We start from the raw sequence: 259,612 nt of genomic DNA on the forward strand, positions 1-259,612 counted from the left end.
AGAGTTCATGCTACCTTTAAACATTTCAGTATGGCTGTCATTAACTAGAGTTCAGTATTTGTTTTGAGGCTTTTTTTTTTTAGGTTCATTTTACATGCAATGATAAACATAGATCTCAAGTGTATTATTTACTATGTTTTGACAAATGCATACAGACGTGTAATCTACACCTCTAACAAAATATTGAAAACACATTTTCAACATCTGAGAAAATTTTCTCTCTCTAGAAACAACCGATATTGTGATTTCCTTCACCATTGATTAGGTTTTATATGTTCTAGAACAGCATACAGATAGAATTATACAGTTTGTACTTTCTTTTACCATAATGTCTGATGCTTATCTATTTTGTGTCACAGTAGTTTTTGATGTCTATGATTTTATTTGTACAACAGTTCAGCTGCATAATATTAAAAGGTTTGATGGGCATGCCAAGGTCATAACCAACCATTATAATATTCTTTAATTAATGGGGAAATACATCTGTGCTCCAAATAACCAACTTATGAAAATATCCTTTGGGATCTAATAATGCCTGTTTAGAATAAAGAGCATCAAATTGTGGCAGAAGTTTATAAACACTACAATATTGTGCTTTTTGTAATTAGCAGTGAATGTATTAAAACATGCTTTCCATATGAACGAAAATGCATAATTTTACCCATTATGCATTCTGAATATTGGTTCTAGAAATGCATTTTTTCTTTTTAAAAACATTTTTTAGGGCTTCCCTGGTGGCTCAGTGGTAAAGAATCCACCTTTTCCAATGCAGGAGACACAGGTTCAATCTCTGATCCAGGAAGATCCCACATGCCTCAGCACAGCTACTGAGACTGTGCTCTGGAGCCTGAGCTCCACGACAGGGAAGCCACTACAATGAGAAGCTGGGGCACCACAACCTCACTTGCTGAAACTAGAGAAAAGCCCAAGCAGCAATGGAGATCCACCACAGCCAAACATAAAAAACTAAAGTTTTAAAATATTTTTAAAATTAATAATGTATTTGGTTGCACTGGGTCTTAGCTGTGGTACACGGGATCTTCATTCTTCATTGCAGCTTGAGAACTCATAGTTGCAGCATATGAGATCTAGTTTCCCTATCAGGGATGGAACCCAGGCACCCTGCATCAATGTCTTAGCCACTGGACCACCAGGGAAGTCTCGAGAAATGTGTTTCTGAATTGTTTACATCTCTTGGCTTTATAATAATGGTAGTTATGAATGAGTTAAACATCAGCTGTGTACTTTGTAACGTATGTGTACTGCTTTGTAGTATTCCATTCTGTAAATTGACCACAGTTGATCAATTTTCCTGTTTTATTTCCTGTTTATTTAAAACACAGGAGTTTTAAATAATTTTAATTTTTGCCATAGTCATCGATCTGAGTTCCAACCTTGGCTCTGCCACTTGCTAGGTAAAACCACGGGCTGGTTACTCTGTTTCTCTATGAGCATAATGGGACAAATTATAGCTAGTGCTTACTGTGTGCTTGCCTGGCACCATTCTAAGTATTTTATAGGCATTAGCTCATTTAATTCTCATAGCATCCCAGAAGATGGAGCATATTACTATCCCCACCTCATGGATGAGGAAATGGAGCGCCCCACCTGGCTTGCTGGGATAATTCAGTGAGACAGTGCATACAAAACACTTAGGATCCTATTTGATAATTAAAAATGTAAATGTAGATGTTAGCTGTGATCTTTTATTTTCCCTTACTGGCCATTGGAGGCATTTAAGTTCACCATCCCAGTGAAGAAAGTATATAAAGCCCTGAAAGTAAGTTTGCCAAATAAAACATGTGGTGCCCAGTTCAATTTGAATTTTAGATAAACAATGGAAAAAATTAGTATAAGAATGTTACATGCAGTATTTGTCACAAATTTGTATTAAAAATTATTCATTTTTTACTTGCAATTCAAATTTAACTGAGCATCCTACATTTTTATTTTCTAAATCTGGCAACCCTACCTGGAGGGGATGACTGAGGTGACCAGGGATGGAACTTGTGTTCCTCATTTTGCAGATGACAAACAGTCTTAAACAGGGAAAATGATGAGCCATGACCTAGGTTTTCAGTGGTTTCTTTGGATCCATGTCTGAGGCTCCCAGAAGCTCCATGCAGTGTCTTCTCTCCATCAACACACAGTTCTGCCACTTTTCAAGTCTTTCCCTACCTCTGGCAGCTGAATGCAGAATGGCTTCAGGGAAGTGGGGGACAGCAGCGTGACTAGCAGCGTGACTAAGTGTTCTACAGGGAAAGTCAATAAGAGACAGGTGGCATGTGGGTTGCTGGGTTTTCTCTTCCCACTCCTTCCAGCTCTACATCTCTGCTTCCTTCTTTCTCCAGAGACCTGGGAAACCCCTTCCCTTGCTGATGGAGGCTTCTCCCAGGCTTCCTGCCCCTGCTCTAGCAGGGCTGGGTCCTGTCCCAGGCTGACCTGGCTGTCCAAGGCAGAAGGAGGGTGTAGGTGGCTCAAGGCCTTATTAGCCACCAGTCCTGCATTCTGACCAGGCCAAGAATAGACTGGCTTTTGAATCAGGGAACTTGGGAGCCAGAGCCACACAGAATGGGAGATGAGTAAATGTCCAGGCTGGGATTCCCTGCCCTTACTAACTTGGGCCCTCCTTGGAGAACCTATCAACTAAATACCTGCCCTGGATTTCCTAGAATTTTCACAACATCTCAGGAGGTAGTATCTATTATTCCCATTTAGAAATTTGGCCACTGAGGGTCAGGGGATTTCCCTAAACCCCCTGAAGTAAGATATTGGTAGTACTAGATCCTTGGTCCATGTGGCTCTGAAGAAGCCTGACATTAATTCCACTAGGTCTGCCTCCCAGATCAGACCTAATCCATCCTGTTGGCATGAGCAAGAACGTTAGGATAGCATAGACCACCCAGCATAGTGGTTCTCAAAATGTGATCCCTAGGCATCAGCATCACCTAGGCACTTGTTTATCGTTGTTCAGTCGCTAAGCTGTGTCCGACTTTGAAATGCAAATTCTTGGGCCTGATTCCAGAACTTAAGAGATTCTGGGGGTGTTACTTGGCAATCTGGGTTTCAATATGTCCCCCAGCTGATTCTGATGCACTCTAAAGTTTGAGAAGCTGGTATGTAGTAGAAAGAGATGCGTTTTTGGAATAAAATGAATATACATTTAAAACATATTTGCTTTACATAAACTTTTCTTGACATATAATACACAGAAAAATACACAAATCATAAATATGCAGCTTGATGAATGTTCACAAAGTGAGCCTACCAGTGTACCAGCACGCAGATCAAGATACAGAACATTTTTGCCACCCCCTTTTGGGTCTCCTTCCTGTTTTTACCTCCTCTTAAAGGTAATCACTGGGCTTCCCTGGTGGCTTAGACAGTAAAGAATCCGCCTTCAATGTGGGAGACCTGGGTTTGATCCCTGGGTTGGGAAGATCTCCTGGAGGAGGGCATGACAACTCATTCCAGTATTCTTGTCTGGAGAGTCCCATGGACAGAGGAGCCTGGTGGGCTACAGTCCGTGGGGTCACAAAGAGTCAGACACGACTGAGTGACTAAGGACAAGGGTAATCACTATTCTGACTTCAAACACTATACATTAGTTTTGCATAACATTATATAGTTTAAAAATTGTGTATGAAGACAGAATGTGGTGCTGGAGGACTTCTGTTGAATCCCTGGTTCCTGGCTGAGTGATCTTGGACCACTCATCTAATTTACTTGAGACTCATTTCCCTCTTTGTATAAGGGACATAAAAATGTTTGTTTTAGTTGCTAAGTTGTGTCCGACCCCATGGAGTGTAACCTGCCAGGCTTCTTTGGCCATTGGATTTCCCAGGCAAAAATACTGGGTGGGTGGCCATTTCATTTTCCAGGGGATCTTCCTGACCCAGGGATCGAATCTACAACTCCTGCATTGGCGGATTCTTTACCACTGAGCCACCTGGGAAGCCCAGGCATAAAAATACCTCATACTTTAAAGATACACTGCGTTCTGTCTAGTGTTAAGAATCACCTGGGGCACTAGTTAAAAACCCACATCCTGCAGAACATGTGTTCACAATAGGACAAAAATTGATTGTGGGGGTGCAGAGGACATTAAAATACATGTATGTTTAAAAAATTGTTTTGTTTGCATGCCCTTCTCCACTTGCAGGGATCTTAGTTCCCAGAACATGAATTGAACCTGTACCCTTGGCCGTGAGTGTGCAGAGTCCTAACCACTGCATAGCCAGGGAATTCCTCCCCATTCAAAATTTTTTTGGTAAAAGCTCAGATACATGGTACATACATGATAAAAAGTACATTTGTGACATTAAAATTTCATGAGGGAATTTAGGGGAAAAATGTCTAGTAGGACTTCGCTGGTGATCCAGTTGTTAAGACTCCATGACCACTGAAGGGGGCATGGGTTTGATCCCCAGTGGGGGAACTAAGATTCCAAGTGCAGAGTGGCATGCCCACCCCCCGCCCCCAAAAAGTGTAAAATTGTTCCTTACCGAGATGATAATTTTAAAAAAGGTGAGAAACATTGCCCTACCACAGTGATTGTCCAAGTGTGATCTGTGGTCAAAAATGCAAACACTGCGGTCAGAGCTCAGAGTTACTGAACTGGAAATTCTGAAGGTGGAGCCCAGCAGTCTATGGTTTAAGTCCTCTAGGTGATTCTGATGGGCACTGAAGTTTGAGAACCACAGCACTAGATAATGTGAATGGGGTAGGGTTATAGGAATCTGTATCTTTAACATGCTTTCCTAAGGTACATTGCAGGAAACACTGACATGGAGGACTTGAAAGTACTTTGAAAAGTGTAAGTGACTTTCTAAATGGTAAAATACTGTTTTTATTAGGAGGAAACATGCTAAACAATAATAGCATAGATCACTAATTACTAAGCACTTAGTTGTGCCTCTGAGTTTACTTCCACAGCCTATTGATTCTCACAAACAATCTATGAAGGAAGAGGTTGGAATCTGAGGCCAGACTTCCTGGGTTCTTATCCAGCATGTGACTTGGTTTGTGCATCTGTAAAGTGAGGAAAATGAAGGTAGTTCCCTCACAGATTCGTTGTGAGGATTAAAGGAGCTTATTGATCAGCTCTAAGAACACCTGCCACGTTGGCACCACTTACGTGTAAGCTATTTTCATCATCCCTAAGTGTACACTGTTAAAAGGTGGAGTTGAATCCAATCAGTGTAACTCCTGAATGTAGTTTTTTAAGGACTAAGATACGGTTCAGTGATTCTCAAAGTGTGATCTCCTACTAGAAGTACATCAGAGAGCTTGTTAGAAATGCAAATTATTAAAATGATTAGATCCTATCCCAGATCTGCTGAATTAGAAACTCTGGGGGTGGGGCCCAGTAGTCTATGTTTTAACAAGCCCTTCAGGTGATTCTGAGGCACACTAGAGTTTTGGATCCGTAGCCATACTGTTGAGAGGTTCTGGTGTGAGACGAGGAGGGTTTTTTAAAAAGCCTAGAGATACCGGGCTGTGCTGCACTCAGTATGCTAGCAAATTTGGAAAACTCAGCAGTGGCCACAGGACTGGAAAAGGTCAGTTTTCATTCCAATCTCAAAAAAAGGCAATGCCAAAGAATGCTCAAACTACCACACAGTTGCATTTATCTCACACGCTAGTAAAGTAATGCTTAAAATTCTCCAAGCCAGGCTTCAGCAATACGTGAACCGTGAACTTCCAGATGTTCAAGTTGGTTTTAGAAAAGGCAGAGGAACCAGAGATCAATTGGCAACATCCGATGGATCATGGAAAAAGCAAGAGAGTTCCAGAAAAACATCTATTTCTGCTTTATTGACTATGCCAAAGCCTTTGACTGTGTGGATCACAATAAACTGTGGAAAATTCTTCAAGAGATGGGAATACCAGACCACCTGACCTGACTCTTGAGAAACCTATATGCAGGTCAGGAAGCAACAGTTAGAACTGGACATGGAACAACAGACTGGTTCCAAATTGGAAAAGGAGTACATCAAGGCTGTATACTGTCACCCTGCTTATTTAATTTCTATGCAGAGTATATCATGATAAATGCTGGGCTGGAAGAAGCACAAGCTGGAATCAAGATTGCCAGAAGAAATATCAATAACCTCAGATATGCAGATGACACCACACTTATGGCAGAAAGTGAAGAGGAACTAAAAAGCCTCTTGGTGAAAGTGAAAGAAGAGAGTGAAAAAGTTGGCCTAAAGCTCAACATTCAGAAAACGAAGATCATGGCATCCAGTCCCATCACTTCATGGGAAATAGATGGGGAAACAGTGGAAACAGTGTCAGACTTTATTTTTTTGGGCTCCAGAATCACTGCAGATGGTGATTGCAGCCATGAAATTAAAAGACGCTTTCTCCTTGGAAGGAAAGTTGTGACCAATCTAGATAGCATATTCAAAAGCAGAGACATTACTTCGCCAACAAAGGTCGGTCTAGTCAAGGCTATGGTTTTTCCAGTGGTCATGTATGGATGTGAGAGTTGGACTGTGAAGAAAGCTGAGCACCGAAGAAGTGATGCTTTTGAACTGTGGTGTTGGAGAAGACTCTTGAGAGTCCCTTGGACTGCAAGAGGATCCAACCAGTTCATTCTAAAGGAGATCAGTCCTGGGTGTTCATTGGAAGGACTGATGCTGAAGCTGAAACTCCAATACTTTGGCCACCTCATGCGAAGGGGAGGGAGGGGGGAGGGGGGAGGGGGGTTCAGGATGGGGAACACGTGTACGCCCGTGGCGGATTCATGTTGATGTGTGGCAGAACCAATACAATATTGTAAAGTAATTAGCCTCCAATTAAAGTAAATAAATTTAATTTAAAAAAATTAAGAAAAAAAGACTGATGCTGGGAGGGATTGAGGACAGGAGGAGAAGGGGACGACAGAGGAGGAGATGACTGGATGACATCACCGACTTGATGGACATGAGTTTGAGTGAACTCCGGGGGTTGGTGATGGACAGCGAGGCCTGGCGTGCTGCAATTCCTGAGGTCGCAAGGAGTCGGACACGACTGAGCAACTGTACTGACCGGGAGTAATCCAAGAGTCCCTCCCACCTAGCTAAATACAAGCTCGGATTTAGCTGCGCTCACCAGCCTCCGCTAGCTCTTCCTGCCCGCAGCTGGTTAGTGCGCAAGGACTTCTAGGGCTTGTAGTCCTGATAGCTCCGGAGCTGGAGGCGCCTGCGCGTTGGCCGCCAACTCGTTCTAGTAGCTGTGGTCCGGAATCGGGACCGGCTGCCATCTTAGTCGAGGGACTGAAGAGTAGCCGCCGCCCCGTGTCCCGGTAAAAACCCGCGGGCGGACTGGAGGCAATTTTGGGGAGAGGGAGGGTCCTGGATGAATACGTCGGAGGAGGGCGAGAGGTAGAGGAGTGCGGCGCGTCAGCCGGGACCCGAGCCGCGGCTGCTTCCTCTTCCCTCAGAGCCGGTGCCCGTGGTGGGCGCGGGGAGCTCGGGCTAGTGGCAGGGGCCGGGCGGAGGGGTGGCGGGGATGGGTCATCTGGAAGCCCCGAGCGGCCCCTGTTGGGCTCAGACGGTCGGAGCCCCTCTCCTCGCGGGCGCCAAGTTCTGAGAGAACTGGGCCCCAGCGGGCGCCCCCGGGGTCCAGCCCAGAGCCCGTCAGCCCCGCCCGGGGGCTCTGCTCCTGCGGCCCGGCCTACGCGAGGGGCCCCGCGGCAGCGGCCGGGGCGGGCGACGTGGCCCTGCGAGGGGCGGCGGCCGGGCCCACCTGCCACCCGCTGCCCTTCCCGAGACTTTTTGGAGCTCGCACCAGCGAGAGGGGCCAAGTACAGCGGCTGCCTCTCTTCTCTCTTCCATTCCCCTCCGTCTATTGTCCCCCAGCGTGGTGGTCCCGGCCCCGGCGTCGTCGTCGGCGCCCGCCGCCGCCGCAGCGGCCCCGCCGGCGCCGAGTTTTGCAGACGTGGAGCTGTCACTGCCCTTCCTCCTGAAAGTGCCCTTTTCTTTAGCGGAGAGAAGGAAAAAGTAGTCGTGATGAGGACAGGACTTGGTGGGGACTAAGTGGGGAACTCAAGTTCTTAGACTTTGCTCCGGGCCGCGACGTAGAGCGAAACACAGGATCTCTGCGCCCCAGGTAGACGCTGGGCCTCAAGTTAGCGATGTAACCTGGTGGATTTGCAAACTACCCGAAATCCACGATTCCCCAGTAACAACTCACCTTGTTTTCTTGCTAATGTTTGTATCTTGTTAGATTTTCCGCTGTTATTCAGCTTCAGTGTAGTTTTTGGGAGTGAGGGGTGGGGAAGGAAGAGACATTTCAGGGAATTTTTCTCTGAAAATTAACGAGGCACTTGAGCCATCCATCTATCACTGTACTTAGTTTGAGTCTTGCATGTATTCCTAATATAATTAGATCTTAGGGAAGTACTAGAGGCAGTGTATTTCCACCCTCAAAATGGGCTAGAGAGTTGTTTCTCTGCCGAAATAAAGTTCTCAGAGCAGGTCTGGTGAGAGTCTTAATCATGTATTCATAGGTTTACTCAGGTTACAGTTACTTCATTTTTAAGATTTAGAAATGAAGGTGGAAATTCACCTGCTGTTTTCAACAGTGGATATAAGTTTTTTGGGTGTGAGTCCGAAAGGAATTCCTTCATCTTCAGCATATGAGTCAAGTCAACAAGGATATGAAATAAACAAGTGCAGGATAATTCCTCAGTGTATTCTAGAGTAAATCATTTTTCCATTCCTTAAAGAAACGTCTTTACACCAACTGGAAGAGACAAACCAGTAGCCCCCAAATTTGGTCATTAAAATAATCAGGGCAGCTTTTTTAAAAGTAGAAATTTCAGAGCCTTATTTCCCGAGATTGATTTAATAGGTTTGGGTCGGCCTTGAGGATTAAAACTTGCCTCAGGCAATTTTGATGGTTTTGGAAACCTTTGAGACAATACTTTGAATAAACCAAAAGCTTTGAGATGGAAGAGGAGGTAATCAGTTGTGTCTGATTTGAGGAGGAAGAATCTGCTTCAAGCTGAAGTTGGGTCTTAGCTGAAGTGTTATTGTAATGGAGAAAGGGAAGGACAGGGCAGAGGAAACACCTCAGTACTGTTAGTAAACACAGGATTGTGGAAGATAAAAGGGAGCAGGGAGTGGGATGGGGAAGGAGAGCATTATGGATGTGAGGCAAGAAAAAAACTTGTTTTATGTTGTTAGCAATAGATACAGATTTTTTATTTTTTATTTATTTATTTATTTTTAGATACAGATTTTTTAACAGGAAAATGATATTGAGTACATGTTTGCTTTGGGAAGATTGCTTTGTGGCATGAGTGAAAGGACGGAAGAGTGGCTGTTGCAGTGGTTTAGGTGAGAAGTGAAAGGCTTGTCCTCATTGAGAGGCCGTGGGCATGATCAAGGGATTAAATTTAGTTCTTTACTAGTGCAATATTGTCCTATTTTTGTATGAGGATTTCTTTAGGGCCATTCTGGGTAAAAGGTTCCTTTTCTGTCAAAAGAACCCATTAGCAAATCAGAATAGTATTGCACAGTTATATATGTTAATGGTATCAGAATTTGTTGTTAGCATCCTTGATCAGGTACAATTTGTAGAATTTAGAGATTAGACTGAAATTTATGGCTATCAATGCTATTGGTTTATGAGCTTTTTGGGAAGTGTTTTTTCTCCCACCCTCAGAAACTTGGTTTTAGAATTTTAGAGTTGGGGGACTCCCCTGGTGGTCCAGTGGCCAAGACTCTATGCTCCTAATGCAAGGGTTGTGTGTTCGAATCCAGTTCTGAGAACTGGATTCCACATACTGCAACTAAAGATTCTACATACCACATCTGAGACCCAGCATAGCCAAATAAATAAATAATACATATTAAAGAGTTGGAAGAGATTGTAGAGATTATCTAGTCCACAGTAGCAGATACATTTTGATTTATGGGCCAACTTTCACTTGAAGTAGCTGCCAGAAGCCCTGTGTTGAGAAGGATTTTAATCATAAGGGTTCTCTGGGAAAGTGAGTTATGATTGATTAGTGATGACTCCTGTGGACACTAGTTATCTAGTGGTTGGTATCAATATATGTGCCAGGTATATGCTATTCTTGGACTAGTCCAACCTTTTCTGTTTTGTTTTTTTTTTAAATAAAGAATCAGAGCTAAAAGTAGAACCAAGTTTTGTAACTCTTAGTCTGTTCTCCAGTGTACCAAGATGAATGTGTACTACTAAAGAACTTTTGGTATTAGACCAAAAGAAAAAGTATTTCTAGCCTGTGCCTCTTGACTGTTCAGAGTTTAACAAGGAACTTTGGCCTAGAAGTGAGTTGTATTCATTCTGGCTTAGGAAATTTGTGTTTATACTCACAGAAAAATAGCCACCCTCTGCCGCCTTTTCTTGTTCCTCACCCTTCTCTGTTTTGGGTTTAGGGGATTGGTTTCTTCCAAGTTGCGGGGATAGTCCTTACTGTGACCTCAAAAGGTAGAGTATGTATTTATATGGCCCTCCTCATTTTGCCATGTAGCTATACGCAGGTGAGGAGTTACTCTATAGTATGGGTTAAGGCAAAAGTGTATTAAAGGCCCCCCTCCCCCCCAACCCCATATTTATATCACCTAGCCAAATTTTGGGCTTATAATATGCACTCAGTAAAGGCATGTTGACTTTTGTGGCTGTAAATGATACTGGCTTTGAGTCAATATAAATTAGCAAGTGGGGTTGAAGAACTGAATTGCAGCATTCTCTCACTAAGAGGTCAGCCCTCTGCTAAAAATGTTGGGCTGGAAACTAGCCTCACAACTAGAAGTAGTTAACCAGAATCTGTTCCTTTTTTTGTCCTCTTTCAGTCTAACAGTGTACTGTCCTTGGAGGACTGATGCCAACTCAGCTCTTTGCTTCTTTACAGAATTGACTATACTCAGATCCTTGGAGTACTTTTTTCTTTTCTTATCCCTAGGAGCTTCCAAGTTGCAGGGATAGTCCTTACTGTGATCTCAAAAGGTAGAGTAGGTATTTGTATGGCCATCCTCATTTTGCCATGTAGCTATACGCAGGTGGGGAGTTACCGTATTGTATGCGTGAATCATTTTCTTCCCAATTTAACCTTATTATCCTGCCTGCTCCATCAAAAATTATCTATTCTGTGAAACTTTTTAAAGGACATTGTGCTGTCCTATTCCAAAGGTCATTGCTGATCTGATGTGTTTAAACACAGGAGTAATGTGTTAATGGACCCTCCTTCCTTTCTCAGGTAACATGCATTTAACCGTGGCCTTCTGGAGACAGCGCCTTAATCCAAAGAAGTGACTTCAGACAGTGAAAACTTCAGGTATGGTGGCATGCTTGTGAAAGAGTGGGGGTCAGAAATGATGCTGAGGGTGAGCACTGGTCCTGTTAACAGCTGTGGGAGTATGGGGAGAGACCAGTGTTGATGCTGCCTACATCACTTGGTTGAAGACATAGTTTCCATTTGGATCTGAAACCCATAGCTGCCTCTACAAGGATTAGCCTGTGAGCTACATTGTATTCTTAATTTGGGTCCTTTGACTTTTGTTTTTCTAAATAGCTTCCCTATACAGTCATATACTTTTCTCATTTGTGCTATTTTAGAAACATTTATCTCTATACTTGTCCATACATGTGCACATATATTGGTTAAAATATGTAGGAATTAAAAAGAAAACAATATAGTTCAATGGAAACAGAATAGAGGACTTGGAAAGAAAAGGTCTGGGTTCTGATTTGATTTTGCTGCTGACAAACTTGATTTTTGGCAAAGTATTTAATCTTGGCAAGACTTAGTTTATATGTAAAGTAGTTATGTTGATTTCTGCCTGCCTCCCTGGCATTGTTGTGAGGATCAAATAAAATAATACATATTAAATCTTTAGAAAAAAGTGAATTCCCATCTGAAGCCATTATCCAGATTTATAAGGTGGGAGGGGTTGGCAATAATATTGAAAAGGAAAACAGGACAGGACAGATTCATCTGAAAAGATCAGGAGAGGGAAAAAAAAAAAGACCAGGAGGAAGAAAAGGAAGTCTGCTGGTTAAGAGAAAAAGTAGAGCACAGGAAAAGTCAAGCAGTGAGAGAATAAGGAGTAAAGGAAGTAGAGCACATGAATTGGTGAGAAAGCTGTATAGGAAAGAGGATCCCTTTCATTTGCTTAACCCTAACCTTGCAACTGTTGTTATTACCACATCTCTTCATATGAGTGTCCCGTCCGTACTTAAGCTTCTTGTCCCCATTGTAAAATCATAGTAAAATTAAAATTGTGTGACTCTTTGTGTTTAGTTTATATTTTTGTTAACAAATTGCCTCATAAATGCCAAGAGACCAAGGCTGTGGCTTGCTTATTATGGTATCCCATGTTAGTCTATAATCAAATGTGTGATTAATCTGTGGGTTTAAAAAAAAAATAATTACAAAGAGAAAAGGAGATGGTAGGGTGGTTTGTGAGATACTAAAGAAAGGAAGTGGATAAGAGGAAAAGTAGATAAATCAGAGGCAGTGAGAGGAAGAATTCTCAGAGGATAATGAAAGGAAAGTATGAAATGAAAATGAAAAAAGTATATAGAACAACAGGGGAAAAGATGGCGTTATCTGCAATGATTGGAACAAGGCAAATTTCATATCTTTACTGGTGGTATAATACCTCACAAAAAGTTATGTACTGGGGAAGATCATCCTCCATACCAAATATCTTTAAGATATTTCTAAAAGTATCCATTTCATCCCGAGCTCACAGAGTAGTTCTTTGTGGAAAGAAAACTGGGCCAGCATTCAGGAAATATGTGTTCTGGCCTTGATATTGCTTGTTGCTTAATTTCTGTGATCTTGAGCAATTTGCTTAAATCTCTGGACTGCATTACTTTCTACTGAAGGTATGAATATGATGCTTTCTCCTTCCAGCTCTTTGATTATTCTTTGTGCTGCTTATGCCATCTCACCAATTTTTCAGGGCTTTGTTGATACAATGTGGGACTGGTCTCAAAAATATCTTATAATAGGATTTCAGAGCATCCATTGCTTTGTAAATGAGAAGCCATTTTAAATTCTACTTTATTTTTTATTTTTAGCTGGGCCATGCAGGTTGTAGGATCTTCATTCCCCCCTGCATTGGACGCTCGGAGTCGTAACCGCTAGACCACCAAGGAATTCTCTTTTTTGCTTTAAACATTGGTTGAGAGACCTGCAGGAAGAAATGTTGAGCTTGTAATATTAAGCAAGCATTTATTGAGCCCTGTTATGCTAGTTTCCAAGGGATACTCTACCTCAAGGATTTTGTGTTTTTGTGAGGAAAATAAAACTATTCACTAGTAATTATTGTAAAAAAGCAAGATGATAAATGCTATAATAAGGATTTCATTGCATTTCAATTTAAGATGTTTGGATTTCTTGGTTCCTTTAGTATAACTGAATATGTGCTAATTGCAGGAACTCATGGAAAAAAGCAGTTCCTGCCCTCAAGAAACTTAATTCTTTTCATGTCTGCACACTGTTTACTCTTGTAGATATATCCTTCTACCCCAAGAAAGAGAAGAGTTTTGTGCTGTATCATCACTTTGTAGTTTTGAACTAAGGATTCATCTCATTATTGAGCTTACCTTACTCCAGGAGTAGTCTGATAACAAATATATAGTTTGATTGGATTCCCTAATATTTCAGTTACAGATACAGTTTTCTTTTAAGGTGAGGAAAAAAATTCAAAAATGCCATCTGCATTTAGGTGAACTTTGGTTTGCTTCTTAGTCATTTGTGCAAAGAAAGAATAGGCTCTAAAATTTAGTCTCTTGAGTCTTCGTTCCAGGCAGTTAATTCAGTTGGTCACAGAAGAAAGGATGGTAGTCTTAAGGAATCATATTGTAGGGATTAACAGTGTTCCCTGGAGTTAGACTATCTGATTTTGAATTCTTACTGTACCTTGAGTACTGGCAATGTGACCTTGGCTGAGTTGTTTCACTTCTCTGTGCCTTAGTTTTTTCATTTATAAATCGAGAATAATAATAGTGTATATCCATAGGGTTTTTGTGTGGATTAAATGAGATAATATATTTTTGCTTGAACAATAGTTGGTTCACAATATAGCAGGAAATGTTAATTGCCAGTGTTGTTACCATTATCACATTATCATCATCACCAACCTTGTCTGTTCTAAAACTATCATTAACCAACCTTGTCTGTCTTAAAATTGTCATCTTATTCATTCAGTAAATTTGTATAAGGGGAGCACTGTAAAGTCAGATGCCTACAAGGGCTGGATTTAAATAGTAATGGTAGAGCAGATTGGGACTTAAGTGATTTACGGAATTCATGTTACTCCAGGGGGGCAGCTGTTCGGCAGCTTTGGTTTACTTTTTTAAAAAAATTGAGGTGAGATTTATCCATCTGGCAGGAGTTAGGGCAGGAGGCATATAGATGAAGTGTGACCTGAACATCTTTTTTGTGAAGAGAAGCTGGAATTTCAGATTTTGTGAGAAATTTTTATTTTTAAATGTTGGCAACATAATGAATTCATAAAAACGCTGTGAGCCAGACAAATTCACCACTGTGGGCAGACTTTGTCTTGTGGGTTGCTGTTCTGTAACCTCTGATCTGGGACTTGACTTTTTGCTGCATAACCCATGTTCACTGCTCTCTGGGAAGAAAGTCCTTACTCACATAGAGATTTTTAAAGTTCAAGCGATACCTTACTGCTGTCTAGGGCTGAATGAGGCGTAAACAGAAAAATTAAGGCAAAGAGGAGGAGGGAAGTTATTTAAAACTGGGATTCAGAATGGGAAAATTGCAGGAATGAACTTAAGATGGTGAAAGAAAGTGCAGTGAATTTAAATTAATCTGAAGAGGGTTTGTGTGGTCCCAGTAAGAACAGGAAGTTTAGAAAAATTAAGAGATCAGTGTAGGGGCAAAATAATTTCTCTTCTTCCCTTTCAGATTCTTTGACTGGTCTAATAATTGCTGTAAGATAGATTAACAAGAGAAAAACAAATTTCCTAAATACAGTATGGGAGCCTCATAAAACTGAGACCCAAAAGGCAGCCATAATAGGGGCTTATATAAATATCCTGAGCCTTATAAGGAAAAGGGGTAGGGGCTGGTGATACAAAGGGAAGAGGAGAGATGTTTGGAAAATAAAGGTTGCCCTGTTACTTACTTAGTTAAGTTTCTTTTCTTTCTTTCTTTCTAAAGTCATTTATTTGGCTGTGCTGAGTCTTAGTTGCTGCATTGAGAATCTTTTAGTTGTAGCATGGGAACTCTTAGTTGCAGCTTATGGGATCTAGTTTCCTGACCAGAGATCAAACCCAGGCCCCCTGCATTGGGAGTGTGGAGTGTTAACCACTGGACCACCAGTGAAGTCCCTGCAGTTAAGTTTCTTAGGTAAAAAGATACTTTCTGGTAATAATTCTCTTCTTAGTACAGGCCTCCTTTCCAGTGTAAATGTAGGCAGTTGTGGGAGGGAGAGAGGTAAAGAGCTTTTGCAGCTGAGTTTTGATTTTCCTTAGTTCAGAATAATTCTTATGCCAAAGTGGCATATTTTGGGGTAGTGTACTCTGCTGCCCTTCAGCAGTCTTCTTATTTTTAGGATAAACTTAAGTCCTATTGACTGGTAGGATGAAGTGGTATTTTATGAAATTTATTTTGTATTTATTGGCACCCCACTCCAGTACTCTTGCCTTGAAAATCCCATGGATGGAGGAGCCTGGTAGGCTGCAGTCCATGGGGTCGTTCAGTTGGACACGACTAAGCGACTTCACTTTCACTTCTCCCTTTCATGCATTGGAGAAGGAAATGGCAACCCACTCCAGTGTTCTTTCCTGGAGAATCCTGGGGACGGGGAGCCTGGTGGGCTGCCATCTATGGGGTCGCACAGAGTCGGACACGACTGAAGCGACTTAGCAGCACAGTATTTATTAGAGTTGATGGGGTCCAGAGGCAGGGAGACCAGGCTAGGGAGGTTGTAGTGAGAATGGAAAGTGAGGGACAAAAGCTTGTATTTGGGTCACCCTGTGACAGTGGGACACTGCAGTCAAGAGGCAGATTTTGAAAGCTCTTCCCATATTTGTTCTTTTGTAATAATTAGGATATGTGAGGATAATACCGAAGAGGCTACCCCTCCGTTTTCATAAGGATCTTCATTACTGTCAGCCGTGGCACCCCCTTTAATGGTGGATCATGTATATAGTCTCATAATTACCCAGCTTTAAAAGAATAGAAAAGGTAAAATCAAAGTAGTTTAACTGCTTATTACATTTCTAGTTTAGCATTTTTGGTCATCTTGATTAACCTCTTCTGTAGACTTTGAACATGGAATTTTTTTTATTTACCAAGGTTTGGATACAGTGACAAAAGGTTTTCTCATGGAAAAGATGTAGAATTTTGTTGCAGAAACTGGACACAGTAATTAATTTATGATTCAGAATGTTTAAAACGGATAAATGTAGAAACGTGAAATGTGTTTATTTTGTATAGCCTGAGAAAATGATTTTCAGAATTTGATTTTCAGTAGGCCTTTGGTTCTGTTTATACTTTTCTCATGAAACTTTTCTTGACATATACAGGAAAGTTAACTTCTTATTCTTGACTAAAATGCAAAATGTAGTCATTGTAAGTAGTCTTCTTAATAAGTAAATCTAATAGTGTGTTCAGTTCAGTTCAATCGCTCAGTCGTGTCCGACTTTGCGACCCATGAATCGAAGCACACTAGGCCTTCCTGTCCATCACCAACTCCTGGAGTTAACTCAGACTCATGTCCATTGAGTCGGTGATGCCATCCAGCCATCTCCTCCTCTGTCATCCCCTTCTCCTCCTGCCCCCAATCCCTCCCAGCATCAGAGTCTTGCCAGTGAGTCAACTCTTCACAAGAGGTGGCCAAACTATTGGCGTTTTAGCTTTAGCATCAGTCCTTCCAATGAACACCAGGACTGATCTCCTTTAGAATGGACTGGTTGGATCCCCTTGCAGTCCAAGGGACTCTTAAGAGTCTTCTCCAACACCATAGTTCAAAAGCATCAATTCTTCGGCGTTCAACTTTCTTCACGGTCCAACTCTAACTCTCAAATCCATACATGACCACTGGAAAAACCATGGCCTTGACTAGACGGACCTTTGTTGGCAAAATAATGTCTCTGCTTTTGAATATGCTATCTAGGTTGGTCATAACTTTCCTTCCAAGGAGTAAGCGTTTTTTAATTTCATGGCTGCAGTCACCATCTGCAGTGATTTTGGAGCCCAAAAAAATAAAGTCTGGTACTGTTTCCACTGTTTCCCCATCTATTTCCCATGAAGTGATGGGACCAGATGCCATGATCTTAAGTTTTCTGAATGTTGATCTTTAAGGTGTGTTAGAGCCTGAATATTCAGAATATTTGAGAGACAGCAACTTTTCCCTCATCAATGAATAAGAACACTGAACTGAGCCTGTGAAAAGTAGACAGAGTTGCAGCCATCATAGAAATGCAGTAAAAGGATCAAATTGAGCTAAATCCAAGTCTCATTTAATGCAAAGAGAATTTGTTTTTTGAATTTTTGAAGCATGGTCTAACCTAGATTCTGAAGTTCATTTGTTTTGAAAATTTAAAGAGATTTTTAGGTGGTTCATTTAATTATGGGTCTGCTGTGGAAGGAAAGGAATATCAAAGAGGGATTAGCTGCATTTGCTTCTGTGGAAAGCTAGTAAAAGGGAAATCCTAGATTATCTTTTACCCTTGAATTTCTGGAAGGAAAGATAATTACTGTAGGTCTTAATTAAAAACTGTTAATGTATGTATTGAAATGTATAGAACCTGGCTACTATTGCTTTTTATTGTCCAGAATGTTGCTGACATTGATGTGCAGTCATCTGCTCTCCCTTTCTCTTTGCCCTTCAGGATTTAAACTTTTTTCCTTTTTCTTGTTGGAGTTTTGGGAGAGTTGGAGGTATAGCATAGATGTTCAGTCTGTTCTGTTGATTTTACTGTTTAAATTGATACTTTCATTAATAAGGGGCAAAGAAAATGATAGACTTATATGTCCTGATTATTTTTTGTCATTGTAAAATATGCATAGCATGTTGGTAAAATATGCATAAAATTTACAACTTCAACCATTTTTAAGTGTTTAATTCAGTGATATTAAATATATTCCCATGCTGCATACCTATTACCACTATGCATCTCCAGAATTTATCATTCCAAACTGAAACTCTGTATGTGTTATTAAACAATAATGCCATTCCCCTCCCTGGTAATCACTGCATTAATTTTTGTCTCTATAGAATTTGACTATTCTTGCCACTTCATATCAGTGGAATCATACAATATTTGTCCTTTGTGTCTGGCTTTTTAACTTAGCAGTGTCTTCAAAGTTCATGTAGCATGTTTCAGAATTTCATTCCTTTCTAAAAAGCTGAGTAACATCCCATTTTACGTGTATAATCACGTTTTGTTTATCTGTTCATCTGTCAGTGGCCTTTTGGATTACCTTTTGGCTATTGTGAATAATGATGCTATGAATGTGGCTGTATAGGTATCTGTTCAAGTCCCTTCTTTCAGTTCTTTGGGTGTATTCTCAGAAGTGGAACTGGTGGATCAAGTAGTAATTCCATGGTGGGTTTTTATTTATTTTTTTATTGAAATATAATTGACTTACAAATGTTAATTTCTGCTGTACAGCAAATGACTCAGTTATGCACGTGCACATTCTTTTTTATGTTCTTTTCCATTATGGTTTATCCCAGTGCTTCCCAGGAGGCTCAGTGGTAAAGAATCTGGCTGCCATGCAAGAGACTCAGGTTTGATCCCTGGTTCAGGATGATACCCTGGAGAAGGAAGTGGCATTCCTCTCCAGTTTTCTTGCCTGGGAAATCCCACAGACAGAGGAGCCTGTCAGGCTACAGTCCACAGGGTCACAGAGAGTCAGACATGACTTAACAACTCAACAACAACAACATGGTTTATCCCAGGATATTGAGTATAGTTCCCTGTGCTATATAGTAGGACCTTATTGTTAGTAACGCCATGTTAATTTTTTTTAGTATCCACCATAGTGTTTCCCCAGCCGCTATGCCTTTGTACATTCTCACCAGCAGTTCTCAAGGGTTCCAATTTTCTACACCCATGACAACATTTCATTTCACTTCTTTTTTTTTTTTTAAAGAATAGTCATTCTAATGATGAGAGAAGTGGTATCTTGTTGAGGTTTTGATTTGCATTTCTCTAGTAATTAGTGGTACTTTTCTTTTCCTATGCTATTTGTATATCTTCTTTGGAGAAGTGTCTATTCAGTTTCGTTGCCCTTTTTTAAACTGGGTTGTTTGATTTTTTTAGTGTCTTAATTATCTTGTAGGCTATTTCTTGTGCTAGGGTCTTGTGCTATTCCACCTCCTTTCCTGTTATTGACAAAGCAGTTAGAACCATTCTCTAATACATAGTCTCTCAGTAAATGAATGTTTGATAAAATGTTAAAAGTAGTGCTTTCTGGAAAGGTAAAGGTTGGTTGGGGCAGGATTTTCATTACATTTTCTTTGGTTTTATAATTCTATATTCTCTTTTAACTATTTACTTGGGTGGGGTAAACATTTATAAAGGATTAAGCTTTAGGCAAAGAAGTCCCTGTGTCATCCAGATTTTATTTTGGAGAAGGAAAATGTTTTAATATCTTATTAAAAGAAACTTCACTCTTACAGGACTTGCTGTTGCTACTGCTTGCCTAAGAAAATATGAATCATTCTGAGGTATCCAGACAAATATTTTACCTTTTGTAATTCTGAAAAGGAAGAAGTCTGTTTTAATCATTTCAGTGATTACTTGATTTTTGTGTGATGATTTTGAATTTCTTTTTTGTGCTATTTATTAGGGGTTTTTCTGTTGTTGTTCAAGAGGGATTTGAGAGTGGTCCTAGACTCCATATATAAATACTTTTGAAATGGACCAAATTGAGTAAGTTCAGGTATGCAGTGACATAGACTTTTTTTTTCATTTGTTTCCCTGTTGTTCTTTTCTTTTTGGGGGGGAGGCTCAGTTATGGAACCGGAGAAGGCAATGGCACCCCACTCCAGTACTCTTGCCTGGAAAATCCCATGGATGGAGGAGCCTGGTAGGCTGCAGTCCATGGGGTCCCAAAGAGTTGGACACAACTGAGCGACTTCACTTTCACTTTTCACTTTCATGCATTGGAGAAGGAAATGGCAACCCACTCCAGTGTTCTTGCCTGGAGAATCCCAGGGACGGAGGAGCCTGGTGGGCTGCCGTCTCTGGGGTCACATAGAGTCGGACACGACTGAAGCGACTTAGCAGCAGCAGCAGCAGCAGTTATGGAACTGTGGTTTTAAATCATGAAATTAACATTGAGCAAGACTAGAGATCTCAGTTTTTGGCTGCATCTTCTGTTCTGACCTTGGACCATTCATTTTGATTGGGTTGTTTGTTTATTATTGAGTTCTAAAAGTTCTCTGTGAATTCTGGGTATAAGCCCTTTATCAGATAAGTGTTACATCTTAGTTAGATATATTCTCCCAGCCTTTTGCTTCTTTTTTCATTTTCTTAATGGTGTCTTTTGAAGAGTTCAGTTCAGTTCAGTCGCTCAGTCATGTCTGACTCTTTGCGACCCCATGAATCGCAGCACGCCAGGCCTCCCTGTCCATCACCAACTCCCGGAGTTCACTCAGACTCACGTCCATCGAGTCAGTGATGCCATCCAGCCATCTCATCCTTTATTGTCCTCTTCTCCTCCTGCCCCCAATCCCTCCCAGCATCAAGGTCTTTTCCAATGAAGAGTAGAAGCTGAAGAGTAGAAGTTCCTAATTTTAATAAGGCTAAATTTCTCAATTTTATATTTTGTGGACGGTACTTTTGGTGTCACAGCTAAGAAATCTTTGCCTGATTGGACACTCCATTTAACTTTGCTGGATTCCCATGCATTTATCTGTAAGAACAAATAAGATGTGTGCGGTATTTTGCTTTCTTTGAAATGATGTTTTATTCAGTTCCTTTGGGACTCAAAGTAGAGGAGGTAGTCTTTGTAAATTTTTTTTAATTGGAGTATAATTGCTTTGCAATATTGTGTTAGTTTCTGCTATACAACAAAGTGAATTAGCTATATATACACATACATCCCCTCCCTCCTGAGCCTCCTTCGCATCCCCCCGTCTCACCCCTGTGGTCATCGCAGAGCGTGAAATGGTGCTCCCTGTGCTGTACAGCTCCCCACTGGCTGTCTGCATGCTCGTGTGTACTGTCTGTGCCGCTCGCTCCGTTCGTCCCACCCTCCCCTTCCCCCATGGCCGCACGTCTGGTCTCTATTCCTGCCCTGCATATAAGTTCATGGGTACCATTTTCCTAGATTCCACATATATACGTTAATGTACAATATTTATTTTTCTCTTTCTGACTTCACTCCGTATGACAGACTCTAGGTTGATCCACATTACTGCAAATGACACAGTTTTGTTCTTCTTTAATGGCTACTATCCCCTACATTTGTGTACCACATCTTCTTTATCCATCTGTCTGTCGATGGAGATTTAGATTGCTTCCATGTTCTGGCTGTTGTAAATAGTGCTGCAATGAACATTGGGGCACTTGTGTCTTTTTGAATTATGGTATTCTCAGGGTATATACCCAGTAGTGGGATTGCTGAGTCATATGGTAGCTCTATTTTTAGTTTAAGGAACCTCCATACTGTTCTTCATAGCAGCTGTATCAGTTTACATTCCCACCAACAGTGCAAAGAGTTCCGTTTTTTCCACACAGTCTCCAGAACTTATTGTTTATAGATTTTTTTGAGAGGAGGTAGTCTTGGAATAGAATACTAAGGTGAAAATTTGCAGGCCCAAACTGGAGTGTAAAATTGACTCTGCTTTCATAATCCTATTTGTTTCCTAATGGATAAATGGTTATTTGTCCCAAATGGCAACCCACTCCAATATTCTTGCCTGGAGAATCCCATGGTCAGAGGAGCCTGATAGGCTATAGTTCGTGGGGTCGCAAAGAGTTGGGCACAACTGAGCAACTTCACTCACTCACTCACTCTGCCCCCAGTGTTTAGAACTCTTGGAAATAAATGATTCTGATTTTTTTCACTGGATTTTTAATACAATATTTAAAACTATGCTTTTTAGTTCTTTTAATATAAATGCATCAATTTGTTTATGTAGTATACATAGACATTACTTGTTAGCTCATTATTGACATCTGGTTTCCTCAATAATTCTCTTTCTAAAGAAATGTTTATTTTGGCTTCCCTGTGTCTTTGTTTCTGCTCTCAGGCTTCCTCCGGTTGCCGTGAGCAGGAGCTACTCCCCGGCTGCAGTGTGCAGACTCCCCATTGCTGTGGCTTGTCTTGCTGTGAAGCACCGGTTCTGGGCACATGGGCTTCAGTAGTTGCTCAGTGGCATGTGGAATCTTTCTGGAACAGGGATCAAATCTGTGTCCCTTGTATTGGCAGGTGGATTCTTAATCACTGGACTACCAGGGAAGACTGATAATTCTTAAACAATGTGTAAAAATGATCTGAGAAAGGCTTGTTGGAAGGATGGGATGGTGGCTGTCCAGAGTCTTTATTTTGAGGAGAATTTATGGGTTTTAAGAGATAGTCAGAAACAAGAGTTCTTGGACACCAGGAAATTGAGCTTTATATTTAATCGAGTTGTATAGTTTCGCACAAGACTTTTGGCAGAAGAGAGCAATATTTAGAGTAGTACAACAGTAGTTATATTTATTGTGGCATGTTAAATCCTTTAAACTCTAGCAGTAAATAATCAAAGCCAGGACACAGCTTATAATAATAGTTAATACTAAGATGTTTATCCGAAAGCTGTTTGGGAGAACTGGGAGAAAAATTGCCTTCTGTAATACTAGGTGCAAAGTTCAAACCAGCAAATGAATATCAAAACTTACAGTTCTGGTGCCAGTTTCCTTCAGCTCTTTTATACTGTTGAACCTCGAAAATTGCACCTTCTTATGTTTCTCTTTGGGATTCCCTGGTGGCTCAGACGGTAAAGTGTCTGATCGCAATGTGGGACACCTGGGTTTGATCCCTGGGTCGGGAAGATACCCTGGAGAAGGAAATGGCAACCCACTCCAGTACTCTTGCCTAGAAAATTCCATGGATGGAGGAGCCTGGTGGGCCACATACAGTCCATGGGGTCGCAAAGAGTCAGATACAACTGAGCGACTTCACTTCATGTTTCTCTGAGTAAGATAATTGTCTTTTTTACGCCTATGCTTTAGAATTCACACTGGATTCCTGTTTGGCTGGAAGATGGGGAAGAACTCTGGATTATCTGAGATCATTACATGATGTTCAGAGCCAAAGTGTCACTGTTGTGGGGGATAGGGGATGGTCTACATCCTGCTTCCCTATTAAGGTAATTTTTTCCAGTAAACAGGAAAGCAGTTTTTCCCCATTGTGAATGGATCTGAGTTAGTTTCTCTCCTTTTGTTGAGAAATTAAGTTATGGGAATTAGCATTTACTTTCTACCCCAACCCAAAGAACTCTTAATCCCTCTGTCAGTATCTTTGTCAACCCATGAGCCAAAGTTAGCTCCTTTGCTGTCATTAGTGGAGAATGAGATCTAAACATTGCTCTTACAGTCTTTGCTGCTGTGACCCCAGTGAATAGGAATTAGTTTTCAGCTCAGCTGGGTAATGTGGCTACTGGTTGCATACACCAGAACTACTTCAAACCCCCATGTTTCCACTTCCAACTGGGTTGAGGCTGGAGTCCATTCTGCATTGTAGTGGCTAGTGAATGAGGACAGATTTTTCAAAACAGGTCTTTTGATATGTAGCTCTTTCACTTGAGTAGGGGTTTGGGAGCATGGCTGAGTGGCCCTATCCATGGGAGACTACTCAATATTTAATTACCACGTATGCTTTTGTATTTTAGTAAGGCTGAGAGTTTAGCTTCATTTGGTTTTAGTTCTCTGAATACCACTGTGTATTTTAGCTCTTTGAACTCTGTCTGTACTTAATGCTTCAGCAAGCAGTTTTTCTCCTTACTGGTTTTGTGTGTTTTCTGAAATGTCTTTTTGGTGGCTTCTTTTAAGAAATTACAGGCCTATAATTATCAAGTTTTGTAGGATAAATTAGACATGGCCTATAAAAATAACTGATTATGTTGGATGTGTTATTTCTGAAAAGGAACCCAAGCAAATTTCATAATGCCCTGGTTATTTAATGATTTATGTATAAATAGGACACATATTTAAAATAAGGCTAGAAATGTAGTTTCTCTGTTTGTTACTTATGGGATAAGATGTTACTGAAATAATCTTGTGAAATGTGTGTCTTTCCACATTTTTTTTCCCCACTGCCTTTCATGAAGATGTTAGGGTTAGTTTTTATTGCTGGCAATGTTTTAGCACCTTTTTACATTAGACATTCAGTCACATTTTTCTAATGTGATAGTAAACATTACTCAAAATAAATGATAAAGTATTAAGAATTGGCCCTGTTTTAAGTTTCTTTGTACCTGACAAGACTAATAAATAATGGATTATTTTAATATTGTACTAGATTTTAGATTCAAATTGCTATCTTCATTGACTCAAATCACAGTGGTTTACTAGGTGAAGATATAGGCTCTACAGTGTATTCGATTGTGAAAGTGTTTTAAAAAATCATGTGAAACGTCACAGTTTTCCATAGGAAATTCATAGTCACCTATTTCCATTTCTGTGAATTTTAAAGCTGTAAATGGAGGCAAAGTTGAAATTGGCTTTAGAAATAATCTTTGGAGGAGGTGAAAGAAGAAGATTATAAAACGAAAGAGACATTAAAACAGATAGATTAATCTAGCAATGAGAGACAGAGGTAGAAGAGAGATCCTTGAAAGGGACATTAGTCCTGGAGAGATCTCCCCAAGATACATAAATCTAATGTCAGATGTTTTCTTTTGTTGTTGTTGTTGTAAAAACTAAGAGCATTTTTTGGTCCCGCAGCCCCATTCCTTAGGAAGCACTCATTTTTCTCTCCCAATGTTTTTGCCTTTTCCAGAATGTCACATAAATAGAAATCATAGGCTATGTTAGTTTCTTAGGATTGCTGTAATAAATTGCCACAAACTGGGCAGTTTTAAAACAGCACAGCTTCATTTTCCCCCCCATGTTCCAGGAGTCTAAAAGGCCAAAATAAGGTATAACTAAAGTTGGAACTTCTCAGGAATAATCTGTTCTATGCCTCTGATTTCTCGCATTCCTTGTCTTGTGTATATATATATCTCCAGTTTGTGTCTTCATCTTTAGCTTGATCCATTATATTTGTGATTTATATTTGATTATATTTGTGAAGATCCTTTAAGATCAAGTAAAGTCAAATTCTCGTTTCCACGTGGACATAAATTTAAGGGGAGACACTGTTCAACCCAGTGGTAGTCTTTAAAATTTTTAATTAATGTTTTAAGTGTTTAAAAAAATTATCATACAGTGATTGGCTTTTTTTTGGGTGTTCAGTTCGGTCACTCAGTCGTGTCTGACTCTGCAATCCCATGGACTGCAGCACGCCAGGCCTCCCTGTCCATCACCAACTCCTAGAGTTTACTCAAACTCATGTCCATTGAGTCAGTGATGCCATCCAACCATCTCATCCTCTGTCGTCCCCTTCTTCTCCCGCCTTCAATCTTTCCCAGCATCAGGGTCTTTTCCAATGAGTCAGTTCTTCATATCAGGTGGCCAAAGTATTGACTTTCAGCTTCAACATCAGTCCTTCCAGTGAATATTTTTGGGTGTACAGTTGTATGAGTTTTAACACATTTATTGATTCTTGTAACTAATACCACAATCAGGATACAGAACAATTTCATCACACCAGAAACCTCCCTTGTGCTGTATTTTTTAGTCAAGCTCACCCTCAGTTCTTAACCTCTGGCAGCAACAAGTTTGTTCTCCATTTCTTTGTTCTGTCTTTTGGAGACTGTCACATAAATAGAATAGTACATATTAAACTTTTTGAGAAGGGGTTTCACTCAGTATGATGCCTTTGAGGTTCCTCTGAGTTGTATTTTAAAAAAATTATTTACTTTTGGCTGCACTGGTATTTGTTGCTAGAATGGGCGTTCTCTAGTTGTGGTAAATGGAGCTACTCTTCATTGTGTGTGAGCTTCTCATTGTGGTGGCTTCTCTTGTTGGGGAGCATAGGCTCTAGGTGTGCAGGCTTCAATAGTTGCAGCATGCGGGCTCAGTAGTTGCAGTTACCAGAATTAGTTGCTCTGAAGCATGTGGAATCTTCCCGTACCAGGAATTGAACCCATGTCCCCTGCTTGGCAGGTGGACTCTGATTCATTGTGCCCCTAGGGAAATCCTGTTGCGTTTTGTTAAAAACATTATTGCTGAGTAGTATTCCAGTGTGTAAATGTACTACAGTTTATTGATTTACCTGCGGAAGGAGATTGGTTTCCCTGGTGGTTCGGGGGTAAAGCATCTGCCTCCAATGCAAGAGATGTGGATTTGATCCCTGGGTCCAGAAGATCCCTTGGAGCAGGATATGGTAACCCACTATAGTGTTCTTGCCAGGAAAATCCAATGGACAGAGGAGCCTGGCAGGCTACAGTCCATGGGGTCATAAAGTCAGACACTACTGAAGTGACTGAGCATGCACACACACGTGGAGGGAGATCACCTTGTTTCACATATTTTGCAACTGTGAATAGAGCTACTGTAAACATTGTTGCACAGATTTTATATGGACATGACTTAGTGACTAAACAATAGCAGCACTTTACAGGTATTATATCAATCTTTAAAGCAAAACTACAATTAAGTTATTCCTGTTTTGTGGATGAAGAAAGTAATTCAGTGATTTGCTTAAGTTCACACAGTAAGCAATACATGTGGATGTGGAGAGATGTGGGTCTAGATCTATTTGACTCCAAAGCCTGCACACTTAATTGCCGGGGTCCAGCCCCAGCAGGATCCAGGGGTTCCCTCAGGATGGACGGAGGTGGAGAGAGAGACGGGGAGAGAGATGGAGAGACCAAGCTTAGGTGGAGCAGGTCTGTAACTTTATTTTTTAAAAAGAGCTTTTATACCTTGGGTTGTACATAGAGGGGAATGGAAGATGCAGAGTCATGCAGGGTCAGCAGTTCTGACCCGTATTGAAACCAGGCTTTCTTTCTGCATACCTTTTCATATACAAAAGTCTTATGTGATTTACATCATCTTCTGGCCTGGGGACCTGTTAACATTTTATGACCCTTTTTTCTGATAAAGGTTTGTCAACCAGAAAACTTACTTTTCTCTAAAAATGTTTTTTCTAAAGTCTGGTGCCACTCTCAGAAAGTACTAAATAAAGTTACATTCCTATGGGGCAAAGGTGCAGTGGGTTATAACAAATAAAAAATTTATTAACTCAAAGGTCTAATGTTGCTAACACCAAGGCTACTACTTATTTTCCCTACATACCAACTATATTAACTAATATACTTCCAGGCACACATGGGTAAGGGATATAGAAACTTGGCAGCAAGCATTGTTTCAACAGTGAAATCCTTCACCAGCACTATTCTAATAATTTTTACTCCTCGAAGGGCTCTTTACCTCTTAGGACTTTAGAATGTTTAAGTTCCCCTGCCTTTCATGGTTGGGAAGTTGTGAACAATCATGTGCGTTAGTGTAAGAGTATGAATAAACCTGCCACGAAAGTTAGAATGCTAACAGAGGGGTTTGAATTGACATATTCCTTTCATGCCCAGGAGACTTATCGACTAGAGCCCTAAGTTGATTTTCTCCAGAGAAAGGTGGTCGGAGATAGCCCCCTGTTAATGCCAGAAGAGTTGGTGAAAGGCATAATATAGTAAACAGTAGACAGACAGATTCTGGTATGGGGTAGATGCTCAAGCAGGTCCAGGGAGTCCCTCGAGTCCTGATCTGCCTTGCCTGTCAGGTCTCTCCTCATGACCTTGTCATGGGTGGGATCTTGTGTGCTGGCTCCTGGCACTTAATTACCATGTTATAGTATCTTTTAATGTATGCTGTAGAGTAGACTAGAAGAATTGTTTCTGCTTTCTAGTTTAAGGAAGGCTACCAGATGAGATGCTTGAGCAGAATATTGAAGGTTAAGAGAAGACCAGATGACCAGAAATTTAGGGAAATAGTGGGGCAAAGTTTTAACAAAACAAGATAAGTAAATCACAGAAGTATTAAACAGATGGCATTTTGGAGAATGATGAATAATTTTGTGTGACTGGAGCATAGGGTATGTATGGGAGAATGGCATGTGGAATAAGATAATAGGCAAAGCAGGATCATGGCAGATGATCAGAGTTGTGTAGAAAGTTCAGCTTAGAAATCCTTTGATAACACTGTGTGGACAGGTTGAGGTAAGGCACGGAGAAACACTAAAGTGAGTATGATACTACAGGAAGAAGCAAATGAAGGGAGTAGTAATGGGCGTAATGAAGATGTAAAGTTAAGTTTAATTGTAAGATAGTCCACCCATGTCCAACTGTTGTATTCTAATGTCTTAAGAAAGTTTTTTGCCTCTTCCATACTTCCCAGTTTTATGCCATGAGTGTGATGTATGTAGGATGTTACAGATTTTTCACTTTAATGCTCAAGAGCATGTGTTAGCAAACTATGACCCATGGGAGGAATTTGGGCTGCTGCTTTTTTTTTTCTTTATAAATAAAGTTTTATTGGGATAGCCCCATTCATTTTATGTGTTCTCTGTCACACTGTCACAGTACGATGGCAGTTGAACAATTGTTACAGACATCATATGGTCCCCAAGTCTAAAATGTTTGCTTTTTGGCCCTTTACAGAAAAACTTTGAAGAACAGCAGATTGAAAGCTTTCTTCCATCTAATAACCAAAATGCATGGGATAGTGCTTACTTAATATTATATATTGTTCTTTGTTAACTAGGTCACTGACCACATAGTCATTCACAATCTACCCATAGTGTATTTGGAAATTTTTTTGAACCTGGGCCTTGGTTCCCTCTTGTTTAATAATTTTTAAGTTATTCTATTTTTCTGAACACAAGATCAGATCATGTTCAAATAAGGGTAGTTTTACTTCTTTCTCTGCAGTCCATATGCCTTTTGTTTGATTTTCTTGCCAAGTTACACTGGCTAGAACATTTGAATAAAAACGATGAAGGCTGGCATTCTTTCTTGTTCTTGATTTTAGGGGGAGAGCATTCAGTCTTTTACCATTAAGTAGGATAGGAATCCCAGGGACTGGGGAGCCTGGTGGGTTGCCATCTATGGGGTCGCACAGAGTCGGACACGACTGAAGCTACTCAGCAGCAGCAGCAGGATGTAAGCAGAGACATTACTTTGCCAACAAAGGTCCATCTAGTCAAACCTATGGTTTTTCCAGTAGTCACGTATGGATATGAGAGTTGGACTATAAAGAAAGCTGAGTGCTGAAGAATTGATGCTTTTGAACTGTAGTGTTGGAGACGACTCTTGAGAGTCCCTTGGACTGCAAGGAGGTCAAACCAGTCCATCCTAAAGGAAATCAGTCCTGTCCATTGGAAGGACTGATGCTAAAGCTGAAACTCCAATACATTGGCCACCTGATGCGAAGAACCGACTCATTGGAAAAAACTCCTGATGCTGGGAAAGATTGACAGCAGGAGGAGAAGGGGACAACAGAGGATGAGATGGTTGGATGGCATCACCGACTTGATGGACATGAGTAAGCTCTGGGAGATGGTGATGGACAGGGAAGCCTGGTATGCTGCAGTCCATGGGGTCACAAAGAGTTGGACACGACTGAACAACTGAACTGAATTGAAGCTATAGTTTTGATTTTTTTTTTAAATTAGATGCCCTTTTCCAGGTCGAGGAAGTTCTCTTTTACTTCTGGTTTCTTCAGTGTTTTTACCATGAAAGGGTGAGTTGTGTCAAATGCCTTTTGTGTGTTGAGATGATGATGTTGTTTTTGTACTCTGTTCTAATATGTCTATGTAATATATATTACATTAATTGATTTCTGGATATTTATCCAAGCTTGTATTTTTGGTATAAATTCCACTTGGTCATGGAATATTACTTAATTCAATTTGTTTGTATTTTGTTGATGATTTTTGCCTCTCTATTCAATATAAGAGATTCACCAACTGTGTACAAGCGATCCATATCCTTGCCAACACTTTTAATCTCTCTCTCTTTTTTTTGGTTATTATTGGCTGGACCATGCAGCATGTGGGATCTTAGTTCCCCAACCAGGGATTGAACCTGTGCCCTGTGCATTGGAAGCATGGACCACCAGGGAATCTCCTGTTTGGAACTGTTATAGTTTTTTCTTTTTTTTATATAAAATCATGTCATCTGGGGACAGATAATTTTCCTTCTTTCCTTCCAATTTTTTCTGTCTTTTTAAATGCCTTAATTGCTTTGGCTAGGACTTCCAGTACTGTGTTGACTAGAAATGGTGAGAGTGGGCATCCTGTCTTGTCCTAGTATTAGAAGAAAAAATTTCAGATTTTCACTGTTGAGTGTGATGTTAGCTGTGGGCTTTTTCATACGTAAAACATATTTTGTTGAGGTAATTTCCTTCTGTTCCTAACCTGACAGTTTTTTATGAAACAGTATTGAATTTTGTCAAATGCTCTTCTGCATTAATTGTGATGTTCATATGGTTTTTATCCTTCATTGTAATTTGGTATAACATATTGATTTTCTTTATTTTTAAAAAATATTTTAATTTTATTGGAGCATAGATGATTTACAGTGTTATGTTAGTTTCAGGTATACAGCAGATGATTCAGTTCTATATATTTTCATTCTTTTTTAGATTCTTATATGGGTTATCACAAAATACTGAGTAGAGTTTCCTTTGCTATAGAGTAGGTCCTTGTTGGTCACACTGATTTATTTATTTTGTATGTTGACCCCATCTTGCATCCCAGGGATTAATCAATCCTTCTTGGTCATGATGTATTACTGCTTTTAATGTGCTGTTGAATTCAGTTTGCTGGTATGAAAATGAAACATTTTGAATGTTATAATGTGGTAGCTCTGGAAATACCAGATTCTTCTCCCATCTCATGGTTTCTTCTTGCTGCCTACTGTGGTTGTCATTTGATTGATTGTTTCAGACTAATTTTGTATAGTCCTGTTTTCTTTGTCTTGTATGGTCTCTGAAGTCTATTCTGTTAGATTAGTAGTTTGACAGACAACCTTTTCACTGATTGATTGATATAAAATCGGTTTATGATGTTTAAGATTCAAGAGTACAAAATTATATTTTGACTTCTGTATACACTACAACATGCTAACTAGCAAGAATTTAGTTTCCATTCATCACCATGCGCTTGACTTCCTTTATCCATTTTGCCCTTCCCACACTTAGTTTGTGCTAGCCACTATTCTGTTCTCTCTGTGTACTTATTTTTGTTTGGTTTGTCTACTCAACCCCCCACCCCCCATACACATGTGAAAGAAATCATACAGTATTTGCCTTTTTCTGTCTTATTTCACTAGCATAATACCCTCCAGGTCTATCCATATTGTTGCAAATGGCAAAATTTCCTCTCTTTAAAAAAAAAAATTTTTTTCTTTTTTTTAAGCTGAGTAATAGTCCCTTGTTTTAAATATATACTACATCTTTGTTTAATCCAGTCATTCATGGATGGCAGCTTAGTTTGTTTACATATCTTGCGTCTTGTATGTAGTGCTAGATTGAACATCAGTATGCATCTATCTTTTCAAAATAGATGTTTTCAAATTTTTTGGATAAATACCTTGAAGTGGAATAGCTGAATCATATTCTTAATTTTTGAGAACTCTCCATACTGTTTTCAGTAGTGGCTACAGTAATTTGCTCTCCCACAAACTATACAAGGATTCCCTTTTCTCAACATCCTCTCTAACACTTGTTATTTCTTGCCTTTTTGATAATACTTATTCTAATGGTGTGAGGCGGTATCTCATTTGTGATTTTGATTTGCATTTCCCTAATATTTAGTGATGTTGACAGCTAAGAGTTTTATGATTTCAGGTATTACATTCAAGTCCTTAATCTGTTTTGAGTTGACCTTTTGTATGGTGTAAAGCTGGTGGTCTAGTTTCATTCTTTTGCATGACCAGTTTTTCCAACATCATTTATTGAAGAGACTATCTATTCGCCATTGTGTGTTCTTTTCTCTTGTGTATTAATTGTCCATATATGTGTGTGTTTATTTCTGAACTCTCAATTCTGTTCCATTGATTTGTGTGTCACTCTGATAGTACCGTGCTGTTTTGATTACTGTGACTTTGTAATATAATTTAAAATCAGAGTGAATGATACTTCAGCTTTGTTTCCCCCTACCCCCCCTCAGGATTGCTTTGGCTATTTGGGGCCCTTTGTGGTTCCATACAAATTTCAGGATTTTTTTATTCTTCTGTTTCTGTGAAAAATGTCATTGGGATTTTGATAGGGTTTGCATTGACTCTGTAGATTGCTTTAGGTGCTTTAGGTGATACGGACATTTAAAAATGTTAAATTCTTCTAATCTATGAGCCCAAATATCTTTACATTTCTTTGTGTTGTGTTCAGTTTCTTTTAATAATGTCTTTAGTTTTCAGTGAAAGATGATCTTTCACCTAGCTGGTTGAATTTATTCCTAGATATTCTGTTTGTTACGGTTGTACATAGGATTGTTTTTCTTAATTGCTTTCTGATGATTTGTTGTTAGTGTATAGAATAGACTTTTATATATTGATTTTTTTTTTGTACCCTGAAATTTTAGTATATTTTATTTCTAATAGATTTTTTGGTGAAAATTTTTTTAAATATATAAAACTATGTCATATTTGTTTCCTGTCTTTTATTAAACTGTAGGACACCCAGTTGGCATTGGAGAATTGGTTGTTGGTGTGGGGAACCCATCCACTGCACTCAACTTGAGACTTGTAGAATTAGTGACCAGCACCTTTATGCTGTTAAGAAAATGAAAAGAGAAGCCATAGGCTATGAGAAAATGTTTGCAAAACATATAAAGGACTTATATTTAAAATACACAAGTAACTCTTAAAATGCAACAGTAAGAAAACAAATAATGAGTAAAATATCTGAACAGATAGCTCGTGAAACAGTGTACATAGATGGTAAATAGTCAAACAAACAAAAAGATGCTCAACATCATGTCACATGGGAATTACAAACTAAGCCACTAGTGAAACATCATTGTATACCTATTAGATTGGCTAAATTCCAGAAATACTAAATTCTGACAATATCAAATACTTGTGAGGATATGGAGCAGTAGAAATTTTCCTTCAGTTCTAATTGAAATGCAGAGTGGTACAGCCACTTTGGAAGATGATTTGGCAGATGCTTACAGAGCTAAAACATAGGTTTACCCTTATCATCCTGTAATTGTAGTCCTCTTTACCCAGTTGAGTAGAAGACTTACATACACAAAGAACCTGCATGATAGTATTTATAGCAGTTTTTTTCATAACTGCCAGAAGCTGGAAGCATCTAACATCCTTGGAATGAACACATGTGAAATGTTTATTCAGCAAATTAAAAAAAAAAACTGTCAAGTTCTGAAAAGATACAGAGGAAACTTTAATCGTAGTACCAAGAAGCCAGGCTGAGGTTCTTAAATTGTGTGATTCCACTATCTAATATTCTGGGAGAAGCAAAACTGTAGAGACAGTAAAAAGATAAGTGGTTGCCAGAAGTCCTTATTGAGGGAAGAAGAATGAATAAGGGAAGCACGGGATTTTTAGAGTTGGGAGATTATTCTCTGTGACACTATACTATTGAATACATGGCAGTTATGCATTTGTCAACATCCTTAGGACTGTATAAGTTTCATAAAGAGTGACCCTTAATATAAATTGTGGACATTAGTTAATTAAAACTGTAGAATATTTCAGGTACTGATTAGCAAGGCAGACAAGGTTGCCTACCTTTGTAGAAATTAATAAAATTAATTTAAAAAGTCAGAAAAATTTCAGTGATGTGGTAGAAAGTAATAGTATGGCTGCATTATACTGGGTAGTCAGGGAAGACCTGAGTACTACCTTGAGGGCTGAATGCAAGATGTTAGCTATTTAAAGATAAGTGGGAAAAACATTTTCAGCAGAGGGAACAGTTAGTGTAAGCCTATAAGTCCAGAATGACTTTAGTGTGTTTGAGAAATAGAATCCAGATTTACAGTGGCTAAGGAGGAGAATGTTAAGGAGAGGAGAACTCAAGAAAGTAGGTCATGTGTGGAATGAAGCGGAGCTTCTGTAAGCCAGAGAGGAATTTGGATTCTGTTTTAGGTGAGTTAGGCAATTATTGGATATTTAAGCAGAGTAGAGCAAGATATAATTCTGATGTTCAGAAGAATACACTAACTTTGATGGGAAATGGCTGAGAGGGAGAAGGAGCAAATGCAGAGGCTGCTGCTGCTGCGTCGCTTCAGTCGTGTCCGACTGTGCGACTCCATAGATGGCAGCCCACTAGGCTCCTCTGTCCCTGGGATTCTCCAGGCAAGAATACTGGAGTGGGTTGCCATTTCCTTCTCCAGTGCAGAGGCAGGGAGCCTTATTTAGTGACTTGTAATAGTTTGTTGACAGGGAAGGGCTGGTTGTGGCTTGGGCTAATGTAGTTAAAAGAAAGTAAGCATATATTTTAGGGTATATAGTAGGGTATATTTTGCAGATAGAATCTTTACAACTAGATGAGGGAAAGATTTAATGCTCATAGCTTTGGCTTGAGCAACTGGGTGAATGGTGCTGCTGTTGAGCCAGGCAGAGTTTCACCTTAGTCATTTTAGTAATGCAGACAATTGTAAAGGTTAGACCTAGGAGTCTGGCGCTCAGGGGAGAAGATGGGCTTTGAAGTGTAGATTCTCTATCTACTTAGTCTTGAGGTATTTTTCAAATTGTACAAGTATGGTATATATTTTCTTTTTAAACTCAAATAATACATATAAAACCACAAGTTCCCCATGACTTCCTTCTTTAGTACACAGGAGGGCAGCCACTATTAACAGTTTGGAATGGATACTTTTTCTGCCTTTATTTATATTTACCTATAGGGATATGCATTTTGTTTTTATTTGCAAAAATATTACATTATATATATTCTGTAACTTAAATATTCTTGAACTCTTTCCATTTCAGTTACTAGTAAGTTGTTCTAATTGTTGCATAGTTTTCTGTGGTATGAATTTGTGATTATTTAACTGGTTGCCAATTAATACTAAGGTTTCTTTGATTTGTCTTTACTGTTATCCAAGTGGTGTGTTTTTTTATTCTTAGAGATTTAAAATAAATAATTTTGATTATATGAAACTAATGTGAATTAGAACATACATTATTAAAATTATCAGCATGTTTTTGCAAAGCATCTCACAGTTCTATCACAATGATTCTCTGTAATTATCTGGAGAGAATCACTGTTTCTAAAAATGTTTGTAGTCTGTACTTTCATTAGTCTTCTTTACATGAAATTGTGTTTTTAAAATACATTTTATTACGGTTTTGAATTTATTTTCTTTGCAACTTTATAATGTTAATTTAGAATAATCTATACTATTTAAAAGGGTATTTTTCCAGCAATAAACTGTCGCTGTAGATCAGCAACTAGAATAATACTTTATCATGCATAAAGTCAGCATCCAAATGTTGGACTTTTCTCACTGCCTCCTAATTTCCTTATCTTGATGTCATAATTCTGAGGCAAACAGTCTTTTTGGTATTGAGGAGACAATAAAAACTATACATATGTGGTAATGATGTCTTTGAGGACTCTTTCTGTAACAAGCAGTTTGAATCAGAAGAATATCCTGTGCAATGCTGTGTTGACTTTTATGGTACACCTCAGTGCCTTTATATTCTGGGTGACTACTAATGGCTTTATTTATGATGTATGCCTTCTGTATTTAAAATAAAATGGCCCTTTTAGTAAATTGTATAAAACATCCGAAATGGTGCAATTTAAGTAGACATAGAAAGTGAAGGAAAAAAATATACAGACCAAGCCAAGGGAATGAGCTAGTCATTTGAGTTAAGGCTGCCAGAATTTTAGCTTTGAACATATTGTTTTTCATTCTTCCCTACATCTGTCTGTCCCTCCCTCCCTGTCTCCTCAGCATATGGGATTCTGGTTCCCTGACCAGAGATCGAACTCATGCCCCTGCTTTGCAAGTGGTCCTAACCCCTGGACCACCAGGGAATGGAAGCCTAATTTTGTATGAATACTGTAGACATGTTTACAGTTTCAGGTTACTTTGTTTGCCTTATTGTATTTATGTATTTCTTACATAGGACCTGGCAGATAGTGAGTGCTTAAGTAAATTTTACTTTAATCCTTGACCCACTCAAAATATTCCTGATATTTTATCAAGTCCCCAAAAGCCTAAGAACATTTTATTTTAAAAACATATTTAGTTAAATTCTGACAGTATGAATAATAAACATTCATAGCATTTTCCCCCCACATACATAATCATTCAGTCTTTCAACAACCTTGTGAGGTAGAGATGGTGTTATCCCCGTTTCTCTGACAGGAAACTGAGACCTAGAGAGGTTCAGTCAGTTCAGTCGCTCAGTTGTGTCCGACTCTTTGCGACCCCATGAATCGCAGCACGCCAGGCCTCCCTGTCCATCAAAAACTCCTGGAGTTCACTCACACTCACGTCCATCGAGTCCGTGATGCCATCCAGCCATCTCATCCTCTGTCGTCCCCTTCTCCTCCTGCCCCCAATCCCTCCCAGCATCAGAGTCTTTTCCAATGAGTCAACTCTTTTCATGAAGTATCCAAAGTACTGGAGTTTCAGCTTCAGCATCATTCCCTCCAAAGAAATCCCAGGACTGATCTCCTTCAGAATGGACTGGTTGGATCTCCTTGCAGTCCAAGGGACTCTCAAGAGTCTTCTCCAACACCACAGTTCAAAAACATCAATTCTTCGGCGCTCAGCTTTCTTCACAGTCCAACTCTCACATCCATACATGACCACAGGAAAAACCATAGCCGTGACTAGACGGACCTTTGTTGGCAAAGTAATGTCTCTGCTTTTTAATATGCTGTCTAGGTTGGTCATAATTTTCTTCCAAGGAGTAAGCGTCTTTTAATTTCATGGCTGCAGTCACCATCTGCAGTGATTTTGGAGCCCCAAAAAGTAAAGTCTGACACTGTTTTCACTGTTTCCCCATCTATTTCCCATGAAGTGATGGGACCAGATGCCATGATCTTTGTTTTCTGAATGTTGAGCTTTAAGCCAACTCTTTCACTCTCCACTTTCACTTTCATCAAGAGGCTTTTTAGTTCCTCTTTACTTTCTGCCATAAGTGTGGTGTCATCTGCACATCTGAGGTTATTGATATTTCTCCCAGCAATCTTGATTCCATCTTGTGCTTCTTCCAGCCCAGCGTTTCTCATGATGTACTCTGCATATAAGTTAAATAAGCAGGGTGACAATATACAGCCTTGATGTACTCCTTTTCCTATTTGGAACCAGTCTGTTGTTCCATGCCCAGTTCTGACTGTTGCTTCCTGACCTGCATATAGGTTTCTCAAGAGGCAGGTTAGGTGGTCTGGTATTCCCATCTCTCTCAGAATTTTCCACAGTTTATTGTGATCCACACAGTCAAAGGCTTTGCATAGTCAATAAAGCAGAAATAGATGTTTTTCTGGAACTCTCTTGCTTGTTAGAGAGGTTGAGTGAGTGAAGTCGCTCAGTCGTGTCCGACTCTTGGTGACCCCATGGACTGTAGCCTACCAGGCTCCTCCATCCATGGGATTTTCCAGGCAAGAGTACTGGAGTGGGTTAGTATCATACAATAAGTGGTGTAGCCAGGAATCAAGCCCAAGTGTCCTGATTTTGTTATAAAATCCCTGTTATGTAGATCATGCCCTTACCACATGAGGATTAACTCTTCTGAGACTATGGACTGAAGAAGATATGTTAGGGTTGTTTATTTTAGTATAATTCAGGAGCCATCTTTGTTCCTTTCACAGATCAGATGTTTAAGTGTGTGCAATGTGTCAGGCACTGTTTTGGGATTCTGGGTTTTATCAGTGAACCAAAAAAAATGATTCCTGCTCACATGGAGTTTATATTCTATCCCAGAGAATCAAAACCAATAAACATAATGACCAAGTCAATTACTTGGTATGTCAAAAGATCACATTGTCTGTAGAAGAAAAAAAATGATCAGGATAGGTGGAACAGACTGTTAATATTGTGAAGAAAACAAATAGAACAAAGGTCTTAAGGCAAGAATGTGCTGGCATGTTTGAAAAATAATAGGTAGGTGCCTGAGTAGGGGTGGAAAGTCGAGGGGAAATAAGATCATGAGGTGGGAGGAGTGGAAGCTTGTATCATATAGGGTCTTTCACTTGAGTAAAATGGGAAGATTTGAAGAACTTCTTAACATCTTAAAATCATCCAGGTTGTGTTAAGAATAGGTACTGAGGCTGGGCAAGGATGGGAAAAGGGAGACCTTTTAGGTTAATCTGGGCGTCCCTTGTGGCTCAGCTGGTAAAGAATCTGCCTACAGTGCGGGAGACCTGGGTTCGATCCCTGGGTTGGGAAGATCATCTGGAGAGGGGAAAGGCTACCCACTCCAGTATTCTGGCCTGGAGAATTCCATGGACTGTACAATCCATGGGGTCACTTTAGGTTAATCTAGGAGAGGGGCATAATTTAGGAAGAAGATAGCTGTCAGGTGGCTATGAACAGGTTGATGATAGAAGTGATGAGAAATGGCTGGATTCTAGGTGTATTTTGCAAATAGAGACCTTAGAATTTGTCAGCAGATGGGAAGGGACATATGAACAAAGGAGTCAAGAATAATAACTCCATAGTTTTTAGCTTGAGCATCTGAATGGATGAAATTGTCTTCGACTGAGATAGTTTACTGAGGACATCGGGGTTCCGTTTTTGATGTGTTAGTTTCGAATGTCTTTTAGATACCCAAGTGAAGTTGCTGTTTATAATTCAGGAGTGAAATCTGGGATAGAAATGTAAAGTTGGGACTTGTTGCTATATAGATGATATTTAAAGCCATAACACTGGATGATATCCTTGAGGAAATGAATATGAAGATATGAGAGAAGAGGGAACCAATAACTGAGCCCTAGGACCTTCCAGTATTAAGAGGGTAGAGAGACCAGAAGGAATCATCAAAGAAGACTAAGAAGGAATAATCAGTAAGGTAGGACATTAAACCTCGAGAATGTGTCTTGGGAACTAAAAGAAGAAAGTAAACCACAGAAGAAAGAAATTCAGCCATTTCAGATTTTGCTGATAGTTTAGCGCAGGATGGATACTAGAATTTTAGCAGTTGTGAAGGCCACTGGTATTTTGTGGTCTTCCGTGGGACGTGGAAATGGCCTGGTTAGCATTTACCTAGTTTTCAAGTGGGAATTTTTAATGTTTACAGTGTTTCCTTTGCCCTGTTCAGGTTTGCCTTCCTGTTGGTGATATGTCTGGCAGTGGATCACAGCTTGGTTCAATGGGTAGTTTGACCATGAAGTCACAACTTCAGATCACTGGTAAGTCTTAAAAACATCCACTGCGTTATTTCCCTCATTCTCTTTGTGCCCCCCCACCCCGCCACCCTCTCCAGTATCCTGGAGAATTTCCATGGACCGTATAGTCCATACGGTCGCAAAGAGTCGGATACGACTGAGTGACTTTAACTTCACTTTCACCATCAATAAAAAATCTGAGAAGAAAACCTTTAGTGGCTGTTACATATCAGGTGTTAAATTTTTTGCTGAATGAATAAATGAACATAATGTGTAGATACATAAAAATAACATTTTAATTTCAGGTTGTTATTGGGTATGGTATATGATTTGGGTTTGTTAAACATGCTTGGGCAGTTGCTATTGTTTTTTGTTTTGATTTGGATTTTTTTTAGCTTTGTTGAGAGCTAATTCACATACTATACAGTTTACTCATTTAGAGGTCAGTGATTGTTAATACATTCTCAGAGTAACCATCACCAGTCAATTTTAGAACATTTTCACCATTCCAGAAAGAAACCTCTGCCCCATATTCCCCAGCCACCTTCAGCCCTAGCTTAATTATTTTTCTCTCTATAGCTTTGCCTACTTTGGTCTCATACAAATAGAATCATAAAATGTGTGGCCTTTGTCTGTTGACTTTTTCACTCATATTGTTTTTCAAGATTCATCCCTGTTGTAGCATGCATTAGTATTTAATTTCTTTTTATTGCCAAATACTATTCCATATGTGGAAATACTTTATCCATTTATCAATTGATGGGTGTTTGGATTGGTTCCACTTTTTGGCTGTTATGAATAATGCTATGAACATTTGTGTATAACTGTTTGTGAAGTTGTATGTTTTCCATTTTCTTGAGTGTGTTCCTGGGAGTAGAGTGACTGGGTCATGTAATATCCACATTTAGCATTGTGAGGAATTCCAAATTAATTTTCAAAGCATCCAGACCAATTTGTATTCCCAGCAGTCATGTATGAGGGTTACAGTTTTGTAAGCACCTTGTAATGCTTATCTTTGGTTAGAGACATTGTAATGGGTGTGACATAGTATCTCGAGAGTTTGAGTTCATTTCTCTGATGGTTAATGATGATGAGCGTTTTTTTCATGTGCTTATTATTAGCCATTTGTATATCTTTTTTTTGAGAAATGCCTATTTAAATTTTTTGGTTGCTCTTACTACTTTCCTAATACCTGTTTTTTTCCTCTAACCATACTAACCAAGTGGATCACTTTCAGATTAATGTTTCTTAAAATGCCACCTGATTTGTACCTGCTCAAAAACCTTCAGCGCTTCTCCTTGGCTGTGTTAGTGAATTTCCTTAAAACTGGGCTAAGACCTTTCACAGTCAGGCTCCATATGATCTCTTTGTAGGGTCTTTTTATATAAACCATTTGTACTAGCCAGTGAGGCACTGGATTTTTCTCTAGACAAGCATGTGTGTATTACACAATGGAATCTTAGTCTCTCTCCTTTTAATTTAATGGCATTTATTGATTATATTAGTTTCTGTTAATACTGTACCTGGCTTACAGCCGCCTCTAGATTATGAATATAAAGTTATAAACTGTATTATTATTATCTTTCTCGAAACCTAAAAGTATTTGAGTTATATAAAAGTAACACCTTCTTAAGTTGAAAGCAGGCTAGAATTTATTCTTGGGAATTCTTTCACTGACTCCAGTCTTTTTTCTTAGTGATATCTGATTTTCAGTGAAAGATTCTAATATTTCTTTGCCAAAGCCAGATTCTAGTTGTTTCTCCCTTCCCCATCCCTGGTGGCTCAGATGGTAAAGAATCTACCTGCAATGCGGGGGACCCAGGTTCAATCCCTGGGTCAGGAAAATCCTTTGAAGAAGGGAATGGTTACCCACTCCGGTATTCTTGCCTGGAGAAGTTCATGGACAGAAGAGTCTGGAGGGCTGCAGTCCATGGGATCCCAAAGAGTTGGACACAACCGAGCAACTAACACTTTCACTTTCTCCCCATCTTCAGTCTAGTCTGAGTAGCTGTTTTACATTGGGCCAGGCTTCCTAAGACTTTTTTTTAGGGGACAGCTTAAGTTAAAATTTTTGATTTAGAGAATTTAATAGTCAGCTTTTCAAGTTATGTAAGCAATATACATGCTTTTTTATTTTTTAAAAGTCAGCAATTTAAAATAGTAATATGAGGAAAGAAAAAGTGAAAGTGTTAGTCTCTCAGTCGTGTCCTACTCTTTTCGATCCCATGGACTATAGCCCACCAGGCTCCTCTGTTCATGGAATTCTCCAGGCAAGAATACTGGAATGGGTAGTCATTCTCTTCTCCAGGGGATCTTTCTGACCCAGGGATCGAACCTGGCTGGGTCTCCTGCATTGTGGGCAGATTCCTTACCATCTGAGCAACAAGATTTAAGTTATATTCGTTTCAACTTTTCTTTGCATAAGCTATCTATCTTTGCTATTGTGACTGTCATGGGAAGAAAAACACTTAATACCTAAATGTGCCTCAAGAAGACATAATTCTTAGCCATTTATAAGCTTTTAATCTTGAGTCTAAAATTTCTGAGAATGTACAAGTATAGGGCAAAAGCATTTTAACAAAAACAGGCACTGTGAATTATAGATAAAATTTATATATTTAGCAAAGACATCATTAGATATGGCAGATATGGAGAACATCAGATAATAAACAGTAGAGTGCCAAGTTGACTACAATCAAGTGTCCTTTGTAATTCACTATTTACTTTGCTTTTGGTGCTAGAAACCTCAGAACAAAGTTTTTTTCCCTCAAGTCACTTTAATTGACATTGTATTTTTTATTCTGTGTTAATGGATTAGCTGCAGTATTTGAATTTTTTGTTTATTATTTTATTTTGGTAAGCTGCCTCAACACTTCTAAAATTCAAGAAAGGCATAAATATGCAAGTATGAAATATATGCCCTGGTATATGGTAATGGCAAGTGATAATGACTTTGGTCAGGAAAAAGGGGTAGTATTTGACTAGAGTTGCCATGAAAGAAAGTGGTGCTTGAAGCATTGCTACTATTTAAAAAGTAGAAAGGTATAAAAGGATCTTTCAGGAATGAACATGACAGAGCAAATGGCCCGAAGGAGGGAAATGCCAAGGCTGCCCTCGACATCCCTGAAAGCCGCTGCTGCAGAGCAGGGACCTGTGAGAATGCATGGGATGGGTCATCTCCTTGACATGAGTCAAGGCTGCCAAAAAAAGTCATTGCTAAGGGAGCTGGGAAGTAACCAGCGTTTTTAACAAAGAGCAGTGGATTGGTGTTTTAGAAAGCTGCTGTAAAAGACTGGTAGGGAAATTTAGTGTCAAAAGTTAAAATGTTACTCTGGGGTTCTGCTCAGATTTATTTCTTTAACTCTTTCTGTCATGCATACATTACATGCGTACATACATAATTTGTTTACAGTATATACATTTGCTAATGGCTTTTCCTTAACAGATGAGGGCAAGTAGAAAATTTATTAGAGAAATGACACCTTATAATAAGTTTTAATAAAAACTTGTATAAGTTGTAGCAAGAGTTTTAAAAAATTAATTCATAAATTGATACTATGTTGATAAATAGATTGTTTAGAGAACTTGATGTGTTTTAATTTCACATAATTCTTTATAGGAACATCAAGGGAAAGGCAGCCTTGCTTTTCTTTTTCAGAATTTACATAAAGTATACCTCATCACAAGTGATCGAGTTCTCACAAGGAAAAAAATTCCTTTTCTATTTCTTTAATTTTGTATCTATATGAGGTGATGAATGTTCACTAAATTTAATTGTAATTATTTCCTGATGTCTTATATTTACACATTTACACCTTAAACTTTAAAATCATGCCAGTTCATTAGTCATACTTTTTATGATTTGACTCTTAATTTATAGAAATAACATGAATAGCCATTTTGTTATTCTAATTTGAACTGGAGTACAAAGGTGGCTTTTGTGCTACGCTTTCATTGATCAAGGTACTATATGAGGCATCCCCTTGGGAACTTCTGTTGGCATTGAAGTGATTTCTTAACACTTTTGTTGGGTATTGAATATACCTGTATTGATCCTTGTGTTGGGCAGATCCTTTTGTAATTTATCAGATAGTTACAAAAATTACAGCAGGAAATCAGAAATACCTACTTACTCTTAAATGTTTTTGAGAGTTTATCATATTGCTAATCATAACTTGATCTCAGCACCCTTGTTTGTTTTAACCTTGTCTTTATAGCCTTCCAATTCCCAGAATAAGTTGATTTCCTGGATCATTCTTTATTCTTTATCTCTAATTCTGTGGCCTGTTCCTTTACCTTGGACATGTCTGTTTTCTTACATCCTCCCCTATCTTTAGCCATTTCCTGTTTAATTATGTTCTGCACTTAACTTCAGCTATTATACTTACATGGGCAGAATAAGTACTTTGGTATTTCCTAGAAATTTCTTAGTCTCAGTCCTTACTCAGAGCTCATCATTTGAGGAAGAGAAACCATCTTATTTCAGTTCTTAAAAATTGAAATTAAACATTACTGTATTTTTCCAGATTTACTAGAATACCATATATTTAGCTCTCAATGCTTAGAGACCAGGAGGGTCCTTCATACTTTAAAGTCGAGAGTTTATCCAGTTCTGCCCAGACAAACCATAGTTCTGCTACAGAGGCCTCTTGTGGCCTCTCATGACTTCTGACCACAGAGGGCAATCCTTGCATAACTGGTTTTATCTCCTATCAGTTCATCATATTGCTAATCATAACTTGATCTCAGCACCCTTATTTGTTTTACCTTGTTCCTTACAGCCTTCTGATTCCCAAAATAAGTTGAATAACCCAAGGATTCACTTTTACTTTCTTTACATTTATTTATTTATTTATACTTTCTTTATACTTAAATTGTCAAAACTTTTATTTCATATTGGAGAGGAAGTTTAAATATACACACTTGGTATACCTTCCCATGAAGGGGATTGCAGGTTGAGTTAAATAAGTAAAAACTAAGAACTAAGACTGAATGAAAAGCGACAGGAGCCATATATAAATAAGAAAATGCTGTGCAAGCATAGAATGATTTTGACTTGTTAGATTTAAAGAACCCTTCAAAGAGAAGAGATTAAAGACAACTCAGGAAGTAGAATTGTGTTGGATGAAAAGGAAAAAGGATCATTATCAGTGGAGGGAAGTAGCACATATGAGCCGTCAAAGTACATGGTCCTTGTGAGGGACAGCAAACTGGTAAGAGTGGTTAGAACACCAGGGGCCTGTGTGGGATTTTGTATAGCAAGAGGCTGTAAAAGTGCATAGTAAGCAATGTAAGATGCCCCAGAAGAATTTGAACTTCATTTTTCAGGCATTAGGGAGTTGAAAAGTATTGACATGGTCACCTCTGTTCTAGGAACAATTCTAGTAGCTATGAGGAATTGGATTGGAGAAGTGAGAGTAAAAATAGACAGTGGTTAGAGGCCTTTAGGTGTAGGTAACAGATGATACTGACATTTTTCTGATTCATTTTCTTCTAGTTTATAGTTCATAGTCTTTTAATTTACCTTGGGAATTTAAATTTTAGGAAGTAGTACATTGATCTGTTTTATAATGTTAGGACTGTAATGAAAGTTCTGTGCAATCTAAACTTTGAGATTTGAACACTTAACATAATTTCTCCTGTCCAAGCTTTGCTGTGACCGTTGGATAAACTTTTAAATTCTATTGATCTTGTTCTTTTTTTATGTGTAAAAATTAAGATGATAATACCTGTCTTGCAGGATAGTCGTGAGAGTCAGAATGATAATATTTAGGTGCCAGACACAGTAAAACACTAACAGTTGGTGTTAGTCTCCCTTACTCTTTTTATTTTCCCATTTAAACTTTCCTAAAATGGCTCTAGTGGGGTTGAGTGGAATTATGTGGTAAATAGCTTTCAAAAGTTTGAATCCTAAAAAGCCACTCAGGATAGCTGCATTTCTCTTTGTTCTAGGCTTAATCAGTTTTAGAGGATCACAAGAGCCCCTGAAACAAAATGAACTTATGCATGATTGTATGGGCTGTTTCACTTTTTCTCGGACCACAAATGTATTAAAAATAGGGATTTTTCTGGGGTAATCCTGTGATTAAATTAAGTTTTGTATTAAGTAGTAGGGCTTTATACTACATATTAGTCAGAGAAAGGTCTGATCCCCACTTGAGCATTTTCTGGTCTGAAAAAGACATTTTGCTTAGTGTTTCCACTTTGATGTCTCACAAGCATCTCAAATTTATACATTCATTATAATACACTTGATTTCCTGCCCATGCCACCCTCCTCAAACTTGTTCTTTCCTAGATCTTTTCCATCTTATTCAATGATACCACCTTCTATCCAGTTACTCATGCCAGAAACACAGGAAATATCTTTGCTGCTTTTCCGTAGCTCACTGATGTAATCTAATCCTATTGATTCTCATTAGAAAATGTTGATTCCTCCCCATATCCATGTTCACCACCCTAGTCTAACCTACTGTCTCTTAGATGGCTGTGGCAGTCTCTTACGTGTAAAAGGACAGAAGTAAAATATTAGATCAAAGTGAAGTTGGGGAATTCAGGGCCACCACTTGGGACTGTGCCTGCTAGAGTGCCCAGATTGTCTATGTGTTGGACTATATATTGCACTTCTTGCGTAGCTCCTATATAAACTTTCCTAGCAACTTGCAATAGCCTGTTAGTCTTGATAGGCACTGGCATCTCTGAACTTTGCTGTTAGAGTAGATATCCAGGTAGTAAAATAGTTCCTTGGCTGTGGTCATCTCATTTATAGGGGACCAGTCAGTTGTCTCCTGTGGGAGCTGTGGGGTGTTGCAGATGCGAATCTACTCTTGGTGCCTTCCTTCCACACAAGGCTGGGACAAGGCTGTTTTATGTTTTATGGCAGTGGTGACTAACTCAGGCTCAGGATGTGAGAAGCTCTTGCTAAGGTAATACATGAGATGCTGGACATAATCTTAGTTGGTAACTCTTCCTTCAGTGGCTTTCTAGCATGCTTAGAATAAAACCCAAATTCCTTATCTTGGTTTGCAAAGCCAAATGTGATCTCACCTTATTTACCATTTTTCTCTGTTTGCTCTACTTTTCTTAGATCAAAGCTTTTGTACCTCTTTCTTAATGTTCCCTTCTTCCTACCTTTGATCTTGACATGGATAGCTCCTTGTCGTTTAGATGGTTGCTTGAAAGTACCGTATCCTTAGAAAACTTCTTTACTACCAACTCATATTCTGCCACCTTAGGCTGTTTTTCATCACAAGGGCTTATCTCTAATTATAAACTGTTCTGTCCAGGGTTTAGAACAATAATATCTGATAGATGGTAGGCATTCACATATTTGTTAACCAAGTTTGTCAATGTACTTTTTAATTGACTTCGAGATCTCTGGGACTGGTGATACTGCTGATGGGAATTTGTGTGGATGGTGTGAGGAAGTCCTATATTTTTTAATAAGATGGTAAGAAATACACAGGTCATACGTGAATAAAATTTGTGAATATTTTAGAACAAACTGCTTTGCTTCTCTTGAGTAAAAATAATGCTCTGTTTAATCTTTGTGAAATTAAATTGATTTGAAGGATGGACTAACATCTCAAATACTGAAATATTTTCTCTCTTATTTAGTCATTTCAGCAAAGCTTAAAGAGAATAAAAAGAATTGGTTTGGGCCAAGTCCTTATGTGGAAGTCACAGTAGACGGACAGTCAAAGAAGACAGAAAAATGCAACAATACGAACAGTCCCAAATGGAAGCAGCCTCTCACAGTGTAGGTTTGAAAGTATTTTCTGTGGTGTTTTTTGTTTACTAGGTCAGCAGAAATGCAGCTTTTAGAAAGTTTTTCACTTTTTTTTCGTTCCTCCTCCCTCTTAATTTTACCCCCGTTGTTCTTTTAGTCTCGTTTCTCTTTAATTATTTGTTTTCCTAGTTTCTCCTTTTCATTGCATTCTCGTTTAGTTGTTGATGGTATCTCTGTTGCCACTAAATAGTAGCTGAGAGATCCCAGGGTTGCTGCTGCTGCTAAGTCGCTTCAGTCGTGTCCGACTTTGTGTGACTCCATAGATGGCAGCCCACCAGGCTCCCCTGTCCCTGGGATTCTCCTGGCAAGAACACTGGAATAGGTTGCCATTTCCTTCTCCAATGCATGAAAGTGAAAAGTGAAAGTGAAGTCGCTCAGTTGTGTTTGACTCTTCGCAACCCCATGGACTGCAGCCCACCAGGCTCCTCCGCCCATAGGATTTCCAGGCAAGAGTACTGGAGTGGGTTGCCATTGCCTTCTCTGGATCCCAGGGTTATGGGCCCAGAAATATTAGCAGCTCTTTCCTTAATTTAGGTTGGAAATAGAGGGATATCAGGAACTCACTTCATTTTTTCTTATTTAATTTTTATTTTAAATTTTAGTTTTAAAATGTTGTGTTTTTTTTTTTAATTTAAATTTTTGGTTTTTTAAAATTACAGTGCCCACACCAAACCTACCCACTTTTTTTTTTCTTTAAAAAAATTATACATTTTGTTCTATCACCCTATTTTTATATTAAACAAACATTCTTTTTTTGTGAGTACATACAGGTCTAACATCCCTAATATAACTATATAATACTGTTTAATATGGATGGACTGTGATTAATTTTACTAGTTCCCGATACAGCTGATTTCTGATGATGTGCTGTTAGTGCAGTATACATTCCTGTGCATATGTCTGTGTGTTGCTGTTTTTATCTATCACTTAAATTCATAGAAGTGGGATATAGCTCAATTTCAGCACTTATTGACAAAGCCCTAAATGTTGGTAAGAAAAGCATAATAGGTTGAAGGGAATTGTAGGTTAATTTTTTAACTTTTTCTACTAAAATGGAAGAAAATGTATGATTTATCAACAAATAGATTTTAAAATAATACAGCATGTTATATATTAAAGCATAGTTCAAAATATAACCAGTTGTTATTTTATCAAATGTAGACAAATTGCTTTCATTCCCTAACATTTGAAATTGTTCATTTTTTCCTCTTAGAAAAACAAACCTGTTACTAAAAATGTTTTATTTTTAAATGGTGAGATGAGACACCTGAAATGATAAGCTCTTCTCTTTACATGATACATGCCTCTGTGAACAATATTTCTAATAAATGACAAAACAAATTGGATATACCTACATTAATCTTTAACATGGATTTTTGAAGTTCTAGTATATCTTGTTGTACTTAATAATGATTTGGAACAAATAAATGAAACTTAAGAATTTTCCAAGATGATCTTGAGACCTAATTTCAGAAGTATCATTCTAATGTTTCTCATCTCTATTTATTTCAACATTAGTGTTTCTTAGACTTCATTTTTAATTAGTGCCCCATTAGAGATTTGATCTAGATTAAAACAGTGTATGAGTAACATTTTTTTAAAAAAACAAACCTTCAAAAGGCCACAGGCTCCAATAATGACTGGAGATGTTCAGAATAATAGGCTGAATGCTCATCTATTTTCTACCAACTGCTATCTGTGCCTACTATAAATATACTTTCAGGCTCTTGAGCTGATAGCAACATGAACTTAGTGGTTTAAAAGTTAAGAAAAAAAGCTCTCCTTGTAGCCCTATATGGTAGTGCTCTTCAGCCTGGATATTTGGAGGGAACACTTCTGAATTTTTAAGTTACAGGAGATTGGCCCGCAATTTTAACACAGCTTCCATTGTTAGGTAGCATGCTTTCCATACTTGTCTCGAGTTGAATTGAAATATTCTGCCATCTTTGATGGTAGAGTTTATCTTTCAAAGTAAAATTAAATTTATTAACTTTTATTCCATCCCCATTGTGATTACTCAGGTGACTAACAGAGAAATGTTCTCTTAATATTTACTATATGTTCTCCTGAAAGTAACATCTGAAAGTTTTGAAAGAGAATGAATACATTGTACCAAAAATGGGCAATGATTAGGTGAAAGTTTCTTACTTCGGTTACAATATCTGCCCCTGGGAAGTCCTTGGTGGTCTAGTGGTTAGGACTCTGCACTTCCACTGCAGGGGGCGTGAGTTCTGTCCTTGGTTAGGAAAGTCTTACAGCCTTGAACCATAGGGCTGTTATAGGTTTTATATTGTTCTGTTTTTCTAATTGAAATAGTGTTTATACAGCTTATTGCAAATTCAAATTTTTATTCTGTATTGGCATTTAGCAAGGTATGGCCTTATTTGACAGTTGTCCTGGACACTTTGCCTCTAGCAGTGTGAAACATGGGGTAATATAATCCTAAAATCTCTAAGTAGCTGACTGAGAACATTCTTAATACAAATTTTAATGACAGATCTTTGTTCAGATTACAGTCTGTCACCAACTGGCTGTGTGATATTTGGCAATTTGCTTATTCTCAGAATATCAGCTTCTGTATGTGAAGATGAAAGAGGTATTCTCACCTCAGGGTTAGTTTGAAGATTAAATGAAATAATCCTAAGCTCAGCACACTACCTGACATAAAATAAGAATTTAGTTTTTTGTACAAATCACTTTTTTGTACTCAGTTCTTTTCAGTCTCTCAGTCGTGTCTGACTCTTTGTGACCCTGTGAATAGCACGCCAGGCCTCCCTGTCTATCACTAACTCCCAGAGCTTGCTCAGACTCACGTCCATCGCATTGGTGATGCCATCCAACCATCTTATCCTCTGTCGTCCCCTTCTCTTCCTGCCTTTAATCTTTCCCAGCATCCAGGTCTTTTCTAATGAGTCAGTTCTTTGCACCAGGTGGCCAAAGTATTGGAGCTTCAGGTTTTTGTACTACTAAAGTAAAATTATTTTTCAACAGTTTGTAGCATGATGAGCACTTTTACTTTTGTTGATAATGCATACATGTAATCGTCCCTATAGGTCAGCAGTGCGTGAAGATGACCGTGCAAACCTGTAGCATTCAGATACGCTTTTCATAAGATTATAGAATACAGGCAGTATTGGCTGTAAACTGTAAGATAGGCAGTGATATTTTAATTGTAATTTATTTAGAATTCCATTGTGATATTAAAGGAAATACTTTTTTCACCTTTTTTGTTTTCATTTGTAGTATTGTCACCCCTGTGAGTAAATTACATTTTCGTGTGTGGAGTCACCAGACACTGAAATCTGATGTTTTGTTGGGAACTGCTGGATTGGATATCTATGAAACATTAAAGTCAAACAATATGAAACGTATGTATGTGAAAAAAGAATAAGCTCAGCTTTTGTTATTTTGCAAGAAATTCATGTGCCAAATGTGGAGAAAATGACTGTTCACTATTTGTTTTTAAGTTTACATGGTTGTAACATTAATAGAGAGATAAAGCTAGAACTATTTAATGCATTCTTAATATCTGGTTTGGCCATTCATTTTGGATCCAGTATTTTAAGTAAATTTTTAGTAGATATTTATTGAAGGCTATACTCAATTATGGAAAAGAAATAGAGCAGAGACGATTTTATTTTAGATGGTTTTAATTATATGTGTGTACCTCTCTTTTGATATCTATAGATACATAAAAACTTGTAACATGGCTTATTTTAATTAATATATCATGATTTTAAGAGACTTTTAATCCCTTGAGTATCTAAAGCATACTTCTAAGAATTTTATTTCTCATTTAGGATTTATAAGACAAAAATTAAGATTATGTTTTCACTCCATATAATTCAGACATACCTTGCTGAGTAGTCTTAGTTGTCCTGATGGCTCATTTTGAAGAAGAGAATGAACATAATAAGTGAGATGATTGAGCTATTTAGTGTTTTTGTTTGTTGTTTAGTTACTAAGCTATGTCCAACTCTCTTGTGATCCCATGAACTATAGCCTGCCTGGCTCCTCTCTCCATGGGATTTCCCAGGAAAGAATACTGGAGTGAGTTGCCATTTCCTTTTCCAGGGGATCTTCCTGATGCAGGGATCAAACTCATGTCTCCTGCATTGGCAGGCGGATTCTTTACCACTCACTGAGCCACCTGGGAAGCCCCATTTAGTATCTTACATTGTGGATATTAAGCGCTAGGAAATTTTGTTCTATTTTTTAAAATGTTTTTGGTATGAAAAATCCTGAAACCTTGGGTGAAGGGTATTAAAACAATATGTGTACATATAAATATACATTTTCTGACAGTCATGTTTTTAACAGTTATGACTTAAAAAAAACAGTGACCATTTTCTGTAATTTTATTCTCTTCCAGTTGAGGAAGTAGTTGTGACTTTACAGCTTGTAGGTGACAAAGAACCAGCAGAGACAATAGGAGATTTGTCAGTCTGTCTTGACGGGCTGCAACTAGAATCTGAAGTTGTTCCCAATGGTGAAACTGCATGTTCAGAAAGTAAGTAATCATTTAAAAAAAATTCGTTTTTATTTATTTGGCTGTGCAGAGTACCAGCTGCAGCACACGATCTTCGATCTTCATTGTGGCATGCAGGATCTTTAGTTGTGGCATGTGGGATCTAGTTCCCCTAACTAGTGATTGAACCCAGGCCCCCTGCATTGGGAGCACAGAGTCTTAGCCACTGGACCACCAGGGAAATATATAGGGTCTTTTCTTAAACTAGCCACTGTAAAGTATGTTGTAATTACTGCCATTCTTTTTCACATAAAGAAATTATTTTATTTCCATTTTATAAAGAGACATTTTTCATTTAAACTTTTAGTACATTGTTTCTATTAGGAATTAAGAGTTGAAAAGCTAGCCAAATATAAGCCAAATCACTGTTGTCTCTGAGAGTGAATTGATTTATAAAGTAGCTGTTCTGTAGGCCAACAGTGGCAGTCAATATGACACATTTGATGCTACACCTTCTCCAGTGCCAGTGGTAGACATAGTTTACTGTCTGTAGCAGTGTCTGATTTAGTTTAAATTTGGCTCAAAATCCTTAGTACGGTACTAGACAAGCCAGTACAAGCTGGCATTGTTTGCCATTCCTCTTCCATTTTTGTAGGCTACATTTACTGAGCTGTCTTTGAGTTATAATAATGACAAAACCAATTTGTTTTATGTTGATGTATTTTATAGTTTATGATTTACTAGTGTTAAAGGGAATAAATATGAGATGTAGTTAAAAGAAGTTTGGCACCTGAGTTAGTCCCTGAACAGCCAGCATGCTTAATAAAACCACCTCTCAGTGGATTTCCTTTAGATATTTCCATCCCTTATTTGCTAATAAGTGTATTTTCACCTGGAACACAGATTTTCGAGACAAAGCACAGGTTAATGATTTCCTTGATTAGTCTGACAGAGATCTTTCTTTTTACCTAGAAACTGCATTATGAAGCATTTTGCGGTTATCAGGTGCTATTATACTTCTGTTTCTACTTTGGGAGACTTCCTACTTCGTTTCTAATTCATGACCTTTTTTTCATAGCATAACCTTCAAAGTAGTCCTGGTTATATCTTCCAGATTGGTTCTTTGGGGTTAATGAAGGTAGAAAGAAATTTCTGAATTGGTTATACTGGTTCAGAGTTGACACATTCATATAAATGGAATCATAACAATAGGTAGTCTTTGTATCAGGCTTCTTTCACTTAGCGTAGATAATGTCATTTCAGGTTTATCAGTGATGTAGCATGTCTCAATAGTCTGTTGCTTTTTATTTCTGCATAGTTTTAAATTGCATAGATGTACCATATTTTATCTATCCACCTGTACCATTTTTTAAAATAAAACCTTGAGACACTTGCCCACCTTGCTAAGTATGATATAGTAATAATATAGTGGTGGCTCAGCATCTTTTAAATGAAGTAATCCATTACTTCATTGGAGTAGTATAGTGATGATCTCACTCTTTGAAAGCCGGGACTGTATTCAGGGACTGTTGTTCTTTAATTCAGTGGACCTAGGCTGTTACACTTGTTCTTTTTGCATTTTATAGTTTTTTAAACTTCTCTGTGTACTACTCTTGCTGCAGTCTGTGCCTACCTATAGTACTCTGCCTCTCTATCATAGTTCCTTACTGAATCCTAAGGATATTTCATGAAAAAAACTTGAAGAAAGTATGACTGTTGTAGCATTTGTTTTGGTCACTTTGAGACCCATTTGTGCCTTTTCTGTTCTCAAAGCTATTTTCAGGGCCTTTGCATAAGAAAGATATTACTGATTTTTCTATTTTCAAAATCTTCTCATTATCCTGCTGATAATCAGCACTTTTAGGGGGAGGTAGTTGGAATACAAAAGATGACTAAAATACATTTGAATTAGATAGAATCAAGCAAATGGGGACTTCTGTGGTGGTTCATTGGCTAATAGTCCACACTCCCAGTAGAGGAGGGCCTGGGTTCCATCCTTGGTCAGGGAACTAGATGCCACATACCACAGGACAACAAAGCCACAACTAAGAGTTTGTATGCCACAGCTAGAGAACCTGTATGCCACAGCGAAAATCTTCAAAGTTCCCGTGTACTGCAGCTAAGACCTGGTGCAGCTAACTAGCTAGCTAAATAAGTAAGTAAATAAATAAGACATCTGAAACAAGGCAGAAGTAGCATGTGAGTAATATACCTTGACTCATTACCATCTCTTATACAAAATAATCATTTGCACACAGACAAAAAATAGTCATTTGCACAATTTTGATAAAACTTCTCAGTCAAGTGAACATTTATCTTATTTTCCTTTTAAATATCATGTTGGACTTTAACTCCATTCCAGCGTGTTCTTTTTACCTCACGCATGCTCAGTCTCTTCAGCCATCTCCAGTGCTTCACGACATCATGGACCGTAGCCTGCCAGGCGCCTCTGTCCGTGGGGTTTTCCTGGCAAGAATACTGGAATGGGTTGCCATGCTCTTCTCCAGGAATATCTTCCCAACCCAGGGTTGGAACCCAGTCTTTGTTACTAGAAAGATACAATGAATGGTTTTGATTACAAAGCATCTTTACGTACAAGGTGCATACGACTTCTTGAAATTCATTTTCTGTCCAACTTTTAATGTTGTTAAAGGTGCTTCACAGAATGATGATGGCTCCAGACCCAAGGATGAAACAAGGTAAGAGTTCACTTGTTACATATCATAGAATGCAGAAAGAAACAAGGGAGAATGAATAAGTTTCATTTTCATCAAAACTTCAAGTTCCAGTTGATATAAAAATGTGTCAAATTTCAGAGCTCTAGGTAAGAAAGGAAATATTCATGGAAAATTCAAGAGCCTTAGCGTATATGACTGCAGTTCTGTGATGCAGGCCAGAGGTACCCAAACACTAATAGTTCTTCAGCTTATAGAAAGTGAATATCTTGGCGCTTTCCCAAAGGTAGGGAAGTTTAGAATCCTAAGGTCATTGTTGGACTGTTTCCTTTTCTAGGAAAGCTGGGCTCTAATTTTCTCACTGTGATTAAAGATAGAAAAGGTTTTAAAAATTAATAACTCTCTGTAGACTGGAAGACATCCTATGTTTTTGTGTTTCTTTTAGTTTTATTTTTTCTTCAGGTTTTTCTGAAGCCATGAAATGCCCCTCATACGGGTGTCCTAATATTTCAATGCTCCTTTGCCCTCTCTTGCATAATGAACCCACACTTTCACATTAGAGACGATGGCATACAATTTTGTAGTGCGTTGAAAGATTGTTATGCCACTCTATTTCATTTTTGTGAATCTTTCTCAAAATACTTTACTTTATGAAACCACTCTAGACAGCTGTAAATTTCTTGCAAAGGCATTGCTAGAGCCCTGGCTTTATGCTATTTATTTATTTAATGCTTTGTGTTTTCCCAAGTGAATCATTGTCACAAATAACCTGAGGAACAGTGTCTTCCAGGTTCATGAGATTGCCAGACTGATCTTTGAGCATGTCTTTGTGTTAAGCATGAATTCCTTTGCTTTAGCGTTTTCCAGAGAGCATGTCTCTTAGATGACGGGTTTGAAAAACATTTTGTAAACTGTCACATGCTGTTTAAATGTTGCTATACAGGAATCATGGCAGTGAACCCTTTGCTTTTGTTTGCTGACTTCATCACTTGGGCATGTGTCCAGTGAAAAAGGCAAAAACCTCCCCCCACACCAGACATTTAAGAAGTTTACTAAACAGCTTTAGGTTCTTCTACTTTTTTGTTTAAATCAAGCACTACATGTATCATCAACATAGTCTTGTTGGTCTCCTTTCCCCCATAGCATGTCTGGATATTTTGTATTTCTCAGTGTTGTCTTCTGTCACTTTTATGAATTACCAAGGTGACTGATACTTAATGTTCAAGATTTTGTTTTTCAAAGTGCCTTCTTGACTGTTAATCATTGATTTATATATTATGACCTTATTGTATTAGCATCTGGGTTCTCAGGGTTCTTTATCTTGTTCATAAACGTCTAAACTTACATATACTAATAGATCAGGTAAATATGTATGGTGAAATAAACAGGCTTGTAAGAGTGAAGCAGAGAGCAAAGCCATGGTAGCACTTAATTTGTAGCTAATTGTTTTTCAAATATAATGGTGATAAGTTCACACTGACAGCTTTGTATAGTATATTGTTGTTGTTCAGTCACTCAGTTGTGTTCAACTCTTTGTGACCCCATGGACTGCAGCATGCCAAGCTTCTCTGTCCTTCACTATCTCAGAGTTTGCTCAAGCTCATGTCCATTGAGTTGGTGATGCCATTCAACCAACCATCTCTTCATCCCCTTCTCCTGCCCTCAATCTTTCCAGCATCGGAGTCTTTTTCCAGTAAGTCAGCTCTTCACATCAGGTGGCCAGAGTATTGCACTTTCAGCTTTAGCATCAGTCCTTCCAATGAATATCAGGGTTGATTTCCTTTAGGATTGACTGATTGGATCTCCTCTCAGTCCAAGGGACTCTCAAGAGTCTTCTCCAGCACCACAGTTCGAAAGCATCAATTCTTTGGTGCTCAGCCTTCTTTATGGTGAAATTCTCACATCCATACTTGACTATTGGAAAAACCATAGCTTTGACTATACAGAATTTTGTCACCAAAGTAATGTCTCTGCTTTTTAATATGCTGTCTACATTTGTCATAGCTTTTCTTCCAGGGAGCAAATGTCTTTTAATTTCATGGTTGCAGTCACCATCTGTAGTGTTTTTGGAGACCAAGAAAATAAAGTCTGTCACTGTTTCCGCTGTTTCCCCATCTATTTGCCATGAAGTGATGGGACCAGATGCCATGATCTTAGTTTTTTGAATGTTGAGTTTTGAGGCAACTTTTTCACTCTCTTTCACCTTCTTCAAGAGGCCCTTTTGTTCCTCTTCACTTTCTGCCATAAGGGTGGTATCATCTGCATATCTGAGGTTACTGATACTTCTCCCAGCAATCTTGATTCCAGCTTGTGCTTCATCCAGCCCAGCATTTCACTTGATGTACTCTGTATATAAGTTAAATAAGCAGGGTGACAATATACAGCCTTGACGTACTACTTTCCCAATTTTGAACGAGTCTGTTGTTCCATGTCCAGTTCAAATTGATGCTTCTTGACCTTCATACAGATTTCTCAGGAGGCAGATAAGGTGGTCTGATATGCCCATCTCATTAGGAATTTTCCAGTTTGTCGTGATCCACTCAGTCAGAGACTTTAGCATAGTCAGTGAAGCAGAATTAGATGTTTTTCTGGAATTCCCTTGCTTTTCCCATGATCCAGTGGATGTTGGCAATTTGATCTCTGGTTCCTCTGCCTTTTCTAAATCCGGCTTGTATATCTGGAAGTTCTTGGTTCATGTATCATTGAAACCTAGCTTGAAGGATTTTGAACATTACCTTGATAGCGTGTGAAATGAATGCACTTGTGCAATAGTTTGAACATTCTTTGGTGTTGCCCTTCTTTGGGATTGGAAGGAAAACTGACCTTTTTCAGTCCTGTGGCTACTGCTTAGCTTTCCAAATTTGCTGATATAGTGTGTGTAGCACTTTAACAGCATCATCTTTTAGTTTCAAATAGCTTAGCTGAAATTCCATAACGTCCACCAGCTTTGTTCGTAGTGATGCTTCCTAAGGCCCATCTGACTTCGCATTCCAGGATGTCTCTCTCTAGGTGAGCTATCACACCATCTTGGTTTTCCTGGTCATTAAGACTGTTTTGTGTACTTCTGGCTTGTGCTTCTGTTAGGTCCATACCACTTCTGTCCTTTATTGTGCCCATCTTTGCTTGAAATGTTCCCTTGGTATCTCTTATTTTCTTGAAAAGTTCTCTAGTCTTTCCCATTCTATTATTTTCCTCTATTTCTTTGCATTGGTCACTGAGGAAGGCTTTCTTATCTCTCCTTGCTATTCTTTGGAACTCTGAGTTCAGATGGGTGTATCTTTCCTTTTCTCCTTTGCCTTTAGCTTCTCTTCTTTTCTCAGCTATTTGTAAGGCCTCCTCAAACAAGCATTTTGCCTTTTTGCATTTCTTTTTCTTGGCGAGATGGTCTTGATCACTGCTTCCTATTCAGTGTCATGAACCTCTGTCCATAATTCTTCAGGTACTCTATCAAATTTACTCCCATGAGTCTATTTGTCATTTCCAGTGTATAATCATAAGGGAGTTGATTTAGGTCTTACTTGAATGGTCTAGTGGTTTTCCCTATTTTCTTCAGTTTAAATCTGAATTTTGCAATAAGGCGTTCGTGATCTGAGCCACAGTCAGCTACCAGTCTTGTTTTGCTGACTGTATAGAGCTTCTCCATCTTTGGTTGCAAGGAATACGATCAGTCTGATTTTGGTATTGACCATCTGGTGATGTCCACATGTAGAGTCATCTCTTGTGTTGTTGGAAGAGGGTGTTTGCTCTGACTAGTGCATTCTCTTGGCAAAACACTGTTAGCCTTTGCCTTGCTTCATTTTGTACTCTTAAGGCCAAATTTGTGGTTACTCCAGGTATCTCTTAAGTTCCTGCTTTAGCATTCCACTACCCTATGATAAAAAGGATGTCTGTTTTTGGTGTTAGTTCTGTAAAGTCTTGTAGGTCTTCATAGAACCGTTCAACTTCTTTGGCATTAGTGGTTGGGCCATAGACTTGGATTACTGTGTTATTGAATGGTTTGTCTTGAAAATGAACCAAGATTGTTCTGTCATTTCAGAAATTGCACTCAAGTATTGCATTTTGAACTCTTGTTGACTATGAGGGCTACTTTATTTCTTCTACGGGATTCTTGCCCACGTTAGTAAATACAGTGGTCATCCGAATTAAATTCACCCATTCCCATCTTAAAGTAGTGAAGAGAGGCAACACTCAGAGTCTCAAAAAGGTGTACAACTCAAAAGGAGTTTAAGACTCATCACCAGTGTCAGAGCTGACTCTTGCTGCATTCTGTTCATGTTCTGAGGTTGCTCAGTCTTCCTGCAGGCAGTCAGCACCAATCAGGTGCTGACTGCCTGTTACTGAGCTTTTCCGTTTATTCAGAGTAAGCATTTGAGGAACGCCCACAGCAGTATGTGTCATGCCCTACTGTTCACACAGATCATCTGGAGATCTCGTTAAAATGCTCTCTCTGATATAGTGCATCAGGAGTGAAGTCCAAGATTGTGTGTTTCTAACAGGCTCCTGTGAATTGTGCTTGACTCTGGTCCAAATATCATACTTTGATTTCTGGGGACCATAATGTGAAGATGATTTAATACATGGTACTACCTCTGTTTTGGTTTCTTGGATCTATTAAATTTTATTCAGGATTGCCGTGAGGCCCAGGGTATGATTTAGTGCAGTGTAGTGGTTTCCAATTACCAGGTAGTAGGTTATCAGAGCTTTAGCTGAATAATCGTCTCCAAACTAGCTAATTCATGCTCTGCCTTGTAATCAGTGATTCCCCTGGGAAAAGGAATTGGCTATATTTAACTAACAGTAGTGACTTTGTATGGCACCCCACTCTAGTACTTATGCCTGGAAAATCCCATGGATGGAGGAGCCTGGTAGGCTGCAGTCCATGGGGTCGCGAAGAGTCGGACACAACTGAGCGACTTCCCTTTCACTTTTCACTTTCATGCATTGGAGAAGGAAATGGCAACCCACTCCAGTGTTCTTGTCTGGAGAATCCCAGGGACGGGGAAGCCTGTTGGGCTGCCATCTGTGGGGTTGCACAGAGTTGGACACGACTGAAGCAACTTAGCAATAGCTGCAGCAGTAACTTTGTATCTGATATTCCTGTTCCTGTTCTCCCCCTTTTCTTTCTCTCCAACTGAAGACATTGCTCTGAAGAAACGATAGTTCCTTTAAAAAAAAAAAAAGTCTGTGGACACCTCTGTTCTAGATCACTTGGAACATTTTGTATACCATTTTCTGGGGTAGAAGGAGAACACCTAGCTCTTGGAAGTAAATGTACGTCCTTCTCCTGCTGTGGAACAGTAGCCTTGTTTCAGACCTAGATATTAAAGAGCTAATGAAAACCAAGAAAATGATGACAAAGTTATCTGTGGTTGTGATAAAATAGTGCCCTTTCTAAGTCATTTGGAATTTTGAGAATCTGACTGTTTCTGCTTATGCAGGGCCTCTGAAGAGTTATTTGAAATCTGAACCAGCATACCTTATAGTTCTGAATAGTCCCAACTATTTCTGTACCCTTGAGTAACTCCTTACTCTATTTCTAGATGTGCCTTGAGAAGCTGTATGTGCATCTGCCATAAGAGCTGTTTATGTATTTGGTAGGGCTGGCCAGAAATTAGGAAGCTTTTCTCAAGCTCCTAAAAGTTGTGGTCCTCCTGTTGGTTTTCTGTTAAATTTAAAGAGCATTCTTATTCCCTTCCATGCCTTTTTACCCAGAGCGAATGCAAGTGGATCAGATGACCCTGAGGATGCAGGGTCTGGTGAAAATAGGAGGATCAATGGGAATAATTCTCCATCACTCTCAAATGGCGGTTTTAAACCTTCTAGGCCTCCAAGACCTTCACGACCACCTCCACCTACCCCACGTAGACCAGGTGTGTATTCCAGCCATACACTAGAGATATAGATCTCAGTACTGTTTATTATAAAATTCTATTTGGGAGTTGATCCTCAGATAAGTGTTAAGAGACACTGGTAGGTTGATTTTCAAGCTGAATTTTTACATTTAAGTTTTTGGCCAAGAATAATCTTTCTATAGTTAATTAAGATATGGCCTGTTCCCTAAGTTTTTCTGCCAGGGTTGAGGCAGATGCTCTACTAAGAATGAAAATCATGTGTGTGCTATGAGTTCCCTAGTAGTTAGGATTCGGGGCTTTCACTGTTGTGGCCTGGGTTTAGGAAACTGAGATTCTAAGTGTGCCCCAAAGTAGGAGGGGGCAGAAATCACATGTGTGCTATAAAAAGTATAGGCAGTACAGGTAAGCTTGCACCTTTCTCTCCATGTTTGTACCTGCGTTGACATAAGCATTTCATAGAGTCAAGGATCTGTTTGCTTATTCTTATTACATCCTTTTAAAAAAAACAATCAGTGATTGGCAAATAACCTAACAATGGTAAATGATACTTGGATTTTTAAAGCAAAAATCATGCAAGTCAACATTTCATGTAGTAAAAATAGAAACATCTATAGTTAGATGTTAAAAATAGAAACATCTATTGTCTACCTTTTTATTTAAAATTCTATCCTGTTTTTAAATTCCTAAAAATTGTTTTTCTGTTTTCCTCAAATCTTAAAGCATCTGTCAATGGCTCACCATCTACCACTTCTGAAAGTGATGGCTCTAGTACAGGCTCTCTGCCACCAACAAATACAAATTCAAGTACATCTGAAGGAGCAACATCTGGATTAATAATTCCTCTTACTATATCTGGAGGTGCAGGCCCTAGACCATTAAATCCTGTACCTCAAGCTCCCCTCCCACCTGGGTGAGTAATTGTTTTTGGTTAACATTTGTTTTCTTTAGGCTTCTGTATAAACTTACTAATAAGGAAAATAGTACTGAATTCCATTCTCTTAAAAAAATATCACTGTGGTTATGCATGTGTGTTGGGAAGTCTAGAGTCAAACTGAACAAAATAGCTTGCCGTATTTGAAATTACTCCCTCATTTTAAAGCCAACTGGAAGAAAAAAAAATTTTTTTTTTAAGAAGGACTGAGCCTTACCAAGGCCAAGTAATAAAATAGTTGCCTAATTCAGGTTGTCTTTTCTTTGAAGGGAAAATATCACTTAAATTTTATTTCTTTGCCATTGTAAAGTCATGGCAGAGTTGAATTTAGGAAACTGAAAAATTGCAACTCAATCTCATGTACATCTCTACTTACTATTTTTAAAATTAATAATGCTGAATAGTTATACACAGATACATTGTGGCAGTTCAAAATGGTAATCAAAATTAACTAGGTGATAAGAAACTCATGAGGATTTTAATTGCTAAAAGAGACTGTATTATTTATGTGGGTAGTTAGGCCATTTTCATTTTTGAAAGCCAGATTAGGAAATTCTTTGTGTCGGGGATTAGTGAAGAGAATCTGGGTGGATTCTCTTAGAAGTAACTGGTTTTTCTAAACTCTGCTGGTTTATTCCTGTCTTTTTTTACTTTGGATAAACCTACCAAGGAAACTAAAATACTCAGGTTGCCTTTGTCCTTAAGCTTGCAGGAGCACATCTGATAGTCTTATTCTTTGATTTCAACTTTTCTAGAACCCAAACTGTCCTTTGCCCTTCATTTAACAGCTCTCAGTCTTTCTTCAGATTTTGTAACAATAATTACAGTTTTCTTTGCCACTCAAGTTCTGTGTATACTCTGATCAGATTGAAACAGATTTTGTCACCTGAGTGCATTGCCTCAGCCTCTTTAGATGTAGAAGACATCTCCTCAAGCAGATACTTAAGCAAGAGAAATCTCATCCACTGTTACCCTCAGGATAACATTTCTTGACTTTATTCCTAAATTCTTTTGGTATCTGCTTTATATACTGAAATGCTCATTTGTCTTAACTCTGGGATTGAAAAACGAGGCAACTCATACATGTAGCTTATCAGCCTTTTTAATTTTGTGTTTAAGTTGGGAGCAGAGAGTGGACCAGCATGGGCGAGTTTATTATGTAGATCATATTGAAAAAAGAACGACGTGGGATAGACCAGAACCTCTACCTCCTGGGTAAGTGTCTGAATTGGAAAAAAAAGTATTCAGAACTATAGATTACATCTGTGGGGCTTCCCAGGTGGCGCTAGTGGTAAAGAACCCACCTGCCAGTGCAGGAGACAGAAGAGACATGGGTTTGAGCCCCAGGTCAGGGAGATCCCCTAGAGAAGGACATGGCAACCCACTCCAGTAGTCTCGCCTGAAGAATCCCCTGGACAGAGGAACTGGCAGGCTACAGTCTATAGTGTCACAGAAGTTAGACATGACTGAAGCGACTTAGCACTCACACAGCATAGATTACACCTATACAAAATTTCCCTGCCTTCCTCCTTTTCCTCTTCTGTCAGTCTCGTTTCTATCTACTTTGCTTTATGATGGGTGCAGACTGAAAAGAGATTCTGGGAATTGATTGACCATGATGAAATATGTTTATTTTCACTCATTTCTGACCTAAAGAAAGATTCCCTAAGTTTACTTTGTGAACTTACCTGGCTCAAACTGCAGGGTTTTAAAAGGAGGGTTTTTTCCTCCTTATTTATTTTCATTAACGTATGGTTGATTTACAGTGCTGTTAATTCTTATTGTACAGCATGCTGCTAAGTCACTTCAGTCATGTCTGACCCTTTGTGACCCTAAGGACTGTAGCCTGCCAAGCTCTGCTGTCCACGGGATTTTCCAGGCAAGGATACTGGAGTGGGTTGCCATTTCCTCCTCCAGGGGATCTTCCCCACCCAGGGATCGAACCTGGATCTCCTTCATTGCAGGCAGATTCTTTACCACTAAGCCACCTGGGAAGCCCTTGTACAGCACAGTGATTCTGTTATATATATTATTTTTAATATTCTTTTCAATTATGGTTTATCATAGAATATTTTTTCATGGGAGGATAATTCCTTTACAGTGTTATTAGTTTCTGCTGTACAACAGGGTTAGTTTTTTTTTTAACTGAGTAAGAATTATAGACCCTATCATATTTATGGTAAAGTTCTTATAAAAGCTAATACATAATAGCAAAGTCATTATAAGATATTTGGAGAAATATTAATATTAAATGGGATATATTGATATATGGTGTTAATCATTTAACATATAAAATAATTGGAAGGAAGAAAATATTTTTATTTGAGGGAAGCCAGGCATAAATACATGAAAATATTTAATCTTGCTAGTAATCTTAAACAAACACCTAAAAGGTGTTTTGTGTGTTAAATTAACATATAATATCCAGTTTTGGCGAGATTGTAGGGGAACTTTGCCTCTTAATGTGCTGGTGGTAGTCTAAAGTAGTTACAGCTCTCACAGAAAGTATATATAACTGTAGCAATACCCATACCCTTAGTAACATGCATCCTAAAGAAGTAATGCAAAGGAAGAAAAAAATTTTCAATACATAAAAGGTATTAATTATTTTACCACAGTTGGCCTGCATGCATAGATCGAAATATTGGGGGAAAATTTTAAGGTATCCCAGAAGACAAAACCTGAATTTGCCAAGCCCTGGCAACTGTTTACGTAACATCAATGTTATGTTGACAGTTGTTTAGCATTTACATTGTATTAGGTATTGTTAGTAACCTAGAAATGATTTAAAGTATATGGGAGGATGTGCCTGGTTATATGCAAAGCCTTGCTATTTTATATGAGGGACTTGAGTACCCAAGGAGTGTCCTGGAACCAATTCTGGATAATATTAAATTAATAGACATAACCCCAAACTATCAGCCAGGTAGACATCAAGTTACTTTATCAATGTTTCCTTGAATGTTATGCATCCATTTCAAATGATAAATAAAATAGTTCTCTTCTTGAGCAAAAGTGCTATTCCTGACATCCGTGAAAAGCACTTGCACTCTCTGGCTCTCACGTATGTTTCTGTTCCTATTAGGATTGCAACAGTGAAAAGAACATTTCAAACAAAGAAAATGAGAGCTTTTGTCTTACTGATTTGCAATTTAATCAGTTAAGATACATTGTTTTAGAAACCTGACTGATACACCTTAACTTTTAAGAAAGAGATTTTTATATACATTCCTTTTAAGTTCGCTTATAGACCGTTTAAAAATATATAAAAGGTCCCCCCTGGTGATACAGTGGATAAGAGTCTGCAGTGCTGGGTATATGGGTTCGATCCCTGGTCCAGGAAGAGTCCACATGCTTTGGAGCAGTTAAGCTCATGTGCTACAACTACTGAGCCCGTGCTGTAGAACCCTACAAGCCGTAGCTACTGAGCCTGCATGTTACAACTCCTGAGCTCTGGTGAGCTCGCACACCCTAGAGCCCGTGCTCCACAACAGGAGAAGCCCACGCATTGCAACTGGAAAGTAGCCCCCACTCTGCACCTAGAGAAAACCTACACAGCAACAAAGACCTAGTGCAACCAAAAAATAATAAGTAGTTGTGTAAGGTAAAGTCTTGCCAAATCTGTACCAGGGCTAAAATGAAGTCCCACTTAGTTCTTAACAGTTTCACAAATATTTGTTGAATTCAGTTGTTTTTATCTTGATATAGCTGGGAGCGGCGGGTTGACAACATGGGACGTATTTATTATGTTGACCATTTCACAAGAACAACAACGTGGCAGAGGCCAACATTGGAATCCGTCCGAAACTATGAACAATGGCAGCTCCAGCGTAGTCAACTTCAGGGAGCTATGCAGCAATTTAACCAGAGGTTCATTTATGGGGTGAGCATATGTACTTGGCTTTATAACCTTAATGAGGGTTGAGTTTTAACCTTTTCTTACATATAAAATGTAAAGCACTAAAAAGAAAGTACAAATAGGATGGCAACCCAGTTGTTGCTATTGATGATATTATTATTTTTCCATCTTGTTTCCCATAGTCTGTGTAGGTGATTTATTCTTTTCTTTTTAAAATTTCCTTAAGTTCAACTTCCTTTGCTTTGTTACTGGCAGAAAAGAAGTTCCGACAACTTAAAATTTATTTACAAAAGAATGATAAAAATAAATCCAAGCAGTGTAAAAAGAATTCAAACAGTTCTGAATTTAATACTGCCTAGCTTAGCAGAACATTAGACTGTTTGGGTCTAACAGCACCTGACTCAAGTGAAACTCATGATAGAATTGAATCATTTTGTAACATGTAAAGGTAAAATTTACACAATACATTATTTAGTGCTTGAGAAGACTAAAGTTTGATTGCTTATAGAATTATGTTAAATATATTATTATGACTTTGAAGCCATATTATCTTTGGTATCAAAATGTCTCCTTTCTGGAAATCTTTTAAATTTATGTAAACCAACTCACCAAGAGTTCAAGAGAAGTTGACCCTCTCCGTTGCCGTCTCTTCCCTTCTACTGCCATCAGTATCATCTCTGTTAGAATCCATCAAAATAAATTCCTGTTCTCATTAGGCATTACCTTTTTGCCTTTTCTCCGTATTTCTGTTTCTTGGGCTTTGTCATCATAATAGTTACCACTCACCAATGTAGATAAATTTGCACCTTGCTCAGCAGCTTTTGCTTCACCACCTGGTTATGACTAAGATAACTTTCTTTCATGTAACAATTTTTCCTGCCAACTTCTGTAGACAGCTGTCAATGTTTTCCCCTTCCCGGTGGTTTTAGAAGTGAAATTAATTTTTGTCTCATCTACCTTACAGTTTTCTTTTTTTTTCCCAGTGCTGTTTTACATCTTCCTTCCTTTCTAAATTATAATCATCTTGGGTATACCTGGCTAAATTTCTTTTAGGTTTGAATGCCTAGCTGGCTTGCCTTCTTTAAAGCTAGTTTCCACATGGGTGTCCAGTGGAAAGAGCGTGGGCTTTGGAGTCAGACACATCTGGGTTCGAATCCTGGTTCCACAGTTACTTTCTCTGTATGATTTAGAGTAAGTTCCTTAACTTCATCAAGACTCCTTTACTTTATCTATACAATAGATCCATAGATAAAGTTCCAAATTTTGGGGGTACATATTAAATGCATAAAAATGTCAGTTTTCATGTGTGTTTTTTTTAAATCTTTTTTCTCCCTGCATTTCTGTCCACAAATGCAGGTATGCATTTTAGAATACATGATCTTTTACTTTTATTGAAGTATGGTTAGTTTACAATACTTTATTAGTTTCAGGTATACAACATAGTTATTCAAATTTTTATAGATTATGTAACATTTAAAATTACTGTATTGACTCTATTTCCTGTGCTACATAATATATTCTTGAAGCTTATTTTATATGTAGTAGTTTTTTTACCTTTTAATCCACCACTGTCTTGCTTCTCTCTTCCCACTGGTAACCGTTAGTTTGTTCTCCCTATGAATCTGTTTCTATTTTGATTATTCATTTGTTTTAGTTTTTGTAGTTTTAGATTCCATATATAGGTGATAACATACAGTATTGGTGTTTCTCTGACTTACTTCACTAAACATGATACCCTCCAGGTTCATCCACTTTGTTGCAGATGGCAAAATGCCGATTTATGTGGGTGGCTGAATAGTATTTCATTGTATATGTATGATATATATTCTTCAGTTATTCATCTGTTGTTGAAACACTTAATGTTGCTTCTCTATCTTTCTTGGCTATTATAAATAATGTTACTGTGAACATTGGGGTGCATATATTTTTTTGAATTCAGATATATATATATATATATATATATATATATATATATATATATATATATATTTATCCACAAGTTGAGTTGTTCTATCATACGGTAGGTCTCTTTTTAGTCTTTTTGTTGTTTTTAGGTTTTTTGGCCATGCCACGCACTTAGTTCCCCAGTCAGGGATTGAACCCAGGCCCTCTGCAGTGGAAGCATGAAATCTTAACCATTGAACCACCAGAGAACTTCCTATTTTCAATCTTCTGAGGAATCGCCATACTGTATTCCAAGTAGCTGCATCAGTTTACATTTCTGCCAGTAATATACAGGATTCCCTTTTTCTGTACATCCTTGCCACATTTGTTATTTGTGACATTTGTGATGATAAGCATTCTGATGGGTGTGAGGTTGTCTTTCATTGTGGTTTTGATTAGTGGTGTTGAGCATTTTTCATGTGCCTGTTGGCCTTTTGTATCCAGTATATGATCTTTTAAAACCCTCTTTTTAAAGACAGTTAGAAAATTCCTAAAGCACCCACATTGTGTATTGCTTCACTGTAACTTAACCGTTTTGATACTCTAAGAAATTTTTCTTGAATTGCAGCTTTTATTCGTGAACCATTTTTTCTTTTCTCCTGTCTACATTCCTACTTTTCACTCTTGTTATAGAGTGGTTCTAAATTACAAAGAACTTAAACAGCCTATTTTAGTTATGAACTGAATTGAATATTCTTAATGCTAGCTACTTAAAAAGTGGTGAGGTGTTGTTAAGAAAATCTGCTTATTTGGTAGGTGAAGTGGCCTTTGTTCTGACCCTGGTTATAGGGCAGCAGATGCTCATACACTCAGCATTTTCAACCTCAGAATGGATATGGTTGATGATGGATCGTTATGTAATGGCTCTGGCCCATGGCATCATTGTGCCTATTCTTAGCTTATCTGTCTAGGGAAAGTCGGTGGGATAGGCTTGGGTCTTAGAAAAATTATCAGAGCAGTTTGTCTTATGCTAAACTGCTCCAGACTGTTAACAAGGGTCAACCCTTGTATAGTGTTTCTCCTTGGCTTCCCTATTCCCTATTTTTTCATTACTGTTGTCTGTCAAGAGAAGGGCCAGTCCTTGACTGGTCTTATCTTCTATGAGCTTTTATGAGAAATAGAGTATCTCTCATATGCTTTTAAAACTTTTTAGTCAGTTAACTCAGTTTCCATAATAAATCAATGATATGGGGCGAAAAAGACCAACAGTGGAGGAAACTGCCATAAATTTAGACTTAAGAGCCTAAAGCAATGTGCAATATGATGATTTTGGATTCTGATTCAACCCAGTAAGTAGCCAGAGGCATTTAATAGAGATTGTGTATTAGATGATAAAATTAACATGGATTCTTTGGTAGGTGTAATAATAATACTGTGATTGTATAAGAAAATTTTCACAAATTTTAGGTGTACTAAAATAGGAGTGAAATGATGACTGTTTTTTCCCCCTCTTTTTTTGCTCAGTAAAGAATATGAAAGAAAAATAAATGTTGGCAGTTTTGGTTACTGTTGAATCTTGTTGCTGGGTACATGGGGTACACTATCTTATTTTACTTGTGTATATTTTCCCATAATTTTTAAAGCAATTAGTCTATTATTTATTTGCCTATTTTACAGAAGAAAGGGTTTAATTGCATCTTACTGAGAGACCAAAAGTATCCCCCACTTTATTACATATTTAAACTAAAACACACTCATTAACCCTTCATCCTATACACTCACAGTATGACTTTTGCTTCTCTTTTTCCAGTGGTTGACTCCTATTTTCCTTTTATCTAGCCAGACCTCTCTCTCCACCAGTGTGATGGTTTCAAATGAATTTTTGAAATCTTCTCTACAGTTCTAGGCTTATCAATGCCTTCCAAACTGGAATTCTTTCCTTTTGCTCATCTGATAGCCTATTCTTCATATTCCTCCGACTCTCTTCTCACGATTTTGGGGTTAGAAATATAAGATTTTTCTCAGCCAACTGATAACTGAGTACTGTTACTCTTAAGTGACTTTTGTAAGGTTTATATATTTCTGTAATTTACTGATTTAGGGGAACAGTGGTCAATTTGGGTGTAAAAGTACTTGTAATACTTGAATATCAGATCGTTTCAAATATTAACAGATTTTTTTTTTTTTTCATGAGAATGCATTGACTTTCATTCTTGACTTTCATTCACACTTCTCTAAGATGTGGACTGTATAAGAGTATGTTATGTTGCAGATGGCCAGGGAAAGGCTTATCAGAATTCATAAGCTTGCTTTCCAATTATCTGTTAGTTATTTAACCATTTTGGGGATGGTTCTTTTTAGAATCAAGATTTGTTTGCTACATCACAAAATAAAGAATTTGATCCCCTGGGTCCCCTGCCGCCTGGATGGGGTAAGTCACATGGATTTTTTTTTAATTAAATTCAGTCATTTTAACAATTACGTGTTTATGAATGGATGATAAACCTTGCTCTTGCTTGAGTGAATATCTGAGAAGCTTTTTGGGTGTCTTGGTTTAATTTGGAGTGCTAGATAAGCATTAAATTCCCCAAACGTTCTAAGTTACTCTTCTAAAATTTTAAAGTATTTTGCCCACTCAGCATAAGAAGGACTGGATTATGATACGAGGAAAATCAGGATGGACCTCCAGAGCATTATGCTTAGTGAAAAGAAATTCATTTCAAAAGATTATGTGCTAATATAATTCAATTCATATATCATTCTTAAAATGACAAAACTATAGAGATGAGAAATAGATTAGTAGTTGCCAGGAGATAGCCACTGACTGGTAGGTGGTTCCAAATATAGGAGTTAACATGAGTGGTTCTTATGTAGTGGTAGAACGGTTCTGTGCCTTGACTATGGCGGTGATTACACAGATCTGTACATGGAATAAAAGTTTATAGAACTATATATTACAGAAATGATTCTGTATATTACAGAAATGAATTCAAACTTTAAAAATCAGTAAAGATTGAGTTAAGTGTATAGTCAACAGTAATGCATCAGTGTCAGCTTCCTGATTTTGATACTTTGCTATCATTGATGACATAAGATGTCATCATTGGGGTAAACTGATCAAAGGATATGTGAGATTCTTTGAACACTTTTTGCTTCATACTATAATACTTATCTCAAAATAGAAAGCTTTAAAGACGATTTTGATCATATTCGTGCTTTTAAAACACAGTTCAAAGGTTGATAGAGTCGATGTTATCTGAAAGAACAGTGGAAGGGGAAATGTGGTAGGGTACTGACTTTGTGTCCTGCACCAAGGAGTACTTGAGTAAGCTCTATTATCAAGTACCTTAGTTATTAAAACTTTGTTAATAGACTTTAAGATGAGCCTGCCCTACCAGATTATTTCATATGTGTTATATAAGTCATAGAGCTATAGTAAGTTTCTAGAATAAACATGACAATATAGAAACAGTTCTGCATGGAAGAGAAAGACTATATATCAGTAGAAAGTGGAAAACAGCAGAGTAGAACCATTTATGGAACCAGTTGAAGTTTTATCTTCAAGAGCTCCAGATATTTCAGAAAGTAATAATTCTAGGTAGTTTTGTTGGGAAACATCAGTTTGATAGATTGCTCTAGCATTGTTTTGGGAATGGAGGGGAAAAAAATTGATGTCCAGGTCACATGAATCTGGGCAGTAAATAAAATTGGCTGTTTAAGCCTGCCTTTCAATTACAGCTCAGCTGGTAAAGAATCCACCTGCAATGCGGGAGACCTGGGTTCAGTCCCTGGGTTGGGAAGATCCCCTGGAGAAGGGAAAGGCTATCCACTCCAGTATTCTGGCCTAGAGAATTCTATGGAACTGTATAGTCCATGGGTCACAAAGAGTCAGACTGAGCGACTTTCACTTACCACAGAATACACAGAACTGTGCAAAAAAGTTCTTAATGACCCGGATAACCACGATGGTGTGACCACACACCTAAAGCTGGACATCCAAGACTGTGAAGTCAAGTGGGCCTTAGGAGGCATCACTACAAACAAAGCTAGTGGGCGTGATGGGGTTCTAGCTGAGCTATTTCAGATGCTAAAAGATGATGCTGTTAAAGTGCTGCACTCACCATATCAGCAAATTTGGAAAACTCAGCAGTGGCCACTGGACTAGAAAAGGTCAGTGAAGGACAATGCCAAAGATTGTTCAAAGTACCACACCATTGCATTCATTTTGTGTGCAAGAAGGTCATGCTCAAAATCCTTCAGGCTAGCCTTCAACAGCATGTGAACCAAGAACTTCCAGATGTACAAGCTGGATTTAGAAAAGGCAGAGGAACCAGAGATCAAATTGCCAACATCCATTGGATCATAGAAAAGGCAAGAAATTCCAGAAAAGCATTTACTTCTGCTTCACTGACTACACTAAATAAAGCCTTTGACTGTGTGGATCACAACAAACTGTGGAAAATTCTTCAAGAGACAGGAATATCAGACCACCTCACCTGCCTCCTGAGAAACCTGTATGCAGGTCAAGAAGCAACAATTAGAACTGGACATGGAAACAACAAACTGGTTGAAAATTCGGAAAGGAATTTGTAAAGACTGTATATTGTCACCCTGCTTATTTAACTTATATTGAGAGTACATCATGTGAACAGGCTGGATGAAGCTCAAGTTGGAATTAAGATTGCCAGGAGAAATACCAATAACCTCAGATATACAGATGACACTACCCTAATGGCAGAAAGGGAGAGGAACTGAAGAGCCTCTTGAAAGTGAAAGAGTGAGTGAAAAAGCTGGTTTTAAACTCAGCATTCAGAAAACTAAGATCATGGCATCTGGTCCCATCACTTCATGACAAATAGATGGGAAAAAAATGGAAACAGTGACAGACTTTATTTTCTTGGTTTCCAAAATCACTACGGATGGTGACTGCAGCCATGAAATTAAAAGACATTTGCTCCTTGGAAGAAAACCTATGACCAACCTAGATAGCCTATTGAAAAGCAGAGACGTCATTTTGCTGACAAAGGTCCATATAGTCAAAGCTATGGTTTTTCCAGTAGTCATGTATGGATGTGAGCGTTGGACCATAAAGAAGGCTGAATGCCAAAGAATTGATGCTTTCAAACTGGTGCTGGAGAAGACTCTTGAGAGTCCCTTGGACAGCAAGGAGATCAAACCAGTCCTAAAGGATATCAACTCTGAATATTTGTTGGAAGGACTTTGCTGAAGCTGAAGCTCCAGTACTTTGGCCATCTGTTGTGAAGAGCTGACTCATTGGAAAAGACCCTGATGCTAAGAAAGATTGAGGGTAGGAGGAGAATGGGGGCGATAGAGGATGAGATGACTTGATGTCATCATTGACTCAATGAACAAGGTTGAGCAGACTCAGGGAGACAGTAAAGGACAGGGAAGCCTGGCATGCTGCAGTCCATGGGGTCGCAGAGAGTCAGACACGACTGAGCGACTGAACAACAATTGCCCTTGAAGTAATTTGTCCTTAACATTCCTGTGAATCAGATAAAAAATGTAATAGTTCATAGTTATAACTATCATTGTTAATAGCTTATAAAACAAAAGGAAGGCATATGAAAGTGGTGAAGGTCCTTATTCACCAGTGTCTGGTAGTTTGGTAAGGGGTCTTTTGGCTCTGTGGGACCTTATAATGGACAGTGTATGATTGTTATGAAGTACTTTAGAAAAAAATGTTCTTAGAAAAAAATGAACTAGAGCTGTTTGGTTGCATTCCCTGACATGAATGGTCTTAGCTTTATTTCAGGAATTGTTTTACATTCATGTTACAGAAGAGAAGCTGTTGGACTGAAACATCTGTAGGTTGTGTATTAATCCTCTTGGTTTTATTGCAGAAAAACCTTGACCTGATTTGCTTCTGTTAGAAACGCAAACTAGTTTGTATCTTCTCTAGGGTAGCTGTTAAGAAAAATTGTTTCTTGCTCACAGAAGCATGAATTGCAGTCTGTGTTGCCTTTATTTGAAAAGCCTTTCCTGCAGAGCTAGTCCTTGTTTCTTTGTTTATCATTATATCATCAGGATCTTTCTCATTTTAGCCAGCAACACCTCCCTGAAATACTGCCTCTAGAGACCCAATCCCTCCTTGTGTATGTTATCAGAATTTTTCCTTGGTTATTTTATGTTCTGCTTATTTTTAGGTTTCATGCTCCTGAAGTTGAGATGCAGCCCCTCCCCCTTCTTAAATGAGTTCATGATCATCCTGTTATTTAGACTGAGCACTGCTTTATTTGTGAACTGTACTCTTCCTTTGGGGCATATGCTTTATTTGTGGAGCCAGGGATGGCTCTGGTATTAAATGAGAAGCACCTGATAGACCCTCATCATTGATCCAGGAAATAAAATCCCAGTTTGTAGCCTGTGTTGGTGTTCTGAAATTGTCAGCATTATTTTTGTGATGCCATGTATTTTTAAATCCCACTTCCTCACCCTTTCGGACTTTTGTATGCTTGGACTAGACATTACTATATTAGAAGCTGACAGTGAAGAATTTATAACACATGCAAACTGTAGAGGCTGGAGAACAAAGAATGCTTTTGGTTCAACAATATAGTCTAATAGGGCTTTTTATAGCTGGTTTACCCATCAAGTACAAAGCTGTCTTCTCATTTTCAGAGTTGCTATGAAAGAATGCATAGAACATCAAGCAGCTTCTGTTGTTCAGTGCCTTACTCATCAGGTCAGGAAATGGTTTGATGTGTATTCAGGTTTGGTGTTCAGTAATTTCAGAATTGTTTATCATATGATTTTTCAACAAAGTAAGAAATCAGCTCTGTAATCACAGCACATCTCATTAAGCACATGAGCCTTCAGTTTGCAAGTTTGAGGTCCCATCTTTGAAGTTTTGGTCTTCACACCCTCTTGCAAGAAGTGCTGGTATCAGCACTATATACTTAGATCAAACATAGGAATAAGTTTTCTTTTTTTTTTCCCTGGGTAAAATCATTTTGTTAACCTACCAAAGCACTTCATTTTGTTTTCTGATTTGAGGTACAACCATTAAACATGGTTCCCAAGAAAATACAATGACTATTCAACTACAATTACAGGAGTTTGAAACCTCACTTATTGTTCATACAATACTTTTACGACTTCATACAACTGTACAGTCTGTTTAAGCTAAGTTTGAGTTTATTGCTAACCAAAAGACGAACATCAAAGCCCTATAGTTTTCTAACAACAGAAGAATAACTTACGTTAGGAATCCACTACTTTAAAAACCACTTGACTAGTGATGTGTATGGTTTCCTTATTCTCTTAAGCTTTCTTTCCACTTTATCTTACTTTGTGTTAGCCTTTGATGGAGTTGTGTTTTCGTTTTGAAATGTTTTTAAGCTTTTATTTAGAAAGCCTACCTAGTAAAGTCACAGAACTACAAATGTGTGAGCTGTAATCTAAGTGCACAAACTAAATATTTAAAATGTCAAAAAGCATTATTCAGATTTTTCATTGAACAGAGAAACTGTTTGGATAAGACATTATTAAAATGATAAAAACCAAAGCACACCAAAAAAAAAAAAAGTTTTGGAATAAGGCAAAACTACTCCAAAGCCTTAAATCTGTTTATCTGAAAAGAAAAAAATGGGAAATCTCCATGCCATCCCTAGCTTCATGCCACCATTCAATAAACATTGACTGTGGGTAAGATGAGGGTGTCCTTAGCTGAGGTCAGTAACTCACCAGGGCTCTCAGACCTCAGACTCCTTGGAGAACCCAGGCAATGACTCTATTCATGTTAGGTTTTTGAGAGAATCTCTGGCCCTGAAATCTGAACTTATATGGCAGTTAATAGATAAATATATACTCAACTAGGCACTTATGATGTTAGTTTTAGATTACAAAAGTTACTTAAGATTGTTGGTGTACAAGAAATTTATAAATTCTGTAAGTGTATTTAAAAATTTAAATTTAAACTTTCTGGAACATTGACTTTTTTATTTATTATGTAGCTAGCTATAGTACTGTGGATGCTTCTTTTTGCCTCAGAGACAGTTCTTAAAGTTGGTTACATGTTTCCACAGTCTAGGTGGCATGACCAGCAAAGTCACAGTTACTATCTAGGGTGTGTCACAAGATGCAGAGTCCATTTCCTGTATTTTATGTATTCAGAGGTTTTGTTTCCATTTTAGGCTCAGCTGGTAGAGAAAGTAGCAGAGCTGTCGGGAGCAGATTCATGATACTCACCAATATATTCCTTCTTTCCTAGCACCAGCCTTACCCCCACCTTCCACCCCCCTACCCCAGTATCATCACTGCTACTTGAGATCATGGATTCAATGCTGGAGAGAAGTTGAAAGTTACCAAACACTACCTTGACAAGGCCTATATTATATATAATTTAGCCTAACGCTCATTCTGCAATATCGTGCTTAAAGAAAAGTCCAAAAGTTTTACATAAGTGTTGTTTGGAAAATAGACATGAACTTTCAAACCATAGGAATAAAAATTGGTTTTCTCACCATGGAGTTAAGCTTAATTTTTTTTTAATTGGTAATTTTAAGGTAACCATGCTTTTTAAAAAGTGGGAATCCATTTTATAATATTTAATACTTAAGTGTTCATTTTGAGACATCTTGGCCAAATTTAAAAGATTTAGACAGTGGAAGAGACCTGTCTTTTGAATAATTAACTTGTAATGGAGCAGAGAAAACAATAATTCAAAACAGCAGAACTAATGTTAATATTAAAATTTCAAAACTACTTGGTTATTAAAAGAAAATGACATCTACACATCTTCTAAACTTAGTGAGAAAGCTCAGAGAAGCAGAACAATTGTGTAGAATGGGTATAAGAGAACTAGGAGAATCCTAAAACAAGATGCAGGTGGGGAAACACACTGCTTCAGATACAGATCCAGTAAATTAAAGAGGAGCCCTGCTGCCCAACTCTGGTGTAAAACGTTACTATAGATATTTAGGATAGGAAACTGGTTGTATTACGGAACAGGATGTATTTTGAAACAGTGTCTTCTCTAGTTAAGTAATACCTAGCATATAGCAAAGAAACAGGTTTCCCTGGTGACTCAGATGGTAAAGAATTCACCTGCAATGCAGAAGACCCAGGTTTGATCCCTGGGTCAGGAAGATGCCCTGGACAGAGGAGCTTGGCAGGCTATAGTCCACGGGGTCACAAAGAGTCAGACACAACTCAGTGACTCAGCACATAACAAAGAAACAGTTAAATTACATACCCCCATTATATTTTCAGAAATGAGATGGTGCGATATGAAATAAAAATCTCTGAATGGAGATGTCAGTTTCCATCCTGCATCAGCTAGAGTCTAGCTACTACTTAATTCTGAGATTAGGGGCTGATCACTTAGCCTGTCTGAAAATCCTTATCTTTAAAGATAAGTGAAAACTACCTACTCTGTGGGACTGTTAAGGTTAATATAAGGTCATGTATGCAAATTTAATACAGTTAATTATTCTTGCTGTTGGTTAGGTTGAACAGAAAGATTCTGTGGGCAGGATATTGTGAATTATATCTGTTTAGTTTCTAGGATATAACGATATTTGTATAACTTGAGTAAGTATGTAGATTTAGTAGTGAAAGAATAAATTAAAGCTCTTAAAGTTATGATTTTAAAGCTACAAAATCAACAGTGCAGTGAAAAAATGGCAAAATCAGCTCATCTTAGTTTGAGGAAGAAGACTATGCCAACTCGATAACGCTTTGCCTCTTTTTTTTTCTGTTTTAAAGAGAAGAGAACGGACAGCAATGGTAGAGTATATTTTGTCAACCACAACACTCGTATTACACAATGGGAAGACCCCAGAAATCAAGGGTAAGAACTTGTAGTTAAAAAAAAAAAAACCTTGTAGTTATTAGTATACAGATAACCTCTTAAAGATTATACTGTATTTCCAACTCATTTATGAAAAAGATCAGACTTACATATTCTTTCCCCAAAGGGCTTAATCACCCACATATTTTAGAAAGAGAAAAAATATACAATTACATTTTTTCCCCAAAAAATTACCTGTTTGTTATAAGACCAGCTTACTAATTCTAAAGCAGGGTTTTGCAAGCTGAGATCTCTCAGTAGAATTCAGGGTGTATGTGACTTAGAGGGGGGAAAAGACATGTTGGTGTGTGCAGGACCAAGGTCCAAACCTTTACCTGAAACTGAGTGTTCTTTCCATTTTGATTGTAGGTCACAGCTATAGTAGAATTAACAATCCTAGGACTTTGCCACCAGTAGAAATCCCAGATGTTTTAAAATACCATTCTGCAGTTGTTGCAGATATTTCAAAATATTGTTAACATACATCATTACAAGAACTTGCTGGTTAATGTGTCACTAAAGGGATACATTATTACAAGCTTGTCTTTTTAATGTTTACTATGTATATAGAATTGTCTTTGTGACATTGTGATACTGTATTAGTTTGCTAGAGCTGCTTTAACAGTACTACATATGGAGTGACTTGAACAACAGAAATTTGTCTTATACATGGAAACATAAGATTTTATATCATTTTATGCTGCTTTAAAACCTTATGTTTTTAAAAGAAATATTTATATAGGCCACACCAGCTGGTGGGGCTTCCCAGGTGGGACTAGTGGTAAAGAATAGGAGACGTAAGAGACACTGGTTCTATCCCTGGGTCAGGAATACCCTCTGGAGGAGGGCACTGAAACCCACTCTAGTATTCTTGCCTGAAGGACCCTGGCGGGCTGCAGTCTGTGGGGTCACAAGCAGTTGGACATGACTGAAGTGACTTAGCACGCAAGATATTAGCAACAAGCTGGGAGGTCTCCAGGGGTACTTTCACTTGAGACTGACTACAAATTTAGGGCATCTCCCCAATGACTTTCAGGTTTAATACCTCACTAGAGAGACTTGAACTCATCGAAACGTTTTATACTCACAGCCACATTTGTTACTGGTAAAGGATATAAATTAGAACGATAGAAGGAAGAGATGTTTAGGGCAGAGCCTGAGAAGGGTTCCAGATACCCCGAACTGATGTGGAATATAGTATGTTTTGAATATTACCAACCAGGGAATCTCACCTTTCTAGTATCCAGAGTTTTTTATTGGGGCTCCATCATGTACTGCCTGCAAAGCTAACCTTCAGTTTCCAGCTCTTCCCCAAAGATGGGCTAATACCTTTTAGTGTCTAGTTTATTCCAGAGATCAGAGCTGATAATGGCATATATCCCAAAGCCTTCTTTATAAACCACCTGATTAGCGGTCTGATGTTTGAAGACCCTAAGCTTCAAAGGGGTTTCAAAGTATCTTCAGAGATACTCTTGACAGGCAGGATATTCCAGAGGCGTAGAGATCTTTTCCCAGTAGCTGAGGGCAGAGGTCTGATCTCTATTTGGGTGTGATTAAATCTTCGTGTCTCACATAGGTCAGAGTTTTAAGAACCTCTATATGCTTTAAATTTAAAATCTATTTCTGGGTACCAGCAGATCACATTTTATATAGTTATAGTATTTAACTTTAAATATTTTTGGGACTTCCCTGGTGGTCGAGTGGATAGAGTCCATCTGCCAGTGCAGGGGATATGGTTTCAGTCCCTGGTCTGGGAAGACCCCACATGATGCAGAGCAGCTAAGTTCGTGCACCACAACTACTGAAACCCATGTGCCGAGAGCCCATGTTCCACAGTAACAGAAGCCACCGGAACAAGAAGCCTTTAGACCGCAACTAGAGCATAGCTCCTGCTCAACACAATTAGAGAAAGTCCATGTGCAGCAAGAGAGCAGCCTAAATAAATAGAACACTTAGCTTTCAACTTTTAAAATATGTATTTTCAGTTTCTTAAAAAGTAATAATTAAGAATTTCATAGGTAACATTTTTAATTTTAAAATTCTATCACAAAGGATAGACTAGACCACATCACCTTTCTCTAATTTGCTATCATTTTTCGTTCCCCCTTGAACCTTTTAAAGCTTCAGAGTGGAAATAAGAATCATATTTTTTACGAATAATACCAATGAGCCGGTTCTACCCAATTTGTTTTCAGGACAACTTGTTACTGATACTGTCCTGCAAATATGACTACAACAAATGAGAAGTATTATCTTCTTAAAAGTTTTAGATAGTCTGTTTGTCTGACATTTGCATGTAGTTCTGTGAATATAGTTAAATGTTAACTTTTTGACTTTCACAAAATATTGTTCTAGGTGGTGATTCTAAGCCTTTTGTTTTTCTGAAGTAAACTTGAGGAAAGTGACACTCCTGTCAGCAATAGTGGCTCTCTAAAACAGTGAGATTAAATGCCACCAGCCCCTCCTTTTCTTCCTTTCTGATGTGAACTTGAATATTTCCATTGTTTTGTCATCTCACCAAACCCACCAGATGAGAAAATTGAACCTGGAGAATAGACAAAAATGAATTGGAAAATATGGATAAAACTTGAAACATTGAAGTTTAAAGAGCTTAAGCACGATCTTAAGACAGGTATTAAGTAAGTGGTTAGGCATACTCCCTTAGAAAGATTTGAGTTGCCTTAACAGAATAATAGAGATTCTGGACAAGGGGAAGGTCTTCCCTTGGAGGTTTGGCAGAATGTCTTGGGAAATGGTGAGTAGCCGTCTACTACACAGGGTTCATGGAAGGGACTTGGAGATAGAATGCAGAGGTAAAACTGAAATGGAACATAGAGGGTGCAGCATAGGGGCAAAGTGAGGGCCAAATGGAGGCGTTTAGATCTTGTATTTGGTTAGTGATGAATAGTGATACCACTTTAGAAGAGAATAGATTTGTTCAGATCTCTGTTTTGGTATTCTGTCAGCAATATGAAATGAGTCAAGGACCAGAGTAAGACTCAAAGCAGGAAAACCTTTTAAGTGGCTATTTTGAAAGTTTAAAAGATAAATAGAGCCAGAGTAAGGAAATCAGCCCTAAATATTCATTAAAAGGACTGAAGGTGGCAGAGGATGAGATGGTTAGATAGCATCACTGACCCAATGGATGTGAGTTAGTAAACTCTGGGAGATAGTAAGAGACAGGGAAGCCTGGCATGCCACAGTCCATGGGGTTGCAAAGTCAGACACAACTTAGAACTAAACAACAGAACAACAACAAGGATGGTACTAGGGATTGGAAGCTGTGATGAATGAACATGAAGAGTTGTAAGGCAGAAATGGTGGAGCTCGGTTACCATGAGATGTTCAGGCAGGTAGGTAATTCAGGCAGAGTAGACGAGAGAAGACTGGTTGATAGATCTGGTCACATGTGTACCGTGCTTGTAGGATTTTAGTAAACCGCTGGAAAATGCTAGACTAAAAACTGGTTTTCTAGAAGGTATCTACTGCATTTATGGGTATGTTTAGTTTATGTACTTGGCAAACAAGGAACTCTTAACACTGTTTATTTGTTTATATATTTTCCTATGTTTTTTATAGTCAATTAAATGAAAAGCCCTTACCTGAAGGCTGGGAAATGAGATTCACGGTAGATGGAATTCCGTATTTTGTGGACCACAATAGAAGAACAACCACCTATATAGATCCCCGCACCGGAAAATCTGCCTTGTAAGTTTTCTAAATGTTTCGATTAAAAGTAAAACTGATTCCTAAGATTTTGATGTAAAGATATCAATTACTGAAAAGTGCAGTTCTTACTATTTTTATCTGTTAACACAGCACTAAATGAAAGTGTTTAGTAATTATCAATACAGTACTGCTCACCAATTAATCCCTGATTTATGATATCCACATTCTTTCATTTCTATCACCTTTTAACTTGAAGGCTCCTTTCTTTTTCATTTTTGAAAAGTAACTATGTTTGTTTAATGTGTTTTGTTTGGGTTTTTTGTGTGTGTGGTTAAATAGACATAACAAAGTTGAACATTCTAGGTGTACATCTTAGTGGCATTAAGTAAACTTATTATTGTGCAACCATCACCACCATCCATCTCTAATACGTTTTTTTAACATCCTATACTGATACGCTGTACTCAGTAAAGTCTTCACTCTTGTTCTCCCCCAGTCCCTGATAACTACCATTCTACCTTCTGTCCCTGTGATTTGACTAATCATATAATTTGTCCTTTGTGACTGGCTTCTTTCACTTAGCATCATGTTTCCAAGTTTCATCCATGTTTTAGCTTTTATCAGAATTTCATTCCTTTTTGCTGCTGCTAAGTTGCTTCAGTTGTGTCCGACTCTGTGCGACCCCAGAGACGGCAGCCCACCAGGCTCCCCCATCCCTGAGGTTCTCCAGGCAAGAACACTGGAGTGGGTTGCCATTTCCTTCTCCAATGCACGAAAGTGAAAGTGAAGTCACTCAGTCATGTCTGACTCCTAGTGACCCCATGGACTGCAGCCCACCAGGCTCCTCCATCCATGGGATTTGCCAGGCAAGAGTACTGGGGTGGGTTGGGGCATTGCTTTCTCCGCCATTCCTTTTTAAGGCTGAATAATAATCCATTTTATGTGTTACCATATTTCGTGTATACGTGTGGCTCATGGACATTTGAATTATTTCCACCTTTTGGCTATTGTGAATGATGCTGTGAACATGAGTGTACAAATATCTCGTTAAGTCCTTGCTTTCAGTTCTTTTGTGTATATACTCAGAACTGTTGAATCAAATGATAATTCTGTGTTGTTTTGAGGCATTGCCAGAATTTTCCACAGTGGGCATACTGTTCTAATATTCTTACTGGTAGAGCACATGGGGTTCCAGGTTTTCCACATCAGTGCCAACAGTTGTTACTCTGTGTGTGTGTATGTGTGGTGGTGGTGTACAGTTGCTAAGTCGTGTCCAACTCTGTGACCCCGTAGACTGCAGCATGCCAGGCTTCCCTGTCCTTTACCATCTCCTGGAGTTTGCTCACATCCATGTCCATTGAATCCGTGATGCTGTCTAACCATCTTACCCTCTCCCACCTTCTTTGCTTTCAATCTTTCCCAGCATCAGGGTCTTTTCCAGTGAATCGGCTCTTCATATCAGGTGGCCGAAGTATTGGAGCTTCAGCTTCAGCCCTTCCAGTGAATATTTAGGGTTGATTTTCTTTAGGATTGACTGGTTTGACCTCCTTGCTATCCAAGGGACTCTCAAGAGTCTTCTCCAGCACGATTTGAAAGCGTCAGTTCTTTGCTGCTCAGCCTTCTTTATGGTCCAACTCTCACAGCCGTACATGATGTGTATAATGCCATCCTAGTTAGTATGGAGTGGTATCTCATTGTATGATACCAAAATCAGCCAAAAACAGTATACGAAAATTATTGAGTAATATTTTTATCAACACAGATGTAAGCATCTTTACCAAAATAATGGCAAATTAAGTCCAGCAAGATATAGGAGGGATATTACACCATCATCATGTGGAGTCCCTCCTCCCCGTGCAAGATTGATTGAATTTTGTATATTAAACCTATTTAATTCAGCACATTACTAGATTAAAGGAGAAAAAGCAATGTACAGAGTATACAAAATACAGTGCTAGTTTACTATAAACTTTCAGTTGCCTTAGAAACTTTCTTATCTGAAAAATAGTAGCTGTATAAGATTAATGGCAAAATACCTCTTACGATCAGGAATAGGACAAGTATTTCTTCTGTCACTACTTCCAAATTCAACATTGTGTTGGTAGTCCTGTGAGATGGGAAAGAAATAAAATTGAAAGGAAAGAAGTAAAACTTTTTTCACGCAGATCACAGGTAACACAATTGTCTATAAAAATCATATGGAATCTAGGGAAAAAAACTACTAGAACTAGCAAGTGAATTTAAGTGTTGCCAGATACAAAGTCAATATATAAAATCAATTGTATTTCTACTTTGAACATTTAGAAAATGAAGTTAACAGTAGCTCAGGGAAAAAGCAAATAATCTTGTGGTGTGAAGTCCAGGCCTAGTTTGAAAGCCCATGGTGTCATCAGTGATCTGAGCTTCTTTCTTTCTGTCCTACCATGCCAGACCATCATCTCTGTGAGAGTCACCTAATAGTTTGTGATAGCTGCTTGAGGCTTCAGCTGTCATAGTCCCACTCCAAGGTGGGATATGGAGGAAGAACAAGTTGGAAAGGGGGAAGAAAATGCCTTTCCAGCTATCCCAGCTCTCTTTAAAAGAGCCTTCCTTCTTGGAAGTCCTATTCAATAGCACTTCCACTTAAGATCACTAGCCATAGTTAAGTCACACAGCCACACTGGGAAGTGTTTTTATCCTAGGTAGCAGTCTGCCCAAGTAAATCTCAAGATTCTGTTAAGGAGAAAGAAGAGTGAATTTGGGAATAGATGCCCTTCTCAGACAAAACCTCCTTTACCTAGCCCTGTTATATTTGGCTGAATATAAAAGAGAATCTCAGAAACAGCGGCTTTAAAAAGATCAAAGTGTATTTCTGTTTTCTTATTTAAAAGTAGTCATGGGGAATATTTCATTTTTAAGGTGGTTTTAGGAGTATGTTGTACTGGGACATTTTTGTATTTAACTACTAAGTACTTAGGGGGTGTGATATGGTGTTTTCCTTTAGTATTTTATCTTACAAGCAGATTTATGTCCTATTAACATTCTTCCTCAGAGACAATGGACCCCAGATAGCCTATGTACGGGACTTCAAGGCAAAGGTTCAGTATTTCCGTTTCTGGTGTCAGGTTAGTACCAGTACTGTATTTCTGTACTCCTTTTATGATGTTGCTTACACAATCAGTGATTGTAGAATTAATTAACGTAAAGACAAACAGGTAAAAAATATGGAAGGATTGGACTTTTTCTATTTTTAGATTCAAGAAATCAATGTACCACTTAGATAATTTATGACTTCTCTTGTCCAGAAGAATAAATTTGAAATCATTTGAAAAAGGAAGCATTGCTACTCATTTTAGTACTCACTGTTTTCAAGTTGGAGAAATCTTCAAATGAGTTAAAACTTTTTCTGGTGTATAAATTGTAGCCAGCTCCTTTCATATCTAGCATTTGGTATGGCTTTGATAGATCCATGTATATGTGTCACTTTGATAGATACATTAGTGCACATATGTGATTATATTCAGAGTATTTTTAACAGACATTATCAGTTATTTTTAATATAAATGTTTAGTGAATTAGTGGTTTATGGGTTCTCAATAAAATAAATGCCTTAGTCCAAGTGTGACTATGATGAATATTTTTAAACTTCAAACTCTTATAATTAAGTGGGCCCATGTAAGCCAAAACAATTTGAATTAACTTTTTGAAAATTTAGATTTCTCCTGGTAGCTCAGACGGTAAAGCGTCTGGCTACAATGCGGGAGATCTGGGTTTGATCCCTGGGTCAGGAAGATCCCCTGGAGAAGGAAATTTGAAAATTTAAGTAAAAACTTGACTCATTAAGTAATCACTGGTGTGTACAACATCTTCTTTCTTCTGTTTTTTATATATCAGATGATTTATAATTAGCATGAATACTCACAAATGTATGGTTAAACATTATTAAATAAAAATTCATATTCATAGTCTACTTGTTACTGTAAATGAAAAAAAGTAAGTAAAACTTTATTCTTTTGGTTTTTCGATAGGCCATTTTAATGGTGAGAGTTTACTTAAGACATTCTTATATTTCAGCAACTGGCCATGCCACAGCACATAAAGATTACAGTGACAAGAAAAACATTGTTTGAGGATTCCTTTCAGCAGGTACTGTTTTATTCATCAATGGTTTGCCCCCGGCTTCTAACCCAAAACGTTTTGGTGCTGGCAGTTTAATCTAAACACTTCAGTTTTTTGAGATGAAGTCCTTGAATTTTTTAAGTCAATTTCATCATCAGATTCCTTAGTACTTAAAATTTAGGAAACTGAAGATAGCTTTGTGTGTGTATGTCTTGTGTATGTTCTGTGCTTTTGAAATGTCATAGTAATTTAATACTAGTTTCATGTTTCCATTTCTAAACTCAGTATTTGATTTGAAATAGATATTTAAGTAAGAAAATAGGCTGTTGGTAGATAAACGTCTACCAAAGTTCCATATGAACAAAGTTCATATGAAGATTGTTGGCTCCAGCTAGAGAAAGAGAGGGAGAATTTATATTTATACTTCTGTATTACTTGCATCTTTACAATAAGCATATTTATTCTTATAATTTTAGGAGTTTTTTTATGTAGTAAAAAGTGTAATTGGTCATTGATGACAGTATCTAAAAATAATGTTCTCAGGAGTAGTCTCAAATGTTTTGGTTATCTTTAGAACCTGAGTTACTTTACTGCTTGGTCCATTTTACAACTTTGTTTACTAACCAAATGCAGCTAAGTATTAAGTGATTGGGCTTCCCTGGTAGTTCAGCCCGTAAAGAATCCACCTGCAATGCAGGAATCACAGGAGTCTCAGGAGACATGGGTTCAAATCCTGGGTTGGAAAGAACTCCTGGAGAAGAGCATGGCAACCCACTTGAGTATTCTTGCCTGGAGAATGCCATGGACAGAGAAGCTTGGCAGGCTACAGTCCATAGGGTTGCGAAGAGTTGGACATGACTGAAGCAACTGAGTATGCACGCAATCATTAAGTGATTGTTGTATGAAAATAACCAGTGAGAAAAATATCTTAATATGAAATCTTCCGGTTCGTTCTTGTTTTATGGACAGATGTGGATGTGATTCTTTACTATCAAACCTTTATGATAATTTTGGTAGCTACAGCTTCACGAGGTGCCAAACTGCATGCAAACAAAAACAAGATTGAGATAGTTGACAGTGGCTGTCTGCTTACCTTCAGAAACAATTACATTCTTTACTAATGGAACCTCAGTTGTTAACCTTGAAGGGAAATGCTGGTTGGCATCCTGCTAAGCAGGACAGATAGTTTTTTAGGAACAGAGCTTCACTAAGGCCACTTTAGGGAATTATGAGTCCTTCTCTTGGTCTGATGTAAGCAAAGCTCCAAGGCCATTCTCTGTCCCATTGTTGCCTGTTTCTTCTTTTCATGTTCATAACCAGTATGTAGTCACTGAGTGGTCAGTCCCTGGTGAGCCAGTTTCTTGGAGCATGACTTGATGATAGCAGTGCTGAAAAGATGCAGACATGAGTAAATGTCCCTTTAGCATCTGACACTAGAGACTTCTGCAGAATGACAGACCAGGTGGTGCTAAAACAGTTTTAAAAAATTCTTACCCTAGACTGTACATCCATCCAATAAATGTGAAATAACTTAAAAATGTGTTTGCTTTGGAAGAGTGACATATAACAAAATTAACATCAGATTTTCTTCATAATGTTTGGATAAAGTTGTTTAGGGTGGTGTGTGTTTCGACATAGCAAAACTGCTTATGGGGAAAATGGCAGGAGAAACATTTCCTTTTTTCCTTCATCTTGTGTGCTGGGTGTGCTAAGTCACTTCAGTCATGTCTGACTCTTTGCGACCCTGCCAGGCTTCTCTGTCCATGGGATTCTCTAGGCAACAATACTAGAGTGGGTTTCCATGCCTTCCTCAAGGGGATATTCCTTACCCAGGGGTTGAACCTGTGTCTCTTACATCTCCTGCATTGGTAGTTGGGTTCTTTACCACTAGCACCATCTGCAAAGCCCTCCTTCATATTAGACATTTGTTAAAGGGTATTATTTAAAGGGGAACAGCAAATGAGATCAGGGACTATCCTGTGGTTTGGGGAGCAGCCACAGGGACAAAGAATAACCAGAAGGAACAAATGAACAAAAAAGATAATTTTAACTACATATCTCATTTCCACTGGTATATTTCTAGCCTATAGTATTTGTAGAACATTTGTCATAAGCATCAAATTATTTGTTTCATGTGGGATATGAATTCATGAACATATAGGAACTGAGAGATCCTTAGAATAAGCAGGTCACGTCCTGGGCCTCTCTAGATATTTGATTGTTCATTCTTGTCCCTTTATAAAATAGAATCATTGTATGGACTTTCTTCTCTCCATGTCATTTTTTTTCTTCTAAGAGTAATGTTTGTAATCTACATGCTCAGTTTGGGGCAAGTATTTAAATACTTTTAAAAAGGAAGAGCCTGACTGACCTCTCCACTGTTGCTCAGTAATGGCACTATCCTAAAAATATGAAGATGATCATATTAACTACTGTAGTAGAATACAAACTTTGAGCAATTTTTCCAGTTTTCCACTGAGAATGAGTTTCCAAGGTAACTGTTCTCTCACAGCTGCTGTTTTTCATTTTCAAGTTAGCCAATTGGCTATTATGTGTACCTTTTGGGTATAAAACAACTGAAACCTGGCCCAGACCAAATAAGGACCTAACCTCTGATTGTGGTCAGTTACTCTGCTCTAAGCAAGTGAGAGAAGGAATTTTGTTATATATATAGATATAACAAAATTGTTATTTTGTTATAAATATATTTTGTTATAAATATATTTTTATATATATAAAAAATTGTTATATATATATATATCTGTTTTGAGAGTATAGAAGGCTATATAAAATAGGACTTGAAATTTTAAATTCTCTTTTCTTAATGTTGAAGCTTCTAATCAAACCCTGGAAGACAGACTCAAGCAGTGCTAGGATCATTTAAAAGAAAATTATATATAAAGTATAGAGAAATATAAATATGTGTAATTTATAAAATATTATGAAACTTTAATGTATTTTCTAATATGTGTGGAATTGACCAAACTACAAACACCATTCTGTATCCTGAGGAATTTAAGTTACTTATAATGAAGGAGATTTCTAACCTGGAAGTAAGTGATTAAGGTGTTTCTACTTTTACCAATTTTATACCTTTTTTTTTTCTCGGTAGATAATGAGCTTCAGTCCTCAAGATCTGCGAAGACGTTTGTGGGTGATTTTTCCAGGAGAAGAAGGTTTAGATTATGGAGGTGTAGCAAGGTAGTGATAATATGAATACTCAGAACTTAGTTCCTTTCCTCCAAAGGTATCATTACACTTTGCTTGCAAGTATTTTCTCAATTTTCTATTTCAGGAAAATGAAATGTAGCAAATTTTTGTACCTTTATTAAATGTTGCAGTTATAAAACTTCAAAAGCCATTAATTGAACACTTCTCTCTCTAAGGTACCGCTAGTTGATTTCACCCACATCACTCATTTATTCATCAGGATAATTCTGTGAGAGAATTTTCCAGGTAATAATGAGGTACAGAGAGTCACCAGAGACACATAACTAAGTTGTAGAGCCTGGATGCAAGTTTCACATCATCAAACTAGAAGCCAGTGTTCAGTTGACTGTATCATATCTGTTCCGTAAAATGTACAAGGCCCTAGAGTGTTCAGGTCACATTCTGCAACACAGACTGTTGATAGAAATAATAGTCATTCAGTTCCTAACTGAGTTTAATATATATATATAACTGTTTTGAGAGTACAGAAGGCTATATGAAATAGGACTTGAAATTTTAAATTCTCTTTTCTTAATGTTGAAGCTTCTAATCAAACCCTGGAAGACAGACTCAAGCAGCAAGTTGCTTTGCTTATTCCATAATGATATATCATACAGAGTTAAAAATTTGCATATGAGTGGCCTTACAAAAAGCCAAGGATTTTGCATTTGAATCCTTTTTCTGTACTTAGTAGTATGACTTGGGGCAACTGCCTTCATCTGTATAATAAGAGTGATCATAACTGCTTCCCTGGGATTGCTGTAAAGTGTAGAAATATAGTTTATTAATATCCTACTTCAGACCCTGAGTCTTTGTGGAGTCACTAACTGGTCGCTGCATTTTAGTGGTTTTTACTTAGGTTTTGTTTCAAAGTTCATATTTCAAAATGTATGAAGTAATCACAGGTAAATAAAAATATGAGTAGAAACATTAAATTTTGTTTAAAGTAAAGATAATTCAGGAGGAGGGTAATCATTCATTCCTAGCTAGTAGTATTAAGTATAAGCAAGACTACCACCAGAGGCCATAAATCAACAAAAAAAGGAATCTCGGGCATGAACTGATAAATTGCCCCAGATTCACTCTGCCTACTGTTCTGCCAGATCCTCACCCCTGTTACATAGGTAGTAACTATAATCTTACATTAGTATTGGTTGATACTTTCACAGCATTTGAATTAGAGCTTCTCAGTGTATTTTTCTAATGAATGAGTAGCTTGAATTAAGTGTTTTATTGCCTCTGTGATATTGGAAGTTTTTTCATATTTAAGAGAGCAGTAGCACTTAATGAGCATCACTGAGGGGCTTGGACATGGATGGAATAATGTTAGACTTGTTTCAGCTACTCTAACCACATGGGTCGACAGTGAAGTTTAAACTTGCCTATGTTTAGTATTTCACTGATTCTAAGACTAAAGTTTTCATATTTTAACATCTCTGAAACTGAGATGTGTATTACAGTTGGAAATTTTTTTTAGTGGTTCATCAAATAATGTTGTCTTTAAAGTCAATGATGTCTTAGATTCTTTGAAATAAGCAGTGTGTAAATATCTTTGTAAAATAGATGGCGGTTTGTACAGAAGCTGTAAAAATCAATGTGAAACTAGAGAAATATCACCACGTGAGGAGTATAGATTCCTGAGAGCTTTATAGCACTTCTCTTTGATTTATTGGTATGGTTACTTACAAGATTTTTCACCCTAAATTTTCTTTTGGTTTCAGAGAATGGTTCTTTCTTTTGTCGCATGAGGTGTTGAACCCAATGTATTGCCTGTTTGAATATGCAGGGAAGGATAACTACTGCTTGCAGATAAACCCCGCTTCTTACATCAATCCAGATCACCTGAAATATTTTCGTTTTATTGGCAGGTTTATTGCAATGGTAAGTTCAAGTGGAGAACTGTGTTTACTTTGCTAATTCAGCAATACTAAAGCATTGTGCCTTTAACTTTCTCGTTGGAAATTTTCTCATCACTAAGACATGTCTTAAGATTGGGTTCTTATATCTTCCCTTTTCCCAGAAATATTCCATAATAGATTGTATGATGGGGAGTTTGTTTTGTCTTTTAACTGAAGAACTCATCTTAACATTCTGAAATACAGTGACCATTATAAAATTATGGATTGTTTTCTTCTTGCATAGGCTCTGTTCCATGGGAAATTCATAGACACAGGTTTTTCTTTGCCATTCTATAAGCGTATCTTGAATAAACCAGTTGGACTGAAGGATTTAGAATCGATTGATCCAGAATTTTACAATTCTCTCATCTGGGTTAAGTAAGTTTGTTTCCTTTTAATTATCAAAATATAATCTATATGTTTTCTTTTTAAAAAAATATTTATTTCTTTGGCTTTGCTGGGTCTCAGTTCGTGGCACACAGGATCTTTGATCTCCTTTGGGGCATGCAGGATCTTTTAGTTGCAGCATGTGGGATCTAGTTCCCCAGACCAGGGATTGAACCTGGGCCCCCTGCATTGAAGTCTTAGCTACTGGACCACCAGGGAAGTCTCTAGTCTGTATGCTTTCATTATAGTATTGGTAATGTATTCAGACTGTAAGCATGTAATTGGTTTACTGAATTTACATGATTTACGTTAAATCTCATTATTCAGTATGATTATTTTTATAGAAATATACCCAAAAATCTTAGGCAAAATATGACTATTAGAGCATCATATTCCAGCTTTGTTATTCTGATGTTACAGTTTGACAATAATTATTGAAGAACATACTGCTTCCCAGGTGGCTCAGTGGTAAAGAATCCACCTGCCTATGCAGGAAAACAAGGATTTGACCCCTGAGTTCAGAAGATCCCCTGGAGAATGGAGAATCCCATGGATAGAGAAGACTGGCAGGCTGTAGTCCATGATGTCGCAAAAGAGTTGGACAAGACTTAGTGACTAAAACATTAATTACTGAAGAACATAGTCCTTTAGTTTTAAAAAGAACCTTAAATGATTGAATTAGTGTAACAGTGTTACTTTCATTTGGGCAGAGAAAACAATATTGAGGAGTGTGGTTTGGAAATGTATTTCTCCGTTGATAAAGAAATTTTAGGTGAAATCAAGAGTCATGATTTGAAACCCAATGGTGGCAATATTCTTGTAACAGAAGAAAATAAAGAGGAATATATCAGGTAAGAGAATGCTCTTTTTGGCATAGTTTTTAGCCATTCTGTTGGACTATATAGCATGTTGATAAATTGCTTAGTAATATACTAGTATACAGTATTTCAAAAAGTAATATTTGCCTTTATACTAATTATTATGAAACCTGATTGTATGTTATTAAGGACACAATTCATCACTTCCTATCTTGTAAGTACATTGAGAGGAACAAACACTATAGGAGACATTGTTTTATCTAGTTATAATCATGGAACTGGAATCTGATGATATTTAATTTGAGACTTGATGTTTGGGAAGCATTCAGTTATGTAGAAATAGAGCAAAAGTTATTGGAAGCAATATATAGGGTGGAAAGCACAAGTCACAGATTGTGAATAGAGTTGCCATAGTGTGTGGTGCTGTCAGGAAGCTCAGGATTAATAGCCCCTTTGCCATGTCCTGTACTTCAGAAGCCAAGGAAAATGAACCTTTAGACAGTGTGGTGGCAGTAAGTTACAATAATCCTTGTAACAGTTAGAAATATAGCCCAATGGTAGATATAGAAGCCAGGTGACAAGAAGTTAAGAACTAAGTTCAATAGACAGTATAAATTTCTTTGTAGCAACAAGTCTGACAGCAAAGCACGTGAAAAGTAGGATGGATTCTTGTGGAGGCAGCAGGGTAGAGGGACTACCATGAAGGTTAATTCAAACTGTAAGCCTTACAAAGAATTAGTCTAGTGTATGTTAATGAGTTTTATCTCCCCTTTATGGTATATTTCAGTGTAACCAGAAATATGAAGACTTATAAAGTAATAGAAAAGAATTTTGAACGGATTTATAAAGTAATAGAAAAGAATTTTGAACAGATAAGACCTTTCAGTTTTTCTCCAGAAGTGAAAGTTTGAAGGGTAGAGGCAGTGTTGGATCACCCTTTTAAATACCAATTCTGTAACTACTATGCCGTCTAACATCATGGCATTGAAAACAATCTCAATTTTATATGCAGATGTTTTTGTGGGGAATATTGAAAGATCAGGTAAAATTTTTAAGTAAAATGATTTTCTCTGTATATTCTCTTATGCTTTGCTTTCATACTTTTAGTCTCGAGTTATTAGTTCACTCACATATTCTCAGCACTAGTTCTGTCAGATATGGGTGAGATTTCACATAACTGCTGCTGCTTGAATTCCTGCTTCTGGATCTCTTGCCTGTTTTTCTATTTTTCAAATGTTAATATATCCTCTCCAACTTTCTTGTGATTAATATTTGCATGACATATCTTCCTCTATGCTTTATTTTCAATCCTTTGTCTTTCTGTTTAAAGTATGTTTCTTACAAGCAGAATATTTTAGGTCTTATTATTTTTATCCAGTCTGATAATCTTTATTTTTAATTGCAATTAGTACATTTAAGTTGAATGTTGTTACTGACATGATTGGATTTAAATTTGCCACCTTGCTATTTGTTTCTTCTTTTTCCCAATTTCTTTTGTTCCTCGTTTCCTACCCTCCTTTGTATTAATAATTTCTAGTTTTCTTTTTATATATCTTTGGTGTTTTTCTTCGCTATACCTCTTTAATTTTTTAATGATTGCTCTAATGAAAATATACATCCTTAACTTACCACTTTTAATTAATTTTACACTGCTACATTCATATGTGTAACATTGTACTAATATACTAATATATTATAAGAGGCTCATAATAGTATAATTTTATCTCACTTCAGCCATTTGTGCTATTTTTATCATTGTATTTCTGATGTTTATAGCCCCATAATACTATTTTCTTGCTTTAAGAAATCAATATATTTTAAAAGAAATTAAGGAATAGTAGTCTTTTATATTTACTCACATTACCATTTCTAGTTTTCTTCATTTTTTTCTGCAGATACATTTTTTCACCTGGAATCATTTCGCTTTAGCTTTAAAAACTTCCTTCACCATTTCTGTTAATGTGTGCTTGCTGGCAGTGAATTGTCTCAGCTTTTATCCGAAAATACTTGTATGTCACTTTCAATATTTGAAGGATATTTTCACTCGATTTAGAATTCTAGGTTTGTAGTTGTTGTTGTTGTTGTTGTTTTTAGCACTTTCTTTCAATGCTGTTATTCCATTATTGGCTTCTGTTTTTGATGATATGAGCCATTGTTTTTATTTTCTAGATGAAGTATATGCTTTCTTCTCTGGCTTTTAAAACATTTTGTTTTTTTAAGCATTTTTACTCTGCTGTATCTAATTGTGATTGCTTTTATATTTATCCTTTCTGGCATTTTGTAAGCTTCTTGTGATTGATGCCATTTTAGCAGTTATGCAAAATTTTTGTGCTTTCTCTCTATAGATGTTCCTTTTGCTTTGGCTCCTTTCATTCTTCAGAGACTTCAGTTACATGTATATTTAACCTTTGATATTATCCCAGATGGTGTTTATATTTTTTACATTTTCTCTGTGATTCAGTTTGGGCCATTTTGATTGATCTGTCTTTGAATACAGTGCTCTTAAACTCATCCAATTAAATTTTCATTTCAGATATTCTTAAATTTCCATTTGGTTCTTTCAAGAGTTTCTGTGTTGAGAATCTTTATCTCTTCATACAGTTTGTCCATCTTGTCCTCTAAATTATTTAATACATTTTAATAGTTTTTTAAAAGTATTTACTAACTTCAACATTGGGCTATCAGTTTTCCCAGTTATTATTTATGGACTTTTTTCACTTATGAGTCACGTTTTTCAGCTTCTTTACACATGTAGGCATTTTTTCATTATGGATAACACATGGTAGAGACTCTGAATTCTTTCTTTTTTTTCTTTGAAGTATATTGAGTTTTGTTTTGACAAAAAGTTAAGGACAGATCACATTCATTTTGTGGATGCTTGCTAGAGCTACTCTATTTCCATTTTGCTTTTAATCCTAAAACATATTCTTCATTCCTTAGAACAGTGGAACACCCAGGTATTTTCCATGTAACTTGTGAGAATTAAACTTAAATTCTGTCTCTGCAGCACTAGGTGACTACCAAAATTTCTGCTTGGGTCTTTGACTCTCCAGTTGTTCACTGGACAGGGTTCCCTGGCATCTCATCATTTTGCACATGTGTATTTAGGAGTCAGTTAAGGATTTGAAGTGTATTTGAAGTGCAGATTTCAGAACTCCCTCTGTCTTTTTTCTTTCAGGGATTTTTCTGTGGCTGCTTTGGCAGCTTTAAGCTGTCAACCTTATGTCTCCACAGCCCAGTGATACTGTTGCTTTTGAGTTTCATTTCTCTGTGCTCTATGTAAACTGTCAGTGCCCTCCGAGGAAAAATGTAGTAAATGTGGCTTTGCTCCAGTGTGCCAGGCTCCTTCAGGAATCTTGTCCCCACCAGTTTCTGCCTGCCTTTGGTTTCTATCTGATGCCTTCAGACATTTGATATCTATTATTTGCCCAGTGTTTATAATTATAATCACCAGGGAGATTGGTCCAATACAACCAACACTGCTATTTTCCAAAATTTCAGAGTTTAATGAACTTTAGAACTTTTGTTGTCTGAAATTGTCATCAAGTAATCAAATGCCTAAAATATGTGTTTGTTTGCTCATTAAAGTCATTCTGTAACAAAGCAGAAAGTTTTTTATTTGATGTGATTTTAACTGTTCATATTGATACGTGTCTTTGTAGATGAAAATTAGAAGAAAATTGAATCTGATACAGTCAGTATGTCCAAAAATTTGAGTCAGTCAGTAGAAGTTGAGCATTGAATATTTGATATAAAGGAATTATTGTTACCTTTTTTGTGTGATGATAGAAATATAGTTTGTTTCTTGAAAAGAGACTAATAGAAATATATACTAAAATACTTGTTTAAGATGAAATTACATGCTGTCTAGGGTATGGATAGAAGCATAATGAAATAAGATTGGTATTGTCTTGAAGCTAAGATATCTGTACATAGGGTTCATTTATTTTGCTTATATGTATTTGATACTTTTCATAGTAAAGTTTTAAAAAATTATTTTTATACTCAAAATTTAAAGGTAAAATCTAAACTTCCTCATAGTCCTTTTTTTATAATTACTTACCAGAATGGTAGCTGAATGGAGATTGTCTCGTGGTGTTGAAGAACAGACGCAAGCTTTCTTTGAGGGCTTTAATGAAATTCTTCCCCAGCAATATTTACAGTACTTTGATGCAAAGGAATTAGAGGTAATGAGTTCTCCTTTCCTCTGAAGCATGCTGGTAAATAATGCTTCACGTATCTGTTTTCAACTCACTTCACTATCTTTCCAATGGCAGTAATATTTTTTTCTTCTGGCAGTATGTTTCTGAAGAATCCCCAGTGGTTAAAAGTCTATAGTTTATCCAAAAAATATAAAATTTTGCCAAAGGTATTAGGACCTCTGCCCAGTGAGGAACTTATTCACCTGAATATGTGTATATATGATACCAAACATGGAAACTCAACTTTTATATATAAGTTCAGTTCAGTCGCTCAGTCATGTCCGACTCTTTGCGACCCCATGAATTGCAGCACGCCAGGCCTCCCTGTCCATCACCAACTCCCGGAGTTCACTCAGACTCACATCCATCGAGTCAGTGATGCCATCCAGCCATCTCATCCTTTGTTGTCCCCTTCTCCTCCTGCCCCCAATCCCTCCCAGCATGAGTCTTTTCTAGTGAGTCAACTCTTCGCATGAGGTGGCCAAAGTACTGGAGTTTAAGCTTTAGTATCATTCCTTCCAAAGAAATCCCAGGGCTGATCTCCTTCAGAATGGACTGGTTGGATCTCCTTGCAGTCCAAGGGACTCTCAAGAGTCTTCTCCAACACCATAGTTCAAAAGCATAATATAGCTAAAAGTTTGATGAAATTCTTGACACACACATTTTTAGCTAAAGCCTCCTGATTAATTTTTGAAAATCATTTAATATTAGTCTTATCTACGTCTAACATTTTTATATAGGTTGTACATTTACCTAAAGAAACTATCTTGTCTTTTTTATCCCTAAAGGTTCTTTTATGTGGGATGCAAGAGATTGATTTGAATGATTGGCAAAGACATGCCATCTACCGTCATTATACTAGGACAAGTAAACAGATCATGTGGTTTTGGCAGGTTTGTCTCAGTTTCTTTCTTATGGAAGATAAACCATAACTTTGTAGAAAATGCTTACCACATATGGAAATGAGTAATAGAACAAAATGTACCAGTATGTTCAGGGTCCTCATTCCATTTTATGCATTGTAATAAGTGAATACAGCATTCTTTGACTGTTGCTTGGCAACACATGCCTTGTACCTTTGCCTAGAGAATAAGATAACGCCAGATAATAACATTCCCCTGCATTTGATCTAAATGCTTTGAGGATTGTATAGAATTGGCTGAACTATGATTTTCATTATTCTTATCTCATTAAGAATTATTTAATGTTTAGAACTTAGAGGCCCTTGGTTTGGAATCATAATGGTGTCTCCTCAAAAATTTCTGCTACAAGCACCTGAAAAATTGCTCACTAATCATTAGAAAAGTGCAAATCAAAACTAAAGTGAGATGTACACCCATTAAGGTGTTTAATAACACCCATTTAAGGTGTTGTTAAAAAAAATGAAAAATATTCATCCTTGGCAAGGATGTGGAGAAATTGGGATTCCTCCTACATTGCTGGTGACAATATAAAATGGTATACCACTATGGAAAACAGTTTGGTGGGTCCTCAAAATGTTAAACATAGAATTATCTTATGGTTCAACAATATATTCTTTTGGTCATACCCAAAAGAATTTAAGGCAGGAACTCAGATACTTATCGTATAACTATGTTCATAATCAGCATTATCCATACTAGCCAAAAGGTGGAAGCAACTTAAAATGTCTATCAACAGATGACTGGATAAACAAAATGTGATATGTACATACGATGCAATATTGTCCAACCTTAAAAAGAAAGGAAATTCTAACACAGGCTATAGCATGGATGAGCCTTAAGGATATAATGCTAAGTGAAATTAGCCACAAAAGGACAAATATTGTATGATTCTACTTGCATGAAGTATCTAGAATAAGCAAATTTATAGATACAGAAAGTAGAATAGAGTTTACCAAGGACAGGGGAGAAGGAAGGCAGAAGCAAGGAGGAAAGTTTAAAGAAATGAGTTTTTGTTTGGTAAACTAAAGTTCTGGAAATGGTGGCGATGGTTACACAACAGTGTGAATGTATTTAATGTCATTGAATTGAATACTTAAAATGGTAAATTTTTATTTTATATATATTTAACCACAGTAAAAAAAAATTTTTTTTAATGCCTGCTTTTTATGTAAAGAAACTTATAAGAAGGGAAGGGATATTTGTATACTTCTGGATGATCCACGTTGATGTATGGCAGAAACCAATACAATATTGTAATTATCCTTCAATTAAAAATAAATTAGAAAAAAATAAAAATAAAAAAAAATAGGAAAAAACTCATAAGCTGAAATGACCAAGCTTGTATAAGTTAGTACCGTAAGATAAAAATTCTTTACAAAAAATTTTGCTGAGCCAAAATTCTTGTGCTGCAGGCTAGAAAGCATTCTCTAGAAACTTAATGTTTTGAGTCAGGGTTGTAGGAGTTAAAAGCCACATAATTCTGGCAACACATAGCTATACCAAAACATAAAGAACATTGAGAGAAGAACATTCCTGGGATATAACCAGGTCAGAATTTGTCAGCTTAATTTCATTTGTTCATAAAACCAAAAAGTCTGTTCTAACTCAAACTTTGCGTCCTTTGTAACCACATGTATGTCTGTGGGACAGGCAGATCTAGGGGTAAAAGGAGGGGTGCCCTAGAGGAGCGGATCTTGAGGCTGCACGAGTAGGGTGCTCTCGAGCCCAGGGCACTCTTCTTTTTCTATTTACCTATAAGGTTGTGGTACTAGGATTGGTATTGGTGGAGGGGGCTGATTAGTGGGGCTTTTGACAAGCAGGAAGCAGCTCTACCATCCACGGTGATAGGTGCATTTTCTGGTGCATCTGACCCTGGCAGTTCAACTAAGATATGAAATGATCTTTTTTCCTTTTTTGTTTAGTATTCTGAATGCATACTCTTTTAATGTGCTTTTAACAGTTTGTTAAAGAAATCGATAATGAGAAGAGAATGCGGCTTTTGCAGTTTGTTACTGGGACCTGCCGACTACCAGTTGGAGGATTTGCTGACCTCATGGGTATGTCTACAGGATCACACTGCTGTTACCTTAATGTGTAGACAGTATATCAGAAATAACAAAGTATAGCTATTTTCTTAATTAGATACAGTTAACTGGGATTTGTGTCAACTTTTAAATCACTTTGTAATCCGTATCTCAAAAATGTTTAATTCTTAGGCTAGACTCCACATTGTTCAGTCATTTGGCAAACATTTCAGTGTCTCCTGTGAGCCAGCCACTGTTGTTTGTATTATATTTTAATGACTTATTTACTACTCTTCCCTGTTACATCTGGAGCTGCTTGAGATATAGATCCATATCTTCCATCTTTTTATTTCTAATGCCTGTCACATAATAGTCACTGATTAAATTGTATGTTGTTTAGAAATGAATGACTATAAGAATATTTTGTGATTAAATAATAAGTAAATTCAGGTCTTTATTTAACACTAACAATATGCAAGTAGCATGGGAGGATAGAAGTTGGAATCCTTAAGTCTGCTAGAAAAAGAGTCAAAATTAAAGAATCAAGTAGGTGACTTCCCTGGCAGTCCAGTGGTGAAGACTCAGCACTGCCAACACAAGGGACGCAAATACAATCACTGTCCGGGGGAGTAGGATCCCATGTGCCCTGTGGTATAGCCAAAAGGTAAAAAAAGTAGATCAAGTAGATGATTTTGGATAGTGCGTTGAACCAGTTCAAGACTTTAAAAACCAGACCGAAAGAATTTGGACATTACTTAGAGTTTTGGAAGCTCTGGGAGCTTTTTGAAGACAGAATTTGCTGAAGCTGAATTTTAGGAAGACTTGATAGTATAGCATGCAAATAGAAAAGCATGGAAATAGGAAGAAACCATTAGAGCTATGATAAAAAACTGATCTTAAGAGAGAAAATAGGGATGGAAAAAGCAGAAATAAGAGGAGTTCCAAAGGCAGAAGTAAAACTTGATTAGAAGATTAAATAAAAAGGAAGAATGCTCACATTTTATGCAACATGGAGAAGCTGTGGAGTGTAAGGAATCTGCTAAGTGTAAGGTGACTGTCAGAAGACCAAGTAGAAAATTTCAATGAGAGGACAGTTTTACAAGTGTTGAGTTTAGAGGTAAGAGTTAGAGAAAGTAGACTCATAAGAGCAGTGAAGCAGTGACATTTGAAGCTGTGAGAATGGATGGGCTTGTGCAGAAATAGAATACAAAGAATAGAGGGCTGATGCTTAAAAACATGTGTATTCAGGGTTGAGACAGAACTGCCCTAGAGGCAGAGGAGAGGCCAGGGAGTAAAAAAGAAAAATATTTTAGTCTCTCCGAAGCAATATAGAAGGGAAGTTTTTATCTAGTGCTGCAGAGAAAGAAGTCTCAAAAAGGATAATTTCCAAGTACCTTTTGGGAGAGGTCACCTTTGAGAATGCTCTCTAGTTTGAAAAAGAGAGACCATGTTGGGGTTTGGAGAGGTTAAGGAATAGTGACTAAAAGGAAGAAAAAAATGCTACAAGTTTCTCAATAAAAACTGGGAACTTGATTATGAAAAAAATAAGAACTAGGTCTTAGAAATAATATTAGGATTGGGTGGAGTAGTCTGAAGCAATACAGAAGGATACTTTTGGAAGACATACAGTGAAATTGTGATTCATCAAATTTTAGAGGACAATTAGTTTAACCTCCCTTCCACCCAGTATAGGAAAAGAAAGTTGTAAGAGTAAAGTATATAATAATTAAATCTGGTGGATCTTGACCTTATCAGGTCTAATATCCCATTTTTGTAACATATTTATATCTTTAATATTATATAATGAAGTTGGTAGATATGAGTGTATCTATAACCTCCAGAAAATACATAACACTAACTGTAATATCGTGAAGTTTTTAAGTGATTTATGAAGAAATTATATTTATTTCAGTACATGTATATCTGGGAAACTATTAGAAGACACAAAAAGTTGTTCCTGTTTAAATGAGCTGATCTAAGAGAAGGTCAGAAGCTCTTTGTATATAAGAATTACTGAAATATGAAAGAACAGATAGAAAAGGTAAAAAATAATAGACAAAAAAAATTAGTGTAAGAGAAAGAGGGAAATAGCCTAAATGAATTAAGGATAATATACTTGCCAAAATATAGCTGATTAAAATAGAGGAAAAATGAGGTAGAACTTAAAGTATAGTGTCTAACCATGGAATTCCAGGATAAGTCCAGGCTCTGATATTTAGGACTTCCCTGGTGGCTCAGACGGTAAAGCGTCTGTCTACACTGCGAGAGACCTGGGTTCGATCCCTGGGTCGGGAAGATTCCCTGGAGAAGGAAATGGCAATCCACTCCAGTACTATTGCCTGGAAAATTCCATGGACAGAGGAGCCTGGTAGGCTACAGTCCATGGGGTCGCAAAGAGTCGGACACGACTGAGCGACTTCACTTTCACTTTCTGATATTTAAAAGGCCTCAGACCTTTTTAAAGTTGAAATAGGTTGAAAAATAGGAATAAACGTGCAGGAGTCTATGTGAAGGTTGTTTGGTTTAGGGACAGTTGTCAGTAAGATTGAAAACAATAGACAGCCTAAAATTTCAGTTTATGTTTACAACATGATGTCTTACAAGTCCATAAAATTTTAGAAAGCATCCAGGGTAACTGATATTATTTGTCAAATAGCCTTTATCAGTGAAATTCACTGAGAATCCTTCATTTCATATTTCTCTGTTTTGATATTTGATTCAGTCTATTAATAGTAATCCAGACTCTACTGTTATATACTAATTAGCACTATTAAACTTGTCATCTGTGTGGCTAGAAATGCTATAATACATGGAGAGAATGTGCAGTACATAAACTAATGATTGCAAGCTCAATTATTATTTTAGCTATCCTATTTCATAATCACCATATCTTATGTTACTGGGCTTTTCACATAACTACTTAAGAAAACACTTCAGTGTTAGTAGATGCAAAAGTACTACCAGTTTATATTAGTATTGTGTTTAGTCAGGTGGAACATGAGGAAATTCTTTGGCTTGACTTATTTTACCCACGGCAGAACATTAAATATGCCTGGCACTGTCTTATTCAAAAGTCCAGTAGTACTTCCAATCCTTGTGACCACCAATAAATGCTGCTTAGGGGGCAGTAGTGATGTTTTTAGAAAACTAGTACTAAAAGATAACCATTAACAGCCGACTCAAGATAAATGAGAGGCAAGAGCTGGGTAAAAAGGGGGTAAGGGTACACCCTACTGGACCTATTGAATTCACTAGGTAGTTTACATTTTCTAAAGTTGTCACAGTTTTCTATTTAAGTCAAGTTTTATAAGATAGTGAGTTTTAAGTTTCCCTGTTTAAAACTGAAATTAAACTTTTTATGCATTCTATTCTTATGTGAGATATTATTAATTAGAGCATTCTGGTGTTCTAGCTAAGGGGTGTAGATGAAACTGCATTTTCTCCTCCTTAGCATGTATTAACAATATGGTTCTCAAACTTGAGCACTCATCAGAATCATCTGGAAGCTTGTTAAAATATTGTTGCTGAGCCTCACCCCTAGAGTTTTTGATTCAGTTCAGTTGGGCCCTATGTATTTGTGATTCGTAAGTTCCCTGGTGATGCTGATACAGCTGAATTGGGGATAGCAATTTGAGAACCATTACACTATCAAACTGTTGATGATTTCACTACATTTTAGGGAGCAATGGGCCACAGAAGTTCTGCATTGAAAAAGTCGGGAAAGAAAATTGGTTGCCTAGAAGTCATACCTGGTAAGTAAAATCAGAAAGAGTGTTTATGTATAACTGAAACTCTTTACTGTTCACCTGAAACTAACACAACAATTTAATCAACTATACTCCAAAATAAAAATTTTAAAAAGTGTAGAAAATAGCCTTTTCTCATTTATCTTGTATATACTAAAGCATGTTACAAATTAGAAATGAAATATTTTCCCCATGGTATTGAATTATTTTTAACAGCTTTAGTGACATATAATTTATGTAACAAAAAACTTACCCATTTTAATCTAGTAATATTTAGTAGATTTTCAAAGAAGTAACCGTCACTACAGTCCAGTTTTAGAGTATTTCTGTCACCCCAAAACAGTCCCTGTTACCAATTTACAGTTAATCCCTTTTCTCACCACTGCATTTTTTTTTTTTAAATGTGATATTTAGGAAACACTTCAACATTTCTCTGTAGACAGAGGAGGAAATCAAATCTAGGTAGCTATAGAGAGAGATACTCTTAGCATAGTGACAGAAATAATATTTTCTTATTATAAATGTAGTTTAACCGCATTTCCAAAAATGTACAAAACTAAAAACCCCAATCTTAACTCAAATACAAAATGTCGGAATTCAATGTAATGCCAACAATATTTGCACTTTATTTTGTGAGACATTTCAGTAGTCATATATAGACCTTGCTGGACATTTGTGTATTTTCCCTATCTGCCCTTTTTATGAGAGGGCAATGGCAACCCACTCCAGTACTCTTGCCTGGAAAATCCCATGGATGGAGGAGCCTGGTAGGCTGCAGTCCATGGGGTCGCTAAGAGTCAGACATGACTGAGCGACTTCACTTTCACATTTCCTTTCATGCATTGGAGAAGGAAATGGCAACCCACTCCAGTGTTCTTGCCTGGAGAATCCCAGGGACGGGGGAGCCTGGTGGGCTGCGGTCTGTGGGGTCACACAGAGTCAGACACGACTGAAGTGACTTAGCAGCAGCAGCAGCACCAGCAGCCCTTTTTATGCTCTTGTGTGCTCTTTTGTATTTTCATTAATACGACTTTTTAAAACAGCTTGGCATGTTTGTTGAAGAATCGGTTGACCATAAACACATGGGTTTATTTTTGAATTCTCACGTCTTTTCCATTGATCTTTATTTGTCCACGGTGACAGTAACATTGTGTTGATTATTATCTTTTCAGTAAGTTTTGATATTAGATATGCATTCTCCAACTTTTTTCAAGATTGTTTCTGCTCTTCTGGGTCCTTTGGATTTCCATATGAATTGTAGGATCAGCTTGTCCAATTCTGCAGAGAGATCAGCTGGGATTTTGATACAAATTGATTGATTAATTTAGGGGAGTATTGCCATCCTAACCGTATTATCTTCTGACTCTGAATATCAGGTGTCTTTCCCTTTACTTAGATGTCTGATGTATTTCAACAGTGTTTTGTAGTGTTTATTACATAAGTCCTTCTTTTCTTTTGAAAAATTTATTCCTAAGTATTTTATTCTTTTAGAAACTATTATAAATGGAATTGTTCTCTTAATTTCACTTAAGATTATTCATTGCTAGTATATCGAGATACAGTTGATTTTCTTACACTCATCTTGTACACATATGTTTTGATTTGACTTTTGTCCCTTTTTTTAAACTTGGAACACACTGTGCCATTACGTTATTGTGAACAGCTTATCTCAGTCATGCATGAAAACCAGTCTCATTACTTTTTCAAGTTCCATGTTTTTATTTGTTCATTTCTATAACTAAATTTAGTTTCCCTTTGTGGTTACATTATTTCATCTGTTACCAAGTATCTGTTGAGTGAGTGCTCAGTCATGACTGACACTTTGTGATTCCATGGATCACAGCCTTCCAGCCTCTTTTGTCCATGAAATTTTCCCAGCAAGAATACTAGAGTGGGTTGCCATTTCTTCCTCCAGGGGATCTTCCCAACCCACCCAAGGATCAAACTTATGTCTCCTGTGTCTCCTGCATTGGCAGGCAGCTTCTTTGCGACTGAACTGCCTGGGAAGCCCGCCAAATATCTCCCTGCACTTATCCTAAAACTATAGCAGAAGGCCAAGGCTTTAGGGCAGATTCACTGCCTGTACCTTGTGAAAGTGTCCTTAATATGCCCCCAAATTAGAAGATATCTTTTAAAATTCACAGTTAAGAATAAGAGAAAGTCAGTAGGGCCAGCATATTAGATATGAGAGCAGAAAATATTTTTATTGTTAATGGGGTATGTTTAAAACCTTTTGATAAGAGACCTATGACCCACAAAGCCTAAAGTATTAATGTTTACCATCTAGCCCAAACAGCAAATGTTTGTTGGCCACGTTTGATTATAGAGTAAATGGGAAAGTTTAAGAGGACTGGCATTTTACTGTGTACCTATTGAGCATCTGGTACTATGCTGTATATGCTTATTTCTTCTTTATTGTATCCTGAGAGGTAAATACTGTTAACTTTCATTTTACCAAAGAAAAAAGACTCAGAAAAGTTAAAAAAACAAAAACAACAAAAAAAACACAGGTGCCCAAGGGCCCAGTGATGGAGCTGAGATTTCGACCTAATTTTGCCTGGCTTTGAAACCATTGTTAGTATATATCCTTTTCTCAAGGTAACAATTCTTTCTTTTAGTTTTAACCGCCTGGACCTGCCACCCTACAAGAGCTATGAGCAACTGAAGGAAAAGCTGTTATTTGCTATTGAAGAAACAGAAGGCTTTGGACAAGAGTGAATTCTGAGAGCCTGCACCACCAAAGGACAAGAACTTATTTGCAACGATTGTCCTTTTCCTTCTTTACCTATTGCACACTTGTAAAATTGGACTGTGACTGTTTAGAGAGTTACCTTGAGTGTAAGTAAATTAATGTTATCATTGAGATTTACCTCCCAGTGATTCTGGGTTTCTTCTCAGTGTTTTCAGAAATCAGATCTGCAAATGACTTAGTCATAAACCTTACTTACCATGAGATTAACACAGCAATGAAATCTGCCTTGTCTTATTCCACTAGATTGTTTCCTTAACAAAAAATTTGTGTATGTGTCTCAGAAGTCTCACTTAGGTTTTTTTTCTTTTAGAGATTCTGAAAATATGCAGGGAATTTCCACGGTAACTAAAATATGTAAGATCTACCTATTACACCTCATGGAAAGAGGTATTTGTTTAATACAGCCCAGCTTCTGAGGTTGTGAGCAAACTTCCGGCTTGTGCTCTCCCTCTTCTTTCAGCCTGGCCTGACTGTTGTTTTTCCTTTCCGGAGCATGAAATCCATGCATCGTTTGATGTTATCCCTAGAAAAGAGATGCTAGACTCTTGTATCTCACCACAAAGTAGTTTTGTTAATTTGAATTCAGAGAGAAGTTGGTCCCGGTCTACAAATGACTTAACACTCTTCATTTGGAAATTTGATTGTTTTAATTGCCTTGCAAATACTAAACTGCACAAACAATATTGACACTATGCTGCCTTCACTGTAGAGGAAAAAAAAAAGCCAATTTTTGGAATTAATTTGGGTGAATTTATCGAAGGCCATCGACAGTTTTTGTATGTTCCTGTATATCGATTCCATCTTTAAATTTCACCATAATCCAACAGTTCCAGTTACATTTAACTCCTGCTAAGGAGTTCAAATTAGAGTGCTTTCTAATCCAACTAGAGGTCAATGAAAATATCTATAAAATCACATTTTCATTAGGGAAGAAGAGCTGTGGTACTGGCTAAAAAAGCAAATAATGCATTTATAGCAGGACGTTTCTAGTGACCACAGAAATGTATCATTGTCTGTGTGAATTAAAACTTCACAAATTGACAGTTTCTCTGACAAATGTTACAGTAGTTACTTCCATTCTCTCTTGTCCTGATTTGGATTTTCTGTTCACCTCTAACAATTTTAACAGGTTTTTCCCATGACTATTTAACATTAGATTGCTCTGTTAGTAACTGATTAATGCACTTTGACCTTCTCTGTGGTCATTTTTTTTAACTTAGCCTGCTTAGACTTAGCAAGATGACTGCTGTCAGAGGACAGTGGGAGAAAGCCTAAGCCAGCTGAGTGCCTATCATAACTGAACTTATAACCTAATATCTCATGAAATAGGGACTTTGGCAGGTTTCAGTAGCATAGCATGAAAAAGTAACATTGAGCCAAAAATAAGCAAATAGCAAACCCCTGTTCTATTTGGAAAGGAAATGGGGGTTTTTGTCCCTAACTGCTCTTCCTTTTACATCTTGAAACATTGACAAAAACATTTCTAAACTTGTATATCTGTATTCTAAAACACTGCCATCATAAAGCAGACATGTGAGTGAAAGGGTTGCCTCATCCAGAAGTTGTTGTGTAAAGGGAGAGATGGGGCAGCTCCCCCCAGTCCCATCTTTATTTTGATTTTATTCTACATAGTCCAGGAAGTGTACTATGGTCTCTAAAAGCCCTAGTTTTTCAAAGTGACTCTGCCTTTTGTTGGTAGGGGGCAAAAAACTATTGCTTTGTCTTACAGAGCGAATGTCTGCCAACTACCCATTCATTATATGTCTGAACTTTGGTAATATATGGCCATGGAGATTAAACCTTCTATAAAGACTTCCTATTGAGGTGAATGCTCATATTGAAATGTAGTTACCTACAATATTTACTAGAGATTTATGAGATTAAATTAAGAGATAATGTAAGAAAGTAGACTTTTTTGTTCTACATAATGCTTGATGATTCATTTAGGGACCTAGAAATATTGTGCGAAAATGTATAAATATCATCCAAAAGGCTTTCTGCCCTATATTTTTAAAATACAGAATAGTTATATATGAAGTAGTCCCGGCCCTAGTTCTATAGGGCTTGGCTATTAATATTTTTATGGAAGAAATGTTTAGTTCTGGAAAAGGTAAATGCTTGTATATATTTTTGCAGCCTGAGATCTCCCTTACTCCATTTCTTCCTTTAATTTAAATGGCCACATGTATATGTCTTTCCCTGCTGTGTTAGGAAAATGGGGGCTGGATATCCCAAGAATCAGAGGTTATATAAAAATACTGCAGATAGACAGCAGACATAAGTATCTACCAAATGCTATCTTAAATTTTGGTCCAAACTGATCATTTGGAAATAGATTTATTGTAAGTGTTTAATTAGAACGATTTCTTAAATCTGAACTAAATTGCTTTTAGAGTCCTTTTTCTTTGTAAGCATTGTAAATGCTAATAAATCCTGTTAATTTTTTTACTGCATGTTATGTTGAAATAAAAACAAAGTAAAATGAGCAATTGCCTTATTCTTCTGCTCTTTTGGGAGGTTGGGGAAGGCAGTGTTTCACATAGCCTGGGTGAGGAGGGAAGGACCTTACTTGTTTTATCAAATAGATTGATTTAAAACTGGTCCAGCAGCTCATAATAATGAATTCCTGCTCTGGCTTTTATGATCTTAAATCAGAGTGCAGGAGAATTTTAATTTCATAAGACTTACAATAACTCTATTTAAAAGTTTGTGTACTAATTTTTCATCAAGAGATTGACATACCAATGTCATTTCATCAGAAATTTTAGTGAAACATGACTCACCAGCCCATAGAGGTTCATCCTAAATCAACTATGTCAATTAGGCCCACTCTGCCAATTTTTTATTTACCTGGTTAATAACTTGAAATGTTATTAGGGATGACTTGTGGAATTAGACTTCTGTTTTTCATATCCCTCCTTGTTTTGGATGTAACTCCACCCTTTTAAATTCCTTTAGGTTAACTACTTGTATTTAATATTGTTGGCATCTCCAGCCTCCCCCCCCCCCCATTTATTTTTTTAGTTGCTTTCAGAATTATTTGTATATATGCTATGCTTTTGTTAACCAAAAATGGAATAGCAGCACTGGATTGTATATTATTGTATTGGAGTTCCTTTGTTTTCTTAAATTGTCATTTCAAATACTCAGGTAACTCTACAAATACCATAGGGAGTCAAGTGCTGTTATAAAGGTCCTGCAGTGGGCTCCTTCACTTGCGTTTCCTAAAAGATGTAAGACTGTTTACAATTAAACTTTTTGGTCCTTCCTTTGCACACTTTGCTATTAGTCTTGAATAAGGTTTTCCCCACCTGCAGGGAAGTCTTTTATGTGACCAGGATGTATAGATTTCTCCCCCTCTACTTTCGTACGTGGGCAAGTTACTGCCTGTCTGTGCTTGGAGTAGATGGGAGAAAAACTAGAAAGGCTCGGGTGAGACTGGATTTGGTGCCTGTGTTGAAGAGAACCAAGATGAAGATGTCTCCTTTTCTGGCACAACTAAGGGTGCCCTAAGACAGAATCTCAGCCATGGGTGCTCAACAGAGAATCACCAGCTAGTTAACAAGATTTTTTCTTATTAGGAAACCAAGTGGTCATGCTGTTATTTAAAACTGACCCAGTGGAAAGACGCTAAGAGAAGTGGGGTTTGTTTTTTTTTTTTAATTTATTTTAATATGGTGATCTAACGGTGACTGGAAGACAGGTTCCTTGGAGATCCTTCAAAGTAGACCTTATCGTCTTTAATCTGTCCTATATAAGCAGCTAGGAAGCTCTAGTTTCACCGTTGCTAAGGAAAAGAGGGAAGAAGACGTGTTTCCCCCAGCATGAGGAAATCCTCCCTGGGAAAATAAGTAGTTATTTTTACTGAACATTTGGCTTTCCAGCCCCAAACTCTTCAAAGCATCAAACTGGGACTCAGCTGTGGCTGACTGGTTGCTAGTCTCTGGACTTACAGAAAGAGGATCTCATGTTGTAGAACTCCGGAACAGAAACTGCTGTCACTCCCAGCTCATTTCATTGGTCAGTTTCCATGTGTCTGTAAAGCTTCTTTGTGGTCAGGACATTTAAGGGGAGGATCCATGGGAATCTTTCAGGTCTTAAGTGGAGACCTAGGAAGGACAGTATTGGTCCCCCATGAACAAGTTCCCATTGCGCAAAGATGCTGTGAGCATCAGGGTTTCCTCAAAACAACTCACAAGGAAGGGACCTTGAAAATTTTTAGTCACTCCTGCAGATAAGTGAAAACAGCCACGCTGTTACTTTCCTCATTTCTAATTCAGACCTCTTCTGTTTGTCTTGTCTACCCTAGCAACCAATATCACACCTCTATTCACTTACTCCGGGACAACTCTCAGCATTTATTACTATATCTCAAACACTCAGATATGTAACATGCACTGTCATTTAGTGTTCCTGGTCACTTTACAGATGAATGATCATCTCTGTTTTACAGAAAATAGGTTCAAGATGATTGAGAAACTACAAGGGTCCTTAGCTGTTATGGCAAGGGTACAAATTGGAATCCAGGACTGTCTGACTCCAAAGACTGTGTGCTTAAACATTTTGCTGTACTTCTACTTAACAGCAACTCTGGGAGTCTTCTGTAACTAGTTCTATCTAATTGGCCTTCAAATCCTGTTAAGTCCATCTCCAAAACTTGAGAATCATTTCTTTCAGAGCTGCCCCCATTGCCACAGCCCACATCTTCATCCCTACCCTCATTGACTGTAGCAACTTGTCATTACTTTCATTCTCTCTGGTCCATTCCAGTCCGTTTGTGCTGCCTCAGAATGATCTGTGGAAGACTTTAGTCTCAAATAGTTCTCCCTAGTGGTTCCTCCATTCCACAGAATATTAATTCCAAAACTCAAAGCCTATCACTCAAAGCCTTAACTACTTCCAACTCCTTCCAGTGCCTCCTTAATTCTTACTCTGGCTCCAGCCAGTCACATAAACTATAAGCCATACTCTTTTGTTCTTTTTTTTTTTTTTTTTTGCTTTTATGATTATGATCTTGTTCAATTCATTCACCCCTCTCAGTCTGGTTCACCATATGTAAGATGGTGATGATACTCCTGTGCTTATCTTGGGGTCCAGTCACTGTATCCTTCTTCCCTTGCTAAGCACTTTTCTAATGTTTCCTGCATTCAATAATCATTTCTTTGTGTCCAATCCTTTTTTAAAAAACTTTACTTTGAAATGATTTTAGATTTACAGAACTGTTGCAAAAACAGTACAGAGAATTCCTGCACAACCCTTCACCCAGGCTTTCCCCAGTGTTAACATCCCATATAACTTGGTACAATTATAAAAACTTGACCATCAATAAAGTAACACTCAACTTTAATACTAAACTTTTTAAACCTTTATACAGCTGTCACCAGTTTTTCCACCAGTATTTTTCTGTCTCGTCCAACCTGTGACAGTCCCTCATTCGTTCCTAGTCTTTCATGACCTTGATTTTTTTTTTGAAGAGTATTTCCCCGGGCACATTGTAGAATGCCCCTCAAGTTTAATTTTTCTCAGTCAAGGCCATGGATTTTTGTGGAAAAAAAACAAAACCGGAGGTGGTGTACCCTTGGTGCATGGTATCAAAGGGCACGTATGAATATGTCCCGTTTGCAGCTATGTTAACCTGAACCCTCCGGTTAACACGGTGTCTGCCAGGTTTACTCATTGTAAAGTCACTATTCAGTCCTGTTAATGTGCGGACGCCCATGGAAAGAGAACCAAGTCCTCCCCAACTGAGGCTACGGTGGAAAGAACTTCGGGAGCTAGATCATCTGTTGAAATTCAGCAAACTCCAGTGACTAGAAGAAACTAAACTGAGCCTACTGGAGTTAGGGAGGGTGTCAGCCCAGTAACGCGGAGGTTCACTAATTAGTAAATCATTCCCTGCTATAGACCACAGGAAGTTCTGCGAAAGACGGAACACACACAGGGCTCTGGGACGGTGAGGGAGCACGGAATGTGAAGGGGCTCCTCCAAGGGAACACAGGGATTCAGAGTATGCAGACTGCCAGGCTAGCCTTGACCACTTCTCAGAGCCTGCATGGAATATTCCCAAGTGAGTCGCTCTGGAGACCCCCAAGGACGCTTGACTCCAGCCCGAACTCCAGGTTTTCTAGCGTTTTTAGAGCATTTGGGCTTCGCGCCTTGTTTTTGCCTCAAACTGAGAGCAAAGGCCTTAGCACCCCCAGTCCTCGCCTTCAGAATCGCTAATCACCCTCCACCCAGAGCCAACTCAAGACGAGGGTTGAAAGCCTCTTCCAACAACGCGAACGAGCATCTTTTCGGCACAGTGGGAGTGAGGAATTTTCCATAGCTGAAGTGCTCCTTTGCTCTCTTGCCGCTCACTTTCTGACTGCACAAGGCAAATTCCCCTCGAACCCTGAGGGAGCTGACTAAGATCCGCCTACCCGCCCGCCCCGCCGTCCTACGCTGGTTTCTGATAGGCTATCAAGGCTGTCCGCCTTGACAGGGAGTTGTGCGCAGGCGCAGAGAGGCTGCGGGACTGGGCTGACGGCCGGCGACGCAGAGCTACCGGATCGGTCCGAGATGGTGAGTGTCCGCCGGGAGCTTGTGGCAGGCGGCCGGGAGGTGGCCGAGCACGACTTTCCACCACCATGAGCCTGGCCTTCCATCCTCCGGGGACGGCTCTGAGCGCCTGGCTGGGCATCCGCGGGGCTGGGCGGGGCCGGGCCCGAGCTGTCTGGAAGGCGGAACTGGGGCGGCGCGGGCCTCCGGACTCAGAAGGGACTGAGGCGGGGCCACCGGATCCGGCAGTCCCTTGACCGGAAGCAGTTGTTTAGGCCTCGGCTAGGGGTGGATGGAGGTGGGGAGGCCTGCCCACAAACCCCTGCATCCTAGCATCCTGGACCTTGTTGCATGACTGTAACTGTAATGATTACATTTACTGGAAGCTTAATTCGTGTCTGGCTCTGCTAAACGCCTCCCCGTACCTACATACGTACATGTAGGTACACCCCATAACTATGTAGGTGTACCTACATAGATAAGTAGGTACACCCATTATCCCCGTTTTACATACTTGGAATCTAAATCCCAGTGAAGCTAAGTGTCTTGCCCCAGGAAATGGCGGAGGTGGATTTGAACCCTAGAAGCTTGATTGCTGCCTTTGTGTCCCCGTAATTCTTTTGAGCCGCTGGGACATGATGCATGAGTCAGAAACGAGTGGGATCCACCCTTGGGGTTCTTGCCCTGCTGGCTGGAACTGTGGGCTCATTACAGGTTTGTTTTCTTGTGTTTTTAATCCTCCCAACTTTAAAATAACTTGAGAAGACCTTTTAAAGGTTAAATCAGGTTTAAAACCGTTCCCACGTTTAAAACTTGTGAATGGTTTTTAAAAATCTTATATAAGTATTTAAAGACCATAAGAAAAATGGAAAAGGAATACGAAACAATGCCATGATGTGGAATTAAGTAACGACTTATGATTAGGTATATTACAATTAGTCTTTTTCTCTTCAGTTTTTCCTCTGTATAGTTTAGCAATGTACTTTGCTTTATATAGTTAGCTAGGTTATAATATAGAGAAGTAACTTCATCTTTCACATCACTTTTTAAACTGTAAAGAAAAAAATTAACTTTTAACAGATAAATCTTACACACAGTTAAAAAGAAAATCTGAAAAGATATAAATGGAAAATAGATCTCCCACCCAACTGGGACCCCCAACCTCGGTCTCGCAACCTTGGTCTCCTTCAGAAACAAACACTGTTAGTTTCTTTTATTATATCTGTATGTATATATCAGTTCAGTTGCTCAGTCGTGTCAGACTCTGTGACCCCATGGACTGTAGCACACCAGGCTTCTCTGTCCATCACCAACTCCTGGAGCTTGCTCAAACTCATGTCCATTGAGTCGGTGATGCCATCCCATCCCATCTCATCCTCTGTCGTCCCCTTCTCCTCCTGCCTTCAATCTTTCCCAGCATCAGGGTCTTTTCCAAAGAGTCAGTTCTTCGAATCAGGTGGCCAAAGTATTGGAGTTTCAGCTTCAGCATCAGTCCTCCCAATGAATATTCAGGACTGATTTCCTTCAGGATTGACTGGTTTGATCTCCTTGCAGTCTGAAGGATTCTCAGGAATCTTCTCCAGAACTCTCAGGAGCCTTCTCCAGCACCACAGTTCAAAAGCATTGATTCTTCGGTGCTCAGCTTTCTTTATAGTCCAATGCTCACATCCATACATGACTACTCAAAAAACCATAGCTTTGAGTACATGGACCTTTGTTGGCAAAGTGATGTCTCTGCTTTTAATACGCTGTATAGATTTGTCAGCTTTTCTAGCAACGTCTAGGTTTTCTAGCTATGTCATAGCTTTGTCTAGGTTTGTCATAGCTTTTCATATATATATATATATATATATATATATATATATGAGACCCCTTTTTCTTACACGAATCAGAGCTTCCTGCAACCTGTACCATGCTATTGTGTATTCATAAAAACAAACATACTTTAGATGCATGTTTTAACAAATTCAACCATTACGGAAATATATAACTTAGAAAAGTGTATGTAGTCCCCATCTCACTCCCCTCTGCTGATCACTGTTGACAGTTGGATATGTCTTCTTCCAGATTTGTTTAGTGCATAAGCACATTTGTATATAACATGTTTGTTACATGAAATTGGAATGTGTGTATTTATACGTGTCAAGGTGACACAGTGGTAAAGAATCCGCCTGCCAGTGTAAGAGACAAGGATTCGATTCCTGGGTTGGGAGGATCCCTCGGAGTACCAAATGGCAATTCCATGGACAGAGGAGCCTGGCGGGCTACAGTCCGTGGGGTCAGAAAGAGTCAGACACAACTAAGAAAGCACACGCACAAGCTTATTTTAGGTTATATGTATAATCTCATTCTTTAACTTTGTTCATTAAAAAAAAAAACATTTTTCATGTTGATACATACAAATCTATTTTATTCTTTTATAGGACTGTTTTCCTATTCCATTGCATTATATCCATTTAGATGGTTTACAGTTTTTCATTCCAGACAGTGCTGCAGTACTGTTGTTTTTTTTTTTCCCACTCATGCTCATGTTGATGTAGCATTATGTAGTAGTGATACTTATGGCATGCACATTTTAACATTTTGGGGTGTGTGTGTGTGTGTGTTAGTTGCTCAGTCATGTCTGATTCTTTGCGACCCCATGAGCATTTTGGTAGAAAATGACAAATTGCCCTTTACTCTGGTGATATAAAAATCGGCTATAATTAGCATCCAGTTTTACTCCACCACACAAGTATTTTCATCTTTGTACATTCTCCTTCCTCTTTGTTCATGTATTCACATTCAAGATATACCTGCTAGTTTTTTGTTTCTGTTTGTTTTAATACCTAAAACATATAACTTTGTTGTTATCTCTCTTTGTAATGAATCATTTTTAGTGACTGAATAATAATCAATGAAATATTTTTATCATAATTTGCTAAACATTCCCCCCGGTATACATTTGGGTTGCATCTAGTTCTTCAGTAATAGAAATAACGCTGTGATGAGTGTCTCTGAATGTGTAGTTTCTTTTTCTTTCTTTTTTTCCCCACATTTATTAGATTATTTCCTTAGGAGAAATTCTCAAAGAATTTGAAGCAAAGGGATCAGCACATACGGTTCTCATAATAGTGTTGTCCTAAAGCTTTCCCAAAAGGTCTCATTGCCTTTGTACCAGTTTTGCCGTAATAACTGCCAGTGTTCAAAAACATAACCTCGGCATTGCTGTAATTTTCATGTCTTTATTTACAGGGAACGTTGAACATTTTTCTTGTGTTTGTGGTTTCTCTGAGGTGTATTTTCTCCTCTTATCCTTTTTGCCCACTTTTTAGAGACTTGCTGTTTTTCTTAATCATTCTGTGTGATGTTTTGAAATTACTCTCTTGTCTGTTGTATTTGATGCAGATGTTGTCCCCTCCTTGTAATTTCTTTTTGTTTAACAGAAATTAAAACTTTTTTATGCTTGGTCGTCACATTGGTCACAGTTTCTTTGTGAATCATTTGCTTCAATGGTTACCCCTCCTGTGCCAAACCAGCAAATAATCCTGGAGTTTTATTGCTACTTGTTTTTTTATTTGTTTGGAGTGTTTTTTTTGTCTGTTGGCAGCATGCACCTAGAAATTAGAGAACCCAGGAGCCTGGCCCCTTCTCTGGTGCAGACTCCCATGTTAATAGAAATAAAGACTCGGGGTGCTAAGGATCCCAGCCGGGCTCTTTCTAGGAACAGGGCAGGAATTTGGAGATGTGAGCCAACCCCGAGGGGCTGCATATCCACTTAGATACATCTGGTACCAGTCGGCCAGCACTGCAGGGATAACAGACTTTAGAGACAAAGGTGGCATGACTTGGATGCCTGGCTGGGACTCTCGCATCTGCTAATGTTGCTGTGGCTGCTCTTGTCCTTTTGGCAGCGTTTGTTTTCTTTCTTGGCTCCTTCAGGGCTGAACCTGACATTTGTTTTAAGCAGTTGCTCCTGAAGGCAGGTGCCTACTGCCTCCTGTAGACCTCATGACCCCCACCCCCCAGGCCTAACCCCACCCTACTAGCTGTGATCAGGCTGGAGAAGCTATTGTCTAGTCTTCCAGGAAAAGGTTTTTATTAAGTTTGATTACATAAAAATTCAGAACCTCTGAGTTATTGAAAAACACTGTAAACTTAAATTAGAAAAGTGGGAGAAGTGTAATTTATATGATGGGCAGAAATCTAAAATTTCTAACTTAAGAGTTTTTGAAAATCAATAAAATTAGTAGAAAAAGCAAAAGACTTTGAAAAGGAGAGATGCAAACAGTCAAATTCCAGCTTAACTTCACTGATAAGTTTTGGTTTTGTTTTTTTTCTGACTAGCCTCATTGATAGTTCTTCTCCTTTTTTTTTTATTTGGCTGTGTTGGGTCTTAGTTGTGGCATGTGGGAGCTTCATTGCAGGGCACAGACTCTCCAGGCCAGGGGGCACAGTAGTCATGGTTCCATGGTATGTGGGATCTTAGTTCCCTGTCTGAGGATCGAACCCACATCCCCTGCATTGCAAGGCAGATTCTTGACCACCAGACCATCAGGGAAGTCCCCTCACTGATAATTCTTAAAAATTAAAGAAAGGTTGACTTTCTGTTATTTGGGTTTTGCTTGTCAGATTAGCAGAGAATCAAAAACCTTCCAATACCGATTCTCTCTATTCCTTGAACATGCCGAACTGCTTCCCATTTCACTATGTTTTCATGCTGCTTTCTGGAGTACTTTTCTTTCTCATCATTTAGTTCTTGGCTTAAGGATTACATCCTTGGGTGTTCTGACCACACTCATCCAAGAAGCATCCCCCTGCCCACCCCGGCCCCCTGGCCCCCATCCCTGTACGCTACAGGAGTATTGCCACTTGTTTTTGAAAGTCTCTTGTACCAAAATCAGAACTCGTGAGGATGGGGACATCTTCATTTGTGGTCAGTGGTGTATTCAATGCTTCTCTTGACCTTCTGTGTGTCCTTGGGCAAAATGCTTCTCCTTTCTGAACCTTGGTTTCCTCCTTGTAAAATGGATCTCATACTAACCATGGAAGGTTCAGATGAGATGTGTCTGAAGACATTCATCCTAATATCTGACCTGTAGCAGATACTGAGTAGGTCAGGTATACTTGTGTGTCCTCCCTTTTTTGGTAAGCATGTTTACGTTTTAAGCAGCTAGATCTCAGTGGTTGGGTCTCATTAAATTTAGGATCATATAAACCCTCGCTCATCACGCTGGGTACTGTAAGCCCAGGGTACTATACTTAAAAAGGTTGATTTTTGTAAAACACAGTTGAGGAAATGGTTTTTATTTGTTCCTCAAGTATCTATTAAGCTGTACCAGGTACTGGGATTACAAAATATCTGGGTTCCTACTCCCAGGTTTCCTTGGGTCTGGAGGAAGAGATCAGAGAAGGCAATGCCACCCCACTCCAGTACTCTTGCCTGGAAAAATCCCACGGACGGAGGAGCCTGGAAGGCTGCAGTCCATGGGGTCCCAGAGTCGGACATGACTGAGCGACTTCACTTTCACTTTTCACTTTCATGCATTGGAGAAGGAAATGGCAACCCACTCCAGTGTTCTTGCCTGGAGAATCCCAGGGATGGAGGAGCCTGGTGGGCTGCCGTCTCTGGGGTCACACAGAGTCGGACACGAAGGAAGCGACTTAGCAGCAGCAGCAGCAGGAGATAAGCAGAACAGATAGTTACACTCATAGCTGATAAGTGCCATGGAGTCAGGGTGCCTTGGGTACCTAGAAGAGGGGCAGGTGTCCAGAGCAGGCCTCGCACAGGAGGCTCATGAGCGGAGCCCAGAGACTTGGGAGTTAGTTACATCTAGTGGTGAGTGAGGGAGAGGAGGTTGTCCGCTTTCGGAAAGAGCAGTACTCACGAGGCCAGGCTGGGTTCCGGCGGGCTGTGCTTGCCCCCTGCAGTCCATTCTCCACACAGCAGCCAGGGCATCCTTATGAAACAGATCTTGTCATTGCTCACCCGAAACCTGCTAGTGGCTCCTCATACCCCCTGCCTTTAAAAACCAAAGTCATCACTCTGGTCTACGACACCGCTGAAATCTAGTCTGATCCTGCCTCCCTCTCCTCTGGCTGCCTGCCACCCACTGCCCTTAGCCACACTGACCCCTTTGCATTTTTTCTGGAACATTCTCCCTGGAAATCCACCTGGTTAGCTCCTTTGTTTCTTTTCAGATCTCTACTCAACTATCACCTTAGCGAGGCCTTCTGTGACCACCTTGTTTAAAATTGCCATCAGCCCCTTGCTTTCCAGATCCCCCATCCCTACTGAATCTGACATTTGTATTTTATTTATGCTTTTGCTTAATGTCTGATTCCCTCCCCCCACTCCACCCCCAAAATCAGCTTCATGAGGACAGGGTTTTTGTTGTACTGTGTCCAGCACAGCACCCCTAGGCCTAAACAACATCTGACACATAGAAGATTCCCATACAGTTATCGAATGATTGTCGTACAGAATTTCATCTTTTTCATTTCAGCCTCACTTTCCAACCTCCAGGGGTATTTTGGACTTCGATTCTGCCATATTTAGCTTTCCCCATCCCTAGTTTGATTGCACGTTGATTGAAATGTCCTAAACTGCCATCCTGCTTATTCTTAGGTATTCTTATTCTTGCAATGTTGAGAATGTCAGAGCTCTGTAGTCCCATGTCAGAGATCTGTGATCTCTTGGATACACAGAGAGATGGGTTAAAAAATGTTTTTAAATAAAAATAATATAATAGAGTAAAAGAGGCTGTTAAAAAAAAAGAAAACCTTATCTATAATTCCCTACTCTTGGTGTGGCTTTTTATTTCATTCGTGATCCTTCTAGCCCTCTTCTTGTTTTCACGCGGATGCCATTTCCCAAGCACTTTCTTTTTAAGGTGTTATAAATATTCTGATTACCATCGTTAATGTGTTATATTCCTGTGAATGGACATTCGTAATCCCCTTGACGTTTTCCCTAGATGTTGGGCAGTTTTGGCTCTTCCTGCTTTTTGTTACTAAAGATGTCACTGCAGCAAACATCTTGCCCTTAGTTCTCTCGGATCGTTTCCTTAGGATGAATTCCAGGAGGGCTACCAGGTCAGGTTGAGTACTGTGTAGTATTGACCACTATCCTATAATACTCTATCACTCCTCTCCGGAATAGTGTGTGGTCGGAGCTCAGTGAAAGTCCAATGAATGAATTAAGATCTCATCCACGCATAACCCACTGCATTGTACTTTCAGTCCACATAGCTAGCCATGTCCTTTTACCAAGGCTCCACATTACAGAGGCATCAGGCTCTTTGCCATTTTGTAGGAGGAACTTGTTTGCCCTTCCCTCCAGCATTTGAGAGTATTCACACGTCAGTGGAAAGTGGGTGGCAGTGACTGGATTGTGAGGCTTGGGCCTACTAGAAAAACAATCTTTCTTTGTGCTGTCTCCATCCTCTGCCGAGAAGCTCCTCCTCTGGGCCAGCTCATCAGCCTGTGAGGGTGGGGTACCACTCTCTTTTGGTGAACAGAGCCTCTGTGTCCAAGAGTCTGACCTTCAGCCTGTGAGGAACATCTCACTAGATTCTGGATGGTCTAGAAGGGACCTCCTGAGATCAAACACACTTGAAGACCAATTTCCATCCACAGGGGGAGTTAGGCCTAGTTCAGTTTAACAGCTGTTCATTGAGCCCCTGCTCTGCAGACCATTAGAGAGACTTTAAGTCAAACAACACTTACTGATTCCCAGAGAGAGAGACAGTCAAGAGTTCAGGGAGTCCGTCGGAAATGGCCAAAGGCCACTGAATTGGAATCAGTAAAGGCTTCGTGGAGGACGTGATATCTAAGATGATCCTGAAGAATTTGTTGGATTTCAGCGAAGAAGAGGCCTTGTTTGGTAAAAGCTGTGGAGGCAGGGAGACACGGACATACAGGTGGAGAGCGGAGGGAAGGGTAGAAGAGATGGGAGTAACGACAGAGAAGGTCTTGCCTGGCGAGGTGAGGACTCACAGTCTGATTGTCCACTCGGTCTACAAATCGCACGTGCCAGAGTCGCCCACCCAGACCAGCTCCTGACGATGCAGGATTCACGAGCCCCTCCCCTGCCTTTCCTCTGGCTGTGTGCTGGGTCACACTGTCTCAGGTGCCAGCTTACCAGTCACTGAGTCCATCCTCATGGGATCATTTTGCCGCCTTTGGGATGTGCTCTTCAGGCCACAGATGACTGTGTATCTCCTTCCTGTGAGACACCTCCATTTGGAACTTTTCAAATCATTAGTTTCCTCTGGTTTGTCCCCCAGCTGTACCAAGTAGCTGAGTCATGGATGTGCCTATACTCCTGGGAATAGTATTTGAGTTCTGCTCCCTACTAAATGAGGGGCAGAGAGCCCCTGGTGGGCAGAGGGAGCAGCCCCACCCCACACTGTTGGTTTTGATGCTGGTGGTGGCCTCAGGACTGTTCTAGGTAGTCCCGGGGAGCTTGCAGGAGGTGCCACGTGCCCGGGTATTAGCTGTTTGTTGTTGGGAAGTGTGATTCATCTGCCTCGGGTACGAGGGAGTTGATCCAGGCTTCCTGACTGCTCTAACCGTGGTCTTATTCTCTCTGGCAGGCAGAGGTGGAGGAGACCCTGAAACGACTCCAGAGCCAGAAGGGTGTGCAGGGAATCATCGTGGTAAACACAGAAGGTACACCCTCCTTCCAGCCATGAGCTGAGTGCTGGCCGGCCCCCAGAAAAGAGCCCAGCACGGCATAACGGTTGCTTTTTCCTAAACCTCTCATGTACCTGATCTAGTTCTCATCCTTTTATTTTTTTAAGTCACCTCCAGTTTCCTAGTACCATTACTAGAATTCTAAATTTAAAAAAAGGAAAAATCCTCCCTACCCCACTGCCCTGACACGTCATACTTCTCAGTGTGCCATACTTCTTCAGTCAGCCCTTGTCCAGTGCCTTTTCTCTCGGTCATAATTATAGTTGTTACTCTCTTGCATCTGTTTACTCACGAGTTCCTGTTTGGGGTTTTGATTTTGCTCCGTGGTTCACATATACAAAATTTTTAGCTCCAGCCCAGTGTCCATTCTCCATTCCCCCTTAATGTTGTCTCTACTTCTCTTCTGCTGTCTCACACTGCTGTCAGCTGCTTTGGGCCTATAGTTTTCCTTCCTCTTCTGGGACATTATTTCAACAACTGTAAAACGGTATAGATGCTAATTTTTCTCAAACCACAGTAGACGTGATGAAGAAGGAGACCGATACTATTACACACCTGTTCTCTGCCAGGCCGCGGGCTGGTGCTCCACAGACAGGTCCTTTCTGTCATTTCTTGAAGCGGCTCTGTTGTCTCCATTTTGCAGTGGAGAAGAGTGAGTCTAGAAATTCGATTTTCCCGCCATTATAGAGCCAAGATTTTACCCCAAGTCTGTCCGAGCGCACTTGGGCTCCCACAGGGTTCCCTGAAGGACCAGAGAGTGGCTGCTGGGCTCAGTCCCCGGCCGTGTCCAGGGTCCCCCAGCTGGGCCCCCTGCCCCATTCTCCAGCCCAGTGCATTCAGTCCGATTGGCTTTGTTTGACTCTCCTGGAGAGCCTCTGTGTGTATGCATTGTCATTCTGGGCCTTATTTTGGAATGGCAGAATTCTCAACAGTGCCTGCTTAAATAGAGCAGAATGAAAGTCACCAAGGGTAACAAATTGAAGGTGGCGTGTCCTCAGTTAGAATGTTGTGTTCCAAGTCGTCAGACCCCGGCCAGCCCATAGCTAGGTAGAATGTGTGCCCCAGCTTTGTCAGGCTCTGATTAAACCGTGTGGTCACTGCATTCAGAGGCAGCGGGGTGGGGAGCCTGAGGACACTATGGGAGGCATCTCAGGTCCACCACTCATCAGCTGGGTGGCCAGGGCTTTCCCTTCCCCTCTTCAGAACTTAGCCGCCTCAAGCTGCTTCCTTGGTCCTTGCTCCAAGGAGCTTCTTGCTCTAAGACCCAGAAGACTTGGTATGAGACTCTTCTGTAAATAGACATTTTAGAAACAGCCCCAGGGGCTGACTCCCCAGCTGGGACCCCCCCTAGACTGCCACCAGTATTCCAGACCACAAGCCTTCATTCTTGTGTAAAACTGCCCTCAAAGTTGAGCTTTTTCATTAGGAAAATAGAGCCCCAGCTTCTTACCTTTTTGATACTGATGAGCACTTACTTTTTGTGTACTAATGTGGCAGTATGGCACAGTAGCTAATGTGGAATGTGCAATCAGACTGCCTGGGCGTGAATCCTGACTCTGCTCTCTTACCAACTATGTGATCTTAAACAAGTCACTTAACCTCTCAGCTTGTTTTCTCATCTGTAAAATGTGGACAGTCACACTATCTCTTTCTGAGGGAAGCTTTTAGAACAGTGCCTGATGTATAGTAAATGCCACATGAATGTCAAAAATTCTTGTGTGTTTCTTTCTTTATCCGTCTGTTTATTTGCTTGTTTATTTGATGGCAGAGCCACACAGCATGCAGGATCTTAGTTCCCTGACCAGGGATCAAACCTGTGCTCTCTGCAGTGGAAGTATAGCGCGCTAACCACTGAACCACCAGGAAATTCCCCGTGTGATTTTTAATTTGTGGTCCATTCATAGATCTCCCTCTTTAGATTCTCATTTACATTTCACACATTTCTGCAAAGTAGGGACATTTGCCCATTTTTCAGATGACAAACCAGAAGCTGAGAGCAGTCAGGTTGACCTGCCCTGGATCACCCAGCCACAGATGGAGGTGGTCAGAACTCACTGCTCTGGGGGACCCTTAGCCCCTCTGAAGGCTTGCATTAGAGGTGCTCAGTCAGGGTGATTGTATTAGGGATCTCTGATACACCTCTGGGGCTTTCCACCTCCGTGATTCAGTTCAGCTGCCTCTTCCAGCAGGATGTCCTCCCTGACCAGCTCAACCCGGAGGGATTGCTCCCCTCCTCTGAAATCAGGACATGCTCTTGTCCCAGTCGCTTACCAACCACCTGCCACTGCCTGGTGATGTCTCACCCTTGGCCAGATTTAAATGATGTTTCAAAATAAAAATGTACCTTTAAGCAGACTTAACCAAGAATGGAATGTAAGGAACATCCTATTTGTACCCTCCAGACCCCCTGCCATCTGCTGCTACCCACACAGGGCAAAATAAAAGTCTCAGATGTGTAAATCCCTGAGGGCAGAGCTTTATCCCTTATGATCATTTCTGTATCCCAGCACCCACAGTAATGCTGACACAAAGTTGGTTCTCAATAAATACCTGTTAAGTTTTACTGTTGTGTTTTAATTGTTGATTGATGAGGGGGGTTGGTGGGCGGACCTGGCTATACAACCTGACAGATCTGAGCCCCAGATTCGAAATCACGGCTTTGAGGTGACCAGCCACCACTGCAGGCGCTCAGCCCCCGTTTGTGGAGGCCACGGCCTGCAGTAGGCCACCTACTCACTTGGCTGTCTTTGAGGTGTTCCCCAGCTCTGGCATCCTGTGAATCTGGAATTCTCTCTTTTGCTTGTTTGAAATTATCCCCGGTGTTGGTCCCTGCCCTCCGTCCCCACCCTGCCAGCTCCATGTTTTCTTTCGTTTTTACAGTGAGCCAACAAGAGGTTAGTTTCTTTTCTCCCTTACACACCCTCTCACTTGGTAGACATGTGATCACACTCATGACAGTATATTTGAACTACTAAAAGCACACCTGTGTCTACTCATTTTTTAACAACAGCCATAAATATTTGATGCAGTCTCCCTAAAGACACTGGTGAGCACATCAGATCTGCCTCTGGCCCTTCGGGAGCGTCCAGTCTGCTGGGGACAGGCGTCGGGCGCCTGACCACGTCCGGGGGTGGAGGGAGACATGAGGGACAGCGGGAGTCAGGAGAGAGCAGGGAAGGGAAAGACAGCTCCAGGCAGAGGGACCTGAGAGGTGGCCTGACGGAATACAAAAAGAAAGCCAAGGGGCTTGACCCCCACCCACCCCCAGACTTTGCCAGGCCTCAAGACTGGCCCCTCAGGTTACCTGGGGATGGCGTTTATAGCATGGGTAATGTCAATAATAAATCAACACTTACTCTGTGCATGCTTTTGCTCAATATTTTCAGATGAATTAAGACACATGTAGGCCTCCCAGCAGCACGATGAAGCACAGGCATTATTTTACAGATAAGGAAATGGAGGCTTAGGTTAGATCACTTGTGTAAGGCCACGTAGCCAGGAAGGGGCAGAGCCAGGGGAGAAGCCCAGGTCCTCGATTTCAGAGTTCCTACTGGTCATCTCCCCAGCTGCTTATACTGCTGTCCCAAGGAAGGTTCCACCGCTGAATGAGGCCTCGTGGGGCCCTGGTGGGTACCTAGTTGCCACCCAGGACACAACATCTGCCCTCGTGACCTGGTCATCTTCTCCTTTAGAGGCAAGTGATCACTGCAACCTGTCCTCATAACTCCACTTGGCTCAGAGCAGCCTCTGACTCACTGCTGCTTCTCCTGCTCCCATGCCCTCTTCTGCCTATACTCACTGTGCCATAATAAGACAAGGTTTGGTCAGTTTCTTGCCACCCATGGGTAGGTCTGCGGGTGACTGTCTTTGGCTGAGCCTTTGGCTGGTCAGTTCTAGGCCAGATGGCAGGGTCCTAGAGCCGAAATCCAGCCACTGATGTGTGGGGAGCGACTTGGGGCACACTTGTCACAAGAGCCTGTGCACTGTGAGCACTTGGGGCCCCATCGCTGGAGCCTCTAGCTGACATGTTACAGTGATTCATTGGCTCCTGATGACCTAGTCGTGGCCTGAGGTGTCTCAAGCTAAGCCCCATCCCTCACCTCCATGACAGCAGGCACCGTCCAGTGAGGGCGGGCCATTTAATAGTTCATTGCAAGTACGCAGTCCTCAAAACAGGAAAGGCTTGGTGCAGGATGTTGTTCAGTACGAGGTGATTAAGTAAAAAATGCAGCCTGAGTCCCCAGCAATAGGGGAATGATTAACCCTGTGGAATGGCCACTTGTGGGCTCATTGAAAGCAGTAGCAACGCTGTTTACAAGGGTGTGTGCAGACAGAGAAACAGGCTTTAACTTGGGGGCACCGTCATGTGTGTAGACAGTGTGTTTATGCCTGAGCCCTAAGCCTTCCTTGTTAGGAACTGGAGCTTTAAAACACTAGTGATGGTTCTGTCTTGGCACGGGCTGACCTTCTTGTACTTTTCAGTATTTACAGATTTGTAGGAACTATTCTTTGTTCATATTCTCAGTGTTATGAGTGATAGTCTATCCTTCTGTTTCTGGAAACCAGTCAGTATGTGGCCCTGTGAAGGGAGCCCAGCAGTGAAGCCGGCAGGACTTCATTGGAATCCTGGCCCCACTGCTTCTGTTTATCTGCTGTGAGACCTCAGCAGGCCACCTCATTGCTCAGAGCTTCTGTTGCCTGGTTGACAAGTAAAGATGGTGACGCCATCCTTAGAGCAGTTCTGGGGACTGGAGCTAACATCCTTCAAGTGCTCAGCACTTGCCTGTCAAGTCCTCAGTGAACACTGGGCGATGAGTGTTAACTGCCAGTCTAGGCTCTGGACTTCTGGGTGCGGGGCTGGGAGCAGGGCAGAAAGGCACTCCCAGGGTTCTGCTCAGTCTCTGCTCTCCCCACAGGCATTCCCATCAAGAGCACCATGGACAACCCCACCACCACACAGTACGCCAACCTCATGCACAACTTCATCTTGAAGGCCCGGAGCACCGTGCGCGAAATTGACCCCCAGAATGACCTCACCTTCCTTCGAATTCGCTCCAAGAAAAATGAAATTATGGTTGCACCAGGTAAGGGGTCTTCCCCATCCCCACTTGAGAGCAGACCCTCACTGTGCAGGCTCTGTAGCTATCGGGAAGGCTTCGGGTGTGGGTGTGTCCGTGGGTTCCACAGAAAGGCCTGAAGAGCAGAAGGTACAGATTGGAGAGTCCCATCACCTGGCCCAGCCCGGCTGGCATCCCCAGCAAGTCCTCATTCACAGTGACTCTAGGCAGACCCTGTCCTGGGTTCTGGGCCCTAGTAGGGAATTATAGTGTCATGGGGGAGAAAGACGTACGTGTGTGTGTGTGTGTGTGTGTCTGTGTGTGTCTGTGTGTGTCTGTGTGTGTGTGCGTGCGTGTGCGTGCGCGCGTGTGTGTCTGTGTGTGTGTGTGCGTGTGTGTGTGTGTGTGTGTGTGTGTTGGGCACATGGAGGAGGGCGTGATTAGGATTGCTTGTGGCAGTCAGCAAAGGCTTCCCAGAGGAGGGCACAGGTGAAGAGGAAGCGAGTGGTGGGGCGGGGGGGTGGTGGTGGTGGAGTTGGAGCTGTGCCGGAAGGAAAAAGAATGCAGTGACTCTAAACCAAAGCGTGAGGCAAAACCACCATGCACTCATTCATTCTAAAAAAAAAAAACACAAAAAACATCAGTTTGCCCAGTTCTTAAATACAGTCCTGTTTCTCTGGCCCCCATGCAGACAGTCTTTCCTCCAGCACGGGAAGGGATTGCTCTGTTTTCACATGAAGTACTTGGGGACTGTGTAGTGCAAACAGTACCGGTCTTAGCATCTATTCTCAGGGTGACGAGATGCTCACCCTGGGAGGTGCCCCTAAGCACCTGACCACAGGAGGGGTCAGCAGGGCCACCTGCCCTGCCCCACTTCACTCACATGCACAGCCTGCTGTGGTAGACAGATCCTCCAGCACTGTCTGCAGTTACTCCTCTCTCACCGTCCCCTTGGTGGCTGAGCCCCGAGGTGAGTGAGCGTGAGGTGTTGGAGCAGCAGGATGCGTGTAGGAAGGAGGGGAGGTGATGTGTGTGGTCCAGTTTAGAAGGCCTCAGGCGCCAAACTCAGCTGTCTGACTTGACTTAGTGAGCGGAGGTTTTTTCAAGGCAGTCAGTAATAGGATTGATTGGGGGCCTGCATAAAGGAGGGCAGGGGGAAGGCTGGCACAGTGACTGGCCCTGGGCTTGCCACACAGGCAGCGAGGAGGCTGGCTGCAGAATTCTGAGGTAATTTGAGAGGGGCCAGCCCCTCGCAGCAGAGCATCACTGCTCCTGTCCCCAGGCCTGTCTGGGCCCAGTGGCGCTGTTTGGAAGGCTGTGAAGGAGAGCCCCATAGAGCCAGTCACAGGGGCCCCCAGTCTCCTGGGGACACTCCCTAGAGGGCTGGAGACAGAGCAGGTCAGTTCCAAGTGAAAACATAGAATAACTTCAGAGTCATTTATTCCAAAGACATACATACATTGTTTATCATCATCGTCGTCTAATGGGTCTCAGGCCAACCAATGATGAGGTCTCTGATACTGTCAGAAAATAGACTGCAGCGGGCACGCCAGCTGTTTTTCCAGCTTCACCTCTTATGAGTCTGACCTTAAGCAAATCACAGAGCACCAGCAAACCTGTTTCCATCTCTGTAAAATGTCTGGCAGGGGATGGTCCTGCTCTGGTATTCGGGATGCCTCATCTGGTTGAATATGTTGGCACGAGGTCAGCAGAAAAGCTTGAGATCAGATTTAAATTCAAATCCCTCTCAAGATTTCATGCTCTGTGGTTACAGACAAACCTCCACTCCCCTAAAAGTTAGGCTGCCAACCCTCCAAATCGGAGCAGACCTCATACCCCCACATGGGAGCTCACAGTGTGAAGCAAGGACAAATGATGTCTCCAAATCGCCAGACTCTCCATAGACAGCATTTCTTGGCTTAAAGCTTCTAAGAATGTCTGCTTGGAACACCTGAGTTAACACAGGGCAATCAAGCCTTAACACACTACTTCCCACAAAGCACTGGAGTGCTGTTATTGAATGTGGAGCCTGGTTATTTGGAAGAAAAGACATGGGTATTGCTAATAGTATCTATTCATTAGCTGTGTTGGTAGCTTGTTATTTCTATTTTTGTTAGTGACTTTTCACTTACACAGATTGCTTAGCCATGAGACTTGTTAGATAATAGCTGGTCCTTCCAAGATGTCCATCGTCAAGGGAAGAAGCAAGGTTTAGGCTTGACTCTGAACAGACACAAAGCAGATATGGCCAAGGTTTTCAGGTGTCCAGCAAGAGGCAGACCAGAGGCGCCCAGCACCTGAGTCAAACTCAGCTCTCCCACCTGGCGTATTAGCCTTGGCTTGGCCAAGTCATTTAATTCTCTGAGCCTTCGTGTTCTCATTAGTAAAAATAAGAAAACACTGGTCCCTGCCTCATAAAGTGATTTGAGGATTCACTGATATGCTGTTTGAGAAGGGATCAACCCAGAGCCAGCACGGGGAAGCCTTGATAAATGTTTGAGTGTGATTATTAAGTGGGCAAAGTTTAAACACCCTGCTTCTCCCATTTCCTCTTCTGTAAAATGAGAGGCAGTCAGGCTCACCCCAGAGGACTTGGATTTGCTGTGATTTCATAACGGACATTCCTTCTGACTGGCTCGATCCCCAGAGCTGGAACTCAGGTGCTTTGGCCCCCTTTGACCTGGTGCCTTTGAAATTTTCTACTTCAGAAGGTTCTGGAAGGCCAGCAACTGAACTTGTGACAGAACTGACATTAACCCAAGACCAGCAGGGTTGAAACGGCAACCCACTCCAGTATTCTTGCCTGGAGAATCCCAGGGACTGGGGAGCCTGGTGGGCTGCTGTCTAAGGGGTCGCACAGAGTCGGACATGACTGAAGCGTCTTAGCAGTAGCAGCAGCAGCAGCAGTGTTGAGGTTAGAATTCCATCTTGGATACTAACTATCCTGGTAACCTTAAACAAGTGGTTCTCCCAGAACCTGCAGCATCAGCATCACCTGGAGCTTGTTAAAATGCAAATTTTTAGGCTCCACCCCAGGCCCAGGGAGTCCAAGCCCTTGGAGTGGGGCCATCTGTGTTGTTTTAAACAGCCCTCCCGGTTATTCCAGCACTCTAGTTGGAGAACCAGTACTGTAGGCAGTTCATTTAAACTCTGAACCTGAGTTTCCCAACCCCAAAACTTGATAACCCTACCTCTCTGTTGGTACTGGGAAGATTAGAAATGAGGGTGCTCTGCCAAGCGCCACTGCTGGGTAGGGTTAGGAGCCTGCTTGCTTATGGCGTGTGCAGAAGCCCGCACAGCAAACATGCGGGTTCATCTTGTTTCCCAGCCACAGGAAGCAGCCTGAGCGTCCATGCTTTTCACCCCTCTCCACCGCACCAGCATTTTACAGTTGGTGATTGAATGATTTATTGGCTTTGTGGTGTGTTTTTCTCCCATTTTACAGTTGGTGATTCTTTTTTTCATGTTTCCTCTCTTGCAGATAAAGACTATTTCCTGATTGTGATTCAGAATCCAACTGAATAAGCAGTTTTCTTGGCTCCCTGCGTCATTCCTTAATTTAATGCCCCTTAAGAGTAATAGCGTTAGTCATGTCCACTGACGGGCACGTGGAAGGCACGCCGGCGCCCTCCCAGGCCAGTCCGTGGCCCGGTGGGCCGCACCCCTCCCCCGCGCCCCTCCTGGCCGGCTGCCCGATTTCCGCGAGGAAGCCACGCCTAGGTTTCGCAGCAAGAGCTCGTGGGAAGCCCACGCCCCATTTCCTTCTGACTTTGTCGCCCTTGGAAGAGGCTGCTTTTCTTTAACTAAAAATAACCACAATGCTCACCCGGCTGGCTGTGTGTCTTTAAACACGGGGTTGAAAGGGTCTCGCTTCCTGTGTGGTCACGTGGTCCGGAGGCTGCGCCGGCACCGCCCGCAGCCGGGTGTGCTCTGTGCTCTTTCAGTACCTGTGGCCGCACTTGCTGAGCCGGACACGGCTTATAACTGCTGTCCCGGTTTCTGGGCCTCTTGGCCCTCGCCATCCCTTTTATCGTTTCTCATCCCATCAGTGGTTTGAAAGATTTTTTTCCGACTGCACTTCACTAGGGAAAGGAGAGTGAAATTTGTTGAGTGCCAGGTGTGGCACCCTTGCAGTTCGCTGCGGACGGGGTGGTTCAGCGTCTTTAACGGTCAGGAAGTTGGGTTCTCCGGAATGGCTTGCCTGAGACCTCATGGACGGAGCACAGGGCTCCGACTCCAGGAGCTCTGCTGTTTCCATACTGCCTTCCCCAGAAATCCTAAGTGGTCTGGTTCACCCATGTGCGCACCCTGAGTAAGCATCCGCCTTCCCTTAAGGTGCGGAATGGGGTGCAGTGGGGCTGGCGGGGTCAGGGGGTGCGTTCACCACTCAGTGAAGCCAAGCCATAGGCCATTGGTCGCTCAGCAGCACTCTGGGGGTTTTCCCTCCTGAAACTATGTGTATTTACTTTTTGTTAGGGTTTGTTTTTGTCTTTTGTTTCTTGTGACAGAGGAAAAGGGCTTCCCTGGTGGCTCAGATGATCAAAAATCCCCCTGCAATGCAGGAGACTTGGGTTGGATCCCTTGGTGGAGAAGATCCCCTGAGAGAAGGGAATGGCAACCCACTCCAGTATTCTTCCCGGGAGAATTCCATCTACAAAGGATGGTGGGCTACAGCCCATGGGTCACAAAGAGTCGAACACGACTAAGATGACTAACACTGACTGACAGAAGTAAAAGATTTCAACTATAAAGCAGACCTCAGCTTTCCCCCTCCTTGTCCTGCTCCCTTCCCCAGCAGTAACCTCCATCCCCAGTGTGAGTGTGTCCATCCAACAAAAATGCTTTTCTAAATTTTCCAGTGAAGTTTCCTTCACAGTGCATTCCCAGGGGAGTGTACCCTTGGGAGCCTGGAGGTGTAGTTTATAAGGGCTCAGCAAAATTTCTTCAAAATCTGTTTTAGTGGAAGATCATAGGAACTTTTCACTTCATAATCCGTTTGTCTTAGTATAGAAATAATCCTTTTAAATACTTATCCCCAAATCTTCAAGCACACCTGAACCTCTGGGCAGTCACTTCTGCTCTTCCTGTCGCTGTGGGCTGGGAAGTGGTGATCACAGACGACACTGATAAGTAATTCTCAGAGATTCAGGGCTCGAGAGAAAGTGCGATGTGACCACCATTGTCTTTGTTCTCAGAGGCTATTGAGTCTTGGATTCAAATCTAAGGTTTCTCCTGTCCTATCTTGAGTTTCTTCAAAAAGAGTAGCAGGGGAAGATGGTCTGGTTGGCAAATTACCCCAGAGGAGAGGTCAGGTTTCTATTACAGGACTATAGGAAGTCTGGCTCTAGGGCAAGAGTTTGGAAATGGTTTAGGGACCTGGCCCTCCTCCCTGCATTTAGTTCCCCGACCACTCCCTCTTGTTTGCCTTAAAATTCTCCATGGTAAAACTTCCCTCCAGGCCCTGAGGAAAGTTTGGGCTCCCTCTGGCTTTGTGGAAAACCAGATGGTCTATGAACAGAAAGATGCTCCACCTCCTAATCCCCTGGGCAGTGGAACCTCACACCCGGGAAGCTTGCCTTGGATTCATTCCACTAAATAATGCTATAACACATGCGAATACCCTAGTGTTTTCTGTACTTAAAAGTAGTAAGTATACAGGAATAAAATAACTGCTAAGGTTAGAAACTGACAGTGGAGGAAGGGCGTGGCTTCTGGGTTTCAGAAGTATATTTGCCCAAATAACAGGGTGTTTCTATTCCCAGCATTATTGGGGGGGAAAAAATTGGTTTTTGACTGCATGAAGTGGCATGCAGGATCTTAGTTCCCCAACCAGGGATCGAACCCACACCTCCTGCGTGGGAGCACAGACTTTTTACCACTGGACCATGAAGGAAGTCCTGAATATTCTTAGAGAAGTTGAAATAATTTTATATCCTCCATTTAATTCTATAATTGCTACAAGTAACATTTTGCTGTGTTTATCACATAACCAGCCATTGCTCCCTCCATCCATCCATCTGTTGAGTTTTTGGATGCATTTCGAAGTACCGCTGCTGTTGCTAAGTCGCTTCAGTTGTGTCCAACTCTGTGCAACCCCACAGACAGCAGCCCACCAGGCTCCCCCATCTTTGGGACTCTCCAGGCAAGAACACTGGAGTGGGTTGCCATTTCCTTCTCCAATGCATGAAAGTGAAGTCGCTCAGTTGTGTCTGACTCTTTGGGACCCCATGGACTGCAGCCTGCCAGGCTCCTCTGTCCGTGGGATTTTCCAGGCAAGAGTGTTAGAGTGGGGTGCCACTGCCTTCTCCAGATTTCGAAGTAGTTGCAGGCAGGACATACTACTAAACACACGTGCGTATCATTAACTAGTGTGTTTGCCCTTTTTAGAGAGTCGGTAAGATCTGCATACAGTGAAATGCAGAGACCTCAAGTTTACCATTGATGTAACAAATGCTTACACCTGTCAACCCAGCCACCGCCCCCCCACCCCCTCCCCCCAGCCCTTTGAGATCACTTCCACCCAAAAAGCTCTCTCCTGCTGCTGCCCAGGCCGTCTCCACCTCGTCTCACCAGAGGCAGCACCTGTCTGATTGCCTTCAGGTGTGATCTTCACCCTCCATGCTGTCGCTGGGCTCCCCACACGGGGCCTGAGTTCAGGTAAGTGGTTGCCTCCCTTCACCAATTATCTTTCCTTAGCCCCTGCTGCTGTTCTGGAATTTGGATGTTCCTCTGTGAGCTGGTATTGCCTTTTCTTCTGAAATGAGTCCTAAAAACACTCCAGGAATTACAGGTTTTCTCCCTTTTCATATATTGGACTCAAACCCAACTGTTCTTTTTGTGCATTTTTTCATTGAGAATCCTAAATCATCTTTCTGCACCAAATCCAAGTTCTCATGAATTACCCAAAAAAGAACAAAGAAATGGAGACCTCATGAATTGGATCATTGCAGCAAAGATCAAATTATTAAATTTGAAGATTTGATAGAAGTCATTTGATAGGTAGAAATCATTAAATTGGCAGGTACATCAAACTGGTAGACAAAATCCGGGGTCAGTGAGCTTAAACTGATGCTGCTGCGGCTGCTAAGTCACTTCAGTCGTGTCCGACTCTGTGTGACCCCATAGACAGCAACCCACCAGGCTCCCCGTCCCTGGGATTCTCCAGGCAAGAACACTGGAGTGGGTTGCCATTTCCTTCTCCAATGCATGAAAGTGAAAAGTAAAAGCGAAGTTGCTCAGTCATGTCCGACCCTCAGCGACCCCATGGACTGCAGCCTTCCAGGCTCCTCCGTCCATGGGATTTTCCAGGCAAGAGTACTGGAGTGGGGTGCCATTACCTTCATATTCAATTGAGAAAGAAAATAACACATTCAAAGTACTGGTCCTACCCTTTTGTTAAACAAGCTCAGCTGGATCAAAGGGCACTTTTTTTGCGTCTCCCAGGTCTTTAACTTTATTCCCTGGGGCTTGCTCTTCCCCTGCCCCTGGATGGAAAGTAGGGCAAGTCCTGGGCTTCTCCCATCAGCAGATGACGTGTCCAGTCCAGTGTAACAAAATGACTAAAAGGTGTTTGAGATAGAAGCTGCCCCTTCCTCAGGCTGGGTGCGCTGCCAGCCTTATACCTGGCAGTGGAGGGAACAGCAAGTGCTTGACTGTGGCCTATTTCCCCACCTTGTACTGTCTTATTTGCAAAGAGGGGAGTGAGATGAGGAAAGTTCATGCTTTATCAGTATTGTGAACTGGCTTCTTCCTCTCGGAGCCTGGTGTGTTCAAAGCTGATGCTTGTGCTTCTGGTGCATTCTACTTGGTTTTCAAAACTCTGGCTCTTGTCCCCCTAGCCCCGTTACCTTCCACCGTGCAGGCCCAACCTTCCATTCCCTTACTTGATAATGCATTCTCTCTGGCTGGCCCTCTGTAACTTTCCTTTAGACTCCTGGTTCTCAGGGTCCTCTCTGCATGGTCCCCCTCTGTTGATTCAAGGTTAAGCAGAATCACCCTCCCACTTCCCTCCATCTGTGGTGAGACTCCAGCAGATTCCACAGTTTCTAAAAATTGTCCTCAGATTTCTAGCTCTTTTGTGGGATAAGATCAGGCGGAAGTGTGAATTCACTTTGGGCTGCTTTGTCTTGCCGTCCTGCATTTGTCCTGTTACCCCTCCTGGCATATGGCAAGTATTGGGGGTCTCAGCAGAAACTGAGATGAAAATAATCACACTTTAACATCCTCGTTCACAAGATATATGTTGTTGAAGACTTGCCTAAAGGTGAGATGGAATAGGGAATTTCATCATTTTTAATTCTCTGGGCTTAAGCACTGTTTTGACATGCAAGATTGTGTTTTGGCTTTCAGGTAATAGGTTTTCATATATATTTAGGAAAAATATCATGAGCAAAAACAGCAGACTACCTAAAACTTTTTATTTTGCAAACTGCTGCAAAAGAGTGCTTTGTTCATTCAGTTACTAGTGAATGACTGCTATGCACTAGGTCCCAGTCTAGACATAAAGGAGACAGTGGCAAGAGCTTATTTCTAGTGAAGATGAGACAGCCAATTGAAAAGCAAAAACCAAGCTATGCTTGGGCCCCACCCTAGGCCAATTTAATCATAATCCCTGAGAGTAAGCTCAGTTTATAAAAGCTCCTTGGGTTTTTGTGACATACAGCTAGGGTTGAGAACCTCTGGCATAGTCCTTCATGCCCTGGTTAAGAGTATAGGAGGCTAAAACAAAAACATCATACAGAGATAAGAACTTTTGAAAGATAAAAAAATATGAAGGGAATAAATGCAAGAGAAGAGTTGTAAGATTAAGTTATTAAGATCTCCCAGAAGAGGGAAAAAAGAAACAAAGATTTTGTTCCAAGTTATGCTATAAGTAATGAAACTGCTTTAGACTCAGATCTGTCTCTGTTGAGTAAAAGAGCAAACAGAGGCTCAGAGAAGGAACCTGCTGGGTCACAAGGTAATTGGTGGCCCAGACCAGGGGTGGTTCCACCCTCACCTGACAGCCAAGGCCAGCTCTGCGCTTCCTCAGGCCCATGAGTTGCAGGCAGAAACCACACAACAGCACAGAAGAGGCGCTGCCCAGAGCTGATGCTGTTTTCTCACCAGTCTTCCCTGAGCCCTGAGTGCCCAGCATCAGTGCTCAACCCAGACTCAGGCTCTGCTCATGGTGTGGGTGGGAGACCACCCCTCAGATAGGCAGCGTCTCGGAGAGATGACACAGTGGGTGCTCAGAGGAGAGGTCCTCACCCAACAGGTATTTACTAAGCATGTGCCATGCACTATATTCTGTCTAGGGGCCAGGAGAGAGCAGGGGCCAAATATGTAGGAAATGCTGCCCTTAAGGGGCTTACATATTAGTGGGAAAGAGAAATAAAATACATTTGTAAAATTATATAGCATATTAAATTTAAGCTCGCAGTGAGGTATCACTACGTGACCATCATAACGGCAAAATTTAAAAAACTGGCAACACCGGATATCAACAAGGAAGCAGAGCAGTTGGAACTCTCACGTGTCATTGACAGGAATCTAAAGTGGGACACTGTGTTAGTTCCAGGTGTGCAGCATCTTCAATATCTGTACACTGGGAACGATCAGCACAGTCTAGTTAACATCTATCACCATACGCAGTTACAGAATTGTTTTTCTTGTCATGGGAACCTTAAGGTCTACTCTTTTAGGAAATTTCAAATATAAGTGTTGTTAACCATAGTCACCATCGTTGTTCAGTTGCTCAGTCGTGTCTGACTCTGCTGGGCTGTAGCATGCCAGGCTCCCCTGTCCTTCACTATCTTCAGGAGCCTGCTTGAGTCAGTGCTTGATGTCCATCTAGTCAGTGAAGCCATCCAACCATCTCATCCTCTTCTGCCCCCTTCTCCTGCCTTCAGTAGCCACCATGCTGTACCTTATATCCCCCATGACTTTTATATGTTTATTTTAACCATCCCCAACCTCTGGCTACCACCTATCTGCTCTGTTCTCAGTATCTGTGAATCTGTTTTTTGTTTTATTTATTTGGTGTTTTTTTTCCTCCATACTTCATGGCTTGCAGGATTTTAGTTTCCTGACCAGGGATCAAAGCTAGGCCCTTAGCAGTGAGAGTGCAGAGTCCTTGCCACTGGACTGCCAGGGAATTCCCTTTATTTCCTTGCTTTTCCTTTAAAAAAAAATGTTTATGTGGCTGCTTCAGGTCTCAGCTGTGGCATGCAGGATCTTCCTTGTGTCACGAGGAATCTTTCCTTGTGGTGCACAGGCTCTCTAGTTGTGGTGCACAGGCTCTCTAGTTGTGGTGCGTGGGTGCAGTACTTGTGGCCCATGGGCTTAGTTGCTCCTCAGCAAGTCGGATCTTAGTTCCCCTACCAGGGATTGAACGTGTGTTCCCTGCAGTGCTGGGTGGATTCTTAACCCCTGGACCACCAGGGAAGCCCCTTTCTTGCTTTTAGATTTCACACAGAAGTGAAATTATGGTCCATCCATGTTGTCAAAAATGATAAGATTTCCTTCCTTTTTCATGACTGAATAATGGAATATTTTCCATTGTGTGTGTGTATATATATACACCATATTTTCTTTATCTGTTCATCTATTGATAGACACTTAGGTTGTATCCGTATCTTGGCTATTGTAAATAATGCTGCAGTGAGCATTGTTGGTTAGTCTTTCAGTTGTGTCCAATTCTGGGGCGACCCCACGGACTGTAGCCCACCAGGATCCTCTGTCCATGGGATTTCCCAAGCAAGAATAATGGAGTGGGTTGCCATCCTTCTCCAGGGGATTTTCCCAACCCAGGGATTGAACCTGTGTCTCCTACTTGGCAAGCAGATTCTTTACCACTGAGCCAACCAGGAAGCCTGCAGTGAACATAAGGGGTACTTTTATCTTTTCAAGATAGTGATTGTTTTCTTTGGATAAACACTCAGAAGTGGAATTGCTGGATCATATGATAGTTCTACTTTTTGTTTTTTGAGGAGCTGCCACGGTGTTTTCCATAGTTGTTGGGACCAATTTACTTTCCCACCAACAGTGCACAAGGGTTCTCTTCTTTCCACATCCTCACCAACACTTGTTATTTCTTCTCTTGAGAATAGCCATTCTAACAGTTGTGAGCTGCCATATCCATGGTTTTGATTTGCATTTCCCTGATGGATTAGTGATACAAGCACCTTATCATGTACGTGTTGGCCATCTCTATGTCTTTTTTGGAAAAAGTCTACTCAGGTCCTCTGCCCATTTTTTAATTGAATTGCTTGTTACTGTTGAGTCATATGAATTATGTATATATTTTGGATAGACACCTTTTATATCCAAAACCTCTAAAATTTATTGTATAAATTGTCTCCTATTTGGTAGGTTTCTTTTCATTTTGTTGATGTACAGAGCTTTTAAGTTTGATATAGTCCCAGTTTATTTTTGCTTCTGTCGACTTTGCTTTTGGTGTCAATTCCAAAAAACCATTGCCACAGGGACTTCTCTGGCTGTCCTGTGGTTAAGACTCCATGTTTCCAATGCAGAGGGCATGGATTCAGTCCCTCATAGGGGAACTAAGATCCCACAATGCCATGCGGCATAGCCAAAAATAAAATCATCACCAAGACTGATGTCAAGGACTTTACCATCTGTGTTGTCTTCTAGGAGTTTTATGGTTTCAGGAATTACAGTCCCGTCTTTATTTTGAGTTGATTTTTGTGATTTTTGTGTCTGGGGTCTAGTGTCATTCTTGTGCACGTGGCTGTTCAGTTCCCCCAGGAAGACTGTCCTTCCCCACTGTGTATTCTTGGTTTCTTTGTAGGTAAGTTGACTAGATATGCATTGGTTTATTTCTGGGCTCTCTATGTTGTTCCATTGATCTATGTGATATTGTTTTATTATAGCTTTGTAATATAGTTTGAAATCAAGGAGTGTGATGTCTCCAGTTTTCTTTTTCTTTTTCAGATTGCTTTGGCTATTCAGTCTTCTGTTCTATTTCTGTGAAAAAGGCCATGGTAATTTTAATAGGGCTTGCATTGAATCTGTAGAATGCTTTGGGTAGTATTAACATTTTAACAGTATTACTTCTTCCAGTCCTAATGAGCACAGCATGTCTTTCCATTTATTTGGGTCTTCAGTTTCTTTCAGCAGTGTCTTCTAATTTTCAGGGTACAGGTCTTTCACCTCCTTAAATTTATGCCAATGTAATTCATTCTTTTTGATGCAAGTTTAAATGGAACTGTTTTCTTATTCTTAATTTCTTTCTGATAATTCATTTTAGTATATAGAAATGCAACAGATTTTTATATATTGATTTTGTATCCTGCAACTGTACTGAATTTATTAGTTATAACAGTTTTTTGGTGGCATCTTTAGTATTTTCTACGTATAATACCATATCATCTGCAAAGAGTGACAGTTTTACTTTTTTCTTTGTGATCTGAATAGCTTTCATTTATTTTTCTTGCATAATCTCTCTGGCTAGGACTTCCAATACTATGTTGAATAAATGCAGTGAGAGTGGGAATGTGCTTGTCTGTTCCTGATTTTAGAGGAGAAGTTTTCAGCTTTGAGTAAGATGTTAGCTAAGGGCTAGTCATATATGACCTTTATTACACTGAGGTATGGTCCCTCTGTACCCTCTTGGTTGAGATTTTTATCATCAATGGATGTTGAATTGCAACTTACTGAAATACATCAAAAAGATAAAATTTAAAAAAAACGATAAATGGATGGACGGACAGATAGTAATGAACTAAGTGTTAGATGTAGAATGTACCTGGTGAGTATATGGGAGGTCATTGAACAGTTATTTCAGGTGTTCTATTTGCTTGAAAATTTTCATCATAAAACAGTTAGAAAAACATATATTAGAAGGTGATAACTGCTCTGGGGAAAATTAAGCGAAGTATTGGGTGGGAGGATAGTGACTAGGGTGGGAGCTGCAATATTCAATAAGATCATTCAGGAAGGCTTTCCTTGAGGAGACCTTGGAAATAAGTGCTCCAGGCAAAGAGACCAGTAACTGCAGAAATGTCCTGGGGCACATGCCTGTCTGGGATTCCCAGAGTTGTGATAGCAAGGCCGCCAGTGCAGTTGAGGCCAAGAGGGCAAGAGTGAGGTAGATAAACCTAGAGAAGCAACAGGGAGGAAGATCCTACAGGCCTCACGGGCTAACTGTTCAACCTTTGACTTTTAACGATTGGGGTGTAGGAATAACCTGATCCAACACCTGTGTGCCCATGATGACTCTTGTCATTGTAGTGAGACCAATCTCAAGTGGGCAAGGCCAAAGCAAGGAGACCAGGGAGAAAACAATGGCAGAAGACAGTCAAGAGGTGATGATGGCTCTGACTTGAGTGGCAGGAGTGGAAGTGGAAAGAAGTGGTAAGATTCTGGAGCTACTTTGAATGTAGAACTACAAGGATATGGGCATGGATGACGGGGTGTGGGAAAGAAGTCAAAGATGACAGATGGAGTCAGGGAGGATTACAATTAGAGTCTCTTTGGGGGAAGATCTTCGGTTCATTTTGAGTAGGTCAAGTTTGAGATGTCTGCTAGACTTCCATCTAGAGACATAAAACAGGCCAGGCCTTTGGATTCAGGGAAGATACGGAGACAAGCAGTGAGAGTAACCAGAAGACTGGTGGAGGGGGTTGTCAGCCCTGCTGCTGACTGGCCAGATAGGAGGAAGATGGAGCAGAGACCTTGGGATTTGGGGATGGGTTATCCCCAAAGGCTTACCCTGACAAAAGAAAGGTGTAGCCACTTCCTCAATGCCATGGCCGACCTAATTCTTCCAGCTGCTCTTAATGGTTCTCATCACAGTCTCCTGCAATTTTGTGTATGTGGGATATGTCCACTTTGACACACAGATCTAGATCAAGAGTCAGCAACTAAAGCCCTCAGGCCAATTTTGTCTGTTTTAGCCAATAAAATATTATTGGGACACAGCCATGCCCATTCAGATTGTTTAGGCCTGTTTCTGCACTCCAATAGAACCGCGTGGCTTCCAGAGACCCTACGGCCTGCAAAGTTGAAAATATCTAGTTTGCCTGACCCTGTCTCTCCCTCTTTCACTACAGGAACATTCTGTTGTTCTGTTACACAAGATATTTAATGATTAGACATTTAGGTGCCTCCCCCCTTTTTTTGGCTATTAGGAAAATGTTCCAACAAACATACCTAACTGTATTTCTTTGGGCTCATGTGTACATCTGGATTGCAGGATATGAGCATCTTCAGTGTTGGTAGATTTTGTCAAATTGCTCTCCAGTGAGGCAGAAATGATTTACACTTTCATCAGCAGTGTAAAGAGTTCTCATTTTCCTGTACTACCCTAAAACTTAAGTCTTGTATGTTTTTAGACTGTATTAGTTAGCAGTCATGGACATCATGAGATGGTCAACACCGAAATCAGATTGATTATATTCTTTGCAGCCAAAGATGGAGAAGCTCTATACAGTCAACAAAAACAAGACCGCGAGCTGACTGTGGCTCACATCATGAACTCCTTATTGCCAAATTCAGACTTAAATTGAAGAAAGTAGGGAAAACCGCTAGACCATTCAGGTAAGACCTAAATCAAATCCCTTATGATTATACAGTGGAAGTGAGAAATAGATTTAAGGGTCTAGAACTGATAGATAAGAGTGCCTGATGAACTATGGAATGAGGTTCGTGACATTGTACAGGAGACAGGGATCAAGACCATCCCCATGGAAAAGAAATGCAAAAAAGCAAAATGGCTGTCTGGGGAGGCCTTACAAATAGCTGTGAAAAGAAGAGAGGCGAAAAGCAAAGGAGAAAAGGAAAGATATAAGCATCTGAATGCAGAGTTCCAAAGAATAGCAAGAAGAGATAAGAAAGCCTTCTTCAGCGATCGATGCAAAGAAATAGAGGAAAGGAACAGAATAGGAAAGACTAGAGATCTCTTCAAGAAAATTAGAGATACCAAGGGAACATTTCATGCAAAGGTGGGCTTGATAAAGGACAAAAATGGTCTGGACCTAACAGAAGCAGAAGATATTAAGAAGAGGTGGCAAGAATACACGGAAGAACTGTACAAAAAAGATCTTCACGACCCAGATAATCATGATGATGTGATCACTAATCTAGAGCCAGACATCTTGGAATGTGAAGTCAAGTGGGCCTTAGAAAGCATCACTACGAACAAAGCTAATGGAGGTGATGGAATTCCAGTTGAGTTGTTTCAAATCCTGAAAGATGATGCTCTGAAAGTGCTGCACTCAATATGCTAGCAAGTTTGGAAAACTCAGCAGTGGCCACAGGACTGGAAAAGGTCCGTTTTCATTCCAATTCCAAAGAAAGGCAATGCCAAAGAATGCTCAAACCACCACACAATTGCACTCATCTCATATGCTAGTAAAGTAATGCTCAAAATTCTCCAAGCCAGACTTCAGCAATATGTGAACCGTAAACTCCCTGATGTTCAAGCTGGTTTTAGAAAAGGCATAGGAACCAGAGATCAAATTGCCAACATCCACTGGATCATGGATAAAGCAAGAGAGTTACAGAAAAACATCTATTTTTGCTTTATTAACTATGCCAAAGCCTTTGACTGTGTGGATCACAATAAACTGTGGAAAATTCTGAGAGATGGGAATACCAGACCACCTAACCTGCCTCTTGAGAAACCTGTAGCAAGTCGGGAAGCAACAGTTAGAACTGGACATGAAACAACAGACTGGTTCCAAATAGGAAAAGGAGTATGTCAAGGCTGTATATTGTCACCCTGCTTATTTAACTTATATACAGAGTACATCATGAGAAACGCTGGACTGGAAGAAACACAAGCTGGAATCAAGATTGCTGGGAGAAATATCAATAACTTCAGATATGCAGATGACACCACCCTTATGGCAGAAAGTGAAGAGGAGCTAAAAAGCCTCTTGATGAAAGTGAAAGAGGAGAGTGAAAAAGTTGGTATAAAGCTCAACATTCAGAAAATGAAGATCATGGCATCTGGTTCCATCACTTCATGGGAAATAGATGGGGAAACAGTAGAAACAGTGTCAGACTTTATTTTGGGGGGCTCCAAAATCACTGCAGATGGTGACTGCAGCCATGAAATTAAAAGACGCTTACTCCTTAGAAGAAAAGTCATGACCAACCTAGATAGTATATTCAAAAGCAGAGACATTACTTTGCCAACAAAGGTCCGTCTAGTCAAGGCTATGGTTTTTCCAGTGGTCATGTATGGATGTGAGAGTTGAACTGTGAAGAAGGCTGAGTGCCAAAGCATTGATGCGTTTGAACTGTGGTGTTGGAGAAGACTCTTGAGGGTCCCTTGGACTGCAAGGAGAGCCAACCAGGCCATTCTGAAGATCAACCCTGGGATTTCTTTGGAAGGATGATGCTAAATCTGAAACTCCAGTACTTTGGCCACCTCATGCAAAGAGTTGACTCATTGGAAAAGACTCTGATGCTGGGAGAGATTGGGGGCAGGAGGAGAAGGGGATGACCCAGGATGAGATGGCTGGATGGCATCACGGACTTGATGGACGTGAGTCTGAGTGAAGTCCGGGAGATGGTGATGGACAGGGAGGCCTGGCATGCTGCGATTCATGGGGTCGCAGAGAGTTGGACACGACTGAGCGACTGAACTGAACTGAACTGAGTTAGCAGTCTTTCATTGTTTGTAGACTCCTTTGGGTTTTCTGGCTATGGATAATAGTTTTGCTCCTTTCTTGTCTTGATGCTCTGGCTGGGCCCTCTACACAATATTGCATTTTGTTCAATGATAGGATTCAAAATTTTGTTCCTGGCTCTAAAGAGAATAATGGTTAACATTTACCATAGAGCATGGTGTTTTACCATCAAGTATAATATTTGACACACGTTTGAGTTTTTTTATGTTGGGAGAACTCAACTAGAAAACCATCTGGACTCATTTTTTGTATATGGCTACTTGGTTTGTCTACTTCTTTTTAAATTGTTCTTGGCAAACTATCTTTTTTTTCTAGAAAACTGTCCATTTCTAATTTTTTAATGTATTGGTATAAAGTTTATAATCTTATTTTGTCATTTCTGCTGTATCTGTAGTTACATCCCTTTTGTACATTATGTTAGTCGCTCAGTCGTGTCCGACTCTTTTCGACCTCATGGTCTGTCCATGGAATTTTCTAGGCAAGAATACTGGAGTGGGTTGCCATTCCCTTCTCCAGGGGATCATCCCAACCCAGGGATCGAACCTGGGTTTCCTGCATTGCAGGCAGATTCTTTACTGTCTGAACTACCAGGGAAGCCCTTTTGCACATTATTTTATTGGTCTTTTGAAAGATCCAGCTTTGTTTTGTGGCCCATATTGTGTTTCTGTTGTCTATTTCAATTTCTGCTCTTCATTATCTTCCACTTTCTTTGGGTTTACACTTACTGCATTCTAAAATTCTTTGACACTCTGCTCATAAATTTTCCATATTTCTTTTTACCTAATATCACTAATGGGCTTCCCTGATGGCTCAGAGGTTAAAGCATCTGCCTCCAATGCGGGAGACCTGGGTTCAGTCCCTGGGTCGGGAAGATCCCCTGGAGAAGGAAATGGCAATCCACTCCAGTATTCTTGCCTGGAGAATCCCACGGACGGAGAAGTCCATGGGGTCGCAGAGTCGGACACAACTGAGCGACTTCACCACCACCACCAATATCACTAATAAAGATCTTTTAAATTCTGCTTTAGTTCCCCGTACCCTCAACCTGGAGTTTTTATATGCATTCTCATTTTTAGTTTGACCCAAGTAGTTTTCATTTCCATATGATTTCATCTTTAAGTAAAGAGTTTTCAATAAGTGTTTTAAATATCTGAAGACCTAGACTTTACTCTGCTCTTGTTTGTGGTCAGAGAACATAGTCTGTATGAAATTGATTATTTGATATCTATTGAGATTTGTCTTGGGGCCTAGTAATCAGGTCATTTTTTAAGATAAATGATTTCCTGTGTGCCTGAAAGTAATATATTGGGTTCAAGTTTCTACCAGGGTCCATTGATTAGAATTATTAATAGTATTAAAATCTTCTATATCCTTTTTCTTTGACTGGTCTATCAGTTACTGTACAAGGTCTTAAATCTCCCACTGTGATGAAGGATATGGTCGTATCTTCTTGTATCCTGTCACTTTTGCTTCATATTCTTTCAGCCTTTTTTTTTTTTTAACCTCTAACACACATTTGGAATTGTTCTATCTCCTTAGAAAATTATTCTTTCCATCATTTTGTGTTGACCCTCTTCATCACTAATAATGTCTTTAGTCTTAAGACTATACTTTCAGGGATCATTTCTATATTTCGTTGCTATTTTAGTGTTTGGAAATACTGTTTACCTTCTGAAGTGTTTGAAAATATGTACTTGACTTTACAAAGCCAGGTAATTACTAATTATCTTTATCCTCCTCTTCTCAAACAAATGAAGCTTCTGAGAACACTTAAATTCCGACCACCCTCTCCAGTCCTACCTGTGATCATGTCCTGCTCCTTGCTCTGCTTTCCACAGTCACCACTCATGTTCTGTGGCAAGTGCTTGTTCAGATAGACTTCCATGCTTATCAGTTTAGTTACTTGCCATTTCTCTAATTTCTTCCCTTTAGGGTTCTGCAAATTCACTACAAAGTGTTTAAAGTGAAGTCGCTCAGTCGTGTCTGACTCTTTGCAACCCCATGGACTGTAGCCTACCAGGCTCCTCTGTCCATGGGATTTTCCAGGCAATAGTACTGGAATGGATTGCCGTTTCCTTCTCCAGCAGATCTTCCCGATCCAGGGATGGAACAAAGTGTTTAGATGAGATTTATTTTTATTTATTCCGTTCCAGATTTTAGGTGAGGCTCCCCATCTTTAATCAGTTTTGGAAGTTGTTGAGGAATTGCCTGTCCCACATTCTCTTCTCTTCTGGAAAGCTGACTGGACCCGAGTTCTCCTCACTTTACCATTCCTGTCCCTTCCTCTTTTATATGTTCCATCTGGCTTGTTTTCTCGCTCATTGCTTCTGACCTTTCATCCGGTTCAGTGATTTTCTCTTCTGCTGTATCTAATAGGCTTTCTTGCCTCATCCTTTGAGAACTTGACTTTCAATAGCTCTGTTTTTCAATTCTAGAAATTCCATGTAAAACTTTCACGCTCCTTTGTAGTGTCTTGCTCCAAGTGTCTTCATGTGTTAATCCCCCACCCCGACCACCTTTATCTTTCTCTAACCAAGAACCCCACAAAGGCAAGGACGTTTGTTTCAGTGCTGTCATCCCCAGTGCCTCCTACCGTCCCAGGAACGGAACAGGCTGTGAGCGCTGTCAGATGACATAGTAACAGTGGGGACAGGAGGATGCTGTGCCGCAGCCCGGCCCCGCCCCTCCCGCCGGCGGAGCTCTGCTCCCCTACCCGCCTTGGCATCGAGGATTTGCAGCCTCCCCTCAGACCCGGCCTTAGGAAGACGGCGCCCCTCCGCAGGCCGTGACGTCACGGGACTGTGACGCGCCCTCGGAGCCCCCGCCCCTTCGCGTCGCGGGGCCGGCAATACAGGCTTTCTGCGCCGTGACGTCACGGGTCCGGGTGGGTGGATTTTGCGTCGGCCCAATGGGAGCGGCGCGCCGGCCTCCCCTTTAAGGAATGTTGTGACCTGACGTCACCCAGGCGAGTTACCTCCCCGAGCCGCCGCCGCCGGGCTCAGCGCGAGCTCCGGAGCCCTTGTGCGTGAGGCGCGGAGCCCCCGGAGCCCCCGGACCGCAGCCACATCCCTGCGTCGCGCGCCTCGGAGGTCCGGCCTGCGCGCCCCGCCGGGCCGGCGCGATGCCCTCAGACCGGCCTTTCAAGCAGCGGCGAAGCTTTGGTGAGGCCCAGTGGGCGATCTGCGAGCGCAGGATAGCGGCGTGGGGGTTGGGGGTGTTGGCCGACCGACCCGACTGCCGCAGGTGACGTCAGCTCCGTGACGTCAGGCTCGGGCTGGACCCCCAGGCTGGGAAGCCGGCTCGGGCCTGGGCCGGGGCCTCTGCCTCCCATCTCTGTGTTGTGCCCGGGCCGTGGGGCACGAAGGCCCCCGGGGGCGGGAGCGTCGAGGAGGCGGGGCAGGGCGGGGCGGGGTCGGGGCCGCCCCTCGGGTACCCGCGGGGCGGAACCTCGGCCCGGCCTCATCCCCGCCCGCTGTCCGTAGCCGACCGCTGTAAAGAGGTGCAGCAGATCCGCGAGCAGCACCCCAGCAAAATCCCGGTGAGTCCCTCCGCCCCCTCCCATCCCGGCCCGACCCAGGCCCCAACTCGGGCTCACGCGTCCCCCGTCCCACCCCGCTCCCAGGTGATCATCGAACGCTACAAGGGTGAGAAGCAGCTGCCGGTCCTGGACAAGACCAAGTTCCTGGTCCCGGACCATGTCAACATGAGCGAGTTGGTCAAAATCATCCGGTGCGCGGGCAGCAGCTGTCAGAGGGGGACTTGGGTTCTGCTGGGATCAGGCAGGGCGCTGGGTCTTCCGGCAAAAGATGGAGTGGAGGTGGGGTATGGGACCGGGAGCTGGGTCCCTGTTCTGGGGAGGTTGGGAAAGGTCAAGGTCAAGGCTGGGGTCAGTGTCCAGTCAGAGGTAACCGCCTCTAGAAGGGCCTGGGATGGGTGTGAAATGGAGGATCAGGGTCATTTTGGGGAGGGGTTCAGGCTGCGCTCCCCAACATCCAGGCCCCTCACAGTGTGCTGCCTCCTGCCCCCCTCAGGCGCCGCCTGCAGCTCAACCCCACTCAAGCCTTCTTCCTGCTGGTGAACCAGCACAGCATGGTGAGCGTGTCCACGCCCATCGCGGACATCTACGAGCAGGAGAAGGACGAGGATGGCTTCCTCTACATGGTCTACGCCTCCCAGGAAACCTTCGGCTTCTGAGCCAGCAGTAGGGGGGGGGGTTGGCTTGGGTATGGGGGGGGGGGGCTGTCAGGCTCTGCCCAGGGAGCTCCTTAACTGAGCTGCCTCTGCCCCTGCCCCTGGTGGGTGGGGCAGAGGTGCCACCTCCTAGCCAGGGGGTACCAACTACACCTCCTCTGCCTCTGGGTGGATCCTGGCCCAGTCATGTTAGGGGGTTGCTCTTCTGGGTGCTGGCTGGGATTGGGGAGAGTGGGGAGCAGCCCCCAGCACCCCTGCTCTGTGTGGTTTCTTTTTTTTAGGCCCCTGCCTGTCTGCCCATCTGCCCCTCCCTGACCTGAGGCGCTGCCCCTGCCTGGACCTGCCCACCCCTAAAGGACTGGCCCCGGGCTCACCTGGTCTTGATGTGGTGTATGGATCTGTGGTCACTGTCCCTCTGCAGAATAAAGATTGCTCAGGCCTGCCTGGCCCTCTGCCTCCAGCTGCTTGGGGACTGGGAACGGCTGGGGGGTGGGGAGAGGACTGCCCCACACTATTTTTGGCTGGCGTGCACACAGACCTGTGTTCTGTAGACTCAGAGCTTTCTCAGGAAACCCACACCTGTGTGTAGTGCCCCACGGCAGTATTATGGGTCATGCCCACCCCTTCCAAGAGTGCAGTGTGGTCCCAGGGCAGATGTGTTGGTAACAAAAAACATTTATTAAGTAGCCACAACCTAACAAACCCTGCTCACCTGCTTCGTCCCCTTTCCTGCTTGGGAGGGAGGGCTCCTTGGTATGTAGAGCCACAAAGTGGGTGATCCAAGGGGAGATGCTCTTGGTGACTCCACTCCCCCCACGGACCTTGCTGCTGGCGTTGGCTCCTCACTGGTACCAGTAGTCGTCACCCTGGACTCAAACCTCATCTGCCCTTGGACTTGCCTACTGGCAACTCTGGTTAGAGGGCCTTGGCCCAGCTGCTGGCCCTTTCACCCTGGAAGTCTGTGCAGCCTTGTGCCCAGCCAGGCCTACTTGAGCACAAGCATGGCCTCCGTGCCGTCCTTGGTGGTCAGGTAGAGGCCGTGTGTGAGGTAGTACTCGCGCCGCAGGAAGGCATAGAAATAATCAGAGATGAGCAGGATCTGGGGGGAGAGAGAGGTTGTGAGAAGCTTTATGATACCTGCCCCTGAACCTTGGGTCATTGAAGGGCCAGGTAGGTGTTAGGGAGATGCTGCCCAAGGAACCCCCCCCCATCTCAGGGCATACACTTGACCCTGCAGGGTCTCACTGGCCCCTCAGAAGTTGCTGTACCTCCTCCACCAAGCCCTGGCCTCAGCTCTCCACTGGTGCCCCTCCATCTCACCTGGGTGCCCACTGGCCCTTTCACGCCAGCTGTGTCCCCTGTCAAGCCTGCTTCTCCCACTGGGAACCTATATCCCCCATCTTCCATCCAGGTGTTCAGGCCACAGAATCAGCAGACTCATCTCTTCCCCACACCAGGCCCCCAAGCCTGTTGGTTCTTTTTCTGCCTGCCCCTACAGACATCACCCCGGACAAAGCCACTGTCACACGAACAGCAGTGGTCTCTCTGGGCTTCCTGACCTCAAACCTCCCGCCTGCCCCACCCTAGAAGCAGAGGTTGCTTTTCAAAACACAAATCTGGTCGTGCTGCTTCCTAGCTTCAGGCCTGTAAGGTGCTCCATGGCTCTTCGGGTGAAGATCAAACTCGGGGGCTCTGAGGCCTTGCGCCTGGTGTGTGTGCTTTAGCCTCTCCCATGCTCCACCTCACTCAGCTCCAGCCACACTGGCTTCTTCCCTCCCAGGTCCGGACCTTTGCTGTTTCCTCTGCCTGAAATGTTCTCTTTCCCTTTCATCTCGTCAACACCTGCTTGCCCTTCAGGCTCAGAAAGGATCACTTCTTCAGGGAAGCCTCCCTCACACCCCAGACTGGGTCTTGACACCATTCACTTCTATGATAGCACAGACCCATCCAAATTGCAGTTCTGCTTTCATCCGTGTGACTGCCTGATGACCGCGGCCCCTCCCCTGGCCTGGGCAGAGTCTAGAGTGATTCTGCCCTCATGGTGTCTGTGCCTGGCTTGGTCTGTCTGTTCTCTCTGGGCCCCAGAACTGAGAGGTCCCTAGCAGCTCAGTCCACCACCCCCCTCCCTGATGCCCTGAAGTGAACAGGGATTTGCCAGGCCCAAACCCTGGACCTGCAGTCTTACAATTCCATTCATCCTAAGCCCCCAGGACCTCTGCTGCCTGAAACAGGATGGATGTGGGGAGAGGGGCTCACCTCTACAGACACCACCAGTTCTCAGGCACTTTAAAGCCTTTCAGACTATCCGCACCAACCACCTCAACACGTAAGCCTGGAGCTGGGGGAGCACCTGGCTAGGGTCTCTAAAGGCAAGTCAGAGGTGGGCTGTGGAGCCTGGGGTCTCAGCCTCTGACTCCCCAGGCCCCTGTCCTGGAAAGCCACCCTCACATGTGGGCAAGAAAGAGGGCACAGAGGGGTCTGGAGGAGGCCCTCAGAACCCACACCATCAATGGCCTCAGGACCACGACCTGCCATTCTGTCACCGCAGGAACTCATCTGGAAGGCTGATGGAACCCATCTTACAGATGAGGAAACTGAGGCACCAAGAGTTCAGTAGTTGGCCTAAGGCTGTACTGGGAGAGCTGGACTGGTGGTCATCATCCTGCAAGGCGATACATCTGGGACCCAGTGTGCAAAAGGCCCAGAACCCTGCCACTGAGGCTGTCAGAGCAGAGGCCCTGAGGCCTTGTCCCATAACTGCCCGTGGGGGCACAGTTACCACAGCAACGGTGGTCCTCACCCCCAGCAGTTGCTTTCTCACCCAGGTCCAAGTGCCTGGGGAAGGGGAGCCTGGAGCTGGTGGGGACTGATCCCTGAGCCAGGTCAGATGACAAAAGAACTCCAATGTCACACATAATCAACCAGCCAAGTAGGAAGTCAAAATACTAGGTTATTAGTTTGAACTATATGAAACCGCCATTTATGCAGATCAAAAATGGTTGAGTATTAACAATTTGATATGATTCAACTTAATATAAACTGGAAGAAAATCAAGAAAGCGTAGTAATCTAGAAGTGCCAGAGCAAATAACTGTTAAGACCTTAAGGAGCTATTCTTTTTCCTTATAAGCCTAAACTTTGTAAATTATATATTCATGTTATGGTGACAAAAATTAAAATCCAATTAAAAATAATCAGTCAACAAATGACTGAATAAATAAATAAATGGAGAATCCTTTTTGGAATCCTTTCAAGAGAATTCCAAATAATATATGTAGAGACTCTCCCCTTAGGAGGAATTTAATTCTTGCTCACTCACTACCCCCTGCCCCCAAGCTTAGGCTAGACTTCGTGACTCACTTCCAAAGAACAGGGAAAAGAGAAAATAGCCACTCTGCACTGGAGAAGCCTGGCAAACACTATCTTAACCAAACGATGAAGGATAAACAGCACGAAGTGTGGCTAGTGTGTACTGCCTAGGCTTTCCAAAAACCTTAAATGTGGCCTCATGATGAGAAAAGCATCAGACAAACCCAGAGGGGACACTCTTTTGGGATACCTGGCCAGGATACCTCAAGACTGTCTGAGTTACGAGAAATTAGGAGAGAGAGTGTGAGCAGAGGACACAGGAGATGTGACGACTGAGGTAGTGTGGTACTGGGGGCTCGATCCTGGGAGGAAAAGAAGACATTACAGGAAAAGCTGGTGAGATCCACATCAGATCAGGAGTTTGCTTCGTAGTAACAGACCAGGGTCAGTTTATTGGTTTGGACAAACATACCATGGTAATAGGGCTTCTCCAGTGGCTCAGCAGTAAAGAACCTGCCTGCCAATGCCAGAGACATGAGTCATAGGTTTGATCCCTGGGTGGGGAAGATCCCCCAGAGGCGGGCATGGCAACCCACTCCAGTATTCTTGCCTAGAGAATCCCCACAGACAGAGGAGCCTGCGGGCTCAGTGCATAGGGTTGCAAAGAGCTGGACAGGCCTGAAGCAACTGAGCATGCGTGCACGGTGATACTATGTTAAAATGGGAGACTAGGTGGGGGGCATATGGAAATTCTCTGCACTATAAATTCATTCCAACATTTAAACATTTTAAAAAGCAATGTATTATTGTTATATGCAACAACATGAATGAGCCTCAAAAATATCTTGCTGACTGAAAGAAGGCTTCAGGAAATGTACGTGAAGATTTGTTTTACCATTAATAAAGGAAATTGAAGATGATTTGATGAAATGGAAAAATCTCTCATGCTCTTGGACTGGAAGAATTAATATTGTTAAAATGGCATGCTACCCAAAACAATCTACAGCTATAATGTGACCCCTTATCAAGTTACCCATGACATTTTTCACAGAACTAGAACAAATAAACCTAAAATTTATATGGAACCATGAAAGACCCAGAACTGCCAAAGCAATTCTGAGGAAAGAGAACAAAGCAGGAGGCATAACCGTCCCAGACTTCAGATAATACTACAAAAGCTACAGTAATCAAAGTGTCATGATACTATCACAAAAGAAGATATGGATCAATAGAACAGAAAGCCTAGAAGTAAATCCACACACCTACAGTCAATTAATTTTCAACACAGGAGGTGAGAATATACAATGGGGAAAGACAACCTCTTCAGCAAGGGGTGTTGGGAAAGCTGGACAACTGCATGAAGTCAGCAGTAAGAACACATCCTCCTACCACAGACAGAAATAAACTCAAAACAGCTTAAAGACTGAAACATAAGACATGACACCATGAAACTGGAACACAGTCAACATTCTCTGACATAAAGTGTGCCTATGTTTTCTTAGGTCAATCTCCCAAGGCAATAGAAATAAAAGCAAAAACAAACAAATGGGACCTAATCAAGCTTATAGGTTTCTGTACAGCAAAGGAAACCATAAACAAAATGAAGAGACAACCTACAGAATGGGAGAAAATATTTGCCAATGATGTGACTGACAACGGCTTAATTTCCAAAATATACAGCTTATACAGTTCAACAACAAAAAGCAACCCAATTGAAAAATGAGCAGAAGGACTAAATAGACATTTCTCCAAAGACGACATACAGATGGCCAACAGGCACATGAAAAGATGCTCAACGTCGCTAATTATTAGAGAAAAGGAAATCAAAACTCCCATGAGATATCACCTCACACTGGTCAGAATGGCCACCATTAAAAAGTCCACAAATAACAAATGTTCTGGGGAGGGTGTGGAGAAAAGAGAACCCTCCTATACTGTTGGTGGAAATGGAAGTTGGTGCAGCCACTATGGAAAACAGTAAGGAGCTTCCTCAGAAAACTTAAAACCAGAGCTGCCATATGATCCAGCAATTGTGCTCCTGGGCATATATCCAGAAAAAAACCTATAATTCAAAAACTATACACGTCCACAGCAGCACTATTCCCAGTAGCCGAGACGTGGAAACCTAAATGTCCATCGATAGATGAACAGGTACAGAACACACACGTACAACAGAGTACTACCTGGCCAAAAAAAAAGAACCAAATAACACCCGTTTGTAGCAACATGGATGGAACTAGAGATTACTACACCAAATGCAGTAAGTCACAAGACAAATATCATATATCATTTATACGTGGAATCTAAAATATGATACATATGGACTTACCTACAAAACTGAAACAGACACACAGACACCGAGAACAGACTGGCGGCTGGCAAGAGGGTGACGGGGAGGGACTGAGCGGGAGTCTGGGGCTCAGCAGAGGCAAACTGTTCCATACAGAATGTGACAAGGTTCTACTACACAGCACAGGGAACTGCATTCAATATCCTGTGATAAGCCACAATGGCCAAGAACATTAAGAAAGATAGGGACTTCTTTGGTGGTCCAGCAGCTGAGACTCCATGCTTCCACTGCAGGGGCATGGGTTTGATCCCTAGTCAGGGAACTAAGATTCCGCATGCCACACAGCAGCCAAGAAAAAAAATGTATATAACTGAATCACTTTGCTATACAGCAGAAATTAACACAATATAACTATATGTCAATATAAAGTTTTTTTAAAGATTTGTGTTTTTCACTGTATGTAAATTTCACATAAGAAAAATATAAGTTTTGAGCTCTGGTTAATGATACACATGCTGAAATATTTGGCAGGAAATGTACCGATATCTGTATTTCACTATGAATACATCACAGAAATAAGATGGATTTAGAAATGGATCATTTGTGATCACTCAAGTATAGGAAAATGGTAATGGTGAAGTCCAGGTGGTAGGTATACAGGTGTTCAAGGTTACATCTTTCAACTTTGCTTGTATGTGTGAAACTTTTCATAATAAAGCAACAGGGGAGGGTGGTGTGAGGGAGAGAGTCCTGCATGTTGGCTTGGTTTTCTGGAATCGAAGGTCACTAGTCCTGAGTGGGTGCCTTGCCTCTGCCCCCAGGGAGAGGGCATGTCGGGGACACACTGGCCTGGAGGCTTTGCGCTGAGGGAAGCCCCCAAGCTGTCACAGGCTGGCTGAGAAAGCCTCGTTTGACCTCAAGACTTTCCACGTGGGCCGAGAAGGGATTTCCCTGAGGCCCTGGGATTCAGCCGACACCCTATCTGCAGACCCAGTGTCCCTTTGCCCCATCTGAGCAGGGCAAGTCGGGAGAGGAGCCTGGCCAAGTCGGTGGCTGTGTGACCCTCTGTGAGCGACTGCCCCCTCCCTCCCTATGCAGCACTGTCCACGTCTGTAAAATGAATGATAAACTCTAGTTTATTCCTTACAATGGTGGCCCCCCTGGTTCCTGCTCTGACCCTCTGTGCTTCCAGAGACCTGAAGAGCAACCCATTCTTTTGTTTTTTTTTAAAATCTTTTAATGGCTTTAATTTGAAAACAAAAGTGAAAAATGTTTTTATGGAGTATGAAAACCTGGTTGTAGGGAGTTCCCTGGTGGCCTAGTGGTGGCCAGGGTTCAACCCCTGGTTGGGGGAACTGAGATCCCACAAGCTGAGCAGCACGGCCATAAAAACCGCCAAAAACTGAGTTGCAGGATTTCCAGTTTATTACATGAAAGTGAGAATTACACGATGTAGGAACTGAATGCTTTCTAAGGTAGTTAGTGGTCAGAACTGCAAAGGTCAGTGTCTGAGAGAGGAAAAAAACACTAGTGCTGATAAATGCTGCCCATTACAATATTTTATTCTTATGAATAAAAATGCTGATAATACTCAGGCATTAAACACTTCACACATGTTAAAACAATTACTTCTTGCAATAAACCTTCATAGTAGGTACATTATAATTATCCTATCTTAGAACAAAGAAACAAAAGGTTCTTCAAGTAACTTGACCAAAGTCGTATACCAGCAAGTGTCAGAGGCAGGCTCTGAACCCAGACTGTCAGGCATCAGACACCACACGCTGACCCACGCTGCTGGAGCCGCTCTGCTCTAGTGGAGCAGCCTGTTAAAGCCGCCCTCAGTGACCACAGCTGAGCCCCTTGGCCTCACTTGCCATCAACCACCAGTTGCCACCAGTTTCCCTCAGAATTCCAACTCAGCCCCCTTTTGCTCGAAGGCCTTCCTCATCCTCCTGGCCCCTGAGGGGTCACACACACACACTCACTCTCTCACACACACACACACACACACCATGAAAGCCTCTCACTTGCCCGCTCAGAAGCCTCCAGTGCTCCCCTCTTCCTGCGCTGCACCTGCATGTCCCCGAAGCCCCAAACACAGCCGGGGCCACACCTTGGTGCTTCTGCGCAAGCCCCATCCCTGGGCTAGGATGATCTTTCTCCCAAAGGGCTCCTTCTCATCCCTAGAGAGGCAACGTCTCCCCCCAACCCCCACACTCAATGAAGTCACTTCCCACTGCCTCCCCACCAAATGGTGGCATCTACTCCAGCTCTGGGACCCCAGACCCAGCATGCAGCTGGCATCCTGCCCCCGTGAGGGCTCAGTCAGACAACATTCCTCTCAGTGGCAGCTCTGGGTCATGATGAAGATACAGACAGACAGACAGTCGTGCTGAGTGGCTTGTGGGATATTAGTTTCCTGACCAGGGATCAAATCCAGGCCCTGGCAGTGACAGCACCGAGTCCTAACCACTGGACCACCAGGGATGTCCCAGAAGATGAAGACTGAATGGGGCAGCTGATAAAACGTGGCTGAGGACAGAGTGGGTAGATCAGAAGTGGTATGAAATGGTCAGAAGGTGCTCCACTACAGGGTGGGAGTGAGGAGAGACCAAGAAACCAACACCTGAGTATCTGCCCTGGGCCGGGTCCTTTAATAATAAGCACATCAGTGGCTCAGCAGGTAGAGAACCTGCCTGCAATGCAGGAGACCCAGGGGATGCGGGTTCAATTACTGGGTTGGGAAGATCCCCTGAAAGAGGAAATGGCAACCCACTCCAGTATTCTTGCTGGGAAATCCCATGGGCAGAGGAGCCTGGCGGGCTAGTCTATAGGGTTGCAAGATTCGGACATGACTGAGCAATTAATACACACACTCAGGAACTGTCACAATACCCTGGGGCAGGGCTTAGAAGCCTCAGAGGTGAGCAGACTCAGAGGTTAAGGGTCTTGCCTGGGATCACTGGGGAGTAAGTGACATGTTGGGGCTGCAGTGTCTATCCTGCCTGTCTGAGGCCTAAACACCAGTCCATCCTGGCCCCCATAACCCTCCTCAGGGGTCTGCACCCACACACGCTGGGTCCTGCTGTGGCCCTGTGCTCACGCTTCATATCCACTAGGCCCAGAGCTGTGCTCCCAGTTCACAACTGTGTCACTGAGCCAAGGAGACAGTTTCTTGAGAAAAGGCAAAACGAGCATATGAGACATCAGAGTCAGCAATTAAGGCAGCGTGTCTAGAAGCCATGGGGCTCAGGATCGCAGCCATGGCCAACAGCCCTGGGCTGCAGTGTCCTGGAGAGGCAGGTGCTGTCATCCCAGGCATGTCCCAGCTCCCCAGGTCTCACCTGTGCTGGGGATGCTGACACCTGACAGCCACGGGAGAACTCCCGTGACTGTCATCACTGGCAATCATAGTGCCTCAGCCCCCACCCTTGCTGCCCAGGATCTAGGAAATGGGGATTTAATGGGGAGCAAGAGGGGCCAAGGGCTGGTGCTGGATGGGGCTTAGGTGTGACCGGCCAACTCAGGCCTCAATGGACAGGCATGGGAAGAGATGGTGGAGAAATGGCCCCACCCTCTAAAGTTCTAAAGATGCAAAACAGTAGGGAAATCACTGGATCTCAGCCTCAGGGTCGGGAAGGTCACGAAGGTAGATCATAGCTAGTTATGAAGGCAGTTATCATCTAGGCGGCACTTTCCAATTCATCCACGTTTTCCCCACTCACTTCCATATTCTCCACTCATGACCCTGTTCCAGGCTGGGGACACTGAGGCTACCAGCCGCTCACACCAGGTCTCAAGATCCCCCTCCCTGTGCTCCAGATTCCAGCCCACACCCCGATCTCTTCCCTTCCTGGCAGAGGGAGGTTTTCAGAGCACAAGTCTGGCCTCAATTGTCTTTACTTCAGACCGACAGCTCAGCCTGGTCCTCAGCATAACTTGTGGCTCTGACCACGGCTGTCTTGAAAGGGCCTCATTCCCTATCAGGTGGCACGTGCTGGTCCTACAGAACTGCATTCCACAGCAGCTCCCTCACAGGCTCTCACCCCCAGTCCTCACCTCCCAGAACCTGGTTTGAACCTGGCAGGTCCTGCAGGACTCCACTTAGAGGCGTCCTCCCCGCAGAAGCGTCCTTAACCACCAGCTCTGAGCTCCCAGCACAGTCACCCTGCCCTGGCCCCGCCCATTTCCTTTTCTTTCTCTCCCACAGACAGCAGAGCTACTGGGAAGCAGGGCTGTGTCTCACATACCCCTAGCAGAGTGCCTGGCACCTAGTTAATATTTACAAATCAATCAACTAGGCACGAAGTTATGTGACTTGCCCAGGGCCAGTGAGCTGGGCAGGCAGGGGGCTGGGAGGCACTGTGGAGTTCCTGTTGGCCTTGACACCGCTGTACTCCGTCTGTGCTTTTTCTCTCTGGTTGTGTGGGTAAGACAAAGGCGGGGGAAAGGGCCTGTGAAAGACAAGTCTGGGATGCTGAGTGTTAAGTCTGAGGATGGGAGGGACAAAAGAATGAGCTAAGATGTTAACAAAACGCTACCAGCTAAGGAGAGCGAGCACCCACGCACGTAGAGCTGGACAAGGACGAGGGCTCCAGCCTGGGCCACTGGCGCCTCACACCACGAGGAGCAGGCCTCCCAGCCGGGGCCATATACCACAAGAATGAGCCTGACAGTCCCCTGTCTGTGCATAACACAGGCTCCACACCACTGGACCACTGGTGACCTGCACAACCCGTCCCCACTTTTTCTCACTGGGGAAGGCAGATTCCCTTCCCCAGAAGGACACACAGGACTGAATGAGCTTCCACATGAGTGAACAAGAAAAGATCATGGAGATGTTTCATTAAAAAGAAAAAAGTCATACTTTCATCATGCTGCCAACAATAAACATGAGTGAGTGAAGTTGCTCAGTTGTGTCCGACTCTTTGCGACCCTATGGACAGTAGCCTACCAGGCTTCTCCGTCCATGGGATTTTCCAGGCAAGAGTACTGGAGTGGGGTGCCATTTCCTTCTCCAACAATAAAACACATACACAAACAGAACTCCTCCACGAGCAGACGAGGTCATGTCAACACACAGGGAAATGTCCAGGAGGCTGGACAAGCATGTGATCCAAAAGGTTAAAGGGATCACTTGGGCTTGCTCCCCAGTAAGAGCTCTTTCAACATGAGCCACTATTAATCATAACTCTAGGGGAAGATTTCCTTATGTTACCTGTTTTTAAGTTGAATTAAGGCAAGTGGGACACCTTACCTTCCTCTTAAAACAGCTGAATTTAAACATTCCTGTTTACATGTAATCTGGCTCAGCAGTAAAGAATCCGCTTGCCAAAGCAGAAGACTCAGGTTTGATTCCTGGGTCAGGAAGATCCCATGGAAAAGGAAATGGCAACCCACTCCTGTATTCTTGCCTGGGAAATCCCATGGATAGAGGACAGAGGAGGATAGCCGTGGACAGAGGAGGGCGACAGTCTGTGGGGTTGCAAAAGAGTCGAACACAACTGAAGCAACTAAGCAACAAGTCCTAGATGACAACATTATCCATCTGCTCATCTCTGAATTGCAGAAAAAAGAGAGAAGGCAAGCAGATTGCTCTCTTTCCCTTGGTTTCTAGGTCTGAGTGCTTCCTTAGGAATTTGCTCTGGGTATTTGAAGAGCACCTTGCTCATAATAGCTCCCATGTCAACACGTGTCAACATACAGATCCTCTCACCCTGCCCCACCTGACCTGGAGGTCACTTGCTGAAGGTCATACAGTGGCAGAGTGGGGGACCTTGCGGCACGTGTGCATGTGAGACACAGACTCACCTCTTACGTACCTACAGGTGGTTTCCTGTTGCTATTTCCTGGTTACTGACTCTCAGGCACAATTATAATCAGCAAATGATCTGTGCCACAGGCTAAAAAATACTTCATGGCTCTGAGGAAAGGATGGGGCCCAAGTCACTAGTTTACCTGCCAGTATCATTAATAATTACCAATGATTTGTTCTATTATGAAACATGGAACTGACCAACTCAAACAGAGCAGGATTTCAAATCTTCAGGCTGAGATGCACTCTACATTCAGCTCCAGAGTCAGCAGTGATGGGCCAGACACCTGCTGAAAATCCGTACTCATCTGGTTCCCAGGACAGCTTTGCTCTGTCTTGCCCAGGCAGGGGAGAATAAAGACCAGGTAACTACCAGGCACTGCTGCAGGTAGAAGAGCTGGAAGGAGCAGGCTGAGGGACTGAGGACACCCTCCAAATGCCACACAGCTCACCAGAAGCACTAACTCTAGGTCAGACGGAGGCTGCACTGGCTAGGGCTATGGACGACACGCAGGGGCTTCACTGGCCATTGAGACCAGGATCTGGCAAAAGTGGGACAGAGCTGCCACCCCTCGACCTTAGCCAGTGAGGGTGACCTGGCCCCCACTCTGCCCACCTCCCCGCTTCCTTCTGAGTCTGGAAGGCCCAGCCCATACTCTTATTCCCTAAGGCTTTCTCTGACCACTCAACAGGAAAGTTGATCTTGCTCTCTTGGGATTCCTACAGTGGTTATACTCTGCACATTTGGCCATTAATCACATGATGTTCTCCCTGCCTCTCTTTGGTTCCTTCAATCATTCCACAAATATCTGCTAAACAACTGCCCTGTGCCAAGCACTGACTGGGTGGCTGGGGACCCTGCAGTGGGTAGGAGGGTGGATTTCTGCCTTCGTGAAGCTCACAGGCTAGCGGGGGAGGCAGAGAGAGAAGCAGGTAAGTTATGTAGAGTTATAAACTGGATAAGCACTATGAAGGAAACACGCAGAATGCCAAGACAGAGACTGTGGGACAGGGAAACCTCACAGAAGATCTCTCTGGGGAGGTAACAATTAATCGCTACCAACTTCTAAATGTCCATTTGCACTTTGCAGCTCCCAACAGGCTGGAGGGCAGGGGAAGCAGACCCTTACAACAAGGGGTGCTCTTATAGCTCAGTTCGTGCTCTGGGACAAGAATGTGACTCTAAGGACTGCCTTGGTGAGTAAGTGCCCCCTGTGACACGCCCCTTGAGTGATCCAGCGGTGGCAGCAACAACAAAACCCGAAGCCAGCAGTCCCAGAAAGTATTTGACTCAACAGACCTGTCTCTGGCTCAGAGCACAAAGCCCAGACCAAGGAGGTCAATGAAACAGGCATGCTGGATGCCTGAACAAACGGCCAGCTTCAGGACACCTGGCCCACTGCCAGGAGGCCTGGAGGCTGGCATAACTTGTCTGAAGGGCAACTTGGCAAAATCTGCCAAAACATACAATGCTTACGCCCTCTGACCCAGTAAATCCCATCACCTGGAATCTATCCTAGAAAATACTGGCATGTGTGCGCAACAATATGTGAGGAGATACGCAGGGTTCTTCCATTTATAACATCGAATCACCAGAAGCAACATCAATGTCCATCAGTTGCGGCCTACCAGTCACAGAAATCACAGGACATCCCGCCACAGAATGGGTATCACGGAGCCGTTACAAAAAAAAAAAGTGATCTCAAGGTAAAATTATCAAGTGGAAAAACAGCCAGTTAAAGAATAGTACTCAGCATGGGATGTCTTTATGTTTGCATGTGGACTTAGAGCTATAAGTCTCTTAACACACAGAGGAAGCTTGCAAAGACACACACCAAACTGATTCTAACAATCACATCTGCCACAGGACAAGAAGAGATGCAGGCTTTACTTTACATCTCATATGCTTCTATTTTGTCTTCTTTTCCCCGGCAGTAATGAATTCACTCATATGATTAAAAATGCATTTTAAACAGTTTTTTTTTTAAGATAAAGTTCAATGCCAAGAGATCAACCTAGTGTTTCTCCATAGCTCAGCCTCTAATACTCATCATCCAACTGGCCTTGGTTCCTACCCCTAACCACTTCCTCCTTTTTCCAACAATTCAGTTTCTCCTGGCTTTGCGGCACCTGACGACTTGTAAACATTTCCTGTAACATTTTCAGACACCGTTTTTTCATAAAGACAGCCACAGGACAGAAAGCTGTTATCTGGAAAGTTCCATGGATACTTCATACCACTGCAACTGTATTCCTGACCCACAGTGACCTGACGACCTGACAACAAGCTGTGGACTATTTCAGTGGAGCTTGCCAAGCCCCCCAGAGGCCCAGGGCAGGCCCCATGCCAGTCATCATTTTCAAAGGAAAAGGAAGGGGATTTTAATAAGACAGAAGAGCCAGAACAACTTTTTGAATTTCTTCAATGTACTTCAAGAAATTTGTAGCCTGCAGATTTCTGTTTGCGTGGACAGAGGCAGGAGGTGCTGAGTATCTATCCACCAACAGTAACCTGTGTGTGTGACAGGCAGAACAGATTCCCTGGCTTGCTCCCACCCAGCCTACCGGGCTCTCCATCTCTCTTCCTGCTGTGCACAAACTAAGACAAATAGCCAGGCTGGACATGAGTTGTCCAAAAACGTCCATGCAGGAAATACCAGACTCATCACTCATTGCAAGAGCCCTAACTCCCTTCTTCTTTTCCAGCAGCTAACCTTGGAGGCAAAAAGTCTCCGTGGGGATTATTCACTGGCATCACTGGTCTCTCTAGCGAGCTGTGCTTCCCATTCGTCCATTATGCACAGGAAATGCCAGGCTGTGCCAATGGCAATTGAAATGGTGAAGGGCACAAGTGATTCTCATAAGATCTCGACAATTAGGACACAGCTGACCTGAGGGAACACAGCATGGTGAACGAGGGGCCCTCAGAGAAGCGTGCTAGACAACCTGCAACAGAATCGCTGGAGAACTTGTTAAAAATACAAAATCCAAGGGCTTCCGTGGAGGTCCGGTGGCTAAGACTCCACACTCCCAATCAATGCAAGGGGCCTAGGTTTGATCCCTGATCAGGGAACTAGATCCCAAGGGCCGCAAGTAACGATCCCGGTGCAACCAAATAAAGAAATATTTTTTAAAAATACAAAGTCCAATCGACACCTCTGGGAGTGGGATCAGGGAATCTGCTTTAAAAAAATCAAAGCCATGTAATTATGACAGCTGTAGCATAAACACGGGACTTAAAAACACCTTAACAAGGAATCTGTATTTTTTAACAAGCTTCCTGCAATGATTCTGATGCAGAGAAGCACTGCTCCATGGCCCCAAGGGAGAGGCTGTCCCCAGGTCAGAGTTCCATGCTGGTCCTTCTCATTCTAGGATGCCTCTCGGCCTCCTCTCTGGCTAAACTACTTCTCTCCTAAGGACGCTGCCTTTGCTCCTGCTGCTCCAAAGTCCACAGTCTCCCCTCCCCACCCTCACAAACCACTCTCAGCCCGGGGGGCCGCAGTCCAGGAAGTCATGGAAAGCAGAGTGCAGGGGAAGAGCACACTAGCCAGGATGGTGTGGTCAGGCTCTCACCCCACAGTCTCTCGCTCTTGCCCCACGTTTTGTAAATAATGATGATGTAACAGCTGAGATCACTGAGAGCCCTGCTCATGTGCATCACGAGGTACTCGCGCGGCCATGGGCTACTTCTGTTCCGTAAGGACATATACGCTCCACCTGGAAAGCCAGTGGGTTATGTGATGTTATGGCTACTGCTGAGTCTGCCGCACCAGCCAGAAGAGGATAAATGTGTTTGCAGTTCCTATTGCTCCTTGCGTCTTCTTCCAGCCTCTTAGCTTGTGCTGCCTATCCTGGGTTCAACTAACAGTGGGCACAGTGAGATACAGCGAGACAGCTGGTGCCGTGAGCAGGATCGGCGATACACCAAGCCTTCCCCGAACTTGGTTCTTGGCGCCTCCAATGATCTTGGGCAATCGACAATCTCTGTGAGCCTTGGTTCCCATTTGTAAAACAGGGATCACTGTCTCACAGGCTTGCTGTGAGAATTCAATGCAATAAACGTTAGCCAAGTTCAGTTTCCCCCACTGCTCTTACTGCCCTACCTTCTCTATAGAACCTCGAGCTACTTGAGGGGAAGAACTGCCCCTCGTTCACATCCAAACACTTGTTGGCAGAACCCACGGCCCAGATGGAATGTTTGAGGCTGCAAAATGAATCCCTGTTGCTGGGCTGTCCTTGACTCTTACCTGTCCAATGTTGAAGGTCAGTGTGATGGCATAAAAGAAGTTGGAGTTGGCACTTCCTGCATAAATCCAGAGATGCCACAGGACAGGGAAGAGCAGGGAGCAGATGATGATGATACAGGCGAGGACAAATATGTTTCGCAGAACTGCAAAGAAGATGGCCACCATTAGCAGGATTGCAAAGACACACACGGTCACCGTTAGCCTAGCGCTGACTCTCTCTGGGTCCCTTGCAGTGATGTCCCCGCAGCACAGAGAGGCCCAGGAAAAGCTTGGTGGAGCTCAAAGGCAGAACACCCCTGCTTCCCCACCCCAACACATACATACACACACACACTCAGACGCACACACACACAAGACGCAACCTCAGACCCTTGGCAATGGCTCCTTCCGCCTCCTTCCATGGGAGGTACAAGACTTTAACTCTACCTCCGACTCCGGGCTCAGCTGGCTACAGTCGGTAATGCTGTGAATGCCTCTGGGCACTGCAAGGGGCGGGGGAACTTCAGCAAGACACTGCCCTTAAACCCCCAATCCCAGGGTGTCCATGAGTGACTCCTCTCCTGGCCCCAAGCAGGGTGCTTTCTGACCTCTGTGGATCATAGATACGAATGGCAGCACCAACCCCTCAGTGTCTCTAGGGTGCCACAGCCCAGGTCTTAGGAAACACATTTTCCATTCTCCTCAGTTCATATCTTAGGTACCCTACCTTGCTTTTCAAATGTCCCTCACTCTTCCTTAGATGATCTCTTTTTCATACCCTCCCTCTTTACCATCATCCCCCCACTCCCTGAGGGAACGTAGAATCTCACCAGAGAGAAGCTCCCCCAAAGCCCCTGAGAGGACCGGCTACACACAGTGGTCTGGGGGCAGGCTGGCAGGCAGAGTTCCACTGGGGTAAGGCAGCCTGACAGTGGGGCACAGACCTCAGAGAGACCTTGGTTAAAATTCCTGGGGACTTTCCTGGTGGTTCAGTGGTTAAGAATATGCCCTGCAATACAGGGAATGCACTTTTATTCCATGGTTGGGGAACCAGGATCCCACATGCCACAGAGCAACCAAGCCTGCGCACTGCTTCTAGAAGTCCCCCATGCGCCACATGAAAATCCAGCAAGCTGCAGTGAGACCCAATGAAGCCAAATAAATAAATTTAAAAACAATTCCTGCTCTGCCAGCAAGTTTCTCAGAATCTCAGCTTCCTCATCTCTAAAATAGGGCTAAAATGCCTACTTCATGGAGTGTTCCATGAATTGAACAAGTTGTGGAAAAGCTAGCAAGGATGTATTACTGTGTGTTTGCTATTGCTATGGTAACAAATGATCGCAAACTTAGTGGCTTAAACAATAGAATGCATTGTCTTACAGTCCGGGAGGACGGAAGTCCACAGGCTCTGGTGGCTCTAGAGGAGAATCCACTTGCTGGCCTTCGCAGCACCCGGAGGCTGCCGGCATTTCTGGCTCAAGACTCCCATTTTCAACCAGCAATTGATTGAGTCCTTCTCATGTCGTATCATTATGACCTCCTCTTCTGCCTCCCTCCTCCACTTTTTTTTTTTTAACGGACTTTAGTTTTTAGAGCAGTTTTAGGTTCACAGCAAAGCTGAGTGGTACGTTCACAGCAAAGCTGAGTGGTACGTAGAGACTGCCCATGTACCCTCCTGCCTCTACTTCTGCTCTTAAGGGCACTTGTGTGGATAATCTAGGATACTCTCCCCATCTGCAGGCCGTCTGTCACGTAAGGTGATCTAGTCACAGGTTCCGGGATCAAGGAGGGGGCGTTATTCTGCCTAACACAGGGGTCTCCAGGGTCTGGGATCTAATGCCTGATGTGCTGAGGTGGAGCTGATATAATAGAAATAAAGTGCACAATAATGCAATGCATTTTATATATAATATATAGTATATATAACATATTTATATGTAACTTATATATTCTATATATATATCTTATATATTCTATATTATATATACATATTCTATATTATATAACCCAAACCATCCCTCCCCACTCCATCCATGGAAAAATTGTCTTCCATGAAACCAGTCCCTAGTGCCAAATGATTTTTCCCTCCTTTTAATTCAACAGGAGATATCTGACAGTAGGATTATATGCCATTTTTGTTTCTTTATATTTTATTATATTTTTAAATAAAGTAATAAATATTTACAATTAATTAATTAGAATACCTTAAAAAAAACTGAGCGATTAATAAAAGCTTAGGTCTGATTCTCAGCAGACACTCAGTCAGTAGAGGTTCCCCTCCCCTCTCTGATCCTGACCATCAGGAAATCCCTTCTCCAAACTCAGAGTTCAGAGATATTTAAGAGATAGGGAAACTCCTGAACCTTAAGGCCTCTTATCTCAGCTGTACAACGACTTGGCTGAAATGCTATTCTGGGAGTTCAGGCGTTGGAAAGGGGACTGGGTTACAGCCAAGGTTCTCAATTCTGGTTGTAAAATGAACTCACCTGGGGAGCGCCACCCATGCTACGTGAATCAGTCTACAGAGGTGGGGCCCAGGAATCCATATTGGTTTCTACAAGCTTCCCTGGTGATTCCAATATGCAGCCAAAGCTGTGAGCCACTGGGTCACAGTGGCAGACCTCTGCCCAATAGGGGCCCGTGCTGGTCTGCAGCAGAGACTTGGCTGGTCAGTGTCACAGTGAGGATAACCAGCCAAGGTAGTTCAGAGATCTTGTCAGAGCTGAATGTTTCCAACTTAAGCTTCATTCTTTATTGAGTAATTACAGGTGTCTTGCTGCTGCCTGCTGTTGTTAAAAAGTCCTTTCTTTCATAAAATCGAGACAAATGGCCAGTAGTTGACTGTTTTAGTGTCTTCAGTAAAATAAAAAGTTGGAAACTCTGTCACCAGGATCTTTTTTTTAATGCTAGTAGTCCCTGAAATCCCATGATTTGGAAACACTGACTTGGAGGGCTTGCAAGGTACTCTCTTCTGATCTGAAATTTCCACACTTCTGGGTTTTCAAAGCTGAGAGGTGAAAGCCCTGACTCAAGCCTCTTAGAGAACTCTAAGAGGCCTCAGTCTTGCTCCCAGAAACAGGAGTCTGGGGAGAAAGATGTCTGCACTGAGAGTTATTAGTAAACAAAGTTACAACCTCAAGAAAAGAGATGAAGTGAGTGAAGATCACTCAGTTGTGTCCGACTCTTTGTGATCCCATGGACTATACAGTCCATGGAATTCTCCAGGCCAGAATACTGGAGTGGGGAGCCTTTCCCTTTTCCAAGGGATCTTCCCAACACAGGGATTGAACCCAGGTGTCCAGCATTGCAGGCGGATTCTTTGCCAGCTGAGCCTGGTGAAGGGAAGCCCAGGATATGTCTATTTACCATTCCTCCACTTCATCACTATTTACATACTTTTCTCAATGGTTCTTTCTTTAAAAAACAAAACAAAACACTCCTAATACTTTCAGAGGTTTTGTTTTGTTTTTTCTTTTTCTGCATTGGGTCTTCGCTGCAGCAAATACGTTTCTCTCTAGTTGAGGTGCTTAGGCTCAGCAGGCCCGAGGTATGTGGATCCTAGTTCCCCTACCAAGAATCAAACCTCTTTCCCTTGCACTGGAAGCTGGATTCATAGCTAATCGATCACTAGGGAAGTCCTTCAGTGGTTCTTTCTGATTTCTGGGTAATTATTTTGCTGAAAAGAATACACAGTATTCCTAAAATAAAACTCCTGTGGTCTGACAGTCCAGCTGGGTCTTTGCTCCATGTCTCCAGTCACTCTGTATTTTAGAACGGGTGACAAGGAGGTGACCAAGTGCAGAGACTGAGAGGTTCACATGCACCTCCTGGGGGCAATCACAGAAAGCTCTGACAATGCTTTCCCTGTGCCCTGAAGAACTGTCACCACATCCAACTGGCTTCTGGCCTGTGGTGACCTTTGCAGGACCGTGGAGCTGCTACTCACTCTTGCTGGCTGACTGGCCTGAGGATTCCAGCTATACGCCAGAGCAGATGGAGCCAGGGACCCGGGGCACAGGACGGCCTGTTCCAGCACCACGATGTGTCGGAGATGTCAGAGGTGACCAGGTGACCCTTCATCCGCCACGCTGGGCCAGATGGAATCAGATTTCCCGCCAAGTTCCCTGGGTGACTTCCTCAGATCTCTGGCTCCATCACTGACAAACTGAAACCTCAGGCAAGTCACTTTCCCTCTCTGAGCCTCAGGCATTGAGAAATAAAATTCCACTGGAAGAATCCAGTCCCATCGGGAGGGGCACAGAAGGTATTTAGGGACTTCAAAGGTCATGGTGCTGTTTCTTTTCTTAAACTAGGTGCTGGGCACATGGAAATTTATTGTATTTTTTTAGTAACAAATGCATATTTTAAAATCAATATTCCTTTATCTGTATGTAATAATTAATACCAAAAAAGAAAAAATGAAGGACACACACACACACAAAATCCAGCCCTTTGGTAACTGGCTCTTTGAGCTCGACCACTGCAGGCTGGCACGGGCCTTGCCAGCAGGCTGTTCCCTAACACCGCGCTTGTGTGTCTGTGTGACTCATCCTGGCCCCAAGCTCCGCAGAGTCCCAGCATCTGGGACCTGCACTCGGGGGAGGGCCCACATGCCTCTCCTCCCCACTAAGCAGGACAGGAAAACAAAACGGCGAATGTGTGAGCAGGCATGCTGACACTGGTAACTCATGTCTAAACCGAATTCTTAAACACATTAGAAGCTGATTATATTCAACCTAGGTGTAAAGACCTCACAAGGATTCCACTCACACGTCCACACAACCAGGCTGAAGATGCCCTGGACAAACAGAATGACTCATAGTTGTCTTGCCCCAAACAGACATGCCAAGTCTGAGCGTTCTCTGCTTCAGGAGCTGCGCCTGGCAGACAACGCTGTCTGCGGGCCCTTCAGACAAGCTCAACTTGCTCAGTGAGCCAACAACAGCATCTATTAGCTCATCCAGGTTTCCGGAAACCCCATCCTTATTTTTTGTGCCTCATCACCCAGAGGGCATAAAATAGTTCAAGTTTTGAAAAATATGTTTATTTCAATGACTCTGAGTGACTCTGGTTTTCAAGCCTGAAGCTTTGATCTGAAACTATGCAGGAGACCTCCCTGTGTAATTACTACTACTAATAATAACAGTGGGGCTATTTACATTTATTCTTTCTCAGACCTCAAACACCCCTGAAAGATATTCTGACAGATGAAAAAATGGGAAACTCAGAAAGGTTAAACGACTTGCTAGTAATGGGAAAGCCAGAATTCAGACTCAAGACTGTCTGGCTCCAGGCTCTCTTTAGCAATAGGGGATGAAAGATCTCACCTGAGGGAGACACCCTCTGTGGGAGAGACAGCCAGAGCAACTCCATCTTAGGGGAAAGAGGACCAACGTCCCCCAGACTCACCCCATCACAAACTAGGGTATGTTCACATGTCCTGTGCCTTTGGGACTTGCCAAGGGGCCCCAGGCTGCCTCTGAGACCCCTCTACTGGGTGAACTGGGTGATTCTTGTCTGTTCAATGAGGATGCCACAAGCAGAAGATGCTACTTCCTGCTTCTGATCTGCTCGACTGGTCACTGCCCCACCTGGAGGAGCAGTCCTGCTTGTCCTGCCCACTCAACCTGTTTACCTTTGCTCAAAGGCCCACTCCTATAGACAGGTTTCTTTCTAGCAGCTGGTCAGTTTCACTTCCCGGTTGATGCTCAGCAGCCCCAAAACAACAATAAAGACATTTCCTCTGAAGCCTGTCCTCCCCAGGTTTATTGCTGTGCAAGGAAAATTCTGTAGCTCCCTTCCTGTTTTAGAGAATCAGGTGGTGTTGGGCCACTGGCACTGCTTCTTTATTGAAGTGAAGTCGTTCAGTCGTATCCAACTCTTTGTGACCCCATGGACTTTAGCCTACCAGGCTCCTCCGTCTGTGGGATTCTCCAGGCAAGAGTACTGGAGTGGGTTGCCATTTCCTTCTCCAGGAGATCTTCCCAACCCAGGGATCGAACACAGGTCTCCCGCATTGCAGGCAGGCGCTTTACCATCTGAGCCACCAAAAATCCCATCCACACAGATTGGGACTGACATATACACAAGAGTACCATATATAAAACAGATAACTAATAAGGACCCACTGCATAGCACAGGGAGCTCTCTAATAGCCTGTATAGGAAAAGAATCTAAAAATGGAGTGGATGTATGTATATGCATAATTGATCCACTTCGCTATATTCCTGAAACACAACATTATAAATCAACTAAACTCCAATAAAAACTATTTAAAAAAAAAAAAAAACCATCCACAAACATTTGAACATTTGTTAGGTTGTTCTGTGTGTCATCGGGTGTAATCCTGGATGCTGGGGACACAGAGGTGAGTGAGTCATGAGGCTACTCTTAGGGAGCCCACAAACAATGTAAAGAACCCAGAGGACTCAGAGCCTGACTCAGGGCAACAGCAGGAAATACTAGAAAGAACAACTAGATCAGCACTAGGCCGACTTCGGAGGAAGAGCCTGAACGGGTCTTCACATCAGGCACGAAGTCTACGGTGCAGCACAGGGAAATGGTTCAAAGCCACACTGTCCAGCATGACAGCCACTACCCATGTGTGGCTTCTTTAAATTAGATTAAAATTCAGCTCCCCAGTCACACTCGTGGTTACTCTATTGGACTGGGCAGATACAGGGCATGTCTATCATCACAGAAAGCCCTACTGGGCAGTGCTGGCTGGAGGCTCCTGCATTTGAATGCCAATGCCAGCCCTTCTACTACCAGTCTTGTGCCCTTGAACAAGCGACTCTATCTTTCTGTACCCTAGTTTTCTCATCTGCAAATGGGGATATTTTTCCTCAAAGTCTGGTGTGAAGATAAAATGAGCTGATGCACATAACATTCTTAGAACCACAGCGAGCAGGTACACAGTCAGTGCTCAATAAATGCTGGTTATTTTTATTATTACCACTTGTGTGTAGCACCAAGGGGCAGATATTGTGCTTCATGTCACTGCTGCCACAGCAGGTGCCCAAAAAATGCCTGTTCCTTCCTAACCACCGGCTGTTTTCTTCCAGGGCGAGGTGACACAAACCTGTGCCAGAGGGTGCGAGGTGGGGGTACTCACATCTGTAGAGATGGTTCCACACGGGGAAGAAGGCCATGTAGAGGGCCACATCCCCCACCGTCGGGTAGGACTTGAAGATGGCGATGATGGCGATCTGGATGAACATGAAGAAGATAGGGTGCTCCCTGGGGCAAGGTGGGGCAGACAGAGAGAGAGGCGGAGGTCAGTCAGGGACCAGGCCCACCCAAGAGTCTCCTCACCCCAGACCTGAAACCGAAATACATTCTCCAAGGGACTTTGTGCAGGGCAGGCTCCACCACCCACAAAACACAGGGCCAGGCCTAGCAGGAGGGCAATAAACTGCAGGAACCCTAAGATGCCCACAGGTAGTGAGAAGAACCCAGCACACACTAGAGACACAGCCCACAGAGACACTTCCCATCAACCCCCACCCCCCGCAGCTCCGGGCCTTCCCCCAGGAGCCCAGAGGAGGAAAACAAGTGAAGTCAGCGGCCTCTATTACTGGGTTTAAACGACTGCTTGTCAGAGTAATTAGGCAGCACCCTTGCCAGAGGCCCCTGACACTGGACCCCAGCAGGAAGTACCTCCTGGCTGATGCTTGTTTTCTCTGACAACAGGGTCAGTGGGGACTACAGATCTTTAGCTGTGATGAGCTCCTTTCCTGAAATGGCTGCATGCAGCTTTTTGCTCTTAAGGGCTGGAACTGGGGAATTTTCTGGTGGTCCGGTGCTAAGGCTCTGTGCTCCCAATGTGGGGGGCCTGGGTTTGACCTCTGGTCAGGAAACTAGATCCCACAAGCCACGACTAAGAGTTTGCATGCTGCAACTAAGACCTAATGCAGCCAAATAAATAAAAACGAACTTTAATGGGGGAGGGAGGGGCTGGAACTGGAGTTCTAGTCACCTTAAACCAGTAAGACTGGCTGCCACTTCCTGAACCTTCGCTTGTGCTCAATTCTGTGCTAGGCATCTTTTCCTGCATCATTACACGTGATCCTCACTACCTCCCACCTGGAAGGAGGCAATGCTGTCACTTCACTTTGTGGATGAGGAAATCAGGTTCAGAGAACATAAGAGAGTTCGAAAGTGATGGAGTGGCTTGTCTCCAGAGCACCTAAGCACCGCCGGTGCTGTTCTCTCGAGTGCCCAGCAGGACCACAGCTCTGATCAGGAAGGCTGAGATGGAACTCAGCCTCCAGTGCTCCTCCAAGAGCTGACTGAGTGCAGGAGAGAATCTGCCAGGAAGAAGCCAGATGTGCAGCCTCCTCAGGTCTGAGCAACGTGCACATGGCCTACTTCTGCACAGGACCCAGAAGGGTGTCTTCAGGTTAATGCCCAGTTCAGGAGGGTGTCTTCAGGTTAACGGCATTCTTGCCTTGTAGGTCAAAGGTCAGGTCACTCAATGGATGTAAATCTGAGATGTGGAGACAAATTTGTACACACCCAAATACTACTATGAGGCAAATGACTCAGAAACTCAGCTAAAAAGTTTCTGAGTCGAAGTTTCTGACTACAAACTCATGCAGTCCTGTAATCTCTAGGAAGGGTCTGGCTATCTCAGTGAGCATTTTCCTAAGGCTCATCCAAGTCATTGGTTTGGGCTTTTTAGGTAGCTGGTAACAGCTGCACCATTTCCAGGAAAAGGCTAATGACAAGGTGGTACCAAAAGACATGGTGAATGTATGGCTGAGTCCCTTTGCTGTTCACCTGAAACTATCGCAAAATTGTTAATTGGCTCTACTCCAATACCAAATAAAGAGTTTCTTTAAAAAAAAAAAAAAAACCCACACAACAATGAGACTTCCCTGGTAGCTCACCTGCCAACACAGGGGACAGGGGTCAATCCCTGGTCTAGGATGATTCCACATGCTGCGGAGCACCTAAGCCCATGTGGCACAACTACTGAGTCCACGCTGTAAAGCCAGAGCCACAACCACTGAGCCCACTAGCCACAGCTATTGAAGCCCACGTGCCTAGAGCCTGTGCTCCGCAACAAGAGAGACCACCGCAATGACAAGCCAGCGCATCATAACTGGAGGGTAGCCCCCGCTCGCCACAAATAAGGAAAAGCCTGTACAGCAACAGAGACCCAGCAGAGCCAAAAATAATACATACATAAATATATATAAACAAATACTGACACCAGAACCTCCTGCAAGAGCCGCTGGGGAGCAGTGACTGGTGGCCCTGTTCTCACAAAGCCGGCACTGCAGGGGCTGGAGTGGAACTGTATCCAGACACAGAAGGGCAGCCGAGAGGGAGGTCAGGTATCTTCATACCTTCCATTCCCACAGCTCTGTGGCCCTTGGTGGGGGTTGGGGGCAGGGTGTCACAAGATGGTGGTGGTCCCCAGGAGCTATCTGTAGCCTTTCACATGCCGACAATAGAAGGTGGTGGAGAACAGGCTACACACGTGAGGACAGGTGTGCCAGGTTCCCTGCTTCTTTCAGCCCAGACCCAGGCCTGACCAGAACCGGGGAAGGACATATGTACCACAGACAGCTGGAGAGCCTGGCTAAGTAAGGCTGCCAGAATTCTGGAGCCTGCCAGGCCAAGAAAGAAGGCTTTTTCTGTCAGATACCAGGCCAAGGCTATGTTATAAGAAGGGAACACCAGCTCTGAGCTTTACAGAAAGGGAACTGTGAGCCTTGGTTCACTGGCCATGGAGAATGAATGAAAGGTCAGAGCAAAGAACTCAAGCTCTTGAAATCTAAATCCAGCCCTTCTACCTCCCTGGACCACCCAGCTGTATCCATGCTGATTGGTGCCTGTTTGCCCCTCTCTGAAGCTAGGATAACAAAACCATTTCCGGGAGCTATTTAATCCTATGTGTGATCTCTCTCAGGAGCTTGGCAAGGTGCAGAGGTCTGAGCATAAATTCTGCAGCCAAACAAACCTGGTAACCCCAGCTCCACTGCTAACTGGCTGTGTGACTCTGGGAAAATCGTTTCACCTCTCTGAACAGCAATTTCCTAGACTAGCAAATGGAAGTGACAGTAACATAATGCCTACCTCCAAGAGTTGCTGGAAGGGTTAGGCATGAATATAACTAAAAAAGGTGGGATGGACAACACATGTTAGCTCTCTTACTCTGCAGAAGAGTATTCCATAGGCACTCCATTTGAGGGAAGTTGATCAAAGCTGCAGGTGACCAGCCCCTCAACTAACACCTCCTGAGTCCCTTTGGGCAAACTATCACTGGGACACAGCTAGAGGACTCCCAGCAAGATCCTCTTTTTCCAAGGATATCGTCCCCACCTCAGTCCAGCTCTTGTCTAAAACAGTGACTGGGGAGGTGGGAGGGAGGTTCAATAGTGAGGGCACATATGTATTCCCATGGCTGATTAATGTTGATGTATGGCAGAAACCAATACAATATCATAAAGCAAATACCTTTCAATTAAAATATATTTTTTAAATGAAAAAATACACAGAATAAAATAAATTGTGATATATACACACACAAACACACAAATAAAACAGTGACTGGGCTCAGCGGCAATGTGGGTTCAAGTACCCCAAAGTGAGGCCAGGGGGCATATGGGGCTCCAAAGCACTGCCCCTTATAGCTGGCACCTTGTGTGTCACTCTCCTGCAGGGTACAGTCACTGAAGCAACTCAGGGTGAGGTTCCCTGGGCAGAAATGCCTCAACCCAACAGCAGATGCTCCGAGTGAGAAGGACATCTGTAAAGCTACAAATGACTCTGGGGACAAAAACTCAGTAGGTCCAACCACTTACTTTAGCTTTATAGCTAAGGGGATGGTGTAGAAGAAGACGTTGATCTGAAACACACACACAAAGAAGAGGCTGAAGTGCTCAAACATCTCTGCAAAAAAGTACCAGAAGAGGCCAATGTTCGGGGTGAGATCTGGAACAGAAAGTCTGGAATGAAGAAAACAAAGGGAGAGAAAAAACACAGCCAAGTTAGAAACAACCTCCTTTGACCTGCTTTTCTCCTGAAGGTTTTGGTCACTGTTGGGTAGTCAAGGAAGACTCTATCTCCACAGAGATCAGGATGTGAGGGGCTCTCTGGGCACCCCAGATATAGGTAATTAACAAAAACAAGGGGCAGAGACTCAGAGAAAAATAACCCATAAAAAGGATCACCTGAGCCAAACTCTGGCATGCAGCAGAGATCTAAAACAAGGCAGGGATTCATGCTAGAAATCAAAAGACCAGCCCCTTCTTTTCCTGCCCCAGATACATACGCTCAAAACCAGGAGATACCTAGCACTGTCGCAAAAGACAAATGGGTTTGAAATATGTTCCTCTAACCTATTTTGAGCATTCTAAGGATTTGTCTAGGGGAAAAACTCAAAGATCCTGTTACTGCCCATTCTTTCTCCAGATGCATACAGCAGGAGCCAGAAGACTGAGTTCCTCACACAGAAGTGAGACTTCCAGGGGTCCAAGGAGCCACTGCCAGGCTCTAGCAATGATCCCAGACCCTCCTGGAGAAATGGGGTTTAACTGGAAAACTTTTTGTCTTGGTGATATCAGATAAAGATGGGTTACAATTCTGGCTGTTCCAAAAATCTTACATAACATTAAAAACATACATATGGGGCTGACACGGAAGTCAGTTCAGTTTTAAAAGCACAAGGGAAGCATGGACAGGAAGACAGAGGCCATGGTTCACGGTCAGCTTTCAGACAAGACCATGGCTCATGGTCAGATTTCACTGAAGAAGGCCTCCACCCAGGCAAGTCTTTGCTTCTTGCTGTAACTATATTTCCTTTTCTGTGAAATGAGGGAAAGAACACAATCTGTGCACCAGCAGAAAACTAGGAAGTTTTTCACCAAGCATTGCAAACTCTTATAGGAGGCAGAGGATGAGAAGCTGAAGGTTAAGTCACTGTTAGGCTCAGCCAGGATTTAACACAAATAAGCAGCTCAGAATCCCAAAGGGAAGCCAACCACAGACCCCCTTCCCACCCTGGTGGGGTAAAGTGTCCATGACCCTCTGAGCTGTGAGTTCCTTCAGGCCTAGGCAGGTATCCCCCTCAGCAGACCACAGAGAAGTGAAGTGAAGTAAAGTCGCTCAGTCGTGTCCAACTCTTTGAGACCCCATGGACTGTAGCCTACCAGGCTTCTCTGTCCATGGGATTCTCCAGGCAAGAGTACTGGAGTGGGTTGCCATTTCCTTCTCCAGGGGATCTTCCCAACCTAGGGATCGAACCCAGGTGTCCCGCATTGCAGGCAGACGCTTTAACCTCTGAGCCACCAGAGGATATTTGGAAATATTTGCAGAATTCATCTTGCAAACCCATTTTGATTTTCTCTATAAGTTTGACATATGGAAAGTGTTAAGTCACTCAGTCATGTCCAACTTTCTGTGACCCTATGGACTGCAGCCCACCCCTCCTCTATCCATGGAATTCTCCAGGCAAGAATATTGGGGTGGTATTCTTCTCCAGGGGATCTTCCCAATCCAGAGATCAAACCTAGGTCTCCTACTTTGCAGGTGGATTTTTTACCATCTGAGCCACCAGGGAAGTCCCTTGACATATGGAACGTGGCTTTAAAACTGTTGGAGACCCTTTTGCAATAGAGGAATAAATATATCCATTCCTGTTTGAGACTGAATCGAAACCTTCTAGTTCAAGGCTGATAAGTGCTTTGGATGTTCCCAGACAGTGTTCTTTAATTGACTTAGATCAAACCAGTGGTTCTTGAAGTGTGTTCCTCAGATTGGCAGCATCATACCACCTGAAAATTTATATATATAGATATGCGAATTCTGGGGTACTAATGAGAGGGTAACAGGCAGGAAGGCCAGGGGTCTCCAAACAAAGGAAATAGGCTGCAAGTGTCAGACAAGTTTTTATTTCTCTCTTAAGCAGCAGGAGGAAACAAACTACAAGTGTCAGCTTTTTTCCCTTCTCCATACAAAATTAAAAGGAAGTTTCTCTTAAAATTGTGTTGCCATGACGACACTTGGTTCCACCTGAACTTAACTTTTCTCAAACCTTGAGCTAACCAATGCATTTTTCTTATGGAAATGTTTTTCTTAAGCTATGTTAATGAACTATGTATTTACCCTAGACTCTGTCTTCAAGTTGGTTCTGCCTAAGACTCAGAACCAACTTGACAAACCAGTATGTTTTACTCATAAAATTGTTCTCCTAATCTATGTTAATGAATCTATATATTTACTTGGAAACCTGTCTTTCTACAGGATTCATGTCAATCGTGTTATGGCCCAGGATGACTCACCTAGTGCCAATGTTATCTCAGAATGGATGTTGTGGGTGAAGGGCCTGGTGCCACTCTGAGTTTTGAGACATCTCCTTTCTCTAATTAACAGCTTGCTGATAGGTATATAACATACTGCTAAAGGCTAGCAGGGGGGCACTCTTTCTGCCCCCTTCTGACGTCTATGTCAGAAGCTTTCTCTATCTCTTTTATACTTTAATAAAACTTTATTACACAAAAGCTCTGAGCGATCAAGCCTCATCACTGGCCCCGGATTGAATTCCTCTCCTCTGGAGGCCAAGAATCCTGACATCTTTCACGGCTCAGCAACAACCTTTCACTTACCCCAGACTTACTTAATCAGAATCTATGGAGGTGGGGCCCAGCAACCTGGGTGTTCAAGCCCTGCAGCGATTCTGGTGCACACCAATGTGAGGACCACTGCTCTAGATGTGGCCTCTGCTTGGTCTCCCTCTGATTCCAGATGGAGCTGTAAAAACTAAATCAGCTTCCAGAGTTTTCTAATGGAGGCATTACTTACATGAAGCCATAGACTGCAGGGATGAAATCCCAGGAACTGAGAAGGAAGAAGGAGAGGCAAACGACTACCACTAGACTTCCAATATACATCATGGCATACTCCCAAGAGAAGATCCAAAAGGCTTTGCTCTTCACTTTCACAGGTATGTACTGCCGCTAGGAGAGAAGGCAGAATGGTATACTTAAGGATCTTAAAGACAAAAAGCAGTTATGAGTCAACTTTAAGATCCTTCCAGCAAAAAAACACAGGATACAGAATAGGTGAAAAACCTAAGGACTGAAAAGATATGTTAGGTAAAGTGAAAATGTTAGTCACTCAGTCATGTCTGACTCTTTGCAACCCCATGGACTGTAGTCTGCCAGGCTCCTCTGTCGATGGAATTCTCCAGGCAAGAATACTGGAGTGGGTAGCCATTCCCTTCTCCTGGGGATCTTCCTGAAACTGGGGTTGAACCCAGGTTTCCCAACTTGCAGCCAGATTCTTTACCTTCTTGAGCCTAGGTAAACACTAACCAAAAGAAAATCAATTTGGCTATTGTTACCAAATAAGATAGACTTTAACATAAAAAGTATTTTAGAGATAAAGATGTTCTATCATTATAAAAGTGTCATCAGAAAGATATTACAGTTCTAAACTTGTACGTACCTAATAACACAATCTCAAAATATATAGAACAAACATGGACAGAGTTACAGAGGAAAAATATACAGATCTACCATCAGTGGATAACTGGTAAATCTAATAGACAAAAATCATAGTGAAATAGAAATATGAATAGCATACTTCATGAACTTGTTCACCTAAGATCTTACCAAACAAATTTATAATTCCATACACTGAGTCATATTTATAGTATTCTATTTATCAGAAGCAAGTCACTGGTTTTGATCTTACTCAAAAGGATTGTGTACTCTGCATATAATTGTGCGGTCATGACAAACTCTGGGCTGGAAGAAGCACAAGCTGGAATCAAGATTGCCAGGAGAAATATCAATAACCTCAGATATGCAGATGATACCACCCTTATGGCACAAAGTGAAGAAGAACTCAAAAGCCTCTTGGTGAAAGTGAAAGAGGAGAGTGAAAAAGTTGGCTTAAAGCTCAACATTCAGAAAACGAAGATCACGGCATCTGGTCTCATCACTTCATGGCAAACAGATGGGGAAACAGTGGAAACAGTGTCAGACTTTATTTTGGGGGGCTCCAAAATCATTGCAGATGGTGACTGCAGCCATGAAATTAAAAGATGCTTACTCCTTGGAAGAAAAGTTATGACCAACCTAGATAGCATATTCAAAAGCAGAGACATTACTTTGCCAACAAAGGTCCGTCTAGTCAAGGCTATAGTTTTTCCAGTGGTCATGAATACATGTGAGAGATGAACTGTGAAGAAAGCTGAGTGCTGAAGAATTGATGCTTTTGAACTATGGTGTTGGAGAAGACTCTTGAGAGTCCCTTGGACTGCAAGGAGATCCAACCAGTCCATTCTGAAGGAGATCAGTCCTAGGTGTTCTTTGGAAGGAATGATGCTAAAGCTGAAACTCTAGTACTTTGGCCACCTCATGCGAAGAGTTGACTCATTGGAAAAGACTCTGATGCTGGGAGGGATTGAGGGCAGGAGGAAAAGGGGACGACAGAGGATGAGATGGCTGGATGGCATCATGGACTCGATGGACGTGAGTTTGAGTGAACTCCAGGAGTTGGTGATGGACAGGGAGGCCTGGCGTGCTGCGATTCATGGGGTCGCAGAGTCGGACACAACTGAGTGACTGAACTGAACTGAACTGAAAGGGATTGTGATTAACATTAGTATGTAGAGATCATGGAGGCCACATTAAGATTATGTCCACCACAGTTGATTTAACACCTGAAAAATCAATTAATGTAACATCCCATACTAACAGATTAATATAACCAAATCAATTACATTTCTATATACTTTAACAAGTAATTCAAAATTGAAATTAAGCAGACAATTCCATTCATTATAGTGTAAGAGAGAAAAAACACTTTAAAAATAAAATTAACAAATATAAGTACAAGGTATGCACACTATAAAATATGCAATATATGAACTATAAAATATTTCTGATGGACATTAAGATCCAAATAAATAAAGAGGTATTAAAAAATACATTTATATAAAACAGCATGTTTGGAGAATTCACATTCATTTAAAACATTTTGCTGCTGCTATAGCTGCTGAGTCACTTCAGTCGTATCTGACTCTGTGCGACCCCATAGACGGCAGCCCACCAGGCTCCCCTGTCCCCGGGATTCTCCAGGCAAGAACAATGGAGTGGGTTGCTATTTCCTTCTACAATGCATGAAAGTGGAAAGTGAAAGTGAAGTGACTCAGTCGTGTCCGACTCTTAGCAACCCCACGGACTGCAGCCTACCAGGCTCCTCCGTCCATAGGATTTTCCAGGCAAGAGTACTGGAGTGGGGTGCCATTGCCTTCTCCATAAAACATTTTGGGGGATTAGTAAAAACCGACCAGAGGGACTTCCCTGGTGGTCCAATGGTTAAGAATCCACCTTGCAATGCAGGTTCAATCCCTGGTCACGGAGCTAAGATTCCACAGAGCATCTAAGCCCAAGCACTGCAACTACTGAGCCTGTTAGTCACAAGTAGAGAGTCCATGTGCTGCAATGAAAGATCCTGCACAACACAACAAAGGTCCCACATGCCACAACTAAGACCTGACACAGCTTAAAAAAAAAATGACCACATACCTTAATCAGGCCCCAAAGCAATATCAATAAACTTTAAATAAAGAATCTGTTCCATACAGACCCCATTCTCTGACCATAATGTAACTGGTCAAAATCATTAATAAAAAGATAAAAACACATTAGGAAAAATTTAAACACTTTTGTAAATAACTGAGGAGTCAAAGAAGGAATGATAATAGAAAGCTTTGATATTAGAAATTAATGGTTATGAAAATATCTTATGCAGGTAAAACAGTACTCTGAGGGAAACACAACCATATAAACTTTGTGTGTGTGTGTGGTTGCACAGCGTGGCTTATGAGATCTCAGTTCCTTGACCAGGGATTGAACCTGTGCCCCCCTGCAGTGGAAGCATGAAGTCCTAGCCACTGGACCACCAGGGAAATCTCCATATAAACTTATATTTGAATACAAGGCTGAAAATAAACAAACATCCATTTTAAGATTTTAGAAAAAGAACAGAATAAACTTCAAAAGAAGGAAGGAAATAATAAAGGTAAGAGTAGAATCTGTGGAAACAGAAACAAAGTTAAGACACAGGCATACTTCATTTTCTTTATTGCACTTCGGCTTACTGCACTTCATAGGTTTCACAGATACTGTTCATCACAAACTGAAGGTCTATGGCAACCCTTATCCAAAAGCATTTGCTCACTTTGTGTCTCTCTGTCACATTCAGCAATTCTTGCAACATTTCAAACTTTTTCATCATTATTATGCTTGTTATGGAGATCTGTGATCAGGGGTCTTTGATGTTACTATTGTAACTGTCTAGGTGAACAAGATGCCCTCTAAGTGTTCAAGTCAAAGGAAGCATTGCACATTTCTTACTTAAAATCAAAAGTGAAAGTCGCTCAGTCGTGTCCGACACTTTGCGATCCACGGACCGTATAGTCCATGGAATTCTCTAGGCCAGAATACTAAAGTGGGTAGCCTTTCCCTTCCCCATGGGATCTTCCCAACCCAGGGATTGAACCCAGGGATTGAACCCAGGTCTCCCGCACTGCAGGCAGATTCTTTACCAGCAGAGCCACAATCAAAAGGTACAAATAATTAAGGAAGGTACATCAAAAGCTGCGATAGGGTGAAAGCTAGGCCTTTCACCAATTAGCCAAGCTGTGTATCCAAAGGTAAAGTTCTTGAAAGGAATGAAAAGCACTACTCCAGTGAATACATGAATGATAAGAATGCAAAACAGCCTTCTTGCTGATGTGGAGACCAGCCACAACATTGCCTTAAGCCAAAGCGTCATCCAGAGCAAGGCCCAACTCTCTTTAATTCTACGAAGGCTGAGAGAGGAGACAAACCTGTAGAAGAAAAGTTTGAAGCTAGCAGAGAGTGGTTGATGAAGTTTAAGAAGAGAGGTCCATCTCTGTAACACAGAAGTGCAAGGTGAAGCCATAAGTGTTGATGTAGACGCTCCAATAAGTCATCCAGAAGATCTACCTAAGAGAATTAATGAAGGTGGCTACACTGAACCACAGATTTTCAATGTAGACAAAACAGACTTACACTGCAGGAAGATGCCACCTAGGACATTCACAGTTAGAGAGGAGAAGTCAATGCCTTGCTCCAAAGCTTCAAAGATCAGGCCAGCTCTCTCATTAGGGGCTAACGCAGCTGGTGACTAAGTTGAAGCCAATGGTCATCTACCATTCCTCAAATCCTAGGGCCCTTAGAAATGATTCTAAATTGACTTTGCAAACACTCTTTCTACAAATGGAAACACAAAGACTGGGTGACAGCACATCTACTGAATATTTTAAGCCTACTTAAAATGTTGAGACTTACTGCTCAGAAGAAAAAAAAGGTTTCCTTTCAAAATATTACTGCTCATTGACAATGTACCTGGTCATCCAAGAGCTCTGACAGAGATGAACAATGAGATTAATGTTCTTTTCATGCCTGCTAACACACATGCATGGGGCTTTCCTGGTAGTTGGTAAAGAATCTGCTTGCAATGCAGGAGATCCTGGTTCGATTCCTGGGTTGGGAAGATCCACTGGAGAAGGGATAGGCTACTCACTCCAGTATCCTTGGGCTTCCCTGGTGGCTCAACCAGTAATGAATCTGCCTGCAATGCGGGAGACCTGGATTGGGAAGATCCCCTGGAGAAGGGAATGGCTACCCACTCCAGTATTCTGGCCTGGAGAATTTCTTGGACGTATAGTCCATGGGGTTGCAAAGAGATGGACACGACTGAGTGACTGTCACTTTCACCACACATTCATTTTGCATCCCATGGATCAAGGAGTCATCTCAACTTTCAAATCTTATTATATAAGAAATACATTATGGGGGCTTCCCTGGCGACTCAGTGGCAAAGAACCTGCCTGCCAATGCAGAAGACGCATGGATTCAATCTCTGGTCCCGGAAGACGCCACATGCCATGAAGCAACTGATCCCATGCGCCACAACTGCTGAGCCTGTCCTCCAGAGCCCAGGAGCTGCAACCACTGAAGCCTGCACACCTAGAGCCTGCAGAGGCTCTAGGTGAAGAGAAGAAGCCTGAGCACCCAATAAGAAGCCTGAGTACCACAATTAGAGAGAGATCCGCTAGCTGCAACTAGAGAAAAATCCACATAGCAATGAAGACCCAGCATAGCCAAAAATTAAAATAAGTAACTAAAATCACTTAAAAAAAAAAAAAGAAAAACCCTTTGTAAGTCTATAACTGCCACAGATAGTGACTCCTCTTTTGGATCTGGGCAAAGTGAATTGAAAACCATCTAGAAAGGATTCTAGATCAGTAAGAATATTCAAGATTCATGGGGAGGTCAAAATATTAAAATTGATAGGCGTCTGGAAGAAGCTGACTCCAACCTTCATGGAGGACTTAGAGGCCTTCAGGTCTTCAGTAGAGAAAGTAACTGCAGAGGTGGTAGAAACAGCATGACAACTAGAAGTGGAGCCTGAAGATGGGACTGAATTGCTGCAATCTCATGATAAAACTTGATCAGATGAGGAGTTGTTTCTCATGGATGAGCAAAGAAAGTGGTTTCTCGAGACTGAATCTACTCCTGGTGATGATGCCGTAAAGAATATTGAAATGACAATAAAGACTTAGAATATTATATAAACTTAGTTGATACAGCAGTAGCAAGGTTTGAGAGGACTGACTCCAATTTTGAAAGAAGTTCTACTGTGGATAAAACGTTATCAAACAACATTGCATGCTACAAAGTAATTGCTTGTGAAAGTACTAGTCAACTGATGTTTGTTGGCAAATTCCATTTGTTGTCTCGTTTTAAGAAACTGTCAATTCAACCCCAGCTTCAGCAACCATAACCCTGATCAGTCTGCAGCCATCAACATCTTACATAGTAAAAAGATTGATTCACTGAAGGCTCAGATGATGGTTTGCATATTTTAGCAATAAAGATTTCTTCTTTTGGCCCATGCCGCAGCCTGTGGGATCTTAGTTTCCTGACCAGGGATCGAACCTGGGCCCTCTGCAATGGAAGCATGGAATCTTAACCACTGGACAGCCAGGGAAATATCAATGAAGTATTTTTAAATTAAGATATGTACATATTTTTAGATATGCTATTGTACTCTTAATAGACTACAGATAGTATAAACGTAACTTTTATTATATCCCAGAAAACCAAAAAATTCATGTAATTTGATATATTGTGATATCTACCTTCCTGCATTTGTCTGAAACCAAACCTGAAACATCTAAGGACTCAAGAAGCCAAAAGTCAGCTCTTAGAAATGACTAATGAGACTGATAAGTCTCTGATAAGATAGACCAAAGAAAAGAAACAACAAATAAACAATATAGGAATGTAAAAGGAGACATATCTATGGCTGCACCAGGATTAATAAATATTAAAAAGTATGCTAATAACAGGCACTTCCCTGGAGGCACAGTGGATAAGAATCCACTTGCCAATGCAGGGGACATGGGTTTGATCCCTCGTCCAGGAAGATTCCACATTCCGCGGAGCAACTAAACCCGTGTGCTACAGCTACTGAGCCCATACTCTAGAGCCTGCGCTCCACAACAAAAGAAGCCACCGCAATGAGAAGCCCAAGCACCACCTCAATAAAGAGTAGCCCCCTCTCCCTGCAACTAGAGGAAGACTGCGCAGCAATGAAGACCCAGCGCAGCCAAAAATAATAAATAAAAATTATTTTAAAAGTATGCCAAGGGGTATTTAAAAACAGGCAAAATAGACACAGTCTATGGAAATATAAATAATTCAAATGGTTCACTTAATATGCTGGTATTATTAAAAAAATTAAAAGGTAGCAATAAAGGAAATGACAGTGACCCTTGACTAGATCTTGAACCCACTTCTCCCCCAAAATGCTGTAAGTCATGAATAAACGGGGGAATTTGAATGTATACATTAGATAATATTAATCTTTGAAAGCTAATCTTGGATGTGCTAATAGTACTATGATTACATAGAAGAATGTTCTAGTTCTTAAGAGTTAGTTGTTGACTGAGTACTTAGGACTGATATGTCTTGTTTGTAACTTTCCTGCAAACAGGTCAGGAAAAAAAAAAAACAAAAGGAAAAGAAATCTGTACATCTACAAAGAGTTATACAAATGGTAACTAGAGAATTCAAAACTAAAGGGTCTTTATTACACTGTCTTACAAATTTCCTGAAAGCATGAAATAAAAAATTGGGGGAAAAAAAAAAACAATTCAAGAGGAAATTGAATATTTGAATGGTCCTATAACCATTTAAGAAAATGAATCAGCAATGAAATTTTTTCCCATTAAAAAAAAAGAGCAGGCCAAGCCAGTTTTACAGGAAAATTCTACCAACATTCAAGAAGCAGGTGATTCTAATCTTACATTAACACTTTCACAGCAAATATAACCTTGCTACTAAAATCAACTACCAACACAAAAGCAAAAATGCTAAGTGCAATATTGTCTAATTCAGCAACACATGAAAACGACTACCATAAAGTTGTATTATGACTAGGTTGGGTTTATTACAAAAATTTAAGGTTAGTTAAGGTAAGGAAAGCTATTGATAGTGTATCACAAACAGCTTAAATAACTAAGATCAGTATCTAGTTACATGCAACAACTACTCATGATAAAAATAACAAACAAGGTAATTCAGTCAAGTTAGCAGGGTATACAACTAACATACAAACAGACATGATAATCATTTTGTAATGAATAGAAATATCGAATCACTATGCTGTGGGCCAGGGACTAACATAGTGTTGTAGGTCAATTATACTTCACAAACAAACAAACAAAAAAACCCATAGCAAAAGAGATCAGATTTGTGGTCACCAGAGTGGGGAATAGGGAAGGGAGAACTGGATGAAGATAGTCAAAAGGTACAAACTTCCAGTTATAAGATAAATAAGTCCTGGGGATGTAATGTACAACATGATAAAAATATAATTAACACTGCTGGATGTTGTATAAGAAAGTTGTTAAGGGAGTAAATCCTAAAAGTTATCATCACAAGGGAAAAAAAGTTTTTTCTTTTGTATCTGTATACATTACATAATAATGTAATGGTAATCATTTCATAATGTATGCAATTCAATCTCTGTATGTATACCTTAAACATATGGTGCTACACATTTAACTACTTCAAGCATGCAATTCAGTGGCCATTTTGGTTATTACTCATAGGTTCTTGACAATTGTCTTGAAAAAAGTTTCAGGTGTGTAAGGGTTAGCTCCTCCTCTAGGATCTCACCACAAAGAAAGCAAGTTTCAGCCTAGATTCTGGCACCCTTAGCAACATTTATTAAATAAATATCCATTAGCAAGCAAGCACACAACAGTTCACACAAACTACTGTAGAAGGCTGATTAAGTCCCAGCTCTCCTCCTATCAGTTGTTCCAATCACCACTTGTAAGGAAGGTTCACTCAAGGCAGAAGTGACAATATCCCAGAGATAAAATCACTGCAGATGGTGACTGCAGCCATGAAATTAAAAGATGCTTACTCCTTGGAAGAAAAGTTATGACCAACCTAGATAGTATATTCAAAAGCAGAGACATTACTTTGCCAACTAAGGTCCGTCTAGTCAAGGCTATGGTTTCTCCTGTGGTCATGTATGGATGTGAGAGTTGGACTGTGAAGAAGGCTGAGCGCCGAAGAATTGATGCTTTTGAACTGTGGTGTTGGAGAAGACTCTTGAGAGTCCCTTGGACTGCAAGGAGATCCAACCAGTCCATTGTGAAGGAGATCAACCCTGGGATTTCTTTGGAAGGAATGATGCTAAAGCTGAAGCTCCAGTACTTTGGCCACCTCATGCGAAGAGTTGACTCATTGGAAAAGACTCTGATGCTGGGAGGGAAAGGGGACGGGAGAAGAAGAGGACGACAGAGGATGAGATGGCTGGATGGCATCACTGACTCGATGGACGTGAGTCTGAGTGAACTCTGGGAGATGGTGATGGACAGGGAGGCATGGGGTGCTATGATTCATGCGGTCGCAAAGAGTCGGACACGACTGAGCGACTGAACTGAACTGAACTGAACTGAAGGTTCTGTTGCCCTTAGGGTCGCATTCAGTTCAGTTATGATGGTGTGATCACTCATCTAGAGCCAGACATCCTGGAATGTGAAGTCAAGTAGGCCTTAGAAACCATCACTACGAACAAAGTTAGTGGAGGTGATGGAATTCCAGTTGAGCTGTTTCAAATCCTGAAAGATGATGCTGTGAAAGTGCTGCACTCAATATGCCAGCAAGTCTGGAAAACTCAGCAGTGGCCACAGGACTGGAAAAGGTCAGTTTTCATTCCAATTCCAAAGAAAGGCAATGCCCATGAATGCTCAAACTACTGCACAATTGCACTCATCTCACATGCTAGTAAAGTAACGCTCAAAATTCTCCAAGCCAGGCTTCAGCAATACATGAACAGTGAACTTCCTGATGTCGAAGATGGTTTTAGAAAAGGCAGAGGAACCAGAGATCAAATTGCCAACATCCGCTGGATCATGGAAAAAGGGTCGCCATTAGGTAACCAGAAATCTAAGAAAACGCTAGACGCAGGATCAGTTAGGAACTAAGCCTCAGGCACCATCTCCAATGGAAGAAGTTACAGATTTTCCTAGATTCTTATTTCCTCCTCATGCAAATATAGGAAGTATCTAAAATGTTTTAGTCCATTCCACTTCTTTTGAATATTTCGATTTCACCTATGAGTGCCTACTTCTGATATTCAACTAATCTCACCAACAAAAATCCAATCTGCTTCTGACATTAACTGTGCCGTAATCAGCAAAGGTGCAGCTCAAGCTATAGAAGCACGGATGGCAGCCACTTGTGGAGCATGGCCTTTCTGATGCAAAGCTAGTTGAGTACCACAGTGCATGGATGCTTCTTCAAAGTAACTCACTGCCCCTGAAGTTGAGGCTGAAACTAACTGCCATATGTATAATGTCAGATGGCCTATGCAGAAGTATTTTAAGACAAGTTATAAAGATGTCATATATAACTCCATGGTAATGACTTTCAGGAGAATGGGAAGTCAGCCAAGAAAACAGAGATAACATTAGTGTTAACAAACATGAGAGGAAAGGAAACGGATCAACCCCATGGCTGCTCTCTAAGCTTGCACATATGTAGCTCTACTCTTTTTTTTTTTTTTTTAGTGCAGGATATTAGTCCCCCACCGCTGCCAGGTATCAAATCCCTGTGTCCTCTGCAATGGGAACTCAGGAGTCCTAACTGCTGGGTTACTCTTACCTTAAAACTGTGCTGTCCCCTAGTCACATGTGATTATTTAAATTTAAATTAATGAAAATTAATTAAAATTAAAATTCAGTTTCTCAGTCTCACTAGCACACTGCAGGTGTTCAACTGCCACATGAGGCTCCTGACTACTATACTGACAGTATACAGATATACAATATATCCATCATCACAAAAGGTTCTATAGACAATGCTGCACCAAAAGAACAAAGTTTTCGAAAATAGTACATTTCTGGGAATGGAAAATAATTAAAGAAGAGGCATACACAGACACATTTAAAGAGTAAGCCACCTAGGTTCTGAGTTCCCTTCTAGACTTCTACCTGCCTTTGATAATTCTGATCTTCTCTTCTTCCTGAAAAATACTGCCATCTAGCCTAGAAGGAAGAAAGGGAGGGAGGGAAGAAACCACAACTCATGAAAGAAAAACAAAACAAATGAAAACACTTCCTACCTGCTAAATGACATTTAAAAAGAAATAAGCTGAGAAGTGAGAATGCCATAAAGAACCCAATCAGGTAGACTGTTCAAAGTGGCTCTCTTTGTAGACCTCTGAAGCATATACCCAACATATGAGGCTTTTCTAACTTGGTGAATCCCATGAAAGCCTCCCAGTTTTTGCTTGCTACCATATTCTCCGTGCTTTATTGGACCTAAAGCGCTATTGTTGTTAAGAGTAGGAAATGATCCCCCTCCTTGCCCCTGGCAAATCTGTGATTATGTGTATTAAATTTTAGGTATAATTTTTAAGACTTGGTCTTAGAATCAGGTTTGCTTTAGGGAACAGAGCTCTGAAAATATAATGTGGAATATTTACTGAGTCTATTTATAAAAACTTGCCTTGCTTAAAGATTAAGTAATCTTTTAGAACTACTTCTGTTTACATTAAAGCAAGGCATACCTGAAATTTTTGAAAAATAAACTCAGGCAATCCTTTGATGGCTTGTTATTTATAAATACTCCAGCCAAACTTAATCTAGAGGTCCACACTACAAATTTCTCAGTGAACAAATGAGCATTCCTTTTACTCATCTATCTTGGTCAGTAGCAAATGCTACCTTAAAGTGAAAAGTACATAAGTAGGAAGGGTTGAAAGCGTGGTGACCTAAACATTCTGATCAACTTTTTAAAACTTTTCATTGTAAAAGTAAAATACAAAATACATAAAACCAATATAAAACTTAGTGACTGATTATCAAGCAAAAACATTCATGAGGTCGAGGGAGATAGAGACTTCATGTCACTCCCTAAGTTTCTCTCTGTGCCCTGTCCCAGTCAGAATCCCCTCTTTCCTCAAAGTAACAATTTTTCCTGGTTTTTATAGTACTCACTTCCTTGCATTTCTTAACAGCTTTCCATCTAAATGTGCATTCTTTTATACTTTAATCTTGCTCATTAAAAAAACAGTTGTATCAAATTTTTGAATTTAAGTACAGTTGATTTTACAATATTGTGCTAGTTTTAGGTATACATCATAGTGATTCAGTATTTCTGCAGATTATATTCCATTACAGGTTATTACAAGATATTAAGTATAATTCCCTGTGCTATACAGTATATCTTTATTGCTTATCTATTTTAAATGTAGTAGTTCCTATCTGTTAATCTCATGCCCTTAATTTGTCCCTCCCCACTTCCCTCTTCCCCTTTAGTAACCACAAGTTCGTCTTCTATCATCTGTGGGTCTGCTTCTGTTTTGCATATACATTCATTTGTACTATTTTTTTAGATTCCACAGGAGTCTTTGGCAGTTTCCTTGTTTTCTGATAACACAGTGTTCCAGGATTATCCTGCACATTTCCTGCCCTCAACCTAGAGTCAGCCATTTCTCTAAAACCCTAGTTTCTTTCCGAGGCCAAAAATAGTAAGATTACAATCTGAGCGCCAAGGATAATCACTGATACTGGGTTGGTCATTGTTTCTAGATCTTTCAGTGAATATAAACACACATATTCAAATACCTAGAGAAGCCAGGCATGTAACAAACAAGTGAAGTGTAATAGAGATGAGGCATATGGACTGTGGAAAACTAAGGAGGTAAACTAAAAGCCAGATCTTCCAATTTTTCAAAAGGAGCCAGAAATATACATTTTTAACATGAATTTTAAAAACAATGACAATGAATAATTAAACACTAAGGTTACATAAAACATATCTGTGGGACAGATGTGGTCCATGGGCTATGTGTACCTTTAACCTGAAAAATTAAACCAGTGTGTCGTTATATCCCAGAAGTCACATCGTTGCTAACACGTAAAAATATTTAGAGAAGTAAGATAATTCTCAGAGTGCTTCAGGAAAAGCCAAACTATAATAAGAAAGGGGAGAAATATATAATTATTGCCCTCCCCATTAACTCTCTAAAGTACAGGGAGAAAGGCATTTTTCTATACAGAAACTATTTTCTTTCAAGGACATGGTGAAAAAAGGAAAAAGTCAGTAATCAGAAAAAACAACTCTCAAAGAGAACTGAAATCTAACAAAAGTCTTTATATCTAAGCTATTGAAATCTCAGGCTGAGACCCAGAAGATATATTTTACATGATTAGGTATATTCAATTCAGTTCAGTTCAGTTGCTCAGTCGTGTCCGACTCTTTGCGACCGCATGAATCGCAGCACACCAGGCCTCCCTGTCCATCACCAACTCCCGGAGTTCACTCAGACTCACGTCCATCGAGTCAGTGATGCCATCCAGCCATCTCATCCTCTGTCGTCCCCTTCTCCTCCTGCCCCAAATCCCTCCCAGCTTCAAAGTCTTTTCCAATGAGTCAACTCTTCGCATGAGGTGGCCAAAGTACTAGAGTTTCAGCTTTAGCATCATTCCTTCCAAAGAAATCCCAGGGCTGATCTCCTTCAGAATGGACTGGTTGGATCTCCTTGCAGTCCAAGGGACTCTCAAGAGTCTTCTCCAACACCACAGTTCAAAAGCATCAATTCTTCGGCGCTCAGCCTTCTTCACAGTCCAACTCTCACATCCATACATGACCACAGGAAAAACCATAGCCTTGACTAGACGGACCTTAGTTGGCAAAGTAATGTCTCTGCTTTTGAATATACTATCTAGGTTGGTCATAACTTTTCTTCCAAGGAGTAAGCATCTTTTAATTTCATGGCTGCAGTCACCATCTGCAGTGATTTTGGAGCCCCCCAAAATAAAGTCTGACACTGTTTCCACTGTTTCCCCATCTATTTCCCATGAAGCGATGGGACCGGATGCCATGATCTTTGTTTTCTGAATGTTGAGCTTTAAGCCAACTTTTTCACTCTCCTCTTTCACTTTCATCAAGAGGCTTTTTAGTTCCTCTTCACTTTCTACCAGAGGCAATAAAACTGGTAAAAAGTTTATTGCAAATGCATGATCAACCCCTTACCCTCATTTTCACCTGTTCCAAAAAGAAAGGAAGCTAAGAATGCTGCCACCTCTGCCCTGGTCACTCTCGTGGAAGCAGGAGAATGAACAGAAACTGGCTGGGAAAGGAGCAGTAAGAGGCAAAAATTCTAAACAAGGCCCTGCAGAAAGCCTGGGGAAGTGCCCTGTTATCAAGAAAGACCTGGTTGGCTTTGGCTTCTTTAGTACAAGCCAGTGCCATGTGATTTGCTCCAAGCTCCAGCAATATAGAAATCACAGGGTTAATTTTTCAGTTCAAAGACAAGAGAGGTCAGATTGCATGCGTGCATGCTCAGTGGCTCAGTCGTGTCCAACTCTTTGCGTCTCCGTGAACTATAGCCTGCCAGGCTCCTCTGTCCATGGGATTTTTCAAGCAAGAATACTGGAGTGGGGTTGTCATTTCCACCTCCAGGGGTCAGATCAGATTAAAGCAAAAACCATAAGAACACTCAGAAGGTTATTTCACCCTGGTTTCTGTTATACTCTTTCAAAGAAAATAAGGACCTCAAACGCTCTAAGGAATCCCAAGCAAAAGGAAGGAAGGGAATAGAAACTTCCCTGACTGCACCAGGAGCCTCCCTCTGTCGGCTTCACAGCTTCAGCCTTGAGGTCCTGTGCACTTGGCCCATCCTTCACTGCAGCCTCTTGGTCCTGGGCACTCTAGGGTTGTTTTCTTCTGCATGTGATCAGAGCATAACATTTTAAGCTTTTCTCTAATTTGGAAACTAGGCCCTAAGCCAAGGTCAGAGAAGAGTAAAGTTGGGGGAAGGGACCAGATGGGCTCAAACTACCATTCTCAGAAGTGACTCACCAGGGAGCCAGCTGCAGCATCCCCTGCCTTTGATCATGAAGCTTCTCTGCATCTCATGTAGGAAAGAGAAAAACAGCTTTGCCTCTGGCACTGATCAGACATGAGCATGTCCACCACCTGCCTCTTGTACCCTCTAGAAATACGACCAGCAGGATGGAGGCAGATTTGCAGGGTCAAAGGTATAATTTCAAACTAATGCTTACAGTTCTTTTGACTCTAAAGAGTGAATTATTTTCTCTCCTCCCTGTGCTGTGCTTAGTCGCTCAGTCATGTCTGACTCTTTGTGACCCCACAGACTGTAGCCTGCCACGCTCCTCTGCCTGCGGGGATTCTCTAGGTAAGAATACTGGTTGCCCACTCCTCCAAGGGGTCCTCCCAACCCAGGGATCGAACCCAAGTGTCTCTCACTGCAGGTGGATTCTTACTGTCTGAGCCACCAGGGAAGCCCAAGAATACTGCAGTGGGTGGCCTATCCTTTCTCCAGGGGAACTTCCCGACCCAGGAATCAAACTGGGGTCTCCTGCATTGCAGGCAGATTCCTGAGCTACCAGGGAAGCCATCTCCACACTGGTGACCATGTCCTTTCTAAGAACATTTAAATACTAATAACCATAACTAATATCTATTGAACTCATGTCATACTCTGTTCTACATACTAGACATGTATTAACCCTCTGCAGTAGCTACTACTGTATTATCCGCATTTTACAGATAAGGAAACTGAGACATACAGAAGTTAAGTAGTCACTTCCCAGGGTCACAGAGCTTATCAGAAGCCAAGCCAAGCCAAGCCAACTTCAGAGCCTGTATTCTAATGTCTCTCCTTTGCATTATAAAATTCTCACACAGAAAAGTTGAAAAAATATTATAATAATCAACCATATGGCTGTCATCTAGATTAAATATTAATACCCTGCTATATATAAACTTTTCTGTGTGTATGAATTTTCTACACATGACATTTCTCCCACAAACACTTCTGCATATAGCTTCTAAAAATAAGGACATGCTCCTATATACTATAGTACTCTTCTCAATCCAAGAAGTCAACAATTTTCTATAATCATCTAATATCTAATCTATCTTCAAAAATATTCTGAATATCCTCCAAACATCCTTTATAACTATTTTTTCCAAACCAGAGTTCAATCAAGACTCACCCATTTCAGTCAACTACTGTCTCTTTCATCTAGAACAGTCCCTTCACTTTTTCTTTTTTATGACATTGACTTTTTGAAAAGATGTAGACCAGCTGTCTATATCTCTATATTTTGATAGTCCTATATTTTGGTTGGTCGAGTATTTCCTTCCATTGTTTAAATGATAGTATCATTTAATTTGTGCTTCTGCTATTGTGGCTCAGACGGTAAAGCGTCTGCCTGCAATGTGGGAGACCCGGGTTCGATCCCTGGGTCAGGAAGATCCCCTGGAGAAGGAAATGGCAACCCACTCCAGTACTCTTGCCTGGAAAATTCCATGGACTGAGGAGCCTGGTAGGCTACAGTCCATGGGGTCGCAAAGAGTTGGACACGACTGAGCGACTTTGCTTTCTTTAGCTTTTCTGCTCTTGTACTTCCTAAAAATCAGAAGTCATATCAGGTTTCTGATATGACTTAGGCTTAACCAAAGTTAACATTCTGGGTAAAAATACCTTGGAGCTGATGCTGTGTGCCCTGAACTGATCACATCATGAGGCACATCATGTCAAGCCATTTCACCATGAGTGATGCTGAACTGGATTGCCTGGTTAAGGTGGTAACTTCCACAGCACTCCTTTGTAAAGATTCAATTTTCCCTTTGCTTTTAGCCAATAATTTAGAGGTAGGCGGGGGTACTATTTTGGCACCATGAAAATGCAAATACTCTGTTTTCCAAAAAATCTTTCATCTAATGATTTTAGCATCCAGTGATGATCTTTGCTAGATTTAATCATTTCACTGATGATTACCCATTCTAGCCTTCCTTCTGCAGTTATAAGCTGGCCGTTCTGTAAAGAACTTTCCTTCATTAACTAGGGAAGAATTATAGCTCATTTTAAGAAGAAAGGGTAACTGCTTAGTTTTTTCTTCTAAGTACTGATTTTCAGAGTAAAAAAATTGATAAAAGAGCCATATTTAATGATGGCACGTGCATTTTTTTCTCTTCCCCCCCTTTTCTGAGCATCACTATAGACACAGAGACTTTTCTTCAGTGTTTCACAATTACTTGCGGTAATTATTCTTTTGATACTCAGAATACAATAAATTTAGTTACGTTTTAAAAATTATTATTAAAACAAACAACTCAATCAAAAACTGGGCAGAAGACCTAAGCAGACATTTCCCCAAAGAAGATGTACAGATGGCTAATAAACACATGAAAAGGTGCTCAACACTGCTCACTATTAGAACAATGCAAATCAAAACTACAGCGATGACCATGACCTCACACAGGTCAGAATGGCCATCATCAAAACATCTACAAACAATAAATGCTAGAGAGGATGTGGAGAAAAGGGAATCCTCTTGCACTGCTGGTGGGAATGTAAATTGATACAGTCACTATGGAGAATAGTGTGGAGAGTTCTTTAAAGGAACTAGAAATAAAACTATCATATGACCCAGCAATCCCAGTACTGGGCATATACCCTGATAAAACCATTCTAAAAGACACATTTACCCCAGTGTTCACTGCAGTACTATTTACAATAGCCAGGACATGAAAGCAACCTAGATGTCCATCATCAAATGAATGGATAAAGAAGTTGTGGTACATATATACAATGGAATATTACCTAGCCATAAAAATGAATAGATTTGAGTCAGTTCCAGTGAGGTGGATGAACCAAGAGCCTGTATATGGTGACAAATACATTACCATATATAAAATAGATAGCCAGTGGGAATTTGCTGTATGATGCAGGGAGCTCAAACCCTTGCTCTGTGACAATCAAGAGGGGGTGGGATCGGGTGGGAGATGGGAGGGAGGTTCAAGAGGGAGGAGACATGTGTATACCTATGGCTGATTCATGTCGATACATGGCAGAAACCAACACAACATTGCAAGGCAATTATCCTCCAATTAAAAATAAATAAATAATATTATTTTTATTTATTTGGCTGCATGGGTCTTAGTTGCAGTGTGTGGGATCTAGTTCCCTGATGAGGGACTGAACCTGGGTCCCCTGCATTGGAAGTATAAAGTCTTAACCACTGGACCACCAAAGGAAGTTCCCCATTAGTCTTCAATACTATTTTGCTCTCCATCCATTAAGATGTACCAGTCGAGCCTGTGCTCTCACATAAATGACATAATCTCTCCTAGATGGATGTATGTGCTTATAGAGGGCTTTAAAAACTCTAGAAAAATATAACCTCAAGAGCAGCTATATCACTTTCCTGTGGTTATCAAATCCAATTCAATTAGGGGGATGAAAGGATTTTTAAGACCATCAGGTCTAACTACCCATATGATGCTTACAGCTTTGCTACAGCTCCCCACTATGTGGCCATTCAGTATGTAGCCTAAACACACTGATCCACAGGAACTCCACTCACTTGAGGCATCCCAGGCTGTCCTGGACCTGCCTTATCCTGGGCTGTTTATGGTTCCCACCCGTTAGTTCTAGGGTCTCTCCTCGGAGCCTACAGATCTCTGTGAAACTCACACCTAACGATAATTTCTTCTTCTGTTCCCTCCCTCATATTTAAACAAGTGGGTTTATTTCCCAGATGTCACTGGATTGATTTTCCAAATGTATTACTGTGCCTCACAAGGCCCTACTGCCTTTCAAGGCCACTTCATATACTTAGATAAAAACACATAAATATAGTATGTGTAATTTCTACATAAACGGGTTCTATAGTTTATCTCACTCTTTCCAGTCCTGTTCACCACATATACACAGCTGCCACACAGCCAATTCTACCTCCTAGAATTCTGCATCTAGTCCCTCATCTATCCATTTCCCATGACACTGATCTGGGCCCTTAGTCAAGCCCTCTGACTCGACCTAATACGATGGCCAAACTCTTCCCAACCTCAGCTCCTCCTCACTCCAATCCAACCCAGGATGCTGCCAGAGCTGTCTTCCCACAGGACTTCCTGCTCGGCAACCTTTATTAACGGCTTTTTATCTACAGAGTCTCCCAGAGTGTCTAGCATACTGACTCCAGATGCTCAGTCCATATTTGTGGAGGGAGGGGCTGAACAAAGTGACTGCTTGAGTAGCTAGATTTCGTGACTCAGCCACACTGTCCATTGTTATCAGGACAGAATTTCCTTGAGTTTTAAATAAGAGCTATTTTACATAACATAGTATTTAGTATTTGGCTTAACAAGCCACTTAAAATTTTTTGGTCAGTTCATGTGTCTCAGTAAATATATTTTTATAGTATTAATTTGATAAATAGTTGTACAGAAATTCTGGTTGCATGCATTCTTCATGGTGCTCAGATCTTCTAAAGAATAAACTGTAAATATGAAGCAAGAAAGGAAATAACCAACAACATACTGTTATGTAAGAAGATATCTGCTTTCTACAAGAATCTAGAAAACAAGTCAAAGTAAAATAACTTCACAGCATGATGATATAGCTATTAAACTAGCAATCATAAATCGAATTTGAAAAGCCAGTGCTGATGGCCTGGGAAGAAGTGGTTCACTTTAGATGCTGATGGTGGCCCCACAGATTGGCTCCAGATTTCTGGTGAGCACTGTGGTCTTGCATAAAAAAACTATACAATTTCTCACACTTTTGGTGCCAAAAATTTAGCTAGAAGAACACACCTTAAGGAAATTAAATGTCTATACTACTTATATTAGTGACAACTAGGGCAGCTCTCAAATTCCCCAAATAGGAGAAAGACTAAGCTAACCATGTGCCACTGTACACATCAGCCAAAAGATACATTAGGAAGTCACTTAAAATGATAAGCACACATGGCCTATTTCAGTAAATGGAGTACATACTCAGTTTCAGCAACAGTTGCACAGAAACTTTATAATTAAGAACACGGGTTCTGAGAGCAGACATTTCTTGGTTTGAATCATGGCATTGCCTTCCATACCCTTTCATAAAATGTTTCCTTCTAAGAATGGATTTGGAACCATGCAGGACCTATAAGCAGCTACTTGCTCTTGAGGAGATGTGTATAGTCTTACTTGAGTAGAAAAGACAGATGCTTAGAGAGCAGGCTCTGCCCAAGCTCACATCTCAGCAGTCACTTGATTAAACTGCCATACATTCTAGCTGCAATGTATGTGTCTAATATCATTACTAGTAGATGAATACACAGCTTATAATATGACCAACCTGTTAAAAGTTCTTCTGTGGTTGAAATGAGATGATGCCAGGAGAGTGCTCAGCATAGTGACCAACAAGTAGTAAGTTCTCAGTAAATATTAGCAGTTTGCATTCTTCAACTAAACTACTGATCTCCCACTATGGTCCAGGCACTGCATCCGGTACACTCACAACATTAAATTCATGCAAGAACCTTACAAAGACAGTGTTGTTATACAAAAAAAAGTTAAAGAAATGGGCTCAGAGAAGGATCTGTGAATATTAGGCCAAAAAAAGAAAAAAAGCAAGAATCCCAATTACAAACATAAAAATGAAATGCACTGATACATTTGCAATGATATGTATAATTAGAACATAATGATCAATGGGGGTTCCCTGGTGGCTCAGATAAAGAATCTGCCTGCAATGCAGGAGACCTGGGTTCGATCCCTGGGTCAGGAAGATCCCCTGGAGAAGGAAATGGCTACCCAGGGGTTCACTTTGTTTAAAGTTAGTCAAGTTTCTTTGTGTTTTCAAGGAGAAGCAAGTAAATGTGAACTGGGGACCCAGTCCTACAGCCTTTATTGTGCCATGCCCTTCTTTCCCCTAAGCAAGGACCAGGCTGTGTATTAAATGTCACCTGAGTGTTGGCTTCTGACCAACAAGTGCTTACCTGGAGGAGATAGAGGAGTCCTGGGACAAACAAGGTGAGTGGGTACAGAGACTGGTACGTTGCTAAGGCAAGAAAGATAGCACTGAGGAAGGCACTACCTGTAAAAAGAAATAAATACATGGACTAATCCAGGCACATCAATTAGGATTCAATTCAGGCAATCCCCCCAAACAAGAAACTTCCCATAACTGCTGTCAAATAATTTGTCAAATGTCTCCTGGTGCCTAAGATGTATGCAAACTCATAAGACTGAGAACTTCTTGGCTTAATTTCTAATAAAAAGAAACCAAGAAAGTCACAACCACTTACCTTTAGCAATACCACAGGTATATTTCTTATAAAATTTTCAGACCCAGAAAGATTTTACAAAACTTGAGCCCAAAGATGAATAAAAAGATCTAGTCTGTTAACACCCATGTCCTATTTAACTAAACAGTTTATTAAGCTTACAATCATTGCTTATGAGATTCAGAGCTGTGAAACCTATACTGTTTTGGGGGGTCACAATAGGCAGCATGCAGGAACTTTGTTCCCCAACTAGGGATCAAACCTGGACCCCCTCAGTGGAAGCATAGAGCCCTAACCACTGAATCACCAGGCAAGTCCCTAAAACCTATACTTTTGATTGTTGCAACACTCCATCACTATTTTTATAATATCCTTTCCTTTTGTATATGCTTTTTATTTTTTCAAATTAAAATATATTTATCTTCATTAATATTCTACATAAAATGAGCTGCTATTCTCTATTCTCTACATAAAATGGGCCACTATGGAATTACTAAATATGATGTTATAAAGAATTTTCAATGACCTGGAGAGATACTTATACCATTCTATTAACTGAAGATCATAAAAGAGATACATGCTATAACCTCTTTAAAAAAAAACATAAATATATTTTTTAAAAACCTAAATGGTTAGGCCGCAAATTTCACAGTGCTTTCCTCTGGGTGGTTGGATTATGGTAATTTTTCATTTTTGCTTCTCTGTATTATCTAAACTTCCTATAAGGATCCTTTGTTTTTGTCTTCAGAAAAAAATGGATATCTTGTCTCCCAAGGTAATAGAAATGAAAGCAAAAATAAACAAATAGAACCTAATCAAATTTATAAGCTATTTTACAGCAAAGGAAATCATAAACAAAATAAAAAGACAACCTACAGACTAGGAGAAAATATTTCTAAATGATACAACTGACAAGGGATTAATTTCTAAAATATATAAACAGCTCACACAATTTAATAAGAAAAAAACAAAACCCGATCAAAAAACGAGCAAAGACTTATACAGATATTTCTCCAAAGAAGACATACAAATGACCAACAAACAAATGAGAAGATGTTCAACATCACTATTAGAGAAATGCAAATCAAAACTATAATTAGTACCGCCTCACACTGGTCAGAAGGACCATCACTAAAAAGTCTACAAATAACAACTGCTGGAGAAGGTGTGGGAAAAAGGCAACCCTCCCACACTGTTGGTGGAAATGTAAGTTGGTGCAGCAACTGTGGAAAACAGTATAGACTTTCCTTAAAAAGCTAAAAAACAGAGTTGCCATATAATCCAAAAATCCCACTTCTGAGTATACATCTGGAGAAAACTCTAATTCAAAAAGATACATGCACTCCAATATTAACAGCAGCACTATTTACAAGACATGGAAACAACCTAAATGTCCACCAACAGATAAAGAAAGAAGATGTGGTATATATACTCAACAGAATACTACTTAGCCATAAGAAAGAATGAAATAATGCCATTTGCAGCAACATGGATGGACCAAGAGATTATCATACTAAGTTAAGTTAGAAAGACAAACACCATACGATATCATTTATATGTGGAATCTAAAATATGACACAAATGAACTTACTCATGAAACAGAAAGACACACAGACATAGAAAACAAACTTACTGTTACCAAAGAGGGAAAGGGGATGACAGAAGGTTAAGTTAGGAGTTTGAGATTAGCAGATACAAACTACAACATTATAAATCAATTATACTTCAGTTTAAAAAAACTAGATGGATGTAAGAAAAAACTGATATATATTTTTAAAAACCAAGTAGCTATTCCCTTTCAGATGGTTTAAGATAAAGGAGTACCCTAAAATCAAAGCTAGAGATACCTAGTTTACCACAGAGATTCTAGAGTGGCCCAGAAATCAGTAGAGATCAAATAATGGTCCAAGGCTGGTATCTATAATGATAATATTTCATCAAATAGTGTTGGCTCATGGTCACTCTTATTAGTGCGGGGTCAAACTTTTACTGAAAAGAAAACAGACATCCTCTCAAAGGTGTTTCATAAAAGAAGGAACTATTCACACCACTCAGTCTAGGGAATTTTACCCTCTCCCAACTCAGCTCCAGAAATAAACAGAAGGAGCTGTTCCATAGGACTTTTCTGCCCACTAATGTGGTCTATGCATAGTGGTCTGACTTGTAGTTGTTGTTGTTTTTTTTATGGTACAAAAGTGATAAGCATTCAGCAGAAACCATACGTCTAATTCTGAATATTCTTTTTCCTCAGACTAGTGATGGTGGGCAGCAGCAGCCACAGCTCCCAGTCAACCACTCAATCTCGAGGTTAAACAATCAACACACTTGCATCCATTCAACTATTCTGCTTGTCACTTTCAGTATAGATTCAATAAACTGCATGAATATTCAACACTTTATTATAAAATAGGCTTTGTGTTGGATGATTTTGCCCACCCAACTGTAGGCTCATGTAGGTGTTCTGAGCACATGTAAGGTAGGCTAGGTTAAACTAAGCTATCATGTTCAGTAGGTGAGGTGTACTCAATGTAGCTCTGACTTAGGATATGTTCAACCTGTGATGGGTTTACTGGGACATAACTTCATTATAAATCAAGGAAGATCTATACTTGGAATATCTAAGAGCCACGTTAGAAGAGAGAGGGTTATGAAAGCGACTACTTCACTGGAGAGTGATGGAGAAAATAACTCTGGGTGCTCCACACTTCAAGCCAACAAAACTCACCAGCTGAAGACAATTCCTTGTTGAAACAAAGTGGAAAGAAGACAGAGAAAGGAGGAAGCTGGAAGTAAAAGACCAAGGACAGAACGCTATAGAATGGGCTATTGTTGACTAATGCCAGCATGATGGCCTATATCCACAGTACTTGTCAATATGACTGAGCAGGGACAGATCATGCCCAGCCAAGCTATGTTACCAGCAGAGGCCCCCACACAGCTAGAACCAGAATCATCCAACCAGTTCTAAGATAGGGAGATGGCAGTGGTGGGCAAGGTCCTATTCTGGAGTCCAACAGCTAGGGGGACTCAGAATTCCTTGACCAGGGCAAAAAGGTGAATGATATTTTGTGGGAAACCAGCAAAGAGAGGGAGAAAGCTGGAATGAACTTTTGGGAAAAAAAAAAAAAAAAAATTTAGCCGTGTCAGGTCTTAGCTGCAGCATGCAGGATCTTTCATGGCAGCAAGCAGGCTTCTCTCTAGCTGCAGAGCATTATCGGCTCAGTAGTTGCGGTGGCATGGGCTTAGCTGCCCCTCGGCATGTGGGATCTTAGTTCCTTGATCAGGGATAGAACAGTGCAGTCCCCTGCACTGGAAGGTGTATTCTTAACCACTGGAGCACCAAGGAAGTCCCAAGAACTTTTAAATTTAACACTGATTTCTACAGAGATTAATGGCCCTGGGAGTGAGAAGAGGCCCAAGGGTCTGTTAACAGAGGAGGGGTAATGTTTCAACTCCATTCATTCTTACAAATGTGGTGAAAACAAACACATGGCTTTCACCCCTCTCTCCCGCAAGAGACTCCAGGGAGTGAAAGAAAGCAAGCCACCTTCTGGCCTAAGCACCCAAGATCAGTAATTATTTGTCTGGAGCAGCTAACTATTTATAAGGCCCAAGAGAGAAGAAACTGTTCCAAGCTAAAGAATGAATTTGTGAGTCCAAGATCAGGAAGAAGCAGTCTTTCTCCTTCGATGAAACAATTAGGAAGGAAAAATCTGTTCCTTCTGCTAGTGCCTCTACCAGTATGTGGCATCAACAGCTCTCTGGACATTGCAGCTCTTCTTCAACCCTCCTGCTCTCACAATCCTTTCACCAGTCACCACGCCCCACTGACCCACCTCTGGAATATCCATCGCTGCAATGTGCACTCTCATCTTCTCTCACCAGTTTTTAGCAGGTTCTTCTTCTTCTCAGGGGTTTCCCCCCCTCCCTCCCATCTAATCCATCCTCCACAGAAGTACCAGAAGGAAACTTCTAAAAGACAGTTTAGATTGTGACAAGCCCCTCTTAAAAGACTTCTCAGGGTTCTATTTCATCTATCAGATTATGTCCAAATTCTGGCAGCAAACAAGACCCTTCAATGAGAACTTCCCTGGCGGTCCAGTGGCTAAGACTCCATACTCCTAATGCAGGGGCCTGGGTTTGATCCTTGGTCAGAGAACTAGATCCCACATGCCTCAACTAAGAGTTCCCACGCTGCAAGTAAAGATCCCACGTGTAGCTACGAAGATCGAAGATCCTGTGTACCACAACTAAGTCCTGGCTCAGCCAAATAATTAATTATTTTTTTAAAAGACCCTTCACTATCTGGGTCTTATTTCCCGAGCTTCATCTCCTACACATCCTACACATCAGAGCTTCATCTTCTACACATCCTCTGTTCTTCAGCTATACTGGATCATTCCCCAATGTCTAAAAACATCATGCCTTTCATTCTTCTGTGTCTGTTCTCAGGCTATTTCTTAGCTGTCCTTCTCTGTCCTCCTTCTAGTACAGACCCATCCTTTAGTGACCAGTTGAAATGTTACTTCCTCTATGAGGCCTAAGCAGAGATGCTAATGATAGTCAAGTATAGCTACCGTTTACTCATCACTTACTAGGGGCTAGGCACCTATCCTCTGTATGTCAAACTTCTTTAGGTGAAGAAACCAAGGTACAGAAACAAAGATAATGTATCATGTTAAGTAATGGGATCATTCAGCTGATTTCAGTGCCCATTTTCTTACTCAACACTCCCATTCAGTACTGACACTCCTCTAATAATTTGCTAATATTTCTCTCTCATGTGTCTGTGAGTTAATCAAAGGCAATAAACCTCTCTTAACTTAGAATCTCTAGCATCTTAGCACAATACCTCGCCCACATGGTGAATGAATGAATATCATTCAGTGATACATGTGAAATCCTTTTTATTTCTGTAATTATCTTGTTTTTATTTGGCTGCACTGTGCAGCTTGTGGACCAGGGATCAAACCCCCACCCTCCAAAGTGAAAGTGCAAAGTCCTAACCACTGGACCACCAGGGAGTTCCCCTGAAAACTTTTTCTTAAATCTTAGGAGAAAATCAATTTTTTTTTTAATTGAGATATAATTGACATATAACATTACATAAGTTTTAGATGTACAACATAATGATTTGATATTTCTACATATTGTGAAATGATCACCTTAAGTCTAATTGAGACCAATGTTCTTGAGAAAGGAAAACTTATAAAGTATGAAATACAGAGTAATGAAACACGTAGTGTTAGTCATTCGGTCATATCCGACTCTTTGCCATCCCATGGACTGTAGCCCTCCAGGCTCTTCTGTCCACAGAATTCTCCAGGCAAGAATACTGGAGTAGGTTGCCATTCCCTTCTCCAGGGGATCTTCCCAACCCGGGGATCGAACCCAGGTCTCCTGCATTGCAGGCAGATTCTTTACCATCTAAGCCATAAGCTGCTTACCATATATTCTGACTTTTAAATAAAACAGACCCTGCAGAATAGCAGTTGAGGACCTGTGGCAGCCAGCCAGCACAGAGGATGTGGAGCAAACTATTATAAGACTGAGGCCTCTGGTCTGGGGGCAGAAAAATGGTCCTGCAATGGTCAGGAGCCTAGTGTGTGGGAGGCTAGGGCATGTGTGGATGGGGCACACACACAGTCTGAACAACAGTGAGGGGGGAGTGTGGAGTCACACGAGAGACTTAGACAGGGCTGACATGTTTTTAAAAAAAAAAAAAAACTAGAAGAGGCAAGAAGAGTGAATTAGGAAGGCAGGAGGATGGTATGTGCTTGAGACAGGGTCAGGAAAGATAAAAATAAAAGGTGTCTTCAAATATTTTAGACATCCTTGAGAGTCCCTTGGACTGCAAGGAGATCAAACCAGTCAATCCTAAAGGAAATCAACCCTGAATATTCATTGGAAGGACTGATGCTGAAGCTCCAATCCTTTGGTCACCTGATGCAAAGAGCCAACTCACTGGAAAAGACCCTGATGCTGGGAAAGATTGAGGGCAGGAGAAGAGGGCTGCAGAAGGTGAGAAGGTTGGATGGCATCACTGACTCAATGGACATAAGTTTAAGCAAACTCTGAGAGACAGGGAAGGACAGGGAAGGCTGGCGTGCTGCAGTCCATGGGGTCACAAAGAGTCGGACACAACTCAGAGACAGAACAACAACAATACAATATGCAAACATTTCTGGAGTGCCGGTTCTAGGCCAAGCCTGTGCTGAGTGCAGAAGACTGATGACTCAGATAGTTTCTGTCCTCAGGGAGCTCCCAGTAAACAATGACAAAATATGAGAGGAAAGTCCGGTGCAAGTTTTCAGAACCCATCAGGAGAAGATGACGCCTGAGTTTTGAACAATGGATAGGTGAGGTCTGGCAGTCCAAGGGAACAGTGGTTGCATAGGCAGGAGGGCGGAGGGCGAGGGGAAGAATGGTGTGCTGGGGGTGGAGGGATGAGGATGGTAATTAGCTCAACGTGGCAAAAACAGAGTTGGAAGGAGTGGCTGGAACAGGGTACAAAAGGGACTTTTGTGAATGTTGGTTAACATCCTGTTTCTTAATGTGTAGGTTACTCATCATCTTGTGAAAATTCATTCAACTGTACACTAATGATTTGTGCTCTCTTCTGTATGTTGTACTTCAACAAAAAGTTATAATCTAAAAAGTCTCAGCAAGGGACTTCCCTGGTGGTCCAGTGCTTAAGACCGTGCTTCCAATGCAAGGGGCGGGGGGTTCAATCCCTAGTCGAAGAACTAAGACCCCACATGCCATGCAGTGTGGCCAAAAAGAGTCTCAGCAAGCAAGTAGGTAGGGGTCAAATCAAGGAAGGCTTAGCTTGCATAATAATTCAAGAACATGTCTACAAGCCTGGGCATGGTATCTCAAATGATAATGAAGTGGCAGCCTCATTTGGGCAAGAGCTAGGGTATCCTGCTCGTCTAACCAGGAGAAACTATACCAAGAAGACTGAATTTTACAAAAAAAAAAAAGATATAATTGCTACCATTTATCTGCTAGAATGGCCCAGATACTCAGGCACTAGGTTTTCTGTACCAGCTCTAGTCTTTGGCCTTATCATAAGAATATTAAAGTAAATTAGTCAACTGTATATGTGCACTGGCTACAGGAAATTTCATTATCTAGCCAATCGAGCTTTGACTATGTTTTCTAAGCCTCTATTTGTTTCAGCGTGAAGGCCAAAACAAGCCTTGGCAAGACCTGGGCTAACACTCTGCCTCCAGAGACTGTAATTTGAAGGAATCTGGGCCTGGGTCGGGGGCAGAGCTACAGGACAGTGGAGGAATGTCGATGAAGTGGGGCTGTGGGGGCTGGTTCAACATGTGGAATTCAAGTAGAATGAGCAGAGACTGGGGCACAAACAGAATAGAATATTCTATTCTGTACTAGAATAGGCAGTGGGACAGACTGGAATGTGGTCAAAAGGACTGAGGTCCCAAGGACACTCAGAAGAGGAAGTTGCACTAGGGCCTGACCAGCAAGCAAGGCAACTGGGCAGGAGGAGGGGCTGGGGCCTGGCTGTGTTCCAGCCTCCCCGCCCACTATTCTTTCGACAGTGCAGGCTTTCTCAGAGTGGTCCATCCATATTAGTGATGATGATGACGATAATTCACTGAGCATACATTCTGTTCCAGCCACAACTATAAGCACTTTAAACCTATTAAGTCATTTAGTCCTTCCAATAATTCCATGAAGTGGGTACTATTTCTATCCCCATTCTACAGATAAGTCAACTGAAGGACAGAGATGTTATTTGCCAAGGGTTCCCAAACTGGTGAACAGTAACAGAATATGAACCAAGACAGTCGCATTCCAGAGCCCCTAGTCTTTAACTGCGTCACTATGCTACCTTCTTGACCTCAGTCCATGACTGTATCATTAACATCATAACAAACAGAGCAACTATTTAAAGATAGGCAACTATTGGGTTTTTGTTTCTTGTTTATTCCTCCACTAATCCATGAGGCTGATCTTATCTGTGTGATCAAACTGAAGCTCTAGGGGCTATGTGATTTGCCTGAGGCCTCAGCAGTGGCCACAGGACTGGAAAAGGTCAGTTTTCATTCCAATCGCAAAGAAAGGCAATGCAAAAGAATGCTCAAACTACCGCACAATTGCACTCATCTCACATGCTAGTAAAGTAATGCTCAAAATTCTCCAAGCCAGACTTCAGCAATATGTGAACCGTAAACTTCCTGATGCTCAAGCTGGTTTTAGAAAAGGCAGAGGAACCAGAGATCAAATTGCCAACATCCGCTGGATCATGGAGAAAGCAAGAGAGTTTCAGAAAAACATATATTTCTGCTTTATTGACTATGCCAAAGCCTTTGACTGTGTGGATCACAATAAACTGTGGAAAATTCTGAAACAGATGGGAATACCAGACCACCTAACCTGCCTCTTGAGAAATCTGTATGCAGGTCAGGAAGCAACAGTTAGAACTGGACATGAAACAACAGACTGGTTCCAAATAGGAAAAGGAGTACATCAAGGCTATATATTGTCACCCTGCTTATTTAACTTATATGCAGAGTACATCATGAGAAACGCTGGACTGGAAGAAACACAAGCTGGAATCAAGATTGCCGGGAGAAATATCAATAACCTCAGATATGCAGATGACACCACCCTTATGGCAGAAAGTGAAGAGGAGCTAAAAAGCCTCTTAATGAAAGTGAAAGTGGAAAGTGAAAAAGTTGGCTTAAAGCTCAACATTCAGAAAACGAAGATCATGGCATCCGCTCCCATCACTTCATGGGAAATAGATGGGGAAACAGTGGAAACAGTGTCAGACTTTATTTTGGGGGGCTCCAAAATCACTGCAGATGGTGACTGCAACCATGAAATTAAAAGACGCTTACTCCTTGGAAGAAAAGTTATGACCAACCTAGATAGTATATTCAAAAGCAGAGACATTACTCTGCCAACTAAGGTCTGTCTAGTCAAGGCTATGGTTTTTCCTGTGGTCATGTATGGATGTGAGAGTTGGACTGTGAAGAAGGCTGAGCGCCGAAGAATTGATGCTTTTGAACTGTGGTGTTGGAGAAGACTCCTGAGAATTCCTTGGACTGCAAGGAGATCCAACCAGTCCATTCTAAAGGAGATCAGTCCTGGGTGTTCTTTGGAAGGAATGGTGCTAAAGCTGAAACTCCAGTACTTTGGACACCTCATGCAAAGAGTTGACTCATTGGAAAAGACTCTGATGCTGGGAGGGATTGGGGGCAGGAGGAGAAGGGGACGACAGAGGATAAGATGGCTGGATGGCATCACAGACTCGATGGACGTGAGTCTGAGTGAACTCCGGGAGTTGGTGATGGACAGGGAGGCCTGGCGTGCTGCAATTCATGGGGTCACAAAGAGTCGGACATGACTGAATGACTGAACTGAACTGAACTCAGCAATGGTCTAAAACAAACAGGTTTCGAAGTTGGGTAGATCTGACAAAATCCCAGCCTGGTTCATCCTAGGGTCCTTGGGCCTGTGAGGTTACCCAGAGGAACCACATATGGAAGTGATGGGTTCATCAGGGCTCAGGATCACCACTCTGCCATGTTCTTCCAGAGCTCCAGGAAGAGAACCTCTCATTTTAACCTTCTCCCAGTCCTTTCCAGAAGACTCAGGGAGATCCTGTCTATCCTGAGGGGTCTTTTAAATAGGAAGATAATATTAACAATCAGCACCACCATTTACTGAGCATCCAGTACCTGCCCCAACAATACACTGTTTCACATTACCATCTCATTCATTATGTTCCCTTTACACAGTAGAGATTGTTTCAGTCCCCATGTTATAGACAAGGAAACTGAGGCCCCAAACAGTTAGGCCACTTACTTAAGGTGATATTGTCAGGAAGGGCTGGAGCTACAGTTAGCCACCAGGTCTGTCTCGACTAAAAACAATGCACAACCTAAAAAATTGAGATTTATGTTTTATTTGGTGGACAAGACTGAGGACTTAAGCTTGAGACAAACCATCTCAGATAGCTTTCAGAGACTGCTTCGAAGAAGGGAAGAACCAGGATATATAGCCGTTTTTTTGTTTTAAACTTTATTTTGTATTAGGGTATAGCTGATTAACAATGTTGTGATAGTTTCAGGTGAACAGTGAAGGGACTCAGCCATGCATATACATGTACCCTACCCACTCCAGTGTTCTTGCCTAGAGAATCCCAGGGACGGGGGAGCCTGGTGGGCTGCCGTCTATGGGATCACACAGAGTTGGATACCACTGAAGCGACTTAGTGGCAGCAGCAGCACCATACAAGTACCCTATGGTAGTTTTTGAAACAAAGACCAGGTAATTTGAACATCAAAAGTCTCCTGTTAATGAAAGAAAACTAGATATCTCAAGTTAAGGAATTTAGCACTTTTCTTTAAAAAAGCAGATGCAAGAGTCTCACTGAAATCACTCCTTTGATATGCACCTCAGCTACCTGGGTGGGTACATTCTCACCCTGAGTCTCCTTAGGGTACACTGTCTGGGGGGGAAGCGGGGAAAGGGGTGGGGAGGCTGTAGCACTGACCGCTAGATGGGTCATCCTGTTTCTATCCCGAGTTCCTTCCGGATTCACTTTGGGGCAGCTGGAATGTGATGCTTGAGGGCTGCAACACCCTTTATTTACTGATTTTGAAGACAACATTTTTTTGTTGACATCTATCTGACATCAGAGGAGCCTGAGCTCTTACTCTGGACTACCTCTGGTAGTACTGATCTTTCTTTTCCCTTGGGAAGCAAGTGCTGTCATCCAGGCCTCTTTTGGTGGAATAAGGACAGTTGGAAGGGCCCTTAGGCAGCAAACCTCAAGAATTTCCAGTCTGGAGCATCTCACTGTTGATAAACAACCACAGTGAACAGGCAGGATACCTATCAACATCTGTTTGTTTTCCTTGTGAAAACCTAATGAAGAGAACTTCAGAGGGATGGAGTATTTTAACTAGCTCACAGATAGGCAGAGTACTCCTTCACCAAAGCTCCAACCTCTGAACTGAAACCAAAGCCACTTCACTAAACTAACATCAACCCTGCCTACAGACCTGAGTTTCCAGGCCAACACCCCAACAAGGACATCACAATACATTGGCCTGGACCTTGTCCTGGCCTGTGGCTCTTGACATGTCCCAGACAACCCTGGCCTGACACACAGGAAGTCAAGGGAGGGCAAGATGGAGTCAAGGGGACAATGCAAATGAGGCCACTCCCTTCTGAGGGGACACTTGCTCCATCGAAGTCTGGGAAGAGAGATACTAAGTTAACTTCCACGGTCCCTCATCAATTAAGTTACTTTTTTTTTTTTTTTTATTCAACTATGGTATTCAATTTATTTATTTATTTATTTTTTATTTTTTAAATTTTGGGAATGCAAGTAAGAATTAAAGATTTTAAAATTAAGTTACTTTAAATTATGTGCTCATTGAAGAAACTTTGAGGAAGAAACAAAAATTACTCATGAACTTACTCTACTAGAAACAAGTACTCTTTTGGAATCTATTTTCTATTTGTGCTGTGGTTTTCACATAGTTGAAATTATATTTTATTAAAATATATAATTTTGTACTCAGTTTTAAAAAATAAATGTTCTCTCACATAATTTAGAATTATTATTAAATATCATGTGCATGGGTAAACTGTATTTTCTTTAATTACATCGGCAAACTTATGTTTTACTCAGTCATTCCTCTATTTTGAAGTAGTTTCCAATTTTTCTATTATAAATAATCCTTAATTAATGACTTTGTATCATAAAGCCTGGTCTGTAATTCTGCATTATTTTGGAATTAGGTTATCAAAACTAAAATTCATAAAAGTACAAACATTTTACTGCCAAACTGCTTCTCAAGAGGGTTGTACTAATTTATAAGTCAACTTGCAATGTGGGAAAATGCCAATTTGCCAGCACTTTGCCAGCACTGAGAATTATCTTCTAAAATCTTTGCCAATTTGAAAGGGAATAAAAAAAGCCACTTCTCTGTGTTTTCAATTTGCTTTGCTTTATTAGTTATCTAATAACTAATATCTGAGGTTATTGATTTCTCCCTGCAATCTTGATTCCAGTTTGTGCTTCATCCAGCCCAGCATTTCAAAACATGATGTACTCTGCATAGAAGTTAAATAAGCAGGGTGACAATATACAACCTTGATGTACTCCTTTCCCAATCTGGAACCAGTTCATGTCCAGTCCTAACTGTTGCTTCTTGACCTGCACACAGATTTCTCAGGAGGCAGGTCAGGTGGTCTGGTATTCCCATCTTTTGAAGAATTTTCCAGTTTGTTGTGATCCACACAGTCAAAGGCTTTGGCATAGTCAATAAAGCAGAAGTAGATATTTTTTCTGGAACTCTCTTGCTTTTTTGATGATCCAGTGGATGTTGGCAATTTGATCTCTGGTTCCTCTGCCTTTTCTAAATCCAGCTTGAACATCTGGAAGTTCACGGTTCACATATTATTGAAGCCTGGCTTGGAGGATTTTGAGCATTACTTTGCTAGAGTGTGAGATGAGTGCAATTGTGCGATAGTTTGAATATTCTTTGGCATTGCCTTTCTTTGGGATTGGAATGAAAACTGACCTCTTCCAGTCCTGTGGATACTGCTGAGTTATCCAAATTTGCTGGCATAATTGAGTGCAGCACTTTCACAGCATCATCTTTTAGGATTTGAAATAGCTCAACTGGAATTCCATCACCTCCACTAGCTTTGTTCGTAACAATGCTTGCTAAGGCCCACTTGACTTTGCACTCCAGGATGTCTGGCTCAAGATGAGTGATCACACCATCGAGGTTACCTGGGTCATGAAGATCTTTTTTGTATAGTTCTTCTGTGTATTCTTGCCACCTCTTCTTAATATCTTCTGCTTCTGTTAGGTCCTTACCATTTCTGTCCTTTACTGTGCCCATCTTTGCTTGAAATGTTCCCTTAGTACCTCTAATTTTTTGAAGAGAGCTCTGGTCTTTCCAATTCTATTGTTTTTCTTGCATTGATCACTGAGGAAGGCTTTCTTCTCTCTCCTTGCTATTCTTTGGAACTCTGCATTCAAATGTGTATATCTTTCCTTTTCTCCTTTGCCTTTAGCTTCTCTTTTTTTCTCAGCTATTTGTAAGGCCTCCTCAGATAACCATTCTGTCTTTTTGCATTTCTTTTTCTAGGGGATGGTCTTGATCCCTGCCTCCTGTACAAGGTCACTAACCTCTGTTTATAGTTCTTCAGGCACTCTATCAGATCTAATCCCTTGAATCTATTTGTCTCTTCCACTGTATAATCATTAAGGGATGTGATTTAGGTCATACTTGAATGGTCCAGTGGTTTTCCCTATTTCTTCAATTTAAGTCTGAATTTGGCAATAAGGAGTTCATGATCTGAGCCACAGTCAGCTCTGAGTCTTGTTTTGCTGACTGTATACAGCTTCTCCATCTTTGGCTGCAAAGAATATAATCAATCTGATTTTGGTATTGACCATCTGGTGATGTCCATATGTAGAGTCTTCTCTTGTGTTTGTGGAAGAGGGTGTTTGCTATGACCAGTGCATTCTCTTGGCAAAACTCTGTTAGCCTTTGCCCTGGTTCATTCTGTACTCCAAGGCCAAATTTGCCTGTTATTCCAGGTATCTCTTGACTTCCTACCTTTGCATTCCAGTCCCCTATAATGAAAAGGACATCTTTTTTGGGTGTTACTTCTAAAAGATCTTGAACGTTTTCATAGAACCATTCAACCATCAACTGGCTGAGGCATAGACTTGAATTACTGTGATACTGAATGGTATCACAAAATCACTGCAGATGGTGACTGCAGCCATGAAATTAAAAGACGCTTGCTCCTTGGAAGAAAAGCTATGACCAACCTAGACAGCATATTAAAAAGCAGAGACATTACTTTGCCAACAAAGGTCTGTCCAGTCAAAGCTATGGTTTTTCCAGTAGTCATATATGGATGTGAGAGTCGGACTATAAAGAAAGCTGAGCGCCAAAGAACTGATGCTTTTGAACTGTGGTGTTGGAGAAGACTCTTGAGAGTCCCTTGGACTACAAGGAGAACCAACCAATCTATCCTAAAGGAAATCAGTCCTCAATATTCATTGGAAGGACTGATGCTGAAGTTGAAACTCCAATACTTTGGCCACCTGATGCAAAGGACTGACTCATTGGAAAATGACCCTGATGCTGTGAAGGATTGAAGGCGGGAGGAGAAGGGGATGACAGAGAATGAGATGGTTGCATGGCATCACTGACTCAATGGACATGATTTTGAGTAAGCTTCAGGAGTTGGTGACGGACAGGGAAGCCTGGCGTGCTGCAGTCCATGGGATCACAAAGAGTTGGACATGACTGAGTGACTGAACTGAACTGAACAGTTATCTATGGAGTTGAGTATTTCTTCATCGTTTTTAGTCATTTATATCCCTTCTTCTGTGAATTCTCCCAACTGTTTTCACCTTTAAGGAATTGTTCCATCATTAATTTCATTAAATATCTAATTATGTGGTACAAATGTGAAATGTAGAACTAAGAGTTGGAAATTTTATAACTGAACTAACTTTGTGTATACTGTTAATAGAGATTACTAATATACTCAAAGAGTTAGAGTAGTTTGGAGACCTAACTAAAATAAAATTCTGGAAATATTTTAACAGATTAGAAATGTTACTTGTGACAGTCTCTATTTATAGCCACCAACAATGGAAAATAACTTAGGTGTCCAGCAAAAGGGAAGGCCTGGGACCCCATGACAAGTATATCTGAGGAATGGAAGAGGAGGTGGGGTAGGGTGGGATGATAAAAGACTTTTACTTCTCATTTCATACGTTTGAACTTCTTTTATTTTTACCAAGTACTTGAACTACTCCTAAAACTTAAAAAAATTAAATTTAGATTTAAAGAAACTAACAAATATGTGACCAATATCATACATGATTCATATGAGACAAATAATAAAAGTAAAACAAAATTGTGCATACAGTATCACAAAAAAGTTTATAAAATTCACTTGACAGAAATCTGGAGTGACATAATAAAAATTTTTTTCTGTGGAATTAAAAACAGTGTGGCTGCCAAAGAGTTATATATACTTTTTAATATGATTTTTCCCCCTCAAACAAAATCTTTTCATTGACCTAAGAAGTCTTATGAAAGGTGTTCTTCAAATGATATACTTTACATTTTTGTGTGAGACTCCTATTGTATATACCTCAGAGGGCATGGCTTCAGTCTTTCTGCCTTTGTGCTTGGCTATTTTATTATTATTCTTTTAATGTCTGGGCATATCGTGTGGCATGTGAGATCTTATTTCCCTGACCAGGTATAGAACTTTCACCCCCTGCATTAGAAGTGAGGAGTCTTAAGCACTGGACTGCCAGGGAAATTCCTCAGCTATTTTAAAGGTGACATTTCCAAAGACCAGTGTTCAATCCCTTCTGCCAGGTGGCAGCAGATAGTTCTTACTTTAATGGACACCAGGCACCTTGATAAATGAATCTACCTGAGATAGACACTCTGGAAATAGGAACTAAGGTGGGGGTGTTCACAAACAGTAAAGAGTCATTTCAAGTAATCTGACAGTAAGTTAAACTAAGTAACCTACAGAAAGACCACCACAACCACTCCAACAGAAGCAATGTCTTAAAAAGACCCAAGTCCTTCCATGTGCTACCCTAGACAAGGTAAATTCTAGGTAAAAGGCTCTATGTGTAACTTTTGAGTCTTTGTTCCCTAAGTGTGTGAACTATTCAGTAATAATGTAGGGAAACAAGGGCTCTCATACATTTCTTATGCCAGTATAAGTTGGTAAAACTCTTGAAGGCAATTTAGTGATAAATTTCAGAAATCCTAAGGAAGGTATATAGCCTATGACACAAAAATTCTATTTCTAGGACTCTATTTCTCTGGTAAGAAAATAATTGAACATGGGTGTGAAAATTACTGTTAGAAATTACATTACAGAATTAACTGCATGGGAATTCCCTGGCCGTCCAGTGGTTAGGACTCAGCACTTTCACTGCTGGGGGCAGGGTTTGATCCTTTGTTGGGGAACTATGCCTGGTGATGAAGCCAAAAAAATTTTTAAATAAAAAGAAGGAAAATTAACTGTAATACTATTTAAACAGCTGAAAACTGAAAACTATTAACTAGTATTTAATAGTAGAAGTTGGTTAAAGAATTTCTATTTATTGGTCAACACAATGGAACAGTAAGCAGCCATGACAAATGACAGACTAAATGTTTATTGACATTTGCAGCAGGCCATATTTTTGGTGCCAATTCTTTATCCCTCCCTATGTCCAGGCTCTTTGCCATATAACTGTGCAGTGCGCTCCCACTGTGGATGGGGAAGTATCTACCCCTGAGCTCAGACATATGTTATGTCTGCATCATGTGATATAACCAGAAACTTCAAATGCTCAAGCCTCACAGTTGTGTCTCTGCCATCAGTATGAGAAGAATATACTTAAATTAGTCCCCTGGTCCATGAGGATGACAGACATGCGGAGAAGAGCCCAGCCTAGATTAGCCAACTACAGCTAGCTGTTGATGCATGAATGAGCCCCAATGAAACCAACAGACTGTCTAGCCACATCCAACCTATATCAGCTGACACCTAGCTGACTTACAGACATACGAGCGAAGTAAACGTTTACTGTTGTTTTAAGCCACTGAGTTTTGGAGTGCTTTGTCAAATAACATTTTTGTGGCAACAGTTAATTGATACATTTAAAAGTCTATAAGGAAAATGGGGGGAAAATCTGGAAATATGTACCTCTAATGTGAGTTTGAGTGAACTCCAGGAGTTGGTGATGGACAGGGAGGCCTGGCGTACTGAGGTGCATGGGGTCACAAAGAGTCGGACCAGAGAAGGCAATGGCACCCCACTCCAGTACTCTTGCCTGGAAAATCCCATGGATGGAGGAGCCTGGTAGGCTGCAGTCCATCAGGTCACTAAGAGTTGGACACGACTGAGCGACTTCACTTTCACTTTTCACTTTCATGCACTGGAGAAGGAAATGGCAACCCACTCCAGTGTTCTTGCCTGGAGAATCCCAGGGACGGGGGATCCTGATGGGCTGCCCGTCTATGGGGTCGCACAGAGTCGGACACAACTGAAGTGACTTAGCAGCAGCAAAGAGTCGGACACAACTGAGCAACTGAACTGAATGCTAATCAACGGAGGATGAGATGGCTGGATGGCATCACCAACTCAATGAACATGAGTTTGAGCAAACTCTGCAAGATGGTGAAGGACAGGGAAGCCTGGCGTGCTGCAGTCCATGGGGTCTCAAAGAGTCGGACACGACTTAGAGACTGCACAAAAACAACAAATCACATGTATGTCATTTTTTCCTCCAAAAACCTCACTGAAATGACAATAAAGCACTAAAAATTGTCTTAAATCACAAAAAGCTGGAGAAGAGGTTATAGTAAAATAAATTTTAATAGTGGAAACATTAAAAGCAGGAAGAAGAGGGGACTTCTTGGTGGTCTAGTGGTTAGGAATTTGCCTTGCAATGCAAGAGATTTGGGTTCCATCCTGGTCAGGGAACTAAGATCCCACATGCAGCAGCACAATTAAGCCTGTGGGCCACAACTACTGAGCCTGCGTGCTCCTGAGCCCTCGCACCACAACTAGAGAACCTGGGTGCGGCAACAAAAGATCCCACATGAAGCAAAAAATATCCCACATGCCGCAACTAAAACCTGATGCAGTCAAACAAATATTTTTTAAAATGAAACAATATTAAGATGCATTAACAAAAACTATTTTTTTAAAAAGGAGGAAGAGGGATAAATGAGCAATATGGAACAGATTACAACTTAACAGCCTACAGAGATGAATACCAATAAAAATCAGGCCAACTCACCCCATTCTGAGAAATACAGCACCTTGAAGATATCAGATACTATGGTACGTGGGGTAAGTTACAGAGATGAAAATCAAACTGAAAGGTTTTGTACAGGCCAGCCAGAACCCCAGGTCTCATCTCAACTATGTGCAATCAGTCAGCTACCTCTACACAGCCTCACCCTTTATTCTACTCTACCCCTAGAGATTATAGTTCTGGAGAAAATTAACTAGAGGCACAGGTCAAGGGATATTAAGCACAGTAATAGGCTGAAGAGAAGTGTGGACTAAAGAGTAGTAATGAGATTACATAAAAATGTAAGAAAGAGAAAAACAAATACTGTATATGAACACATACATATGGAATTTAGAAAAAATGGTACTGATGAACCTATTTTACAAGGCAGGAATAACGTGGAGAATAGACTTGTGCACACAGCAGGGGAAGGAGAGGGTGGGACAAACTGAGAGAGTAACTGACATATATACAATACTTTGTGTAAAACAGATGGCTAGTGGGAAGCTTCTGTATAACACAGGGAGCTCAGCTTAGTGCTCTGTGATGACCTAGAGTGGTGGGTAGGAGGGAGGCTCAAGAGGGAGGGGGTATATGCATACTTATAGCTGATTCATCCCTGGAGTAGGAGACGGCAACCCACTCTAGTATTCTTGCCTGGAATATCCCATGGACAGAGGAGCCTAGCTGGCTACAGTCCATGGGGTCGCAAAGAGTTGGACCGGACTGAGTGACTGAGCACACACATAGCTGATTCATGTTATTGTACAACAGAAACAACACTGTAAAGCAATTATCCTTCAATTAAAAAAAAATTTATGTATTTCAACCAGCCCCCTCCCCTGCTACTGCCCTCACAACTCCAGCAGTTGATCACATAAACCCCCACCCCACTGCAGTTCCAACCCTGTTACCCTTACACAGGGAACTGGAAGATTCCTCTGTGGAAAAACTAAATACATTCAGAGGAAAAGAAAACCTATAAATGATGACATTTAGGGATCCCTCCATCAAAAAAAGTCAGCCAACTGTCTGATCTTGCTACAGTGAGAGTGATCCATCAACAAGTCTTGCCCATGTACACAGTCTGAAATCGACAAGTTAGTATAATATCCTTAAATAATAAGCAGACAGCTAAGGATCACTATAAATAAGAGAAAAGCTCCCCACATGAAAGACAGAGCTCAAGATAAACAGGAAAAAAAAAATAGGCAGCCATGCGTGGGGGGAAAGGGGGCGAGTCCAGGAAGACAAAGGGATCATGGTTAGAACAAACGGAAACTAAAAACAAAAACAAAACCAAGAAAACTCAGCTTAGAGAGGACACTGTGCAACAAAATAAGAATGATGCCTCAGAGAAACAACTGGAGACCAACAAAGAACTTAAAAGTATAAAATAAAAATTAAAAATTCCACATAAGAGTCAAAAGATAAAAACAAGGAAGTATTCCAGAAAAAAGAGGAAGTAAAAATGATGGGAAAAATCAACAGAAAATAAAACATGCAAATTAGATCAAAGCAGGGGGCCTGGGTTCGATCCTTGGTCAGGAACTAAGATCCCACATGCTGTAAGACCTCACATGCCACAATCAGAGAGTTCATATGCTGCAACGGAGATGGATGATCCTGCATGCTACAACTAAATAAATAAATAAAAGCAATTTTAAAACAAACAAACAAACAATAGATTCTCAATGTAGAGGAAGCAGTCTTCTTTCAGAAGAAGATGCCATCGAGACTTTCACAGCTAGAGAGGAGAAGTCAATGCCTGGTTTCAAAGGACAAGCTGATTCTCTTCTGTGGGGCTAATTTTTTTTTTAATCAATAAACTATGTTTAAATTAAGCTATGTACATCGTTTTAGATATAATGTTATTGCATACTTAACAGAATATAGTATAATGTAGACATGACTTTTATAGGTACTAGGAAACCAAAAAATTCCTGACTCACTTGATTGCAATATTTGCTTTACTGCTGTGATCTGGAACCAAACCCACAATATCCCTGAGGCATGTCTGTATTATTAGGCACTTGAAAGATCTAGCAGAGCAACTGGGGGAAAAAACAGTGAGTGGTACAAAAGGACTAAGTGCAACAAAAACAAGCAAAAACTCCACAATTAAAAAAAAAGGTTGTACAAATAGAAAAAATAACCATAGTTACTACTTTTCCCAGTAGTGAATAATACCAATACTGTCATAAAATATAGGTACTAACTACTGATTTAATCAAAGCTGTGAAGGACTTCCCTAGTGGTCCAGTGGTTAAGATTCCACTTTTCCACTGCAGGGAGCACCAGCAAAGAAACAGGTATCAAAGAGCTAAATTGTTATCTCCCATAATGAGAATCAGCAAGATAATGAATGTCTAAAATTCATAATTCATCAAACAGCAACACTAGGTCTTATTTACAAACATGGAAATAGATACTAGCAAAAAAAATTAGCTCCTTCAAAGAACCTGAACTAGGGATAGGAAGAAGGAGGCACAGTGCCGGTGTTCTCATTGTAAGCTTTTTAGAATTTTCTCGTTTTTGTTCAAACTATGTTAACAGTGACTCTCTGAGTGGTAGGATCAGGGTGTTTTAATTTTTTCTCTTGGCTTATCTGAAATTTCTAAAATAATATTATACTACTTGTGTATTTTTAAACAATCTTTTTGAATGCTGTTTTTTGTGTTTAATCCACTGCATAAGTGTTATAAGAAACCCTGCACAAATCAGGAACTGAGGTTTGTTCTCTCCTTTGGGGCCTTACCTTTCATTGTAGCCAAAATGAAGAAAGCAATGAGGGTGTTGTTGATGGCGCAGGTAGACTTGGCAACACAAGACAAGATCGTGTAGGGATTTAAAAGATAGCTGGAGAAAAACACACATATCTGACATTAGTGATCCTGGTCAAAGGACCAGGGAGGCCTGGCCACCACAGACAGAAAGTTCTTGAGGCTTACTAAAAGCATACTTAAGGGAAGGCAACATCTTAGAAATGAGTTCTCCTAAGTAAAAGAGGATGGAGTAGGGTTGCGGCCAGTGAATAAAAGGCACTGAACATTTACTGCTTATTCGTTGCCATGTGTTTTATAGGAAAACAATCATATTTCATCATCACAGAGATTCTAGAAACTAGCAATAACACTACTCTCATTTTGCAGATGAGAAAACCAAAACTCAGTGGTTAAGTAACAAGCTTAAGGTTTTACAAGCTAATAAATACATTCAAAATCATATCTTTCTGGCTCTAAAGCCTATATTTTCTATTACTTCAGGCTTCAAAAATTTTAAAAGTTCTACTAATTCCCACAGAGCCATATATTTTAGGAATGGCTACACTTGTCTCTGAAAAACAGGAAACTACTTTTTCCTTAATCAGGTTCCTAAACTCTAACACAGGTTACCCCCATTCAAGAGGTGAGAGTGGCTTAAGTTTAGTCCTCTTGGCAGTCAAGCTACATCCACCAAGCCAGACCCAAAGGACAGAATAAGTGTCTGCTGAATTCAACAATAGGAGACTAGGAGAGTCGCACATAAGCTGGTGGCCACTGAACTTCACAGGACAGCTTGAACTTCCACTGGCAAGGAATTAAACCGAAACAGTCTTTTCCTGAGGTGGGAAGGAATGAACTGAAAAAAATGAATTTGTAACAATGAACAGGGAAATCTTAACACAGTCATAACTGTATTTTTATTTATTTTTATCTTGCTTCCACAAAAGATCTGAAGTAGCTCAAATGAGAACAGATGATAAAAGTGAGAGCAAAATTAAAATAAAAATGAAGAATTAAGACCAGGAAAAACATAAAAAGGAAAAAGCCAAGATCAGGGAAAGAAGAACAATAGCTCTTCTACAGCATTGTAATAATCAGCTTTAAATCTGGCTCTGAGGAGTTTCCTGGCAGACACAGTGAAAAGGGAGAACAGTTACATAATTCTGATGATCAGATAGGAAGAAACATACCAGTGTCTCCGGAAGAGATTATAATTATTACTCACAAATAAAGACCTTAAATCCAATACCTCTCAGAGCTGTAAGTTATCAATTCTAAAGCCAACAGCCCAGAAATTGTTAATTTTTTTTCTAGCAATTATAGATAGATTTGTTACACAACCTTTAAGGAAATGACTGCTGCTATAACAAAACCACCCCCGAGTCCATAAGGCATTTGTAATGCTGCCAAACCTCTATTAGGTAGTTCCCACCAATATTTCTGAAATACAGATATGAACTGACATCTCAAATGTGCTTGGTGGGAGGGGGAAAAATGCCATTTCTAAATAGCAGGTGATGTTCAAGAAGCAGCTACACAGCCACCTATCTGGAATACTGAATAGGAGAGTCACACACAAAGCAGAGGGTTGAATAAACTGTCCTCATAAGACCCCTTCTAAATCTGACATTCTAAGGTCATGTCTTTCCATGAGGAAACTGGTCTGCCTTGTTTACTGTGTATCCTTAGGAACAAGTATATTATTAACATTTACCATCAGTTGACTGAATAATTATTCCCATTTGCCTATCTCAGCAACATAAACAGGAATAACCTGAAAGAATTAAAAGTTACAGGCAGCACTGGTACCCCTAGAGAATTCTTTCACAGAACCGCAGTTCAGTAAGTTCTACTCTCCCATGTTCGTCAGCTGGGATGGGTCTGTTTGGCCCTTCAGTTCAGTTTTCTGAACTACAAATGGGGGAGTAAATTCTACATGAGACATAGGAGTTGCTTGGAATAACAGCTGCATAAAGACCAGAATTTTCTGCAACCCATATATTACAACTGAAAAATTTTTTGTTGTTATTGTTTTTAGAAATACTGGTTACATGGAGGCTGGAACCCAGATCAGCATTGAGTGAAAAAGCATCTGTGAAGGGCTGATTGTGTGTGTGCCTGTGTGAGGCTTTGTCCCAACAGAGACAGAATGGCTCTGTCTCTTTTCCTGGCCAGAACCCCAGCTGTGCAACAGAACTATAGCAAACACTTGATGACTAAGACTCCAAATCTCCGAAAATACAACAAACAACATGAGAAAGTCTCATCAGATTTTCCTTGCGTTTGTTGGCACTGAGCCCCGTTTGGTCAGAGGATACTTACAACATGGCCACTTTCAGAGGGATGTAACGCATTTCCATAGGGGTTCGGATGAGTTCGGCCACATCGGGGGCATATTGGTCTAGTTCTAGGAGAAGTTTCTGCTTTTTAAACTGGAAAAAAAAAAAAAGACAAAACATGAAACAAGTAGTAACTTCCCACTGATTTTAGATTGAAGACAAAAGTCCTTCCATGGCCCATGTGGCCTGCCTTGCTTGGCCCTACTTCTCCAGCCTCAGCTCACACCCATTTCCCACACCTCTCACTTTCTGGGTTCCAGCACCATGAACATGCCACCCTTCTCCTGTTCCCAGGCCTCTGTATTTAACCTGGAACGACCTCTTCTTCTCTCTTCCCAGTTAACTCCCACACAGTCTTTGAGCTCCCAGTTAAATCATCACTTCCTCAGGAAGGCACACTCTCCACCGCCCTAACTGTAAAAATCTCATAACAGCGTTTACGGTTAGAAATTTTTTATTAATTTATGTGACTGACTAACATCTTTCTCCTTCAGCAGACTATAAGTTCCATGAAGGCAGGGACCATGTTTATTTGCCAATACCTGGCACAGTGAGCAAACAATAACTATTGAATGGCTGACTGAATGATTGAATGGCAAGTCAATTTTTAGTCATTTTTTAAAGATATCAGTCGCCCAAGGATTTCAAAGTTTCATCAAAGTGAAATATTTTCATACGAAATGGAATGACCCCCCCTGAATGTCACAATGTCCTGGGTTTTCTTCTGTGCTATCCTTTTTGAAGTTGTTTATATATGTGTTTGTGTATATATGTATCTATATATGTGTATATATATGTATGTATATATATATATATATATCTTTTGGCTGGCATACATGCTCTTTGATTTTCATTGCAGCATGTGAACTCTTAGTTGTGGGTTTGTGGGAACTAGTTCCCCAACCAGGGACTGAACTTGCACCCCCTGCATTATGAGCTCACAGTCTTAGCCACTGGACCACCAGCAAAGTCCCGTGAAGTTTTTGACTTCCACAGAGGAAGTGGGAAATGACCATGATGAAGAGAAGGAGAAGGGCTGGGTGTGGCTGGGCAGCTGGATAGTTAAGAGGCAGTGAGATGGAGGTGGAAAGCTCTCGCCTTCCCTTGTGTGTGTCCCAACAAGTTCATGTGTGTGTTCTAGAATGAAAAAAAATTAGGCAACCCTATAAGCAAACATGGGTCAAACTACAGATAGAAAAAGCCTCTGAGGGACTTCCCTCGTGGTCCAGTGGCTAAGATTCTGACTTCCCAATGCAGAGGGCCCGAGTTCGATCCCTGGTCAGGGAACTAGATCCCACATGCCGCAACTAAGACCTGGTGCAGGCAAATAAGTAAATAAATATTAAAAAGAAAAAGAAAAAAGCCTCCAAACCCCAAATGGGTACCCCTGCTGAGTTAATGATCTTAGTATAAAATCAATGCTGTAACCTATTATAAAACAGTAATTCAGAGAAGCCAAAGTAGTGTGTGATTAAAGATTTAAGGATGAAAACACAGATGGCAACAGAAAATACACTGTGTTATACTACTTACATAAAGTTACAAGCATGCAAAATAATACTATATAGTATTTAGGGATATTTACAAACGCAGAAAAAGTTAGGACCATGTGTGGAAATGATAAACACCAAAATCAGAACAGTGGTAACTGGTGAGAAGGGGAGTAAGGAGATGAAAGTATCAGAGACTCAACTACATGTGAAATATTTTACATTTTAAGCTGAAATAGGTTCAGAGTATGTAATATTTTTTACATGTTTTTTCATGTATTGGATATTTAAATTTTAAAATTAAAAAAAAAATTTAAAGAGGCATCTTTCAGTTCAAAAGAAAATCTCAGGATCATCACAGGAACACAGGTAACCCCAGATTTCCTGCACAGGTTCAGGCTGAGGCTTAATCAGAAAACCTGAACAAACTTCAAAAGCCTCCCTTTGATCATCTCTGGGAGTCCAAGTTAAGTGGTAGGAATTATCATCAGTAGGATTTATGCTGCCATTCACAGCTGGGGTTATTTAATTTAAAGGGCAAAATATAAACTAAGGTGCTTTTATCAGAGAAGGGGGCTGGCTCAGCAAACAAAGCCTTTCATGAAGACAGCTGCAGCAGGGGTGGAAGGACGGAGGCCCCACTAGCTGGGGTTCTGGAGTTCAACTGCAAAAAGAAGGCCACCTGGAGGGCAAAAGAGCCACAAAGACAGGCTATTAAAAGGAAACAGGGAGTTCACCCAGGAGCAGCCGGACAGACAGGTGGGAATGCAGGCCCACTCCCCAGGCTGGAAGCCAGCCAGCAGGACAGTTAAAGAGAGGAGGCAGTTAAACAGGGATGTGGAGGCCCCGGGCAAAGGTGACAAGTGCCAAAAAGGAAAGAAGACTTCCGTGTCACCCCAACCTTCCAAATTACTTTAAAACAGAAAGATTTTATGCAAGGAGAGTCTCCACTAGAGAAGGGTAGTCAGGTCATCAGTCCTCAGACACTCTACTGACTCTCTTTTCGTCTCCCCTAATCTCACCAGCACAGCTGCCATTATGCCTGGCCTCAGAGGCTCAATACTGACTCAGAGCCCTGATGCACAGACAAAATTCCTTTAAAACATCCCCATGCATCCCAGTTACAGAAAGAAGAGTGACTAAGAATATGAGGAAAACTAAACACACACCAAGAAAATATTAGAAGTATAAAAATAAATGGGAGTAAGGAGTACAATTTAAAATCCAAAGATAAGTATCAGTATATTTCTAGATATATTCAACAGCCACAACAATGAGATATACAGCTATCACAGGAGAGATTAAAAGTGACCTAAAAATTAATTACCTGAATGTGTTACCTTTGTAATCATGAATCAGCTTCTCTATATATTTCAGCAGAATTAAATATTCTGCTGAATTTTAATATAATTTAAAATTATATTTTTCTGAATTTAAAAATCTCCAGGGTAGAGTTTTCCTTCCCTTTTACCGACTACTCCATGCAGCCATTTCCTTGTCCCTTGGAAAACTGGTCTTTTCAAGGACATAATTCCCCTACTCCAAATAGAGAGCTTTTTCTAATCACTGAAGCTGTGTCTACACACTTTTGCATCCCCAAAATCTAGGGTGGAGGGTAGGGAATGAATCGTCCACCCCTACTACATCCTTAACTGTTAGTGTCAACACCTTTCAAATGCAGGAACCTACCCTTCAAATTCACAACCCTCTAAGCATATCAGAGGATGGAGGTTTTTATCACTCCCTATCAAACCACCTGCTGCTTTCTGACATGAATTCTGAATTCCAAATGAGCACAATCTCAGCAGAGGACAGACTAGACCAATTTTGCTTTTGTCAAGCGAAGCAGACGTAAAATGTCATGTGAACCAACTGGTCACAATCAATCAGCACCCATATTTCACGTGCTGAAGCTGGAGATGGGGGTGGGGATGCAGTCTTCCCTCTCTACCCTGGTTTTCCAGGAGGCATCTGGGGGCAGATGGGCTTCCCTGGTGGCTCAGACGTTAAAGAATCTGCCTGCAGTGCAGGAGATCTGAGTTCGAGCCCTGGGTCAGGAAGATCCCCTGGAGAAGGGAATGGCTACCACTCTAGAGGAGCCTGGTGGGTTATAGTCCACGGGGTGGCAAAGAGTTGGACCCAACTGAGCGACTGACACTACTAATACTATTACTATAACTTCACTAGCAGGGATAAAAAGTCTCAAATTCCAGCTAGACCGAATTAAAACTATTGGCCCTCTAAATTAAAAGTATCTCTTTTACTGACACTAAAGCCTGACTTTGTTAGGAAACTCACTGAAATCTAGTTTCATTATTTCCCTATAAGCTTTTCCTCCCATTAAAAATTGTTTTAATTGGAGTATATGACAATTGGTCAGGAAAAAAAAGGAATACGTATGATGTTAGCATCTCTAATCAGCTTTCATTAAAACACAAGAACACAGATGAACATCTGTTTCATCTAAGAACATTGTGTTCTTAGATGAAAGCTACCAACCCTCCCTTAGATATTCACATATATCCCACATACATACAAACACACACACACACTGGTGAGTATAGACATGCATCTATTTTCTATTTTTTCCTCCAGTGTTTTATGTTAAAAACTTTCAAACTATAGAAATGTTGAAAGAACAATTCAATAAAACACCTAGATCCACCAACTGTTAACACTTCCACATTTTATCTCGGCACACACAGACAAAAACACACACCAGATGCATTTTTTTCCAAAACTATTTTAAATTAAGTCACAGATATCATGGCCCTTCACCCCTAAATATTTTAGCATGTAACTTCAAAGAACAAAGATTGGAGTTTACATACACAATCTATCTTGGGAGAAGAAAACAACTACTGCTATTTTATCTCTGAATTCCTCGGCTTAGAAATCTCATGCCCAGTCATTTCACCACTGGCCTTCCAGGGAATCCTGTTAAAGCACTCTGTATGTGTGTGTGCTGTCGTGTCTGACTCTTTGAGATCTCATGGAGTGTAGTCCTCCAGGCTCCTCTGTCCATGGAATTTTCCAGGCAAGAAGACTGGAGTGGGTTGCTATTTCCTCCTCCAAAGGATCTTCCCAAGTCTTTGGGAATGAGAGAACCCGAGTCTCCTGCACTGGCAGGTGAATTCTTTACCACTGAGTTACCTGGGAAGCCCTAAAGCACTCTACATTAGCCCCCAAATTTTTTCTGTTCTCTTCCAGCTTTCTTGATATATAATTGACACATAACATTATATAAACTTAAGGTACACATCATGGTATGAGCTTAAGGCTATACATACATATTGCAAAATGATTATTACAATAAGGTTAGTTAACACGTCTATCACCTTGAATAATTATGTGTGCAGGTGGGGGGGAATGAGAGTACATTTAAAGTCTATTCTCTTAGCAACTTTCAAGTAACAATATGATATCGTTAACTAGAGCTACAATGCTGCATAGTAGATCTCTGGAACATAATTATCTTGTATCTGGAAATTTGTACCCTTTGACCAACATCTCTCCATTTCCCCCACCCCCAGCCCCTGGCAACCACCAATATATTCTATCCTACAAATTCGACTTTTTTAGATTTCACATAGAAGTGAGATCACACAATATTTGTCTTTCTCTGATTTATTTTACTTAGAAAATGTCCTCAAGGTTCATCCATGTTGTCACAAACGCTCCATTAGTTTAAGATGTATACTCCCTGGTCTTAGTGATATTTAGTTTCTAGAATGTATTTCTTAATTCTTTAAGGGGTGAAATCAAAGACTCCTTGAGCGCTGGTAACAAATATGGACTTTCTTCTTGGAAAAAAAGCCATAATACACACACACACAATTTTTCACATTTTAAGGATGTCTGCTGCTGCTGCTGCTAAGTCACTTCAGTCGTGTCCGACTCTGTGCAACCCCATAGACAGGCAGCCCATCAGGGTCCCCCATCCCTGGGATTCTCCAGGCAAGAACACTGGAGTGGGTTGCCATTTCCTTCTCCAGTGCATGAAGGTGAAAAGTGAAAGTGAAGTCGCTCAGTCGTGCCCAACCCTCAGCAACCCGATGGACTGCAGCCTACCAGGCTCCTCCATCTATGGGATTTTCCAAGCAAGAGTACTGGAGTGGGGTGCCAATGCCTTCTCCGTAAGGATGTCTGTGGACCCATTAAACCTGAAAATGGACTCCAAGTAAGAACCCTCAGTTTAGATATTTTAAAAATCTCTTTAAGGTCTTAAATTCCAGAATTCAACAAGTTTATGTTATTGACGACCAGTACACAGAAATTCAAACAGCTAATTCTGATTCTACTGCTTAATAACAGAAGTGAAAATGAACCATAAACAGACAATACCAATGGGATGCAGCCTTCACTCACTACAGTCTAAATCCTCTCAGTGGCTCCCAGCCAATCAATGAGGACTGCAGCCAATTTTTAAAATAACTACATGAATAGTACACACGGTTAATCTGTTAACTCTCTCAGAACCTAGGAAAATGAGAATGGACCCAATACACAATTCCCCTGGGCTATTACATATGGCTTTTAACAGGCATTGAATACACGTCAAATTTTCCAATTAAGATTGTTCTATGCAGGGTAACAGAAACTATATTGAGAATCCAGTTTTACCTTGGACAGGCATAAGACAGTGAGTTAAAAGCTATACTCATTTCCCTTTAGAAAGAAACACTGGTGAAAGCAATGGAGGATTTTTAAGGGTCTTAATTAATGTAACAGCAATTCAACTCCATTTGCTCCAGAAAGTCTGAACTTGGATAGGTAAGTGAATACTAAGCCACAAAGATTAAGCTGACCTTTCTGTTAGTAATTAGTAAAGCCATCCTGTTGGCTTGGGTTTGGACATTCCAGGGATGACTGAACAAGCCAGAAGCTTCACTCCCACTTCTTAGGATTTTAAGGCAGTTGATCTTTCAGTACATGACCTTTGTCCCACCCACTGACTACTCACCACAACTTTATTGAAGTCCTGGATTGCAAAATACAGGGCAATGGCAGTGAGTGCATCAGTGATCTGTCAATAGAAAGAGAAATAAGAGGAAATGAACCTACTAAGTGCAGGAGTAATGGAATGCCACCAGAGTCTGGAGTTTTTGGATGGCAGTAGACTATCTATTATAATCAGGCAGAAAGTCAACCCTCACTTTGACCACAAAGATAAGGCCTTTTCAGGGAGATCTGACCAGAAAACTCTGAGGATTAGGACCCAGGCTTAATCAAGTTTGGCGTCCCGTATCTGTTCTGTAATTGCAAGGTATTTCAGTTTTCTATAAAACGAGAATAATACCCATTGCTTTGCAGGGCTGACCCAACTCAAGTGCTTAATACACAGTATGTCCTCAATAAGCCACAGCCATTATAATTATAAAGGAAGACCTCAGTGGACCTCTTACTTGACCCAGATTTTCAACTCTAGATCAGGCAAGTGTTTCAAACCACTGCACTCAAAACACAGCCCCATTGTCTTAATTTTAAGGTTCTCGCCCTGAAAGTCTCATCTGGCCTATGTCCTCTTCACAAAATCCCTTGGCAGAGTGCTTAGGAAATTCAGGATGCCCTCTCCACTGGCGCCACGATTAAAGATAATCATAGAATCTTGAAGCTAGAAATTCAAGACTACAAAGTCCAGAAATGAAAATTTTAAAGTAGAATGAATTAGAATTGGTCAGATGTCAGAGACAATGCCTCACAATTCCATTATACTATCACAATCTCGTGAATCCACATTTAAAATAGCTTTTTGCTTTTATGTTCTGAGAAATTCCTGAGCTCCTAAAATAGATTTTTTTCCTTAAAAACAAGAGGATAAAGGATTTTTAAAACACATACATATTGATTTTATGCAGAAAGTTACTTACCATAAATACCAATTCAGCATAGTCAATCAGAAAATGAAAGAGGTATATTATCAATGGAGTCTGCAGGAGAAAAACAAACAGATTAAATTTTACTATTGTCAGTTTCCAGAGTAGGGGATAAGAAAGAGGCTATTCTGTCAAGAAAAATCTCTTCTTTGAATAATGTTCTACGCTACTTTGCCAACATACATATAAGGGAGAATTATTTACTATCACTTGAATCATTTTGTGCCACTGGTACTGACAAACTGCTGAATTGACTAAAGAGAATAAACAAAATCTAGTATGTTTTAAATAGGCTTCCCTAGTACTACCTGTGGAGAAGGCAATGGCACCCCACTCCATTACTCTTGCCTGGAAAATCCCACAGACAGAGGAGCCTGGTAGGCTGCAGTCCATGGGGTTGCTAAGAGTCAGACACGACTGAGCAGCTTCACATTCACTTTTCACTTTTCACTTTCATGCACTGGAGAAGGAAATGGCAACCCACTCCAGTGTTCTTGCCTGGAGAACCCCAGGGACGGGGAAGCCTGGTGGGCTGCTGTCTCTGGGGTTGCAGAGTCAGACACGACTGAAGCGACTTAGCGGCAGCAGCAGCAGTACTACCTGACCTGCCTCTTGAGAAACTTATATGCAAGTCAGGAAGCAACAGTTAGAACTGGACATGGAACAACAGACTGGTTCCAAATAGGAAAAGGAGTATGTCAAGGCTGTATATTGTCACCCTGCTTATTTAACTTATATGCAGAGTACATCATGAGAAACGCTGGGCTGGAGGAAGCACAAGCTGGAATTAAGATTGCCGGGAGAAATATCAATAACCTCAGATATGCAGATGACACCACCCTTATGGCAGAAAGTGAAGAAGAACTAAAGAGCCTCTTGATGAAAGTGAAAGAGGAGAGTGAAAAAGTTGGCTTAAAGCTCAACATTCAGAAAATGAAGATCATGGCATCCGGTCCCATCACTTCATGGCAAATAGATGGGGAAACGGTGGAAACAGTAGCTGATTTTATTTTTCTGGGCTCCAAAATCACTGCAGATGGTGACTGCAGCCATGAAATTAAGATGCTTACTCCTTGGAAGGAAAGTTATGACCAACTTAGACAGCATATTAAAAAGCAGAGACATTACTTTGTCAACAAAGGTCCATCTAGTCAAGGCTATGGTTTTTCCTGTGGTCATGTATGGATGTGAGAGTTCGACTATGAAGAAAGCTGAGTGCCAAAGAATTGATGCTTTTGAACTATGGTGTTGGAGAAGACTCCTGAGAATCCCTTGGACTGCAAGGAGATCCAACCAGTCCATTCTAAAGGAGATCAGTCCTGGGTGTTCTTTGGAAGGAATGATGCTAAAGCTGAAACTCCAGGACTTTGGCCACCTCATGCAAAGAGTTGACTCACTGGAAAAGACTCTGATGCTGGGAGGGATTGGGGGCAGGAGGAGAAGGGGACAACAGAGGATGAGATGGCTGGATGGCATCACTGACATGATGGACGTGAGTTTGAGTGAACTCCGGTAGCTGGTGATGGACAGGGAGGCCTGGCGTGCTGCGTTTCATGGGGTCGCAAAGAGTCGGACACGACTGAGCAACTCAACTGAACTGAACTGAAAGTGTATAGTGTTTAATTTCCAATTATTTTAAAGTTTACTTTTTATATTTTTGTAATGTATTTACTATTATAGTCATAGAAAATACTATGTATTTTCAATGATTTCAATCATTTAAAATGTGTTGTGACTTGCTTTGTGTTCCATCATATGGTCAATTTTGGTAAGCGTTCCACACACAATTGAAAAGAATGTGTATATTAATATTTTTTGGTGTGATATTTTATGGATGACATCTAGGTTGTTTGTTAAGCATTTGTTCAAATCTGCTATGCCCTTATTGATTTTCTGGTCTGTTTGTTATATCAGAGACTGAGACATATATGTTAAAATCTCCCTCTATGACTGTGGGTTTGTCTATTTCTTCTTTTAGTCGTGTCACTTTCATAGATTTTGAAGCTATGTAGTTAGATGAATTTAAGTGTAGAATTACTGTATCATCTGGGTGTTGATCTGTTATTAAAAATAATTCTCTTTGTCTCTAACATTTTGTCTTAAAATGTTCTACCAGGTTCTACTCTGGGCAGGTTGTTTTGCCCTCTGAGTGTTAGTTTCTAGTTTCCTCAGCCATAAAACATATATAGTGACCTATTTCACATGGTTCTTGGGAGAATTAACTGGTAATATTCACAAAGTACTCAGCATAGTGCCTAGCACACAGTAAACCTCAATATGTTAGCTACCTGAGATCAACTTTTTACCTCCTTTTGAAAATAGGGGCCTCAGCTTTGCCTTTCAAAGTTCTAAAAGAATTAAACATTTAAAACTATCTACTAATGGATTCTTTTTTGCATTTATCTTTGTCTGTAAGAGGTAGCAACTTGATATTTATATTACCAATAGCCTACTTTTGAAATGTTTTGATGCTTCAGATAGTTTAGAATGGCACTAAATAGAACAGAACAAAATGTTCTCAAAAAGTCTGTCAGCAAGGGGGGTTGTTTCCTTAATGAACTAACAAGTACACAGCAATTAGTTTAACTGCATATTTCAACTCCCCTCACCAGTTCTCACTTACATTCAACATTTCTTATTTCACTGAGAAAAGAGAAGCAATTACATGAGAACCACCTTATTTTCCCACTACCCAGTTGATCAATTTCCTCTATCTATACTTATACTCTCTACTTTTCTTGTATTAACAATGGATGAAGTTTCATTCTTCCTATTTAAAACCAAATCCTCCCCTGTCAACTGGATCCCATTCCTTCTGACCTCAAAGACACTGCTCATTTGATCTTTCTTACATTCTCAACTTCTTATCTACAGAATTCTTCCCATCAGCATTCAATATACAGATCTTCATATTTTAAAAATCTTCACTAGACATCTCTATCCAGCTACCATACCATTTCTCTGCCCTCCTTTAGAGTGAAACTCCTCAAAGAGGTTGTCTCTACTCTGTCTTTCCATGTCTTTCCCTCAATGTATATCAGTAAGTTGCTTGTCCCTATACTCCACCGAAATTACTGCTGCCAAAGATCTCAATTTTGGCAAATTAATCATCAATTTTTAGTCTAAATTTTCCTCAACCTTGAAACAGCATTTGACATCATTTTTGTTGTTGTTTAGTAGCTAATTCATGTCCAACTCTGTGTGACTCCATGGACTGTAGACCAGCAGGCCCCTCTGTCCATGGGATTTGGCAGGAAAGATACTGGAGTGGTTTGCCATTTCCTTCTCCAGGGGATCATTCCCAACCCAGGGATCAAACCCACGTCTCCTGCTTAGCAGGCAGATTCTATACCACTGAGCCACCTAGTAAGTTCTGACATAGTTTTTACTCCTTCCTTAAAGCATTTAGCTTCCATGAACTACATTCTCTTGATTTTCTACCCTTTCAGCTCTATTTGCTAGTACCTCTTTCCCTTCCCAACCTTGATGTACTGGGGAGCTCCAGGTCCTCGAATTCTTCTTTATGTAAATTCACTCTCTAGGTATCTCAGTTATCTATTTCTGTGTAACAAATTATCCAAAAACTTAATAGCTTAAAACAGTACACATTTATTATCTCACACAGTGCCTAAGAGTCAGGAATCCAGGAATGGCTTAACTGGGTGGTTCTGGCAGAGTCTCTCGTGAGATTGCAGCCAAGCTGTCAGCTAGGGCTGTAGTATCTAAAAGAGCTTAAGTATCTGCTCCCAAGCTTACTCATATGGGTGACACAAGATTCAGTTCCTCAACACAAAGGCTTCCTTAAGGTTGGTCATGACATGGCTTCCCCCAGAGAAAGTCTACAATGGAAGCTGTTAACTGGGTAGCTCCTGGGGAGATCATACCCCAAGATCAAAAGGCCACTGCTACCTCCCTGAAATCCTGGATTGAGACCCTCACCTCCAGGTTGGCTACTCTACCTGAGAATCCACCTGCTCTGACTGGGCTTACTACAAGGCCAATGTGAAGGCTGGCTTAGCAGATGACTTTGAAAATAAGTTTAATTCCTTGCAGGTTCCCATGTCACAGCATAAATATACTAACCAACTGGAGGCTAAAGAAAAAGATGCAAATACTGTTCTGAGTTCTGTCTCTCTCAAAGGCCAGGACTAAGGAATAAGAGACAGCTGGAGCAGATGAAGAACACGGTTCTATTTGATCAGTAACCATTAAGAATTTGAATGAAGTCTTTCCAGAAACCAAATTAGACAAGAAGTAGCCCAATTTATGTTATACAGGAGGAAGCTCAGGCGCTCATCTTACAAACAATGGACATTAAAAACAAATAACAAAATAATTAAATAAAACAATTTTATTAAAAGATAGATAAAGACGAGGGGTAAAGGAGGAGACAAATAGGTGAGGGAGATTAAGAAGCACAAACTTTCAAGGGAAAAATAAATGAGTCACAGGTCTGAAATGTACAGCAGGAGGAACATGATTAGTAATCATGTAATGTGGTATTAGCGAAGACTCCCGAGAGTACCTTGGAGATCAAACCGGTCAATCCTAAAGGAAATTAGTCCTGAATATTCATTGGAAGGACTGATGCTGAAGCTGAAGCTCCAATAGTTTGACCACGTGATGCAAAGAACTGACTCACTGGCAAAGACCCTGATGCTGGGAAAGATCGAAGGCAGGAGAAGAAGGGGATGACAGAGGATGAGATGACTGGATGGCACCACCAACTCAATGGGACATAAGCTTGAGCAAGCTCCAGGAGCTGGTGATGGACAGGGAAGCCTGGCATGCTGCAATCCATGAGGTCACAAAGAGTCGGACACAACTAAGTGACTGAACTGAATATCCTTGTATGTTGACAAATGACAACTAGACTTATGGTGAGCACTTAAAAATGTATACAAATATGTAGTCACTATGTTATATACTGGGAACTAACACAGTGTTGCATGTAAAATATACTTCAAAAAGAAAAAAGAGATCAGAGTAGGAGGGAAAACTGGATAGTCAAAAGGTACACATTTTCAGTTATAAGATAAATAAGTTCTGTCTAAGGATGTAATGTACAATAAATGATAAATATAGGTAGTACTTCTATAGTTATAAATGAAAGTTGTTAAGAGAGTAAATCCTAAGAGTTTGCATCACAAGGGAAAAAAACATTTCTATTTCATTAACGTTGTATCTACTATGGTCATCATTTCATGATGTATAAAAGTTAAATCATTATGCTGTATAAAACTTACACAGTGTTGTATGTCAATTACATCTCAATAAAAGTGGAAAAGAAAAGATACAAAGATAGATAGGGAGATATAGAGATAGAAAGAAAATCTAAACTCCTAACCATGTCTACAAAAAGTCCTGTATCATCAGGCCCCTAATTTCTTACAACTTATCTCTATTATTCTCCTTTGCTCATTCTGCCTTAGCAACACTGATCATCTTTCTGCAACTCACAAATGCCAAACTCATTCCCAAATCAGGGCGATCATATGGCTTGTTTGATTCATTTAGATCTCTTATTCAAATTTCACTTCCTCAAGTGCCTTCCTGAACACACTAAAATAGTCATATATATGACCACCACTCTTTATCCTTTTACTCAGCTTTATTTTTCTATATATACTTACCATTTAACTACCACATCAAACTTAACATCAAACTACCACACAATTGCATTCATCTCACATGCTAGTAAAGTAATGCTTAAAACTCTCCAAGCTAGGCTTCAGCAGTACGTGAACCATGAACTTCCAGATGTTCAAGATGGTTTTAGAAAAGGCAGAGGAACCAGAGATCAAATTGCCAACATCCGCTGGATCATGGAGAAAGCAAGAGTTCCAGAAAAACATCTATTTCTGCTTTCTTGACTATGCCAAAGCCTTTGACTGTGTGGATCACAATAAACTGTGGAAACTTCTGAAACAGATGGGAATACCAGACCACCTAACCTGCCTCTTGAGAAATCTGTATGCAGGTCAGGAAGCAACAGTTAGAACTGGACATGGAACAACAGACTGGTTCCAAATAGGAAAAGGAGTACGTCAAGGCTGTATATTGTCACCCTGCTTATTTAACTTATATGCAGAGTAAATCATGAGAAACGCTGGACTGGAGGAAGCACAAGCTGGAATCAAGATTGCCAGCAGAAATATCAATAACCTCAGATATGCAGATGATACCACCCTTATGGCAAAAAGTGAAGAAGAACTAAAGAGCTCTTGATGAAAGTGAAAGAGGAGAGTGAAAAAGTTGGCTTAAAGCTCAACATTCAGAAAATGAAGATCATGGCATCTGGTCCCATCACTTCATGGCAAATAGATGGGGAAACAGTGGAAACAATGGCTGACTTTATTTTTCTGGGCTCCAAAATCACTGCAGATGGTGATTGCAGCCATGAAATTAAAAGACACTTACTCCTTAGAAGGAGAGTTATGACCAACCTAGACAGCATATTCAAAAGCAGAGACATTACTTTGCCAACAAAGGTCCATCTAGTCAAGGTTATAGTTTTTCCAGTGGTCATGTATGGATGTGAGAGTCAGACTATAAAGAAAGCTGAATGCCGAAGAATTGATGCTTTTGAACTGTGGTGTTGGAGAAGACTCTTGAGAGTCCCTTGGACTGCAAGGAGATCCAACCAGTCCATTCTAAAGGAGATCAGTCCTGGGTGTTCATTGGAAGGACTGATGTTGAAGCTGAAACTCCAATACATTGGCCACCTGATGCAAAGAGCTGACTCATTTGGAAAGACCCTGACGCCGGGAAAGATTGAGGGCAGGAGGAGAAGGGGATCACAGAGGATGAGATGGTTGGATGACATCACTGACTCAATGGACATGGATTTGGGTAGACTACAGGAGTTGGTGATGGACAGGGAGGCCTGGCATGCTGCGGTCCATGGGGTAGCAAAGATCAGACACAACTGAGTGACTGAACTGAACTGAACTGAACTTACCATTTAAGTGAAATCACATTTTAAAAAATTTAGCTTTATTATTCCTGCCTGGAAAATCCCATGGATGGAGGAGCCTGGTAGGCTGCAGTCCACGGGGTCGCTAGGAGTCAGACACGACTGAGCAATTTCACTTTCACTTTCAGGCATTGGAGAAGGAAATGGCAAACCCACTCCAGTGTTCCTGCCTGGAGAATCCCAGGGACGGGAGAGCCTGGTGGGCTGCCGTCTCTGGGGTCACACAGAGTTGGACACGACTGAAGTGACTTAGCAGCAGCAGCAGTTGGTATAAAAAAGATATACAACTTGACATGTTCTGACCTATCTATACACCCATGAGAGCATTACCACAATCAAGATAGTGAACATATCTACCATTCCCAAATGTTCCCCTATTTTACTGTTCATTCCAAAGAACCAACTATATTTCTGTGCCTTTCCATACTTTCTGTTTTCTGTTCCATTTGTTTCCACTCAGGCCATTATTATTCCTGTTATTCTGCTTACTTTTGAGTTATCTTCTTTTTCTAGTTTCTTAAGGTAGAAACTGAGGTCAATGATTTAAGACTTTCTTTTCAATATAGGCATTTTACATCATAAATTTCCCACATATTTTGATAGGCTGCGTTTTCATTTTCACTCATTCAAAATACTAATTTCCCTCCTGATTTCTTCTTTGATCATGGGTTATTGAGGAATATGTTACTTAGCTTGCAAATACTTGGGGATTTTCCAGGTATCTTTCTGGTATTAACTTTTCACTTGATTCCATTGTGGTCAGAGAATATACTTTGTATGACATCAATCCTTTTATTAAATTTATTGAGCCTGTTTTATTTCTCAGAATATGATCTATCTTGCAAATACACACTTGAAGGGATTGTGTGTTTTGCTGTTACTGGATGGAATGTTCTGTAAATGTCAATGAGGTCAAAATGGTTGGTGTATTGTTCAAGTTTTCTATACCCTTGCTGACTTTGTCTTGTTCTATTAATCATTTACAGAGCGATACTGAAATCTCAGACTATAATTGGAGATCTGTCTATTTCTCCTTGCAGTTCTATCCATCTTCATGTACTTTGAAACTCTATTAGGTGTATTAGCATCAGGACTGTTATGTCTTCCTGATAAACTGACCCCTTCATCATGGTGAAATTATTTTCTTTATCCTTGGCAATATTCTTCGCTCTTTTTACTAACTTATTGTCTGTTTCACTCAGAAATATGAATATAATAATGCCAAAGACTGTGTCTTATTTGATACCCCTAGCATCTAGCAGGGTAGCTGGCATTTGTGTACTTAATAACACTTTGTTAAAGGAAAGAGAGAAGGGAAGAGGGGTTGGAACACCTATGCAGACACAGAGCGAGGCACTAGGAATAAGTGATCAAAAGGTGCCAGAACACGTTCTAAGCAGCACATATCATAATGGGTAAAACAAGTACAGAGGCAGTTTCAAGAGTATGATATGAGTCATGAAAAGGATAAGCACAAGATGCTTCGAAAGATACAGAAGAAACATCTAACTTAGTCTAAGGTGATGAGGGATGGCTTCCTGGAGGAGGCAAAACCTAAGCTAGTATCTGAACAGCAGGGTCAACCACAAAAAGAGAGAAGAATGGCCCTCTATAAAAAGACAACAGCATGAGCAAAGACATAGGTAAGAGAGAATATGGTACTGGAGCATAATAAAAACATGTCAGAACTCTGTCAGGGGGTCCTATTCTGTCTAGAGAACACACTGCCCAAGGCACACAGCACACTGAGCTCTCCTGGGTACTAGGCTATGCTTGTATAAGCCCATATGCTTCTGTTCCCGATTTCTGAACTGTGTGCTCATAAAGAGTCTCAGAGAGACTTCCCTGGTGGCTCAGATGGTAAAAGTGTCTGCCTACAATGTGGGAGACCAGGGTTCAATCCCTGGGTCAGGAAGATCCTCTGGAGAAGGAAATGGCACCCCACTCTAGTATTCTTGCCTGGAAAATCCCATGGATGGAGGAGTCTGGTAGGCTACAGTCCATTGGGTCGCAAAGAGTCGGACACGACTGAGCGACTTCGCTTTCACTTTCCAAGAGTCTCAAATTTTTCCCAACCTGTTTGTGCTAGCAGTTCTTGTTATTGTGGTTCAATTAGATAGTAATACAAAGATAACGAAGTATGAATACAAAAGGGTTGTTACCTCCATGAGAACCAAGTTGAATGCTTTAAAAAGACTAGATAGGAAAACCAAAAAAACTGTTCTCAAAGTAGGTATGAAGGAGATAGTTGTAAAAATTGAGGACCAAATTGCCAAATTAGAAGACGTCTAAGTGACAAAGCCAATAAAAAAGGTCTGGGGCTTTCCTGGAGGCTCAGTGGTAAGGAATTTGCCTGCCAATCCAGAGACATGGGTTCAATCCCTGGTCCTGGAAGATCCACATGCTGCGGAGCAACTAAGCCTGTGCGCCACAACTACTGGGCCCAGGTGCTATAACTACTGAGCCCATGCTCCACAGTAAAAGAAGCCATCACGATGAGAAGCCCGAGTACTACAACCAAGAGTAGGCCCTGCTCGCCAAGACAGAAAGCCCACGCAACACTGAAGACCCAGCAGAGCCAAACATTAAATTTAAAAAAAAAAAAAATGGGGAGGAAGAAGTGGAAAGACATGTGATTGAGGGAGTGAGCAAGGCCCACAGGGCTTTGTATGCACCCTAAGGTGCTTGGATTTTATCCTGAAATCAGTGCCAAGCAGGACAGGGACAAAATCAGATTCACATTTCAGGAAGACGGCTCTGACTACAGGATAAAATAAAAAGGAGCAAGACTGAATGCAGAAGGGCTTGTCAGGAAGCTGTTTTAGTAACCCAAATAAGAGATGATGGTGACCTAAGAGTGATTTTACTATTCTTAAGTAACTTTATGGGATAAATGGCTTTGGTGGGCTTTCTAAGAAACCAACACTGCTGACACAGTTTACACGGGAAAACACGTTCCAAAGAACAAATTACATGTCAATTAGCATATAACCTATTTGTGAACTACGAACCGTTTACAACTTATCTGCCAACAAAAATGGTAACTTCCACAGAAGTCTCATCTGCTTCCCCAAATTACAATCTGGATCATTTCCACTGCAATTATGAAACCCTCTTCTTAAGCAGAAGACATCCAGAAAAAGGGCTGTTTCTAAAAATGATTTTCAAAAATAGATCTTTTTAAATGTTTGTACAAAACAGAGGTTAGGTTTGGCATCTGTGACTATAAACTACTCTTAGTACCCAAAAAAGAAAGCAAAAACACTTACTTCATGAAATACTGCTCCAGAATAAGGAGACACTCCCAAGTCCAACAGTGAGAGGCCTTCAACCACTGAAAAGTAAGACATCCAAGTTCACTCTTACTTTAGAGACATATGCAGATTGGCCATAAACCAAAGTGCTAGATACTCCCAAGAACAAGAAGGGCTTCCCAATTTGTCTAACCCCCTTCTATCTCATTCCCAGCAAGTGATTTTAAGTCTTGATTTCAGATGATGGTGAACCTTCTTCCCAACAGAGCAACTCTTTTCATTGTGGGGCAACACTCATTATGAAAAAATTTTATATTAAACCTTAACATTCCTTCAATCTTCTTCTAACTTCCACCCATGCTAAAAAGGGTTTTGTTTGCAAATTCCCTGGTGGTCCAGTGGTATGGACTTGGCACTTTCCTGCCCGAGGCCCAGGTTCAATCCCTGGGCAGAAAACTAATATTCTGCAAGCCCCTGCCAAAAAAATAAATAAGTGTTTCACTTCTACATATTCTGCTCCATTGCAAAAAAGAGAAAAATAACAAATTAGAAGCTGTGAGATATATTGTCCACAGAATAGGAAAATGGGCAGTTACTCTCATATGCTGACTGTTTGAGTGACATTTGTTATTAACTTTTCTGCAAGCAACATGTATTTTTAAGTGTGTGCCTCTTGATCCAGAAATGATTATTCTTAGGGTAGTTTATCAGGGGAAATAACTGGACAAGCGCCCAAAGAAATATGTTCCTTATTATGCTCAGAGTACTAAAATATTAAAAATTAATATTTCATTAATGTTTCATTAATGGATATTTATGTAAATGAATTAAGAAGTGTATACATATATGTATGGGTGGATAGAGAAAAGCACTTTACAGTTAGAAATCATACTTTGCTATTAATAATTGAATAAATAAACAGGTAAAAGAGAAAAGAAAACTCTTCCTTATAGAGAAGTGTAAATGTCAAATGTAGAGGAAAGATGAAAATAGAAAATCACCATTTGGCAGATCCCACAGTAATAATCATGAAAGGCAAGTGTCAATAATGGATACTAACAATTAGTGGGTAAAAATATGACTGGAAATAGTATTTGCAAGGAGAAAAATAAAAACTTATGTGGGTAAACCTGGCATTCACTATCTTTCTCAAGTGACCTACCTTAATATCACCAGTAATATGCTGACCGGTTAACATTATCAATATCAAGTTCCTCCTGACTTGATTCATCATGATGGAGATAAAAAAACTTCTGTGGTGTTTATGCCAAAAATGTAGTTCTTACCAAAAAAAACCATAACTTCAATCTCATCATGAGGAAAACATCAAGAAAATCTAAACTGAGAGACAAAATAACTTGCCAACTCATTGGAAAAGACTCTGATCCTGGGAAAGATTGAAGGCAAGAGGAGAAGGGGACGACAGAGGACAAGATGATTGGATGGCACCACTGACTCAATGGACATGAGTTTGAGCAAGCTCCGGGTGATGGTGAAGAACAGGGAAGCCTGGCCTGCTATAGTCCATGGGGTCGCAAAGAGTCAGACACAACTGAGTGACTGAACAACAACATGAAGGAGGAAGTATCCCAGATAGGAAGAGACTAAGGATAGACAACAATTACATGCAATATGGGATCGTGATGGGATCTTGGACCAGGGAAAGGACATTTGTGGAACAACCGGTAAAAATCCTATAGGTTAGTTAATGGTATTGTATCAATGTTAATTTTCTGGTTTAGGTCATTATACTATGATTATGTAGGATATTAGCAGGCGAAGAAGCTGGGTAAAGGGTGGTAGTGGTGATTCAGTCGCTAAGTCATGTCTGACTGTTGTGACCCCACAGACTGTAGCTTGCCAGGCTCCTCAGTCCATGGGATTTTCCAGGCAAGAATAATGGAGTGCGTTGCCAATCCCTTCTCCAGGGGATCTTCCTGACCCAGGAATCAAATCTGGGTCTCCTGCATTGAGGCAGATTCCTTACCATCTGAGTCAACAGGGAACCTATGGGATATGAAAACTCTAGCATTTAAAGTTTGAGAACATGAAAGGGGACTTCTGTGGTGCTGTTCTGTTTGCTGATCTGGGTGCTGTCTACATGGATGTAGACAGTTTGTAAAAAATTTCTTGAGCTCTAAGTTTATTATACTTTAGGAAGAAAGTTTTTTAGAAAATCTTCAAACTCTGGCCCTAACCTCTCCCCCATCCCATTACTCACCTACTTCGGATATGTTCACTCCCTTCAACATTTCTTGATCCTGTTTATCTTCTACCTGGAACTTCCCTTTCTCTAATCTCCCTTTCCAAACTCTGAATCCTTCAAGAGTTAGCTCAAATTCCATAGCCTTAAGAAACTGGAAAAGGAGGGGACGCTTTCTTCAAGATCAGAACTCCAAGAAAGGAACCGGATGTACACAGGAAGTACACTTTCCACAAATGATTATACCTATTTCTCCCATTAGCCTGTGGATCCTTTGGCCCAAATTCTGTCCCTTTAATATAAAACAATGTTTGATAACTCCAATACCTAGGAAGACACAGTAGGAAAAACTGCACTGCAAGTCCCAGAAGGAGAATAGGCTTCCAAGCACACTCACTCACACCCTTTCCTCATTAGCCAGGATTGGTCCCCGCACTGGGGCTCCTCTCACACACCACCCCACACCCCAGGGAACATCATGTGCGAATCTCCCGCCAAATGCACTCCAGCCAGCATGCACTTCCCTCATCCTGACCCTTCCTCAGATCACGCCTCTCAGCTCAAAACCCGTGTGGGACACACCCCCTCAGATCCCCACCCCACAGGTGACCGGCCTGTAGGGCCCCAACCTCACCACTGCCCCACGCTCCCTCCTCCCAGCAGCCCCGCTCTCCCGCGTTCTCTAAGCACGCTTCAGTGGGTCAGTTCCCTCAGAATCGAGCTTGCGGCCAATGCCCCCGCCTTCCATTCAGAGGCCAGGAGCGCACAGGCGGGACCTGACCGCCTACTCGAGCCGGTGGCCTCACCTCTCTTCCAAGAGCTCAGTGGGGACACCACCTCCACCCGCTCCGAGATGAACTCGGCCAGACTGGAGCGGAACAAGGCCGCCCGCACGGTCACGGCCACCACCAGCACCAGGGCCAAGGGAGCCGCCATGATAGCTGGGGCGGGCTCGCAGGCGGGGAGGGAAAGGCGAGTCGGAAGAGCCTGGACCTGCGTACCGCCTCCTGTAGTTCCGCGGACCGTCGCACCTCGCTACTATCACCGGAGCGGCCATGCTGGGGACTACCACTCCCAGGAGGCCGTGCGGCGAAATGGGGGCGGGACAACGGCAAGCAGGGCGTCTCAACCTCTCCTCAAAGGGTTGGGCGATGTCTCCGACGGTAGTAGGTGAACTGTAAATCGCCCAGAGAACGAAATGCTCCTGAAAGAAGACAGGTGAAGGCAATTGTCGTCCTAGGATTGTGAACGAGGTTTAAAAGACGTTTGTTTCACTCATGTCTATGTTTTTAATGCTTAAATTTTTCTTTTTTATGTTTTTCAGTCAGTTCAGTCGCTCAGTCGTGTCGGACTCTGCGACACCATGGACTGCAGCAAGCCAGACCTCCCTGACCATCACCAACTCCTGGAGTGTACTCAAATTCATGTCCATTGAGTCGGTGATGCCATCCAACCATCTCATCCTCTGTCGTCCCCTTCTCCCGCCTTCAATCTTTCCCAGTATCAAGGTCTTTTCCAATGTTCTTCATATCAGGTAGCCAAGCTTCAGCATCAGTCCTTCCAATGACTATTCAGGACTGATTTCCTATAGGATGGATTGGTTGAATCTTATTGCAGTCCAAGGAACTCTCAATAGTCTTCCCCAACACCATAATTCAAAAGCATCAACTCTTTGGCGCTCAGCTTTCTTTATAGTCCAATTCTCACATCCGTATGTGACTACTGGAAAAACCATATCTTTGACTAGATGGACCTTTGTTGGCAAAGTAATGTCTCTGCTTTTTAATATGCTGTCTAGGTTGGTCATAACATTTCTTCCAAGGAGCAAGCATCTTAATTTCATGGCTGCAGTCACCATCTGCAGTGATTCTAGAGCCCCCCAAAATAAAGCCAGTCACTGTTTCCATGTTTCCCCATCTATTTGCCATGTAGTGATGGGACTGGATGCCATGATCTTAGTTTTCTGAAAGTTAAGTTTTAGGCCAACTTTTTCACTCTCTTTCACTTTCATCAAGAAGCTCTTTAGTTCTTCTTTGCTTTCTGCCATAAGGGTGGTATCATCTGCATATCTGAGGTTATTGATATTTCTCTTGATTCCAGTTTGTGCTTCATCCAGCCTGGCATTTCACATGATGTACTCTGCATAGAAGTTAAATAAACAGGGCGGCAATTATACACCCTTGACGTACTCCTTTTCCTATTTGGAACCAGTCTGTTGTTCCATGTCCAGTTCTAACTGTTGATTCTTGACCTGCATATAGATTTCTCAGGAGGCAGGTAAGGTGGTCTGGTATTCCAATCTCTTAAAGAATTTTCCACAGATTTATGTTTTTAAAGAATATTAAATATGTGTTCATTGATTTATTCTACAGTTTGTTGTTGTTCAGTCCCTAAATCCCCTCCAACTCTGTGACCCCATGGACTGAAGCATGCCTGTCCTTCGCTATCTCTGGGAGTTTGCTCCAACTCATGTCCATTGGGTCCATGATGCCATCCTGCCATCTCCTGCCCTCAGTCTTTCCCAGCATCAGGGTCTTTTCCAGTGAGTCCACTGTTCACATCAGGTAGCCAAAGTATTGGAGCCTAAGCTTCATCATCAATCCTTCCAATAAATATTCAGGGTTGACTTCCTTTAGGATGAACTAGTTTGATCTCCTTGCAGTCCAAGGGACTCTCAAGAGTCCTCTCCAGCACCATCGTTAGAAGGCATTAATTCTTCGGTACTCAACCTTTTTTATTGTCCAGATCTCTCACCCCTACATGACTACTGGAAAAACCATAGCTTTGACTACACGAACCTTAGATGTCAAAGTGAAGTCTCTGCTTTTTAATACACTAAGCTTGTCATAGCTTTTCTTTCAAGGAGCTAGCATCTTTTAATTTGATGTCTGCATTCACCATCCACAGTGGTTTTGAAGCCCAAGGAAACAAAATCTATTGTTATTTCCCCTTTTCCCACATCTATTTGCCATGAAGTGATGGGTCCAGATGCCATGATCTTAGTTTTCTGAATACTGAGTTTAAACCAGATTTTTCACTCTTCTCTTTCACCCGCATCAAGAGGCTCTTTAGTTCTTCACTTTCTGCCATTAGAGTGGTGTCATTCTTCATACCTGAGGTTGTTGATATCTCTCCCAGCAATTTTGATTCCAGCTTGTGATTCATCCAGCTCAGCATTTCATATGATGTATTCTGCATATAAGTTGGAGAAGCAGGATGGCAATATACAGCCTTGACATATTGCTTTCTCAATTTTGAACCAGTCTGTTGTTCCATGTCCAGTTTTGATTGTTGCTTCTTTACCTGCATACAGGTTTATCAGGAGACAAGTAAGGTAATCTGGTATTCCCATCCCTTTAAGAATTTTCCACGTGCATGCTAATTCGCTTCAGTCATGTCCAACTCTTCGCAGACATGTCCACTGGACATATGGACTGCCCATTCTCCAATGGACTGCCCATTCTCCAGACAGGAATATTGCCAGAATTCTCCAGGCCGGAATACTAGAGTGGATTGCCATTTCTTCCTCCAGGGGATCTTCCCGACCCAAGGATCGAACCCAGATCTGTTATGTCTCCTGCATTGGCAGGTGGGTTTTTTTTTTTTTTTTTACCACTAACACCACCTGGGAAGTTTGTAATCCACAGTCGAAGGCTTTAGTGTAGTCAAAGAAGCAGAAGTAGATGTTTTTCTGGAATTCTCTTGCTTTCTCTATGATCTAATGGATGTTGGCAATTTGATCTCTCATTGCTCTGCCTTTTCTAAATCCACCTTGTACGTCTGGAAGTTCTCAGTTCACATACTGCTGAAGCCTAGCTTGAAGTATTTTGATCACTACCTTGCTAGTTTGTGAAATGAGCATAATTGTATGATAGTTTGAACGTTCTTTGGCATTGCCTTTCTTTGGGATTGGAATGAAAACACCTTTTCCAGTCCTGTGGCCACTGCTGAGTTTTCCAAATTTGCTGAAATATTGAGTGCAGCACTTTAACAGCATCATCCTTTAGGATTTTTAAATAGCTTAGCTATATGACCCATCAATTCAACCCCTAGCTATATGTCCAAGAGAAATGAAACGTATGTCCACAAAGAAACTTGTGCACAAATGTTTATAGCTTATTCATAGCTATTACATATAATAGCCCCAAAGTGGAAACAATTATCAACCCTGAATATTTTGTTTTCTTGTGAATAGAAAAACAGGATGTGCTATATCTATACAATGGACTATAATTGAGAAAAACAGTAATAATGATGAAGTACTGATACATGCTACAATATGAATGAAACTTAAAAACATTATGCCAGGGATTTCCCTGGTGGTCCAGTGGCTGACTTCGTGCTCCCAAAGCAGGGGGCCCAGTCAGGGAACTAGAACTGACAAGCTAAAACTAAAGATCCCCTATGCTGCAACTAACCTGAGTGCCCCCACTAACTGCAGCCAAATACATAAACTAATATAAAAAAAAGCCAGCCAAGTTCCTCTGTCCAAGGGATTTTCCAGGCGAGAATACTGGAGTAGGTTGCCATTCCCTTCTCCAGGGGATCTTCCCAACTCAGGGATCAAATTCGTGTCTCCTGCTTGGCAGGTAGATTCTTTTTCCCACCAAGCTACGTGGTAGTTAAACGAATACATACACACACACACACACACACACACACACACACAGAGTACAGTTCCTGTAATTTCCCAATCACCACATGTGGATGAGGAAACTAAGACAAAAAGAGATTTCGTTTGTTTGGGGTCACACAGCTAATAAGTGGCAGAACCATGATTCAAATGTTGTGGTTAAGCTGCTATGCCTGAGAAAATGAGAGGAATTGGGGTTGAATTAGGTTGGGTTGTATTGTTGCTGTAGCTGAGAAGGAAGGGTAGAGAATTGAAAGGAGGGAAATAATAAAGGAACAAACAAGGTGATATCTTTCCTGAGATCCTAGATGATGTGTGGGTTCCCTAGAGAAGAAGGATCTGAGGCTCTGAGTCATCAGCCTTAAGCCATATACCCAGGTAGCTTTTTCTTTAGCACTTATTAAATACTCACCATTGCCAGATCCTGCACTAGGCTATAGAAGTACAATCTATCAGGTCCATATTTTTTTGTACTCCCAATAGCAAACTGACTCTGGCCATCTTTAACCTAAAGGAAATTAACTAGGAGGCTGTGAGAGAGCTCAACAGGATCAAAGAAAAACCTAGAGAACCAGACTTGGAATATCAGAACTCAAGTAGGCAGCAACACAAAGCCTGGGTAGCTGTCAAGACTACCAGGTACCACCACTGAAATGAGTGAACTTCAACCAGTTTTTAATGACCTTGCATTGTGCCATTCAAGAGTCACAATTCTGGGACCTCCCCGGTAAGAATCTGCCTTCTAATGCAGGAGACTTGGGTTTGATCCCTGGCTTGGGAGCTAAGATCCCACATGCCACAGCTACTGAGCCTGACAGCCTCAATGAAGAATCAATGCAACAAAGACCCAGCGCAGCCAAAAAAAAAAAGGAAGGCCAAAATTCTTGGACACAGCATGGGATTAACTGAGATTAGGTCCTGTACCTACCTCTTGGCTGTGTGTAGGGCAGCAAGAGAAAAGAACCTGTGGGAATACAGATCATGAATTGATTGTATTTGCCTTAGGACAGTACATCCTGAAGGCAATTCAGTGAAATCTTTTGGGTGAAGGTAAAAGGTGATTGCTGACAAAGATATGTATAGTCAAAGCTATGGTTTTTCCTGTAGTCATGTGCAGATGTGAGAGTTGGACCATAAAGAAGGCTGAGCACTGAAGAATTGATGCTTTTGAACTGTGGTGCTGGAGAAGACTCTTGAGAGTCCCTTGGACATCAAGGAGATCAAACCAGTCTATCCCAATGGAAAACAACCCTGAATATTCATTGGAAGGATTGATGCTGAAACTAAAGCTCCAGTACTTTGGCCACATGATGCAAAGAGCTGATTCTTTGAAAAAGACCCTGATGCTGGGAAAGATTGAGGGCAGGAGGAGAAGGGGGCAACAGAGCATGAGATAGTCGGGTGGCATCACTGACTCAATGGACATGAATTTGAGCAAACTATGGGAAATAGTGAAGGATAGGACGTGCTGCAGTCCATGAGGTCACAAAGAGTAGGACACAACTCCTCTCTGTCCACTGCCACCTCCCAGAGTTTACTCAAACTCATTTCCATTGAGTCGGTGATGTCATCCAACCATCTTATCCTCTGTCGTCCCCTTCTCCTCCTGCCTTCAGTCTTTCCCAGTATCAGGGTCTTTTCCAATAAGTCAGTTCTTCGAATCAGGTGGCCTAAGTATTAGAGTTTCAGCTTCAGCAGCAGTCCTTCCAATAAATATTCAGGACCAATTTCCTTTATGATGGACTCGTTGGATCTCCTTGCTGTCCAAGGAACTCTCAAGAGTCTTCCCCAACACCACAGTTAGAAAGCATCAATTCTTTGGCACTCAGCTTGCTTTATAGTCCAGCTCTCACATCCATATGTGACTACTGGAAAAACCATAGCTTTGACTAGATGGACCTTTGTTGGCAAAGTAATGTCTCTGCTTTTTAATATGCTGTCCCGGTTGTTCACAACTTTTCTTCAACAACAACACAAAAGGTGATTGGATGCTGGATAGGGGGGAAAGGAGCAAATATCCACCTATAAGGGTTTCCCCAGTGGCTCAACAGTAAAGAATCCGCCTGCAATGCAAGAGACTTACAGGAGATTTGGTTTGATCCCCGGGTCAGGAAGATCCCCTGAAGCAAGAAATGGCAACCCACTCCAATGTCCTTGCCTGGGAGGTCCCATGGGACAGAGAAGCCTGGCAGGCTTCAGTCCATGGGGTCACAAAGAGTCAGACATGACTGAGTGATTAAACAACAACAAATCCACTAATAATGCTGCTGAGAAACATAGGCACTGTCTCTCCCATGCTGGAGTTTTTAGTCTAGCAGGAAGTCATACAGAATAAGAGCATTAAGACAAATAAAATAATTTGAGGTTATGATTAGACTAATGAGGGCAACAGATCTGGGTCAATGATGATGAATAGCAGAGGACATACTATAGACTGAACTGGATCATTAAGGAAAGCCTGTCTGAGGAGGTGATATTTAAGCTGAGACCTAAAGGATGAGAAGGAGCTCTTGCTGTAAAGAACTCGCAATGGTGAGTTGTATGTATGGAGAAGAGGGGACTAAGATTACAATGCGCTTGCAATGAGGGAGGTCAGTGTAGGAGTAAAGTGACTGGAGGAATAGGTAAGAGTCAAATGGCCTTTGTAGGGACTTCCCTGACGGTCCAATAGCTAAGATTCCAAGTTCCCAATGCAGGGGGCCCAGGTTTGATCCCTGATCAGGGAACTAGATCCCATGTGTCACAACTAAGAGTTCATATGGTGCTACTAAAGATCCTTCGTGCTGCAACTAAAAGATTCTGTCCCTCATGCACAGTGAAGATCCAAGGTCCTGTAAAATATGTCCATGGGATTAGCCAAATTTAAATATGTCCATGGGATTTTCCAGGCAAGAGTACTGGAGTGGGGTGCCATTGCCTTCTCTGAAATTTAAATATAAATAGAGATAAATATTTTTAAAATGGCCTTTGTAGAGCATAATGCTGAATTGGACTTTTTGTCTAAGAGCAATGGGAAGTCCACTAAAGAGTTTCAAGGAAAGTTGGAACATGATTACAGTTTAGATTTTAAAAATGATAGCCATCTGGCTACTGAGTGAAGAATGGATGGAAGGATGAGGAGTGGCAGCAGGGAGACCAGTGAGGAGGCTGCCCAGTTAACCAGGTGAATGCAGACAGTAGCTTGGCTCAAGAGGGTAGAGAGAAGTGGGTGGATTCAAGAGATATTTTGGAGGTAGCATTGATCAATTGTTTCCCAAATTCCCCTATTTCTTATGCCTGGCACTCAAACCCTGGCTTTTATAAAAGTCTGAGACATTCATTAATAAAAAATTGAGACAGAAACTGAGAACCAAAAATTCTCAGATTGAGGAGTAGATAAAATCTCTAAATCTTTTAAATACAACTGAAGCTGAAGGAGGACTTCCCTAATGGTCCAGTGGTTAAGAATCCACCTTCCATTGCAGGGGATGTGGGTTTGATCCCTGGTCAGGGAACTAAGATCCCACATGCCAAGGGGCAGCTATGCCTGTGTGCAGCAACTACTGAGCCCTCTAGCTCTAGAGCGTGTGTACTGCAACAGAGAAGTCCACAAGCCACAACAAATAGCCCCTATAGATATAGATATAGATATAGATATAGATAGATAGAGCAGCAAGCAAACACAACTGAAAGCTTTTCCCCTCCCTGGCTGCCTGATGAGTAGCTGCCATTATGTGACATGGTAACCAGCCAGGCAAGGAAATTCATGACTCACCAAACTGTTGCACACCAAGTCAGTGGTGATACTGGGCCCAGAAAGCAGGGTTCTCAACATCTGTTTCCTATACTAGCTACTAGCTGCCTCTTGTTCCTGGGCTGGGTCTCTGGTGTAGCCCCTTGGGAAATCCATACCTGTTCTCTCCTCAACCCTTGGACCCAAGTATTATAAAGGCCCAAAAGGAACCAGAGGTCTGGTCTTACATAGTGCCCTGAGGACAAATTTCTGGTACCTTCTACCTCAAGACCTCTCAATTTCCTTCCTGTCCCCTACCACAAATACCCACCATTGCAAAAGTCATCCTGTTAGGAAGACCAAGTTATAAACTAGGCCTCCAAAGGCTAAAATTGACTCTGCTTCCCCCAGCCTCTTCTCTCTGAACCTTTATCCCTCCTTAAAGGAGCCATCCCTCCCCCAATTATGCATCCACACCCTTCATGCCCTTCCCCCAAGTACACATTGCTGTTCTGGGAAAGAAGATGGGTATAGTGGGCTTTGTTTACTGCTTTCTAGAATCCATTCTTTCTTTCCCTTTTCCAAACAGGACCCTGAATTTTCAGCCATGTGATCTGAGTAAGATTGACCTCACTCCCATTTTCAGGAATGGGCCCTAAGTGGCTTTAACTAACCAATACATCCCACATCCCTAGCCACAGTAATTGGTGCAGGCATGAGTACATGACGCAAGTCAGGTCAATCAGAGTAAAGAAGACTCAGTTCTGGAATCTTGCATTGAGTCATTTGGGCAATGGCTTTTTATTTTCTGCTAAGTTTGAGCTTGGAAGCACCCAGACCCAGGAGCAGCTGGTAGCTTAAGATAAAATAAGGTAAGGCCACAACTAAGGCCTGACTGATTCTACTGGTCAAGATACAATGAACCAGTTTTCAGTTGAATCAGTTTATTACTTACATAGTCAGCAAGAAGAATAAGCCAGGTTTCCATGACCCTTGCTCTACACACCAAAAAGGATGACACTGAAACAAAAGAGGCTGAACAATTGCAACATGAGTGTAGGGTACCCTATTGCTGAAAAGCCAATTCTGGAGCGCAGTTAGCAGGTATTATTCTGCAACGCCATTCTGAGTAGAGTAGGGAAGAAAGTCCTACAGCTCATCAGTACCCAGGAAGCAATAAGAAAACTGTCTCAGGGCAACCTCCAATGGGAGACAGGGAGGCAAGTGGAAGATGCTCTCATTACCTTACAAGCCTTCCACTCTTTCGTGTTCTGGAAGGATCACTAGCCATTCTGCCAAGACTTAGATAAGCTGCTCAAACTTTTGCCAGTGTGCCCTATATGAATGAATGTACGCAAGGTAACCATGGTGTCCTGGCAGAGACCTTCCCCAATAGACCCAGGGATCGAACCTGGGTCACCCGCATTACAGGCAGATACTTTACCATCTGAGCCACCAGAGAAGAATGCCAGAAAATAGATGTAGGTAGGTATAGATATAGATGCTCCTCCTGGTGGCTCAGAGGTTAAAGCGTCTGCCTGCAATGCAGGAGACCTGGGTTCGATCCCTTGGTCGGGAAGATCCCCTGGAGAAGGAAGTGGCAACCCACTCCAGTACTCTTGCCTGGAAAATCCCATGGACGGAGGAGCCTGGGAGGCTGCTGTCCACAGGGTTGCAAAGAGTCGGACACGACTGAGCAACTTCACTTCACTTCACTTCTTATCTATATCTATGAAGTGAAGTGAAGAAGTGAATAAGCCTTGATACCTCGCACTTTCCAATCCCTTATATACTTTCAAGCTTTGACCTAAACCTACTCCTCTCTATCTTCACTGCCACCACTCTAACCTAAGCCACCAGCATTTCTCACCTACACATGTAGCTGCTGTTCTCTCTTGACTGGTCACCTGCTGCCACCCTCCATCCTCCAGCCATTCTTCATGCCTGACATTTATTAACTGAATGAATGAAGGGACAAGTGAATATCACTAACCCCTCACTTAAAATCCTTGACTGGTTTTCTTTTACACTTAAATCTATTCTACACTTAAATCAAAGCCATGGGACTTCCCTGATGGTCCAGTGGCTAAGACTCTGTTCTTCCAGTTCACGGGGCCCGGGTTTGATCCCTGGTCAAAGAACTAGGGTTTCCCTGGTGATTTGAATGGTAAAGAAACTGCCTGCAACTCAGGAGACCTGGATTCTGTCTCTGGGTCAGGAAGATCCTTGGAGAAGGAAATGGCAACCCACTCCAGTATTCTTGCCTGGAAGATTCCATGCACAGAGGAGCCTGGTGGGTTATAGTCCATGGGGTCGCAAAGAGTCAGACCCAACTGAGCGACTAACTGTCTTTTAAGGAACTAGATCCCACATGCCACAACTAAGACCCAGCAAAGCCGAATAAAAATAAATAAATATTGAAAAGAAACCAAAGTCCCCTTGTAAGACTGCTTACAAGGGCCAACATGATCTATCCCCCTACCTACCTCCTTTGCCCCATCCCTCACTTTTCTGCCCTATTTGCATCAGAAAAAATAAACTATCAATCATCATGCCCTTGGTACATTATACTTTGTACATCCCAACAGCATTTGTCCTCGTTTGGCAAAGTTCCACTTATCCTTCAAGGCTTATTCTTAGTCTCCTTCTCTGTGAAGACTTTGATTTCATCAAGGAATCTGTTCTTTCAATATGCTTCCAAAGCACTTAGCAGCTACCTCTAACCTGCACTCAGTGATCACTATCTGATAATTCTGTTATCTGAAATACATAGGAGTCTTATTCTTCTGTGCATTTTGTCTACTGAATCTTTTTTTTCCCTCAGTGACAACCTGTTTATTGAATTTTGCAGCAGTATGGGGTATCTCCTATTGTATACTAGAACCCAGGATTCAGAGAGGTGATAAAGTGGCAATGGTTAATTGGACAATCTCGTCTCCAAGAAGAACCTTCCATTCTATCCCTGATTCTGCAGTAGCTGCCAGGTGGATCACGCTGCTGCTGGAACCATCCTGTTTCATGGCCAAAGATAGAGTATTGGCAGTGGATTGCAGACATTCTTTCTTTGTCACGCCTTCCTGGTAGGTAGCCTCAACATAGCCACAGATATAAGAGCTCCCGGAGTCCCTGATGGTGAAGGCCTACCTTACCATCATACCCTCCATAGGTACTGAGGACACCTGTCGCCCTTTTTGGGAGTCCCAGCCCTCGGTGATGATTTCTGCCATCAGGTCTTTTCGGTATTGGTAACACATCTCCTTAAGGAGGCTGGCCGCCATGTGTACCAATGGAGGCTCAGTCAGCTCAACACTGTGCCAACCAAGCTGATAAGTGACTACATTGGCTTCTGACTGAGTATCAGCTGCTGAGCCTGAGTGGCAACAGAAAGTACCACCATGAATAGGGGTCAGCTTGTCAGTCACTCGATTGGTGGTGTATGACTCTGTGGTTGTTCTGAAGTTGGCTTCTAGAATTATGTTCCCATCAAATTGCACGGCCAGGATAGGGATCCCTGTGAAGACTTCCTGGTTTTCCCAGTCAGAGGCAATGGCCTTGGGCCCCCAGACTGGCCCCTCTCCCAGAGCAGCTGCTAAGGTGGCTGCCATCTTCCTGCACCGATATTGCTATGTCTGCTGAACCTTACTCATGATGGATTGTTTCCTTGTATACTTTAGCAGTTGTTTCCTTGTGGATTATTAGCTGTTTGGAAGGGCTCTATATATAGGAACTCTGTGTAACCTGCAATGATTGGGGGAGGAAGGGGGTCCATGGAGGAAATCTGGAGAAGATTTGCATTAGTTTCTGCCAGGAATCTGAGAGGTGCTTTTGGAGTAGATCTCCTTAAATGTTAATTTCTCAGCCTTGGAGTTTCCTAGATATGCAGGTATGTAAATATGAACCCCACATTCATCACCTCATTTTCATCAAGGACAAGCATGCAATTTCAAATTCTTAAAGATAGTTTCTTTACCCCATCCAAAGACCAGTTTGTTTGGACCTATATCCCTTTTGTCTTCTTTGCTAAGGACATATATCCTTTTTGTCTTCTTTTGTCTTCTGTACTCAGACATTTGCTTGTTTTCCCCTAGTCTGCACTTTCACTGTTGGTACAGCCCTTTAAGTGTCCTAGGTTTATCAAGGTTCTCAGTTACAACCCTTACCTTCATGTAAGTCAAAGCCTTCATCTCCCCCAAATGTCTATTAAAACCCAAATGGTTGCAAGTCCATTTGTGCATTTAAAAGGATGTTTATTGTTTTTATCTCCAGCAGTTCCATGTGCTGTGTAGCAGGAAGTTCCAGATATTATCAGAAAAGGAAGTCCAACTCAATAGTTAGTAGACAGAATTGTCACTGTCTGTTTACTTGTCTATTTTCTCCATGAGTATCAAGCCCTGAGAGGGCAGAGACAGGGTCTGACTCATCTCTGGCTCAAGACACCCATCTAAGAGACTTCACACAGAATAGAAGCTCAGGGAATTTGTTGATGCCAAACTTCCGTTCAAACACCCCTATTGATAGGGAGCTCAGTTTCTCCCGCTCCCAAAGTAATCTTTCCTTTGGAGAGAGTTGTGTTACCTGGGTGACTATCTGGCTAGTGGGGGACAGCCCTGCCCCTTTTCTGTGTTTATTCTTCCCAACACTTGGCTTACTCATTCAGATTCTGCAGAGTAGGGCTCAGGGTCTGGATGATCCCAGTGATAACCCGTACTTTGAGTTTTGTTCCAGGAGAAAGCACATGGGCAGGTTCAAAAGCAGGTGGCGCAGTGGTAAAGAATCTGCCTACCGGTTCAGGAGACGCCAGAGACATGGGTTCGATCCCTGGGTTAGGAAGATCCCCTGGAGTAGGAAATGGCAACACACTCCAGTATTTTTGCTTGGAAAATTCCACGGTCAGAGGAGCCTGGTGGGCTACAGTCCAAGGGGTCACAAAGAGTTGGACACAACTGAGTGAGCCCACACAAAGTTCTCATGCACTGTTAGTGGAAGTCTAAACTGCCACGACATTTTGGAAGAGCAACTTGACAGCGTCTATTGAAATTTTAAGTATGTATAACTATCAATCTTGCAGTTTACTTCTTTGAATCTATTCTATTCATATTAATACAAGAAGAGTTACTGCAGCATTGTTCGTGGAAGCAAAAATTGAAACCCAACCAAATGTCCATCAATATGTGTTCAACTAAATAAACTTTCCACAGCTATAGCAGTGGGAAATTGTAAGATGGTCTTTGTATTTAATGAGGAAGACCTAAGCATATTGACGTAAGTAGAACTCCAGTGTCATATTACTGAGTGAAAAATGTGAGTCTGCAGGACAGAGTAAATCATATGACATACTAACAAAGAAACTAACTAACTCATAAGCAGTATAAATTGGTACATCCTGAAGGCTATTTGGCAGTTTCTATCAACTTTAAAATACTATTTAAACTTTTAAAATAACCTCAGCTGACTAATCCCCACTAATAGGCATTCATCTTACAAATAAATAGGCAAAATAATGGATAAAATATTTAATTGCAGCGTTGTTTGTAATAAAATATTAGAAACAACTTTTTATTTTCCGTAGGGGACTGGATAAATACTGTGCATAAATATAATGGGATACCATGTGTGTGTGAAAAAGAAGGAGGCTATTTTCCATACTGATTTTTAAAAGTCTGAAAAATATACTATAAAATGAAGAAAAACAAAGTGCAGAGAGTCTTTCTTTCTTTAGAAAATACATATACGTATTTACACGTTGAGTTTTAAATGCTAGACTATCTCTGGAAGGAATTACAAGAAGCTAGAATTGGTGATTGCCTTTAGGGGAGTAAAGAGACAATTGGGAACAGAGAAGAGAGGGACACCCGCTTTTCACTGTTTTCCCTATTGAACCTTTGGAATTTTGATCTCTGTCCCTGTAATTGTCAGTTCATAAAATTTTTTAAAGCATAGTGCTTCTGAAACTAGAAGCAAAACAAGCCCTTTGAAACAATACACTTCCTGTGTGTACATACATGTGTTGCGTAGAAACAAGGAAAACTCCAAATGAGGAGCAGTAGTGAAAGGTCTCTGGGGTGGGACGAGGGGTGGTCAAGGGTGGCCCTGACTTTATTTTGTTTTTGTTTTTTATACTTTTTAAAAAATTACAAAGTCTGCTTGTGTTTTATATAATACTTTATATAAATTGTTGCATCATTTAAGATACATTTTAATTCAAAAATTTTGTTATTTTCTGACTTCACCATGTGGCATGTGGGACCCTAGTTTCCTGATTAGGGACAGAACCTGCACCTTCTGCAGTGGAAACATGGAGTCTTAACCACTGGATTACCAGGGAAGTCCTTTCTTTTTTTGCGGGGGCGGGGGGGGGGGAAGTCCTTAAATACATTTTAATTTTTAAAAATAGACTTCAGGATATTTTCCTGGTGGTCTATTGGCTAGGAATCTGTCTGCCAATGCAGGGGACGCAGGTTTGATCCCTGATAGGGGAACTAAGATCCCACATGCCGTGGGGCAGCTAAGCTCATGTACTGAAATGAAGAGACAAATAAATATTTTTTAAAAAATAGACTTCAGGTGGATAGAATGCAACTACCCACACCCCCAGGCAAAGGAATGAGGCTGACCCCCTCCTTTCCGAGAGAAGGATTCACCTCATGCCATTTGTCCCACCTGCCTTCCCCAAGGACACCCTGGCTCAGATTGGGGCACCCAGGGTACACCCGGCATCATCTAGAGAGCTTCTCCTGTCACCTCTTACCTACACGGCTCCCTGTCTCCAGTGTCTGAGGGTCTCTGGTCTTCAGAGCTGACTGACTGTAGGGTCATATTTTCACAGAGTCTCATTGATGTGAGGTTGAGCAGGGTCAGCCCAGGAAACTTGGGACACCTGGCTCTAACATCTTACCTCTCTGGTGTCCCCTTCAATGCCCCCATCACCCTTCTCCCCACCTCCCAATCTGTGTTTTTCTCAGAACGCTCAGTGAATAGAAGGCGTCTAGAAAACCCATTTAGCTAAATGAGTAGGGAGTGAGTGCTCCCTTTCTCTTGACTAGGTGCATTTTAGGAGGCTCTAGAGAGGGCAAGGCTTGGGAACTTCCCTGGTGGTCCAATGGTTAAGACTCCAGGCTGCCAATGCAGGCGGCACAAGTTCGATCCCTGGTCAGGGGACTAAGATCCCATATGCCACAAGGCAGGGCCAAAAGATTATAAAAAAAAAAAAAAGGCAGTGCTTAACTGTGAGGGAGGACCCAGTCAATGGTGGAATTTCTGGCAGTAGTGAGGAAGGGGTCCTGAGGCAAAAGGGTTTTGCTGTCACTCTTAGGTCATTTTATAGGTAATGCTGTATAGCATTACCATATAGCACTTAAGAGCTATGTGGACTCTGGAGTCAGGCCGATAGGGTTCATATCCATCTGTCATCTGTGCATGCGTGCTAAGTTGCTTTAGTCATGGCTGACACTACGTGACCCTGTGGACTGCAGCCTGCCAGGCTCTACTGTAGGGGAGAATTTTCTGTCAGACCTCCAGCAGATAACTCAAAGTCTCCATGCCTGAGTTTCCAAACCTGCAAGATGGGGACCACAAAAGGATCTTCTTCAAAGGACAGTACTGAATCTACATTGAGATGTTACGTGCAAAACCTTTAGAACATCTCCTGGAACAGAGAAAGCGAGTAAGCAATGTTAGCCATGGTTATTATTACTTGTACAAATGCTTTTTTTTTTTTCTTTTTTAAAGGGCACAAATTACAAAGCTTTGATAGTCCCTGCAAGAAAAATCCAATCTAGCAAGTTAACACAGCTCCTGGGTAGACAGTGAAGAGGTATTAGTCAACAGCTTTGTAATCCCACCCAAGTCAGGAGCCGTGGTCATGACACAGTGAACAAAAGTCTAAAGGAAATGATGTTCTGACCAAAATCTGTGACGACTTCATCTCAGAGATGCAAGCCTCTGACCTGGGAGTTATGAATGGCTCCAGTGTTCTTGCCTGGAGAATCCCAGGGACGGGGGAGCCTGGTGGGCTGTTGTCTCTGGGGTCGCACAGAGTTGGACACGACTGAAGCGACTTAGCAGCAGCAGCAGCAGCAGCCAACTCAGAGGAGCTGGTGCGAGTTGACTGAGCATGTAGGTCAGTGGTCACATTGTATTTTCTTAACTAAATTGAGTAAATATATTTCAGTGTTGCCTTTTTTTTTTCTTTTAAATCACTTTTTTGAGGTATAATCAATTTTGACAAATATATCTACCCTACCATCCCACAGTCAAAACAGAACACTTCTACCACTCTAGAAAGTTCCCTCACTCCCCTTTGTAGTCAGTCCATCTGCTCATCCCCAGGAAGCTATGGATCTGCTTCCTGTCCGTATGTATTACTTTTGCCTGTTCTAGATCTTCTTATAACGGAATCCTATGGCATGTACTCTTTTGCTTCTGGTTTCTTCTGTAAAGCATGATATTTTTTTTAACATTTATTTTTATTTATTTTTGGCTGTGCTGGGTCTTTGTTGCTGTGTACAGGCTTTCTCCAGTTGCAGCGAGTAGGGGGATTATCTAGTTGCAGTGTGTGGGCTTCTCACTGCGGTAGCTTCTCTTGATGCAGAGCACAGGCTCTAGGGCATGCAGGCTTCAATAGTGTGGCCCACAGGCTTAGCTGCCTCGTGGCATGTGGGATCTTCCTGGACCAGGGATCGAACCCATGTCCCCTGCATTGGCAGGCAGATTCCCAACGACTGGACCCCCAGGGAAGTCCTACATTTTGAGAGAATAAAGATGAATTAAGTCTGAACCCTAGGAGGAGAGGGTGAAGAGGTTAGACCTGGAGGTAGAAGCCTCAAGTTCCTGTTCTGTCCCTCTTGCTCGCATATTCTGTTCCCTGGGCTAGTCCTACCCTCTCATCCAGACTTCAGTTCCCATATTTGTAAATTTGTGGCACTAAGTGATCTCTAAATACCATTCCATGCAATTCTATTACAGGTAGAAGGGTTTTTTCTCCTTCAAGAAGGTACTTTTTTTTTTTTAAGGTTCATAGGTAAGGTTCTGCCCCAGGATCTTAGAGTAGACCCAGTGAATTCCTCTGGCAGAAAGGTAGGGGAAAGTCCTACCAACTAGCAATGAAGAAACAGAAAACCAACTAGCAATGAAGAATAAGCAGGGAGGCCCCAGGAAAGTCTTGGAGCAGATCAACAAGTATTTACACTCTACTCAGAGCCTCTGGGCTTCCCAGGTGTTGGGCTCAGTGGTAAAGAACCCACCTGCCAATGCAGGAGACACAAGAGATGTGGGGTTCGATCCCTGAGCAGGAGGAAATGGCAGCCCACTCCAGTATTCTTCCCTGGGAAATCCCATGGACAGAGGAGGCTGGTAGGCTACAGTTCAGAGCGTTGTAGGGTGTCAGTCACGACTGAGTGACTGAGCACATGCACAGAGCCTCTGTCTCTGGCTTTTCTGCCCACAACTCCTGGCAGGAGACTCTTGGCTGGAATCAAGAATCCTGGAGGATTTCTAAGACGCAGGAAGAGCTCTGAGGACTTCAGAGAGCAGGCCGTGGTGAAGAGCCGAAGCGACCACTCCGGGTCCCAACAACAGGGTGGGCAGAACCGAGGGAAAAGGCAGTAGGAAGAGCTTGATCCAGAGGATGGATCAGAATCTGTCAAAAAACATCACTGAGTCCAAAAGCTCCCAGTATCCAAATAAATCCGAGGCTTCCAAGTGGCTCAGGCTTAGCACCTTTAACATCACGTTCAAGAACTGCAGTATGAAGGGCAAATTGTTGCAAACAAATGAAAGGTTTAAATATAGGGGACTATCTGAATAAACTTCAATCCATCCTTAATGTGAGACAATGAAATACTATGTGGCTGTTAAGAAAGAACTAGGCAGCTCTGTATACACTGCTAGGGACTCTTCTCCAACATGTATTGTTAAATTTTAAAAAAAGCAAATTTCAGAAAAGTGTGCATAGTACACTATCATTTGTGTTCAAAATAGGGGGATCATACCTACATATGCATGCTTGTACATGTAGAGATTATTTCTGACAGTTCACACGAGAAGCTGGTAACAGCAGTCCCCCCTAGGGACTAGAAGTTGATTGGCGGGTCCCAAAGGCAAAAAATGGGAGGGAAACTTTTACCCTTTGTTCTCTGAGATTTCAAATCATGTCCATTTTAAACTATTCAAAAATGGATAAAAATGTAGTAAATCCAAGAACAATAGTCCAGCTCCCAAGAGCAATTTAAAAATGACTCTAATATTTATCTGTAACTCTCGAGAGACATCAAAGGGTCTCCACCCCTTGTCAACACTCTTTAGAATCTCCTTTGTTCTCACCAGTCCTCCCAAGCCCCACTGCTGCCTCTCAGTGTTGCTCACTTACCAAATCTGTCATTTCCCATCAGAAACTGTCCCCCAGGCCCTTTTCCACAAGTCTTGCTTTTTTCTTTCCTTCCTTCTTTCCTGTCACTTCTCTGTCCTGTTTCTGTCTCCCTGTTATCCCAGTTCTCTACCTAAAAAGCCTGGAAAGTGGTCAGACAAGAAAAAACTCTCCTTAGAAAGCAACTGGCAGAAAAAAAGTGAGCAGGCAAAGGAATTCCCCATGTGTGTGTGCCAAGTGGCTTTAGTCGTGTCCGACTCTTTGTGACCCTATGGACTGTAACTTGCCAGGCTCCTCTGTCCAAGGGATTCTTCAGGCAAGCATACTGAACTGGGTTGCCATGCGCTCCTCCAGAGGAATCTTTTCAACCCAGGGATCGAACCCATGTCTCCTGCACCTCCTGCATTACAGGTGGATTCTTTACCATGGGGCCACTGCAGAAGCCCCAGAGGAATTCCCTGTCATGCAGAGAAACAGAGAAGCAGAGGCCCACTGAAGGTCAGAGAATCACCTAAAGCAAGTTAGAAGCAGAGCCAAGACAGGGGTGTAGGGCTCCTGATATATATATATTTTAATATTTGTTTATTTGGCAGTGCCATATCTTAAGTTGCAGCATGCAGGATCTTCTATCTTCCCTGAGGCATGCAGGATCTTTTGTTGCAGCATGTGGGATCTAAGTCCCTGACCAAGGATCAAACCTGAGCCCCTTGCATTGAGAGCATAAAGTCTTAACCACTGGATGACCAGGGAAACCCTAGAGGGCTCTTGATTTGAATCATATTCCTGGCCTTTCAACCCCAAGGTCAACTTCTACTCATCCTTCAAAGCCCATCTCAGGTGTCCTCTTTTCCAGGAAGGCTTCCATGGAGCCTTTATTTTCCCCCCAGATTCCCCTAGTTCCTTGTTCTAATCACTATCCTAGCCTCTTGGGCTTCCCTTGTGGCTTAGCTGGTAAAGAATCCCCCTGTAATGTGGGAGACCTGGGTTCAATTCCTGGGTTGGGAAGATCCTCTGGAGAAGGGAAAGGCTACCCACTCCAGTATTCTGGCCTGGAGAATTCCATGGACTGTATAGTCCATGGGGTCGCAAAGGGTCAGGCACAACTGAATGACTTTCACAGCCCTTATCTCCCTGCATTTTAAAGTCTTTGATTATATTTCTGCTTACACTGAAGGGGCTTCCCAGGTGGCGCAAGTGGTAAAGGACCTGCCTGCAAATGCAGGAGACATAGGATACATGGATTCAGTCTCTGGGTTGAGAAGATCCCCTGGAGAAGGGCATGGATCTTCTCACAAGACTTTCAGGATCAAGCGATTCTAAGCCAAGAAACAAAAGCAGAATTGTCCCATTCCTCAATGGATTTGAATGAAAACTGATAATAAAATCAGGTGCAACTCCAAGAGAAGACACTGGAGAAGAACCAAGTGGGGTCTATAAGAAGCCTCCTATATAAAGTGGCACACATGCTGTGTGTTAAGATCACTTGTATATTAACCAACCAAGTCTCAGTGACAACATCACTACTGTCTGAACAGCTTATGGGAGAGATGGAATGCTTGGCTCCTGATGTTTCCTGTTTCTTCACTAGCAGTCTATGAGGCTCAGTAATAAATACATGAAACTTTAAAAAAAGGACATGTAGACTTGGGACCTATGGGAACAGTTTCTTACAGTGAGTTACACGAATGTATGCATCTGTCAAAATTTATTGAATCCTACATTTATGACTTGTGCACTGCACTGTAATTTAATCTCCAAAACAAGGCAAAATGATCTTGTTAAAAAAACAAACAAAAAAAGAGAATAAAGGGTGGACAAATTAAGGGGGCGGGGGTGGGGGGAAAGAAGGGCATGGGAACCCACTTCAGTATTCTTGCCTGGAAAATGCTATGGATAAAGGAGCCTGGGGCTTCAGCCCATAGGGTAGCAAAGAGGAGGACACGACTGATGCAACTTAGCATGTTACACTGAAAGAGATTCTCCAGTATAGAAAAGGTTAGATATCTCCTGGAAAGAAACTAGGTATTCCTGAGTATGTGATGAATTCAAAATGTACAGTGCTCTAAGAGACAGGCAGACAATGTGTTTGTTTTGGAGGCTGTGAGAAGTGACAGGTTAATTCTTTTCAAAGACAGCTTGGAAAAAAAAAAAACAAAAAAACAAAGACAGCTTGGAGAACTTATTGGAGGAAGGTGCCTTTTGGCTGAGATATATACCCTGGGTTTGCATCCCACATATGCAAATTACTCGATTTCAACTATATGACTTCAGCAAAAGAAATTATTTGCAATAAGACAAAATGTACTAGAGTAAGATGAATAACTCAAACTGCTTCTTAATTTTCACGCAAAAAAACTTTTCAACACACTCACAAGGCTGAAATCAAGCC

General features: G+C 41.3%; 4 protein-coding genes and 1 pseudogene across 9 annotated transcripts; 3 read left to right on the forward strand and 2 right to left on the reverse strand.

The window, feature by feature from the left end:
* The first annotated feature begins 6,926 nt into the window (after window positions 1-6,926).
* On the forward strand, window positions 6,927-106,834 carry ITCH (itchy E3 ubiquitin protein ligase). 4 transcript variants are annotated; one of them, XM_069548373.1, is made up of 27 exons: window positions 6,927-7,291; window positions 11,216-11,293; window positions 19,629-19,676; window positions 38,911-39,035; window positions 39,285-39,375; window positions 46,968-47,109; window positions 50,383-50,507; window positions 51,512-51,649; window positions 54,261-54,306; window positions 59,995-60,152; window positions 60,855-61,044; window positions 62,185-62,280; window positions 64,774-64,948; window positions 69,170-69,239; window positions 76,538-76,622; window positions 80,202-80,330; window positions 83,323-83,395; window positions 84,345-84,416; window positions 87,502-87,590; window positions 89,321-89,480; window positions 89,742-89,875; window positions 90,595-90,735; window positions 94,769-94,889; window positions 95,693-95,797; window positions 97,788-97,884; window positions 101,531-101,603; window positions 104,216-106,834. In XM_069548373.1, the coding sequence occupies exons 5-27, from the start codon at window positions 39,306-39,308 to the stop codon at window positions 104,313-104,315; spliced, it is 2,589 nt and encodes an 862-aa protein (XP_069404474.1). In that variant the 5' UTR covers window positions 6,927-7,291; window positions 11,216-11,293; window positions 19,629-19,676; window positions 38,911-39,035; window positions 39,285-39,305; the 3' UTR covers window positions 104,316-106,834. The 4 variants fall into 4 exon arrangements, with proteins under 4 accessions (XP_069404474.1, XP_069404473.1, XP_069404472.1 ...); XM_069548372.1 differs by lacking the exons at window positions 19,629-19,676; window positions 38,911-39,035 and adding an exon at window positions 29,728-29,781; XM_069548371.1 differs by lacking the exon at window positions 19,629-19,676.
* A 3,119-nt stretch (window positions 106,835-109,953) lies between these two features.
* DYNLRB1 (dynein light chain roadblock-type 1) lies at window positions 109,954-128,444 on the forward strand. The gene is made up of 4 exons (XM_069548378.1): window positions 109,954-110,910; window positions 119,463-119,538; window positions 124,479-124,646; window positions 128,101-128,444. Exons 1-4 carry the CDS (start codon window positions 110,908-110,910, stop codon window positions 128,142-128,144), a joined length of 291 nt encoding a protein of 96 aa, XP_069404479.1. The 5' UTR covers window positions 109,954-110,907; the 3' UTR covers window positions 128,145-128,444.
* A 117-nt stretch (window positions 128,445-128,561) lies between these two features.
* On the forward strand, window positions 128,562-145,898 carry MAP1LC3A (microtubule associated protein 1 light chain 3 alpha). Of its 3 annotated transcripts, XM_069548377.1 has the most exons (8): window positions 128,562-128,736; window positions 131,169-131,276; window positions 139,029-139,160; window positions 143,192-144,420; window positions 144,742-144,797; window positions 144,882-144,988; window positions 145,291-145,460; window positions 145,732-145,898. In XM_069548377.1, the coding sequence occupies exons 4-7, from the start codon at window positions 144,381-144,383 to the stop codon at window positions 145,451-145,453; spliced, it is 366 nt and encodes a 121-aa protein (XP_069404478.1). In that variant the 5' UTR covers window positions 128,562-128,736; window positions 131,169-131,276; window positions 139,029-139,160; window positions 143,192-144,380; the 3' UTR covers window positions 145,454-145,460; window positions 145,732-145,898. The 3 variants fall into 3 exon arrangements, with proteins under 3 accessions (XP_069404478.1, XP_069404477.1, XP_069404476.1); XM_069548376.1 differs by lacking the exons at window positions 128,562-128,736; window positions 131,169-131,276; window positions 139,029-139,160 and having other exon boundaries at window positions 142,564-144,420; XM_069548375.1 differs by lacking the exons at window positions 128,562-128,736; window positions 131,169-131,276; window positions 139,029-139,160 and having other exon boundaries at window positions 142,753-144,420; window positions 145,291-145,420.
* Window positions 145,899-146,107: 209 nt separating this feature from the next.
* On the reverse strand, window positions 146,108-239,591 carry PIGU (phosphatidylinositol glycan anchor biosynthesis class U). The gene is made up of 12 exons (XM_069548374.1): window positions 239,322-239,591; window positions 236,328-236,392; window positions 226,077-226,136; window positions 225,170-225,232; window positions 218,700-218,809; window positions 216,371-216,471; window positions 195,477-195,574; window positions 174,908-175,062; window positions 171,910-172,053; window positions 168,210-168,334; window positions 161,117-161,259; window positions 146,108-146,549 (listed from the first exon to the last, which is right to left on the reverse strand). The coding sequence occupies exons 1-12, from the start codon at window positions 239,449-239,451 to the stop codon at window positions 146,436-146,438; spliced, it is 1,308 nt and encodes a 435-aa protein (XP_069404475.1). The 5' UTR covers window positions 239,452-239,591; the 3' UTR covers window positions 146,108-146,435.
* Window positions 239,592-249,751: 10,160 nt separating this feature from the next.
* LOC138416840 (proteasome subunit beta type-6 pseudogene) lies at window positions 249,752-250,465 on the reverse strand (annotated as a pseudogene).
* Window positions 250,466-259,612: the final 9,147 nt, after the last annotated feature.

The sequence above is a fragment of the Ovis canadensis genome, chromosome 13, assembly GCF_042477335.2.
Source record: "Ovis canadensis isolate MfBH-ARS-UI-01 breed Bighorn chromosome 13, ARS-UI_OviCan_v2, whole genome shotgun sequence".
NCBI classification, from domain to species: Eukaryota; Metazoa; Chordata; class Mammalia; order Artiodactyla; family Bovidae; genus Ovis; species Ovis canadensis.

What these genes read in the sequence shown, in the direction of transcription:
- ITCH (XM_069548373.1), top strand. Translation starts at nt 39,306, where the DNA reads ATGTCTGGCAGTGGATCACAGCTTGGTTCAATGGGTAGTTTGACCATG. An exon ending in AATTCTCTCATCTGGGTTAA is followed by an intron (nt 89,876 to 90,594) that starts GTAAGTTTGTTT and finishes TCATTTGGGCAG; the next exon opens with AGAAAACAATATTGAGGAGT. An exon ending in AATAAAGAGGAATATATCAG is followed by an intron (nt 90,736 to 94,768) that starts GTAAGAGAATGC and finishes ATTACTTACCAG; the next exon opens with AATGGTAGCTGAATGGAGAT.
- MAP1LC3A (XM_069548375.1), top strand. Translation starts at nt 144,381, where the DNA reads ATGCCCTCAGACCGGCCTTTCAAGCAGCGGCGAAGCTTTG. An exon ending in CAAGCAGCGGCGAAGCTTTG is followed by an intron (nt 144,421 to 144,741) that starts GTGAGGCCCAGT and finishes CGCTGTCCGTAG; the next exon opens with CCGACCGCTGTAAAGAGGTG. An exon ending in GAGTTGGTCAAAATCATCCG is followed by an intron (nt 144,989 to 145,290) that starts GTGCGCGGGCAG and finishes TGCCCCCCTCAG; the next exon opens with GCGCCGCCTGCAGCTCAACC.
- DYNLRB1 (XM_069548378.1), top strand. An exon ending in CATCGTGGTAAACACAGAAG is followed by an intron (nt 119,539 to 124,478) that starts GTACACCCTCCT and finishes CTCTCCCCACAG; the next exon opens with GCATTCCCATCAAGAGCACC. An exon ending in TGAAATTATGGTTGCACCAG is followed by an intron (nt 124,647 to 128,100) that starts GTAAGGGGTCTT and finishes CCTCTCTTGCAG; the next exon opens with ATAAAGACTATTTCCTGATT.
- PIGU (XM_069548374.1), bottom strand. Translation starts at nt 239,451, where the DNA reads ATGGCGGCTCCCTTGGCCCTGGTGCTGGTGGTGGCCGTGACCGTGCGG. An exon ending in AGGACTTCAATAAAGTTGTG is followed by an intron (nt 218,810 to 225,169) that starts GTGAGTAGTCAG and finishes TTTTTTTTCCAG; the next exon opens with TTTAAAAAGCAGAAACTTCT. An exon ending in CCCTTAGCTATAAAGCTAAA is followed by an intron (nt 168,335 to 171,909) that starts GTAAGTGGTTGG and finishes ACCTTGCCCCAG; the next exon opens with GGAGCACCCTATCTTCTTCA.